Below are 279,141 nucleotides of genomic sequence, written 5' to 3' on the forward strand. Positions count from 1 at the left end.
ATTTCGTAAATATTAAAGCACGTTTCCAGTTAGGAACGTATAAAACAGCTTAACACGGTTTAAACTTTATTAATTTCCGAAAATATCAAACATTAATAGCAAACTTGGAAACAATGAATAATAATGAATAGCGATTTCTAAAATGAGGGAGGGGCTACAAATCCAGTTAGCAAAACTGTGAGAACAGATTGCAAAAGCGTGCGCACGGTTTATAAATTCGTGGGTACGGATTGCAAAAACTGAGGGTACGGATTACAAATCTAAGAGCACGGATTGTTAACTCGTGCGTACGGTTTATTAATCCGAGCGCACGGTTTGTAAAACTGAGGGAACCGTTTAATAATCCGTGAGTACGGTTTATAAACTGAGGGGACGAATTACAAAACCGTGATCACGGATTGTTTTCTTTTTTCCAGGGGGTGACCAGAAGGGCGCCGTACAAATATAACAACATTTTAATATGGAAATCATATATTGTGAATCCCAGACATTTGGGTGACTGTTTGTAACTCTTTCCCGGTCAATTAAGCACTTACTCAATTTATAAAAAAACTGAAGCAAAATTATTTACTAATTTTAAACTCTGTGAATGTTTTAATCATCATTCTGAATCTGATCTCTAAAAAAAATCCCTCACAAAAATGCAATTATTACAGCTTTTTGCTAAAAAATAATAATACCCATATCTAAGAGTTTATAAGCGGGGTTTTCCCCATTTTTGTTTGTTTGTTGTTTATTTGAATGCATAGGGTCTGATCTTCATTTGATATATTTGAACGTTTATATATTTTTAGAAGAAAATTTTTCTGGAAAGCATTTTGTGAAACTTTTGCGAAAATCACAAAAAATGCTGGTGGGCAACTTAAAAAAAAAAGGTTAACAGGGAATGAATTACAATAAATAATTTATACTTTACACATACTTTAACATAAGGTTTTAAAAGTTCACTAGTCTAATGAAAGCAAAAAAATCATTATTCTCAACATCAATTTTGAAATGACAGCAAACGTTCCATAATTAAAAAAGAAAAATTATCCTATTATGTTAAATAGACTATAATAATTTAAGTTAACACATATTCACCCATTGAGCATATTCTCTGTTTGGGGAACAAACAGAAATGAAACACAGCTGTGCACCATAGACCTCCTGATGTGGGAATTCAGAGCATTGTGAATGGCCCGGGGTCACCATCAAACACAGTCAGGGAATGAGCAGCTCTGAATGACAGTTGAGCACCACAGGAACTCTGAAATGTATACAGGACACACAAGGCCATTTGTCTGAAATAGCTTTTTTCCCCAGGGCAACAACATATTCCACAATGCCATACATGGGGTTGCACACTTTGCATTATTATCAGAATACCAATAGTGATCTTGGCTGTATTTTGTATTTTTGGCTATTTTTGGCACTTTTGATTATCCAAGTCTTTATATGCCACACATTTAATAAAGGATTCTCGAATGAAAAGAATACACAACACCAAATGATCATCACATTGGCTGTTTCTCAATTCCAAGAACGCAAAGAACGGACTTGCGTTCTCGTGGAGATCGTTCTTGTCAGGTGACCTTGGAAGAACGAACTTAGAAGGTTGCAAGAACACAGAACGCACTTGTGAAAATTGAGATGTCTGAGATCTTCCTGATGGTCTCCTAATTTCCCCAGATTCAACATCGCAACATTCATAAAGTGACAAACATCAGGGGCGATTCCAGGATTTTATAAATGGGGGGGGGCAGGGGGGACCAAGAACCAGTCAAGGGGGGCCAATTAGAAAATTCAAATGAAAATAAATACTGGTTTAGAAAATATTAAGCATAGTTCCCAAAATCTTGTGCAATGCCACATGCTCTAATATAGATGGTATAATTTTTTTGTGTTTTGCATGGTTTAGACCAGGGGTTTTCAAACCTGTCCTGGAGCACCACTAGTACTGTACATTTTGCATGTTTCCCTTTTGTGACACACCTCATTCAGTTACCTTACACACCCAGTTCAGGTCTTGCAGTCTCTAATGAGCTGAAGATTTAAACCAGGTGTGTTTAATGAGAGAAACATGCAAAATCTGCAGTACTAGTGGTCCTTCAGTACAGGTTTGAAAACACCTGGATTAGACAACACAGTTCTGTAATTCACTTTAAATAAATTGTCATAATTTACTCATCCTAAAGTTATTTCAAACCTGTATGAGTTTTTCTTCTGCTGAACACAAAATAAAATATTTTGAAGAATCTTAGTTGCCAGAAAGTTGATGAACCCCATTGACTGCCATGTTATTTTGTTCCTCAAGAAAATGAGTCGGCGCAGACCTGACACCGCTGCGTGCACGCTAGTGTTAATTTTGTCACCTATTTTTAATTTAGTCTTAGTCTTAGTCTTGTGCATATCTTTTTTTGTTAGTCAAGTTTTAGTCAACTAAAAGTCTCATCATTTTAGTCTAGTTTTAGTCAAAAGACAACTCAAGGTATCTTAGTCAAGTTTTAGTCGACTAAAAGTCTGTCATTTTAGTCTAGTTTTAGTCAACTAAAATTGTTATTTTAGTCTAATTTTAGTCAAAAGAAGACTTAATTTATAAATAAGATAAATTAAATAAGTTTTAGTTAAAACATTTTTGTCTTTTAAAAAATTAATTATTTCTGAGATTATTTCTGATAACCATTTAAATAGTGTTACACACATCTCAAATATTGGTTAAATGTCATAATCACCTGACAAAATACAATTGTTGAATGATTTTTGTTGAGTGAAACTTTGTTAATGGCGGTGACGTATCTCTATCGCATGTAAATTGCGTCACCATTCATTCAGTGATGGGCGATAGGAAGCACCCAGACAGCGATCAGTTACTAATAATAAGCTTTTGTCCTCACAATATACTGTACATTCAGAATACTTGAATAATGTTAGGTACATCAACAATGTTGGTAAATTGCGAATGTGGATCAGAAAGACAAGCCGTCTAAGTTACTGAAGACAACAGGTGCACGAGAATACGACACAAAAACATCAACACAATGCTGCATAACACTAAACTTTTAAGCTGTTTGTGAAATATTAATCATAATGTGTGTGGGCTCATTTTACACATGAGACTCTTACTGACCTGATCGCGTATGCCGTTTCAATAGTAGAATCGCGCTGCATGTCCGTGCAATTGTTGAAAAACCATATGAAGATTATTTGATACAAAATCCGATGGAAACAACGGAGAAATATCAATATTTCTCATATGTAATACATTTGTAGACTAACTGCTAATGGATGTTATATTGTGAACACTTAGCATGGAGATTTCAGCAGCGTGAGCTTGTCTGAAGTTATGACAGACGCGCAGTTTCATAATAAGAGCATGCAGTCTTTTTATGAATGAATTCACATTTAAATATGACCTCATTGCATAAAATGTAGTAGAGACGATTGTAGACGAAAATGAAGAGAGATTTTATCTTAGTTTTTATTTTATGCAAAACATTTTAGTCTCGTCTTTTTTCGTCAACAAAAATGCATGTTAATTTAGTCTTAGTCAGCGTTTTTGAACATTGGTGCAGTCTCGTCATCGTTTCGTCTTAGTCATGGAAAAAAAGGTTGTTGACGAACATATTTCGTCTCGTCCCGTCTGACGAAATTAACACTAGTGCACGCCTTTTGCCTGAAGAAGAAGATGGAGTAAAGATAACTTGCCGCAAGTGAATTCACCGTCGCTACTACAGGAGGAGTAGCCGCTGGTTGGGTACATCCCTGCTGAAAAAACTATAAAACCATTACAGAAAATTCTAATGGTTTCCATTAAAATACCAATAGGAACCATTAGCTTTTACCATTAAAACCACTACACTGTAGTGTGTTTTGGGCCATATTCCATTAGAACCAATACATACCATTACAGACAAACAAAAACCAAAACATTGTAGTGTGTTTTGGGCCATATTCCATTAGAACCAATAAAATACCCAATAAAACCATTAGAATTTTCTGTAATGGTTGTATTGTTTTTTTTTCAGAAGGGTGTTCTTTTTATTTATTATTGTGTGATTTTTATTTAAGGGATATTTATATAGCCTATTTATATATTTAAAGTTTACTGTTTCAGTTATTTGTATTGCTAAAAGGTGTGAACATTAACTCTTTCACCGCCAGTGTTTTTTAAAAAAGTTGCCAGCCAGCGCCAGCGTTTTTCATGATTTTCACAAAAGTTTAATGCCTTCCAGAAAATGTTCTTCTTCAAATATATAAACATACAAAATACCAAATGAAAGAACAGACCCTCTGCTTTCAAACAAAAAAAAAACGTTTCATCCTACCATTAGTAGTTCTTTTGTAATCAGCTTTTGAATATGGGTAGGTTTCTGCAAAAACACCACATTTTGAGCAAAAAGCAGAGATAATTTTTGTGACGGACTTTTCATAGAGATCCCATTCAGAGCGATCTTTAAAACAGACATAGACATGCAGCAGCTTGTCATAGGGCAATACTTCCGGTTTTAAAAATTTGCGGAAGGGCGCCACCTGGTGGATAATAGCGGTATTATGGAAAGACGGAAAATCTCGTCATTGGCGGGGAAGCGTTTTCTCTTAATTGACGAGATATCTCGTCAATGGCGGGGAAAGAGTTAAAGGTTGATTTAAATTCCTGTCTGCTGGTCATGATATGTTCATATATGATATTCGTATGTTCATATGTCATGATATGTCATAGTCATATGACCCCATTTTAAGCTGTCCTTTCTTTTTAAAATGTAAGAGTTTAAGTCGGTGCACATAAAAGATCTTTAAAGTTGCAAAAATTAAAGTTTCAAATCCAAAGAGATGATCTTTTTAAAAGTGAAGTCTCATCCAGGCCTACCTACGTCATACTGTTCTGAACATTTGCATAACACCGCTTTAATGTATATGCAAGTATAGAGGGTGTAACATTCAATCACGCTCTAGTATTGTTGTTTCCGCCATGTCAAGTAGACGCTGTGTGTTTTGTTGCAAAAAGCAAACAACTTTGTTTGGCCTTCCAATAGAGTAAACATTAACAAAACCAGGGGTTAGGTTTTATTTACAACACTGTTTCAGAACAGTACAGCCCAAATGTTTGATTGTGAGCTGCACATTTTATGAAAGGTCTACTTTCTAAACACAGCTGAGTACAAGGCTGGATGTACACAAAGGCTTTGTCCTAAAAACAGGAGCAATTCCAACTTTGCAACTATACTCTGGTTCTGCTGACTGGCATCATGTTTTCATATTTAAAGAAATGTCCCACTGATGATTCAAACGCGAGTTTTGAGAAGTGGCAGGCCTGTGTTATAATATTTAATGAATGTCCTACTGCCGATTTAAACACAAGCTTTAAAGTGACACTTTGTAGTTCATAGTTTTCAGAGCTTTGCGGGATGGTAGGACGTAGCTTGAATCAAGCTTATTCACAAAAGCCCTGAAACTGTAAGGAATTCTCCAAAAGGACAGAGGGAGAGAACCCAGACGCAGGCGAAGATGAACTCAAAGACTTTTATTATAAACAAGACACACTACCCTGCTGAAAAAAACAGCATCAAAACAGCATGGACCAGCATGGGAATTATGCTGGTCTAGCTGGTGGTCACCTGCATACCAGCACCAAAACACAACATATGCTGGTATGACCAGTGTCACACCCCGGGGCTGGCTACTGTTTGGCTAAAGCCACGCCCCTTTTCAACTTCCACCTCGAGGAGGTCCCCAAAGCCAACCCAATGACCAGACAATAGTCTGGTAGGAAGAGGGGGGTTCACCTGCACCCGAAAGGTATATTTTTTTAACCTTGTTTTTTGTAATCCTTAAGGTGTCTAGAAAAGGAATTATGATGTTCCCCATGAAAATTATTGTTCCATGTGTGATTTTTTGTATCATCTTTTGTGACCGTGCTTTATATTCAGCTGTGAAAAATGTAAACTTTAAATCTACATAGAATCTGAACAATACATCCTACAGACACAATCCACCCCATTTTCTCTTGGTCTTTGCGTAGGGAGTTGATGGATGTGGGGATTGTCATGGTTGGATGATGTGTGGTGCATTAAGGCTCAAATGGACACAAATAATTTGAAAGAATCTGTGACCTTGGATCAGTGGAACTTCTCCCCTATGGACCCTATTGATATATGTCTCCTAACTTTTGTATTTTTACAGTCTTTAGGATGTCTAAGAAGCAAATGTTGATGATCCCTACTTAAAATATTGTCACATGTTGGTCCAACTGAACATCTTCCATTATAAGGAGTTACTATTCAAACCTTTATTTTGTTATTATATTTATAGAAACAAAAGAGAAAACCACTCATATAGTCAAATATGTGTATATATAGGGTATAACAAATCCCCATTAGAATAAACTGAAATAGAAAAAAGTGATTCTAATCAAAGGTCAAAAGGTCAAGGGCAATGAAGTCTATTCATCATACAGCAGGGCTGTTTCTCAATATGCGTTCTTCAGCGATCTTGCGTTCTTGTGTCCTCGCTCTACGTCATCATTAACAGTCGAAGTTCATTCCAATTCTCAAGAACGCAAGTACAGAGGACGCATGAAAATACCCGGATGTGTTCTTGATATCGAGGATGCATCGAGTGCAGACTTGCGCGCTGAAATCGCTTTACGCCCCAGAAGTCATTGAGGCAAAACAATGGCGGAGGTCAGGTGACCAACAGGAAGATCGCACATATCTCAATTCTCATAAGTGCGTTCTGTGTTCTCGCGACCTTCTGAGTTCGTTCTTCCGAGGTCGCCTGGCAAGTTCAATCTCCATAAGGACGCAAGTCCGTTCTTTGCGTTCTTGGAATTGAGAAACAGCCCAGGTCTTCATAATCGATCTCTTGCTCCTTGACGTCTTCACCATCTCCATCCATCTCCTCGACTGTTTCCTCCAGCAAGCCAGTGAGTGAAGTGGGGAAGATAGGTCCACAAGACCACACTGGTTCCAGAGTACCCTCTTCAGTCTTTTCCCAGCCTTGGCCAGAATCATGGGGCTTGGGACACCAGAATATCGGTGTGGCTGCTCTCTTGTGGATGGCCAGACGGTGGTTGACACAGTTGATGTGTGGGACCAGGAGCCCGGACAGATCCACCTTGGATCTGGTGGTAAGCGTCTCATCCTCTCCAATCATTCTTTTCAGCATGATTTTGAATGTGAAATGAACAGCTTTGCCAAGCTGAAAGTTGGTTAGGAGAACTGTGTGAAGAGTTTTGCAAAAGTGACCTATGTATTGAGAAATGTGTCCTAGCATCTGTAAAAAAACTGTTATTGCCATTACATGCTACAAAATATCTGCCTTGAAAAAACTCACTTGAAGGCTGCATGGTACTTGGATTACTCTGCAGCTTTTTCAGAGACCCAACCTTCCCTTTGCCTCTAAAGGTACTTGTAAAGCTTTCCCTGTGAAGATGTAGAGGCCAAGTATTGTGCAGTAGTCTGCCCCCTTACATTCTGCCAGTTCGCTGACATTTAGGATCTGCCGGTGCTTTCCGATCCCAATGTCGACGTAGATGGTCAGCGGGACGGATTGGGCGTGGTGTAGAAGGATGAAGAAACTGTCTGTGTCTGCAGTCCTCACCACAGCCACCTTGTGCCCCAGTTGAGCGGCATACAGCAAGTACAGAACAACCCGGTTGTCAGTCTCTTCCTGGGTTGAATCCAACTGAGGTATCTCACATAGTACTTCTCACATGGCCATCAGTGTGGTCCTTCGGATGAGACGTTAAGCCAAGGTCCTGACTCTCTGTGGTCATTAAAAATCCCAGGATGTCTTTCGAAAAAGAGTAGGGGTGTGCCCCGGCATCCTGGCCAAACTTGCCCGTTGACCTACTAATCATCCCCCATACTAATTGGCTATATCACTTTGTCTCCTCTCCAATAATAAGCTGGTGTGTGATGGGTGTTCTGGCGCAATATGGCTGCCATCTCATCATCCAGGTGGATGCTGCACATTGGTGGTGGTTGAGGAGAATCCCCCTTTCATATGTAAATCGCTTTGAGTGCTGCCGGAAAGCGCTATATAAATGTAACAAATAATAATTATTATTATTATTTGACACCATCACCTCTCTTGGATTTCTTTGTAGCAGGATTAAACTCTTCAGACTCACTATCATTTTCTTCCTTGTGTTTCTTTGACTTGGGCATGATTAGCAATGATCACCAACTAGCCAATTAGCTATTATAGTATAACAGTATTGACTTTATTTTTCCTTAATGTCTTCAAGGCAGCTTCAAACTTGGTAGAGGGGTATATTTTTCAGACTCACCATCGATATCACTCTTCTCTTTTTTGAGGATGATTAGCATGCATCAATTGCAAAGAAAGAGAAGCTGGGAAGATGGGCCGGCACTGATACAGTGTGGCACTGGATTACTCCAAACAGCTTTTTTTGTATTTTGGGCTTGCTAAGTCTGGACTTTCTGAAGGCCTTCAGAGTTATTAACTTTCGACCACACTTATTGCTCTAAGTTTCAAATTGATTCCAATCTAAATAAAAAACTTGGTACAATATTTTAATGTGGAATATGTTTATCAGACACCTGAAGCATTACAAATATATACCAGTTTGAAAAAGACATTATGTAAATGTTCTTTTTTGCTTTTTTTGGAAATCCAGGGAGGCAACCAATATAGCCAGAAAAGACATACACGTGACAATATTTCAGCTGTGGATCATCAACGTTTGTTTATTAGACATCTTACAGACTGTAAAAATACAAAAGTTAGGAGACATATATCAATAGGGTCCATAGGGGAGGAGTTCCAGTGATCCAATGTCACAATTTTATTTAAAATTTTTGTGTTTATTTGAGTTTTTTGCATTATACATCATCTAATCATGACAATCCTCATATCTATCAATTCCTTGTGCAAAGACGAAGAGGAAATGGGGTGGATTGTGTCTGTAGAATGTATTGTACAGATTCTATGTTGATTTAAAGTTTTCCTTTTTACAGCCGAAAATCAAGCACGGACACAAAAGATGATACAAAAAGTCACACATGGGACAATAATTTGCATGGGGAACATCAAAATTCCTTTTCTAGACACCTTAAGGATTACAAAAAACTAGGTTAAAAAAATATACCTTTCGGGTGCAGGTGAACCCCCCCTTCCTACCCTACTACAACTACGAGGACAGGTAAGTATAAAACAAATCTTTATTTATTTAAATATTTAAAATGAACTTGGGGGAATGGGGAAAGGGCAATTAAAACTAAAGTCTCTGGCTCTGCCCTCCAAGTAGGCTGCGGCCAAGGGAGTAACAGGAAGAAGGTGGGTCAACGGGGGTCCGGGGCACTATAGACCAGGGGGCGTGGGACTCAGGCTCCTGCCTGGTCCTTGCTGTCCGTGGTGCCCTCCTTTTCCTCCTGGAGGCAGAGTTAAAAGCAAGATGAGTGTTTAGGTTAATGTCCTTTCTGCGTACCTTTGTTCTTCTTACGGGGACTTCACCCACGTGCTCACACAGTTCCTTGTCGTGTCGTTCACTCTTCCCCTCTCTTTCTCCACAGACAGCGGCTGGGGCACACAGGCACAGTTAAGTAGGCTTGGTTCACTCTCACCTCTCTGCTGGACACAGCGTATGGTAAGTACAGGTTGTACACGGTTCCTCTTCGTGTTGCTCACTCTTCCTCTCTCTTCCTCCACAGGCAATAACTAGGACACAGAGGCACAGTTAATTGGACTTGGTTCACTCTCACCTCTCCGCTGGCTACAGCTCACGGTAAGTGCAGGATCCACACGGTTCGTTCTCGTGGTGCTCACTCTCTCTCTCTTTCTCCACAGGCAGCAGCTGGGACGCAGAGGCACAGTTAATTGGACTTGGTTCACTCTCACCTCTTTGCTGACTACAGCTCACAGTAAGTACAAGTTTCACACAGTTCGTTTTCGTGATGCTCACTCTCTCTCTCTCTTTCTCCACAGGCAGCGGCTGGGACACAGAGGCACAGTTAATTGGACTTGGTTTGCTCTCACCTCTTTGCTGGGGGCGACGTACAGTAAGTACAGGTTTCACACAGTTTCTTCTTCTCGTGTCGTTCACTCTCTCTCTTTCTCCACAGGCAGCAGCTGGGACACAGAGGCACAGTTAAATGGACTTAGTTTGCTCTCACCTCTTTGCTGGGTGCGACGTACAGTAAGTACAGGTTTCACACAGTTTCTTCTTCTCGTGTCGTTCACTCTCTCTCGTTCTTTCTCCACAGGCAGCAGCTGGGACACAGAGGCACAGTTAATTGGACTGGTTTATTTCTCACCTCTCCACTGGGTGTGTCGTACAGTAAGTACGGGGTTGACAACGGTGGTTCCTCTCGTGGTGCTCCTCACGTGCCGATTGTTTACAGTGTGTTCTCCGTCCCTGTCAATCAGTGGGCTTAAAGAGGTTTGTATTCAAGTTAACAGGGTGGGGGACTTACGACAGTTGGTCTTGCACGATGTGTCAGATGGGGCAAGCAGTTCCTATGTGGCGTCGGGGACGAACCCTCTCGACGAGCTCGATGGTTGCAGAGGGGTGAAACGTCGCACCGTCTCACCGGGCCGAGGGCTGCCCTCTCTTCGCTACCCTTTGGGAGATCGAACACTGGACAGGGGCGCCCCTTTGTAGAGACCTCGGGACGGGCGGAATTCCTACACCTCTCTCTCTGCAACAGTAAATACTACACAGATGAAAGCATCAACAATGGTGGTCCCTGGTCGTCCTCACACATCTGTCAATTCTCCTGCTCTTCACCGCCACTCTCCAATCCGCCCAATGTCTAGACGGGAAAATCGTTCTGGGGCACCACACTGTTACTGTGAACCTGAAGCACGTCCACAACATATATTGTACTGATTCCACTAGAACCGGCAGCCTCTTCGTCCTTCCTCGACAAAGTGTGCGAAGGCGGGGGTTTGTCTGACAAGACACACAGCAATACACAGCAATACACAGCACCACGTCAAAGTGAAAGTTTCCACAGCACAAAGACTCACCCACCACACTCAAGTGTACACAAAGGACGCCTGTCTTCCTCCACTTCGCTCAGGTCTGATCTGGCGATGAATACCACAGCCTAGCTGGTAGTTTCGTCGCTGTGGCGAGCTTCAGTCAATGTTCCTTCGGCTCACCCACCACGCTATCTTAGGGGTAGGGCCGCCCTCCCTCTCCTGGAGGTATCTGATATAAAGGCAGGTTAGTATACAATACGTCTTCAATTGAATATTTGTACTCACGACTGTTGCAAACTCTTTGTCCCACTATCCTCCGCTTCGGTTCACGCTGCAAACAACTCCAGCCACACAAACGGGGCGACTCTTCCCCCAACAGGTTTAGACTGCAACTTCCGGTATCTCACAATTCTCATGCAGGTATGTACTCACAATAACTCTGTTTCTTCTCCTTTTGTTATGTCTTGGTTTACAACGTTTTTCCGTTCGCTCTTCAACCCTTAAGGTTCACGATGTCCTCACAACCCTGCAAACTTCAGCCTGAGAAAGAGTGCTAGACAGCCACCAGCAGCACACCGGACGAGCACAACACAGCGCTTCAACACAACACCAACAACAAGCTCCCAAACTGTGATTTAAGCTGATCTTAAATACTGCCCTGTTCAGCGTGTTCTCCAATCATCAGCCGCTCCCGTTAACTAGGCACAGCTGCATCCAATTCGCCGATTTTCCCTCTCGCGGCGCTACCGGAAGTTCCGGTGTTCTTCCTTTCCGGTCCGGGTGAAAAAACTTCCTTAACTTTGGTTCCGCCTCTAAAAAGATCGACACCTTGTGCCATCAGCATGTGATGCTGGTGCTAATGCTGGTTTAGCTAGGGTTGCCAACCGTTCCGTATAATACGGAATCGTCCCGTATTTGACACATAAAATTCTTGTTCCGTATTGAACTGATACGGAACGCAGTTTGTTCCGTATTTTATGAAAATTCATTCAGTGCAAATACATGACAGACACATAGCTTATAATATGTCAGCCATGAACGAAGACCGCGTTATTTGTATAAGAAAACCCTGACGGTGCGGTAATTTCTCCCTCTGTTTGTCTATGATCAGCGTAGCGTTTTTAACATCTTGCAGCCCCCTCAGGGAATGCCCTTTTAATTGGTCGTTTCAGTCATTGTGATGTCACGTATCATAGCAACGATGACGACAAGTCACAACAGCGGGAAATGTAAAAATGACTGCCTCCGAGCAGCCGGCGAAAAAGTAACGAGCACAAAAATATAAAATTGAATGGGAAAATGACTACCCGTGGCTGGAATGCGTGATGGACAATGAATACAAGGCCAATTGTACCATATGCCGTCGCGTTTTTACTGTTTGTCACGGCGGAGTGTGTGATATAAAGCAGCACGCAGAAGGAGATAATCACAAGAGGAGCGAGAGACTGCGGGCATAGGATGGAGCAATGTTAAGGTTCATTGTCCGTCAGTCGTCTCCAGAGGCTCATATGGTATGTAATTATGTGGATTTTTAAAACTCAAATATAGTTGATAAGAAAGTGATTATATTAAAAGAGATAGCAGGTTTAGCCTATCTCTCCAGTGCTCTCCCTCTGTTCCTGTGTCCCGCTCCCTCCCGTCTCATAATGTGTCAATCATTTCTGATGGGTTTCTTATTAAATAATTATGGATTTAGATAAAGGTTTAAAAAGGGGTGGGGTCTTTGAAGAGGGCGTATATAAACTTTTATTAAAACCATGGTTCATTGTTGGCAAAATTATCATGATAGCCTTTATATTTCACATCTATGAGGTTCAGGCTTGTATACTTATTAGGCATACTTTGCTATTCATTAAATATTTAGGCCTAAGAAGTTGTATGAAATATATTTATCTAAATGTATTAATTAGTTTCCACTATTTTCACCAGAAGTCTTCATTTCAGGGGGTTATTTTTTTCAAAATTGTCTTCCGTGGGGGCATGTCACAGGACCCAGGTGGGGTGGGCGGGGTCAGGAGACAAGACAGAAAGCACATGGCTTAAATTAACAAGGCCAGTGCTTTCACACAAAACATGGGCCTATCATGATCCTGCCTCATGACTAATACTAAAACAATGACAAGAGGGCAGAATCATGACAGAAACCCATATCCTCTACGATGGTGAATGGCTGAAAATCCTTCACCACCATGATGACAAGAGCCTCATCCAATTCCTTTTGTCTGCATTTTAAAAGAGAATATATAACATTCTTTCAGATAGACACATTGAAAAATTAGCTTTAAATAGTGCACAACTAATAAGACTACAGTAGTCTAAAGATTCATTTTCTTTAAACCTTCTTATACAAACAAGTTACATATGGAAAAGTGTATGCTTAGGTGCAGAGACCAAACACTTTGTGATTGTAATCATATTTCAGACAATGTATACCTTGCTTAGATGGCCTAGCAATAGAAGTAGAAGACCTATGTGGTACAGAGGGAATGTTACCCTCCTCAGCATTTCCCAAAAGGGCAGGATGAGTACTCCTTAAATGGCGCATTATAGATTATTTATTATTATGGTAGGCAAGTTGCCTGTCACAATACATGCATCTTACTTTAGTTGGGGTTTCCAAATGGAAATGCTCCCACACAATGGATGGATGGATTACGTGGAGCCTCCATTTTATGAACTAATCTAATAATATGCATATCTATCCAGGCACGTGCACAGATAGGGCTCAACCTGTGCAGAACACATGCCCTTTTTGTCCTTACACGTATGTCTGTCTGTTTTACAAATATATTTATCAAATAAAAGTTATTAAAAAACAAAATCTTTTTGGTTCCGCTGAAACTGTCAGTCAAACCTCTTAACTGGTTGCGACGAGCTGAAGTACCACAGAAGAGCAGCTGAACATCTTGCAACGGTCAATACATATCTTGTTGTTTGAGTACAATGCCGTCTCATTACGAAAGAAACACTAGTATGTCTATAACAGCGCATGTTTTAAATATTTGAGCAGGGCCGGTTTAGACGAGATTGGGCGAGAGGGCAATCAGGGAGGCACAAAGGGCTCCAAACTGTGACCAAAATGAGTTTTTGACACAGCGCGAGCAGTTTTCACTGCTGTTCACGCATGTGCAGGGGACCCGTGACAACAATACGGAATGCAGGATAGGGTTTTACCGCTTATTTGCATGACGCGTCTCAATCGTTTACCGATGGGTCTACGTAGCCCGGGTGAAGTGCAAGAAGATGCGCTCGCACGGGTTTAAAATTAAACATTGCAGAGATGAGAGATAGAGGAAACTTCTAGCCTACATTAACGCCAAAAACATTACAGATTAGAAACGCACAGTTAAGGAAAACTGTTTATATCATAGAAGACGAGAAACTTGTAAAATATACAAGTATGTGTCACATGGTGACTATGATAGGGCGGAACCAAAAGCAGAGAAGATTGGTTCCGCCCGAAGATGGTTTCCGCCCAGGCTGAGCAGTGCAAACACCAGCACTTCCTGGTTGCTGTGACAACATAATCGGGGCTGATAAGCAACAGGTGAGGAGGATTAATGTTGGCAATGCGTGATTGGAAGAGGTAATGAGGGGGGGAAGGATAAATAGACCTGCAGCAACATAAGGAGAGGAGAGTAGATTTCCGGGGTGAGCGCTGCTCCGCCAAAGGCGGACCACAAGCTTACACTTCCTGCGAAGCGCCGAGGGCGCCGTTGATCCGGGGATCGCTTTGGAAGTGAACGGAAAGAGTGCGGGCCCAAGAGAGGCGAAATGAAGGAGTTTTGTCTATATAATATAGCAGAGCACCACGGAAAGCGTGCTTTGTTGCTGTAGTGTTGGTTGCCGTAGCGAGCGTTGTTGTAGTGCTGTGTTGCTGTAAACTAGTAAACAGAAGAATCCGTGCTGGAGTAACTGGGCGAAGAAAACGTTGCTAAAGCGAGTCATTAGGTCGAGTAAGTGGAAAATGGTCGCTGTTATGATGTGGATGTGCTGACACGATATGCCTTTGTGGAGTTAGAGAATTTGGGAAGAGCACTTACCGTAGGGGAACTCCAGTTGTGAACAGGACTGGGAGTAGCAGAGAAGACTCAGAAAGTGTGAGTAAACGAACTAAACGTTTGGGAAGAATGAATCTATAGTATATTACCTGATCTTGTGCTGTGAGTTTACCACGTAGCGTTGCGGCCCCACTGGAAAGTGAAGCATGGGCGAGCTGGGGAACAACACTGGAAGTATAAGACACATGTGAGTGGCATTAAAGTCTGTGTTAAGTATTGTGAATTTAAAGTGTATTACCTGATCTTGTGCTGTGAGTTTACCACGTAGCATAGCGGCCCCACTGAGGAGAGAAGCGTGGGTGAGCCGAGGAGCACCAGCAATAAACACCGGGGGCTCCTGTGTCCATCTCTTAAGCACTTTTCGTGCTGGGCTCATGTTGACAGAAGCCACTTTGAGGCCAGAGGAGTCGTGAGGAGATGCCATTGAGGTCGGTGAAGTGTGAGTTGGAGGAATTTGCAACTTAGGACTTCCTTGAAGGTGAAGTGACGGACCTTTTCTCGACGAGTGAATGGGCAGTGGTGAAGTATCTGTTTACTGAAGTGAGTAAACCATTTTATGTTCAGTGCTTTTGACGGAGGGTTGTTGGGCTGACGTCTGCACGAAATAACTGTCCTTGTGTGGAGCCTCTTCAAAGGTTCGCCCCTGTTCCGTGTCTCCGGTACTGTGAGTGGAAGAAGAACAAGGGAAGCGTTCGGCTCTACACATCCATGCTCGACGTCCCCCTCCTGCCCTCTTGGAGGCCGTAAGTCGAAGCACATTGTGTTAAATCCTCACCTTGTTAAGCCCACTGCCCCAGAGTAAAGTTTATATGGAGAGACCGTTGTGTCGAGAGGAACTTGGAGAAGGAAGTAAAGTCTCAGTCTTGTGTAACACTTACCTTTGCTTACAGCACGAACCTGAAGAAGGAAGGAAAAGTCCCAGTCTTGTGTATTACTTACCTCTGCTTACAGCACGAACCTGAAGAAGGAAGTAAAGTTTCAGTCTTGTGTAACATTTACCTTTGCTTACAGCACGAACCTGAAGAAGGAAGGAAAAGTCCCAGTCTTGTGTATTACTTACCTCTGCTTACAGCACGAACTTGGAGAAGGAAGTAAAGTTTCAGTCTTTTGTAACACTTACCTTTGCTTACAGCACAACTTGGAGAAGGAAGTAAAGTCTCAGTCTTGTGTAACACTTACCTTTGCTTACAGCACGAACCTGAAGAAGGAAGGAAAAGTCCCAGTCTTGTGCATTACTTACCTCTGCTTACAGCACGAACCTGAAGAAGGAAGGAAGTCCCAGCCTTGTGTATTCTTTACCTCTGCTTACCGGACGAACCTGAAGGAGGAAGGAAGAGGCACAGTATTAAAATTGGTAGACAGTATACTAACCACCTTTCTTCTGTGATCTGCGTCCAGGAGAAGAGGAGCGCGCCACGGGTTCTAGAAGACCAACCTCAAGGAGTCTGTCCCCCTGTCCCCGTAAATGCTCCGCCTGAAGGCGGGAGGATTCATTGTTTTAATTGCCCCCTTCCCCTTCCCCATATTATTTGAAATATTTTATAAAGTTTATTTTAATTATACTCATTCCTTGTGTGTCTGGTCATTGGGGTTGGCTTTGGGACCTCCTCGAGGTGGAAACTAGGAAGGGGTGTGGCTTGTTACAGTCTGTGGTCCGCCCCGACCTGTGACATATGTATATTGCCCTGCCACTCATCTCATTACAATATGCTATCTGGATATGTATGTATCTTATGCCTAGAATTAGCCAAGAGGGCTGTATGATTCTTTAGTTCATAATTTTTTATTCTGAAATCAACTGCACAAAGTTAAGTCTGTTTAGTATTTTTCAGTAATGCAGTTATTTTGGGAAAATGTGAATAATTGCAGGCGGATTTAAGGTGTGCTCAAAATTTTCTGCTTGCGCTTCTAACATTTTCTGTCAGGGGCTACAGTGCTCCAAATCACCAAAAAGTTAGACCTGAATGACTAGACTACATTTTTTATACATTTTCATTGCTGGCTTATTTTAAGGAAAGTTTAGTTCACGAGAGAGAACAACCAACCTAAGTGCACCTTCAAGAGACCAATGTTCCTGGTCCTCAGCGCAGTTTTTGCCAGGTAAGCAGATACATGTTGGATATGCTAATGGTATGGCTAATAGAATAGTATTTTACTATATTATTTTGATCTTAAAACCCATTTCAGCCCACCGGCAACTATAGTTGGCACAGTGCATAGTTGTCATTTTCCTTTTTTTTAAGAATTTTTTAGATGTTATCCATGTTTTATTTCTCAATGACATGCAAGCTAATAATCAAATAAAGTATTTAAAAAAGAAAGAAAAGGTATTTATCTCCTTCCTGTCACATGAGGCTGTCAACTTTTTACCTCTTCGTCCAAGAAACATGGCGAAGGCAAACCCTCCCAAAGAAAGGTAATTTTCATTTTACTAAGTATTTTTGGTTGACATTTATGTATCTACATAATCATGAAGGTCTCTAGAGTCATCCAAACAAAACAAATCTTACAAGAGATCTATAGTTTTTTATATACTTAGGGCCGGGACTCCATTAAAAAAATAATCTAATTAATTAGAGGCTTTGTAATTAATTAATCTAAATTAATCGCATTTTAATCGCATATAAATATTTGACCTGAGAACATTAAGAAGTAATTTTTTTACATGGATTTTTAGTATACACTCTTAGAAAGGATGTGTTAATTTTTTTATACATCATTGTGCGGTAAGCTTTTAACACATTATGTGTAATTTTAACACATTATGTGTCATTTTGTGTCGATTTTGTGTTCAAGTATAACACATGTTGTGTTAAAAGTAACACAAAATGTGTTGTTTCAATAATAACACAGAGATGGGTGGATTCCAGGACGACGCAGTGTGTTGTCCCAGAATCAACACTAATGTGTTGTTTTTAACACATTTGTTCTAAGAGTGTACCATGAATAATGACTGAATACATAAGCTTAAGCAACAAAATATTGTTTATTTTTGTTCAACCAAGTCGTTGTACCCGGAGTCGGGCTAATGTCCACGCTAGCTGTTGTATGTTTTGCATTGAGATAGTACTTGAGGCTCGATGTGCTGCGGTGATTTGTGAATTCCTTGTTGCATAGCTTACACACAACCATGCTCTTTTCGACGCTTACATCCATTCGTTTTTATAAAAAAAAATTCCCATCCACGGGGCCAACCAAAGCGATCTCATCAGCCTCTTCGTTCATGTTCTCTGTGGTTTGTTGTGGTCTGAAGTCGTGAACGCTAGTTGGTGCTCCAGTATAATCGGTCCGCCGAAACTCATGAGAAGTGTTCCGCGGTGCAAAAATAAGTGCGATTAAAATGCGTTAAAAATGTTTAACGTGTTATTTTTGTGTAATTAATTCATCTTAATTAATGCGTTAAAGTCCCGGCCCTAATACTTAGTCAAAAGTCCAAGCGGCAACTATAGTTGCCGGTGGGCAAATGCCTTGTAAGTGGATATATCATGGGGAAATGGTGTATACTGTGTCAATAGGTTAATAATCAAGGTTATTGGTCTTTTTTAGTGCTTTTTTCTTTCATAATATCATACCTAAAAGCCTTTAACTAACATCTCTACTGTCCATTAGACCTTAATTTGAAAGGGAATAAAATCCATTCATACAGGTCATTTAAAGAGGGAGACAGAGATCTCCTCTTCTTCCAAAGACTGGTTGCCCATTTTATTGATTTATTTTCATATTATTTTCATTTAAGGACAACTCCGGTGAAACATGAACCTAGAGGTAATTAACACATGGTGACCGAGTAGATCGTTCTCTGGGATGCGTTTTCATGATAATCGAATGTAAAGAGTTTTTTATCAATAAAAACAGATTAGCGTATAGCGCTAGTATATGGGGCAAAGAGTAAGTACAAGTAAATCGCTAGTTAATACCACTAACTAGGCTCAAAATAGCCTCACACTTCCACAGTAGCATAATGAGGGTCCTTACATGCAAACCGAAGCATTGAGAACTTTGTAAGTGTACAAACAGTTTAATAAGAAGCTGCTTTATAAAGACAGCACATTACGCCTATTTAGACAGCAGACATCTTGAAAAACAGACTCGACAAGTCGAGCCATGAACGATGTGCTAAGTGATATGAACTAAGTGATATGAACTGATTTGGAGCTGACATATGGTCCGTTGTTTCTGGAAGAAAGCACTGAATGCAACAGAGAAAATAAATAAATAAAAATAATAATAAAAAACCTGAACAAGTCACAGTTTATATCACTTAGCACGCATTCGTAAATCTAAACTTAAGACATTCTTCTTTAACAAAGCATTCACATAAAATGTCCAGTAATTGTACTTGTCCCGCAATAGTTATTTTGTCTAGAACAAAGCACTCACATACCATACCTCATATGGGTAATATACTATTGCTGCAATAGGTAGCCTGTCTGGAACCGAGGGTTTTTAAACTACAATACTGCATGACACTTGCGTTTCATGCGACCGGCCCCTACGCTAATAGAATTCTGTTTCTCTCTCCCTGTCTCGTCCTCGACCCCGAGGACAATGGGACAAACAGACCCATTTCTTGTTGCTGTGAAGGTCATCACACCACTGATCTACTGGCTGTCCTGCAACGTGATGCCCAGCCGATGCGCGACCACCGGCTGAACCAGTTTAATCCGCTTACCCGCCTCCTATCCCTACCCTGTTTATATATGAAGAGTTTAGTTACAAAACGAGATAACCACCGTTTTTTTAATTGTTCAGAAATCTCGTTTTTAGGTTGTGCATTCCAATTGATTTCAATGCAACTGCAGTTGGTTTGTTTTGATTTAAACCTTCATAACTTAACAAATACAGCTAAGTAGCACCATAAAACAAAATAATAACATGATAACATAATAATAAACATGTTTTGACAAAAATGTTAAAAAATGGATTTATCTCGTTTTGCAACGAAACTCTTCATATAGACGGTTTCATTGGAAGCACGTGATACACGTCTGGACCCGAACCTTACTTCCGGTTTTGTTTTTTTAAGGCTCTGATTAGTTGCTAAACTGATCTCTTAAACAAATTCCTCGTCGAAAATAATAAATGTTTTGGTTTCCTAGGTAATGTATGTGTTGTTTTTTTTGCTTGTTATATAAATAAACTACGTTTAAAGAACTTTGTTGTTATTTATTCTTAGCAGAGTTTACCGGAAGCTACGTGCAGCCGCTTGTTTATGTTGTTACTGCTGAAACGGTCTATATACATATATATATTAATTTCTCCCTAGGGATTTTGTCCTTCTAGGAGTTTTTCACACAGGGTTTTCTCCTAGGGGGTTTTCGTCCCCGAGAGAGTCAGCCAACTTTGGCTTAACTTAGCACTTTACTGTATACGTTACATTATTAATACGCTCGCTTGTACGGTTTATCCTTAGCTGCTATATTCTACTTCTTATATTATCTATTGATTTTCTGTGTTCTCCTTTACATCTACTCATGTAAATCTGCTTTGCAACAATTAACAATTGTGAAAAGCGTTATATAAATAAAATTGAATTGAACAAGAGATTATAAGCTAGATGCATTTTTATTTGGGGGGGGGGGTTCGCATCGAATGTTCTTTGACTGTTATACATAATAAATGTGTTTATGAATAAAGGTTGATCTGTTGAAAGCTGTTATTTTGAGTAAGATGCCAAATGTATTAAAATTTTACATTAAAGGGGTGCATACAACCTTTTTGCCCACCTGCAACTATAGTTGCCGCACATTCAAATACGATTTTCAAAAAAATAAAAATAAAAATGGGGAAAATAAATGCAGAACATGTTTACAGAGGACACTATTAACACAATTATATGCATGAAACCATTCAGAAAAATTTGGGCACAAATGGGTTAAATCTCATATTTCCCCTCTTCTCAATGACATACATAAACATGTTAACCAAATAATAAAAATTAGCTTATAAAACCAAAAAGAATAGCTTTTTTCCCCTGAAACATATTTTTATTTAACTTTATGTATGCAAAGTAAAGGGAAAAAATGAAAATTAATATATTGCACAATTAAATAAGAGGGAGTACACATGAGCAGTTCACAAACACATGACTACAAATAGGCCTAATACAGACAAACACCCAGGAGGCAAATTGTTACAGTCAACTTAGAAGGCCAGATATCCTTTGTTTGCACTGTATAATGCCAAGATATCATAAAATGTCATTTTTCATTCATTTAATAGGGAATATTTCAATCATTAATAAAAGTTTTTAAGACAATTTTTATGTGCTATTTATTTGGAGGGGGGTGCCCTTTTTCAGTTTCAGCACATGCCCCTCAAAAGGTCTGTGCATGGCCCTGTATCTATCTGACTATCACCTATGAAATTCTATGGCTAATGATGAACTGTCTGTCACTATATAATAATATGCCTATCTATCTGTATCACCTATGAAAATCTATATGTCTAATGATGTGCTGTCTGTCACTATCTAACCTATATAAATGTACCACTATATCCTAACTAAAGTTCACTATCTATAGCCTATCAGTTAATAAATGTTAATAAATCTAGCCTAACTATAGCTAACAAAATTGAACTGCAAATGTCACAAGGGCACTGGTCACTATATAACTATTTCACTCAATTGCAAAATCAAACCACGAGTTGAAGATCCATTTGCGGCCCTTATATACTTTGTGGGAGTTAGGTTAAGACAGATGTGCGATCGTTTGATTTGTTACAGATCCTGTCAATTAAACACAGATTCGGCATGTATGCCACCTTACGAAACCCTTCAGAAGTGTGCCAAAGCATCATAGCCATAGTCACGTGACTTTGGTGTTTCGAATCACTTGGTAACGTAACTTTGGTGTTTTGAATCACTTAGTCATGTGGCTTCGGGATCTCGACACAGCGTCGAACGTCAGTTTCGCGTCAGCTATCCCTACCTCAAGGTAAATAAAGAGTCTTTTAAAAACCAAGTATGTGTTCAAATGGTTTTTAAAGGGCTAACCAGGGGAATACAGGGAACAGAGGGCAGCTCTGTGACAACGTTGTAAAAAACAATCGTACATTCGGTGCTTAGCCTCTATGTCACGGCTATCAGGTGCCCTCTGTTTGTTGATTGGTACCTACAGATACCTACAGACATGAAATGAAATTAACTCAAGTGTCTTTTGCTTGTTTCAACCAGGCGCAATGATCATTTTCTCGTTCAGCACCATGTTGTTTAAATAGCAAATGCATTTGTGCCCAATTTTGTGCCCATGGGCATTCTGGTCTGAAAACGAGATATGTTCAGGCACATTTTTGGCGTGTTGCTATTTTGAGGCAACTAAAATAGATATATTTTAGTTTTTATGTTTTTGTTGATGTTTTTTTGTTATTTAAAGAGCGCGTTAGTAACATGCACCTATAAACGGGACGACAACGCGGGTTTGCTTATACCATACATGGATGCGTAGCAGCACAAAAATGCTTTTAAATATGAATAATTAAAGGCTTACAATGTAAAAGATTATTATTGAGTCTCTTGGACATGCAATCTAAAATCATAAATAATATATCAGACAATAAGTGCACATAGTGTGGTGCAGTTTAGATCTGTCTTTGACTGTGGAATGTTCCAAATTGTTGGAAGTTCCACCTTTCACTTCTCACCACTTCTTGGTCACTTCTTGCCATATCCTCCTATCTGCAGTGCTGCCATCCAGTCAGTGAATGATTCGGTGGCTGCCTCCTCACGATAGGGGTTTTCTCTCCTTGCTACACTTCTTGCAAAGGGATACTTCGGTCTTCCAGACATATTTTCTTGACTTCATGCCCATCTGCTCCCTTTCCTCCTTTTTCCTCCTGTAGTACTCAGTGGTGTATTGTACAGAAGGCTGTGCTGCTGGCCGTTTGTCCATGTGATGCTACAATGAACATTATAGGTTGGAAGGAAACTGGAGTAGATGAGATAGCTGGAAGTGGTCTAGATGGCTGCCCTGCCCTGGGTGGAGTCGGTGCACCGCCACCTGAAGTATTGATGGCCCAGATCTGATAGAGAGCACAGTTCCACAAAAACTGCCTCGACAATTATGTTGCAGTCAGGCCACTGTGCAGGACTGTTTGCTCCAACAAAGCATCTGAAAATGAGGAGAGAGAATTCAAGCTGTTATGTAGTTATTGTATTCAAGGACCAGTCAGACAAAATATGATGCAAAAGATCTTACCTCCTTGTACTCTCTACCCCTGGTGCCACATTTTTTAGTTACACTTTAAAAATAACTTTACTTATTTTTACTTTAATATTTAATATTTTACTTATATATTTAATTAATTATTATTAATTAAAAGCAGGCTTTTTCAAATAAAACATATTTTATAAATAAATAAATGAATAAATACATAAATAAATAAACAGAGACAATAGGTAATAAGAATGTAATATAATAATTAGAATAAGGCATTTTTCTTGCCATTAAAGTGAAATAACTGAACATAAACATAAAAGTCTTACTTTTATGCAAATTTTAGACAAAAAACGTCAGACAGACTTAGAGGCTTTTGTACCTGAAGTCTTCAATTATACCTTTGTTTAAACAACCCAGAACATAAAATGATTGTAAGTCAGGATTCTTACATCAGGAACAGCAGATGGCATTGCACAGGAAGACACCTCACTGAACAGGTTTCTGTGTGTCCATTCTAAAGTTGGCGAAGAGTGTGTGCCAAGTGGAGCTTGCAAGGGACCAAAAGAAGGTGAGGTGACTGCATAAGGTGTAGAGGGCAACACGTGTGGATCCTCCGAGAGTGATGTGGATACAGTAGTGTAGAAGGCAGTGTGTGTGGATCCTCTGATGAGACAGCACATGATGTAGAGGGTAACACACAAGGATGCTGTTCTTTATCCAAGGCAGAGAGGATCCAATCATCAAAGTCCACAGGTTCCACATAGCCCTCATCTTCTACAATAGACACATCAACAGTTTTGCTAGTGCACTTACGCCCTGCAGACTTGTAGACCTTGGGAACCTTGCCAGTCTGCTGGTATAGATACTCTACCCCAAGCAGTTCACCTAAAACACTACAAGGGGGAAAAGGGGGAAAGTTCCTACACATTTTCCATTCCAAAATTCCACAATTTTTCAAACTGCGTATGAACCCTGTTCAGTTGACAATAATTGTTTTTGATAAAGGGCCCTATTTTAATGATCTAAGTGCATGGTCTAAACAGGGCGTAAGTGCACTAGCAAAGAACACTTGATGTAATGAACATACCAGTATATTGATGTGGACTAACATATGGCACTAACTTCTGTAGAAAATCTTCTTCCAGCACATTAGCAGCAAGACAAAGGAGGTCACTGTAAGAATGAGAGGTTTTAGCATCTGCTCTATCCTCATTCCACAGAGCTAATCCATCCAACAGGTAGGCTTGGAAAAATGTATCACTGACCAGCGTCCCTAAAATGTAAAGAAAAGAACACTTTAATATTACGTTATTTACAACCATAATATATTTACTTTAAAAAACTAGATAGTTACTTTACCTGGAATGAACCTGTTTAGATGGAGGTGGAAAGATTGCAATGAAGTTAAACTCCTGGCAAACCTAAATGTGGGCAGAGTGGGCTCTCCCTTTTTCAGAGTTCCTGTCTGCACATACAGCTGTACACCAGGGGGAACTTGAATGCAGGCCTCGTGTTTGCTCTGAGATTTTAATAACTCAGCCAATTGTGCTCAATTGATCAGAGGGACTCCCAAAGTGTCATGTCCCCTCTACCCTTTAAAGGACTGGATTAGCTGGGTGATGAGATCCACATTCTCCCTTTTGCCAAATGTGGTTCTCTTGCAGTGAAGAGCCAGTTTACTCTTGCTGAGGTGGCGCAAAACATCAGCATCTGAAGGTTGCATGAGCTGTGCTTCCCACTATGCACGATTTGCTGCTATAAGCCTGTCCATGTGCTCCTGTTCCCAGGAGAAAATACAGCAGCTGAGGTGAGCCATGAAAGATGAATACAGCTGATGTGAATCTGTTGTGCATCCCACAGAAATCCGTCTCATAAAATGCCAGATGTTGAGTCTAATTTCCATGTCCTTCCATTCTGCAAACATCTTTTTGATGTGAGTAGCCCCACAACAGTCTTGGTCAACATACAGCAGTACAGGCGGAGACGCTGCAGCATCTCTTTACCTTTTAATGATGCCAGCCACCATCTGCGTCAACCCAAAGCCTTCACTTGCTGTGAGAACAGACATGATTAAAAAGTGTTATTGAAAGTATTTGTAAGCTGTTAACATTAATTTGCAACTTATCGTTGCAAACTGGCCAATTTCCTGAAAGTATGAAAGTAGCAAAGGTGATTCCTCTGTTTAAAGAAGGAGATAAGTATCTCTTTACTATAGGCTGGTTTCTCTTTTACAGCAATTTTCAAAAATCTTAGAGAACGTTTTCAATTCTAGACTTGATAGCTTTATTGAAATAAATAAATTACTTTTAGATAATCCGTTTGGTTTTAGGAGTAATTGTTAAACCTCACATGAGCTTTTTGATATAATTGATGAAATAACTAATGCTGTAGATTAGTGGTTCTCAACTCCAGTCCTTGGGACCCACTGCTCTGCACATTTTGGATGTCTCTCATATCTGACACACTCAGCTCAGTTCATGGAATCTATCCTAACGAGCTGATAATCTGAATCAGGTGTGTTAAATAAGGGATACATGCACAATATGCAGAGCAGTGGGTCCCGAGGACTGGAGTTGAGAACCACTTCTGTAGATAACAAGAAATATGCAATTAGGTTATTTATTGATCTAAATAAGGCATTTGACACAATAAACTATGATATATTAATTAATAAGCTAGAACAGTATGGGATTAGAGGAGTAGCACTACAGTGGGTTACCAGCAGAGGTGGGTAGTAACGAATTACATTTACGTCGTTACATTTACTTGAGTAAATTTTTTGGGTAACTAGTGTTGTGGTTTTCCTTTTCCTCAAATGAAACAATCTTCAGTATTAGGTTCTGATTTCAAGAGATAGACTTTATTTTCCGAACAAAACAAAAGCCGAGGCCGCCCGGAGAATTCCTCCCAAACCCAGTCTGCCGGCCTGGGAGGAACCTCCAAATCAGTCTGCCCCTCCAAGCCAGGGCCTGGCAAATATACAGGTCCTGGTTCCTCCCCTTATGGCCAAAACAACACAGGATTTGTAATCTAAAACCACATGACATTCCTCAGACCCATGACATTCCTCAGACCCTTGGCTCCTTCCCATGACCTATTTGACCCTGGGCTATTCCCTTTGTGCCAGACATGAATGCACACATCTTTTCTTAAATCCACACAGATGGCTTTTAAAACTCTAACACATAAGGCACCACACAGATGGCTTTTAAACTCCTGACTCACATAAGACACCACATAAGACACCACACAGATTATAATGGTAAACTCATGATGCACATTTAAAGATTAAAATAAACTTCTTCATAATCCCCGCTCTGAGGCTTAATTTAGCCTCACTTTTCCTGTTTATTTTAATCCGGAGTGTTGTTTCATAATTCAGTGTCTCCCTTATTACTATCTTGTGGCTAAAGAAAGCCACTATACATTACCAATTACCCAATTATGCCACTGCACTTCGAACTATGGACATTAAGAACAAACGTCTTTCCATTCTCATTTTGTCTTGAATGTAAAAGTAAAAGAACTTAAACAGTTTGTGCGCAATTGGTTCTGTGCGTACAGTTATCATATTAGCTATGTAGAGTATATGATAAAACATCGTAAATGTAAAGTCAACGTTAATGAATCCAAGTAAAAAATAATAAAAACAAAAGTAAAGTATGCATAATAAACACAAAAGAAATGTTAAAGATTCAATATTCAAATTCAAAACGAGTAAATATAACTAATTGATGCTGAATTGAAGCATAAAAACTCAAAAATTAATTATAATAAACAAGTATAAATGTAAGTTAATTCAAATAAACAAAGTAAAGAGCAATAACCAATAATAAAACTAGGTAAAGATGGCATCAAAAACACAAATAAATGTAGATTAACTCGAATAACATAATAAAATGTGAACCACTAATATAACTATAACTAGTAAAGATTGCAACACAAATGAAAGTAAACTACTCCAAATAAAACAATTAAATGTAAATAACCAATAATAAACTAATTAAAGATTGCATATTACACGCATAAATGTAATTAAATCAAATAAAACTAGTAAATGGAAATAACCCATAATACAACTAAGTAAATCATCCATAATAATTCTTGATCACAATTTAAATTAATTTTTTCCATCCTCATCAGAGGTGCTTGAATTCTCATTTACTATTTGTAAATTCATTACTGTCTTGTAACGTAAGTCCTGATAACATTCTTGTTGATTTCAAGTAAATTTTCCATCATCCTAATATTTTAACTTCCATTTGGTTCTCTAATCAGACACCTACGCCTCATTTACCCACTAACTTTTAATTAAATTGATTCAGTATATGTTATCATGTATTTTCTAATGGCTGCATCTAGTTGTTATCCTAAGATAAATTAATGCCTTATTTGTAAACTTAATAATCTACTTTTTGATTGTAGTACTGTACATAATTTATTTATTCTGTATTTTTATTCTGACAAAACTTTATTAAATTTCTTATTTAGCTTAATTCCATCCCTTTATCTAATATGGTACCCATTTGGTTGATCAACAGAATCTGCATATAATTTATGATTAATTGTTGTGTTCATCCTTTTATAAGGATTCTAAATACCCTTCTTTTGTAGTGATTTCTTGTCTCCATCATATTTAAGTACTTTTTCTCTCCCTCCTAATGAGGTCAAGCATTTTCTTTTTCTACCAATCCAAAATAATTCTCCAATCGATATTATTTGATCTTCCAATACCTTCATTGTATATGTTGCTCTGATTTAATTATATTATTCTTCTAATAGCATTTCTCTTCTCACTTTTACACCTTAAGTTATACTTTTTGATGTCTCCATAATAGATCTAGAGGTTTCTTAGTTGATTCATTCAAAATTCTTATTATAAAACATTTCCTATTTAATTTCCTTAAGTCTATAATTCCATAAGGCTTATATTTTCTTGATTGTAATCTTACTGTATCATTCAGAATTTTTACTGTACCATTCAGAAATATCTATCCTTCCTTTTTTTATTTTTAGTGTTTTGTTATTTACGTCCATTGACACAAATTTCCAAATTGTGGCCTACCAGATGTATTTTTAAACTCAGAATTTCCCAAAAGACCTAAATATTATCCAGATAAATTGACCTTAAACTTTTTCTCGTAATCCATAAGAATTCTTGTTGAATTTATCACCCCAAAGTATGTGGACTTGAAAATGTTATTGCATTATTGAAATCTGGTTTTGCAAATCTATTTCCTTAACTGTAAATATTCCCCATTTGTATCATTGTTATCTTTGGGATGTTTCCCATAAAATGTCCACCTTATGTTCTCTGTTCAATGTCTCTATGTTTTCAATCTTTCTTTCAGAATCTGTTCCTTTGAAATTATTGCAGATCTTTCACTGGGCCTCGTTTAAGGCAAAAGTCCATCAAGGCAAGAGTCCATCGCCAGGAAGTTTAATTGACTGTAGCAATGCAAATCTTCTGTAGTAATCAGTTTCGTTCTTTAATTGACTGTAGCAATGCAAATCTTCTGTAGTAATCAGTTTCGTTCTTTAATTGACTGTAGCAATGCAAATCTTCTGTAGTAATCAGTTTCGTTCTTTAATTGACTGTAGCAATGCAAATCTTCTGTGGTAATCGGCTTCATTTTTTAGTTGACTGTAGCAATGCAAATCTTCTGTAGTAATCAGTTTCGGGTTTTTTTCAATTCAATTTCTTTTGACAATTTCTCTTTTTCACTTTTTCCTCTCGGTGTTCAAAACTTTGCTCTCCATCCGTCGGTATACTTGAATTGCTTTAACTTTGATTTGGTTTTGATGTTTCTTCTTTCATATCATTGGCATTCTTTCTCCTTCTCTCCTTCCTACGAGCTCTGCTACATTGGCTGCTCCTCCCAGTTGGACATTTCTGGGGCTGGTCTCATCCTGTCTCCCCCAGTTAGGCCCCCTGTGGCCGTGTTTGGCCTCCTCCGACCTTTCGACCCTCAGATAAGCTAGATCATCTCGCACAATGAGTCATTTCGTCTCATCTCCTCCTCAACTCCTTTCAGCTTTCTCTGTACACAAATAACTCAAAACATAGACAATTAGTTTGTTCATATAACACTTAATTCCAGATGTTTTTACAATACGCATAGGTCTATCGGCGAATATTTCATGCAGTGTTAAAGGTGTACGGTTGTTAGTTTACATGCTCATTAATACAAGGTAAAATATAAGTTCTGTTATGATTAGTATTTTCACACATTTTGTTAAGTATGGCTTTGATGATTATTCCTTTTCTATACCTTTTTATCTACCATTCTTTGTGATTATAGATGATAGTCAAATTTTTCTTCTCTCTTGCCCGTCACATCAATTTTTCCCTTTTTATCTCAACTCAAAATCTTTATTCTTCTCATGAATCAAATCATTCATTTTCATTCCACTTATTCGCCCCATGTACATCTATGATAATAATATTTATGACTGAGATTTCTCACTTCTTATACAATCTAAAAAGATCTCCTGACACTCTGAGGCCCTTTTTAGCTTCCCCATCTGTTTGCCCCTGCTGGCAAAATCAACTGTTCTCCTGTGTCCCTATAACTCAATAACAACCAATCATTTTATCAACTTTTTAGCATTAATCAACCAAATTAACTTTCCGCATGTTGGAATAGTAGTTCATCCATTCTAAACCTGTATAATATTTTCCCTTATAATTAAATACGTAAATGCAAGTATCTACTTCTTATGCAAATCATAATTCACAGTAAAAATGTTTATCAAATGGAGAAACACTTGTAAGCAAAGTATGTAATTTTTTGGATCATCAATCTTTTCTTGTCATTAGTTGCTCCTTCATCGTGACTAGATACAATTTAGATTTATTTCCTTAAATCGTATGTTTGTTACAATAATTAGTTATTTCTTTTTCCTATTCTCACAGCTTTTTCTTGTTTACCTATTATAGTATCCTATGGTGTTTTTTCAATTTATTTCTTTTATCTATTTTATTTTCCTTTCTGCCATAGCTGTTCGATGCCATTTATATTTGCTTTTTAGCTTAGTACCATCATTGTAGTTCTAACTTCCTCTGTAGAATACCAAATTCAAACCCCCTGTTGGAGCCATTTTTGCTATTTTTTGTGTTTCCTTTGTTGTTATGATTAGAATAATAAGTTTAAGTTTTCTATGATATTATATAATTAATGAATTATTTTCATTATGCATTTCTTCCTGTCAGATTAATAGGAGTCTGATTTGATTTCAGAAAAGGTAGTCACACCTAACAACATAAGTTCTTGATCAGCCTTTAAATTTGTCTAGCTGATTTTCACCTAAAGATTGTATGTGTCCCTACAGTTATAAGGTCCTAGCCAAACATTGAACGGCTGTTTACTCTTTCCCCTCTTTCACTCAAAGGCTCGTATGAAAATGAAAAAGTATAGTCCAGTTTTTCTCTTGTCTCCAAGAACAATATTGTCTTTGTGGGTCTCTCTGGACTCCACTCAGTCTTTTTTTTTTTTGTAATTGTCATTGTGCAGTGCCCCATTCACTGCTTCATATAGTCCCATTCATGTAGGATGTGTCCACAGTTTAGTTTACGAGTTCTCCTCTCTTTGCAGCTCCAACACTTTGATGTCACACAGTTTTTGCCATTGTCTTTTCATCGCCAGCTTTTATTCACTTTCTTGAATGTCAAAGGATGAGAGCTTTAAGCTTTTCAATGTTTAACTTAACCCATTGCAAAATATTGCCGTTTAATTTAAAATAAAATTTATTTTGTGACCACCTTCAATCATCAGATGAAGACTCCTCCTCTTCATTTTGTAATAATTTATCTTTGTATAATTTATCTGTGTCATTCACCTTTTAATAATTTTCCTGTCCTTTTTATTTTCCTCTTTATTTCCACCTTTAATAACTTGGTCTCTACTTTTTCCTCTAATTTGTTGTTTTTTTCTTTTCAAAGCTTTACTTCTGTCTTCCTGCTAGATTTGGCTTAATCTCACAATTCCCTCGAGCTATGGGAGTTGACCTTCCCCCTCCCTTTCTCTCTCTCTCTCTCTCTCTCTTTCTCTCCTTCTCTCTTTGAGCATTTCTTTGTCTGTTAATTATCTCCTCTTATCTTTCATTAGTTTATATTTTTATTTCATTGTATTTCTCCTCACACAATGCCACATCAAATGTTTCCTCATTTGAACTCCAATTATTTTATTTTCTAATTCTCCACACAACAATTGTTTAATCCTTATTTTTCCATTAATGTGACTGCCATAATCTTTTCTTTGCAATATAACACACCTTATATTTTATAATTATTTCTCATTTAACCACTTCACAAACTTATTGTTTTTATTTATCCAATTTATATATTCCCCAAATAGTTACTTAGATTTCCAATGTGTCTTTAAAATAAAATTTCCTTTATAATATTTTGTAGTGTTTTGTCCAATAGAATCAAATACTATCACCAACATCTGTCCTTTTTTGGACAAGCAATCTTTTCCTATTGAGCACAATTTTTTATTTTAATCAATCCTTTAAATGAATTATTTAATTTCTAGAAGTAGCTGTATACTTCACGGTAATAACTAATATTTTTGGCTCCAATACCTCAGAACCACAATGTCTTCAACTCTAATCTTTAATACCCAGCATTTATAACTGTCTCTTATCCGTATACTCATATTCACATACTTTCAAACTTTATCCCCTTTTTTATAGTTTTAAACAATCTTCACTCCTGTAACACAACACCTCTCTGTGGGCTCTTTAAAGCCACAAGAGAAAGACATACCCACTGCTCACTCAGCCCCCACTCTTGCCATCTCATACATTCACACTCAGACTCCTTATATCACAGACACATTGCATTCTCACACAAATAAAATAAAACAACTCTATCTAGACTACCTGGCCAAGTTCATCATTCCACTTCACTTCCATCAACGTGGAAAAGATTCACTTACACAATTTACCAATCCAACATGACAAATAAAACAAAACCAAGATCTCTCATCAGCCCGGGCCTTCCAAAACAACAAGACACATAACACATAGACCGTACCTGACCTGCAGGACTTAATAACTCCTCTCTCCGAACCTCAACGTGTCTGCCCCGACACGGTAACACTCAGGTTCGCGAAACTTCTTAGGCATTTTCTCAACTTAACATTAACTCTTTATCCAAGCCACTCAACGACAAAAATAAAACTCATTCACACCATAAACCATCATCTGTCCTAGCACACATTCCTTTTGAAAATGAAACCCTTTATTCTTATCATTTAATCTAGTAATCTTTAATTTGCCTTTTTATTCTTAAATTTGGAAGAGCATTTGATATTTGACCCCCACGAGCCATCTCAGGTGAACAATACAATCTTTTAACAAGCAAATCTGCTCATCTCTTTAGGTGGCCACCTGATTGCATTGTCCATTGAGAAAGCCAGCTCTGGTCTCAGGTTCTGTGCTCCTTTTGATGTCCCATCTGTTGTCAATTGTTTTTACCAAACCTTAAATTTCAAATGTATGTTTGATAACCTATAAACCAATTTGTTAACCCAACCATTTTTCAGTAATAACCAATTAGCATTAATTAATTTATTTATTTTTTAGGGCTCATTCTTCCACACTCTAACGCAGTAATTTACCATATACTCACAGGATATACCCCCCTTAACAGCCCACAGAGACTGCCTAAGGGAAACCCTCCCCCTGCTTTACCAGATGCACGTTCACATTTTTCTCACTAACACACATTCTGCAGCTGCATACACACTAAAAATTCAAACACACAGAGTACATATATTTTCATACATAAAACCTTATATGCCACCTCTTGATATCACCTTATATACCCAAATCGAATGACCAGTACACCTCCATCAACCCGGTCGTTAACTAAAACAATAAAATATACCACTTTTACACGGTATACTGTCAATATCGATAAAACTTCCAACCACACGACATTGACCTCTATACCATACACCTCCTTTCCACTGGTATAGACTTCTGTATCATACACTTACAAACAACAGATACAGGCAACTCTTACGCGTTCTCTTCACTTAAAATCTGTTTCAATTCACCTTGATCATCAAAGCCAAAGTAACTTAATACAGATTCCTGCATGCATGCCTTAATTAGATATTCCTGTACCCCTGAAATCAAAACCCAGTTCACTTATATAGTTCTTAAATTTAGAAGAGCTTAAATTTCTCACCACTTGGAGCAAATTCTGGCAAACAACACAATTAATAAGCAAAAAAGTGCTTACCTTGTATATGGCCATACGTTGTTTGTGTTGCTCGTCAGATTCGCCCAGGTGGTCTGATTGTGCAGCTCTTTTCTATCCCGGGTTTCGGCACCAAATGTTGTGGTTTCCTTTTCTTCAAATGAAACAATCTTCAGTATTAGGTTCTGATTTCAAGAGATAGACTTTTATTTTCCGGACAAAACAAAAGCCGAGGCCGCCCGGAGAATTCCTCCCAAACCCAGTCTGCCGGCCTATATACAGGTCCTGGCTCCTCCCCTTATGGCCAAAACAACACAGGATTTGTAATCTAAAACCACATGACATTCCTCAGACCCATGACATTCCTCAGACCCGTGGCTCCTTCCCACGACCTATTTGACCCTGGGCTATTCCCTTTGTGCCAGACATGAATGCACACATCTTTTCTTAAATCCACACAGATGGCTTTTAAAACTCTAACACATAAGGCACCACACAGATGGCTTTTAAACTCCTGACTCACATAAGACACCACACATATTATAATGGTAAACTCATGATGCACATTTAAAGATTAAAATAAACTTCTTCACTAGTACTTTTAGAGTAAATTTAAGGATGGGTACTTTTTACTCTTACTCAAGTACATTTCTAGTGAAAAAACTGTACTTTTACTGCGCTACATTTGGCGGCGTAACTGCGCTACTTTCAAATGGTAAAAATTAATTAATAAATGTAACGGATGTGTTTTGGGAACTACAAATCCCATCAGCCTTAGTGCTATAAAAGGAAGTGGTATGATTCGTTCTTTCACTTCCTCCTTCAGTTCTTCCGCTAATCTACGAAGGGTAGCTACAACAAAGCTAAGGTATGGCATTAATTTTACATGGGGAATTATAAGTCATCGAGTAATTTTAAATAATGCTTTTCTGTCTCTCGTACGCTTTCTGTGTGGTGATTGAATAGAAAACACAGCGTGGTGATGTATTGCGTAACGGCAATAGGCCACCAGGAGTAAAGATCGTTTGTCTGCAGTTGTATATCAAACACTAGTGATATTAGTGTCAAACATATGAGGCATCGTTTGGTAGGTAGTGATTTTATTGGTTGAATAAAATGAACCACTTGTATTTAATGTATTTTATTTATATTTTGTTTGTTGTTTTTAGTATTAAGGACTCGCTGGTTGCCTGAGTATCACTAAAACAAGATAACGGATGGTAGAGGTATTGTTTATTTTATTATTTTAAAAGGGTTTATAGAGTTTTAATTGTTTTATGACTATTGATGTGTAGGTTGAAAGTGAATATGGGCTTCTCTTTGTTTTATTTATTTAGTAATGGATTGTGTTTTCCCTTGCAGGGATGCACGGTTACCGTTTATTTGGGATTTAATTTTCCTTTTGAAGTGTTGTTTCTTTAAGTCGACCGTATAAGAACTAAGGTCACAATTAGAGAACAAACTGAATGATTTCTAGTTCATTTAAAGTGTTTATGTACTTCATTTGCAGTACCCACTGTTGCTAATATTGTTTTTGTTTCCTTTTGTAGATTTTGACCCATCGGTGGCTGCGGGGTTGCCTTCACTGGTGGATGATGGTGTGGTGGTTTGGTCACTTTTATGTCTTTTTCTTTAGGACTGCAGTGTGATTTGCTGTGAGTGGATTGCAGTGCGATCACATTTGTCTAACACATTGTCTTCACACGAATAGGTAACCTGTGGCCATCCGGGGGTCGCTTTGTCTTTTATTTGGTTTATTTCTTTTTGATTTCTTTGTGGGTATCTGCATTGGAGATTTGCGTTACATCCTTATGTCTCTATTTGTTTGAATAAAAATGTTTTTGAGTTAAAACTTCACCACCGCCTTGTGGCTGGTCATTTACCACCTTATATTTCTGAGTTGATTTCAACACCCAAAGAGTAATTTTAACACATTCAGAGTAAAATCGTGTTTGGTGTTGGAGTTATTTCACAGAGTTGATCATCAGTGTTAAAAAAACTCAAAAGAGACGTAATTAGACTCCACCCACGCATTTCCGATCGTCCCTGGTGAAATCGATAAAGACGCCGCCATTATCCTCGTGTGGCTTTGAAAGGTGAGTTAACTTAAATCATAATTTTACATTTATTATTGGTGCTCATTCAGTAGCAGAATGTACAATAGAACGTGCTGTGGAGCACTGCACAAAACATATATTAAAATGTGGAAATGAACGCAAACACACAGCCTAAGGCCGTTTCACACGGTACGCGGCAAAACCGCCGCGCGGCTTCAGCTTTTCTCTTGTATTAGAAGCGTTTTGTGCAGCATTTAGTGCAAATGTGTGTATCTTCAATGGCGCCTGCCATGAAGTGCCGTGTCCTTAAAAGGAATAGGATTTTGGGTGCAGGAGCAAGGCGTGTGGACCAACTCCGCTTCACTTCTGTAACCGCCCCCGTTTTGCCGCTTTCCACATGTCTCCTATTGAAAAAGAACTAAACACTTGCGGTTGCCGCGTACCGTGTGAAACGGCCTTCAGTTATACGTTACATTAACGTACATCGTGGTGGCAACAGTTTACTACGCTTGTGCTTTCTATTTAACTAAAACAAGGAATCACATTATTACAGCGTGGCCTCGAGTTAATTAAAATGATTTACAGAATTTATTAAAACGGTCTTTCACAAAGCCTCGTTTATACAGTATATACGGTATACATCGCGTCGCTTTAAAACATATATATAACATTAAATACGGTGCAGTCTACGGTCACGTCTTTACAATGTGATCTTCCACATCTGTAAATTGTGATATTACAACGTGCATCCATCCATACAGCTGTTTTTTTTACAACAATTTACAATGCCAAATGCTTTTGCATGTTCCAGGTAAAATGTTGGTCCAGATCAAGTACAAGCAACAGCAGAAGTATGTGAAGCTGGATTCCATTGAAGGGAGATTTGACTTTATGCAATTTCACGCTAAAGGTTGGTTTTTTACTCATTTAAAATAATTAAGAATTTGATTAATATCTGATAAATTCAGTGTATTGTGTTATTGCCTCATTTCTGTATTTGCCATTATCATATAATGCTCTGTAGAAGGGGATACATTGGGGGGAAAAGAAAAATAATTCATATTTACATTTTGCTTGCATCATAAAGATATATGAATTCAAATCAGTCATTTGTTGTGAAGCAAGGAAGGGTGTCATTTTTTTCTTTTTTTCAGTCATTGAGAGATTTTACTTGCCACCTGATGCAAAAGTTACATACAAGGATGCAACAGGGACTGAAGTTGATGCAGAAATATTCAGCGATCTCATTGGACAAGGCAATGTGGTGCTGACTGTTTTCTCAAATGATGGTGAGCTTTATTGAATGTTTAAGAAGTCGTGTTATCAATCAACTAAGGATAAATATGATAAATTGTCTATTTCTGATTCTTGTGCTGGGCATCACAATATTTGTAATATTTTAATACTTTAATTCTTTAGAATTTTCAGACTCTTTGTCTTCCATATCTGAGACGTCTGACAGTTGCAACTGTTCAAGTGCATCAACTGTAATCTTAGATGAGGTCCCTAACAAGAGACAAAGAAAAGAGGACACATCTGCACTGTCTGCAAAACAGGTTAGAGCAAAGCATTTTATGTGAGTTTATGTGAGTACTGTTCCCCCAGAAATGAAAATGATCCAAAATATAGCTTTTTTTGGTAATTAGTGAATCACCATGGTCATTTTTTATTTTAGTTCATTATTATATATTTTTTTGTTTAGTTGGTCGAGGATGTTCTAAAGTTGAAGTCTGGTGGTGAAGCAGTATTACAGGAGTATCAAGAAACGGAAACCCTTACAGGTGCCGCAAGACGACAAATGATCAACATACTGGTGCCTCACATGATTGATACACATGTGTATTTTTTATTTTTTTTTAAACAAATAACTGCATGACCATTGTATTAATTAAGACCAATTTTATATCTTCCCTTAGGCAACTCCTTACTAAAGCTATCAGAGAACAGTATGCTCTTGGCATAGTGATGCTGTTCCTGTTGTGGTTTTCCTTTTCCTCAAATGAAACAATCTTCAGTCTTAGGTTTTGATTTCAAGAGATAGACTTTTATTTTCCGGATAAATGAAAAGCCGAGGCAGCCCTGGTGAATCCCCCAGAACCAGAGTGTGGTCCTGGGAGGATCCTCCAAAATCCGTCTCACCTGCTGAGCCCTGGCTCGGTAAATATATAGGTTTTTGTTCCCTCCCCTCCATGGTTCAAACAATATGTTTCTGTTCAGGCTTGTAACTTGAAGAACCACATGACATTCCTCAGACCAGTGTCTCCGTCCCATGACCTATTTGACTCTAGGCTATTCCTTATACTGAGACCCTCTGTGACCTTTGACATTAAACTATGTGTATATACACAGCTGGCCTGCATGAGTTAAGACCCCTTGTGACCTACAAACTCGTGACACACACACCGCACAAACTCATAACACACAGTGCATAAACTCACATATTAAACTCACATATTGCAACAGTGCATAAACTCACATATTAAACTTATATATTGCATAATGGTAACCTGATATTCATGTAGATATAATGGTAAACTGATATTCATGTAGAGTGGGATATTGGGATTAAAATAAACTTCTTCCCTCAGAGATCCATACTCCAAGAAAGGCTATGTAAGTCATCGTCTGCATGACCCTTTCACGTTATAATTGCAATGTTATGATATCTGTGACATAGAAAATTTGATTCTTTTAAGGAACACTTTTTTGATGCTGCAAGCAACACAGGATACATTGCTTGGCGTATGAAAACAGTACACAGGAAGATTAGACGAGGATCTTTGCCACTAGACAACCTTCATGATGTTTCTCCAGGAGGCCCAAAATGCCAAAGGGCTACTAATTGTGAAGGGCAACTTGATGGGGATGCTTGCAAAGAGGCAATTTCTTTGCTCAGCCATACCACAGAGAAGTCCCTAATATTCCAAAAGATGAGGGAGACATTTCAGTATCGCCAAAAGCTTGTTAAAGATACAGGCTCTAGTGTTGATTTCCTCTCCACCTTCTCGAGATTCCTAGATACAAAGGGCCTGGTAAGTTTGGAATTGGAATTGGTTTTCAAAAGCATGCAATTTAAGAATATTGTTTATAGTTTAATATCATCTTAAAGGTTGATCAAGACTTCACTCTCCTGTTTGACACCGAGACATCCTCCAGGCTACTTCAGAAGTGGGACACGTTCTTCAGGCCAACTGTCATTAAAGAAGCCAAGCAACTTACTTCAACAGCAGACCTGATTCAGTTGTTGCTCTCAGCAGAATGTCCTAACAGTAGTGACCTTCATGAAACAAGTAAGTTGTATTTGATTTGCTTGTTTTTACACATCTGCTATATTTGCATTTACAGTTAAAATGTATTTTGTTTTGATGACAAAAATATTAAAATTATCAAATTTAGAACCTATGAGATTGGATGTTTCCGGATTAATAACAAATAAATAACTTGCACTACATAAAACCTTTAAAAAGACTACATTAACCAGGTGAATGTTTAAAATGCTGTCTATTCTTAAAGGGATAGTTCACCCAAAAATGAAAATTCTGTAATTATTTACTCGCCTCCATGTTGCTACAAACCTGTATACATTTCTTTGTTCTGATGAACACAGAGGAAGATATTTTGAGAAATGTTTGTAACTAAACCGTTCGTAGACCCCATTCACTAAAGTTACTGTACAGAGCGGTCTTATTGTAAGTACATCTATCTGTTTTCCTCCCTGAAGGCTCTGAAGATGGAGTCAACAGTGAAGTGACTCAAATTAGGCTTTACTCGTTGCTCAGCCTCCCTCATAGTCATACAATGGACAAGGACATGGTCAGCTAGAGTGGCTTGAATTTCATCTGAGACTGGTTGTCACCTTGCCCTACTTCTCCCTCCTCCTCTTTCACCACGTCCTCCTCCTCTTCCTACTCCTTCACCGTGTCCTCTTCCTCCTGCTTCACCACATCTTCCTCCTTTCCCTCCTCTTCTGCTCCTCCTCTCCCTTCTCCTCCTCCTTCTCAACCTATTTCTTCATCATGTCTTCTCCCTCCTCCTTCACTATGTTCTCTTCCTCCTCCTTCACCACATCCTCCTTCTTTCCCTCTGCCTCCTCATCTTCCTCCTCCTTCTCCTCGACCTATTCCTTCATTTCTCTGTGGATCCATTGTTCCAAAGCTCAGTAAACTGATTCAGGCCCTTTTATCTATCTATTGAAGGATCTGATTGATGTGTGTTCAATTTTGACTCTTAGTGTTTCCACCTTGGTAATTGTTCAGCAAAATGATTGTGCTTCTTGAAAAATGACATTATGGTTTTGCAATTTTAGTTCAAAAGGCTGGTTATAGTGTTTTAGCAATCGAGAAAAACTGTAATAGTAAGCAGCTCTTTGTTTTTTGTGAATATATACCAGTCTTTGTCATGGTGCTTACTGTCTAGCCAGAGAGAGGCAAGTTGTCTTGTTGTGCCAAGGCAGACACTATGTTGGTATTCGGTTTTCACTGCAATTGTATGGTGGCGCATTTGGTAAAGACAGTACTTCTGTACGGGAGGGACCAGGGTTCAAATCCTGACAAGCACAGAATTTGTATACAAAGTGGTTTGTATGAAGTGTATTTTAATGACACTTTAAGTTCAATTAAATTACACTTTAAGCACATTTTAATATTACCTAAAATACACTAGAAGTCAGAGTTGAAGGTACTTCCAATGTCATTGCAAGCAATTTTAAGTATGTCTTAAGCATACTACATCTCACTCAAAGTTTTATTACAATACAATTTTATTATGCTTCAAACGTGTTTGATTGTCACTATTAGTAAAATACTAGTATGGCCTCAGTTTATTATAAGTATAACATGAGTGTAATTAAAATGTAATTTAGTTGCAATTGTAATGTTATCAAAATAAATTTCAAGTGCACATTGAATGTTCTGTTCTGTATATTGTCCAAAATTAGGGTAGATACTTAAGTTGTACTTAAGTATACTTTGAATAGTTCCACTTTAGCATAAAAAAGTATATTTAACACAATTTAAGTTGGACCCCAGCACTACTTTCACACAACTAAAGTGCATTAAGTACAAAATTAGTTGTTCCAATTTAGCAGACTTGAAGTATACCAATACATAGTGTTCAACAAATACATTTAGTTATACTAAAGTACACGTGAATAAATTGTACTTAAGTATACTATTTTTTCACTAGGGAAGTGACTTCTTTGGAAAAACATTCAAATCTATCATAAAACTATGCACATTTTAATGCACTTTACTCTAATAAACACTTAGGGGCGGTTTCTCAGACCAGGATTAGCTTAATCCAGGACTAGGCTTTAGTTTAATTAGGAAATATAACTAGTTTTAACAAACATGCCTTACTTAAAACATTACCTGTGTGCATTTTGGGGTAAAACAAAGGGCACTGATGTATTTTAGGATATGTAAGTGCAAGTTGTTTTCAGTTTGGAGAGCTCTTAAAAGTGTTTAAGTCTAGGACTAGTCTAATCCCTGTCCGGGAAACCGCCCCATAATGAACTAACAGATTAAGGAAAAACAACATATTTCTAAAGATTGCTTACCTGGTTGGACTACAGGTGATCTTAACATCTTTTTGACAGCTTTGTCAAGGCTTTGTGGATTTTGTGATTTGGCAATCAGAACGGAGGGGACATATGATGCTGAAGGTATGGACTGTGAGGCACTGGAAAACTTCTGCTGGTAGCCTGTGTGATTTATATTTTCAGCCTTAATACGGAAGGCCTCACGACCCTCTGGGAAAGCCCAATGTAGTCTGCAAAGGCTGCTTTATTTGCATGGCTGTTTTTTGAGTATTTCACTTCAGTTGATTCCCTCCTCATGCTTGTCACCAGATACCCAACATATACCAGAGCATTTTCGGCAACCAAGAATGTGCGATTTTTGCTTGGATCTTCACCTTGGTGCACTACAGCAGTTTTACCATTAAGTAAGCTTTTGTATTTTTCAGCCCAAGAGTTACAATTACAATCTTTACCTTCCACAAATTGGATTGGTCCGTAAGAGAGGAAACTAGAAAGTTTTGCCCAAAGAACAGGCCTTTCGCTGAAAATGGAGCGCTGTCGTGACAACTCTGAATTTTCAGGATGTACCATATCTCAACTGAGAAACAGCCAAAAAACAGACCCTAGTTGGCCACGTGATAAAGGCTCCGGTGGGATTAGGACCCAGGATCTCCTGTTTACTAGACAGGCACTTTAACCATCTAAGCCATGGCACCACCCTCCAGCTGCCGATTGTGGAAGAGTGAGTCACAGAATGAACAGGCACAACAATGTGAGATGAAAAGCTTTGAGCAGGGTCTTGGCAGGTGCTTGGGCCATGGACACCCTTGAGACTAAAGCCAGGCAAAAGACATGGCGCCATAACAGGAAATGCTAAACAAATTAAGTCCTATCAGTGAAGGCTTTAGGGTAAATGTTGTTCATAAATAAAATTTGTCCGTATTCCAAAAATATCCAAAAGTTTTGACAGCTTTCATAACAACCATGAATTATAAGGAGGTTGATTTTTATCTGATAAACAGATACAAAGACAGCACTTAGCTGCCGTCAGACTGAGGGCACCACTAGGATTTGAAAATCTATGTTTTGAGGGAGGATGAGTCACAGTGTGAAAAGATACAAAAATGTGACAAGAAAGCAACTGAGTGGGGGTCGAAGACGGCAAACATCGTTAGAAGGCACCACTGGGATTCGAACCCAGGACCTCCTGTTTACAAGACAGGCACTTTGACCGGTTAAGCCATGGCATCCCACAAAGAAGTGCTTCTGGATTTAAGTCCTATCAGTAAAGGCTTTATGCTCCAGGGCGTCCATGAATTGGATTGGTCCGTTAGAGAGAAAACTAGAAAGTTTGGCCCAAAGTACAGGCCTTTCGCTGAAACCTCTATAGGTGGCGCAGAGGGACCAACATCCATAGCCAACAGCCACCAAACGCCACCAGTGGAAGAGATCGCCTCGAATGGAAAGCGCGTTTCCTGCTTTGGCATTCATGCTAATAGAGTTGTAAATAACGTTCAGTTTCTATCAAAAACTGATTGATTTGCTTCACAAGACGTCAATATGTCACACAGAGTTATGAGGGATTACTTTTGTATTGGATATGCTTTAGCTCTTAAAGAGTGCGGATCGGTTGACTTGCATGACGGAGCACTGGGGTTTCTGCAAAATATCTTCTTTATTGTTCTACTGATGAAAAAACATATTGGATGGTGTAAGTGTTACAAATAAACTTGATTTTGAAAGTATGCTACTGTTTTATTACAGTTTGTTGAACTTCGTTCATTTATTTTCGTTGTTTTATTTAAATAGCCTACCCTTTACGTTGTCAGTAATTACTGTGCTGCTAATTTCTAATACGGGAATGTTTATTTGTTAGAAAAATGTTAGGCTACCTTATTAAAAGTATTGCTCTTGTGTTTTGTTTCACTAATGCTGTTCTCGCAGGACGTGTGACAGGCACGCCGCTTCCGGCTTGCGCTGTTCTGTAGTTTATTAATATTTATTAAAGTTTATTCATTCTAAATGTGTCACATGTCCATATTGCATGAAAAAAGGCACTACACTCCCTTGGGTCCGCAGCAACACATCCGCAACATAATAAAACTGTAGACACACACACACACACACACACAGAGATTTCTGGCTTTATTAAAGAGAAAAATATGTTCAGCCCCTCCTTCCGAAGCTTCGAATATTTGATTTGATTTCTACTAGAGCGTAGAAGCTCAAAAAATGGTATTTGGAACAGCCCTACTTATTACACATCCAGCCATGCACCCTTCATTACATACTGATTTTGCTGATCATTCAGATATATTGTTATTCTTATTTACTTTATTATTTAATGTTGCTTTTGTTAATAAAGTGTTTCTTTGAGCCTTAACATTTACTTTGCGTGCGTCCCTTGTTTTGTTACTTCCTTTTGAGCCACGGGTCGTAACAAATTTGGGGGCTCGTCCGTCCTTATTTAGTATAGTTTGCGTTAGTAGTTTTGAGACTCTGTATTAATTTGTTCTGAGTCGATTTAGTCATCATGTAAAGTCATTGTTTGGTAAGTAATTGGGTGCAATATTGTTGGTTGAACTTGAGTTTCCCTGATAGGTTTAACGGCAAGTCTCTTTTGAGATGTGTGGGGTTTGTTATCAAAAACTGATTGATTTGCTTCACAAGACGTCAATATGTCACACAGAGTTATGAGGGATTACTTTTGTATTGGATATGCTTTAGCTCTTAAAGAGTGCGGATCGGTTGACTTGCATGACGGAGCACTGGGGTTTCTGCAAAATATCTTCTTTATTGTTCTACTGATGAAAAAACATATTGGATGGTGTAAGTGTTACAAATAAACTTGATTTTGAAAGTATGCTACTGTTTTATTACAGTTTGTTGAACTTCGTTCATTTATTTTCGTTGTTTTATTTAAATAGCCTACCCTTTACGTTGTCAGTAATTACTGTGCTGCTAATTTCTAATACGGGAATGTTTATTTGTTAGAAAAATGTTAGGCTACCTTATTAAAAGTATTGCTCTTGTGTTTTGTTTCACTAATGCTGTTCTCGCAGGACGTGTGACAGGCACGCCGCTTCCGGCTTGCGCTGTTCTGTAGTTTATTAATATTTATTAAAGTTTATTCATTCTAAATGTGTCACATGTCCATATTGCATGAAAAAAGGCACTACACTCCCTTGGGTCCGCAGCAACACATCCGCAACATAATAAAACTGTAGACACACACACACACACACACACACACAGAGATTTCTGGCTTTATTAAAGAGAAAAATATGTTCAGCCCCTCCTTCCGAAGCTTCGAATATTTGATTTGATTTCTACTAGAGCGTAGAAGCTCAAAAAATGGTATTTGGAACAGCCCTACTTATTACACATCCAGCCATGCACCCTTCATTACATACTGATTTTGCTGATCATTCAGATATATTGTTATTCTTATTTACTTTATTATTTAATGTTGCTTTTGTTAATAAAGTGTTTATATGAGCCTTAACATTTACTTTGCGTGCGTCCCTTGTTTTGTTACTTCCTTTTGAGCCACGGGTCGTAACAAATTTGGGGGCTCGTCCGTCCTTATTTAGTATAGTTTGCGTTAGTAGTTTTGAGACTCTGTATTAATTTGTTCTGAGTCGATTTAGTCATCATGTGAAGTCATCGTTTTGGTAAGTAATTGGGTGCAATATTGTTGGTTGAACTTGAGTTTCCCTGGTAGGTTTAGCGGCATGTCTCTTTTGAGATGTGTCGGGTTTGTTATTTTCTTAGTGTTGTGATGAAAGTGGGTAGTAGATTTTATCTCGGGAGCACGTCCGTGGTGTTGAAAGCATCGCTGGTTTGACCAGTTGTGTTTTTCACCCAGCGGGATTTAGTGCATAAATACCCACCGCAATTAATCGCATGAAGACTAGGATTTAGTTAGCGAGTTCGTTTAAATGTTAGTAGTTAGTAGTCCTAAAAGCTAGATTAATTGAAAAAGGCATTTTGAAAGAAAAAATGGAGGAGTCTGTACCAGGTGCTTCCCAGTTACAATCTAATCTGTCTTTTGAACAGCAGAAAGAATTGCTGCTTTTACAAATGGAACATGAAAAATTAAAACAGCGTTCTGAACAAGGAAAAATGGAGGTGGAAAAGACTAAATTGGAATTGGAGTTTATGAAGCTTAACTTGATGAAAGAGGGTAAACTATCTAATTCTGGGGAGGAACAAGGTATGTCATTTTCCCTTACCTCAAGTCTAAAACTTGTTCCGAAATTTAATGAAGAAGATCCTGATAGTTTCTTCACTCTTTTTGAACGCATGGCAGAATTGAGAAACTACAATGCAGGTTGACTGGAAAAGCACAAGTTGTTTTTTCCTCTTTATCAGTCGATGACTGTAAAGATTATGATAAAGTCAAATCTGTGATTTTGAAAGTATATGAATGTGTACCTGAAGCGTATAGACAACGGTTTAGGTTACAGAGAAAAGAAGAGCTGCAAACTCATTTAGAATTCGTGCGAGACTTGAAAACGCATTTTAGTCGTTGGTGCACAGCAGTAGAGGTTAAAACACTGGATGATTTAATTCACCTGATACCGATACTCCAGAAGAAGCGGCAATATTGGCTGATGATTATGTTTTGACGCACAAAACAAATTATTTTGATTGGCATGGTCGTGACTTGCCGGCTGTGTCTGAAAAGTCTCCACCTAAAAGTAATCGTGTTTTTACTGCAAGGTTTGATCCAAGTAAAATCTGTAACTATTGTCATGAGAAAGGGCATTGGAAATCGGATTGTCCTATTCTTAAAAATAAGTCTAAGCGTGCGGTACCAAGTTCACATGTTAAGTCTTCTGCACTTGTGGCTCCAGCCCAGACTGTAACAACTGAGTTGTTGGAAAGACCAGAGGATCATGTTGATTTGTTCTCTTCCTATTTGCCTTTCATTTCAGAGGGTTACGTGTCTTTGGTAGGAGAGGAGCAGGTCCCGGTAAAAATTTTACGGGACACTGGAGCGATGGATTCATTCATTTTGGAGTCAGTTTTGCCTTTTTCCCCATGTTCTTATACGGGTGAGAATGTTTTAATTCGAGGAATAGGATTGAATACATTATCTGTGCCTCTTCATAAGATAAGGCTTCAGTCTGATTTAGTACAAGGAGAGGTTGTAATGGGAGTACGCCCCGCTTTGCCAGTTGAGGGAGTCCATATTATTTTAGGAAATGGACTGGTAGGTGCTTCCCATAGTAGTTTTTGATACTAAAGCTGAAGTCCATCCATTAGATCAAGACTCTGCATGTGTAGTGACTCGTGCAATGAAACGTGACAATAGGGAAGAAGTTTGTGAACAAAAGAGTTGTCAACCAAAAGTTTGTAGTGTGTCAATGCCGGATTTATCTGTCTTGTCTTTTCCTGTGTCTGCAGAGGAATTAGGAAAAGAACAGCAATCTGATTTATCTTTGAATGAAGTGTTCCAAACTACGGTTTCTCCATCAGAAGTGGATAACACTGCTCGTGGATATATCGTTCACAATGGGGTGTTGCTGAGGAAATGGATCCCTCACAAGGGTGATTTTGTTGGAGATCCTGTTTTTCAGGTGGTCGTTCCTGTGAAATTTAGACAGGAGGCGATGAAAATTGCGCATGATCAATCAGGCCACCAGGGGGTGCGAAAGACGTATGATCGCTTGTTGCGGTATTTTTTTTGGCCACGCTTAAAGCGGGATGTCTCTGCTTATATTAAGATGTGCAAGACCTGCCAACTAACTAGTAAGCCGAATCAAGTACTAAAACCCGCTCCGTTGAAACCAATTGAGGCCACTGGTGAACCTTTCGAGCATCTTATCGTCGACTGTGTAGGGCCACTTCCTCGTTCGAAAGCAGGTAGCACTTACTTGTTTACTGTGATGTGTTTAAACACACGTTTTCCTGCAGCATACCCTTTACGTAGTATTACGTCCCGTTCTATTGTAAAAGCTTTGACACAATTTATATCTGTTTTTAGAGATTGGGAAGAAGGTTTACCGTGGATGATGTTAGCTGCACGTGAGGTGGTGCAGGAAAGTACGGGCTTCAGCCCGAATGATTTGGTCTTTGGCCATAAAATCCGTGGACTGTTATCTGCATTTCAAGATGCTGGTAAAGCTGCAGAACCTCCCAAAAATTTGGCATCTTATGTCTTAGGTTTTAAAAATAAACTTATTCAGGCTAGGGAACAAGCAAAGGAAAATCTTAAAAAACGTCAAGCCAAAATGAAACATTTATATGACCGTATGGTTGAACGCCGAGTGTTTGAACCAGGCGACCAAGTGTTAGTGTTACGGCCTATTGTCTCTTCACCTTTCGAAGCTAAATTTGATGGCCCATTCACTGTAAAACGGAAGTTAAGTGAAGAAAATTATGAAGTTGCCATGCCCTCTCGACGAAAGCATATTAAACGATGCCACGTGAATGTGTTAAAGCCTTATTATGAGAATACAATTAAATTTGGAGATAGTCCGACATCTTTGCACCCGGCACTTTCTGTGTTTTCGGTTAGTGGGGGGAATGGGAATTTGGTAGGTGAGGAGGAGGAGACCATCTCTCCAGACGATTGTGTGCTTCGTGGCAGATTAAAGAATTCTGAATCGTTGGAAAACTTGGAGTGCGCATTAAATCACTTATCTCCAATAAGATGTCAGGAGTTATGTGAATTACTGCGTAGTTTTCCAGAATTATTTGGTGATGCGCCGTCTTGTACTGATTGGGTGGAACACGATATAGAAGTGGGGGATGCAAAGCCGATTAAACAACGCTTTTATCGTGTTTCACCTGAGAAACGTGATTTGATGAAGAGGGAAATTCAGTATATGAAGGACAATAATATTGCGGTTCCTTCATTCTCTGACTGGGCTTCTCCATGTATTTTGGTGGGGAAGTCGGACGGTACTGTTAGATTCTGTACCGACTTTCGTAAAGTAAATAGCTTAACTAAACCAGATTGTTTTCCATTGCCACGCGTTGAGGACTGTGTAGATCAGGTGGGGTCTGCCAAGTTCGTCAGCAAGTTTGACTTGCTGAAGGGATATTGGCAGGTTCCTTTAACCGAGAGAGCGCAGGAAATATCATCTTTTGTTACCCCGTTTGGATTATATTCTTATCGGGTCATGAGTTTTGGCCTGCGAAACGCACCGGCTACTTTTCAACGCCTTATGAACCGAGTAGTGTCTGGTCTTGAAGGTTGTGCCGTCTATTTGGACGATTTGGTGGTTTTTAGCGATAGTTGGGATTCTCATTTAAAACGACTTCGGTTAGTGCTGAAACGTTTGTCTGAAGCACGACTTACGGTGAACCTAGCAAAATGTGAGTTCGCCAAGGCGACCGTTACTTACCTTGGAAAGGTGGTAGGGGATGGGCAGGTGCGTCCAGTACAGGCTAAGGTGCAGGCCATTAAAGATTTTCCTTCTCCAATGACAAAGAAAGAACTTATGAGATTCTTGGGATTGGTGGGCTATTATCGCTCTTTTTGCCGTAATTTTTCTACTGTAGTGGCCCCACTTACAGACTTGCTGAAGGGTAAGACAAAATTTATTTGGTCTTCTGTCTGTGAATCCGCTTTCGAGAATGTCAAGTCCCTGCTTTGTTCATCGCCAGTACTTTTGGCTCCGCGATTTGATGAACCATTTACGTTGGAGGCTTCCGGAGTTAAGTCCTATCAGTGAAGGCTTTATGCTCCAGGGCGTCCATGAATTGGATTGGTCCGTTAAAGTAAAAACTAGAAAGTTTTGCCCAAAGTACGGGCCTTTGGCTGAAAATGGACCGCTGCCGCGACAACTCTGAATTTTCAGTATGTACCATATCTGAACTGAGAAACAGCCAAGCAAACAGACCCTAGTTGCCCACGTGATAAAGGCTCCGCTGGGATTCAAATCCAGGATCTCCTGTTTACTAGACAGGCGCTTTAACCAACTAAGCCATGGTGCCACCCTCCAGCTACCGAATGTGGAAGGGTGAGTCACAGTATGAACAGGCACAACAAAAAGCCTGTGACTCCGGTAGGACTCGAACCCACAACCTTTGAATCACGTCAACTCACAATCTAGAAGTCCAATGTGCTATCCATTGCGCCACAGAGCCTACAACAAACCCTTTGATGTGTTGCTCACAATTTTGGGGAAAGACTTTATTATTAGCTTTTGTATTTTTCAGCCCAAGACTTACAATTACTATCTTGACCTTCTGCTCTTTACATATGCAAATTAGCACAATTGTCAAATGGAAAGCAGTTTTAGGATACGAATTCAGGATTCCTAACGACACATGGCTTCAGGTCTACTGAAAACGGGAACACGTCAGTCATATTTTCTGCCCGGACCTCCCGCCTTTTACTGTAGATCGGAGAACAGAGCCTCCGAATGGAAGGAAACGCTGGGATTCGAACAATTCGCTTACAAGACGTGGTCCTTGGACAGCTATGCCAGGGCATCCTAAAATTGCCCTGCTTTCTTTTGATTTAGGCGGGTAAAGGAAAGTTCAATCTTTTTGATGCCCTTCATGAAGGCCAAAGACCACAACCACTGATAGAAGGCACCACAGGGATTTGATCACGGAAGCTCCTACTTACAAGACAGGTGCTTGGGCCATGGACACCCTTGAGACTAAAGCCATGCAAAAGACATGGCGCCCTAACAGGAAATGCTAAACAAATTAAGTCCTATCAGTGAAGGCTTTAGGGTAAAGGTTGTTCATAAATCAAATTTGTCCGTTTTCCAAAAATATCCGAAAGTTATGACAGCATTCATAACAACCATGAATTATAAGAAGGTTGTATTTCATCCGATAAACAGACACAAAGACAGCCCCTAGCTGCCGTCAGACTGAGGTCACCGCTGTGATTTGAAAATCTATGTTTTGAGGGAGGATGAGTCACAGTGTGAAGAGATACAAAAATGTGACAAGAAAGCCACTGAGTGGAGGCCAAAGACGGCAAACATCGTTAGAAGGCACCACTGGGATTCAAACCCAGGATCTCCTGTTTACAAGACAGGCGCTTTGACTGGCTAAGCCATGGTGCCCCACAATGAAGTGCTTCTGGAGTTAAGTCCTATCAGTGAAGGCTTTATGCTCCAGGGCGTCCATAAATTGGATTGGTTCGTTAGACTGAAAACTAGAAAGTTTTGCCCAAAGTACGGGCCTTTGGCTGAAAATGGACCGCTACCGTGTCAACTGAGAAACAGCCAATCAAACAGACCCTAGTTGGACACGTGATAAAGGCTCCGCTGGGATTCGAACCCAGGATCTCCTGTTTACTAGACAGGCGCTTTAACCAACTAAGCCACGGCGCCAATCTCCAGCTGTAGATTGTGAAATGGTGAGTCACAGTATGAACAGGCGCAACAATGTGAGATGAAAAGCTTTGAGCAGGGTCTTGGTAGCTGGAAGCCTGCGACTCTGGTGGGACTCGAACACACAACCTTTGAATCATGTCAACTCACAATCTAGAAGTCCAATGCGCTATCCATTGCGCCACAGAGCCTACAACAAACCCTTTGATGTGTTGCTCACAATTCTGGGGAAAGACAGATTTCAATTATTATTAGCTTTTCTATTTTTCAGCCCAAGAGTTACAATTACTATCTTGACCTTCTGCTCTTTACATATGCAAATTAGCACAATTGTCAAATGGAAAGCAGTTTTAGGATACGAATTCAGGATCTCCAGATGAAAGGACAGGAGCTTTCACCAGCTACTGCTGTGCAACCTAATGTCACATGTCTTCAGATCTTTTGAAAGCAGGAACAAGACTGTCATGTTTTCTTTTTGGACCTCCTGCCTTTTATGTAGAACGGAGAAAACGGCAACTAAAAGGATGGAATCGCTGGGACTTGAACAATCTGTTTACAAGACATGATCACTGAACAGCTATGCTAGGGCATCCTGAAACTCCATGGCTATATTTTAATAACACCAAGTACAAGAAAGTCAAACCTCCTTGTGGACCTCCTTTCTCTAAAGTAGACCGAACAACAGTCATTGATAGGAAGGCACGGCTTGGAATTCAACAGTCTGTTGACAAGACCGGCCCTTTGACCAGCTGATACTGTGCACCCTAACGACACATGGCCTCAGGACTACTGAAAACGGGAACACGTCAGTCATATTTTCTGCCCGGACCTCCCGCCTTTTCCTGTAGATCGGAGAGCAGAGCCTCCAAATGGAAGGAAACGCTGGGATTCGAACAATTCGCTTACAAGACGTGGTCCTTGGACAGCTATGCCAGGGCATCCTAAAATTGCACTGCTTTCTTTTGATTTAGGCGGGTAAAGGAAAGTTCAATCTTTTTGATGCCCTTCATGAAGGCCAAAGACCACAACCACTGATAGAAGGCACCACAGGGATTTGATCACGGAAGCTCCTACTTACAAGACAGGTGCTTGGGCCATGGACACCCTTGAGACTAAAGCCAGGCAAAAGACATGGCGCCCTAACAGGAAATGCTAAACAAATTAAGTCCTATCAGTGAAGGCTTTAGGGTAAAGGTTGTTCATAAATCAAATTGGTCCGTTTTCCAAAAATATCCGAAAGTTATGACAGCATTCATAACAACCATGAATTATAAGAAGGTTGTATTTCATCCGATAAACAGACACAAAGACAGCCCCTAGCTGCCGTCAGACTGAGGTCACCGCTGGGATTTGAAAATCTATGTTTTGAGGGAGGATGAGTCACAGTGTGAAGAGATACAAAAATGTGACAAGAAAGCCACTGAGTGGAGGCCGAAGACGGCAAACATCGTTAGAAGGCACCACTGGGATTCAAACCCAGGATCTCCTGTTTACGAGACAGGCGCTTTGAACGGCTAAGCCATGGCGCCCCACAATGAAGTGCTTCCGGAGTTAAGTCCTATCAGTGAAGGCTTTATGCTCCAGGGCGTCCATAAATTGGATTGGTTCGTTAGACTGAAAACCAGAAAGTTTTGCCCAAAGTACGGGCCTTTGGCTGAAAATGGACCGCTGCCGTGACAACTCTGAATTTTCAGGATGTACCATATCTCAACTGAAAAACAGCCAATCAAACAGACCCTAGTTGGCCACGTGATAAAGGCTCCGCTGGGATTCGAACCCAGGATCTCCTGTTTACTAGACAGGCGCTTTAACCAACTAAGCCACGGCGCCACTTTCCAGCTGCAGATTGTGAAAGGGTGAGTCACAGTATGAACAGGCACAGCAATGTGAGATGAAAAGCTTTGAGCAGGGTCTTGGTAGCTAAAAGCCCGCGACTCTGGTGGGACTCGAACCCACAACCTTTGAATCACGTCAACTCACAATCTAGAAGTCCAATGCGCTATCCATTGCGCCACAGAGCCAACAACAAACCCTTTGATGTGTTGCTCACAATTCTGGGGAAAGACAGATTTCAATTATTATTAGCTTTTGTATTTTTCAGCCCAAGAGTTACAATTTCTATCTTGACCTTCTGCTCTTTACATATGCAAATTAGCACAATTGTCAAATGGAAAGCAGTTTTAGGATACGAATTCAGGATCTCCAGATGAAAAGACAGGAGCTTTCACCAGCTAATGTTGTGCAACCTAATGTCACATGTCTTCAGATCTTTTGAAAGCAGGAACAAGACTGTCATGTTTTCTTTTTGGACCTCCTGCCTTTTATGTAGAACGGAGAAAACGGCAACTAAAAGGATGGAATCGCTGGGACTTGAACAACCTGTTTACAAGACATGATCACTGAACAGCTATGCTAGGGCATCCTGAAACTCCATGGCTATATTTTAATAAAACGAAGTACAAGAAAGTCAAACCTCCTTGTGGACCTCATTTCTCTAAAGTAGACCGAAGAACAGTCGTTGATAGGAAGGCACGGCTTGGAATTCAACAGTCTGTTGACAAGACCGGCCCTTTGACCAGCTGATACTGTGCACCCTAACGACACATGGCTTCAGGACTACTGAAAACGGGAACACGTCAGTCATATTTTCTGCCCGGACCTCCCGCCTTTTCCTGTAGATCGGAGAGCAGAGCCTCCGAATGGAAGGAAACGCTGGGATTCGAACAATTCGCTTACAAGACGTGGTCCTTGGACAGCTATGCCAGGGCATCCTAAAATTGCACTGCTTTCTTTTGATTTAGGCGGGTAAAGGAAAGTTCAATCTTTTTGATGCCCTTCATGAAGGCCAAAGACCACAACCACTGATAGAAGGCACCACAGGGATTTGATCACGGAAGCTCCTACTTACAAGACAGGTGCTTGGGCCATGGACACCCTTGAGACTAAAGCCAGGCAAAAGACATGGCGCCCTAACAGGAAATGCTAAACAAATTAAGTCCTATCAGTGAAGGCTTTAGGGTAAAGGTTGTTCATAAATCAAATTGGTCCGTTTTCCAAAAATATCCGAAAGTTATGACAGCATTCATAACAACCATGAATTATAAGAAGGTTGTATTTCATCCGATAAACAGACACAAAGACAGCCCCTAGCTGCCGTCAGACTGAGGTCACCGCTGGGATTTGAAAATCTATGTTTTGAGGGAGGATGAGTCACAGTGTGAAGAGATACAAAAATGTGACAAGAAAGCCACTAAGTGGAGGCCGAAGACGGCAAGCATCGTTAGAAGGCACCACTGGGATTCGAACCCAGGATCTCCTGTTTACGAGACAGGCGCTTTGACCGGCTAAGCCATGGCGCCCCACAATGAAGTGCTTCCGGAGTTAAGTCCTATCAGTGAAGGCTTTATGCTCCAGGGCGTCCATAAATGGGATTGGTTCGTTAGACTGAAAACTAGAAAGTTTTGCCCAAAGTACGGGCCTTTGGCTGAAAATGGACCGCTGCCGTGACAACTCTGAATTTTCAGGATGTACCATATCTCGACTGAAAAACAGCCAATCAAACAGACCCTAGTTGGCCACGTGATAAAGGCTCCGCTGGGATTCGAAACCAGGATCTCCTGTTTACTAGACAGGCGCTTTAACCAACTAAGCCACGGCCCCACTCTCCAGCTGCAGATTGTGAAAGGGTGAGTCACAGTATGAACAGGAACAACAATGTGAGATGAAAAGCTTTGAGCAGGGTCTTGGTAGCTAAAAGCCTGCGACTCTGGTGGGACTCGAACCCACAACCTTTGAATCACGTCAACTCACAATCTAGAAGTCCAATGCGCTATCCATTGCGCCACAGAGCCTACAACAAACCCTTTGATGTGTTGCTCACAATTCTGGGGAAAGACAGATTTCAATTATTATTAGCTTTTGTATTTTTCAGCCCAAGAGTTACAATTACTATCTTGACCTTCTGCTCTTTACATATGCAAATTAGCACAATTGTCAAATGGAAAGCAGTTTTAGGATACGAATTCAGGATCTCCAGATGAAAGGACAGGAGCTTTCACCAGCTAATGCTGTGCAACCTAATGTCACATGTCTTCAGATCTTTTGAAAGCAGGAACAAGACTGTCATGTTTTCTTTTTGGACCTCCTGCCTTTTATGTAGAACGGAGAAAACGGCAACTAAAAGGATGGAATCGCTGGGATTTGAACAATCTGTTTACAAGACATGATCACTGAACAGCTATGCTAGGGCATCCTGAAACTCCATGGCTATATTTTAATAAAACCAAGTACAAGAAAGTCAAACCTCCTTGTGGACCTCCTTTCTCTAAAGTAGACCGAAGAACAGTCGTTGATAGGAAGGCACGGCTTGGAATTCAACAGTCTGTTGACAAGACCGGCCCTTTGACCAGCTGATACTGTGCACCCTAACGACACATGGCTTCAGGACTACTGAAAACGGGAACACGTCAGTCATATTTTCTGCCCGGACCTCCCGCCTTTTCCTGTAGATCGGAGAGCAGAGCCTCCGAATGGAAGGAAACGCTGGGATTCGAACAATTCGCTTACAAGACGTGGTCCTTGGACCGCTATGCCAGGGCATCCTAAAATTGCACTGCTTTCTTTTGATTTAGGCGGGTAAAGGAAAGTTCAATCTTTTTGATGCCCTTCATGAAGGCCAAAGACCACAACCACTGATAGAAGGCACCACAGGAATTTGATCACGGAAGCTCCTACTTACAAGACAGGTGCTTGGGCCATGGACACCCTTGAGACTAAAGCCAGGCAAAAGACATGGCGCCCTAACAGGAAATGCTAAACAAATTAAGTCCTATCAGTGAAGGCTTTAGGGTAAAGGTTGTTCATAAATCAAATTGGTCCGTTTTCCAAAAATATCCGAAAGTTATGACAGCATTCATAACAACCATGAATTATTAGAAGGTTGTATTTCATCCGATAAACAGACACAAAGACAGCCCCTAGCTGCCGTCAGACTGAGGTCACCGCTGGGATTTGAAAATCTATGTTTTGAGGGAGGATGAGTCACAGTGTGAAGAGATACAAAAATGTGACAAGAAAGCCACTGAGTGGAGGCCGAAGACGGCAAACATCGTTAGAAGGCACCACTGGGATTCGAACCCAGGATCTCCTGTTTACAAGACAGGCGCTTTGACCGGCTAAGCCATGGCGGCCCACAATGAAGCGCTTCCGGAGTTAAGTCCTATCAGTGAAGGCTTTATGCTCCAGGGCGTCCATAAATTGGATTGGTTCGTTAGACTGAAAACTAGAAAGTTTTGCCCAAAGTACGGGCCTTTGGCTGAAAATGGACCGCTGCCGTGACAACTCTGAATTTTCAGGATGTACCATATCTCAACTGAAAAACAGCCAATCAAACAGACCCTAGTTGGCCACGTGATAAAGGCTCCGCTGGGATTCGAACCCAGGATCTCCTGTTTACTAGACAGGCGCTTTAACCAACTAAGCCACGGCGCCACTCTCCAGCTGCAGATTGTGAAAGGGTGAGTCACAGTATGAACAGGCACAACAATGTGAGATGAAAAGCTTTGAGCAGGGTCTTGGTAGCTAAAAGCCTGCGACTCTGGTGGGACTCGAACCCACAACCTTTGAATCACGTCAACTCACAATCTAGAAGTCCAATGCGCTATCCATTGCGCCACAGAGCCTACAACAAACCCTTTGATGTGTTGCTCACAATTCTGGGGAAAGACAGATTTCAATTATTATTAGCTTTTGTATTTTTCAGCCCAAGAGTTACAATTACTATCTTGACCTTCTGCTCTTTACATATGCAAATTAGCACAATTGTCAAATGGAAAGCAGTTTTAGGATACGAATTCAGGATCTCCAAATGAAAGGACAGGAGCTTTCACCAGCTAATGCTGTGCAACCTAATGTCACATGTCTTCAGATCTTTTGAAAGCAGGAACAAGACTGTCATGTTTTCTTTTTGGACCTCCTGCCTTTTATGTAGAACGGAGAAAACGGCAACTAAAAGGATGGAATCGCTGGGACTTGAACAATCTGTTTACAAGACATGATCACTGAACAGCTATGCTAGGGCATCCTGAAACTCCATGGCTATATTTTAATAAAACCAAGTACAAGAAAGTCAAACCTCCTTGTGGACCTCCTTTCTCTAAAGTAGACCGAAGAACAGTCGTTGATAGGAAGGCACGGCTTGGAATTCAACAGTCTGTTGACAAGACCGGCCCTTTGACCAGCTGATACTGTGCACCCTAACGACACATGGCTTCAGGACTACTGAAAACGGGAACACGTCAGTCATATTTTCTGCCCGGACCTCCCGCCTTTTCCTGTAGATCGGAGAGCAGAGCCTCCGAATGGAAGGAAACGCTGGGATTCTAACAATTCGCTTACAAGACGTGGTCCTTGGACAGCTATGCCAGGGCATCCTAAAATTGCACTGCTTTCTTTTGATTTAGGCGGGTAAAGGAAAGTTCAATCTTTTTGATGCCCTTCATGAAGGCCAAAGACCACAACCACTGATAGAAGGCACCACAGGGATTTGATCACGGAAGCTCCTACTTACAAGACAGGTGCTTGGGCCATGGACACCCTTGAGACTAAAGCCAGGCAAAAGACATGGCGCCCTAACAGGAAATGCTAAACAAATTAAGTCCTATCAGTGAAGGCTTTAGGGTAAAGGTTGTTCATAAATCAAATTGGTCCGTTTTCCAAAAATATCCGAAAGTTATGACAGCATTCATAACAACCATGAATTATAAGACGGTTGTATTTCATCCGATAAACAGACACAAAGACAGCCCCTAGCTGCCGTCAGACTGAGGTCACCGCTGGGATTTGAAAATCTATGTTTTGAGGGAGGATGAGTCACAGTGTGAAGAGATACAAAAATGTGACAAGAAAGCCACTAAGTGGAGGCCGAAGACGGCAAGCATCGTTAGAAGGCACCACTGGGATTCGAACCCAGGATCTCCTGTTTACGAGACAGGCGCTTTGACCGGCTAAGCCATGGCGCCCCACAATGAAGTGCTTCCGGAGTTAAGTCCTATCAGTGAAGGCTTTATGCTCCAGGGCGTCCATAAATGGGATTGGTTCGTTAGACTGAAAACTAGAAAGTTTTGCCCAAAGTACGGGCCTTTGGCTGAAAATGGACCGCTGCCGTGACAACTCTGAATTTTCAGGATGTACCATATCTCGACTGAAAAACTGCCAATCAAACAGACCCTAGTTGGCCACGTGATAAAGGCTCCGCTGGGATTCGAAACCAGGATCTCCTGTTTACTAGACAGGCGCTTTAACCAACTAAGCCACGGCCCCACTCTCCAGCTGCAGATTGTGAAAGGGTGAGTCACAGTATGAACAGGAACAACAATGTGAGATGAAAAGCTTTGAGCAGGGTCTTGGTAGCTAAAAGCCTGCGACTCTGGTGGGACTCGAACCCACAACCTTTTAATCACGTCAACTCACAATCTAGAAGTCCAATGCGCTATCCATTGCGCCACAGAGCCTACAACAAACCCTTTGATGTGTTGCTCACAATTCTGGGGAAAGACAGATTTCAATTATTATTAGCTTTTGTATTTTTCAGCCCAAGAGTTACAATTACTATCTTGACCTTCTGCTCTTTACATATGCAAATTAGCACAATTGTCAAATGGAAAGCAGTTTTAGGATACGAATTCAGGATCTCCAGATGAAAGGACAGGAGCTTTCACCAGCTAATGCTGTGCAACCTAATGTCACATGTCTTCAGATCTTTTGAAAGCAGGAACAAGACTGTCATGTTTTCTTTTTGGACCTCCTGCCTTTTATGTAGAACGGAGAAAACGGCAACTAAAAGGATGGAATCGCTGGGACTTGAACAATCTGTTTACAAGACATGATCACTGAACAGCTATGCTAGGGCATCCTGAAACTCCATGGCTATATTTTAATAAAACCAAGTACAAGAAAGTCAAACCTCCTTGTGGACCTCCTTTCTCTAAAGTAGACCGAAGAACAGTCGTTGATAGGAAGGCACGGCTTGGAATTCAACAGTCTGTTGACAAGACCGGCCCTTTGACCAGCTGATACTGTGCACCCTAACGACACATGGCTTCAGGACTACTGAAAACGGGAACACGTCAGTCATATTTTCTGCCCGGACCTCCCGCCTTTTCCTGTAGATCGGAGAGCAGAGCCTCCGAATGGAAGGAAACGCTGGGATTCGAACAATTCGCTTACAAGACGTGGTCCTTGGACAGCTATGCCAGGGCATCCTAAAATTGCACTGCTTTCTTTTGATTTAGGCGGGTAAAGGAAAGTTCAATCTTTTTGATGCCCTTCATGAAGGCCAAAGACCACAACCACTGATAGAAGGCACCACAGGGATTTGATCACGGAAGCTCCTACTTACAAGACAGGTGCTTGGGCCATGGACACCCTTGAGACTAAAGCCAGGCAAAAGACATGGCGCCCTAACAGGAAATGCTAAACAAATTAAGTCCTATCAGTGAAGGCTTTAGGGTAAAGGTTGTTCATAAATCAAATTGGTCCGTTTTCCAAAAATATCCGAAAGTTATGACAGCATTCATAACAACCATGAATTATAAGAAGGTTGTATTTCATCCGATAAACAGACACAAAGACAGCCCCTAGCTGCCGTCAGACTGAGGTCACCGCTGGGATTTGAAAATCTATGTTTTGAGGGAGGATGAGTCACAGTGTGAAGAGATACAAAAATGTGACAAGAAAGCCACTGAGTGGAGGCCGAAGACGGCAAACATCGTTAGAAGGCACCACTGGGATTCGAAGACAGGCGCTTTGACCGGCTAAGCCATGGCGCCCCACAATGAAGTGCTTCCGGAGTTAAGTCCTATCAGTGAAGGCTTTATGCTCCAGGGCGTCCATAAATTGGATTGGTTCGTTAGACTGAAAACTAGAAAGTTTTGCCCAAAGTACGGGCCTTTGGCTTAAAATGGACCGCTGCCGTGACAACTCTGAATTTTCAGGATGTACCATATCTCAACTGAGAAACAGCCAATCAAACAGACCCTAGTTGGCCACGTGATAAAGGCTCCGCTGGGATTCGAACCCAGGATCTCCTGTTTACTAGACAGGCGCTTTAACCAACTAAGCCACGGCGCCACTGTCAGACTGAGGTCACCGCTGGGATTTGAAAATCTATGTTTTGAAGGAGGATGAGTCACAGTGTGAAGAGATACAAAAATGTGACAAGAAAGCCACTGAGTGGAGGCCGAAGACGGCAAACATCGTTAGAAGGCACCACTGGGATTCGAACCCAGGATCTCCTGTTTACGAGACAGGCGCTTTGACCGGCTAAGCCATGGCGCCCCACAATGAAGTGCTTCCGGAGTTAAGTCCTATCAGTGAAGGCTTTATGCTCCAGGGCGTCCATAAATTGGATTGGTTCGTTAGACTGAAAACTAGAAAGTTTTGCCCAAAGTATGGGCCTTTGGCTGAAAATGGACCGCTGCCGTGACAACTCTGAATTTTCAGGATGTACCATATCTCAACTGAAAAACAGCCAATCAAACAGACCCTAGTTGGCCACGTGATAAAGGCTCCGCTGGGATTCGAACCCAGGATCTCCTGTTTACTAGACAGGCGCTTTAACCAACTAAGCCACGGCGCCACTCTCCAGCTGCAGATTGTGAAAGGGTGAGTCACAGTATGAACAGGCACAACAATGTGAGATGAAAAGCTTTGAGCAGGGTCTTGGTAGCTAAAAGCCTGCGACTCTGGTGGGACTCGAACCTACAACCTTTGAATCACGTCAACTCACAATCTAGAAGTCCAATGCGCTATCCATTGCGCCACAGAGCCTACAACAAACCCTTTGATGTGTTGCTCACAATTCTGGGGAAAGACAGATTTCAATTATTATTAGCTTTTGTATTTTTCAGCCCAAGAGTTACAATTACTATCTTGACCTTCTGCTCTTTACATATGCAAATTAGCACAATTGTCAAATGGAAAGCAGTTTTAGGATACAAATTCAGGATCTCCAGATGAAAGGACAGGAGCTTTCACCAGCTAATGCTGTGCAACCTAATGTCACATGTCTTCAGATCTTTTGAAAGCAGGAACAAGACTGTCATGTTTTCTTTTTGGACCTCCAGCCTTTTATGTAGAACGGAGAAAACGGCAACTAAAAGGATGGAATCGCTGGGACTTGAACAATCTGTTTACAAGACATGATCACTGAACAGCTATGCTAGGGCATCCTGAAACTCCATGGCTATATTTTAATAAAACCAAGTATAAGAAAGTCAAACCTCCTTGTGGACCTCCTTTCTCTAAAGTAGACCGAAGAACAGTCGTTGATAGGAAGGCACGGCTTGGAATTCAACAGTCTGTTGACAAGACCGGCCCTTTGACCAGCTGATACTGTGCACCCTAACGACACATGGCTTCAGGACTACTGAAAACGGGAACACGTCAGTCATATTTTCTGCCCGGACCTCCCGCCTTTTCCTGTAGATCGGAGAGCAGAGCCTCCGAATGGAAGGAAACGCTGGGATTCGAACAATTCGCTTACAAGACGTGGTCCTTGGACAGCTATGCCAGGGCATCCTAAAATTGCACTGCTTTCTTTTGATTTAGGCGGGTAAAGGAAAGTTCAATCTTTTTGATGCCCTTCATGAGGGCCAAAGACCACAACCACTGATAGAAGGCACCACAGGAATTTGATCACGGAAGCTCCTACTTACAAGGCAGGTGCTTGGGCCATGGACACCCTTGAGACTAAAGCCAGGCAAAAGACATGGCGCCCTAACAGGAAATGCTAAACAAATTAAGTCCTATCAGTGAAGGCTTTAGGGTAAAGGTTGTTCATAAATCTAATTGGTCCGTTTTCCAAAAATATCCGAAAGTTATGACAGCATTCATAACAACCATGAATTATAAGAAGGTTGTATTTCATCCGATAAACAGACACAAAGACAGCCCCTAGCTGCCGTCAGACTGAGGTCACCGCTGGGATTTGAAAATCTATGTTTTGAGGGAGGATGAGTCACAGTGTGAAGAGATACAAAAATGTGACAAGAAAGCCACTGAGTGGAGGCCGAAGACAGCAAACATCGTTAGAAGGCACCACTGGGATTCGAACCCAGGATCTCCTGTTTACAAGACAGGCGCTTTGACCGGCTAAGCCATGGCGCCCCACAATGAAGTGCTTCTGGAGTTAAGTCCCATCAGTGAAGGCTTTATGCTCCAGGGCGTCCATAAATTGGATTGGTTCGTTAGACTGAAAACTAGAAAGTTTTGCCCAAAGTACGGGCCTTTGGCTGAAAATGGACCGCTGCCGTGACAACTCTGAATTTTCAGGATGTACCATATCTCAACTGAAAAACAGCCAATCAAACAGACCTTAGTTGGCCACGTGATAAAGGCTCCGCTGGGATTCGAACCCAAGATCTCCTGTTTACTAGACAGGCGCTTTAACCAACTAAGCCACGGCGCCACTCTCCAGCTGCAGATTGTGAAAGGGTGAGTCACAGTATGAACAGGCACAACAATGTGAGATGAAAAGCTTTGAGCAGGGTCTTGGTAGCTAAAAGCCTGCGACTCTGGTGGGACTCGAACCCACAACCTTTGAATCACGTCAACTCACAATCTAGAAGTCTAATGCGCTATCCATTGCGCCACAGAGCCTACAACAAACCCTTTGATGTGTTGCTCACAATTCTGGGGAAAGACAGATTTCAATTATTATTAGCTTTTGTATTTTTCAGCCCAAGAGTTACAATTACTATCTTGACCTTCTGCTCTTTACATATGCAAATTAGCACAATTGTCAAATGGAAAGCAGTTTTAGGATACAAATTCAGGACCTCCAGATGAAAGGACAGGAGCTTTCACCAGCTAATGCTGTGCAACCTAATGTCACATGTCTTCAGATCTTTTGAAAGCAGGAACAAGACTGTCATGTTTTCTTTTTGGACCTCCAGCCTTTGATGTAGAACGGAGAAAACGGCAACTAAAAGGATGGAATCGCTGGGACTTGAACAATCTGTTTACAAGACATGATCACTGAACAGCTATGCTAGGGCATCCTGAAACTCCATGGCTATATTTTAATAAAACCAAGTATAAGAAAGTCAAACCTCCTTGTGGACCTCCTTTCTCTAAAGTAGACCGAAGAACAGTCGTTGATAGGAAGGCACGGCTTGGAATTCAACAGTCTGTTGACAAGACCGGCCCTTTGACCAGCTGATACTGTGCACCCTAACGACACATGGCTTCAGGACTACTGAAAACGGGAACACGTCAGTCATATTTTCTGCCCGGACCCCCCGCCTTTTCCTGTAGATCGGAGAGCAGAGCCTCCGAATGGAAGGAAACGCTGGGATTCGAACAATTCGCTTACAAGACGTGGTCCTTGGACCGCTATGCCAGGGCATCCTAAAATTGCACTGCTTTCTTTTGATTTAGGCGGGTAAAGGAAAGTTCAATCTTTTTGATGCCCTTCATGAAGGCCAAAGACCACAACCACTGATAGAAGGCACCACAGGAATTTGATCACGGAAGCTCCTACTTACAAGACAGGTGCTTGGGCCATGGACACCCTTGAGACTAAAGCCAGGCAAAAGACATGGCGCCCTAACAGGAAATGCTAAACAAATTAAGTCCTATCAGTGAAGGCTTTAGGGTAAAGGTTGTTCATAAATCAAATTGGTCCGTTTTCCAAAAATATCCGAAAGTTATGACAGCATTCATAACAACCATGAATTATTAGAAGGTTGTATTTCATCCGATAAACAGACACAAAGACAGCCCCTAGCTGCCGTCAGACTGAGGTCACCGCTGGGATTTGAAAATCTATGTTTTGAGGGAGGATGAGTCACAGTGTGAAGAGATACAAAAATGTGACAAGAAAGCCACTGAGTGGAGGCCGAAGACAGCAAACATCGTTAGAAGGCACCACTGGGATTCAAACCCAGGATCTCCTGTTTACAAGACAGGCGCTTTGACCAGCTAAGCCATGGCGCCCCACAATGAAGTGCTTCCGGAGTTAAGTCCTATCAGTGAAGGCTTTATGCTCCAGGGCGTCCATAAATGGGATTGGTTCGTTAGACTGAAAACTAGAAAGTTTTGCCCAAAGTACGGGCCTTTGGCTGAAAATGGACCGCTGCCGTGACAACTCTGAATTTTCAGGATGTACCATATCTCGACTGAAAAACAGCCAATCAAACAGACCCTAGTTGGCCACGTGATAAAGGCTCCGCTGGGATTCGAAACCAGATCTCCTGTTTACTAGACAGGCGCTTTAACCAACTAAGCCACGGCCCCACTCTCCAGCTGCAGATTGTGAAAGGGTGAGTCACAGTATGAACAGGAACAACAATGTGAGATGAAAAGCTTTGAGCAGGGTCTTGGTAGCTAAAAGCCTGCGACTCTGGTGGGACTCGAACCCACAACCTTTTAATCACGTCAACTCACAATCTAGAAGTCCAATGCGCTATCCATTGCGCCACAGAGCCTACAACAAACCCTTTGATGTGTTGCTCACAATTCTGGGGAAAGACAGATTTCAATTATTATTAGCTTTTGTATTTTTCAGCCCAAGAGTTACAATTACTATCTTGACCTTCTGCTCTTTACATATGCAAATTAGCACAATTATCAAATGGAAAGCAGTTTTAGGATACGAATTCAGGATCTCCAGATGAAAGGACAGGAGCTTTCACCAGCTAATGCTGTGCAACCTAATGTCACATGTCTTCAGATCTTTTGAAAGCAGGAACAAGACTGTCATGTTTTCTTTTTGGACCTCCTGCCTTTTATGTAGAACGGAGAAAACGGCAACTAAAAGGATGGAATCGCTGGGACTTGAACAATCTGTTTACAAGACATGATCACTGAACAGCTATGCTAGGGCATCCTGAAACTCCATGGCTATATTTTAATAAAACCAAGTACAAGAAAGTCAAACCTCCTTGTGGACCTCCTTTCTCTAAAGTAGACCGAAGAACAGTCGTTGATAGGAAGGCACGGCTTGGAATTCAACAGTCTGTTGACAAGACCGGCCCTTTGACCAGCTGATACTGTGCACCCTAACGACACATGGCTTCAGGACTACTGAAAACGGGAACACGTCAGTCATATTTTCTGCCCGGACCCCCCGCCTTTTCCTGTAGATCGGAGAGCAGAGCCTCCGAATGGAAGGAAACGCTGGGATTCGAACAATTCGCTTACAAGACGTGGTCCTTGGACAGCTATGCCAGGGCATCCTAAAATTGCACTGCTTTCTTTTGATTTAGGCGGGTAAAGGAAAGTTCAATCTTTTTGATGCCCTTCATGAAGGCCAAAGACCACAACCACTGATAGAAGGCACCACAGGGATTTGATCACGGAAGCTCCTACTTACAAGACAGGTGCTTGGGCCATGGACACCCTTGAGACTAAAGCCAGGCAAAAGACATGGCGCCCTAACAGGAAATGCTAAACAAATTAAGTCCTATCAGTGAAGGCTTTAGGGTAAAGGTTGTTCATAAATCAAATTGGTCCGTTTTCCAAAAATATCCGAAAGTTATGACAGCATTCATAACAACCATGAATTATAAGAAGGTTGTATTTCATCCGATAAACAGACACAAAGACAGCCCCTAGCTGCCGTCAGACTGAGGTCACCGCTGGGATTTGAAAATCTATGTTTTGAGGGAGGATGAGTCACAGTGTGAAGAGATACAAAAATGTGACAAGAAAGCCACTGAGTGGAGGCCGAAGACGGCAAACATCGTTAGAAGGCACCACTGGGATTCGAACCCAGGATCTCCTGTTTACAAGACAGGCGCTTTGACCGGCTAAGCCATGGCGCCCCACAATGAAGTGCTTCCGGAGTTAAGTCCTATCAGTGAAGGCTTTATGCTCCAGGGCGTCCATAAATGGGATTGGTTCGTTAGACTGAAAACTAGAAAGTTTTGCCCAAAGTACGGGCCTTTGGCTGAAAATGGACCGCTGCCGTGACAACTCTGAATTTTCAGGATGTACCATATCTCGACTGAAAAACAGCCAATCAAACAGACCCTAGTTGGCCACGTGATAAAGGCTCCGCTGGGATTCGAAACCAGGATCTCCTGTTTACTAGACAGGCGCTTTAACCAACTAAGCCACGGCCCCACTCTCCAGCTGCAGATTGTGAAAGGGTGAGTCACAGTATGAACAGGAACAACAATGTGAGATGAAAAGCTTTGAGCAGGGTCTTGGTAGCTAAAAGCCTGCGACTCTGGTGGGACTCGAACCCACAACCTTTTAATCACGTCAACTCACAATCTAGAAGTCCAATGCGCTATCCATTGCGCCACAGAGCCTACAACAAACCCTTTGATGTGTTGCTCACAATTCTGGGGAAAGACAGATTTCAATTATTATTAGCTTTTGTATTTTTCAGCCCAAGAGTTACAATTACTATCTTGACCTTCTGCTCTTTACATATGCAAATTAGCACAATTGTCAAATGGAAAGCAGTTTTAGGATACGAATTCAGGATCTCCAGATGAAAGGACAGGAGCTTTCACCAGCTAATGCTGTGCAACCTAATGTCACATGTCTTCAGATCTTTTGAAAGCAGGAACAAGACTGTCATGTTTTCTTTTTGGACCTCCTGCCTTTTATGTAGAACGGAGAAAACGGCAACTAAAAGGATGGAATCGCTGGGACTTGAACAATCTGTTTACAAGACATGATCACTGAACAGCTATGCTAGGGCATCCTGAAACTCCATGGCTATATTTTAATAAAACCAAGTACAAGAAAGTCAAACCTCCTTGTGGACCTCCTTTCTCTAAAGTAGACCGAAGAACAGTCGTTGATAGGAAGGCACGGCTTGGAATTCAACAGTCTGTTGACAAGACCGGCCCTTTGACCAGCTGATACTGTGCACCCTAACGACACATGGCTTCAGGACTACTGAAAACGGGAACACGTCAGTCATATTTTCTGCCCGGACCTCCCGCCTTTTCCTGTAGATCGGAGAGCAGAGCCTCCGAATGGAAGGAAACGCTGGGATTCGAACAATTCGCTTACAAGACGTGGTCCTTGGACAGCTATGCCAGGGCATCCTAAAATTGCACTGCTTTCTTTTGATTTAGGCGGGTAAAGGAAAGTTCAATCTTTTTGATGCCCTTCATGAAGGCCAAAGACCACAACCACTGATAGAAGGCACCACAGGGATTTGATCACGGAAGCTCCTACTTACAAGACAGGTGCTTGGGCCATGGACACCCTTGAGACTAAAGCCAGGCAAAAGACATGGCGCCCTAACAGGAAATGCTAAACAAATTAAGTCCTATCAGTGAAGGCTTTAGGGTAAAGGTTGTTCATAAATCAAATTGGTCCGTTTTCCAAAAATATCCGAAAGTTATGACAGCATTCATAACAACCATGAATTATAAGAAGGTTGTATTTCATCCGATAAACAGACACAAAGACAGCCCCTAGCTGCCGTCAGACTGAGGTCACCGCTGGGATTTGAAAATCTATGTTTTGAGGGAGGATGAGTCACAGTGTGAAGAGATACAAAAATGTGACAAGAAAGCCACTGAGTGGAGGCCGAAGACGGCAAACATCGTTAGAAGGCACCACTGGGATTCGAACCCAGGATCTCCTGTTTACGAGACAGGCGCTTTGACCGGCTAAGCCATGGCGCCCCACAATGAAGTGCTTCCGGAGTTAAGTCCTATCAGTGAAGGCTTTATGCTCCAGGGCGTCCATAAATTGGATTGGTTCGTTAGACTGAAAACTAGAAAGTTTTGCCCAAAGTACGGGCCTTTGGCTGAAAATGGACCGCTGCCGTGACATCTCTGAATTTTCAGGATGTACCATATCTCAACTGAAAAACAGCCAATCAAACAGACCCTAGTTGGCCACGTGATAAAGGCTCCGCTGGGATTCGAACCCAGGATCTCCTGTTTACTAGACAGGCGCTTTAACCAACTAAGCCACGGCGCCACTCTCCAGCTGCAGATTGTGAAAGGGTGAGTCACAGTATGAAGAGGCACAACAATGTGAGATGAAAACGTTTGAGCAGGGTCTTGGTAGCTAAAAGCCTGCGACTCTGGTGGGACTCGAACCCACAACCTTTGAATCACGTCAACTCACAATCTAGAAGTCCAATGCGCTATCCATTGCGCCACAGAGCCTACAACAAACCCTTTGATGTGTTGCTCACAATTCTGGGGAAAGACAGATTTCAATTATTATTAGCTTTTGTATTTTTCAGCCCAAGAGTTACAATTACTATCTTGACTTTCTGCTCTTTACATATGCAAATTAGCACAATTGTCAAATGGAAAGCAGTTTTAGGATACGAATTCAGGATCTCCAGATGAAAGGACAGGAGCTTTCACCAGCTAATGCTGTGCAACCTAATGTCACATGTCTTCAGATCTTTTGAAAGCAGGAACAAGACTGTCATGTTTTCTTTTTGGACCTTCTGCCTTTTATGTAGAACGGAGAAAACGGCAACTAAAAGGATGGAATCGCTGGGACTTGAACAATCTGTTTACAAGACATGATCACTGAACAGCTATGCTAGGGCATCCTGAAACTCCATGGCTATATTTTAATAAAACCAAGTACAAGAAAGTCAAACCTCCTTGTGGACCTCCTTTCTCTAAAGTAGACCGAAGAACAGTCGTTGATAGGAAGGCACGGCTTGGGATTCAACAGTCTGTTGACAAGACCGGCCCTTTGACCAGCTGATACTGTGCACCCTAACGACACATGGCTTCAGGACTACTGAAAACGGGAACACGTCAGTCATATTTTCTGCCCGGACCTCCCGCCTTTTCCTGTAGATCGGAGAGCAGAGCCTCCGAATGGAAGGAAACGCTGGGATTCGAACAATTCGCTTACAAGACGTGGTCCTTGGACAGCTATGCCAGGGCATCCTAAAATTGCACTGCTTTCTTTTGATTTAGGCGGGTAAAGGAAAGTTCAATCTTTTTGATGCCCTTCATGAAGGCCAAAGACCACAACCACTGATAGAAGGCACCACAGGGATTTGATCACGGAAGCTCCTACTTACAAGACAGGTGCTTGGGCCATTGACACCCTTGAGACTAAAGCCAGGCAAAAGACATGGCGCCCTAACAGGAAATGTTAAACAAATTAAGTCCTATCAGTGAAGGCTTTAGGGTAAAGGTTGTTCATAAATCAAATTGGTCCGTTTTCCAAAAATATCCGAAAGTTATGACAGCATTCATAACAACCATGAATTATAAGAAGGTTGTATTTCATCCGATAAACAGACACAAAGACAGCCCCTAGCTGCCGTCAGACTGAGGTCACCGCTGGGATTTGAAAATCTATGTTTTGAGGGAGGATGAGTCACAGTGTGAAGAGATACAAAAATGTGACAAGAAAGCCACTGAGTGGAGGCCGAAGACGGCAAACATCGTTAGAAGGCACCACTGGGATTCGAACCCAGGATCTCCTGTTTACAAGACAGGCGCTTTGACCGGTTAAGCCATGGCGCCCCACAATTAAGTGCTTCCGGAGTTAAGTCCTATCAGTGAAGGCTTTATGCTCCAGGGCGTCCATAAATTGGATTGGTTCGTTAGACTGAAAACTAGAAAGTTTTGCCCAAAGTACGGGCCTTTGGCTGAAAATGGACCGCTGCCGTAACAACTCTGAATTTTCAGGATGTACCATATCTCAACTGAGAAACAGCCACTCACACAGACCCTAGTTGGCCACGTGATAAAGGCTCCGCTGGGATTCGAACCCAGGATCTCCTGTTTACTAGACAGGCGCTTTAACCAACTAAGCCACGGCGCCACTCTCCAGCTGCAGATTGTGAAAGGGTGAGTCACAGTATGAACAGGCACAACAATGTGAGATGAAAAGCTTTGAGCAGGGTCTTGGTAGCTAAATAGCCTGCGACTCTGGTGGGACTCGAACCCACAACCTTTGAATCACGTCAACTCACAATCTAGAAGTCCAATGCGCTATCCATTGCGCCACAGAGCCTACAACAAACCCTTTGATGTGTTGCTCACAATTCTGGGGAAAGACAGATTTCAATTATTATTAGCTTTTGTATTTTTCAGCCCAAGAGTTACAATTACTATCTTGACCTTCTGCTCTTTACATATGCAAATTAGCACAATTGTCAAATGGAAAGCAGTTTTAGGATACGAATTCAGGATCTCCAGATGAAAGGACAGGAGCTTTCACCAGCTAATGCTGTGCAACCTAATGTCACATGTATTCAGATATTTTGAAAGCAAGAACAAGACTGTCATGTTTTCTTTTTGGACCTCCAGCCTTTTATGTAGAACGGAGAAAACGGCAACTAAAAGGATGGAATCGCTGGGACTTGAACAATCTGTTTACAAGACATGATCACTGAACAGCTATGCTAGGGCATCCTGAAACTCCATGGCTATATTTTAATAAAACCAAGTATAAGAAAGTCAAACCTCCTTGTGGACCTCCTTTCTCTAAAGTAGACCGAAGAACAGTCGTTGATAGGAAGGCACGGCTTGGAATTCAACAGTCTGTTGACAAGACCGGCCCTTTGACCAGCTGATACTGTGCACCCTAACGACACATGGCTTCAGGACTACTGAAAACGGGAACACGTCAGTCATATTTTCTGCCCGGACCTCCCGCCTTTTCCTGTAGATCGGAGAGCAGAGCCTCCGAATGGAAGGAAACGCTGGGATTCGAACAATTCGCTTACAAGACGTGGTCCTTGGACAGCTATGCCAGGGCATCCTAAAATTGCACTGCTTTCTTTTGATTTAGGCGGGTAAAGGAAAGTTCAATCTTTTTGATGCCCTTCATGAGGGCCAAAGACCACAACCACTGATAGAAGGCACCACAGGGATTTGATCACGGAAGCTCCTACTTACAAGGCAGGTGCTTGGGCCATGGACACCCTTGAGACTAAAGCCAGGCAAAAGACATGGCGCCCTAACAGGAAATGCTAAACAAATTAAGTCCTATCAGTGAAGGCTTTAGGGTAAAGGTTGTTCATAAATCTAATTGGTCCGTTTTCCAAAAATATCCGAAAGTTATGACAGCATTCATAACAACCATGAATTATAAGAAGGTTGTATTTCATCCGATAAACAGACACAAAGACAGCCCCTAGCTGCCGTCAGACTGAGGTCACCGCTGGGATTTGAAAATCTATGTTTTGAGGGAGGATGAGTCACAGTGTGAAGAGATACAAAAATGTGACAAGAAATCCACTGAGTGGAGGCCGAAGACGGCAAACATCGTTAGAAGGCACCACTGGGATTCGAACCCAGGATCTCCTGTTTACAAGACAGGCGCTTTGACCGGCTAAGCCATGGCGCCCCACAATGAAGTGCTTCCGGAGTTAAGTCCTATCAGTGAAGGCTTTATGCTCCAGGGCGTCCATAAATTGGATTGGTTCGTTAGACTGAAAACTAGAAAGTTTTGCCCAAAGTACGGGCCTTTGGCTGAAAATGGACCGCTGCCGTGACAACTCTGAATTTTCAGGATGTACCATATCTCAACTGAAAAACAGCCAATCAAACAGACCTTAGTTGGCCACGTGATAAAGGCTCCGCTGGGATTCGAACCCAGGATCTCCTGTTTACTAGACAGGCGCTTTAACCAACTAAGCCACGGCGCCACTCTCCAGCTGCAGATTGTGAAAGGGTGAGTCACAGTATGAACAGGCACAACAATGTGAGATGAAAAGCTTTGAGCAGGGTCTTGGTAGCTAAAAGCCTGCGACTCTGGTGGGACTCGAACCCACAACCTTTGAATCACGTCAACTCACAATCTAGAAGTCCAATGCGCTATCCATTGCGCCACAGAGCCTACAACAAACCCTTTGATGTGTTGCTCACAATTCTGGGGAAAGACAGATTTCAATTATTATTAGCTTTTGTATTTTTCAGCCCAAGAGTTACAATTACTATCTTGACCTTCTGCTCTTTACATATGCAAATTAGCACAATTGTCAAATGGAAAGCAGTTTTAGGATACGAATTCAGGATCTCCAGATGAAAGGACAGGAGCTTTCACCAGCTAATGCTGTGCAACCTAATGTCACATGTCTTCAGATCTTTTGAAAGCAGGAACAAGACTGTCATGTTTTCTTTTTGGACCTCCTGCCTTTTATGTAGAACGGAGAAAACGGCAACTAAAAGGATGGAATCGCTGGGACTTGAACAATCTGTTTACAAGACATGATCACTGAACAGCTATGCTAGGGCATCCTGAAACTCCATGGCTATATTTTAATAAAACCAAGTACAAGAAAGTCAAACCTCCTTGTGGACCTCCTTTCTCTAAAGTAGACCGAAGAACAGTCGTTGATAGGAAGGCACGGCTTGGAATTCAACAGTCTGTTGACAAGACCGGCCCTTTGACCAGCTGATACTGTGCACCCTAACGACACATGGCTTCAGGACTACTGAAAACGGGAACACGTCAGTCATATTTTCTGCCCGGACCTCCCGCCTTTTCCTGTAGATCGGAGAGCAGAGCCTCCGAATGGAAGGAAACGCTGGGATTCGAACAATTCGCTTACAAGACGTGGTCCTTGGACAGCTATGCCAGGGCATCCTAAAATTGCACTGCTTTCTTTTGATTTAGGCGGGTAAAGGAAAGTTCAATCTTTTTGATGCCCTTCATGAAGGCCAAAGACCACAACCACTGATAGAAGGCACCACAGGGATTTGATCACGGAAGCTCCTACTTACAAGACAGGTGCTTGGGCCATGGACACCCTTGAGACTAAAGCCAGGCAAAAGACATGGCGCCCTAACAGGAAATGCTAAACAAATTAAGTCCTATCAGTGAAGGCTTTAGGGTAAAGGTTGTTCATAAATCAAATTGGTCCGTTTTCCAAAAATATCCGAAAGTTATGACAGCATTCATAACAACCATGAATTATAAGAAGGTTGTATTTCATCCGATAAACAGACACAAAGACAGCCCCTAGCTGCCGTCAGACTGAGGTCACCGCTGGGATTTGAAAATCTATGTTTTGAGGGAGGATGAGTCACAGTGTGAAGAGATACAAAAATGTGACAAGAAAGCCACTGAGTGGAGGCCGAAGACGGCAAACATCGTTAGAAGGCACCACTGGGATTCGAACCCAGGATCTCCTGTTTACGAGACAGGCGCTTTGACCGGCTAAGCCATGGCGCCCCACAATGAAGTGCTTCCGGAGTTAAGTCCTATCAGTGAAGGCTTTATGCTCCAGGGCGTCCATAAATTGGATTGGTTCGTTAGACTGAAAACTAGAAAGTTTTGCCCAAAGTACGGGCCTTTGGCTGAAAATGGACCGCTGCCGTGACATCTCTGAATTTTCAGGATGTACCATATCTCAACTGAAAAACAGCCAATCAAACAGACCCTAGTTGGCCACGTGATAAAGGCTCCGCTGGGATTCGAACCCAGGATCTCCTGTTTACTAGACAGGCGCTTTAACCAACTAAGCCACGGCGCCACTCTCCAGCTGCAGATTGTGAAAGGGTGAGTCACAGTATGAAGAGGCACAACAATGTGAGATGAAAACCTTTGAGCAGGGTCTTGGTAGCTAAAAGCCTGCGACTCTGGTGGGACTCGAACCCACAACCTTTGAATCACGTCAACTCACAATCTAGAAGTCCAATGCGCTATCCATTGCGCCACAGAGCCTACAACAAACCCTTTGATGTGTTGCTCACAATTCTGGGGAAAGACAGATTTCAATTATTATTAGCTTTTGTATTTTTCAGCCCAAGAGTTACAATTACTATCTTGACTTTCTGCTCTTTACATATGCAAATTAGCACAATTGTCAAATGGAAAGCAGTTTTAGGATACGAATTCAGGATCTCCAGATGAAAGGACAGGAGCTTTCACCAGCTAATGCTGTGCAACCTAATGTCACATGTCTTCAGATCTTTTGAAAGCAGGAACAAGACTGTCATGTTTTCTTTTTGGACCTTCTGCCTTTTATGTAGAACGGAGAAAACGGCAACTAAAAGGATGGAATCGCTGGGACTTGAACAATCTGTTTACAAGACATGATCACTGAACAGCTATGCTAGGGCATCCTGAAACTCCATGGCTATATTTTAATAAAACCAAGTACAAGAAAGTCAAACCTCCTTGTGGACCTCCTTTCTCTAAAGTAGACCGAAGAACAGTCGTTGATAGGAAGGCACGGCTTGGGATTCAACAGTCTGTTGACAAGACCGGCCCTTTGACCAGCTGATACTGTGCACCCTAACGACACATGGCTTCAGGACTACTGAAAACGGGAACACGTCAGTCATATTTTCTGCCCGGACCTCCCGCCTTTTCCTGTAGATCGGAGAGCAGAGCCTCCGAATGGAAGGAAACGCTGGGATTCGAACAATTCGCTTACAAGACGTGGTCCTTGGACAGCTATGCCAGGGCATCCTAAAATTGCACTGCTTTCTTTTGATTTAGGCGGGTAAAGGAAAGTTCAATCTTTTTGATGCCCTTCATGAAGGCCAAAGACCACAACCACTGATAGAAGGCACCACAGGGATTTGATCACGGAAGCTCCTACTTACAAGACAGGTGCTTGGGCCATTGACACCCTTGAGACTAAAGCCAGGCAAAAGACATGGCGCCCTAACAGGAAATGTTAAACAAATTAAGTCCTATCAGTGAAGGCTTTAGGGTAAAGGTTGTTCATAAATCAAATTGGTCCGTTTTCCAAAAATATCCGAAAGTTATGACAGCATTCATAACAACCATGAATTATAAGAAGGTTGTATTTCATCCGATAAACAGACACAAAGACAGCCCCTAGCTGCCGTCAGACTGAGGTCACCGCTGGGATTTGAAAATCTATGTTTTGAGGGAGGATGAGTCACAGTGTGAAGAGATACAAAAATGTGACAAGAAAGCCACTGAGTGGAGGCCGAAGACGGCAAACATCGTTAGAAGGCACCACTGGGATTCGAACCCAGGATCTCCTGTTTACAAGACAGGCGCTTTGACCGGCTAAGCCATGGCGCCCCACAATTAAGTGCTTCCGGAGTTAAGTCCTATCAGTGAAGGCTTTTTGCTCCAGGGCGTCCATAAATTGGATTGGTTCGTTAGACTGAAAACTAGAAAGTTTTGCCCAAAGTACGGGCCTTTGGCTGAAAATGGACCGCTGCCGTGACAACTCTGAATTTTCAGGATGTACCATATCTCAACTGAAAAACAGCCAATCAAACAGACCTTAGTTGGCCACGTGATAAAGGCTCCGCTGGGATTCGAACCCAGGATCTCCTGTTTACTAGACAGGCGCTTTAACCAACTAAGCCACGGCGCCACTCTCCAGCTGCAGATTGTGAAAGGGTGAGTCACAGTAAGAACAGGCACAACAATGTGAGATGAAAAGCTTTGAGCAGGGTCTTGGTAGCTAAAAGCCTGCGACTCTGGTGGGACTCGAACCCACAACCTTTGAATCACGTCAACTCACAATCTAGAAGTCCAATGCGCTATCCATTGCGCCACAGAGCCTACAACAAACCCTTTGATGTGTTGCTCACAATTCTGGGGAAAGACAGATTTCAATTATTATTAGCTTTTGTATTTTTCAGCCCAAGAGTTACAATTACTATCTTGACCTTCTGCTCTTTACATATGCAAATTAGCACAATTGTCAAATGGAAAGCAGTTTTAGGATACGAATTCAGGATCTCCAGATGAAAGGACAGGAGCTTTCACCAGCTAATGCTGTGCAACCTAATGTCACATGTCTTCAGATCTTTTGAAAGCAGGAACAAGACTGTCATGTTTTCTTTTTGGACCTCCTGCCTTTTATGTAGAACGGAGAAAACGGCAACTAAAAGGATGGAATCGCTGGGACTTGAACAATCTGTTTACAAGACATGATCACTGAACAGCTATGCTAGGGCATCCTGAAACTCCATGGCTATATTTTAATAAAACCAAGTACAAGAAAGTCAAACCTCCTTGTGGACCTCCTTTCTCTAAAGTAGACCGAAGAACAGTCGTTGATAGGAAGGCACGGCTTGGAATTCAACAGTCTGTTGACAAGACCGGCCCTTTGACCAGCTGATACTGTGCACCCTAACGACACATGGCTTCAGGACTACTGAAAACGGGAACACGTCAGTCATATTTTCTGCCCGGACCTCCCGCCTTTTCCTGTAGATCGGAGAGCAGAGCCTCCGAATGGAAGGAAACGCTGGGATTCGAACAATTCGCTTACAAGACGTGGTCCTTGGACCGCTATGCCAGGGCATCCTAAAATTGCACTGCTTTCTTTTGATTTAGGCGGGTAAAGGAAAGTTCAATCTTTTTGATGCCCTTCATGAAGGCCAAAGACCACAACCACTGATAGAAGGCACCACAGGGATTTGATCACGGAAGCTCCTACTTACAAGACAGGTGCTTGGGCCATGGACACCCTTGAGACTAAAGCCAGGCAAAAGACATGGCGCCCTAACAGGAAATGCTAAACAAATTAAGTCCTATCAGTGAAGGCTTTAGGGTAAAGGTTGTTCATAAATCAAATTGGTCCGTTTTCCAAAAATATCCGAAAGTTATGACAGCATTCATAACAACCATGAATTATAAGACGGTTGTATTTCATCCGATAAACAGACACAAAGACAGCCCCTAGCTGCCGTCAGACTGAGGTCACCGCTGGGATTTGAAAATCTATGTTTTGAGGGAGGATGAGTCACAGTGTGAAGAGATACAAAAATGTGACAAGAAAGCCACTAAGTGGAGGCCGAAGACGAAAAGCATCGTTAGAAGGCACCACTGGGATTCGAACCCAGGATCTCCTGTTTACGAGACAGGCGCTTTGACCGGCTAAGCCATGGCGCCCCACAATGAAGTGCTTCCGGAGTTAAGTCCTATCAGTGAAGGCTTTATGCTCCAGGGCGTCCATAAATGGGATTGGTTCGTTAGACTGAAAACTAGAAAGTTTTGCCCAAAGTACGGGCCTTTGGCTGAAAATGGACCGCTGCCGTGACAACTCTGAATTTTCAGGATGTACCATATCTCGACTGAAAAACAGCCAATCAAACAGACCCTAGTTGGCCACGTGATAAAGGCTCCGCTGGGATTCGAAACCAGGATCTCCTGTTTACTAGACAGGCGCTTTAACCAACTAAGCCACGGCCCCACTCTCCAGCTGCAGATTGTGAAAGGGTGAGTCACAGTATGAACAGGAACAACAATGTGAGATGAAAAGCTTTGAGCAGGGTCTTGGTAGCTAAAAGCCTGCGACTCTGGTGGGACTCGAACCCACAACCTTTTAATCACGTCAACTCACAATCTAGAAGTCCAATGCGCTATCCATTGCGCCACAGAGCCTACAACAAACCCTTTGATGTGTTGCTCACAATTCTGGGGAAAGACAGATTTCAATTATTATTAGCTTTTGTATTTTTCAGCCCAAGAGTTACAATTACTATCTTGACCTTCTGCTCTTTACATATGCAAATTAGCACAATTGTCAAATGGAAAGCAGTTTTAGGATACGAATTCAGGATCTCCAGATGAAAGGACAGGAGCTTTCACCAGCTAATGCTGTGCAACCTAATGTCACATGTCTTCAGATCTTTTGAAAGCAGGAACAAGACTGTCATGTTTTCTTTTTGGACCTCTGAGGTCACCGCTGGGATTTGAAAATCTATGTTTTGAGGGAGGATGAGTCACAGTGTGAAGAGATACAAAAATGTGACAAGAAAGCCACTGAGTGGAGGCCGAAGACGGCAAACATCGTTAGAAGGCACCACTGGGATTCGAACCCAGGATCTCCTGTTTACAAGACAGGCGCTTTGACCGGCTAAGCCATGGCGCCCCACAATGAAGCGCTTCCGGAGTTAAGTCCTATCAGTGAAGGCTTTATGCTCCAGGGCGTCCATAAATTGGATTGGTTCGTTAGACTGAAAACTAGAAAGTTTTGCCCAAAGTACGGGCCTTTGGCTGAAAATGGACCGCTGCCGTGACAACTCTGAATTTTCAGGATGTACCATATCTCAACTGAAAAACAGCCAATCAAACAGACCCTAGTTGGCCACGTGATAAAGGCTCCGCTGGGATTCGAACCCAGGATCTCCTGTTTACTAGACAGGCGCTTTAACCAACTAAGCCACGGCGCCACTCTCCAGCTGCAGATTGTGAAAGGGTGAGTCACAGTATGAACAGGCACAACAATGTGAGATGAAAAGCTTTGAGCAGGGTCTTGGTAGCTAAAAGCCTGCGACTCTGGTGGGACTCGAACCCACAACCTTTGAATCACGTCAACTCACAATCTAGAAGTCCAATGCGCTATCCATTGCGCCACAGAGCCTACAACAAACCCTTTGATGTGTTGCTCACAATTCTGGGGAAAGACAGATTTCAATTATTATTAGCTTTTGTATTTTTCAGCCCAAGAGTTACAATTACTATCTTGACCTTCTGCTCTTTACATATGCAAATTAGCACAATTGTCAAATGGAAAGCAGTTTTAGGATACGAATTCAGGATCTCCAGATGAAAGGACAGGAGCTTTCACCAGCTAATGCTGTGCAACCTAATGTCACATGTCTTCAGATCTTTTGAAAGCAGGAACAAGACTGTCATGTTTTCTTTTTGGACCTCCTGCCTTTTATGTAGAACGGAGAAAACGGCAACTAAAAGGATGGAATCGCTGGGACTTGAACAATCTGTTTACAAGACATGATCACTGAACAGCTATGCTAGGGCATCCTGAAACTCCATGGCTATATTTTAATAAAACCAAGTACAAGAAAGTCAAACCTCCTTGTGGACCTCCTTTCTCTAAAGTAGACCGAAGAACAGTCGTTGATAGGAAGGCACGGCTTGGAATTCAACAGTCTGTTGACAAGACCGGCCCTTTGACCAGCTGATACTGTGCACCCTAACGACACATGGCTTCAGGACTACTGAAAACGGGAACACGTCAGTCATATTTTCTGCCCGGACCTCCCGCCTTTTCCTGTAGATCGGAGAGCAGAGCCTCCGAATGGAAGGAAACGCTGGGATTCTAACAATTCGCTTACAAGACGTGGTCCTTGGACAGCTATGCCAGGGCATCCTAAAATTGCACTGCTTTCTTTTGATTTAGGCGGGTAAAGGAAAGTTCAATCTTTTTGATGCCCTTCATGAAGGCCAAAGACCACAACCACTGATAGAAGGCACCACAGGGATTTGATCACGGAAGCTCCTACTTACAAGACAGGTGCTTGGGCCATGGACACCCTTGAGACTAAAGCCAGGCAAAAGACATGGCGCCCTAACAGGAAATGCTAAACAAATTAAGTCCTATCAGTGAAGGCTTTAGGGTAAAGGTTGTTCATAAATCAAATTGGTCCGTTTTCCAAAAATATCCGAAAGTTATGACAGCATTCATAACAACCATGAATTATAAGACGGTTGTATTTCATCCGATAAACAGACACAAAGACAGCCCCTAGCTGCCGTCAGACTGAGGTCACCGCTGGGATTTGAAAATCTATGTTTTGAGGGAGGATGAGTCACAGTGTGAAGAGATACAAAAATGTGACAAGAAAGCCACTAAGTGGAGGCCGAAGACGGCAAGCATCGTTAGAAGGCACCACTGGGATTCGAACCCAGGATCTCCTGTTTACGAGACAGGCGCTTTGACCGGCTAAGCCATGGCGCCCCACAATGAAGTGCTTCCGGAGTTAAGTCCTATCAGTGAAGGCTTTATGCTCCAGGGCGTCCATAAATGGGATTGGTTCGTTAGACTGAAAACTAGAAAGTTTTGCCCAAAGTACGGGCCTTTGGCTGAAAATGGACCGCTGCCGTGACAACTCTGAATTTTCAGGATGTACCATATCTCGACTGAAAAACTGCCAATCAAACAGACCCTAGTTGGCCACGTGATAAAGGCTCCGCTGGGATTCGAAACCAGGATCTCCTGTTTTCTAGACAGGCGCTTTAACCAACTAAGCCACGGCCCCACTCTCCAGCTGCAGATTGTGAAAGGGTGAGTCACAGTATGAACAGGAACAACAATGTGAGATGAAAAGCTTTGAGCAGGGTCTTGGTAGCTAAAAGCCTGCGACTCTGGTGGGACTCGAACCCACAACCTTTTAATCACGTCAACTCACAATCTAGAAGTCCAATGCGCTATCCATTGCGCCACAGAGCCTACAACAAACCCTTTGATGTGTTGCTCACAATTCTGGGGAAAGACAGATTTCAATTATTATTAGCATTTGTATTTTTCAGCCCAAGAGTTACAATTACTATCTTGACCTTCTGCTCTTTACATATGCAAATTAGCACAATTGTCAAATGGAAAGCAGTTTTAGGATACGAATTCAGGATCTCCAGATGAAAGGACAGGAGCTTTCACCAGCTAATGCTGTGCAACCTAATGTCACATGTCTTCAGATCTTTTGAAAGCAGGAACAAGACTGTCATGTTTTCTTTTTGGACCTCCTGCCTTTTATGTAGAACGGAGAAAACGGCAACTAAAAGGATGGAATCGCTGGGACTTGAACAATCTGTTTACAAGACATGATCACTGAACAGCTATGCTAGGGCATCCTGAAACTCCATGGCTATATTTTAATAAAACCAAGTACAAGAAAGTCAAACCTCCTTGTGGACCTCCTTTCTCTAAAGTAGACCGAAGAACAGTCGTTGATAGGAAGGCACGGCTTGGAATTCAACAGTCTGTTGACAAGACCGGCCCTTTGACCAGCTGATACTGTGCACCCTAACGACACATGGCTTCAGGACTACTGAAAACGGGAACACGTCAGTCATATTTTCTGCCCGGACCTCCCGCCTTTTCCTGTAGATCGGAGAGCAGAGCCTCCGAATGGAAGGAAACGCTGGGATTCGAACAATTCGCTTACAAGACGTGGTCCTTGGACAGCTATGCCAGGGCATCCTAAAATTGCACTGCTTTCTTTTGATTTAGGCGGGTAAAGGAAAGTTCAATCTTTTTGATGCCCTTCATGAAGGCCAAAGACCACAACCACTGATAGAAGGCACCACAGGGATTTGATCACGGAAGCTCCTACTTACAAGACAGGTGCTTGGGCCATGGACACCCTTGAGACTAAAGCCAGGCAAAAGACATGGCGCCCTAACAGGAAATGCTAAACAAATTAAGTCCTATCAGTGAAGGCTTTAGGGTAAAGGTTGTTCATAAATCAAATTGGTCCGTTTTCCAAAAATATCCGAAAGTTATGACAGCATTCATAACAACCATGAATTATAAGAAGGTTGTATTTCATCCGATAAACAGACACAAAGACAGCCCCTAGCTGCCGTCAGACTGAGGTCACCGCTGGGATTTGAAAATCTATGTTTTGAGGGAGGATGAGTCACAGTGTGAAGAGATACAAAAATGTGACAAGAAATCCACTGAGTGGAGGCCGAAGACGGCAAACATCGTTAGAAGGCACCACTGGGATTCGAACCCAGGATCTCCTGTTTACGAGACAGGCGCTTTGACCGGCTAAGCCATGGCGCCCCACAATAAAGTACTTCCGGAGTTAAGTCCTATCAGTGAAGGCTTTATGCTCCAGGGCGTCCATAAATTGGATTGGTTCGTTAGACTGAAAACTAGAAAGTTTTGCCCAAAGTACGGGCCTTTGGCTGAAAATGGACCGCTGCCGTGACAACTCTGAATTTTCAGGATGTACCATATCTCAACTGAAAAACAGCCAATCAAACAGACCCTAGTTGGCCACGTGATAAAGGCTCCGCTGGGATTCGAACCCAGGATCTCCTGTTTACTAGACAGGCGCTTTAACCAACTAAGCCACGGCGCCACTCTCCAGCTGCAGATTGTGAAAGGGTGAGTCACAGTATGAAGAGGCACAACAATGTGAGATGAAAAGCTTTGAGCAGGGTCTTGGTAGCTAAAAGCCTGCGACTCTGGTGGGACTCGAACCCACAACCTTTGAATCACGTCAACTCACAATCTAGAAGTCCAATGCGCTATCCATTGCGCCACAGAGCCTACAACAAACCCTTTGATGTGTTGCTCACAATTCTGGGGAAAGACAGATTTCAATTATTATTAGCTTTTGTATTTTTCAGCCCAAGAGTTACAATTACTATCTTGACTTTCTGCTCTTTACATATGCAAATTAGCACAATTGTCAAATGGAAAGCAGTTTTAGGATACGAATTCAGGATCTCCAGATGAAAGGACAGGAGCTTTCACCAGCTAATGCTGTGCAACCTAATGTCACATGTCTTCAGATCTTTTGAAAGCAGGAACAAGACTGTCATGTTTTCTTTTTGGACCTTCTGCCTTTTATGTAGAACGGAGAAAACGGCAACTAAAAGGATGGAATCGCTGGGACTTGAACAATATGTTTACAAGACATGATCACTGAACAGCTATGCTAGGGCATCCTGAAACTCCATGGCTATATTTTAATAAAACCAAGTACAAGAAAGTCAAACCTCCTTGTGGACCTCCTTTCTCTAAAGTAGACCGAAGAACAGTCGTTGATAGGAAGGCACGGCTTGGGATTCAACAGTCTGTTGACAAGACCGGCCCTTTGACCAGCTGATACTGTGCACCCTAACGACACATGGCTTCAGGACTACTGAAAACGGGAACACGTCAGTCATATTTTCTGCCCGGACCTCCCGCCTTTTCCTGTAGATCGGAGAGCAGAGCCTCCGAATGGAAGGAAACGCTGGGATTCGAACAATTCGCTTACAAGACGTGGTCCTTGGACAGCTATGCCAGGGCATCCTAAAATTGCACTGCTTTCTTTTGATTTAGGCGGGTAAAGGAAAGTTCAATCTTTTTGATGCCCTTCATGAAGGCCAAAGACCACAACCACTGATAGAAGGCACCACAGGGATTTGATCACGGAAGCTCCTACTTACAAGACAGGTGCTTGGGCCATTGACACCCTTGAGACTAAAGCCAGGCAAAAGACATGGCGCCCTAACAGGAAATGCTAAACAAATTAAGTCCTATCAGTGAAGGCTTTAGGGTAAAGGTTGTTCATAAATCAAATTGGTCCGTTTTCCAAAAATATCCGAAAGTTATGACAGCATTCATAACAACCATGAATTATAAGAAGGTTGTATTTCATCCGATAAACAGACACAAAGACAGCCCCTAGCTGCCGTCAGACTGAGGTCACCGCTGGGATTTGAAAATCTATGTTTTGAGGGAGGATGAGTCACAGTGTGAAGAGATACAAAAATGTGACAAGAAAGCCACTGAGTGGAGGCCGAAGACGGCAAACATCGTTAGAAGGCACCACTGGGATTCGAACCCAGGATCTCCTGTTTACAAGACAGGCGCTTTGACCGGCTAAGCCATGGCGCCCCACAATTAAGTGCTTCCGGAGTTAAGTCCTATCAGTGAAGGCTTTATGCTCCAGGGCGTCCATAAATTGGATTGGTTCGTTAGACTGAAAACTAGAAAGTTTTGCCCAAAGTACGGGCCTTTGGCTGAAAATGGACCGCTGCCGTGACAACTCTGAATTTTCAGGATGTACCATATCTCAACTGAAAAACAGCCAATCAAACAGACCTTAGTTGGCCACGTGATAAAGGCTCCGCTGGGATTCGAACCCAGGATCTCCTGTTTACTAGACAGGCGCTTTAACCAACTAAGCCACGGCGCCACTCTCCAGCTGCAGATTGTGAAAGGGTGAGTCACAGTATGAACAGGCACAACAATGTGAGATGAAAAGCTTTGAGCAGGGTCTTGGTAGCTAAAAGCCTGCGACTCTGGTGGGACTCGAACCCACAACCTTTGAATCACGTCAACTCACAATCTAGAAGTCCAATGCGCTATCCATTGCGCCACAGAGCCTACAACAAACCCTTTGATGTGTTGCTCACAATTCTGGGGAAAGACAGATTTCAATTATTATTAGCTTTTGTATTTTTCAGCCCAAGAGTTACAATTACTATCTTGACCTTCTGCTCTTTACATATGCAAATTAGCACAATTGTCAAATGGAAAGCAGTTTTAGGATACGAATTCAGGATCTCCAGATGAAAGGACAGGAGCTTTCACCAGCTAATGCTGTGCAACCTAATGTCACATGTCTTCAGATCTTTTGAAAGCAGGAACAAGACTGTCATGTTTTCTTTTTGGACCTCCTGCCTTTTATGTAGAACGGAGAAAACGGCAACTAAAAGGATGGAATCGCTGGGACTTGAACAATCTGTTTACAAGACATGATCACTGAACAGCTATGCTAGGGCATCCTGAAACTCCATGGCTATATTTTAATAAAACCAAGTACAAGAAAGTCAAACCTCCTTGTGGACCTCCTTTCTCTAAAGTAGACCGAAGAACAGTCGTTGATAGGAAGGCACGGCTTGGAATTCAACAGTCTGTTGACAAGACCGGCCCTTTGACCAGCTGATACTGTGCACCCTAACGACACATGGCTTCAGGACTACTGAAAACGGGAACACGTCAGTCATATTTTCTGCCCGGACCTCCCGCCTTTTCCTGTAGATCGGAGAGCAGAGCCTCCGAATGGAAGGAAACGCTGGGATTCGAACAATTCGCTTACAAGACGTGGTCCTTGGACAGCTATGCCAGGGCATCCTAAAATTGCACTGCTTTCTTTTGATTTAGGCGGGTAAAGGAAAGTTCAATCTTTTTGATGCCCTTCATGAAGGCCAAAGACCACAACCACTGATAGAAGGCACCACAGGGATTTGATCACGGAAGCTCCTACTTACAAGACAGGTGCGTGGGCCATGGACACCCTTGAGACTAAAGCCAGGCAAAAGACATGGCGCCCTAACAGGGAATGCTAAACAAATTAAGTCCTATCAGTGAAGGCTTTAGGATAAAGGTTGTTCATAAATCAAATTGGTCCGTTTTCCAAAAATATCCGAAAGTTATGACAGCATTCATAACAACCATGAATTATAAGAAGGTTGTATTTCATCCGATAAACAGACACAAAGACAGCCCCTAGCTGCCGTCAGACTGAGGTCACCGCTGGGATTTGAAAATCTATGTTTTGAGGGAGGATGAGTCACAGTGTGAAGAGATACAAAAATGTGACAAGAAAGCCACTGAGTGGAGGCCGAAGACGGCAAACATCGTTAGAAGGCACCACTGGGATTCGAACCCAGGATCTCCTGTTTACGAGACAGGCGCTTTGACCGGCTAAGCCATGGCGCCCCACAATGAAGTGCTTCCGGAGTTAAGTCCTATCAGTGAAGGCTTTATGCTCCAGGGCGTCCATAAATTGGATTGGTTCGTTAGACTGAAAACTAGAAAGTTTTGCCCAAAGTACGGGCCTTTGGCTGAAAATGGACCGCTGCCGTGACAACTCTGAATTTTCAGGATGTACCATATCTCAACTGAAAAACAGCCAATCAAACAGACCTTAGTTGGCCACGTGATAAAGGCTCCGCTGGGATTCGAACCCAGGATCTCCTGTTTACTAGACAGGCGCTTTAACCAACTAAGCCACGGCGCCACTCTCCAGCTGCAGATTGTGAAAGGGTGAGTCACAGTATGAACAGGCACAACAATGTGAGATGAAAAGCTTTGAGCAGGGTCTTGGTAGCTAAAAGCCTGCGACTCTGGTGGGACTCGAACCCACAACCTTTGAATCACGTCAACTCACAATCTAGAAGTCTAATGCGCTATCCATTGCGCCACAGAGCCTACAACAAACCCTTTGATGTGTTGCTCACAATTCTGGGGAAAGACAGATTTCAATTATTATTAGCTTTTGTATTTTTCAGCCCAAGAGTTACAATTACTATCTTGACCTTCTGCTCTTTACATATGCAAATTAGCACAATTGTCAAATGGAAAGCAGTTTTAGGATACAAATTCAGGACCTCCAGATGAAAGGACAGGAGCTTTCACCAGCTAATGCTGTGCAACCTAATGTCACATGTCTTCAGATCTTTTGAAAGCAGGAACAAGACTGTCATGTTTTCTTTTTGGACCTCCAGCCTTTGATGTAGAACGGAGAAAACGGCAACTAAAAGGATGGAATCGCTGGGACTTGAACAATCTGTTTACAAGACATGATCACTGAACAGCTATGCTAGGGCATCCTGAAACTCCATGGCTATATTTTAATAAAACCAAGTATAAGAAAGTCAAACCTCCTTGTGGACCTCCTTTCTCTAAAGTAGACCGAAGAACAGTCGTTGATAGGAAGGCACGGCTTGGAATTCAACAGTCTGTTGACAAGACCGGCCCTTTGACCAGCTGATACTGTGCACCCTAACGACACATGGCTTCAGGACTACTGAAAACGGGAACACGTCAGTCATATTTTCTGCCCGGACCCCCCGCCTTTTCCTGTAGATCGGAGAGCAGAGCCTCCGAAAGGAAGGAAACGCTGGGATTCGAACAATTCGCTTACAAGACGTGGTCCTTGGACCGCTATGCCAGGGCATCCTAAAATTGCACTGCTTTCTTTTGATTTAGGCGGGTAAAGGAAAGTTCAATCTTTTTGATGCCCTTCATGAAGGCCAAAGACCACAACCACTGATAGAAGGCACCACAGGAATTTGATCACGGAAGCTCCTACTTACAAGACAGGTGCTTGGGCCATGGACACCCTTGAGACTAAAGCCAGGCAAAAGACATGGCGCCCTAACAGGAAATGCTAAACAAATTAAGTCCTATCAGTGAAGGCTTTAGGGTAAAGGTTGTTCATAAATCAAATTGGTCCGTTTTCCAAAAATATCCGAAAGTTATGACAGCATTCATAACAACCATGAATTATTAGAAGGTTGTATTTCATCCGATAAACAGACACAAAGACAGCCCCTAGCTGCCGTCAGACTGAGGTCACCGCTGGGATTTGAAAATCTATGTTTTGAGGGAGGATGAGTCACAGTGTGAAGAGATACAAAAATGTGACAAGAAAGCCACTGAGTGGAGGCCGAAGACGGCAAACATCGTTAGAAGGCACCACTGGGATTCGAACCCAGGATCTCCTGTTTACAAGACAGGCGCTTTGACCGGCTAAGCCATGGCGCCCCACAATGAAGTGCTTCCGGAGTTAAGTCCTATCAGTGAAGGCTTTATGCTCCAGGGCGTCCATAAATGGGATTGGTTCGTTAGACTGAAAACTAGAAAGTTTTGCCCAAAGTACGGGCCTTTGGCTGAAAATGGACCGCTGCCGTGACAACTCTGAATTTTCAGGATGTACCATATCTCGACTGAAAAACAGCCAATCAAACAGACCCTAGTTGGCCACGTGATAAAGGCTCCGCTGGGATTCGAAACCAGATCTCCTGTTTACTAGACAGGCGCTTTAACCAACTAAGCCACGGCCCCACTCTCCAGCTGCAGATTGTGAAAGGGTGAGTCACAGTATGAACAGGAACAACAATGTGAGATGAAAAGCTTTGAGCAGGGTCTTGGTAGCTAAAAGCCTGCGACTCTGGTGGGACTCGAACCCACAACCTTTTAATCACGTCAACTCACAATCTAGAAGTCCAATGCGCTATCCATTGCGCCACAGAGCCTACAACAAACCCTTTGATGTGTTGCTCACAATTCTGGGGAAAGACAGATTTCAATTATTATTAGCTTTTGTATTTTTCAGCCCAAGAGTTACAATTACTATCTTGACCTTCTGCTCTTTACATATGCAAATTAGCACAATTGTCAAATGGAAAGCAGTTTTAGGATACGAATTCAGGATCTCCAGATGAAAGGACAGGAGCTTTCACCAGCTAATGCTGTGCAACCTAATGTCACATGTCTTCAGATCTTTTGAAAGCAGGAACAAGACTGTCATGTTTTCTTTTTGGACCTCCTGCCTTTTATGTAGAACGGAGAAAACGGCAACTAAAAGGATGGAATCGCTGGGACTTGAACAATCTGTTTACAAGACATGATCACTGAACAGCTATGCTAGGGCATCCTGAAACTCCATGGCTATATTTTAATAAAACCAAGTACAAGAAAGTCAAACCTCCTTGTGGACCTCCTTTCTCTAAAGTAGACCGAAGAACAGTCGTTGATAGGAAGGCACGGCTTGGAATTCAACAGTCTGTTGGCAAGACCGGCCCTTTGACCAGCTGATACTGTGCACCCTAACGACACATGGCTTCAGGACTACTGAAAACGGGAACACGTCAGTCATATTTTCTGCCCGGACCTCCCGCCTTTTCCTGTAGATCGGAGAGCAGAGCCTCCGAATGGAAGGAAACGCTGGGATTCGAACAATTCGCTTACAAGACGTGGTCCTTGGACAGCTATGCCAGGGCATCCTAAAATTGAACTGCTTTCTTTTGATTTAGGCGGGTAAAGGAAAGTTCAATCTTTTTGATGCCCTTCATGAAGGCCAAAGACCACAACCACTGATAGAAGGCACCACAGGGATTTGATCACGGAAGCTCCTACTTACAAGACAGGTGCTTGGGCCATGGACACCCTTGAGACTAAAGCCAGGCAAAAGACATGGCGCCCTAACAGGAAATGCTAAACAAATTAAGTCCTATCAGTGAAGGCTTTAGGGTAAAGGTTGTTCATAAATCAAATTGGTCCGTTTTCCAAAAATATCCGAAAGTTATGACAGCATTCATAACAACCATGAATTATAAGAAGGTTGTATTTCATCCGATAAACAGACACAAAGACAGCCCCTAGCTGCCGTCAGACTGAGGTCACCGCTGGGATTTGAAAATCTATGTTTTGAGGGAGGATGAGTCACAGTGTGAAGAGATACAAAAATGTGACAAGAAAGCCACTGAGTGGAGGCCGAAGACGGCAAACATCGTTAGAAGGCACCACTGGGATTCGAACCCAGGATCTCCTGTTTACAAGACAGGCGCTTTGACCGGCTAAGCCATGGCGCCCCACAATGAAGTGCTTCCGGAGTTAAGTCCTATCAGTGAAGGCTTTATGCTCCAGGGCGTCCATAAATGGGATTGGTTCGTTAGACTGAAAACTAGAAAGTTTTGCCCAAAGTACGGGCCTTTGGCTGAAAATGGACCGCTGCCGTGACAACTCTGAATTTTCAGGATGTACCATATCTCGACTGAAAAACAGCCAATCAAACAGACCCTAGTTGGCCACGTGATAAAGGCTCCGCTGGGATTCGAAACCAGGATCTCCTGTTTACTAGACAGGCGCTTTAACCAACTAAGCCACGGCGCCACTCTCCAGCTGCAGATTGTGAAAGGGTGAGTCACAGTATGAACAGGAACAACAATGTGAGATGAAAAGCTTTGAGCAGGGTCTTGGTAGCTAAAAGCCTGCGACTCTGGTGGGACTCGAACCCACAACCTTTTAATCACGTCAACTCACAATCTAGAAGTCCAATGCGCTATCCATTGCGCCACAGAGCCTACAACAAACCCTTTGATGTGTTGCTCACAATTCTGGGGAAAGACAGATTTCAATTATTATTAGCTTTTGTATTTTTCAGCCCAAGAGTTACAATTACTATCTTGACCTTCTGCTCTTTACATATGCAAATTAGCACAATTGTCAAATGGAAAGCAGTTTTAGGATACGAATTCAGGATCTCCAGATGAAAGGACAGGAGCTTTCACCAGCTAATGCTGTGCAACCTAATGTCACATGTCTTCAGATCTTTTGAAAGCAGGAACAAGACTGTCATGTTTTCTTTTTGGACCTCCTGCCTTTTATGTAGAACGGAGAAAACGGCAACTAAAAGGATGGAATCGCTGGGACTTGAACAATCTGTTTACAAGACATGATCACTGAACAGCTATGCTAGGGCATCCTGAAACTCCATGGCTATATTTTAATAAAACCAAGTACAAGAAAGTCAAACCTCCTTGTGGACCTCCTTTCTCTAAAGTAGACCGAAGAACAGTCGTTGATAGGAAGGCACGGCTTGGAATTCAACAGTCTGTTGACAAGACCGGCCCTTTGACCAGCTGATACTGTGCACCCTAACGACACATGGCTTCAGGACTACTGAAAACGGGAACACGTCAGTCATATTTTCTGCCCGGACCTCCCGCCTTTTCCTGTAGATCGGAGAGCAGAGCCTCCGAATGGAAGGAAACGCTGGGATTCGAACAATTCGCTTACAAGACGTGGTCCTTGGACAGCTATGCCAGGGCATCCTAAAATTGCACTGCTTTCTTTTGATTTAGGCGGGTAAAGGAAAGTTCAATCTTTTTGATGCCCTTCATGAAGGCCAAAGACCACAACCACTGATAGAAGGCACCACAGGGATTTGATCACGGAAGCTCCTACTTACAAGACAGGTGCTTGGGCCATGGACACCCTTGAGACTAAAGCCAGGCAAAAGACATGGCGCCCTAACAGGAAATGCTAAACAAATTAAGTCCTATCAGTGAAGGCTTTAGGGTAAAGGTTGTTCATAAATCAAATTGGTCCGTTTTCCAAAAATATCCGAAAGTTATGACAGCATTCATAACAACCATGAATTATAAGAAGGTTGTATTTCATCCGATAAACAGACACAAAGACAGCCCCTAGCTGCCGTCAGACTGAGGTCACCGCTGGGATTTGAAAATCTATGTTTTGAGGGAGGATGAGTCACAGTGTGAAGAGATACAAAAATGTGACAAGAAAGCCACTGAGTGGAGGCCGAAGACGGCAAACATCGTTAGAAGGCACCACTGGGATTCGAACCCAGGATCTCCTGTTTACGAGACAGGCGCTTTGACCGGCTAAGCCATGGCGCCCCACAATGAAGTGCTTCCGGAGTTAAGTCCTATCAGTGAAGGCTTTATGCTCCAGGGCGTCCATAAATTGGATTGGTTCGTTAGACTGAAAACTAGAAAGTTTTGCCCAAAGTACGGGCCTTTGGCTGAAAATGGACCGCTGCCGTGACATCTCTGAATTTTCAGGATGTACCATATCTCAACTGAAAAACAGCCAATCAAACAGACCCTAGTTGGCCACGTGATAAAGGCTCCGCTGGGATTCGAACCCAGGATCTCCTGTTTACTAGACAGGCGCTTTAACCAACTAAGCCACGGCGCCACTCTCCAGCTGCAGATTGTGAAAGGGTGAGTCACAGTATGAAGAGGCACAACAATGTGAGATGAAAACCTTTGAGCAGGGTCTTGGTAGCTAAAAGCCTGCGAATCTGGTGGGACTCGAACCCACAACCTTTGAATCACGTCAACTCACAATCTAGAAGTCCAATGCGCTATCCATTGCGCCACAGAGCCTACAACAAACCCTTTGATGTGTTGCTCACAATTCTGGGGAAAGACAGATTTCAATTATTATTAGCTTTTGTATTTTTCAGCCCAAGAGTTACAATTACTATCTTGACTTTCTGCTCTTTACATATGCAAATTAGCACAATTGTCAAATGGAAAGCAGTTTTAGGATACGAATTCAGGATCTCCAGATGAAAGGACAGGAGCTTTCACCAGCTAATGCTGTGCAACCTAATGTCACATGTCTTCAGATCTTTTGAAAGCAGGAACAAGACTGTCATGTTTTCTTTTTGGACCTTCTGCCTTTTATGTAGAACGGAGAAAACGGCAACTAAAAGGATGGAATCGCTGGGACTTGAACAATCTGTTTACAAGACATGATCACTGAACAGCTATGCTAGGGCATCCTGAAACTCCATGGCTATATTTTAATAAAACCAAGTACAAGAAAGTCAAACCTCCTTGTGGACCTCCTTTCTCTAAAGTAGACCGAAGAACAGTCGTTGATAGGAAGGCACGGCTTGGGATTCAACAGTCTGTTGACAAGACCGGCCCTTTGACCAGCTGATACTGTGCACCCTAACGACACATGGCTTCAGGACTACTGAAAACGGGAACACGTCAGTCATATTTTCTGCCCGGACCTCCCGCCTTTTCCTGTAGATCGGAGAGCAGAGCCTCCGAATGGAAGGAAACGCTGGGATTCGAACAATTCGCTTACAAGACGTGGTCCTTGGACAGCTATGCCAGGGCATCCTAAAATTGCACTGCTTTCTTTTGATTTAGGCGGGTAAAGGAAAGTTCAATCTTTTTGATGCCCTTCATGAAGGCCAAAGACCACAACCACTGATAGAAGGCACCACAGGGATTTGATCACGGAAGCTCCTACTTACAAGACAGGTGCGTGGGCCATGGACACCCTTGAGACTAAAGCCAGGCAAAAGACATGGCGCCCTAACAGGGAATGCTAAACAAATTAAGTCCTATCAGTGAAGGCTTTAGGATAAAGGTTGTTCATAAATCAAATTGGTCCGTTTTCCAAAAATATCCGAAAGTTATGACAGCATTCATAACAACCATGAATTATAAGAAGGTTGTATTTCATCCGATAAACAGACACAAAGACAGCCCCTAGCTGCCGTCAGACTGAGGTCACCGCTGGGATTTGAAAATCTATGTTTTGAGGGAGGATGAGTCACAGTGTGAAGAGATACAAAAATGTGACAAGAAAGCCACTGAGTGGAGGCCGAAGACGGCAAACATCGTTAGAAGGCACCACTGGGATTCGAACCCAGGATCTCCTGTTTACGAGACAGGCGCTTTGACCGGCTAAGCCATGGCGCCCCACAATGAAGTGCTTCCGGAGTTAAGTCCTATCAGTGAAGGCTTTATGCTCCAGGGCGTCCATAAATTGGATTGGTTCGTTAGACTGAAAACTAGAAAGTTTTGCCCAAAGTACGGGCCTTTGGCTGAAAATGGACCGCTGCCGTGACAACTCTGAATTTTCAGGATGTACCATATCTCAACTGAAAAACAGCCAATCAAACAGACCTTAGTTGGCCACGTGATAAAGGCTCCGCTGGGATTCGAACCCAGGATCTCCTGTTTACTAGACAGGCGCTTTAACCAACTAAGCCACGGCGCCACTCTCCAGCTGCAGATTGTGAAAGGGTGAGTCACAGTATGAACAGGCACAACAATGTGAGATGAAAAGCTTTGAGCAGGGTCTTGGTAGCTAAAAGCCTGCGACTCTGGTGGGACTCGAACCCACAACCTTTGAATCACGTCAACTCACAATCTAGAAGTCTAATGCGCTATCCATTGCGCCACAGAGCCTACAACAAACCCTTTGATGTGTTGCTCACAATTCTGGGGAAAGACAGATTTCAATTATTATTAGCTTTTGTATTTTTCAGCCCAAGAGTTACAATTACTATCTTGACCTTCTGCTCTTTACATATGCAAATTAGCACAATTGTCAAATGGAAAGCAGTTTTAGGATACAAATTCAGGACCTCCAGATGAAAGGACAGGAGCTTTCACCAGCTAATGCTGTGCAACCTAATGTCACATGTCTTCAGATCTTTTGAAAGCAGGAACAAGACTGTCATGTTTTCTTTTTGGACCTCCAGCCTTTGATGTAGAACGGAGAAAACGGCAACTAAAAGGATGGAATCGCTGGGACTTGAACAATCTGTTTACAAGACATGATCACTGAACAGCTATGCTAGGGCATCCTGAAACTCCATGGCTATATTTTAATAAAACCAAGTATAAGAAAGTCAAACCTCCTTGTGGACCTCCTTTCTCTAAAGTAGACCGAAGAACAGTCGTTGATAGGAAGGCACGGCTTGGAATTCAACAGTCTGTTGACAAGACCGGCCCTTTGACCAGCTGATACTGTGCACCCTAACGACACATGGCTTCAGGACTACTGAAAACGGGAACACGTCAGTCATATTTTCTGCCCGGACCCCCCGCCTTTTCCTGTAGATCGGAGAGCAGAGCCTCCGAAAGGAAGGAAACGCTGGGATTCGAACAATTCGCTTACAAGACGTGGTCCTTGGACCGCTATGCCAGGGCATCCTAAAATTGCACTGCTTTCTTTTGATTTAGGCGGGTAAAGGAAAGTTCAATCTTTTTGATGCCCTTCATGAAGGCCAAAGACCACAACCACTGATAGAAGGCACCACAGGAATTTGATCACGGAAGCTCCTACTTACAAGACAGGTGCTTGGGCCATGGACACCCTTGAGACTAAAGCCAGGCAAAAGACATGGCGCCCTAACAGGAAATGCTAAACAAATTAAGTCCTATCAGTGAAGGCTTTAGGGTAAAGGTTGTTCATAAATCAAATTGGTCCGTTTTCCAAAAATATCCGAAAGTTATGACAGCATTCATAACAACCATGAATTATTAGAAGGTTGTATTTCATCCGATAAACAGACACAAAGACAGCCCCTAGCTGCCGTCAGACTGAGGTCACCGCTGGGATTTGAAAATCTATGTTTTGAGGGAGGATGAGTCACAGTGTGAAGAGATACAAAAATGTGACAAGAAAGCCACTGAGTGGAGGCCGAAGACGGCAAACATCGTTAGAAGGCACCACTGGGATTCGAACCCAGGATCTCCTGTTTACAAGACAGGCGCTTTGACCGGCTAAGCCATGGCGCCCCACAATGAAGTGCTTCCGGAGTTAAGTCCTATCAGTGAAGGCTTTATGCTCCAGGGCGTCCATAAATGGGATTGGTTCGTTAGACTGAAAACTAGAAAGTTTTGCCCAAAGTACGGGCCTTTGGCTGAAAATGGACCGCTGCCGTGACAACTCTGAATTTTCAGGATGTACCATATCTCGACTGAAAAACAGCCAATCAAACAGACCCTAGTTGGCCACGTGATAAAGGCTCCGCTGGGATTCGAAACCAGATCTCCTGTTTACTAGACAGGCGCTTTAACCAACTAAGCCACGGCCCCACTCTCCAGCTGCAGATTGTGAAAGGGTGAGTCACAGTATGAACAGGAACAACAATGTGAGATGAAAAGCTTTGAGCAGGGTCTTGGTAGCTAAAAGCCTGCGACTCTGGTGGGACTCGAACCCACAACCTTTTAATCACGTCAACTCACAATCTAGAAGTCCAATGCGCTATCCATTGCGCCACAGAGCCTACAACAAACCCTTTGATGTGTTGCTCACAATTCTGGGGAAAGACAGATTTCAATTATTATTAGCTTTTGTATTTTTCAGCCCAAGAGTTACAATTACTATCTTGACCTTCTGCTCTTTACATATGCAAATTAGCACAATTGTCAAATGGAAAGCAGTTTTAGGATACGAATTCAGGATCTCCAGATGAAAGGACAGGAGCTTTCACCAGCTAATGCTGTGCAACCTAATGTCACATGTCTTCAGATCTTTTGAAAGCAGGAACAAGACTGTCATGTTTTCTTTTTGGACCTCCTGCCTTTTATGTAGAACGGAGAAAACGGCAACTAAAAGGATGGAATCGCTGGGACTTGAACAATCTGTTTACAAGACATGATCACTGAACAGCTATGCTAGGGCATCCTGAAACTCCATGGCTATATTTTAATAAAACCAAGTACAAGAAAGTCAAACCTCCTTGTGGACCTCCTTTCTCTAAAGTAGACCGAAGAACAGTCGTTGATAGGAAGGCACGGCTTGGAATTCAACAGTCTGTTGACAAGACCGGCCCTTTGACCAGCTGATACTGTGCACCCTAACGACACATGGCTTCAGGACTACTGAAAACGGGAACACGTCAGTCATATTTTCTGCCCGGACCTCCCGCCTTTTCCTGTAGATCGGAGAGCAGAGCCTCCGAATGGAAGGAAACGCTGGGATTCGAACAATTCGCTTACAAGACGTGGTCCTTGGACAGCTATGCCAGGGCATCCTAAAATTGCACTGCTTTCTTTTGATTTAGGCGGGTAAAGGAAAGTTCAATCTTTTTGATGCCCTTCATGAAGGCCAAAGACCACAACCACTGATAGAAGGCACCACAGGGATTTGATCACGGAAGCTCCTACTTACAAGACAGGTGCTTGGGCCATGGACACCCTTGAGACTAAAGCCAGGCAAAAGACATGGCGCCCTAACAGGAAATGCTAAACAAATTAAGTCCTATCAGTGAAGGCTTTAGGGTAAAGGTTGTTCATAAATCAAATTGGTCCGTTTTCCAAAAATATCCGAAAGTTATGACAGCATTCATAACAACCATGAATTATAAGAAGGTTGTATTTCATCCGATAAACAGACACAAAGACAGCCCCTAGCTGCCGTCAGACTGAGGTCACCGCTGGGATTTGAAAATCTATGTTTTGAGGGAGGATGAGTCACAGTGTGAAGAGATACAAAAATGTGACAAGAAAGCCACTGAGTGGAGGCCGAAGACGGCAAACATCGTTAGAAGGCACCACTGGGATTCGAACCCAGGATCTCCTGTTTACAAGACAGGCGCTTTGACCGGCTAAGCCATGGCGCCCCACAATGAAGTGCTTCCGGAGTTAAGTCCTATCAGTGAAGGCTTTATGCTCCAGGGCGTCCATAAATGGGATTGGTTCGTTAGACTGAAAACTAGAAAGTTTTGCCCAAAGTACGGGCCTTTGGCTGAAAATGGACCGCTGCCGTGACAACTCTGAATTTTCAGGATGTACCATATCTCGACTGAAAAACAGCCAATCAAACAGACCCTAGTTGGCCACGTGATAAAGGCTCCGCTGGGATTCGAAACCAGGATCTCCTGTTTACTAGACAGGCGCTTTAACCAACTAAGCCACGGCGCCACTCTCCAGCTGCAGATTGTGAAAGGGTGAGTCACAGTATGAACAGGAACAACAATGTGAGATGAAAAGCTTTGAGCAGGGTCTTGGTAGCTAAAAGCCTGCGACTCTGGTGGGACTCGAACCCACAACCTTTTAATCACGTCAACTCACAATCTAGAAGTCCAATGCGCTATCCATTGCGCCACAGAGCCTACAACAAACCCTTTGATGTGTTGCTCACAATTCTGGGGAAAGACAGATTTCAATTATTATTAGCTTTTGTATTTTTCAGCCCAAGAGTTACAATTACTATCTTGACCTTCTGCTCTTTACATATGCAAATTAGCACAATTGTCAAATGGAAAGCAGTTTTAGGATACGAATTCAGGATCTCCAGATGAAAGGACAGGAGCTTTCACCAGCTAATGCTGTGCAACCTAATGTCACATGTCTTCAGATCTTTTGAAAGCAGGAACAAGACTGTCATGTTTTCTTTTTGGACCTCCTGCCTTTTATGTAGAACGGAGAAAACGGCAACTAAAAGGATGGAATCGCTGGGACTTGAACAATCTGTTTACAAGACATGATCACTGAACAGCTATGCTAGGGCATCCTGAAACTCCATGGCTATATTTTAATAAAACCAAGTACAAGAAAGTCAAACCTCCTTGTGGACCTCCTTTCTCTAAAGTAGACCGAAGAACAGTCGTTGATAGGAAGGCACGGCTTGGAATTCAACAGTCTGTTGACAAGACCGGCCCTTTGACCAGCTGATACTGTGCACCCTAACGACACATGGCTTCAGGACTACTGAAAACGGGAACACGTCAGTCATATTTTCTGCCCGGACCTCCCGCCTTTTCCTGTAGATCGGAGAGCAGAGCCTCCGAATGGAAGGAAACGCTGGGATTCGAACAATTCGCTTACAAGACGTGGTCCTTGGACAGCTATGCCAGGGCATCCTAAAATTGCACTGCTTTCTTTTGATTTAGGCGGGTAAAGGAAAGTTCAATCTTTTTGATGCCCTTCATGAAGGCCAAAGACCACAACCACTGATAGAAGGCACCACAGGGATTTGATCACGGAAGCTCCTACTTACAAGACAGGTGCTTGGGCCATGGACACCCTTGAGACTAAAGCCAGGCAAAAGACATGGCGCCCTAACAGGAAATGCTAAACAAATTAAGTCCTATCAGTGAAGGCTTTAGGGTAAAGGTTGTTCATAAATCAAATTGGTCCGTTTTCCAAAAATATCCGAAAGTTATGACAGCATTCATAACAACCATGAATTATAAGAAGGTTGTATTTCATCCGATAAACAGACACAAAGACAGCCCCTAGCTGCCGTCAGACTGAGGTCACCGCTGGGATTTGAAAATCTATGTTTTGAGGGAGGATGAGTCACAGTGTGAAGAGATACAAAAATGTGACAAGAAAGCCACTGAGTGGAGGCCGAAGACGGCAAACATCGTTAGAAGGCACCACTGGGATTCGAACCCAGGATCTCCTGTTTACGAGACAGGCGCTTTGACCGGCTAAGCCATGGCGCCCCACAATGAAGTGCTTCCGGAGTTAAGTCCTATCAGTGAAGGCTTTATGCTCCAGGGCGTCCATAAATTGGATTGGTTCGTTAGACTGAAAACTAGAAAGTTTTGCCCAAAGTACGGGCCTTTGGCTGAAAATGGACCGCTGCCGTGACATCTCTGAATTTTCAGGATGTACCATATCTCAACTGAAAAACAGCCAATCAAACAGACCCTAGTTGGCCACGTGATAAAGGCTCCGCTGGGATTCGAACCCAGGATCTCCTGTTTACTAGACAGGCGCTTTAACCAACTAAGCCACGGCGCCACTCTCCAGCTGCAGATTGTGAAAGGGTGAGTCACAGTATGAAGAGGCACAACAATGTGAGATGAAAACCTTTGAGCAGGGTCTTGGTAGCTAAAAGCCTGCGAATCTGGTGGGACTCGAACCCACAACCTTTGAATCACGTCAACTCACAATCTAGAAGTCCAATGCGCTATCCATTGCGCCACAGAGCCTACAACAAACCCTTTGATGTGTTGCTCACAATTCTGGGGAAAGACAGATTTCAATTATTATTAGCTTTTGTATTTTTCAGCCCAAGAGTTACAATTACTATCTTGACTTTCTGCTCTTTACATATGCAAATTAGCACAATTGTCAAATGGAAAGCAGTTTTAGGATACGAATTCAGGATCTCCAGATGAAAGGACAGGAGCTTTCACCAGCTAATGCTGTGCAACCTAATGTCACATGTCTTCAGATCTTTTGAAAGCAGGAACAAGACTGTCATGTTTTCTTTTTGGACCTTCTGCCTTTTATGTAGAACGGAGAAAACGGCAACTAAAAGGATGGAATCGCTGGGACTTGAACAATCTGTTTACAAGACATGATCACTGAACAGCTATGCTAGGGCATCCTGAAACTCCATGGCTATATTTTAATAAAACCAAGTACAAGAAAGTCAAACCTCCTTGTGGACCTCCTTTCTCTAAAGTAGACCGAAGAACAGTCGTTGATAGGAAGGCACGGCTTGGGATTCAACAGTCTGTTGACAAGACCGGCCCTTTGACCAGCTGATACTGTGCACCCTAACGACACATGGCTTCAGGACTACTGAAAACGGGAACACGTCAGTCATATTTTCTGCCCGGACCTCCCGCCTTTTCCTGTAGATCGGAGAGCAGAGCCTCCGAATGGAAGGAAACGCTGGGATTCGAACAATTCGCTTACAAGACGTGGTCCTTGGACAGCTATGCCAGGGCATCCTAAAATTGCACTGCTTTCTTTTGATTTAGGCGGGTAAAGGAAAGTTCAATCTTTTTGATGCCCTTCATGAAGGCCAAAGACCACAACCACTGATAGAAGGCACCACAGGGATTTGATCACGGAAGCTCCTACTTACAAGACAGGTGCTTGGGCCATTGACACCCTTGAGACTAAAGCCAGGCAAAAGACATGGCGCCCTAACAGGAAATGCTAAACAAATTAAGTCCTATCAGTGAAGGCTTTAGGGTAAAGGTTGTTCATAAATCAAATTGGTCCGTTTTCCAAAAATATCCGAAAGTTATGACAGCATTCATAACAACCATGAATTATAAGAAGGTTGTATTTCATCCGATAAACAGACACAAAGACAGCCCCTAGCTGCCGTCAGACTGAGGTCACCGCTGGGATTTGAAAATCTATGTTTTGAGGGAGGATGAGTCACAGTGTGAAGAGATACAAAAATGTGACAAGAAAGCCACTGAGTGGAGGCCGAAGACGGCAAACATCGTTAGAAGGCACCACTGGGATTCGAACCCAGGATCTCCTGTTTACAAGACAGGCGCTTTGACCGGCTAAGCCATGGCGCCCCACAATTAAGTGCTTCCGGAGTTAAGTCCTATCAGTGAAGGCTTTATGCTCCAGGGCGTCCATAAATTGGATTGGTTCGTTAGACTGAAAACTAGAAAGTTTTGCCCAAAGTACGGGCCTTTGGCTGAAAATGGACCGCTGCCGTGACAACTCTGAATTTTCAGGATGTACCATATCTCAACTGAAAAACAGCCAATCAAACACACCTTAGTTGGCCACGTGATAAAGGCTCCGCTGGGATTCGAACCCAGGATCTCCTGTTTACTAGACAGGCGCTTTAACCAACTAAGCCACGGCGCCACTCTCCAGCTGCAGATTGTGAAAGGGTGAGTCACAGTATGAACAGGCACAACAATGTGAGATGAAAAGCTTTGAGCAGGGTCTTGGTAGCTAAAAGCCTGCGACTCTGGTGGGACTCGAACCCACAACCTTTGAATCACGTCAACTCACAATCTAGAAGTCCAATGCGCTATCCATTGCGCCACAGAGCCTACAACAAACCCTTTGATGTGTTGCTCACAATTCTGGGGAAAGACAGATTTCAATTATTATTAGCTTTTGTATTTTTCAGCCCAAGAGTTACAATTACTATCTTGACCTTCTGCTCTTTACATATGCAAATTAGCACAATTGTCAAATGGAAAGCAGTTTTAGGATACGAATTCAGGATCTCCAGATGAAAGGACAGGAGCTTTCACCAGCTAATGCTGTGCAACCTAATGTCACATGTCTTCAGATCTTTTGAAAGCAGGAACAAGACTGTCATGTTTTCTTTTTGGACCTCCTGCCTTTTATGTAGAACGGAGAAAACGGCAACTAAAAGGATGGAATCGCTGGGACTTGAACAATCTGTTTACAAGACATGATCACTGAACAGCTATGCTAGGGCATCCTGAAACTCCATGGCTATATTTTAATAAAACCAAGTACAAGAAAGTCAAACCTCCTTGTGGACCTCCTTTCTCTAAAGTAGACCGAAGAACAGTCGTTGATAGGAAGGCACGGCTTGGAATTCAACAGTCTGTTGACAAGACCGGCCCTTTGACCAGCTGATACTGTGCACCCTAACGACACATGGCTTCAGGACTACTGAAAACGGGAACACGTCAGTCATATTTTCTGCCCGGACCTCCCGCCTTTTCCTGTAGATCGGAGAGCAGAGCCTCCGAATGGAAGGAAACGCTGGGATTCGAACAATTCGCTTACAAGACGTGGTCCTTGGACAGCTATGCCAGGGCATCCTAAAATTGCACTGCTTTCTTTTGATTTAGGCGGGTAAAGGAAAGTTCAATCTTTTTGATGCCCTTCATGAAGGCCAAAGACCACAACCACTGATAGAAGGCACCACAGGGATTTGATCACGGAAGCTCCTACTTACAAGACAGGTGCTTGGGCCATGGACACCCTTGAGACTAAAGCCAGGCAAAAGACATGGCGCCCTAACAGGAAATGCTAAACAAATTAAGTCCTATCAGTGAAGGCTTTAGGATAAAGGTTGTTCATAAATCAAATTGGTCCGTTTTCCAAAAATATCCGAAAGTTATGACAGCATTCATAACAACCATGAATTATAAGAAGGTTGTATTTCATCCGATAAACAGACACAAAGACAGCCCCTAGCTGCCGTCAGACTGAGGTCACCGCTGGGATTTGAAAATCTATGTTTTGAGGGAGGATGAGTCACAGTGTGAAGAGATACAAAAATGTGACAAGAAAGCCACTGAGTGGAGGCCGAAGACGGCAAACATCGTTAGAAGGCACCACTGGGATTCGAACCCAGGATCTCCTGTTTACAAGACAGGCGCTTTGACCGGCTAAGCCATGGCGCCCCACAATTAAGTGCTTCCGGAGTTAAGTCCTATCAGTGAAGGCTTTATGCTCCAGGGCGTCCATAAATTGGATTGGTTCGTTAGACTGAAAACTAGAAAGTTTTGCCCAAAGTACGGGCCTTTGGCTGAAAATGGACCGCTGCCGTGACAACTCTGAATTTTCAGGATGTACCATATCTCAACTGAAAAACAGCCAATCAAACAGACCTTAGTTGGCCACGTGATAAAGGCTCCGCTGGGATTCGAACCCAGGATCTCCTGTTTACTAGACAGGCGCTTTAACCAACTAAGCCACGGCGCCACTCTCCAGCTGCAGATTGTGAAAGGGTGAGTCACAGTATGAACAGGCACAACAATGTGAGATGAAAAGCTTTGAGCAGGGTCTTGGTAGCTAAAAGCCTGCGACTCTGGTGGGACTCGAACCCACAACCTTTGAATCACGTCAACTCACAATCTAGAAGTCCAATGCGCTATCCATTGCGCCACAGAGCCTACAACAAACCCTTTGATGTGTTGCTCACAATTCTGGGGAAAGACAGATTTCAATTATTATTAGCTTTTGTATTTTTCAGCCCAAGAGTTACAATTACTATCTTGACCTTCTGCTCTTTACATATGCAAATTAGCACAATTATCAAATGGAAAGCAGTTTTAGGATACGAATTCAGGATCTCCAGATGAAAGGACAGGAGCTTTCACCAGCTAATGCTGTGCAACCTAATGTCACATGTCTTCAGATCTTTTGAAAGCAGGAACAAGACTGTCATGTTTTCTTTTTGGACCTCCTGCCTTTTATGTAGAACGGAGAAAACGGCAACTAAAAGGATGGAATCGCTGGGACTTGAACAATCTGTTTACAAGACATGATCACTGAACAGCTATGCTAGGGCATCCTGAAACTCCATGGCTATATTTTAATAAAACCAAGTACAAGAAAGTCAAACCTCCTTGTGGACCTCCTTTCTCTAAAGTAGACCGAAGAACAGTCGTTGATAGGAAGGCACGGCTTGGAATTCAACAGTCTGTTGGCAAGACCGGCCCTTTGACCAGCTGATACTGTGCACCCTAACGACACATGGCTTCAGGACTACTGAAAACGGGAACACGTCAGTCATATTTTCTGCCCGGACCTCCCGCCTTTTCCTGTAGATCGGAGAGCAGAGCCTCCGAATGGAAGGAAACGCTGGGATTCGAACAATTCGCTTACAAGACGTGGTCCTTGGACAGCTATGCCAGGGCATCCTAAAATTGCACTGCTTTCTTTTGATTTAGGCGGGTAAAGGAAAGTTCAATCTTTTTGATGCCCTTCATGAAGGCCAAAGACCACAACCACTGATAGAAGGCACCACAGGGATTTGATCACGGAAGCTCCTACTTACAAGACAGGTGCTTGGGCCATGGACACCCTTGAGACTAAAGCCAGGCAAAAGACATGGCGCCCTAACAGGAAATGCTAAACAAATTAAGTCCTATCAGTGAAGGCTTTAGGATAAAGGTTGTTCATAAATCAAATTGGTCCGTTTTCCAAAAATATCCGAAAGTTATGACAGCATTCATAACAACCATGAATTATAAGAAGGTTGTATTTCATCCGATAAACAGACACAAAGACAGCCCCTAGCTGCCGTCAGACTGAGGTCACCGCTGGGATTTGAAAATCTATGTTTTGAGGGAGGATGAGTCACAGTGTGAAGAGATACAAAAATGTGACAAGAAAGCCACTGAGTGGAGGCCGAAGACGGCAAACATCGTTAGAAGGCACCACTGGGATTCGAACCCAGGATCTCCTGTTTACGAGACAGGCGCTTTGACCGGCTAAGCCATGGCGCCCCACAATGAAGTGCTTCCGGAGTTAAGTCCTATCAGTGAAGGCTTTATGCTCCAGGGCGTCCATAAATTGGATTGGTTCGTTAGACTGAAAACTAGAAAGTTTTGCCCAAAGTACGGGCCTTTGGCTGAAAATGGACCGCTGCCGTGACAACTCTGAATTTTCAGGATGTACCATATCTCAACTGAAAAACAGCCAATCAAACAGACCCTAGTTGGCCACGTGATAAAGGCTCCGCTGGGATTCGAACCCAGGATCTCCTGTTTACTAGACAGGCGCTTTAACCAACTAAGCCACGGCGCCACTCTCCAGCTGCAGATTGTGAAAGGGTGAGTCACAGTATGAACAGGCACAACAATGTGAGATGAAAAGCTTTGAGCAGGGTCTTGGTAGCTAAAAGCCTGCGACTCTGGTGGGACTCGAACCCACAACCTTTGAATCACGTCAACTCACAATCTAGAAGTCCAATGCGCTATCCATTGCGCCACAGAGCCTACAACAAACCCTTTGATGTGTTGCTCACAATTCTGGGGAAAGACAGATTTCAATTATTATTAGCTTTTGTATTTTTCAGCCCAAGAGTTACAATTACTATCTTGACCTTCTGCTCTTTACATATGCAAATTAGCACAATTGTCAAATGGAAAGCAGTTTTAGGATACAAATTCAGGATCTCCAGATGAAAGGACAGGAGCTTTCACCAGCTAATGCTGTGCAACCTAATGTCACATGTCTTCAGATCTTTTGAAAGCAGGAACAAGACTGTCATGTTTTCTTTTTGGACCTCCAGCCTTTTATGTAGAACGGAGAAAACGGCAACTAAAAGGATGGAATCGCTGGGACTTGAACAATCTGTTTACAAGACATGATCACTGAACAGCTATGCTAGGGCATCCTGAAACTCCATGGCTATATTTTAATAAAACCAAGTATAAGAAAGTCAAACCTCCTTGTGGACCTCCTTTCTCTAAAGTAGACCGAAGAACAGTCGTTGATAGGAAGGCACGGCTTGGAATTCAACAGTCTGTTGACAAGACCGGCCCTTTGACCAGCTGATACTGTGCACCCTAACGACACATGGCTTCAGGACTACTGAAAACGGGAACACGTCAGTCATATTTTCTGCCCGGACCTCCCGCCTTTTCCTGTAGATCGGAGAGCAGAGCCTCCGAATGGAAGGAAACGCTGGGATTCGAACAATTCGCTTACAAGACGTGGTCCTTGGACAGCTATGCCAGGGCATCCTAAAATTGCACTGCTTTCTTTTGATTTAGGCGGGTAAAGGAAAGTTCAATCTTTTTGATGCCCTTCATGAGGGCCAAAGACCACAACCACTGATAGAAGGCACCACAGGGATTTGATCACGGAAGCTCCTACTTACAAGGCAGGTGCTTGGGCCATGGACACCCTTGAGACTAAAGCCAGGCAAAAGACATGGCGCCCTAACAGGAAATGCTAAACAAATTAAGTCCTATCAGTGAAGGCTTTAGGGTAAAGGTTGTTCATAAATCTAATTGGTCCGTTTTCCAAAAATATCCGAAAGTTATGACAGCATTCATAACAACCATGAATTATAAGAAGGTTGTATTTCATCCGATAAACAGACACAAAGACAGCCCCTAGCTGCCGTCAGACTGAGGTCACCGCTGGGATTTGAAAATCTATGTTTTGAGGGAGGATGAGTCACAGTGTGAAGAGATACAAAAATGTGACAAGAAAGCCACTGAGTGGAGGCCGAAGATGGCAAACATCGTTAGAAGGCACCACTGGGATTCGAACCCAGGATCTCCTGTTTACAAGACAGGCGCTTTGACCGGCTAAGCCATGGCGCCCCACAATGAAGTGCTTCCGGAGTTAAGTCCTATCAGTGAAGGCTTTATGCTCCAGGGCGTCCATAAATTGGATTGGTTCGTTAGACTGAAAACTAGAAAGTTTTGCCCAAAGTACGGGCCTTTGGCTGAAAATGGACCGCTGCCGTGACAACTCTGAATTTTCAGGATGTACCATATCTCAACTGAAAAACAGCCAATCAAACAGACCTTAGTTGGCCACGTGATAAAGGCTCCGCTGGGATTCGAACCCAGGATCTCCTGTTTACTAGACAGGCGCTTTAACCAACTAAGCCACGGCGCCACTCTCCAGCTGCAGATTGTGAAAGGGTGAGTCACAGTATGAACAGGCACAACAATGTGAGATGAAAAGCTTTGAGCAGGGTCTTGGTAGCTAAAAGCCTGCGACTCTGGTGGGACTCGAACCCACAACCTTTTAATCACGTCAACTCACAATCTAGAAGTCCAATGCGCTATCCATTGCGCCACAGAGCCTACAACAAACCCTTTGATGTGTTGCTCACAATTCTGGGGAAAGACAGATTTCAATTATTATTAGCTTTTGTATTTTTCAGCCCAAGAGTTACAATTACTATCTTGACCTTCTGCTCTTTACATATGCAAATTAGCACAATTGTCAAATGGAAAGCAGTTTTAGGATACGAATTCAGGATCTCCAGATGAAAGGACAGGAGCTTTCACCAGCTAATGCTGTGCAACCTAATGTCACATGTCTTCAGATCTTTTGAAAGCAGGAACAAGACTGTCATGTTTTCTTTTTGGACCTCCTGCCTTTTATGTAGAACGGAGAAAACGGCAACTAAAAGGATGGAATCGCTGGGACTTGAACAATCTGTTTACAAGACATGATCACTGAACAGCTATGCTAGGGCATCCTGAAACTCCATGGCTATATTTTAATAAAACCAAGTACAAGAAAGTCAAACCTCCTTGTGGACCTCCTTTCTCTAAAGTAGACCGAAGAACAGTCGTTGATAGGAAGGCACGGCTTGGAATTCAACAGTCTGTTGACAAGACCGGCCCTTTGACCAGCTGATACTGTGCACCCTAACGACACATGGCTTCAGGACTACTGAAAACGGGAACACGTCAGTCATATTTTCTGCCCGGACCTCCCGCCTTTTCCTGTAGATCAGAGAGCAGAGCCTCCGAATGGAAGGAAACGCTGGGATTCGAACAATTCGCTTACAAGACGTGGTCCTTGGACAGCTATGCCAGGGCATCCTAAAATTGCACTGCTTTCTTTTGATTTAGGCGGGTAAAGGAAAGTTCAATCTTTTTGATGCCCTTCATGAAGGCCAAAGACCACAACCACTGATAGAAGGCACCACAGGGATTTGATCACGGAAGCTCCTACTTACAAGACAGGTGCTTGGGCCATGGACACCCTTGAGACTAAAGCCAGGCAAAAGACATGGCGCCCTAACAGGAAATGCTAAACAAATTAAGTCCTATCAGTGAAGGCTTTAGGGTAAAGGTTGTTCATAAATCAAATTGGTCCGTTTTCCAAAAATATCCGAAAGTTATGACAGCATTCATAACAACCATGAATTATAAGAAGGTTGTATTTCATCCGATAAACAGACACAAAGACAGCCCCTAGCTGCCGTCAGACTGAGGTCACCGCTGGGATTTGAAAATCTATGTTTTGAGGGAGGATGAGTCACAGTGTGAAGAGATACAAAAATGTGACAAGAAAGCCACTGAGTGGAGGCCGAAGACGGCAAACATCGTTAGAAGGCACCACTGGGATTCGAACCCAGGATCTCCTATTTACGAGACAGGCGCTTTGACCGGCTAAGCCATGGCGCCCCACAATGAAGTGCTTCCGGAGTTAAGTCCTATCAGTGAAGGCTTTATGCTCCAGGGCGTCCATAAATTGGATTGGTTCGTTAGACTGAAAACTAGAAAGTTTTGCCCAAAGTACGGGCCTTTGGCTGAAAATGGACCGCTGCCGTGACATCTCTGAATTTTCAGGATGTACCATATCTCAACTGAAAAACAGCCAATCAAACAGACCCTAGTTGGCCACGTGATAAAGGCTCCGCTGGGATTCGAACCCAGGATCTCCTGTTTACTAGACAGGCGCTTTAACCAACTAAGCCACGGCGCCACTCTCCAGCTGCAGATTGTGAAAGGGTGAGTCACAGTATGAAGAGGCACAACAATGTGAGATGAAAACCTTTGAGCAGGGTCTTGGTAGCTAAAAGCCTGCGACTCTGGTGGGACTCGAACCCACAACCTTTGAATCACGTCAACTCACAATCTAGAAGTCCAATGCGCTATCCATTGCGCCACAGAGCCTACAACAAACCCTTTGATGTGTTGCTCACAATTCTGGGGAAAGACAGATTTCAATTATTATTAGCTTTTGTATTTTTCAGCCCAAGAGTTACAATTACTATCTTGACTTTCTGCTCTTTACATATGCAAATTAGCACAATTGTCAAATGGAAAGCAGTTTTAGGATACGAATTCAGGATCTCCAGATGAAAGGACAGGAGCTTTCACCAGCTAATGCTGTGCAACCTAATGTCACATGTCTTCAGATCTTTTGAAAGCAGGAACAAGACTGTCATGTTTTCTTTTTGGACCTTCTGCCTTTTATGTAGAACGGAGAAAACGGCAACTAAAAGGATGGAATCGCTGGGACTTGAACAATCTGTTTACAAGACATGATCACTGAACAGCTATGCTAGGGCATCCTGAAACTCCATGGCTATATTTTAATAAAACCAAGTACAAGAAAGTCAAACCTCCTTGTGGACCTCCTTTCTCTAAAGTAGACCGAAGAACAGTCGTTGATAGGAAGGCACGGCTTGGGATTCAACAGTCTGTTGACAAGACCGGCCCTTTGACCAGCTGATACTGTGCACCCTAACGACACATGGCTTCAGGACTACTGAAAACGGGAACACGTCAGTCATATTTTCTGCCCGGACCCCCCGCCTTTTCCTGTAGATCGGAGAGCAGAGCCTCCGAATGGAAGGAAACGCTGGGATTCGAACAATTCGCTTACAAGACGTGGTCCTTGGACCGCTATGCCAGGGCATCCTAAAATTGCACTGCTTTCTTTTGATTTAGGCGGGTAAAGGAAAGTTCAATCTTTTTGATGCCCTTCATGAAGGCCAAAGACCACAACCACTGATAGAAGGCACCACAGGAATTTGATCACGGAAGCTCCTACTTACAAGACAGGTGCTTGGGCCATGGACACCCTTGAGACTAAAGCCAGGCAAAAGACATGGCGCCCTAACAGGAAATGCTAAACAAATTAAGTCCTATCAGTGAAGGCTTTAGGGTAAAGGTTGTTCATAAATCAAATTGGTCCGTTTTCCAAAAATATCCGAAAGTTATGACAGCATTCATAACAACCATGAATTATTAGAAGGTTGTATTTCATCCGATAAACAGACACAAAGACAGCCCCTAGCTGCCGTCAGACTGAGGTCACCGCTGGGATTTGAAAATCTATGTTTTGAGGGAGGATGAGTCACAGTGTGAAGAGATACAAAAATGTGACAAGAAAGCCACTGAGTGGAGGCCGAAGACGGCAAACATCGTTAGAAGGCACCACTGGGATTCGAACCCAGGATCTCCTGTTTACAAGACAGGCGCTTTGACCGGCTAAGCCATGGCGCCCCACAATGAAGTGCTTCCGGAGTTAAGTCCTATCAGTGAAGGCTTTATGCTCCAGGGCGTCCATAAATGGGATTGGTTCGTTAGACTGAAAACTAGAAAGTTTTGCCCAAAGTACGGGCCTTTGGCTGAAAATGGACCGCTGCCGTGACAACTCTGAATTTTCAGGATGTACCATATCTCGACTGAAAAACAGCCAACCAAACAGACCCTAGTTGGCCACGTGATAAAGGCTCCGCTGGGATTCGAAACCAGATCTCCTGTTTACTAGACAGGCGCTTTAACCAACTAAGCCACGGCCCCACTCTCCAGCTGCAGATTGTGAAAGGGTGAGTCACAGTATGAACAGGAACAACAATGTGAGATGAAAAGCTTTGAGCAGGGTCTTGGTAGCTAAAAGCCTGCGACTCTGGTGGGACTCGAACCCACAACCTTTTAATCACGTCAACTCACAATCTAGAAGTCCAATGCGCTATCCATTGCGCCACAGAGCCTACAACAAACCCTTTGATGTGTTGCTCACAATTCTGGGGAAAGACAGATTTCAATTATTATTAGCTTTTGTATTTTTCAGCCCAAGAGTTACAATTACTATCTTGACCTTCTGCTCTTTACATATGCAAATTAGCACAATTGTCAAATGGAAAGCAGTTTTAGGATACGAATTCAGGATCTCCAGATGAAAGGACAGGAGCTTTCACCAGCTAATGCTGTGCAACCTAATGTCACATGTCTTCAGATCTTTTGAAAGCAGGAACAAGACTGTCATGTTTTCTTTTTGGACCTCCTGCCTTTTATGTAGAACGGAGAAAACGGCAACTAAAAGGATGGAATCGCTGGGACTTGAACAATCTGTTTACAAGACATGATCACTGAACAGCTATGCTAGGGCATCCTGAAACTCCATGGCTATATTTTAATAAAACCAAGTACAAGAAAGTCAAACCTCCTTGTGGACCTCCTTTCTCTAAAGTAGACCGAAGAACAGTCGTTGATAGGAAGGCACGGCTTGGAATTCAACAGTCTGTTGACAAGACCGGCCCTTTGACCAGCTGATACTGTGCACCCTAACGACACATGGCTTCAGGACTACTGAAAACGGGAACACGTCAGTCATATTTTCTGCCCGGACCTCCCGCCTTTTCCTGTAGATCGGAGAGCAGAGCCTCCGAATGGAAGGAAACGCTGGGATTCGAACAATTCGCTTACAAGACGTGGTCCTTGGACAGCTATGCCAGGGCATCCTAAAATTGCACTGCTTTCTTTTGATTTAGGCGGGTAAAGGAAAGTTCAATCTTTTTGATGCCCTTCATGAAGGCCAAAGACCACAACCACTGATAGAAGGCACCACAGGGATTTGATCACGGAAGCTCCTACTTACAAGACAGGTGCTTGGGCCATGGACACCCTTGAGACTAAAGCCAGGCAAAAGACATGGCGCCCTAACAGGAAATGCTAAACAAATTAAGTCCTATCAGTGAAGGCTTTAGGGTAAAGGTTGTTCATAAATCAAATTGGTCCGTTTTCCAAAAATATCCGAAAGTTATGACAGCATTCATAACAACCATGAATTATAAGAAGGTTGTATTTCATCCGATAAACAGACACAAAGACAGCCCCTAGCTGCCGTCAGACTGAGGTCACCGCTGGGATTTGAAAATCTATGTTTTGAGGGAGGATGAGTCACAGTGTGAAGAGATACAAAAATGTGACAAGAAAGCCACTGAGTGGAGGCCGAAGACGGCAAACATCGTTAGAAGGCACCACTGGGATTCGAACCCAGGATCTCCTGTTTACAAGACAGGCGCTTTGACCGGCTAAGCCATGGCGCCCCACAATGAAGTGCGTCCGGAGTTAAGTCCTATCAGTGAAGGCTTTATGCTCCAGGGCGTCCATAAATGGGATTGGTTCGTTAGACTGAAAACTAGAAAGTTTTGCCCAAAGTACGGGCCTTTGGCTGAAAATGGACCGCTGCCGTGACAACTCTGAATTTTCAGGATGTACCATATCTCGACTGAAAAACAGCCAATCAAACAGACCCTAGTTGGCCACGTGATAAAGGCTCCGCTGGGATTCGAAACCAGGATCTCCTGTTTACTAGACAGGCGCTTTAACCAACTAAGCCACGGCCCCACTCTCCAGCTGCAGATTGTGAAAGGGTGAGTCACAGTATGAACAGGAACAACAATGTGAGATGAAAAGCTTTGAGCAGGGTCTTGGTAGCTAAAAGCCTGCGACTCTGGTGGGACTCGAACCCACAACCTTTTAATCACGTCAACTCACAATCTAGAAGTCCAATGCGCTATCCATTGCGCCACAGAGCCTACAACAAACCCTTTGATGTGTTGCTCACAATTCTGGGGAAAGACAGATTTCAATTATTATTAGCTTTTGTATTTTTCAGCCCAAGAGTTACAATTACTATCTTGACCTTCTGCTCTTTACATATGCAAATTAGCACAATTGTCAAATGGAAAGCAGTTTTAGGATACGAATTCAGGATCTCCAGATGAAAGGACAGGAGCTTTCACCAGCTAATGCTGTGCAACCTAATGTCACATGTCTTCAGATCTTTTGAAAGCAGGAACAAGACTGTCATGTTTTCTTTTTGGACCTCCTGCCTTTTATGTAGAACGGAGAAAACGGCAACTAAAAGGATGGAATCGCTGGGACTTGAACAATCTGTTTACAAGACATGATCACTGAACAGCTATGCTAGGGCATCCTGAAACTCCATGGCTATATTTTAATAAAACCAAGTACAAGAAAGTCAAACCTCCTTGTGGACCTCCTTTCTCTAAAGTAGACCGAAGAACAGTCGTTGATAGGAAGGCACGGCTTGGAATTCAACAGTCTGTTGACAAGACCGGCCCTTTGACCAGCTGATACTGTGCACCCTAACGACACATGGCTTCAGGACTACTGAAAACGGGAACACGTCAGTCATATTTTCTGCCCGGACCTCCCGCCTTTTCCTGTAGATCGGAGAGCAGAGCCTCCGAATGGAAGGAAACGCTGGGATTCGAACAATTCGCTTACAAGACGTGGTCCTTGGACAGCTATGCCAGGGCATCCTAAAATTGCACTGCTTTCTTTTGATTTAGGCGGGTAAAGGAAAGTTCAATCTTTTTGATGCCCTTCATGAAGGCCAAAGACCACAACCACTGATAGAAGGCACCACAGGGATTTGATCACGGAAGCTCCTACTTACAAGACAGGTGCTTGGGCCATGGACACCCTTGAGACTAAAGCCAGGCAAAAGACATGGCGCCCTAACAGGAAATGCTAAACAAATTAAGTCCTATCAGTGAAGGCTTTAGGGTAAAGGTTGTTCATAAATCAAATTGGTCCGTTTTCCAAAAATATCCGAAAGTTATGACAGCATTCATAACAACCATGAATTATAAGAAGGTTGTATTTCATCCGATAAACAGACACAAAGACAGCCCCTAGCTGCCGTCAGACTGAGGTCACCGCTGGGATTTGAAAATCTATGTTTTGAGGGAGGATGAGTCACAGTGTGAAGAGATACAAAAATGTGACAAGAAAGCCACTGAGTGGAGGCCGAAGACGGCAAACATCGTTAGAAGGCACCACTGGGATTCGAACCCAGGATCTCCTGTTTACGAGACAGGCGCTTTGACCGGCTAAGCCATGGCGCCCCACAATGAAGTGCTTCCGGAGTTAAGTCCTATCAGTGAAGGCTTTATGCTCCAGGGCGTCCATAAATTGGATTGGTTCGTTAGACTGAAAACTAGAAAGTTTTGCCCAAAGTACGGGCCTTTGGCTGAAAATGGACCGCTGCCGTGACATCTCTGAATTTTCAGGATGTACCATATCTCAACTGAAAAACAGCCAATCAAACAGACCCTAGTTGGCCACGTGATAAAGGCTCCGCTGGGATTCGAACCCAGGATCTCCTGTTTACTAGACAGGCGCTTTAACCAACTAAGCCACGGCGCCACTCTCCAGCTGCAGATTGTGAAAGGGTGAGTCACAGTATGAAGAGGCACAACAATGTGAGATGAAAACCTTTGAGCAGGGTCTTGGTAGCTAAAAGCCTGCGAATCTGGTGGGACTCGAACCCACAACCTTTGAATCACGTCAACTCACAATCTAGAAGTCCAATGCGCTATCCATTGCGCCACAGAGCCTACAACAAACCCTTTGATGTGTTGCTCACAATTCTGGGGAAAGACAGATTTCAATTATTATTAGCTTTTGTATTTTTCAGCCCAAGAGTTACAATTACTATCTTGACTTTCTGCTCTTTACATATGCAAATTAGCACAATTGTCAAATGGAAAGCAGTTTTAGGATACGAATTCAGGATCTCCAGATGAAAGGACAGGAGCTTTCACCAGCTAATGCTGTGCAACCTAATGTCACATGTCTTCAGATCTTTTGAAAGCAGGAACAAGACTGTCATGTTTTCTTTTTGGACCTTCTGCCTTTTATGTAGAACGGAGAAAACGGCAACTAAAAGGATGGAATCGCTGGGACTTGAACAATCTGTTTACAAGACATGATCACTGAACAGCTATGCTAGGGCATCCTGAAACTCCATGGCTATATTTTAATAAAACCAAGTACAAGAAAGTCAAACCTCCTTGTGGACCTCCTTTCTCTAAAGTAGACCGAAGAACAGTCGTTGATAGGAAGGCACGGCTTGGGATTCAACAGTCTGTTGACAAGACCGGCCCTTTGACCAGCTGATACTGTGCACCCTAACGACACATGGCTTCAGGACTACTGAAAACGGGAACACGTCAGTCATATTTTCTGCCCGGACCTCCCGCCTTTTCCTGTAGATCGGAGAGCAGAGCCTCCGAATGGAAGGAAACGCTGGGATTCGAACAATTCGCTTACAAGACGTGGTCCTTGGACAGCTATGCCAGGGCATCCTAAAATTGCACTGCTTTCTTTTGATTTAGGCGGGTAAAGGAAAGTTCAATCTTTTTGATGCCCTTCATGAAGGCCAAAGACCACAACCACTGATAGAAGGCACCACAGGGATTTGATCACGGAAGCTCCTACTTACAAGACAGGTGCTTGGGCCATTGACACCCTTGAGACTAAAGCCAGGCAAAAGACATGGCGCCCTAACAGGAAATGCTAAACAAATTAAGTCCTATCAGTGAAGGCTTTAGGGTAAAGGTTGTTCATAAATCAAATTGGTCCGTTTTCCAAAAATATCCGAAAGTTATGACAGCATTCATAACAACCATGAATTATAAGAAGGTTGTATTTCATCCGATAAACAGACACAAAGACAGCCCCTAGCTGCCGTCAGACTGAGGTCACCGCTGGGATTTGAAAATCTATGTTTTGAGGGAGGATGAGTCACAGTGTGAAGAGATACAAAAATGTGACAAGAAAGCCACTGAGTGGAGGCCGAAGACGGCAAACATCGTTAGAAGGCACCACTGGGATTCGAACCCAGGATCTCCTGTTTACAAGACAGGCGCTTTGACCGGCTAAGCCATGGCGCCCCACAATTAAGTGCTTCCGGAGTTAAGTCCTATCAGTGAAGGCTTTATGCTCCAGGGCGTCCATAAATTGGATTGGTTCGTTAGACTGAAAACTAGAAAGTTTTGCCCAAAGTACGGGCCTTTGGCTGAAAATGGACCGCTGCCGTGACAACTCTGAATTTTCAGGATGTACCATATCTCAACTGAAAAACAGCCAATCAAACAGACCTTAGTTGGCCACGTGATAAAGGCTCCGCTGGGATTCGAACCCAGGATCTCCTGTTTACTAGACAGGCGCTTTAACCAACTAAGCCACGGCGCCACTCTCCAGCTGCAGATTGCGAAAGGGTGAGTCACAGTATGAACAGGCACAACAATGTGAGATGAAAAGCTTTGAGCAGGGTCTTGGTAGCTAAAAGCCTGCGACTCTGGTGGTACTCGAACCCACAACCTTTGAATCACGTCAACTCACAATCTAGAAGTCCAATGCGCTATCCATTGCGCCACAGAGCCTACAACAAACCCTTTGATGTGTTGCTCACAATTCTGGGGAAAGACAGATTTCAATTATTATTAGCTTTTGTATTTTTCAGCCCAAGAGTTACAATTACTATCTTGACCTTCTGCTCTTTACATATGCAAATTAGCACAATTGTCAAATGGAAAGCAGTTTTAGGATACGAATTCAGGATCTCCAGATGAAAGGACAGGAGCTTTCACCAGCTAATGCTGTGCAACCTAATGTCACATGTCTTCAGATCTTTTGAAAGCAGGAACAAGACTGTCATGTTTTCTTTTTGGACCTCCTGCCTTTTATGTAGAACGGAGAAAACGGCAACTAAAAGGATGGAATCGCTGGGACTTGAACAATCTGTTTACAAGACATGATCACTGAACAGCTATGCTAGGGCATCCTGAAACTCCATGGCTATATTTTAATAAAACCAAGTACAAGAAAGTCAAACCTCCTTGTGGACCTCCTTTCTCTAAAGTAGACCGAAGAACAGTCGTTGATAGGAAGGCACGGCTTGGAATTCAACAGTCTGTTGACAAGACCGGCCCTTTGACCAGCTGATACTGTGCACCCTAACGACACATGGCTTCAGGACTACTGAAAACGGGAACACGTCAGTCATATTTTCTGCCCGGACCTCCCGCCTTTTCCTGTAGATCGGAGAGCAGAGCCTCCGAATGGAAGGAAACGCTGGGATTCGAACAATTCGCTTACAAGACGTGGTCCTTGGACAGCTATGCCAGGGCATCCTAAAATTGCACTGCTTTCTTTTGATTTAGGCGGGTAAAGGAAAGTTCAATCTTTTTGATGCCCTTCATGAAGGCCAAAGACCACAACCACTGATAGAAGGCACCACAGGGATTTGATCACGGAAGCTCCTACTTACAAGACAGGTGCTTGGGCCATGGACACCCTTGAGACTAAAGCCAGGCAAAAGACATGGCGCCCTAACAGGAAATGCTAAACAAATTAAGTCCTATCAGTGAAGGCTTTAGGATAAAGGTTGTTCATAAATCAAATTGGTCCGTTTTCCAAAAATATCCGAAAGTTATGACAGCATTCATAACAACCATGAATTATAAGAAGGTTGTATTTCATCCGATAAACAGACACAAAGACAGCCCCTAGCTGCCGTCAGACTGAGGTCACCGCTGGGATTTGAAAATCTATGTTTTGAGGGAGGATGAGTCACAGTGTGAAGAGATACAAAAATGTGACAAGAAAGCCACTGAGTGGAGGCCGAAGACGGCAAACATCGTTAGAAGGCACCACTGGGATTCGAAGACAGGCGCTTTGACCGGCTAAGCCATGGCGCCCCACAATGAAGTGCTTCCGGAGTTAAGTCCTATCAGTGAAGGCTTTATGCTCCAGGGCGTCCATAAATTGGATTGGTTCGTTAGACTGAAAACTAGAAAGTTTTGCCCAAAGTACGGGCCTTTGGCTTAAAATGGACCGCTGCCGTGACAACTCTGAATTTTCAGGATGTACCATATCTCAACTGAGAAACAGCCAATCAAACAGACCCTAGTTGGCCACGTGATAAAGGCTCCGCTGGGATTCGAACCCAGGATCTCCTGTTTACTAGACAGGCGCTTTAACCAACTAAGCCACGGCGCCACTCTCCAGCTGCAGATTGTGAAAGGGTGAGTCACAGTATGAACAGGCACAACAATGTGAGATGAAAAGCTTTGAGCAGGGTCTTGGTAGCTAAAAGCCTGCGACTCTGGTGGGACTCGAACCCACAACCTTTGAATCACGTCAACTCACAATCTAGAAGTCCAATGCGCTATCCATTGCGCCACAGAGCCTACAACAAACCCTTTGATGTGTTGCTCACAATTCTGGGGAAAGACAGATTTCAATTATTATTAGCTTTTGTATTTTTCAGCCCAAGAGTTACAATTACTATCTTGACCTTCTGCTCTTTACATATGCAAATTAGCACAATTGTCAAATGGAAAGCAGTTTTAGGATACAAATTCAGGATCTCCAGATGAAAGGACAGGAGCTTTCACCAGCTAATGCTGTGCAACCTAATGTCACATGTCTTCAGATCTTTTGAAAGCAGGAACAAGACTGTCATGTTTTCTTTTTGGACCTCCAGCCTTTTATGTAGAACGGAGAAAACGGCAACTAAAAGGATGGAATCGCTGGGACTTGAACAATCTGTTTACAAGACATGATCACTGAACAGCTATGCTAGGGCATCCTGAAACTCCATGGCTATATTTTAATAAAACCAAGTATAAGAAAGTCAAACCTCCTTGTGGACCTCCTTTCTCTAAAGTAGACCGAAGAACAGTCGTTGATAGGAAGGCACGGCTTGGAATTCAACAGTCTGTTGACAAGACCGGCCCTTTGACCAGCTGATACTGTGCACCCTAACGACACATGGCTTCAGGACTACTGAAAACGGGAACACGTCAGTCATATTTTCTGCCCGGACCTCCCGCCTTTTCCTGTAGATCGGAGAGCAGAGCCTCCGAATGGAAGGAAACGCTGGGATTCGAACAATTCGCTTACAAGACGTGGTCCTTGGACAGCTATGCCAGGGCATCCTAAAATTGCACTGCTTTCTTTTGATTTAGGCGGGTAAAGGAAAGTTCAATCTTTTTGATGCCCTTCATGAGGGCCAAAGACCACAACCACTGATAGAAGGCACCACAGGGATTTGATCACGGAAGCTCCTACTTACAAGGCAGGTGCTTGGGCCATGGACACCCTTGAGACTAAAGCCAGGCAAAAGACATGGCGCCCTAACAGGAAATGCTAAACAAATTAAGTCCTATCAGTGAAGGCTTTAGGGTAAAGGTTGTTCATAAATCTAATTGGTCCGTTTTCCAAAAATATCCGAAAGTTATGACAGCATTCATAACAACCATGAATTATAAGAAGGTTGTATTTCATCCGATAAACAGACACAAAGACAGCCCCTAGCTGCCGTCAGACTGAGGTCACCGCTGGGATTTGAAAATCTATGTTTTGAGGGAGGATGAGTCACAGTGTGAAGAGATACAAAAATGTGACAAGAAAGCCACTGAGTGGAGGCCGAAGACGGCAAACATCGTTAGAAGGCACCACTGGGATTCGAACCCAGGATCTCCTGTTTACAAGACAGGCGCTTTGACCGGCTAAGCCATGGCGCCCGACAATGAAGTGCTTCCGGAGTTAAGTCCCATCAGTGAAGGCTTTATGCTCCAGGGCGTCCCTAAATTGGATTGGTCGTTAGACTGAAAACTAGAAAGTTTTGCCCAAAGTACGGGCCTTTGGCTGAAAATGGACCGCTGCCGTGACAACTCTGAATTTTCAGGATGTACCATATCTCAACTGAAAAACAGCCAATCAAACAGACCTTAGTTGGCCACGTGATAAAGGCTCCGCTGGGATTCGAACCCAGGATCTCCTGTTTACTAGACAGGCGCTTTAACCAACTAAGCCACGGCGCCACTCTCCAGCTGCAGATTGTGAAAGGGTGAGTCACAGTATGAACAGGCACAACAATGTGAGATGAAAAGCTTTGAGCAGGGTCTTGGTAGCTAAAAGCCTGCGACTCTGGTGGGACTCAAACCCACAACCTTTGAATCACGTCAACTCACAATCTAGAAGTCTAATGCGCTATCCATTGCGCCACAGAGCCTACAACAAACCCTTTGATGTGTTGCTCACAATTCTGGGGAAAGACAGATTTCAATTATTATTAGCTTTTGTATTTTTCAGCCCAAGAGTTACAACTACTATCTTGACCTTCTGCTCTTTACATATGCAAATTAGCACAATTGTCAAATGGAAAGCAGTTTTAGGATACAAATTCAGGACCTCCAGATGAAAGGACAGGAGCTTTCACCAGCTAATGCTGTGCAACCTAATGTCACATGTCTTCAGATCTTTTGAAAGCAGGAACAAGACTGTCATGTTTTCTTTTTGGACCTCCAGCCTTTGATGTAGAACGGAGAAAACGGCAACTAAAACGGATGGAATCGCTGGGACTTGAACAATCTGTTTACAAGACATGATCACTGAACAGCTATGCTAGGGCATCCTGAAACTCCATGGCTATATTTTAATAAAACCAAGTATAAGAAAGTCAAACCTCCTTGTGGACCTCCTTTCTCTAAAGTAGACCGAAGAACAGTCGTTGATAGGAAGGCACGGCTTGGAATTCAACAGTCTGTTGACAAGACCGGCCCTTTGACCAGCTGATACTGTGCACCCTAACGACACATGGCTTCAGGACTACTGAAAACGGGAACACGTCAGTCATATTTTCTGCCCGGACCCCCCGCCTTTTCCTGTAGATCGGAGAGCAGAGCCTCCGAATGGAAGGAAACGCTGGGATTCGAACAATTCGCTTACAAGACGTGGTCCTTGGACCGCTATGCCAGGGCATACTAAAATTGCACTGCTTTCTTTTGATTTAGGCGGGTAAAGGAAAGTTCAATCTTTTTGATGCCCTTCATGAAGGCCAAAGACCACAACCACTGATAGAAGGCACCACAGGAATTTGATCACGGAAGCTCCTACTTACAAGACAGGTGCTTGGGCCATGGACACCCTTGAGACTAAAGCCAGGCAAAAGACATGGCGCCCTAACAGGAAATGCTAAACAAATTAAGTCCTATCAGTGAAGGCTTTAGGGTAAAGGTTGTTCATAAATCAAATTGGTCCGTTTTCCAAAAATATCCGAAAGTTATGACAGCATTCATAACAACCATGAATTATTAGAAGGTTGTATTTCATCCGATAAACAGACACAAAGACAGCCCCTAGCTGCCGTCAGACTGAGGTCACCGCTGGGATTTGAAAATCTATGTTTTGAGGGAGGATGAGTCACAGTGTGAAGAGATACAAAAATGTGACAAGAAAGCCACTGAGTGGAGGCCGAAGACGGCAAACATCGTTAGAAGGCACCACTGGGATTCGAACCCAGGATCTCCTGTTTACAAGACAGGCGCTTTGACCGGCTAAGCCATGGCACCCCACAATGAAGCGCTTCCGGAGTTAAGTCCTATCAGTGAAGGCTTTATGCTCCAGGGCGTCCATAAATTGGATTGGTTCGTTAGACTGAAAACTAGAAAGTTTTGCCCAAAGTACGGGCCTTTGGCTGAAAATGGACCGCTGCCGTGACAACTCTGAATTTTCAGGATGTACCATATCTCAACTGAGAAACAGCCAATCAAACAGACCCTAGTTGGCCACGTGATAAAGGCTCCGCTGGGATTCGAACCCAGGATCTCCTGTTTACTAGACAGGCGCTTTAACCAACTAAGCCACGGCGCCACTCTCCAGCTGCAGATTGTGAAAGGGTGAGTCACAGTATGAAGAGGCACAACAATGTGAGATGAAAAGCTTTGAGCAGGGTCTTGGTAGCTAAAAGCCTGCGACTCTGGTGGGACTCGAACCCACAACCTTTGAATCACGTCAACTCACAATCTAGAAGTCCAATGCGCTATCCATTGCGCCACAGAGCCTACAACAAACCCTTTGATGTGTTGCTCACAATTCTGGGGAAAGACAGATTTCAATTATTATTAGCTTTTGTATTTTTCAGCCCAAGAGTTACAATTACTATCTTGACTTTCTGCTCTTTACATATGCAAATTAGCACAATTGTCAAATGGAAAGCAGTTTTAGGATACGAATTCAGGATCTCCAGATGAAAGGACAGGAGCTTTCACCAGCTAATGCTGTGCAACCTAATGTCACATGTCTTCAGATCTTTTGAAAGCAGGAACAAGACTGTCATGTTTTCTTTTTGGACCTCCAGCCTTTGATGTAGAACGGAGAAAACGGCAACTAAAAGGATGGAATCGCTGGGACTTGAACAATCTGTTTACAAGACATGATCACTGAACAGCTATGCTAGGGCATCCTGAAACTCCATGGCTATATTTTAATAAAACCAAGTATAAGAAAGTCAAACCTCCTTGTGGACCTCCTTTCTCTAAAGTAGACCGAAGAACAGTCGTTGATAGGAAGGCACGGCTTGGAATTCAACAGTCTGTTGACAAGACCGGCCCTTTGACCAGCTGATACTGTGCACCCTAACGACACATGGCTTCAGGACTACTGAAAACGGGAACACGTCAGTCATATTTTCTGCCCGGACCCCCCGCCTTTTCCTGTAGATCGGAGAGCAGAGCCTCCGAATGGAAGGAAACGCTGGGATTCGAACAATTCGCTTACAAGACGTGGTCCTTGGACCGCTATGCCAGGGCATCCTAAAATTGCACTGCTTTCTTTTGATTTAGGCAGGTAAAGGAAAGTTCAATCTTTTTGATGCCCTTCATGAAGGCCAAAGACCACAACCACTGATAGAAGGCACCACAGGAATTTGATCACGGAAGCTCCTACTTACAAGACAGGTGCTTGGGCCATGGACACCCTTGAGACTAAAGCCAGGCAAAAGACATGGCGCCCTAACAGGAAATGCTAAACAAATTAAGTCCTATCAGTGAAGGCTTTAGGGTAAAGGTTGTTCATAAATCAAATTGGTCCGTTTTCCAAAAATATCCGAAAGTTATGACAGCATTCATAACAACCATGAATTATTAGAAGGTTGTATTTCATCCGATAAACAGACACAAAGACAGCCCCTAGCTGCCGTCAGACTGAGGTCACCGCTGGGATTTGAAAATCTATGTTTTGAGGGAGGATGAGTCACAGTGTGAAGAGATACAAAAATGTGACAAGAAAGCCACTGAGTGGAGGCCGAAGACGGCAAACATCGTTAGAAGGCACCACTGGGATTCGAACCCAGGATCTCCTGTTTACAAGACAGGCGCTTTGACCGGCTAAGCCATGGCGCCCCACAATGAAGCGCTTCTGGAGTTAAGTCCTATCAGTGAAGGCTTTATGCTCCAGGGCGTCCATAAATTGGATTGGTTCGTTAGACTGAAAACTAGAAAGTTTTGCCCAAAGTACGGGCCTTTGGCTGAAAATGGACCGCTGCCGTGACAACTCTGAATTTTCAGGATGTACCATATCTCAACTGAAAAACAGCCAATCAAACAGACCCTAGTTGGCCACGTGATAAAGGCTCCGCTGGGATTCGAACCCAGGATCTCCTGTTTACTAGACAGGCGCTTTAACCAACTAAGCCACGGCGCCACTCTCCAGCTGCAGATTGTGAAAGGGTGAGTCACAGTATGAAGAGGCACAACAATGTGAGATGAAAAGCTTTGAGCAGGGTCTTGGTAGCTAAAAGCCTGCGACTCTGGTGGGACTCGAACCCACAACCTTTGAATCACGTCAACTCACAATCTAGAAGTCCAATGCGCTATCCATTGCGCCACAGAGCCTACAACAAACCCTTTGATGTGTTGCTCACAATTCTGGGGAAAGACAGATTTCAATTATTATTAGCTTTTGTATTTTTCAGCCCAAGAGTTACAATTACTATCTTGACTTTCTGCTCTTTACATATGCAAATTAGCACAATTGTCAAATGGAAAGCAGTTTTAGGATACGAATTCAGGATCTCCAGATGAAAGGACAGGAGCTTTCACCAGCTAATGCTGTGCAACCTAATGTCACATGTCTTCAGATCTTTTGAAAGCAGGAACAAGACTGTCATGTTTTCTTTTTGGACCTTCTGCCTTTTATGTAGAACGGAGAAAACGGCAACTAAAAGGATGGAATCGCTGGGACTTGAACAATCTGTTTACAAGACATGATCACTGAACAGCTATGCTAGGGCATCCTGAAACTCCATGGCTATATTTTAATAAAACCAAGTACAAGAAAGTCAAACCTCCTTGTGGACCTCCTTTCTCTAAAGTAGACCGAAGAACAGTCGTTGATAGGAAGGCACGGCTTGGGATTCAACAGTCTGTTGACAAGACCGGCCCTTTGACCAGCTGATACTGTGCACCCTAACGACACATGGCTTCAGGACTACTGAAAACGGGAACACGTCAGTCATATTTTCTGCCCGGACCTCCCGCCTTTTCCTGTAGATCGGAGAGCAGAGCCTCCGAATGGAAGGAAACGCTGGGATTCGAACAATTCGCTTACAAGACGTGGTCCTTGGACAGCTATGCCAGGGCATCCTAAAATTGCACTGCTTTCTTTTGATTTAGGCGGGTAAAGGAAAGTTCAATCTTTTTGATGCCCTTCATGAAGGCCAAAGACCACAACCACTGATAGAAGGCACCACAGGGATTTGATCACGGAAGCTCCTACTTACAAGACAGGTGCTTGGGCCATTGACACCCTTGAGACTAAAGCTAGGCAAAAGACATGGCGCCCTAACAGGAAATGCTAAACAAATTAAGTCCTATCAGTGAAGGCTTTAGGGTAAAGGTTGTTCATAAATCAAATTGGTCCGTTTTCCAAAAATATCCGAAAGTTATGACAGCATTCATAACAACCATGAATTATAAGAAGGTTGTATTTCATCCGATAAACAGACACAAAGACAGCCCCTAGCTGCCGTCAGACTGAGGTCACCGCTGGGATTTGAAAATCTATGTTTTGAGGGAGGATGAGTCACAGTGTGAAGAGATACAAAAATGTGACAAGAAAGCCACTAAGTGGAGGCCGAAGACGGCAAGCATCGTTAGAAGGCACCACTGGGATTCGAACCCAGGATCTCCTGTTTACGAGACAGGCGCTTTGACCGGCTAAGCCATGGCGCCCCACAATGAAGTGCTTCCGGAGTTAAGTCCTATCAGTGAAGGCTTTATGCTCCAGGGCGTCCATAAATGGGATTGGTTCGTTAGACTGAAAACTAGAAAGTTTTGCCCAAAGTACGGGCCTTTGGCTGAAAATGGACCGCTGCCGTGACAACTCTGAATTTTCAGGATGTACCATATCTCGACTGAAAAACAGCCAATCAAACAGACCCTAGTTGGCCACGTGATAAAGGCTCCGCTGGGATTCGAAACCAGGATCTCCTGTTTACTAGACAGGCGCTTTAACCAACTAAGCCACGGCCCCACTCTCCAGCTGCAGATTGTGAAAGGGTGAGTCACAGTATGAACAGGAACAACAATGTGAGATGAAAAGCTTTGAGCAGGGTCTTGGTAGCTAAAAGCCTGCGACTCTGGTGGGACTCGAACCCACAACCTTTGAATCACGTCAACTCACAATCTAGAAGTCCAATGCGCTATCCATTGCGCCACAGAGCCTACAACAAACCCTTTGATGTGTTGCTCACAATTCTGGGGAAAGACAGATTTCAATTATTATTAGCTTTTGTATTTTTCAGCCCAAGAGTTACAATTACTATCTTGACCTTCTGCTCTTTACATATGCAAATTAGCACAATTGTCAAATGGAAAGCAGTTTTAGGATACGAATTCAGGATCTCCAGATGAAAGGACAGGAGCTTTCACCAGCTAATGCTGTGCAACCTAATGTCACATGTCTTCAGATCTTTTGAAAGCAGGAACAAGACTGTCATGTTTTCTTTTTGGACCTCCTGCCTTTTATGTAGAACGGAGAAAACGGCAACTAAAAGGATGGAATCGCTGGGACTTGAACAATCTGTTTACAAGACATGATCACTGAACAGCTATGCTAGGGCATCCTGAAACTCCATGGCTATATTTTAATAAAACCAAGTACAAGAAAGTCAAACCTCCTTGTGGACCTCCTTTCTCTAAAGTAGACCGAAGAACAGTCGTTGATAGGAAGGCACGGCTTGGAATTCAACAGTCTGTTGACAAGACCGGCCCTTTGACCAGCTGATACTGTGCACCCTAACGACACATGGCTTCAGGACTACTGAAAACGGGAACACGTCAGTCATATTTTCTGCCCGGACCTCCCGCCTTTTCCTGTAGATCGGAGAGCAGAGCCTCCGAATGGAAGGAAACGCTGGGATTCGAACAATTCGCTTACAAGACGTGGTCCTTGGACAGCTATGCCAGGGCATCCTAAAATTGCACTGCTTTCTTTTGATTTAGGCGGGTAAAGGAAAGTTCAATCTTTTTGATGCCCTTCATGAAGGCCAAAGACCACAACCACTGATAGAAGGCACCACAGGGATTTGATCACGGAAGCTCCTACTTACAAGACAGGTGCTTGGGCCATGGACACCCTTGAGACTAAAGCCAGGCAAAAGACATGGCGCCCTAACAGGAAATGCTAAACAAATTAAGTCCTATCAGTGAAGGCTTTAGGGTAAAGGTTGTTCATAAATCAAATTGGTCCGTTTTCCAAAAATATCCGAAAGTTATGACAGCATTCATAACAACCATGAATTATAAGAAGGTTGTATTTCATCCGATAAACAGACACAAAGACAGCCCCTAGCTGCCGTCAGACTGAGGTCACCGCTGGGATTTGAAAATCTATGTTTTGAGGGAGGATGAGTCACAGTGTGAAGAGATACAAAAATGTGACAAGAAAGCCACTGAGTGGAGGCCGAAGACGGCAAACATCGTTAGAAGGCACCACTGGGATTCGAACCCAGGATCTCCTGTTTACGAGACAGGCGCTTTGACCGGCTAAGCCATGGCGCCCCACAATGAAGTGCTTCCGGAGTTAAGTCCTATCAGTGAAGGCTTTATGCTCCAGGGCGTCCATAAATTGGATTGGTTCGTTAGACTGAAAACTAGAAAGTTTTGCCCAAAGTACGGGCCTTTGGCTGAAAATGGACCGCTGCCGTGACAACTCTGAATTTTCAGGATGTACCATATCTCAACTGAAAAACAGCCAATCAAACAGACCCTAGTTGGCCAAGTGATAAAGGCTCCGCTGGGATTCGAACCCAGGATCTCCTGTTTACTAGACAGGCGCTTTAACCAACTAAGCCACGGCGCCACTCTCCAGCTGCAGATTGTGAAAGGGTGAGTCACAGTATGAACAGGCACAACAATGTGAGATGAAAAGCTTTGAGCAGGGTCTTGGTAGCTAAAAGCCTGCGACTCTGGTGGGACTCGAACCCACAACCTTTGAATCACGTCAACTCACAATCTAGAAGTCCAATGCGCTATCCATTGCGCCACAGAGCCTACAACAAACCCTTTGATGTGTTGCTCACAATTCTGGGGAAAGACAGATTTCAATTATTATTAGCTTTTGTATTTTTCAGCCCAAGAGTTACAATTACTATCTTGACCTTCTGCTCTTTACATATGCAAATTAGCACAATTGTCAAATGGAAAGCAGTTTTAGGATACAAATTCAGGATCTCCAGATGAAAGGACAGGAGCTTTCACCAGCTAATGCTGTGCAACCTAATGTCACATGTCTTCAGATCTTTTGAAAGCAGGAACAAGACTGTCATGTTTTCTTTTTGGACCTCCAGCCTTTTATGTAGAACGGAGAAAACGGCAACTAAAAGGATGGAATCGCTGGGACTTGAACAATCTGTTTACAAGACATGATCACTGAACAGCTATGCTAGGGCATCCTGAAACTCCATGGCTATATTTAAATAAAACCAAGTATAAGAAAGTCAAACCTCCTTGTGGACCTCCTTTCTCTAAAGTAGACCGAAGAACAGTCGTTGATAGGAAGGCACGGCTTGGAATTCAACAGTCTGTTGACAAGACCGGCCCTTTGACCAGCTGATACTGTGCACCCTAACGACACATGGCTTCAGGACTACTGAAAACGGGAACACGTCAGTCATATTTTCTGCCCGGACCTCCCGCCTTTTCCTGTAGATCGGAGAGCAGAGCCTCCGAATGGAAGGAAACGCTGGGATTCGAACAATTCGCTTACAAGACGTGGTCCTTGGACAGCTATGCCAGGGCATCCTAAAATTGCACTGCTTTCTTTTGATTTAGGCGGGTAAAGGAAAGTTCAATCTTTTTGATGGCCTTCATGAGGGCCAAAGACCACAACCACTGATAGAAGGCACCACAGGGATTTGATCACGGAAGCTCCTACTTACAAGACAGGTGCTTGGGCCATGGACACCCTTGAGACTAAAGCCAGGCAAAAGACATGGCGCCCTAACAGGAAATGCTAAACAAATTAAGTCCTATCAGTGAAGGCTTTAGGGTAAAGGTTGTTCATAAATCTAATTGGTCCGTTTTCCAAAAATATCCGAAAGTTATGACAGCATTCATAACAACCATGAATTATAAGAAGGTTGTATTTCATCCGATAAACAGACACAAAGACAGCCCCTAGCTGCCGTCAGACTGAGGTCACCGCTGGGATTTGAAAATCTATGTTTTGAGGGAGGATGAGTCACAGTGTGAAGAGATACAAAAATGTGACAAGAAAGCCACTGAGTGGAGGCCGAAGACGGCAAACATCGTTAGAAGGCACCACTGGGATTCGAACCCAGGATCTCCTGTTTACAAGACAGGCGCTTTGACCGGCTAAGCCATGGCGCCCCACAATTAAGTGCTTCCGGAGTTAAGTCCTATCAGTGAAGGCTTTATGCTCCAGGGCGTCCATAAATTGGATTGGTTCGTTAGACTGAAAACTAGAAAGTTTTGCCCAAAGTACGGGCCTTTGGCTGAAAATGGACCGCTGCCGTGACAACTCTGAATTTTCAGGATGTACCATATCTCAACTGAAAAACAGCCAATCAAACAGACCTTAGTTGGCCACGTGATAAAGGCTCCGCTGGGATTCGAACCCAGGATCTCCTGTTTACTAGACAGGCGCTTTAACCAACTAAGCCACGGCGCCACTCTCCAGCTGCAGATTGTGAAAGGGTGAGTCACAGTATGAACAGGCACAACAATGTGAGATGAAAAGCTTTGAGCAGGGTCTTGGTGGCTAAAAGCCTGCGACTCTGGTGGGACTCGAACCCACAACCTTTGAATCACGTCAACTCACAATCTAGAAGTCTAATGCGCTATCCATTGCGCCACAGAGCCTACAACAAACCCTTTGATGTGTTGCTCACAATTCTGGGGAAAGACAGATTTCAATTATTATTAGCTTTTGTATTTTTCAGCCCAAGAGTTACAATTACTATCTTGACCTTCTGCTCTTTACATATGCAAATTAGCACAATTGTCAAATGGAAAGCAGTTTTAGGATACAAATTCAGGACCTCCAGATGAAAGGACAGGAGCTTTCACCAGCTAATGCTGTGCAACCTAATGTCACATGTCTTCAGATCTTTTGAAAGCAGGAACAAGACTGTCATGTTTTCTTTTTGGACCTCCTGCCTTTTATGTAGAACGGAGAAAACGGCAACTAAAAGGATGGAATCGCTGGGACTTGAACAACCTGTTTACAAGACATGATCACTGAACAGCTATGCTAGGGCATCCTGAAACTCCATGGCTATATTTTAATAAAACCAAGTATAAGAAAGTCAAACCTCCTTGTGGACCTCCTTTCTCTAAAGTAGACCGAAGAACAGTCGTTGATAGGAAGGCACGGCTTGGATTTCAACAGTCTGTTGGCAAGACCGGCCCTTTGACCAGCTGATACTGTGCACCCTAACGACACATGGCTTCAGGACTACTGAAAACGGGAACACGTCAGTCATATTTTCTGCCCGGACCCCCCGCCTTTTCCTGTAGATCGGAGAGCAGAGCCTCCGAATGGAAGGAAACGCTGGGATTCGAACAATTCGCTTACAAGACGTGGTCCTTGGACCGCTATGCCAGGGCATCCTAAAATTGCACTGCTTTCTTTTGATTTAGGCGGGTAAAGGAAAGTTCAATCTTTTTGATGCCCTTCATGAAGGCCAAAGACCACAACCACTGATAGAAGGCACCACAGGAATTTGATCACGGAAGCTCCTACTTACAAGACAGGTGCTTGGGCCATGGACACCCTTGAGACTAAAGCCAGGCAAAAGACATGGCGCCCTAACAGGAAATGCTAAACAAATTAAGTCCTATCAGTGAAGGCTTTAGGGTAAAGGTTGTTCATAAATCAAATTGGTCCGTTTTCCAAAAATATCCGAAAGTTATGACAGCATTCATAACAACCATGAATTATTAGAAGGTTGTATTTCATCCGATAAACAGACACAAAGACAGCCCCTAGCTGCCGTCAGACTGAGGTCACCGCTGGGATTTGAAAATCTATGTTTTGAGGGAGGATGAGTCACAGTGTGAAGAGATACAAAAATGTGACAAGAAAGCCACTGAGTGGAGGCCGAAGACGGCAAACATCGTTAGAAGGCACCACTGGGATTCGAACCCAGGATCTCCTGTTTACAAGACAGGCGCTTTGACCGGCTAAGCCATGGCGCCCCACAATGAAGCGCTTCTGGAGTTAAGTCCTATCAGTGAAGGCTTTATGCTCCAGGGCGTCCATAAATTGGATTGGTTCGTTAGACTGAAAACTAGAAAGTTTTGCCCAAAGTACGGGCCTTTGGCTGAAAATGGACCGCTGCCGTGACAACTCTGAATTTTCAGGATGTACCATATCTCAACTGAAAAACAGCCAATCAAACAGACCCTAGTTGGCCACGTGATAAAGGCTCCGCTGGGATTCGAACCCAGGATCTCCTGTTTACTAGACAGGCGCTTTAACCAACTAAGCCACGGCGCCACTCTCCAGCTGCAGATTGTGAAAGGGTGAGTCACAGTATGAAGAGGCACAACAATGTGAGATGAAAAGCTTTGAGCAGGGTCTTGGTAGCTAAAAGCCTGCGACTCTGGTGGGACTCGAACCCACAACCTTTGAATCACGTCAACTCACAATCTAGAAGTCCAATGCGCTATCCATTGCGCCACAGAGCCTACAACAAACCCTTTGATGTGTTGCTCACAATTCTGGGGAAAGACAGATTTCAATTATTATTAGCTTTTGTATTTTTCAGCCCAAGAGTTACAATTACTATCTTGACTTTCTGCTCTTTACATATGCAAATTAGCACAATTGTCAAATGGAAAGCAGTTTTAGGATACGAATTCAGGATCTCCAGATGAAAGGACAGGAGCTTTCACCAGCTAATGCTGTGCAACCTAATGTCACATGTCTTCAGATCTTTTGAAAGCAGGAACAAGACTGTCATGTTTTCTTTTTGGACCTTCTGCCTTTTATGTAGAACGGAGAAAACGGCAACTAAAAGGATGGAATCGCTGGGACTTGAACAATCTGTTTACAAGACATGATCACTGAACAGCTATGCTAGGGCATCCTGAAACTCCATGGCTATATTTTAATAAAACCAAGTACAAGAAAGTCAAACCTCCTTGTGGACCTCCTTTCTCTAAAGTAGACCGAAGAACAGTCGTTGATAGGAAGGCACGGCTTGGGATTCAACAGTCTGTTGACAAGACCGGCCCTTTGACCAGCTGATACTGTGCACCCTAACGACACATGGCTTCAGGACTACTGAAAACGGGAACACGTCAGTCATATTTTCTGCCCGGACCTCCCGCCTTTTCCTGTAGATCGGAGAGCAGAGCCTCCGAATGGAAGGAAACGCTGGGATTCGAACAATTCGCTTACAAGACGTGGTCCTTGGACAGCTATGCCAGGGCATCCTAAAATTGCACTGCTTTCTTTTGATTTAGGCGGGTAAAGGAAAGTTCAATCTTTTTGATGCCCTTCATGAAGGCCAAAGACCACAACCACTGATAGAAGGCACCACAGGGATTTGATCACGGAAGCTCCTACTTACAAGACAGGTGCTTGGGCCATTGACACCCTTGAGACTAAAGCTAGGCAAAAGACATGGCGCCCTAACAGGAAATGCTAAACAAATTAAGTCCTATCAGTGAAGGCTTTAGGGTAAAGGTTGTTCATAAATCAAATTGGTCCGTTTTCCAAAAATATCCGAAAGTTATGACAGCATTCATAACAACCATGAATTATAAGAAGGTTGTATTTCATCCGATAAACAGACACAAAGACAGCCCCTAGCTGCCGTCAGACTGAGGTCACCGCTGGGATTTGAAAATCTATGTTTTGAGGGAGGATGAGTCACAGTGTGAAGAGATACAAAAATGTGACAAGAAAGCCACTAAGTGGAGGCCGAAGACGGCAAGCATCGTTAGAAGGCACCACTGGGATTCGAACCCAGGATCTCCTGTTTACGAGACAGGCGCTTTGACCGGCTAAGCCATGGCGCCCCACAATGAAGTGCTTCCGGAGTTAAGTCCTATCAGTGAAGGCTTTATGCTCCAGGGCGTCCATAAATGGGATTGGTTCGTTAGACTGAAAACTAGAAAGTTTTGCCCAAAGTACGGGCCTTTGGCTGAAAATGGACCGCTGCCGTGACAACTCTGAATTTTCAGGATGTACCATATCTCGACTGAAAAACAGCCAATCAAACAGACCCTAGTTGGCCACGTGATAAAGGCTCCGCTGGGATTCGAAACCAGGATCTCCTGTTTACTAGACAGGCGCTTTAACCAACTAAGCCACGGCCCCACTCTCCAGCTGCAGATTGTGAAAGGGTGAGTCACAGTATGAACAGGAACAACAATGTGAGATGAAAAGCTTTGAGCAGGGTCTTGGTAGCTAAAAGCCTGCGACTCTGGTGGGACTCGAACCCAAAACCTTTGAATCACGTCAACTCACAATCTAGAAGTCCAATGCGCTATCCATTGCGCCACAGAGCCTACAACAAACCCTTTGATGTGTTGCTCACAATTCTGGGGAAAGACAGATTTCAATTATTATTAGCTTTTGTATTTTTCAGCCCAAGAGTTACAATTACTATCTTGACCTTCTGCTCTTTACATATGCAAATTAGCACAATTATCAAATGGAAAGCAGTTTTAGGATACGAATTCAGGATCTCCAGATGAAAGGACAGGAGCTTTCACCAGCTAATGCTGTGCAACCTAATGTCACATGTCTTCAGATCTTTTGAAAGCAGGAACAAGACTGTCATGTTTTCTTTTTGGACCTCCTGCCTTTTATGTAGAACGGAGAAAACGGCAACTAAAAGGATGGAATCGCTGGGACTTGAACAATCTGTTTACAAGACATGATCACTGAACAGCTATGCTAGGGCATCCTGAAACTCCATGGCTATATTTTAATAAAACCAAGTACAAGAAAGTCAAACCTCCTTGTGGACCTCCTTTCTCTAAAGTAGACCGAAGAACAGTCGTTGATAGGAAGGCACGGCTTGGAATTCAACAGTCTGTTGGCAAGACCGGCCCTTTGACCAGCTGATACTGTGCACCCTAACGACACATGGCTTCAGGACTACTGAAAACGGGAACACGTCAGTCATATTTTCTGCCCGGACCTCCCGCCTTTTCCTGTAGATCGGAGAGCAGAGCCTCCGAATGGAAGGAAACGCTGGGATTCGAACAATTCGCTTACAAGATGTGGTCCTTGGACAGCTATGCCAGGGCATCCTAAAATTGCACTGCTTTCTTTTGATTTAGGCGGGTAAAGGAAAGTTCAATCTTTTTGATGCCCTTCATGAAGGCCAAAGACCACAACCACTGATAGAAGGCACCACAGGGATTTGATCACGGAAGCTCCTACTTACAAGACAGGTGCTTGGGCCATGGACACCCTTGAGACTAAAGCCAGGCAAAAGACATGGCGCCCTAACAGGAAATGCTAAACAAATTAAGTCCTATCAGTGAAGGCTTTAGGGTAAAGGTTGTTCATAAATCAAATTGGTCCGTTTTCCAAAAATATCCGAAAGTTATGACAGCATTCATAACAACCATGAATTATAAGAAGGTTGTATTTCATCCGATAAACAGACACAAAGACAGCCCCTAGCTGCCGTCAGACTGAGGTCACCGCTGGGATTTGAAAATCTATGTTTTGAGGGAGGATGAGTCACAGTGTGAAGAGATACAAAAATGTGACAAGAAAGCCACTGAGTGGAGGCCGAAGACGGCAAACATCGTTAGAAGGCACCACTGGGATTCGAACCCAGGATCTCCTGTTTACAAGACAGGCGCTTTGACCGGCTAAGCCATGGCGCCCCACAATGAAGCGCTTCTGGAGTTAAGTCCTATCAGTGAAGGCTTTATGCTCCAGGGCGTCCATAAATTGGATTGGTTCGTTAGACTGAAAACTAGAAAGTTTTGCCCAAAGTACGGGCCTTTGGCTGAAAATGGACCGCTGCCGTGACAACTCTGAATTTTCAGGATGTACCATATCTCAACTGAAAAACAGCCAATCAAACAGACCCTAGTTGGCCACGTGATAAAGGCTCCGCTGGGATTCGAACCCAGGATCTCCTGTTTACTAGACAGGCGCTTTAACCAACTAAGCCACGGCGCCACTCTCCAGCTGCAGATTGTGAAAGGGTGAGTCACAGTATGAAGAGGCACAACAATGTGAGATGAAAAGCTTTGAGCAGGGTCTTGGTAGCTAAAAGCCTGCGACTCTGGTGGGACTCGAACCCACAACCTTTGAATCACGTCAACTCACAATCTAGAAGTCCAATGCGCTATCCATTGCGCCACAGAGCCTACAACAAACCCTTTGATGTGTTGCTCACAATTCTGGGGAAAGACAGATTTCAATTATTATTAGCTTTTGTATTTTTCAGCCCAAGAGTTACAATTACTATCTTGACTTTCTGCTCTTTACATATGCAAATTAGCACAATTGTCAAATGGAAAGCAGTTTTAGGATACGAATTCAGGATCTCCAGATGAAAGGACAGGAGCTTTCACCAGCTAATGCTGTGCAACCTAATGTCACATGTCTTCAGATCTTTTGAAAGCAGGAACAAGACTGTCATGTTTTCTTTTTGGACCTTCTGCCTTTTATGTAGAACGGAGAAAACGGCAACTAAAAGGATGGAATCGCTGGGACTTGAACAATCTGTTTACAAGACATGATCACTGAACAGCTATGCTAGGGCATCCTGAAACTCCATGGCTATATTTTAATAAAACCAAGTACAAGAAAGTCAAACCTCCTTGTGGACCTCCTTTCTCTAAAGTAGACCGAAGAACAGTCGTTGATAGGAAGGCACGGCTTGGGATTCAACAGTCTGTTGACAAGACCGGCCCTTTGACCAGCTGATACTGTGCACCCTAACGACACATGGCTTCAGGACTACTGAAAACGGGAACACGTCAGTCATATTTTCTGCCCGGACCTCCCGCCTTTTCCTGTAGATCGGAGAGCAGAGCCTCCGAATGGAAGGAAACGCTGGGATTCGAACAATTCGCTTACAAGACGTGGTCCTTGGACAGCTATGCCAGGGCATCCTAAAATTGCACTGCTTTCTTTTGATTTAGGCGGGTAAAGGAAAGTTCAATCTTTTTGATGCCCTTCATGAAGGCCAAAGACCACAACCACTGATAGAAGGCACCACAGGGATTTGATCACGGAAGCTCCTACTTACAAGACAGGTGCTTGGGCCATTGACACCCTTGAGACTAAAGCTAGGCAAAAGACATGGCGCCCTAACAGGAAATGCTAAACAAATTAAGTCCTATCAGTGAAGGCTTTAGGGTAAAGGTTGTTCATAAATCAAATTGGTCCGTTTTCCAAAAATATCCGAAAGTTATGACAGCATTCATAACAACCATGAATTATAAGAAGGTTGTATTTCATCCGATAAACAGACACAAAGACAGCCCCTAGCTGCCGTCAGACTGAGGTCACCGCTGGGATTTGAAAATCTATGTTTTGAGGGAGGATGAGTCACAGTGTGAAGAGATACAAAAATGTGACAAGAAAGCCACTAAGTGGAGGCCGAAGACGGCAAGCATCGTTAGAAGGCACCACTGGGATTCGAACCCAGGATCTCCTGTTTACGAGACAGGCGCTTTGACCGGCTAAGCCATGGCGCCCCACAATGAAGTGCTTCCGGAGTTAAGTCCTATCAGTGAAGGCTTTATGCTCCAGGGCGTCCATAAATGGGATTGGTTCGTTAGACTGAAAACTAGAAAGTTTTGCCCAAAGTACGGGCCTTTGGCTGAAAATGGACCGCTGCCGTGACAACTCTGAATTTTCAGGATGTACCATATCTCGACTGAAAAACAGCCAATCAAACAGACCCTAGTTGGCCACGTGATAAAGGCTCCGCTGGGATTCGAAACCAGGATCTCCTGTTTACTAGACAGGCGCTTTAACCAACTAAGCCACGGCCCCACTCTCCAGCTGCAGATTGTGAAAGGGTGAGTCACAGTATGAACAGGAACAACAATGTGAGATGAAAAGCTTTGAGCAGGGTCTTGGTAGCTAAAAGCCTGCGACTCTGGTGGGACTCGAACCCAAAACCTTTGAATCACGTCAACTCACAATCTAGAAGTCCAATGCGCTATCCATTGCGCCACAGAGCCTACAACAAACCCTTTGATGTGTTGCTCACAATTCTGGGGAAAGACAGATTTCAATTATTATTAGCTTTTGTATTTTTCAGCCCAAGAGTTACAATTACTATCTTGACCTTCTGCTCTTTACATATGCAAATTAGCACAATTGTCAAATGGAAAGCAGTTTTAGGATACGAATTCAGGATCTCCAGATGAAAGGACAGGAGCTTTCACCAGCTAATGCTGTGCAACCTAATGTCACATGTCTTCAGATCTTTTGAAAGCAGGAACAAGACTGTCATGTTTTCTTTTTGGACCTCCTGCCTTTTATGTAGAACGGAGAAAACGGCAACTAAAAGGATGGAATCGCTGGGACTTGAACAATCTGTTTACAAGACATGATCACTGAACAGCTATGCTAGGGCATCCTGAAACTCCATGGCTATATTTTAATAAAACCAAGTACAAGAAAGTCAAACCTCCTTGTGGACCTCCTTTCTCTAAAGTAGACCGAAGAACAGTCGTTGATAGGAAGGCACGGCTTGGAATTCAACAGTCTGTTGACAAGACCGGCCCTTTGACCAGCTGATACTGTGCACCCTAACGACACATGGCTTCAGGACTACTGAAAACGGGAACACGTCAGTCATATTTTCTGCCCGGACCTCCCGCCTTTTCCTGTAGATCGGAGAGCAGAGCCTCCGAATGGAAGGAAACGCTGGGATTCGAACAATTCGCTTACAAGACGTGGTCCTTGGACAGCTATGCCAGGGCATCCTAAAATTGCACTGCTTTCTTTTGATTTAGGCGGGTAAAGGAAAGTTCAATCTTTTTGATGCCCTTCATGAAGGCCAAAGACCACAACCACTGATAGAAGGCACCACAGGGATTTGATCACGGAAGCTCCTACTTACAAGACAGGTGCTTGGGCCATGGACACCCTTGAGACTAAAGCCAGGCAAAAGACATGGCGCCCTAACAGGAAATGCTAAACAAATTAAGTCCTATCAGTGAAGGCTTTAGGGTAAAGGTTGTTCATAAATCAAATTGGTCCGTTTTCCAAAAATATCCGAAAGTTATGACAGCATTCATAACAACCATGAATTATAAGAAGGTTGTATTTCATCCGATAAACAGACACAAAGACAGCCCCTAGCTGCCGTCAGACTGAGGTCACCGCTGGGATTTGAAAATCTATGTTTTGAGGGAGGATGAGTCACAGTGTGAAGAGATACAAAAATGTGACAAGAAAGCCACTGAGTGGAGGCCGAAGACGGCAAACATCGTTAGAAGGCACCACTGGGATTCGAACCCAGGATCTCCTGTTTACGAGACAGGCGCTTTGACCGGCTAAGCCATGGCGCCCCACAATGAAGTGCTTCCAGAGTTAAGTCCTATCAGTGAAGGCTTTATGCTCCAGGGCGTCCATAAATTGGATTGGTTCGTTAGACTGAAAACTAGAAAGTTTTGCCCAAAGTACGGGCCTTTGGCTGAAAATGGACCGCTGCCGTGACAACTCTGAATTTTCAGGATGTACCATATCTCAACTGAAAAACAGCCAATCAAACAGACCCTAGTTGGCCAAGTGATAAAGGCTCCGCTGGGATTCGAACCCAGGATCTCCTGTTTACTAGACAGGCGCTTTAACCAACTAAGCCACGGCGCCACTCTCCAGCTGCAGATTGTGAAAGGGTGAGTCACAGTATGAACAGGCACAACAATGTGAGATGAAAAGCTTTGAGCAGGGTCTTGGTAGCTAAAAGCCTGCGACTCTGGTGGGACTCGAACCCACAACCTTTGAATCACGTCAACTCACAATCTAGAAGTCCAATGCGCTATCCATTGCGCCACAGAGCCTACAACAAACCCTTTGATGTGTTGCTCACAATTCTGGGGAAAGACAGATTTCAATTATTATTAGCTTTTGTATTTTTCAGCCCAAGAGTTACAATTACTATCTTGACCTTCTGCTCTTTACATATGCAAATTAGCACAATTGTCAAATGGAAAGCAGTTTTAGGATACAAATTCAGGATCTCCAGATGAAAGGACAGGAGCTTTCACCAGCTAATGCTGTGCAACCTAATGTCACATGTCTTCAGATCTTTTGAAAGCAGGAACAAGACTGTCATGTTTTCTTTTTGGACCTCCAGCCTTTTATGTAGAACGGAGAAAACGGCAACTAAAAGGATGGAATCGCTGGGACTTGAACAATCTGTTTACAAGACATGATCACTGAACAGCTATGCTAGGGCATCCTGAAACTCCATGGCTATATTTTAATAAAACCAAGTATAAGAAAGTCAAACCTCCTTGTGGACCTCCTTTCTCTAAAGTAGACCGAAGAACAGTCGTTGATAGGAAGGCACGGCTTGGAATTCAACAGTCTGTTGACAAGACCGGCCCTTTGACCAGCTGATACTGTGCACCCTAACGACACATGGCTTCAGGACTACTGAAAACGGGAACACGTCAGTCATATTTTCTGCCCGGACCTCCCGCCTTTTCCTGTAGATCGGAGAGCAGAGCCTCCGAATGGAAGGAAACGCTGGGATTCGAACAATTCGCTTACAAGACGTGGTCCTTGGACAGCTATGCCAGGGCATCCTAAAATTGCACTGCTTTCTTTTGATTTAGGCGGGTAAAGGAAAGTTCAATCTTTTTGATGGCCTTCATGAGGGCCAAAGACCACAACCACTGATAGAAGGCACCACAGGGATTTGATCACGGAAGCTCCTACTTACAAGACAGGTGCTTGGGCCATGGACACCCTTGAGACTAAAGCCAGGCAAAAGACATGGCGCCCTAACAGGAAATGCTAAACAAATTAAGTCCTATCAGTGAAGGCTTTAGGGTAAAGGTTGTTCATAAATCTAATTGGTCCGTTTTCCAAAAATATCCGAAAGTTATGACAGCATTCATAACAACCATGAATTATAAGAAGGTTGTATTTCATCCGATAAACAGACACAAAGACAGCCCCTAGCTGCCGTCAGACTGAGGTCACCGCTGGGATTTGAAAATCTATGTTTTGAGGGAGGATGAGTCACAGTGTGAAGAGATACAAAAATGTGACAAGAAAGCCACTGAGTGGAGGCCGAAGACGGCAAACATCGTTAGAAGGCACCACTGGGATTCGAACCCAGGATCTCCTGTTTACAAGACAGGCGCTTTGACCGGCTAAGCCATGGCGCCCCACAATTAAGTGCTTCCGGAGTTAAGTCCTATCAGTGAAGGCTTTATGCTCCAGGGCGTCCATAAATTGGATTGGTTCGTTAGACTGAAAACTAGAAAGTTTTGCCCAAAGTACGGGCCTTTGGCTGAAAATGGACCGCTGCCGTGACAACTCTGAATTTTCAGGATGTACCATATCTCAACTGAAAAACAGCCAATCAAACAGACCTTAGTTGGCCACGTGATAAAGGCTCCGCTGGGATTCGAACCCAGGATCTCCTGTTTACTAGACAGGCGCTTTAACCAACTAAGCCACGGCGCCACTCTCCAGCTGCAGATTGTGAAAGGGTGAGTCACAGTATGAACAGGCACAACAATGTGAGATGAAAAGCTTTGAGCAGGGTCTTGGTAGCTAAAAGCCTGCGACTCTGGTGGGACTCGAACCCACAACCTTTGAATCACGTCAACTCACAATCTAGAAGTCTAATGCGCTATCCATTGCGCCACAGAGCCTACAACAAACCCTTTGATGTGTTGCTCACAATTCTGGGGAAAGACAGATTTCAATTATTATTAGCTTTTGTATTTTTCAGCCCAAGAGTTACAATTACTATCTTGACCTTCTGCTCTTTACATATGCAAATTAGCACAATTGTCAAATGGAAAGCAGTTTTAGGATACAAATTCAGGACCTCCAGATGAAAGGACAGGAGCTTTCACCAGCTAATGCTGTGCAACCTAATGTCACATGTCTTCAGATCTTTTGAAAGCAGGAACAAGACTGTCATGTTTTCTTTTTGGACCTCCAGCCTTTGATGTAGAACGGAGAAAACGGCAACTAAAAGGATGGAATCGCTGGGACTTGAACAATCTGTTTACAAGACATGATCACTGAACAGCTATGCTAGGGCATCCTGAAACTCCATGGCTATATTTTAATAAAACCAAGTATAAGAAAGTCAAACCTCCTTGTGGACCTCCTTTCTCTAAAGTAGACCGAAGAACAGTCGTTGATAGGAAGGCACGGCTTGGAATTCAACAGTCTGTTGACAAGACCGGCCCTTTGACCAGCTGATACTGTGCACCCTAACGACACATGGCTTCAGGACTACTGAAAACGGGAACACGTCAGTCATATTTTCTGCCCGGACCCCCCGCCTTTTCCTGTAGATCGGAGAGCCGAGCCTCCGAATGGAAGGAAACGCTGGGATTCGAACAATTCGCTTACAAGACGTGGTCCTTGGACCGCTATGCCAGGGCATCCTAAAATTGCACTGCTTTCTTTTGATTTAGGCGGGTAAAGGAAAGTTCAATCTTTTTGATGCCCTTCATGAAGGCCAAAGACCACAACCACTGATAGAAGGCACCACAGGAATTTGATCACGGAAGCTCCTACTTACAAGACAGGTGCTTGGGCCATGGACACCCTTGAGACTAAAGCCAGGCAAAAGACATGGCGCCCTAACAGGAAATGCTAAACAAATTAAGTCCTATCAGTGAAGGCTTTAGGGTAAAGGTTGTTCATAAATCAAATTGGTCCGTTTTCCAAAAATATCCGAAAGTTATGACAGCATTCATAACAACCATGAATTATTAGAAGGTTGTATTTCATCCGATAAACAGACACAAAGACAGCCCCTAGCTGCCGTCAGACTGAGGTCACCGCTGGGATTTGAAAATCTATGTTTTGAGGGAGGATGAGTCACAGTGTGAAGAGATACAAAAATGTGACAAGAAAGCCACTGAGTGGAGGCCGAAGACGGCAAACATCGTTAGAAGGCACCACTGGGATTCGAACCCAGGATCTCCTGTTTACAAGACAGGCGCTTTGACCGGCTAAGCCATGGCGCCCCACAATGAAGCGCTTCCGGAGTTAAGTCCTATCAGTGAAGGCTTTATGCTCCAGGGCGTCCATAAATTGGATTGGTTCGTTAGACTGAAAACTAGAAAGTTTTGCCCAAAGTACGGGCCTTTGGCTGAAAATGGACCGCTGCCGTGACAACTCTGAATTTTCAGGATGTACCATATCTCAACTGAAAAACAGCCAATCAAACAGACCCTAGTTGGCCACGTGATAAAGGCTCCGCTGGGATTCGAACCCAGGATCTCCTGTTTACTAGACAGGCGCTTTAACCAACTAAGCCACGGCGCCACTCTCCAGCTGCAGATTGTGAAAGGGTGAGTCACAGTATGAAGAGGCACAACAATGTGAGATGAAAAGCTTTGAGCAGGGTCTTGGTAGCTAAAAGCCTGCGACTCTGGTGGGACTCGAACCCACAACCTTTGAATCACGTCAACTCACAATCTAGAAGTCCAATGCGCTATCCATTGCGCCACAGAGCCTACAACAAACCCTTTGATGTGTTGCTCACAATTCTGGGGAAAGACAGATTTCAATTATTATTAGCTTTTGTATTTTTCAGCCCAAGAGTTACAATTACTATCTTGACTTTCTGCTCTTTACATATGCAAATTAGCACAATTGTCAAATGGAAAGCAGTTTTAGGATACGAATTCAGGATCTCCAGATGAAAGGACAGGAGCTTTCACCAGCTAATGCTGTGCAACCTAATGTCACATGTCTTCAGATCTTTTGAAAGCAGGAACAAGACTGTCATGTTTTCTTTTTGGACCTTCTGCCTTTTATGTAGAACGGAGAAAACGGCAACTAAAAGGATGGAATCGCTGGGACTTGAACAATCTGTTTACAAGACATGATCACTGAACAGCTATGCTAGGGCATCCTGAAACTCCATGGCTATATTTTAATAAAACCAAGTACAAGAAAGTCAAACCTCCTTGTGGACCTCCTTTCTCTAAAGTAGACCGAAGAACAGTCGTTGATAGGAAGGCACGGCTTGGGATTCAACAGTCTGTTGACAAGACCGGCCCTTTGACCAGCTGATACTGTGCACCCTAACGACACATGGCTTCAGGACTACTGAAAACGGGAACACGTCAGTCATATTTTCTGCCCGGACCTCCCGCCTTTTCCTGTAGATCGGAGAGCAGAGCCTCCGAATGGAAGGAAACGCTGGGATTCGAACAATTCGCTTACAAGACGTGGTCCTTGGACAGCTATGCCAGGGCATCCTAAAATTGCACTGCTTTCTTTTGATTTAGGCGGGTAAAGGAAAGTTCAATCTTTTTGATGCCCTTCATGAAGGCCAAAGACCACAACCACTGATAGAAGGCACCACAGGGATTTGATCACGGAAGCTCCTACTTACAAGACAGGTGCTTGGGCCATTGACACCCTTGAGACTAAAGCCAGGCAAAAGACATGGCGCCCTAACAGGAAATGCTAAACAAATTAAGTCCTATCAGTGAAGGCTTTAGGGTAAAGGTTGTTCATAAATCAAATTGGTCTGTTTTCCAAAAATATCCGAAAGTTATGACAGCATTCATAACAACCATGAATTATAAGAAGGTTGTATTTCATCCGATAAACAGACACAAAGACAGCCCCTAGCTGCCGTCAGACTGAGGTCACCGCTGGGATTTGAAAATCTATGTTTTGAGGGAGGATGAGTCACAGTGTGAAGAGATACAAAAATGTGACAAGAAAGCCACTGAGTGGAGGCCGAAGACGGCAAACATCGTTAGAAGGCACCACTGGGATTCGAACCCAGGATCACCTGTTTACAAGACAGGCGCTTTGACCGGCTAAGCCATGGCGCCCCACAATTAAGTGCTTCCGGAGTTAAGTCCTATCAGTGAAGGCTTTATGCTCCAGGGCGTCCATAAATTGGATTGGTTCGTTAGACTGAAAACTAGAAAGTTTTGCCCAAAGTACGGGCCTTTGGCTGAAAATGGACCGCTGCCGTGACAACTCTGAATTTTCAGGATGTATCATATCTCAACTGAAAAACAGCCAATCAAACAGACCTTAGTTGGCCACGTGATAAAGGCTCCGCTGGGATTCGAACCCAGGATCTCCTGTTTACTAGACAGGCGCTTTAACCAACTAAGCCACGGCGCCACTCTCCAGCTGCAGATTGTGAAAGGGTGAGTCACAGTATGAACAGGCACAACAATGTGAGATGAAAAGCTTTGAGCAGGGTCTTGGTAGCTAAAAGCCTGCGACTCTGGTGGGACTCGAACCCACAACCTTTGAATCACGTCAACTCACAATCTAGAAGTCCAATGCGCTATCCATTGCGCCACAGAGCCTACAACAAACCCTTTGATGTGTTGCTCACAATTCTGGGGAAAGACAGATTTCAATTATTATTAGCTTTTGTATTTTTCAGCCCAAGAGTTACAATTACTATCTTGACCTTCTGCTCTTTACATATGCAAATTAGCACAATTGTCAAATGGAAAGCAGTTTTAGGATACGAATTCAGGATCTCCAGATGAAAGGACAGGAGCTTTCACCAGCTAATGCTGTGCAACCTAATGTCACATGTCTTCAGATCTTTTGAAAGCAGGAACAAGACTGTCATGTTTTCTTTTTGGACCTCCTGCCTTTTATGTAGAACGGAGAAAACGGCAACTAAAAGGATGGAATCGCTGGGACTTGAACAATCTGTTTACAAGACATGATCACTGAACAGCTATGCTAGGGCATCCTGAAACTCCATGGCTATATTTTAATAAAACCAAGTACAAGAAAGTCAAACCTCCTTGTGGACCTCCTTTCTCTAAAGTAGACCGAAGAACAGTCGTTGATAGGAAGGCACGGCTTGGAATTCAACAGTCTGTTGACAAGACCGGCCCTTTGACCAGCTGATACTGTGCACCCTAACGACACATGGCTTCAGGACTACTGAAAACGGGAACACGTCAGTCATATTTTCTGCCCGGACCTCCCGCCTTTTCCTGTAGATCGGAGAGCAGAGCCTCCGAATGGAAGGAAACGCTGGGATTCGAACAATTCGCTTACAAGACGTGGTCCTTGGACAGCTATGCCAGGGCATCCTAAAATTGCACTGCTTTCTTTTGATTTAGGCGGGTAAAGGAAAGTTCAATCTTTTTGATGCCCTTCATGAAGGCCAAAGACCACAACCACTGATAGAAGGCACCACAGGGATTTGATCACGGAAGCTCCTACTTACAAGACAGGTGCTTGGGCCATGGACACCCTTGAGACTAAAGCCAGGCAAAAGACATGGCGCCCTAACAGGAAATGCTAAACAAATTAAGTCCTATCAGTGAAGGCTTTAGGGTAAAGGTTGTTCATAAATCAAATTGGTCCGTTTTCCAAAAATATCCGAAAGTTATGACAGCATTCATAACAACCATGAATTATAAGACGGTTGTATTTCATCCGATAAACAGACACAAAGACAGCCCCTAGCTGCCGTCAGACTGAGGTCACCGCTGGGATTTGAAAATCTATGTTTTGAGGGAGGATGAGTCACAGTGTGAAGAGATACAAAAATGTGACAAGAAAGCCACTTTAGTGGAGGCCGAAGACGGCAAGCATCGTTAGAAGGCACCACTGGGATTCGAACCCAGGATCTCCTGTTTACGAGACAGGCGCTTTGACCGGCTAAGCCATGGCGCCCCACAATGAAGTGCTTCCGGAGTTAAGTCCTATCAGTGAAGGCTTTATGCTCCAGGGCGTCCATAAATGGGATTGGTTCGTTAGACTGAAAACTAGAAAGTTTTGCCCAAAGTACGGGCCTTTGGCTGAAAATGGACCGCTGCCGTGACAACTCTGAATTTTCAGGATGTACCATATCTCAACTGAAAAACAGCCAATCAAACAGACCTTAGTTGGCCACGTGATAAAGGCTCCGCTGGGATTCGAAACCAGGATCTCCTGTTTACTAGACAGGCGCTTTAACCAACTAAGCCACGGCGCCACTCTCCAGCTGCAGATTGTGAAAGGGTGAGTCACAGTATGAACAGGCACAACAATGTGAGATGAAAAGCTTTGAGCAGGGTCTTGGTGGCTAAAAGCCTGCGACTCTGGTGGGAATCGAACCCGCAACCTTTGAATCACGTCAACTCACAATCTAGAAGTCCAATGCGCTATCCATTGCGCCACAGAGCCTACAACAAACCCTTTGATGTGTTGCTCACAATTCTGGGGAAAGACAGATTTCATTTATTATTAGCTTTTGTATTTTTCAGCCCAAGAGTTACAATTACTATCTTGACCTTCTGCTCTTTACATATGCAAATTAGCACAATTGTCAAATGGAAAGCAGTTTTAGGATACGAATTCAGGATCTCCAGATGAAAGGACAGGAGCTTTCACCAGCTAATGCTGTGCAACCTAATGTCACATGTCTTCAGATCTTTTGAAAGCAGGAACAAGACTGTCATGTTTTCTTTTTGGACCTCCTGCCTTTTATGTAGAACGGAGAAAACGGCAACTAAAAGGATGGAATCGCTGGGACTTGAACAATCTGTTTACAAGACATGATCACTGAACAGCTATGCTAGGGCATCCTGAAACTCCATGGCTATATTTTAATAAAACCAAGTACAAGAAAGTCAAACCTCCTTGTGGACCTCCTTTCTCTAAAGTAGACCGAAGAACAGTCGTTGATAGGAAGGCACGGCTTGGAATTCAACAGTCTGTTGACAAGACCGGCCCTTTGACCAGCTGATACTGTGCACCCTAACGACACATGGCTTCAGGACTACTGAAAACGGGAACACGTCAGTCATATTTTCTGCCCGGACCTCCCGCCTTTTCCTGTAGATCGGAGAGCAGAGCCTCCGAATGGAAGGAAACGCTGGGATTCGAACAATTCGCTTACAAGACGTGGTCCTTGGACAGCTATGCCAGGGCATCCTAAAATTGCACTGCTTTCTTTTGATTTAGGCGGGTAAAGGAAAGTTCAATCTTTTTGATGCCCTTCATGAAGGCCAAAGACCACAACCACTGATAGAAGGCACCACAGGGATTTGATCACGGAAGCTCCTACTTACAAGACAGGTGCTTGGGCCATGGACACCCTTGAGACTAAAGCCAGGCAAAAGACATGGCGCCCTAACAGGAAATGCTAAACAAATTAAGTCCTATCAGTGAAGGCTTTAGGGTAAAGGTTGTTCATAAATCAAATTGGTCCGTTTTCCAAAAATATCCGAAAGTTATGACAGCATTCATAACAACCATGAATTATAAGACGGTTGTATTTCATCCGATAAACAGACACAAAGACAGCCCCTAGCTGCTGTCAGACTGAGGTCACCGCTGGGATTTGAAAATCTATGTTTTGAGGGAGGATGAGTCACAGTGTGAAGAGATACAAAAATGTGACAAGAAAGCCACTGAGTGGAGGCCGAAGACGGCAAACATCGTTAGAAGGCACCACTGGGATTCGAACCCAGGATCTCCTGTTTACGAGACAGGCGCTTTGACCGGCTAAGCCATGGCGCCCCACAATGAAGTGCTTCCGGAGTTAAGTCCTATCAGTGAAGGCTTTATGCTCCAGGGCGTCCATAAATTGGATTGGTTCGTTAGACTGAAAACTAGAAAGTTTTGCCCAAAGTACGGGCCTTTGGCTGAAAATGGACCGCAGCCGTGACAACTCTGAATTTTCAGGATGTACCATATCTCAACTGAAAAACAGCCAATCAAACAGACCCTAGTTGGCCACATGATAAAGGCTCCGCTGGGATTCGAAACCAGGATCTCCTGTTTACTAGACAGGCGCTTTAACCAACTAAGCCACGGCGCCACTCTCCAGCTGCAGATTGTGAAAGGGTGAGTCACAGTATGAACAGGAACAACAATGTGAGATGAAAAGCTTTGAGCAGGGTCTTGGTAGCTAAAAGCCTGCGATTCTGGTGGGACTCGAACCCACAACCTTTGAATCACGTCAACTCACAATCTAGAAGTCCAATGCGCTATCCATTGCACCACAGAGCCTACAACAAACCCTTTGATGTGTTGCTCACAATTCTGGGGAAAGACAGATTTCATTTATTATTAGCTTTTGTATTTTTCAGCCCAAGAGTTACAATTTCTATCTTGACCTTCTGCTCTTTACATATGCAAATTAGCACAATTGTCAAATGGAAAGCAGTTTTAGGATACGAATTCAGGATCTCCAGATGAAAAGACAGGAGCTTTCACCAGCTAATGCTGTGCAACCTAATGTCACATGTCTTCAGATCTTTTGAAAGCAGGAACAAGACTGTCATATTTTCTTTTTGGACCTCCTGCCTTTTATGTAGAACGGAGAAAATCTGTTTACAAGACATGATCACTGAACAGCTATGCTAGGGCATCCTGAAACTCCGTGGCTATATTTTAATAAAACCAAGTACAAGAAAGTCAAACCTCCTTGTGGACCTCCTTTCTCTAAAGTAGACCGAAGAACAGTCGTTGATAGGAAGGCACGGCTTGGAATTCAACAGTCTGTTGACAAGACCGGCCCTTTGACCAGCTGATACTGTGCACCCTAACGACACATGGCTTCAGGACTACTGAAAACAGGAACACGTCAGTCATATTTTCTGCCCGGACCTCCCGCCTTTTCCTGTAGATCGGAGAGCAGAGCCTCCGAATGGAAGGAAACGCTGGGATTCGAACAATTCGCTTACAAGACGTGGTCCTTGGACAGCTATGCCAGGGCATCCTAAAATTGCACTGCTTTCTTTTGATTTAGGCGGGTAAAGGAAAGTTCAATCTTTTTGATGCCCTTCATGAAGGCCAAAGACCACAACCACTGATAGAAGGCACCACAGGGATTTGATCACGGAAGCTCCTACTTACAAGACAGGTGCTTGGGCCATGGACACCCTTGAGACTAAAGCCAGGCAAAAGACATGGCGCCCTAGTCTCGCGTAGCCAGACCTTCATTACTGAAGGTCTGGTGTTTTTCGCCGCTTTTTCTGGACAAAGCCCGCCCACGAGCTGTTTGACCGACATGTCAAACAACCAATCACAGTTTGTTTCATCTAGCGTCACGTTTCGGACTCCCCACAATAACGAGCCGGCTGGCAACAAGTCAGTTATTGAAATAACCAGCCGCAACCAAATAGTATCAAAATAAACAACATTACTCACCATAGGACAACGTTGTGCACTTCATCAACAGCCACACCAATGAGACGATCCTGTTAAACGTCTGTTTGAAGCATATCTCTCCACTTTTTAACACATACAAGCAATTCAAGAGAACCAAACTTTTAAACTCCACTTACTGCCTTAAAGAAAACTCTTGGACGCCTTTTAGAGAGTCGATGCCGCGAACTATGCATATTTTTGAGAATTCAATGTTTAGCTGATCATGATAACTGCTCATTATTATCCACGTGAACACGACTGATTCTCTTCCTCAATGGAACGTCAGAGCTTTGTTTTCCAGGGACCGAAACTAATCGCGACACTCGCGTCTCCTGGAAATCCGTTTTTTCCAACCAATCAAAGACGACTTTAACATTTTCACAGGGTTTCCAGAAAAGTGTACGAAAAACTTTAGACGTTCAGTCAACAGTTTGTGGGCGTGACGTCTGAGGCTGAGACTAATGGCGCCCTAACAGGAAATGCTAAACAAATTAAGTCCTATCAGTGAAGGCTTTAGGGTAAAGGTTGTTCATAAATCAAATTGGTCCGTTTTCCAAAAATATCCGAAAGTTATGACAGCATTCATAACAACCATGAATTATAAGAAGGTTGTATTTCATCCGATAAACAGACACAAAGACAGCCCCTAGCTGCTGTCAGACTGAGGTCACCGCTGGGATTTGAAAATCTATGTTTTGAGGGAGGATGAGTCACAGTGTGAAGAGATACAAAAATGTGACAAGAAAGCCACTGAGTGGAGGCCGAAGACGGCAAACATCGTTAGAAGGCACCACTGGGATTCGAACCCAGGATCTCCTGTTTACGAGACAGGCGCTTTGACCGGCTAAGCCATGGCGCCCCACAATGAAGTTCTTCCGGAGTTAAGTCCTATCAGTGAAGGCTTTATGCTCCAGGGCGTCCATAAATTGGATTGGTTCGTTAGACTGAAAACTAGAAAGTTTTGCCCAAAGTACGGGCCTTTGGCTGAAAATGGACCGCAGCCGTGACAACTCTGAATTTTCAGGATGTACCATATCTCAACTGAAAAACAGCCAATCAAACAGACCCTAGTTGGCCACATGATAAAGGCTCCGCTGGGATTCGAAACCAGGATCTCCTGTTTACTAGACAGGCGCTTTAACCAACTAAGCCACGGCGCCACTCTCCAGCTGCAGATTGTGAAAGGGTGAGTCACAGTATGAACAGGAACAACAATGTGAGATGAAAAGCTTTGAGCAGGGTCTTGGTAGCTAAAAGCCTGCGATTCTGGTGGGACTCGAACCCACAACCTTTGAATCACGTCAACTCACAATCTAGAAGTCCAATGCGCTATCCATTGCACCACAGAGCCTACAACAAACCCTTTGATGTGTTGCTCACAATTCTGGGGAAAGACAGATTTCAATTATTATTAGCTTTTGTATTTTTCAGCCCAAGAGTTACAATTTCTATCTTGACCTTCTGCTCTTTACATATGCAAATTAGCACAATTGTCAAATGGAAAGCAGTTTTAGGATACGAATTCAGGATCTCCAGATGAAAAGACAGGAGCTTTCACCAGCTAATGCTGTGCAACCTAATGTCACATGTCTTCAGATCTTTTGAAAGCAGGAACAAGACTGTCATATTTTCTTTTTGGACCTCCTGCCTTTTATGTAGAACGGAGAAAATCTGTTTACAAGACATGATCACTGAACAGCTATGCTAGGGCATCCTGAAACTCCGTGGCTATATTTTAATAAAACCAAGTACAAGAAAGTCAAACCTCCTTGTGGACCTCCTTTCTCTAAAGTAGACCGAAGAACAGTCGTTGATAGGAAGGCACGGCTTGGAATTCAACAGTCTGTTGACAAGACCGGCCCTTTGACCAGCTGATACTGTGCACCCTAACGACACATGGCTTCAGGACTACTGAAAACAGGAACACGTCAGTCATATTTTCTGCCCGGACCTCCCGCCTTTTCCTGTAGATCGGAGAGCAGAGCCTCCGAATGGAAGGAAACGCTGGGATTCGAACAATTCGCTTACAAGACGTGGTCCTTGGACAGCTATGCCAGGGCATCCTAAAATTGCACTGCTTTCTTTTGATTTAGGCGGGTAAAGGAAAGTTCAATCTTTTTGATGCCCTTCATGAAGGCCAAAGACCACAACCACTGATAGAAGGCACCACAGGGATTTGATCACGGAAGCTCCTACTTACAAGACAGGTGCTTGGGCCATGGACACCCTTGAGACTAAAGCCAGGCAAAAGACATGGCGCCCTAGTCTCGCGTAGCCAGACCTTCATTACTGAAGGTCTGGTGTTTTTCGCCGCTTTTTCTGGACAAAGCCCGCCCACGAGCTGTTTGACCGACATGTCAAACAACCAATCACAGTTTGTTTCATCTAGCGTCACGTTTCGGACTCCCCACAATAACGAGCCGGCTGGCAACAAGTCAGTTATTGAAATAACCAGCCGCAACCAAATAGTATCAAAATAAACAACATTACTCACCATAGGACAACGTTGTGCACTTCATCAACAGCCACACCAATGAGACGATCCTGTTAAACGTCTGTTTGAAGCATATCTCTCCACTTTTTAACACATACAAGCAATTCAAGAGAACCAAACTTTTAAACTCCACTTACTGCCTTAAAGAAAACTCTTGGACGCCTTTTAGAGAGTCGATGCCGCGAACTATGCATATTTTTGAGAATTCAATGTTTAGCTGATCATGATAACTGCTCATTATTATCCACGTGAACACGACTGATTCTCTTCCTCAATGGAACGTCAGAGCTTTGTTTTCCAGGGACCGAAACTAATCGCGACACTCGCGTCTCCTGGAAATCCGTTTTTTTCCAACCAATCAAAGACGACTTTAACATTTTCACAGGGTTTCCAGAAAAGTGTACGAAAAACTTTAGACGTTCAGTCAACAGTTTGTGGGCGTGACGTCTGAGGCTGAGACTAATGGCGCCCTAACAGGAAATGCTAAACAAATTAAGTCCTATCAGTGAAGGCTTTAGGGTAAAGGTTGTTCATAAATCAAATTGGTCCGTTTTCCAAAAATATCCGAAAGTTATGACAGCATTCATAACAACCATGAATTATTAGAAGGTTGTATTTCATCCGATAAACAGACACAAAGACAGCCCCTAGCTGCCGTCAGACTGAGGTCACCGCTGGGATTTGAAAATCTATGTTTTGAGGGAGGATGAGTCACAGTGTGAAGAGATACAAAAATGTGACAAGAAAGCCACTGAGTGGAGGCCGAAGACGGCAAACATCGTTAGAAGGCACCACTGGGATTCGAACCCAGGATCTCCTGTTTACAAGACAGGCGCTTTGACCGGCTAAGCCATGGCGCCCCACAATGAAGCGCTTCCGGAGTTAAGTCCTATCAGTGAAGGCTTTATGCTCCAGGGCGTCCATAAATTGGATTGGTTCGTTAGACTGAAAACTAGAAAGTTTTGCCCAAAGTACGGGCCTTTGGCTGAAAATGGACCGCTGCCGTGACAACTCTGAATTTTCAGGATGTACCATATCTCAACTGAAAAACAGCCAATCAAACAGACCCTAGTTGGCCACGTGATAAAGGCTCCGCTGGGATTCGAACCCAGGATCTCCTGTTTACTAGACAGGCGCTTTAACCAACTAAGCCACGGCGCCACTCTCCAGCTGCAGATTGTGAAAGGGTGAGTCACAGTATGAAGAGGCACAACAATGTGAGATGAAAAGCTTTGAGCAGGGTCTTGGTAGCTAAAAGCCTGCGACTCTGGTGGGACTCGAACCCACAACCTTTGAATCACGTCAACTCACAATCTAGAAGTCCAATGCGCTATCCATTGCGCCACAGAGCCTACAACAAACCCTTTGATGTGTTGCTCACAATTCTGGGGAAAGACAGATTTCAATTATTATTAGCTTTTGTATTTTTCAGCCCAAGAGTTACAATTACTATCTTGACTTTCTGCTCTTTACATATGCAAATTAGCACAATTGTCAAATGGAAAGCAGTTTTAGGATACGAATTCAGGATCTCCAGATGAAAGGACAGGAGCTTTCACCAGCTAATGCTGTGCAACCTAATGTCACATGTCTTCAGATCTTTTGAAAGCAGGAACAAGACTGTCATGTTTTCTTTTTGGACCTTCTGCCTTTTATGTAGAACGGAGAAAACGGCAACTAAAAGGATGGAATCGCTGGGACTTGAACAATCTGTTTACAAGACATGATCACTGAACAGCTATGCTAGGGCATCCTGAAACTCCATGGCTATATTTTAATAAAACCAAGTACAAGAAAGTCAAACCTCCTTGTGGACCTCCTTTCTCTAAAGTAGACCGAAGAACAGTCGTTGATAGGAAGGCACGGCTTGGGATTCAACAGTCTGTTGACAAGACCGGCCCTTTGACCAGCTGATACTGTGCACCCTAACGACACATGGCTTCAGGACTACTGAAAACGGGAACACGTCAGTCATATTTTCTGCCCGGACCTCCCGCCTTTTCCTGTAGATCGGAGAGCAGAGCCTCCGAATGGAAGGAAACGCTGGGATTCGAACAATTCGCTTACAAGACGTGGTCCTTGGACAGCTATGCCAGGGCATCCTAAAATTGCACTGCTTTCTTTTGATTTAGGCGGGTAAAGGAAAGTTCAATCTTTTTGATGCCCTTCATGAAGGCCAAAGACCACAACCACTGATAGAAGGCACCACAGGGATTTGATCACGGAAGCTCCTACTTACAAGACAGGTGCTTGGGCCATTGACACCCTTGAGACTAAAGCCAGGCAAAAGACATGGCGCCCTAACAGGAAATGCTAAACAAATTAAGTCCTATCAGTGAAGGCTTTAGGGTAAAGGTTGTTCATAAATCAAATTGGTCTGTTTTCCAAAAATATCCGAAAGTTATGACAGCATTCATAACAACCATGAATTATAAGAAGGTTGTATTTCATCCGATAAACAGACACAAAGACAGCCCCTAGCTGCCGTCAGACTGAGGTCACCGCTGGGATTTGAAAATCTATGTTTTGAGGGAGGATGAGTCACAGTGTGAAGAGATACAAAAATGTGACAAGAAAGCCACTGAGTGGAGGCCGAAGACGGCAAACATCGTTAGAAGGCACCACTGGGATTCGAACCCAGGATCACCTGTTTACAAGACAGGCGCTTTGACCGGCTAAGCCATGGCGCCCCACAATTAAGTGCTTCCGGAGTTAAGTCCTATCAGTGAAGGCTTTATGCTCCAGGGCGTCCATAAATTGGATTGGTTCGTTAGACTGAAAACTAGAAAGTTTTGCCCAAAGTACGGGCCTTTGGCTGAAAATGGACCGCTGCCGTGACAACTCTGAATTTTCAGGATGTATCATATCTCAACTGAAAAACAGCCAATCAAACAGACCTTAGTTGGCCACGTGATAAAGGCTCCGCTGGGATTCGAACCCAGGATCTCCTGTTTACTAGACAGGCGCTTTAACCAACTAAGCCACGGCGCCACTCTCCAGCTGCAGATTGTGAAAGGGTGAGTCACAGTATGAACAGGCACAACAATGTGAGATGAAAAGCTTTGAGCAGGGTCTTGGTAGCTAAAAGCCTGCGACTCTGGTGGGACTCGAACCCACAACCTTTGAATCACGTCAACTCACAATCTAGAAGTCCAATGCGCTATCCATTGCGCCACAGAGCCTACAACAAACCCTTTGATGTGTTGCTCACAATTCTGGGGAAAGACAGATTTCAATTATTATTAGCTTTTGTATTTTTCAGCCCAAGAGTTACAATTACTATCTTGACCTTCTGCTCTTTACATATGCAAATTAGCACAATTGTCAAATGGAAAGCAGTTTTAGGATACGAATTCAGGATCTCCAGATGAAAGGACAGGAGCTTTCACCAGCTAATGCTGTGCAACCTAATGTCACATGTCTTCAGATCTTTTGAAAGCAGGAACAAGACTGTCATGTTTTCTTTTTGGACCTCCTGCCTTTTATGTAGAACGGAGAAAACGGCAACTAAAAGGATGGAATCGCTGGGACTTGAACAATCTGTTTACAAGACATGATCACTGAACAGCTATGCTAGGGCATCCTGAAACTCCATGGCTATATTTTAATAAAACCAAGTACAAGAAAGTCAAACCTCCTTGTGGACCTCCTTTCTCTAAAGTAGACCGAAGAACAGTCGTTGATAGGAAGGCACGGCTTGGAATTCAACAGTCTGTTGACAAGACCGGCCCTTTGACCAGCTGATACTGTGCACCCTAACGACACATGGCTTCAGGACTACTGAAAACGGGAACACGTCAGTCATATTTTCTGCCCGGACCTCCCGCCTTTTCCTGTAGATCGGAGAGCAGAGCCTCCGAATGGAAGGAAACGCTGGGATTCGAACAATTCGCTTACAAGACGTGGTCCTTGGACAGCTATGCCAGGGCATCCTAAAATTGCACTGCTTTCTTTTGATTTAGGCGGGTAAAGGAAAGTTCAATCTTTTTGATGCCCTTCATGAAGGCCAAAGACCACAACCACTGATAGAAGGCACCACAGGGATTTGATCACGGAAGCTCCTACTTACAAGACAGGTGCTTGGGCCATTGACACCCTTGAGACTAAAGCCAGGCAAAAGACATGGCGCCCTAACAGGAAATGCTAAACAAATTAAGTCCTATCAGTGAAGGCTTTAGGGTAAAGGTTGTTCATAAATCAAATTGGTCTGTTTTCCAAAAATATCCGAAAGTTATGACAGCATTCATAACAACCATGAATTATAAGAAGGTTGTATTTCATCCGATAAACAGACACAAAGACAGCCCCTAGCTGCCGTCAGACTGAGGTCACCGCTGGGATTTGAAAATCTATGTTTTGAGGGAGGATGAGTCACAGTGTGAAGAGATACAAAAATGTGACAAGAAAGCCACTGAGTGGAGGCCGAAGACGGCAAACATCGTTAGAAGGCACCACTGGGATTCGAACCCAGGATCACCTGTTTACAAGACAGGCGCTTTGACCGGCTAAGCCATGGCGCCCCACAATTAAGTGCTTCCGGAGTTAAGTCCTATCAGTGAAGGCTTTATGCTCCAGGGCGTCCATAAATTGGATTGGTTCGTTAGACTGAAAACTAGAAAGTTTTGCCCAAAGTACGGGCCTTTGGCTGAAAATGGACCGCTGCCGTGACAACTCTGAATTTTCAGGATGTATCATATCTCAACTGAAAAACAGCCAATCAAACAGACCTTAGTTGGCCACGTGATAAAGGCTCCGCTGGGATTCGAACCCAGGATCTCCTGTTTACTAGACAGGCGCTTTAACCAACTAAGCCACGGCGCCACTCTCCAGCTGCAGATTGTGAAAGGGTGAGTCACAGTATGAACAGGCACAACAATGTGAGATGAAAAGCTTTGAGCAGGGTCTTGGTAGCTAAAAGCCTGCGACTCTGGTGGGACTCGAACCCACAACCTTTGAATCACGTCAACTCACAATCTAGAAGTCCAATGCGCTATCCATTGCGCCACAGAGCCTACAACAAACCCTTTGATGTGTTGCTCACAATTCTGGGGAAAGACAGATTTCAATTATTATTAGCTTTTGTATTTTTCAGCCCAAGAGTTACAATTACTATCTTGACCTTCTGCTCTTTACATATGCAAATTAGCACAATTGTCAAATGGAAAGCAGTTTTAGGATACGAATTCAGGATCTCCAGATGAAAGGACAGGAGCTTTCACCAGCTAATGCTGTGCAACCTAATGTCACATGTCTTCAGATCTTTTGAAAGCAGGAACAAGACTGTCATGTTTTCTTTTTGGACCTCCTGCCTTTTATGTAGAACGGAGAAAACGGCAACTAAAAGGATGGAATCGCTGGGACTTGAACAATCTGTTTACAAGACATGATCACTGAACAGCTATGCTAGGGCATCCTGAAACTCCATGGCTATATTTTAATAAAACCAAGTACAAGAAAGTCAAACCTCCTTGTGGACCTCCTTTCTCTAAAGTAGACCGAAGAACAGTCGTTGATAGGAAGGCACGGCTTGGAATTCAACAGTCTGTTGACAAGACCGGCCCTTTGACCAGCTGATACTGTGCACCCTAACGACACATGGCTTCAGGACTACTGAAAACGGGAACACGTCAGTCATATTTTCTGCCCGGACCTCCCGCCTTTTCCTGTAGATCGGAGAGCAGAGCCTCCGAATGGAAGGAAACGCTGGGATTCGAACAATTCGCTTACAAGACGTGGTCCTTGGACAGCTATGCCAGGGCATCCTAAAATTGCACTGCTTTCTTTTGATTTAGGCGGGTAAAGGAAAGTTCAATCTTTTTGATGCCCTTCATGAAGGCCAAAGACCACAACCACTGATAGAAGGCACCACAGGGATTTGATCACGGAAGCTCCTACTTACAAGACAGGTGCTTGGGCCATGGACACCCTTGAGACTAAAGCCAGGCAAAAGACATGGCGCCCTAACAGGAAATGCTAAACAAATTAAGTCCTATCAGTGAAGGCTTTAGGGTAAAGGTTGTTCATAAATCAAATTGGTCCGTTTTCCAAAAATATCCGAAAGTTATGACAGCATTCATAACAACCATGAATTATAAGACGGTTGTATTTCATCCGATAAACAGACACAAAGACAGCCCCTAGCTGCCGTCAGACTGAGGTCACCGCTGGGATTTGAAAATCTATGTTTTGAGGGAGGATGAGTCACAGTGTGAAGAGATACAAAAATGTGACAAGAAAGCCACTTTAGTGGAGGCCGAAGACGGCAAGCATCGTTAGAAGGCACCACTGGGATTCGAACCCAGGATCTCCTGTTTACGAGACAGGCGCTTTGACCGGCTAAGCCATGGCGCCCCACAATGAAGTGCTTCCGGAGTTAAGTCCTATCAGTGAAGGCTTTATGCTCCAGGGCGTCCATAAATGGGATTGGTTCGTTAGACTGAAAACTAGAAAGTTTTGCCCAAAGTACGGGCCTTTGGCTGAAAATGGACCGCTGCCGTGACAACTCTGAATTTTCAGGATGTACCATATCTCAACTGAAAAACAGCCAATCAAACAGACCTTAGTTGGCCACGTGATAAAGGCTCCGCTGGGATTCGAAACCAGGATCTCCTGTTTACTAGACAGGCGCTTTAACCAACTAAGCCACGGCGCCACTCTCCAGCTGCAGATTGTGAAAGGGTGAGTCACAGTATGAACAGGAACAACAATGTGAGATGAAAAGCTTTGAGCAGGGTCTTGGTAGCTAAAAGCCTGCGACTCTGGTGGGACTCGAACCCACAACCTTTGAATCACGTCAACTCACAATCTAGAAGTCCAATGCGCTATCCATTGCGCCACAGAGCCTACAACAAACCCTTTGATGTGTTGCTCACAATTCTGGGGAAAGACAGATTTCAATTATTATTAGCTTTTGTATTTTTCAGCCCAAGAGTTACAATTACTATCTTGACCTTCTGCTCTTTACATATGCAAATTAGCACAATTGTCAAATGGAAAGCAGTTTTAGGATACGAATTCAGGATCTCCAGATGAAAGGACAGGAGCTTTCACCAGCTAATGCTGTGCAACCTAATGTCACATGTCTTCAGATCTTTTGAAAGCAGGAACAAGACTGTCATGTTTTCTTTTTGGACCTCCTGCCTTTTATGTAGAACGGAGAAAATCTGTTTACAAGACATGATCACTGAACAGCTATGCTAGGGCATCCTGAAACTCCGTGGCTATATTTTAATAAAACCAAGTACAAGAAAGTCAAACCTCCTTGTGGACCTCCTTTCTCTAAAGTAGACCGAAGAACAGTCGTTGATAGGAAGGCACGGCTTGGAATTCAACAGTCTGTTGACAAGACCGGCCCTTTGACCAGCTGATACTGTGCACCCTAACGACACATGGCTTCAGGACTACTGAAAACAGGAACACGTCAGTCATATTTTCTGCCCGGACCTCCCGCCTTTTCCTGTAGATCGGAGAGCAGAGCCTCCGAATGGAAGGAAACGCTGGGATTCGAACAATTCGCTTACAAGACGTGGTCCTTGGACAGCTATGCCAGGGCATCCTAAAATTGCACTGCTTTCTTTTGATTTAGGCGGGTAAAGGAAAGTTCAATCTTTTTGATGCCCTTCATGAAGGCCAAAGACCACAACCACTGATAGAAGGCACCACAGGGATTTGATCACGGAAGCTCCTACTTACAAGACAGGTGCTTGGGCCATGGACACCCTTGAGACTAAAGCCAGGCAAAAGACATGGCGCCCTAGTCTCGCGTAGCCAGACCTTCATTACTGAAGGTCTGGTGTTTTTCGCCGCTTTTTCTGGACAAAGCCCGCCCACGAGCTGTTTGACCGACATGTCAAACAACCAATCACAGTTTGTTTCATCTAGCGTCACGTTTCAGACTCCCCACAATAACGAGCCGGCTGGCAACAAGTCAGTTATTGAAATAACCAGCCGCAACCAAATAGTATCAAAATAAACAACATTACTCACCATAGGACAACGTTGTGCACTTCATCAACAGCCACACCAATGAGACGATCCTGTTAAACGTCTGTTTGAAGCATATCTCTCCACTTTTTAACACATACAAGCAATTCAAGAGAACCAAACTTTTAAACTCCACTTACTGCCTTAAAGAAAACTCTTGGACGCCTTTTAGAGAGTCGATGCCGCGAACTATGCATATTTTTGAGAATTCAATGTTTAGCTGATCATGATAACTGCTCATTATTATCCACGTGAACACGACTGATTCTCTTCCTCAATGGAACGTCAGAGCTTTGTTTTCCAGGGACCGAAACTAATCGCGACACTCGCGTCTCCTGGAAATCCGTTTTTTTCCAACCAATCAAAGACGACTTTAACATTTTCACAGGGTTTCCAGAAAAGTGTACGAAAAACTTTAGACGTTCAGTCAACAGTTTGTGGGCGTGACGTCTGAGGCTGAGACTAATGGCGCCCTAACAGGAAATGCTAAACAAATTAAGTCCTATCAGTGAAGGCTTTAGGGTAAAGGTTGTTCATAAATCAAATTGGTCCGTTTTCCAAAAATATCCGAAAGTTATGACAGCATTCATAACAACCATGAATTATAAGAAGGTTGTATTTCATCCGATAAACAGACACAAAGACAGCCCCTAGCTGCTGTCAGACTGAGGTCACCGCTGGGATTTGAAAATCTATGTTTTGAGGGAGGATGAGTCACAGTGTGAAGAGATACAAAAATGTGACAAGAAAGCCACTGAGTGGAGGCCGAAGACGGCAAACATCGTTAGAAGGCACCACTGGGATTCGAACCCAGGATCTCCTGTTTACGAGACAGGCGCTTTGACCGGCTAAGCCATGGCGCCCCACAATGAAGTTCTTCCGGAGTTAAGTCCTATCAGTGAAGGCTTTATGCTCCAGGGCGTCCATAAATTGGATTGGTTCGTTAGACTGAAAACTAGAAAGTTTTGCCCAAAGTACGGGCCTTTGGCTGAAAATGGACCGCAGCCGTGACAACTCTGAATTTTCAGGATGTACCATATCTCAACTGAAAAACAGCCAATCAAACAGACCCTAGTTGGCCACATGATAAAGGCTCCGCTGGGATTCGAAACCAGGATCTCCTGTTTACTAGACAGGCGCTTTAACCAACTAAGCCACGGCGCCACTCTCCAGCTGCAGATTGTGAAAGGGTGAGTCACAGTATGAACAGGAACAACAATGTGAGATGAAAAGCTTTGAGCAGGGTCTTGGTAGCTAAAAGCCTGCGATTCTGGTGGGACTCGAACCCACAACCTTTGAATCACGTCAACTCACAATCTAGAAGTCCAATGCGCTATCCATTGCACCACAGAGCCTACAACAAACCCTTTGATGTGTTGCTCACAATTCTGGGGAAAGACAGATTTCAATTATTATTAGCTTTTGTATTTTTCAGCCCAAGAGTTACAATTTCTATCTTGACCTTCTGCTCTTTACATATGCAAATTAGCACAATTGTCAAATGGAAAGCAGTTTTAGGATACGAATTCAGGATCTCCAGATGAAAAGACAGGAGCTTTCACCAGCTAATGCTGTGCAACCTAATGTCACATGTCTTCAGATCTTTTGAAAGCAGGAACAAGACTGTCATATTTTCTTTTTGGACCTCCTGCCTTTTATGTAGAACGGAGAAAATCTGTTTACAAGACATGATCACTGAACAGCTATGCTAGGGCATCCTGAAACTCCGTGGCTATATTTTAATAAAACCAAGTACAAGAAAGTCAAACCTCCTTGTGGACCTCCTTTCTCTAAAGTAGACCGAAGAACAGTCGTTGATAGGAAGGCACGGCTTGGAATTCAACAGTCTGTTGACAAGACCGGCCCTTTGACCAGCTGATACTGTGCACCCTAACGACACATGGCTTCAGGACTACTGAAAACAGGAACACGTCAGTCATATTTTCTGCCCGGACCTCCCACCTTTTCCTGTAGATCGGAGAGCAGAGCCTCCGAATGGAAGGAAACGCTGGGATTCGAACAATTCGCTTACAAGACGTGGTCCTTGGACAGCTATGCCAGGGCATCCTAAAATTGCACTGCTTTCTTTTGATTTAGGCGGGTAAAGGAAAGTTCAATCTTTTTGATGCCCTTCATGAAGGCCAAAGACCACAACCACTGATAGAAGGCACCACAGGGATTTGATCACGGAAGCTCCTACTTACAAGACAGGTGCTTGGGCCATGGACACCCTTGAGACTAAAGCCAGGCAAAAGACATGGCGCCCTAGTCTCGCGTAGCCAGACCTTCATTACTGAAGGTCTGGTGTTTTTCGCCGCTTTTTCTGGACAAAGCCCGCCCACGAGCTGTTTGACCGACATGTCAAACAACCAATCACAGTTTGTTTCATCTAGCGTCACGTTTCGGACTCCCCACAATAACGAGCCGGCTGGCAACAAGTCAGTTATTGAAATAACCAGCCGCAACCAAATAGTATCAAAATAAACAACATTACTCACCATAGGACAACGTTGTGCACTTCATCAACAGCCACACCAATGAGACGATCCTGTTAAACGTCTGTTTGAAGCATATCTCTCCACTTTTTAACACATACAAGCAATTCAAGAGAACCAAACTTTTAAACTCCACTTACTGCCTTAAAGAAAACTCTTGGACGCCTTTTAGAGAGTCGATGCCGCGAACTATGCATATTTTTGAGAATTCAATGTTTAGCTGATCATGATAACTGCTCATTATTATCCACGTGAACACGACTGATTCTCTTCCTCAATGGAACGTCAGAGCTTTGTTTTCCAGGGACCGAAACTAATCGCGACACTCGCGTCTCCTGGAAATCCGTTTTTTTCCAACCAATCAAAGACGACTTTAACATTTTCACAGGGTTTCCAGAAAAGTGTACGAAAAACTTTAGACGTTCAGTCAACAGTTTGTGGGCGTGACGTCTGAGGCTGAGACTAATGGCGCCCTAACAGGAAATGCTAAACAAATTAAGTCCTATCAGTGAAGGCTTTAGGGTAAAGGTTGTTCATAAATCAAATTGGTCCGTTTTCCAAAAATATCCGAAAGTTATGACAGCATTCATAACAACCATGAATTATAAGAAGGTTGTATTTCATCCGATAAACAGACACAAAGACAGCCCCTAGCTGCTGTCAGACTGAGGTCACCGCTGGGATTTGAAAATCTATGTTTTGAGGGAGGATGAGTCACAGTGTGAAGAGATACAAAAATGTGACAAGAAAGCCACTGAGTGGAGGCCGAAGACGGCAAACATCGTTAGAAGGCACCACTGGGATTCGAACCCAGGATCTCCTGTGTACGAGACAGGCGCTTTGACCGGCTAAGCCATGGGGCCCCACAATAAAGTGCTTCCGGAGTTAAGTCCTATCAGTGAAGGCTTTATGCTCCAGGGCGTCCATAAATTGGATTGGTTCGTTAGACTGAAAACTAGAACGTTTTGCCCAAAGTACGGGCCTTTGGCTGAAGATGGACCGCTGTCGTGACAACTCTAAATTTTCAGGATGTACCATATCTCAACTGAGAAACAGCCAATCAAACAGACCCAATTTGGCCACGTGATAAAGGCTCCGCTGGGATTCAAACCCAGGATCTCCTGTTTACTAGACAGGCGCTTTAACCAACTAAGCCACGGCGCCACTCTCCAACTGCAGATTGTGAAAGGGTGAGTCACAGTATGAACAGGCACAACAATGTGAGATGAAAAGCTTTGAGCAGGGTCTTGGTAGCTAAAAGCCTGCGACTCTGGTGGGACTCGAACCCACAACCTTTGAATCACGTCAACTCACAATCTAGAAGTCCAATGCGCTATCCATTGCGCCACAGAGCCTACAACAAACCCTTTGATGTGTTGCTCACAATTCTGGGGAAAGACAGATTTCAATTATTATTAGCTTTTGTATTTTTCAGCCCAAGAGTTACAATTACTATCTTGACCTTCTGTTCTTTACATATGCAAATTAGTACAATTGTCAAATGGAAAGCAGTTTTAGGATACGAATTCAGGATCTCCAGATGAAAGGACAGGAGCTTTCACCAGCTAATGCTGTGCAACCTAATGTCACATGTCTTCAGATCTTTTGAAAGCAGGAACAAGACTGTCATGTTTTCTTTTTGGACCTCCTGCCTTTTATGTAGAAAGGAGAAAACGGCAACTAAAATGATGGAATCGCTGGGACTTGAACAATCTGTTTACAAGACATGATCACTGAACAGCTATGCCAGGTACAAGAAAGTCAAACCTCCTTGTGGACCTCCTTTCTCTAAAGTAGACCGAAGAACAGTCGTTGATAGGAAGGCACGGCTTGGATTTCAACAGTCTGTTTACAAGACCGGCCCTTTGACCAGCTGATACTGTGCACCCTAACGACACATGGCTTCAGGTCTACTGAAAACGGGAACACGTCAGTCGTATTTTCTGCCCGGACCACCTGCCTTTTCCTGTAGATCGGAGAGCAGAGCCTCCGAATGGAAGGAAACGCTGGGATTCAAACAATTCGCTTACAAGACGTGGTCCTTGGACAGCTATGCCATGGCATCCTAAAATTGCATGGCTTTCTTTTGATTTAGACAGGTAAAGGAAAGTTCAATCTTTTTGATGCCCTTCATAAAGGCCAAAGACCACAACCACTGATAGAAGGCACCACAGGGATTTGATCTCGGAAGCTCCTACTTACAAGACAGGTGCTTGGGCCATGGACACCCTTGAGACTAAAGCCAGGCAAAATAGACATGGTGCCCTAACAGGAAATGCTAAACAAATTAAGTCCTATCAGTGAAGGCTTTAGGGTAAAAGTTGTTCATAAATCAAATTGGTCCGTTTTCCAAAAATAGTTAGTTTGACCAGTTGCCAAAATACTCCTGGCTAGTTTGACCAGGTGTCCGTTAGGGTCACTTGGAACAGGTCGAACTGGGTTTTCTCCAGGTGTCCGTTAGGGTCACTTGGAACAGGTCAAACTGGTGCTGCGTCCCAAACCGCCTACTTCCATACTATATAGTATGTTAAAAGCACTGCTTCATCTAATATATAGTATGGAAGTAGGTGGTTTGGGACGCAGCGTGGGTTTTTGTAGTTTCACAATGTCTTTGTCTCAAGCTGTGTATAAAAGGTGGCCTGGCAAAATATTCTGGGAGACATTAGGTGTGTTCGACATCGGCTGTGGCTGGATGTAACCGATCGGCGAGACTAGCCGCGTGCAGGCGGGGAGGAGCTGAAAACGGAGAAGTGAAGTCGGACGCGCTGTGGTTCCCGTAGCTTGCTGCATTTACGTCAGGCATGGCTGATCACGTGCCGTTTGCTTGCTTAATCGCATTAAACATGATTTGTAAGATGTAAACTACATAAAAAGTGAATTATACTGTTATGAATGGCCCTGTATGAGCATGAGTGGAACTGAAGAGGCTTACAGCATCTGTTTTTACAATAATAAAGTTCAACATAAGCATATATTATTTAAATACCAATGTAGTGGAGTCTACGTTTTTTATCCATTTTATTTTGATGAACATGACACAATATAACATCGCGACTACATGAAAATAGCTTTAACTGTTATAAAAATACAGATTTGTGAGCATTTGTGGAACTGAGGGCGTGAAAATAAACACGAAATACACGTGATTGTTGTCATGTGGTGAATCCGACCAATGGTGAAACAGCTGTGTCGTCATTACAGCCAGTGCAGCTCCTCTTCGCGAACTGCGCTGGCTGACTCCGGCGGCTGATCTCGAATCGCTCTCGCGGTACTTAAAAACCATATGACACAGTCACGTGCCTGCAGCGCCAGCTTAAGTCGGACAGAAATACTAACCGGAATGCACTGCTTCAAGTCAGCCGCCGATCGGTCGAACACACCTATTCTGTAACCAGAAGCTCCCACACTCTGTGTGTATTCAAACATTATGGAAGCATCTGTATTCAGAACTTCCCACACTGCTGTGTGTCTTGAAGTGCCAGGTATGATTTTTATTTTGTGAAATGTTAATTTTTCTATGCTGATCTTTGAGTGAATGTTTTGATATATTTTTAATTACTTGATTTGAATAACCAAATGATTGATTTAAGTGTAACCTGCCGGGCAAAATAAATTGTTAATCTTTATTGATTTCAAAACTTATCAAATAGTACATTACGAAAAGTCATAAATTTGAGTATAAATGTGAAAACATTGCTGTGGCGATTATCTATTTGCTTCCTCGGAACGATCTCGCAACTATATTGGAAATCCGTAAAGCATTAGCGAATATCCGTGAATAATAAAAGTCCAGTCGGACTTGATGAGAAAAATCCGTGCCCAAGTCGATGCGTCCATGTATGTAAACAAACCTACGCAAAACAGGTGATAATAACTCTGTTAATGGAAATACACAGCATGACAACAGCAGTGTAGATGAGGATAAATTCCCTGTTAGCAAATCAAATATCTTTTGTCTGTAAAAGTAACAAAAGATAAACTTAAAATGGAGTAGCATGCAAATTTTATTCTGGTTCTCAGCCAAGGGTAAGCATTAGAGATTAAGGGCTCTATCTTACACCCGGCGCAATGCAGCGCAATGCACGACGCAAGTGTCTTTCGCTAGTTTCCACCCTAATTTTCACGTTTAGCGCCGCGTTGTTTAAATAGCAAACGCATTTGCACCCCATATTGCGCCAATGGGCGTTCTGGTCTGAAAACGAGGTATGTTCAGGCGCATTGTTGGCGCGTTGCTATTTTGAGGCAACTAAAATAGACTACGCCATTGACCAACAAAAACCTGGTCTAAAGTCTAAAGTCAATGGCGCAATGTGTTTTATGTTATTTAAAGAGCGCATTAGTAATATCCGCCTATAAACGGGAGGACAACGCAGGTTTGCTTATCACAAAGTACATTTTAAATATGAAAGATTAAAGGATTGAATATAAAAGATTATTATTGAGTCTCTTAGACATAAATGAGGACTAATTATGAGACGTTAGAAGGCACAAAGAGCTGCTTCACCTGTAGCCTGGTAAGTAAATAAATGCTTTGCTTTAAACAAATGCATCTGTTTTTAAATGTTTTTTTTAAAATGCTACCTCACGGATTTATTGTATATGATGACTCTGTACCTGTGTATATGGTGAGATGATAAACATTTTTAAGTAATGCTAAAAAAAACTCTTTGCTAAAAAACCGCTGTCTTAAGTGCTAAATGTGCAGAGAGCCGCTTGTAAATTCTTTATCTCCTGTTTGTTACAAATAAAGTATTTTTAGAGTACAAACCTTATCTTACATACTTGTAAATTATTTTTTGGTGATATTGGATAACCATACATTTAAAGCAATTACAAGCCTGTTTTTTTACTTCCATGACTAAAAGAAAACGGTTTTAAAGGTTTTAATAAAAAAATAACAATTTCAATACAAGTGAAAACAAAACACAATTATTTAACATTAATCTTAAACTGGGGATCTTATACCTCCGCTTAGTTTTTCAGTTTACAAAGTCCGTCATCTCAATAGGGATAAGACATAGCGCCAGCGCAACTTGCTTTTAAAGGGGAGGAGAGCTGTGACTCTCATTGGTTTACTGCACGTTACGGCCAAAATACTCCCATAACAATAGGACCAACCCTTTTCGACCATGCGCTCGGCGCACAAACCATTTTTCCCGTCGTTAAATTAGCAAAAGTGGATTCGGACACGTCCATTTAGACTTTGCGCTGTGCACTTTAGACAATGCGCTTAGATCGTTAAAATAGGGCCCAAAGGGCTCTATCTTACACCCGGTGCAATGCAGCGCAATGTGCAACGCAAGTGTCTTTTGCTAGTTTCCACCCTGCGCAATTATAATTTTCACATTTAGCGCCATGTTGTTTAAATAGGAGTATTTTAAGTTGATTCTGCTATTATAAGGAGAAAATATGTCAAAACGCTGCACCATGTTTTTGTACCCCAAAGGGAGTTAAACACTCGCTGACGGGTTGATATGGTTTAGCAGACAATGATGGTAACAGGCTATTATGGTATCAGATAACTCCACACATACACGTTCTATATATATATATATATATATATATATATATATATATATATATATTCTATTTTACTCTCATTGGAGGGCTGAGCCCCCCTAAAATGAAAATCCTAGAATCGCCCCTGACGCCTATTCTGCTATTCTATAATGTTAGCTAAATGCAGAGTTTGGAAAGATGTTTTGATGGAAAGGGTGAGACGCTAGTTTGAAGACAGAAATCATCATACAGATTGCGACTTTGGAGAAGGGTAACTTCTCTGTCTTTAGAAAACCTTAACTGCTTAAGTATATTATTTAGGCTACCTGTTTTGATCAGCTTTGACTTGAATGTTGACAGTCATTTCTTTGAATGAATCATAGCTTTAAATGCATTTGAGTAATCTTTCAAATTTTATTTTTTTTAAATGACAAACTTGTCTTTAAAGGATAGTTCACCCAAAGATGACAATTCTGTCATCATTTTCTGACTCAAGTTGTTACAAACCTGTATAAATGTATTTATTGTGATGAATAATTCTGCACTGTTTAACCCTAATAAGTCCCTTGTGGTCAATCTTATCCCAAGCCACTTTTTTTTAGTTAAAAAACAAGGTTCCCTTTATCTCAGTGGAATTAGATTTTGAATTCTAGATTCATATAAAAAAAATGGGCTTCATTTGGTCTTTCTAAAGAGGTGTACTAAAATTCACCAAAAGAGGCCCTTTGGGGGAAAAAATACCCCAATGAAATCAATGGGAAATGCAAAAAAACTTTTTTTTTCTTGTTATTCATCAACTAAAATCAATGCATCCAGAATAAATCTGAAAATTTTGACACAGAAAGGTAAGCCTGATACTAGAGCACAAATGCAATATAGAAAAGACATGCTCAATCACACACACACACAAACAGACACACACAAACACACAAAGGTATGACTGCCACAGAGAGTATTTTTTACAGAATTTGGCAAAAAAAACTGCCACAGATGCCAAACAAAGATGTAAAATGCTCACACAAGTGTCTGCGTCCCCCCACACATATGCACAAACACATACAAACACAGACTCACACATTTAATTGCTTTTATTTGGATCTGAAAGACATTACAAAGACAACAAGATCCAAATACTCTGGGAAGGGTCTTTAGCAAGTTGACAGATCTACATTACGTGGCTCTATACATTTGTACAAGTCCTTCTATTTATGATACTCAACCCATTAAAGGGCAATTTCACCGATAGGAACATTAATCTTTATGGAAAGTGAGTCATATTTGTAGTCAAAATGTAACATAAATGTAGAATTTTGTGCCTATTTGACAGAGAAAAGACAAAATGTGACTTTAGAGCACATTTGTATGAAAAACTACAACTGCCACTATGCACCACAATGCACAGCTCTGCAAGCCACTCCCATTAATCAGAACACGGCTCAGACATGCTATTATGTACATAAACGCCACGTTAGTAAAACAAAGAAAATAGCCACCACCACCACTGTGTCTGACTGACACCAATCATGATTTACTTTTAAACGTGATGTTACATTGTGGTACACACAATAACACTCTGGCCTGGTGTGTAGCAAAGTCTTATTCAAACAGTAACGTGCGGTTTCAGATCCGCAGTACAAATGTCTTTTCAAGTAGTTAAAAAAGGGTATGCATTTTAAATGTTTATTTAGTTTTACCAATTTTCTTTTTGTCTCTCGTTTACTGTAATTACATTTGTGTTATTATTGGCCTCACTGCTCTCACAATATAGACATATAAAACACCGCTCAGATATGCTATTATGTACATAAATGCCACGTTAGTATAACAAAGAAAATAGAAGCACTCACTTTAGTTAGACGTCCGTTTATCACTGCATCCTCCACACAAACGTGTCCCCTGCATATTATCTCCACAGACGCGCTGCCTCAGCTCTTGGAGCTTGTGCTCGTAAACCGAAACACGTCTTTGAAATAAGCACGCGACCAGAAACATTCACAAAACAAACGTCCATATCCTTATCTGATCCAGAAATGTTAAACCGAAAGCAAACGGCGCGAGTCCGTCCAAGCTTATATACTCCGCAGCGCGTCTGCTCGTAAACCGAAACATGTCCGTGAAATAAACGTTCCAAACGCGCGCAAAGTTCCTCTCTTGCATAGAAACCTTCACCAAACAAACGTCCATATCCTTATCTGATGCAGAAATGTAATAAAGCAAGCACACAGCGAGAATACAGACAGTAGTCTGTACAAGCTTCTCTACGCAGCAGAGGCCGATGGTTGCTGCGTCTTCACCGGGCTCCTCTACCCAGCCGACGCCCAGGCTCCGGCCTACTCCTTGGGCTTCTGTTCCTACATCTGCCTGAGCTCTTTGCAGTATTGTGGCTCATAAAGGTGCAATGCACAGCGGATTAGAGCATCACGCTTGTAAAATCACCCTCTTCCATGTAATATTGATTAACTTCCACTGTTATTGTAACATGAATTCGGCTTGCTCCACAACTTCTGTTTAGCTTAGCTTAGCATAAAGATGGCGGCTGATCGTTTTTGTTCGGACTGTGTTCGTATATTTTCGTAAGTCCCACCCACTTATCTGTAATTGGTCTGAAGCGAGAGTGGGTCCCACCCATAGCCCCCACCTTGGAAAAATGAGGAATGAGTGTCTGTAGTCTTTCACACTCAATAGAGATACAGGATTTCCTTCTTTCAATGACGCAAAATGACGATTTTTGCGTCATTGAAAGAAGGAAGTGCCTCACTGAAATAAGTATTTCTCCCCTCTCAGGGGAAACTGAGGGAATGGTGCACGACCATTCAAAAACATGACTGGGGTTCTAACGGTACAAAGCTTAATGCAAATGGGTGAAGTTTCCCTTTAAGGATTATAAATTTCCGTCTCCGTATTTTTATGCTCCCTATGGTGGCAGAAACAGAACAAAATTTTGCAAGCCTTTTAGCCTCCTTTTTTCATAGCCCTCCAAACTGCATCCCCCTGATCACATTCTTATGGACATGGCCTAAACTTCCAAATACCAAAATTATCAATTTACAATGGTATCCAAGTTGTTGAATGAGATCAACCAAAAGTTGATATTTCAATAATTTAGAGTAGTAACACATGTCCATGTACAAGTCAAAACAGCAGCCCACCTCAAAAATAGATACAGATTTCACAATGTCATTTACAATTACAATATCAGGAGTATTTGAAATGTTCTTAAAATACTTATTGTCAGATGTATTTGAATGAAACCAGTTCCATTTTGGGTCTGTCTGTGATGAAGAATTAAGGCTCTTGTGTGTTTGATCTGTAACTGGTGAGGTGTACTGTCTTTATTAAGGATTGCCAGCATTGAAACCAGCGGATCAGTGATTAAGTTGTCATTAAGAGTGACTACCTCTCCATCGGATCCCATCCAGGACAGCTGTATTCCTGTACGATAACAGAGATCATTTAAATCTTGCCAGTCGGAGCACACTCCAAATCCAGCTGCTCTGATGTCTAGTTTTCTGTTCTGCTTTGTTTTAAATCCAAGGAACTGGAACTCGTTCGGAGAAGCAGCTGTAGGTGTAAAAACAACGATTCCCGTGATAATTTTCTAACAGTTATATTGTCATTGTTAAGCATGTTTAAAAGATGTCCTGTTCTGGAAGCGGTGTAAAGCCATTCAATGTTTGGAGCACCAAGACCTCCGTCTCTACACGGCTGAAAGATGGGGCAGCATCAATCAGTCCGAGTCTTTGAGTGTATTTGTGACATAACTCTTTGATTTGTTCCTTCCACTCACCACTGATGTTGAATTAATGGCCCAGATAAGGATATATTTCGTGGCGTTCATACAATCTGATGAAACGGGAGGTTTGTCAGTCTTTGCTTTATACCATATGTTTCCTCCACTGCGTCTTTCATAAAATGCAGCACATTTTGTATGTTTGATGTCTAAACCTGACCATGTTATAAACTATTTCAGTATATATCCATCCTTGAAAGACTTAGGGTGCGTCTCATTTCTCTGTCTTACCCCCTTACCCATTCTTGGTCCCGGAAGGGACAGTTATCACTTCCGGTTTCACGCTGAACAGATCGTGCATCGGAGCTCCGTCGAGTTCTTCATCTAAAAGCCTTTTTTACTATCTTATTCCTATTTATATATTAAGTTTTACCTAGGAATACTTTACCGTGAGGATTATTGAGCATTACTACCACGTGAAACTATTTATCACTAATAAACACCCACAGTGTTAGCATATAGCCCGCTAGCTTCAACAAACGCTGCCGACTGAAGCTAGCATTTTCAGATCTAATGGCTGATTCATCTGATATATGCTTTTCTGACCTGTCCTCGCCTGAGCGGGAAGCTGGGAAGGAGTTGATCTGTTTGAGCAGATACAACGCGAGCTACAGCGCCCACTTCACCATGTCTCCGGACGTCCACAAGCGACCGAGGAATGCGACAAACGAGTGCTCCACGCGATGCAGCTTTACGGACCGTAAGCGAGTGAACGGAGACGCCATTGCCCAACATGAAAGCGATCGGGAAGCTGTGGAGGAGCCGCTGCCCGGCCTTCGCAGATTCAGCATGCCCAACATCACCCTGGACCCAGACGTTCGCAGGCGACTGAGGCGTACCACAACCAAACCCCCAACGCGATGCAGCTCCGCGGAGCGCGTTCGGGTAAACAAAGACGCCATCGCCCAGCATGAAAGCGGTAAGACTCCGCTTGTTATTGTAACATGTACTACTTGCTACATGTATAGTTTAGCTTCTGCCGTTAGCATAGATGGGTTTACATGCACTAAGTGTATTGAAGTATTAAGATTAACTGAGAAGGTTGCTGAACTAGAATCGCGCATCCGAACGCTAGTTGAGGATAGCAAAACCGCTAATGTTACTGTTGTAAATACTGTATCGAGCGAAAAGACTAATGGCTCGGTTCCGACATCAGATGCTAATGTAAACATTACAAACAATGTATCGAGCGCACATAATGTTCCGACATCAGATGCTAATGTAAACATTATAAATACTGTATCGAGCGCGCATAGTGTTTATCATAATACACATGGCTCGGTTCCGACATCAGAGTCAAGTCGGCGGTCTAACTGGGTGACTGTCAGGCGGCATAGTCATATACGGCGTCCATCTAAGACCCATAACGTTACGGTACTTTCTAACAGATTCGATCCCCTAAGGAATACACTAGCTGAAACACCTGTTAAAAGTGCCCTGGTCATTGGAGATTCTATACTCAGGAACACTAACATTGAGGCACCAAACACCCTAGTCGACTGTATACCGGGAGCCAGAACGTCTGACATTAGATCCAAACTTAAAGTGCTGGCTAATGCTAAACGGAAGTTTTCTAAGATTGTTATTCACGCCGGAACAAATGACACCAGACTCCGACAGTCGGAAATCACCAAAGATAATATTAAGGAGATGTGTGAAATTGCAAAAACAATGTCAGACAATGTAATATGCTCTGGTCCCCTCCCCGCCTACCGGGGAGATGAAACACATAGTAGATTAGTGTCTCTCAATGGCTGGATGTCAAAGTGGTGCCCTCAGCATAATGTAGGGTTTATAGACAATTGGAAGCATTTCTGGGGTAGACCATTCCTCCTAACCCGAGATGGCCTTCATCCGACATCAGAAGGAAGTGCTATACTCACCAGAAATCTGATTAATATTCTTAATTCTGATATAGTATGACTATCCAGGGCCCAGGTCAGGAAACAGACGGATCAGCTTAACTGTCCGTCTGTTAGCTGGCATGATATGTCTAGATCACATATATCCCAGAACTTCGAGTCGATCTTACCAGAATATCAACACATTTCAACTGTATCTGTTCCCCGAACAAGCAAATACAGAGCACCGCTTGCCACATCACGTACAAATTTGACCAACATAAAATTAGAAAACAATACATTACAAGATGAACCTCGAATGTTAAAATTCGGCCTTCTTAACATTAGATCGCTTACCAATAAAGAACCTATTGTTAATGAAATAATTAATGACCAAAACTTAGATGCACTCTGTTTAACAGAAACCTGGCTTAAAGCAGACGACTACATTAGTTTAAACGAATCCACCCCACAAGACTATTATTATAAACACGAACCTAGGTTAAAGGGGAGAGGGGGTGGTGTAGCTACAATATACAACAAAATTTTTAAAGTAAACCAAAAATCTGAACTAAAATTTAAATCATTTGAACTAATGTTGTTAAATATGGAAATAACTGATCGTAACCACAAACAGCTCTCTTTTGCCTTAGCTACAATCTATAGACCTCCGGGCCACCATGCAGATTTCCTTAAAGAAATAGCAGATTTTCTGTCTGAGCTTGCAGTCACTGTAGATAAAGCTCTTATCGTTGGTGATTTTAATATTCATGTGGATAACCATAAAGATGCATTAGGACGTGCGTTTATGGATGTTCTAAATTCTCTCAATATTAGACAAAACGTGACAGGGCCAACGCATACTCGTAAGCACACATTAGACTTAATTCTGTCACTCGGGCTTAATATTAATGACATCAAAATATCACCTCAGAGTGATGCAGTTTCTGACTATTACCTTGTGTCATACACTGTACTTCTAGATAGGATCACTCAATCCACAACATGCTACAGATTAGCCAGAACAATAATTTCCACCACTAAAGATAGCTTTATTAGCACTCTTCCAGACCTGTCCCAAATTAAACATGCAGATAACTGTGATGATCTAGATATTGTAATAGAAAACCTAAACAATGTCTGTTCTAACACATTGGATGCCGTTGCTCCCATTCGAAAAAAGAGAATCAAAGAAAAGCCGCCAGCTCCATGGTATGATCATCACACCGCAGCTCTTAAAAAGGCAACTAGGAAAATGGAAAGAAATTATAGAAGCACAAAATTAGAAGTATGGCGTGCAGCATGGAAAGATAGTGTTAAACACTACAGACAGGCTATTAAAACCGCCAGATCTACCTATCTTAGCAAGCTTATAAATGAGAATCATAATAACCCTCGTTTCCTCTTTAGCACCGTTGCAAAACTGACTAGAAACAAAGAACAAACAGAAACCAATAGTAAACTCCAACACAATAGTAACGACTTCATGAACTTCTTTTCTAACAAAATTACGGCTATAAGGGAAAACATCGTAGCTACACAGGCAGCCACCACTCTACCCGTTAGTTCACTTAACACTAGACTACCACACGAACATCTTGATTCATTTAAACCTACTACAATAGAAGAGCTCTCTAAACTAGTAACGTCATCCAAATCATCGTCCTGTATATTAGACCCCGTTCCCACAAAACTACTTAAAGAGGTATTTCCTGTAGTGTCAACCCCGGTTCTAAATATCTTTAACTCATCGCTAGAAATAGGATACGTTCCAACATCTTTCAAACTAGCAGTTATTAAACCTCTGATTAAAAAACCACAGCTTGATCAGGGAGAGCTTAATAACTTTAGACCAATCTCAAATCTCCCTTTTCTTTCGAAAATATTAGAAAAGGTAGTGGCAAGCCAGTTACGCACATTTTTGACAAATAATAGTACATATGAAAAGTTCCAATCAGGATTCAGGCCCCACCATAGCACAGAGACAGCGTTGCTTAGAGTTACAAATGACCTCCTATTAACATCCGATCGTGGTGAAATCTCAATTCTTATATTATTAGACCTTAGTGCAGCCTTTGACACAATAGATCATACAATCTTACTCAATAGACTAGAAAACTATGTTGGTATCAGTGGTCAGGCGCTAGCATGGTTTAGGTCGTATCTAACCAATCGCTATCACTTTGTTTATGTAAACGAGGAAGAGTCATATCACTCCCTGGTTAAATACGGTGTACCGCAGGGATCGGTTTTAGGTCCTATCCTGTTCTCGTTATACATGTTACCTCTAGGAGACATTATCAGGAAACATAACATAAGTTTTCACTGCTATGCGGATGATACCCAGCTTTACATCTCCTCACATCCCAGCGAAACACACACGTTCTCTAAGCTAACAGACTGCCTTAGCGATGTTAGTGACTGGATGGCACATAACTTTCTTAAGCTGAACTCCAATAAGACAGAGATACTTATTATTGAACCGAATCGCTACAAACATAATATGTCAGATTACACGTTGCACATAGATGGCTGCACTGTGGTGCCATCTTCCACGGTAAGGAACTTAGGTGTGATGTTCGACAGCAACTTATCCTTCGATAGTCATATCGCCAACGTCTGCCGTACAGCTTTCTTCCACCTTAGAAATATCTCGAAAATACGCCATATACTGTCTACATCTGACGCAGAGAAGCTTATCCATGCTTTTATGACCTCTAGAATAGACTATTGTAACTCGCTACTCGGGGGATGCCATGCAAATCAAGTAAACAAGCTTCAGCTAGTTCAAAACGCTTCCGCAAGGGTACTTACTCGATCTAAAAAGTACGACCACATAAGCCCAATTCTGGCATCTTTACACTGGCTACCAGTTAAATATCGCATACAATTTAAAATATCACTACTCACCTACAAAGCTTTAAATGGCCTAGCACCCTCATACCTTAGAGAATTACTATCAGAATACAATCCATCACGCACACTACGGTCACAAAATTCTGGTCTCTTGATTATCCCTAGACTATCAAAAGTGTCTAAAAGTGGAAGGTCATTTTCCTACTTGGCCCCTAAGCTCTGGAATGATTTACCAACCGATGTCCGAGAATCAGACACAGTCGATAATTTTAAATCTAGACTTAAAACTTTTCTCTTCAACAAAGCATTCGCATAATTTGTCTAGTAAAAGTACTTAACTCGAAATAGTTATCTGTACGGAACAAAGCACTCGCGGTCATAAAACAGACCAACCAAATAAATAAATAAAAACCTTATCTTAACGTATAGTCGGATTGCGATTTTGGAACTTTCGTGTTCTTGTGAATAGTATGCCATACAAACCCGTTTGCCACTGAACCTGCATTAACGACGACAGTGGGGCATCCGGCCTTAGTCAAACGGGTTGGCACGTACGGTTGGGTTGGGCTTTTGGCGCTTTCTTTATATTGCGAATACTATGCCATACAGACCCGTTTGCCACTGAACCTGCATTAACGACGACAGTGGGGCTTCCAGCCTTAGTCAAACGGGTTGGCACGTATGGTTGGGTTGGGCTTTTTGGCGCTTTCTTTATATTGCGAATACTATGCCATACAGACCCGTTTGCCACTGAACCTGCATTAACTACGACAGTGGGGCTTCCAGCCTTAGTCAAACGGGTTGGCACGTATGGTCGGGTTGCGATTTTGGCGCTTTTTTGTGTCTTGTGAATAGTATGCCATACAGACCCGTTTGCCACTGAACCTGCATTAACGACGACAGTGGGGCCTCCAGCCTTAGTCAAACGGGTTGGCACGTATGGTCAGGTTGCGATGTTGGCGTTTTCTCATGATCTTGTAAATAGCATGCAATATAGACCCGTTTGCCACTGAACCTGCATTAACGACGACAGTGGGGCTACAGGCCTTAGTCAAACGGGTCGACAGGTTTCATTTTCTCTTTCTCTTAAAAATCAGAAGGTGACCCTTAGTTACCATATATACCGTCGCAGTGGGCCCCCAATTTGCAAAATCCTCAACTGTGGATAATATAATTATGCCGCAATAGTTAGTCTGTCTGAAACTAAGCTGATTAAACCACATCACTGTGTGACACTTGCATTACATGTGAACGGCCCCTACGCTAATATGATTTTGTTTTTCTCTCCCTGTCCTGTCCTCGACCCTGAGGACAATGGGACAAACAGACCCAGTTCCGGTAGATGTGAAAGTCGACTCACCTCTGATCTACTGGTCGTCCATCACTGTGATGCCCAGCTGATGCCTGACCAACGACCACCGGCAGAACCCGCTTAAACCCCGCTTAATCCCCGCTTAATCTCCTTATCCGTTTATATGTGTTTATATACATATATATCTCCCAAGGGTTTTTCCCTCCTAGGACTTTTTATTTTTTTTCCTCGGCTCAACAACCCGGGGTTTTTGTTTTTTTTCTCCTAGGGGGTTTTTTACCCCGGGGAGGTAGCCTGCTTGGGCTTAATTTAGCTTCTTCTCCTAGACGTTACATTAGTAATACGCTCGTTCATAATGTCGAGTCATAGCCTCAGCAAATTTGACAGCTTATGCTATTGTGTATTATGTTGTGCTATCTGTCATTCTTCTGTGCTTTTACTGCTTCTATTAATGTAAAGCTGCTTTGAAACAATTGAGTATTGTGAAAAGCGCTATATAAATAAAATTGAATTGAATTGAAATTGAATTCACCTCGGTTTTGCGTGTTCATGTGAGACGAAGTGGTGTCTCAATTCTCAGTTTGATCAAGGGCTAGGGCCAAGGCGTAGGGATACATAGCCCTTGAAACGAAGTGTGATAAGGAGCACACTTGAAAGAGAGGGGTAAACGTTAACGTAGGAATATCTCAGGAGAGCCGGCATCAAGACGTTTTATTGATGAATGTCGAACTGTCAAGGAGTCGCACAAATGAAAGTAACGTTATTGTCTGCAGTTTAATTGATATTATATTATGACACTCAAGTTTTATGATACTTTTAATAAAATGTTCAAGCGGTTTTAATTGTAATGTTTTTATTTTGAATCGCTAGTTAAGGCACTAGCTAGCAGCTAAGTTATGCGCTATTTGTTGAGCTCTGCTCAGGCAATCGATACCACAACCTGAGACAACGGCATCTTCTTTGTTTGTCAACGCTTGTCTGTTTACGTAGCAGCCAGTTAGCGCAAGGGAAGGTGACGCAAACGGTAATCGAGTGGTGTCTCATTTTTTAGACGAACAATCTGTCTTACCCCTTTCCCCTTTACTCGGTTTCGAGGGGCAAGGGGAAGACGAAGACAAAGGGGAAGGGGTAAGACAGAGAAATGAGATTGGCCCTAAGTTTATATTTTGTAAGGAGAAATTTCAGACCGTTTATTTGCAGTCTCATTGAAGTACAGATGGTAATATGTGGGACTATTGTGATGGTGCTCATTTTGCCAGGCATGAATTGTACAAAACACATCCCAACAATCTACAGATGGAACTATATTTTGATGACCTGGAGACTGCAAATCCGGATCAAAAACTAAAATTCATAAATGGGAGCAGTGTATTGTTCTTTGAGAAAAGTATCATTTAAGGCTGGGAAATATTCATCTCTGCCTTTTCAATTCTATTGACAGAGAAAAGTATAGCTTCGCAATTTTTTTGCCTCTTTTAGATGACATAAAAATCCTAAAGCGCTATGGCATTGACACTGAGATAAAAGGAGAAACACATATTGTATGGAACAGTCTGCCTTATGACTGCTGACAATCTTGCTTGTCATGCTCTGTGTGGATATGCAGAAAGTTTTTCTGCAAATAAGTTCTGCCATATTTGCCTTGTAGATAAAACAACCTCACAAAGTGTGTTCAATTAAAATGATCTTGAAAAAAGAGACAGACAGTGATCAGCAGCATGTGTTGAAAGACGTAACTATTACATGAATTAAAGAAGACTTGTGTTTGAATACCCTTGAATACTTTTATGTAACAGAAAACGTAGAGGTTGACATAATTCGTGTAGTAAAACTTCTAAAGGTGAAAAAAAGCTATTGTGCCTGGAACAGTTGAATGAAAGAATAAGCAGCTATGATTATGTGTTTTTAAAGATAAAAACAAACCCAGTGTCATCCTTAACTTGAATTCTGAAACGGCACTCAAAAAACAGCCCCTCAGATGTGGTGTTTGTTAATGTAAAACCTGCCTTTTCTAGGGACATTGTTAACCCTAAAAGCCTGCACTGACAGATGTTCATTTTGTTGCGAGAGATATGTAGCATTATATTTGCTCCAGTTGTAATCAAAGTTCTTGCAGTGTTCCTGAAACAGCTTATCAGTGATCATCACAAGTTGTTCAAAGAACTTTATCCTTTTCAGAACCGTATCCCAAAACACCACTTTATGATACATTATCCTAGTATGTTGGTTCAGTTTGGACCTTTGTCAAAACTCTGGTGTATGAGGTTTGAAGCGAAGTATAATTCCCTCAAATGACATGTACATGCTGTTTGCAATTTTAAGAATATTTTCAAGACTCTGTCTTACAAAAATCACATGTATTGTTGGAAATTTGGGGATCCGTTAGATTCTAAAATTTGTACCAAATGCATATCCTGCATTTGCGTTACCAAATAAGTGAAGAAATGAGCTCCTTTGCAGATGAAGCAACAGAGACAGTTCATGTGTTCAATACAGTTATTGTAGGTGGACATAAATACGGAACAGAGAGCATTCTGATGTTGTCAGTTAGTTCTGAACATGAACCAATCTTTGCAAAAGTTGTTGATTTATTCATAAAAGTGGACAAAACCATTATGTTGAATTTTGTAAGGATTGTTATTTATTTTGATGATCACTTTTACTCATATGCTGTGGAAAAGTTGGAAGAGAATAGATTTGTAAAAATTCCTTCTGGTCTATCAGACCACTTACAGTTTTTTACAATCACTTTGCTACTATTTTCAGAACCTTGATGTCATTTTTCACAACTCTAGACACAAAACTCACAACCAAAGATCAAAATGCACATTTTTCAAAACTCTTAACTCTTTTCTCAATTGCTTGGATACAATACACATAAAACTTGGATCATTTGTTCATTCAACCAAAATCACATGTTCAATATGACACAACTTAACATCAAAGTACTACTGTTTCAAAAGGCTATTCACACATCACATTTCAAATAAGTGTCTATTCATTTTCTTACAATAATCTAACTATCAATCAATACAACTGGCCAAAATGATAAGTAACTGTTGCATTATTCGTAATAGTTGTATGGAAACAGACAAAGAATCTTCCATGTTTACTGAAAATCATGAAAGTTTCAAGATAATGAGGTTCATTGTAACCAATAAGCATGGAGCATGAACCAATTATCACTGTACTGTATAGATGCAGGCCCTTGTAATTGCTTGTCCAATTCTGCCAACTTGTTACTGATGATTGAGTGCAGATTGTGAAATGATGTGACCTATGTTGTGATTGTACTGTAGTGTTTTCATCAATACATTACAAACTTTGTTCAATGATTCCAATGTGTCTGTCGTATTCTCTCTACTACTGCAGAACTTTTACAGATATGTATTTGCTCTACATGTACCATAATGAAATCTCTATCACCAATTTTGTTCTACAATACTTAATGATTGTACAAACAATGACTTAGTGAAACTATCAGTTGCTTGTGTGTGGGTGATCTATAGTTATGTTTCCATGGTATTTCACAGTAAATTTGTGTTTTGAAACAATGATTGTGCAAGTGCAAGATGTCTTTAAAGATGTGAATGCACAATGCAATGTTTTGAACACTAGACAGCCTGTGTTACAAGTGATTACCGTTTTGAGTTTTGTATCTAGAGTTGTGAAAAATGACATCAATGTTCTGAAAATAGTAGCAAAGTGATTGTAAAAAACTGTAATATTCATACAAGTTTTTTGGGTGGGCATATTGTAATTTACTCTTACTTAGTTAAAGTCTCATTGGTCCTGGTCTGATTGTTTCCCAGATGTTTCTTGTAACCACGTTCCTCCTTGTGTATAGACGGTTTCATCGGACGCACGTGATACACGTCTGGATCCGAACCTTACTTCCGGTTTCGTTTTTTTAATGGTCTGACTAGTTGCTAAACTGATCTCTTGAACAAATGCCTGGTTGAAAATAAATGTTTTGGTTTCCTAGGTAATCTATGTGTTGTTTTTTGTGCTTGTTATATAAATAAACTACATTTAAAGAACTTTGTTGTTATTTATTCTTAGCAGAGTTTACCGGAAGGTACGTGCGGATCGCGACAGCCGCTTGTTTATGTTGTTACTGCTGAAACCGTCTATATAGCCTAGTGTTTTAGTTGTCCTTTGTCAGTCTTTGTTGGTGTAATGGTTTGATTCCTGTCTTTTTTGTTATTGATTACCTGTCATGGATGATTTTGGTTTCTGTTTGTTTATCTGTTTTATGTTTACGTTAAAATAAAATAAAAGATAAATAAAAGCTGCATTTGGATCTTCTGCCTTTGCCTGCCTTTCTACCAGTGTTGTGTCTGAATGAGTTCATTGAACGAAAGTTCATGAACTCGTTCATACTTTGGATGAACGTGAACTGAACGTACTGTATTACTGCCTGATGAATGGTACTGTGAACTCATTCATTCTGGTGTTTGTGAATGGCACGCCCTCTAAGTTTAACATTTAACGTTCAATAGGGTGCCAGATTTCTATAGAGTCTCCCAGGTGAAAACCCGGCTAAAACACACTGTAAACAGGCCTTAATGTGTAACGGAAAAAACACCCAATCTGGCAACACCAGCCACCAGTGTTTCACGGCTGCATGCGTCATCAAAACAAAAAGCGTGCCACTAACATAGTTTAACATTAAAAATAATAACATTATATATTTGTCCCAAATCTATAACAATTAACATAGGCTGCTAACAAATATTCTGAATCTTGAAATAGACTCTGACTAAGCTCATACTTTTTAACGTGCACATGCACGTGCGATGTGCGATACCTGCAAGTAGTGTGCAAGCAAATACAAAAATGTAGAGACAGTCATTGCTAATGTAAACCCTGGTTGGATAAGGATTTAAAGTTGGATATGAAGATTAAATCTGATGCATTTAGATTCGGTGTTAAAACTGATAAAATAATTGTTGTCTGTGATTCTATATGGGCTATAAAGGCAATAATTTTTAAAAAAAATAATGGGAAAAAACTATATATTTGTTCATTTTTGGAACTGTGAACTAGCTCAAAATTTTGAAATATGAGCTATGAACTGAACTAGTTCATTTTAAAATTTGTGAACTAAACTTTGAACTAGTTCATGTAGAAAGTGAACTACTGCCATTTCAAGCGCAAAATGCTTTTTTGGCTCTAAATAATGGCGCAGATACCAGTAATATCACACGCGCAAATAACTGGACCACACCTTTTAAGTGCTAATTATCCAATGGGCGTCTTTAGTAAATCCTGACAGTCGTTATTTAACAACAAAATTATGGTTTGCACTGGCACAAGCTGTTAGTAAATCTGGCCCAAAGTGATTTATTAAGTGAAAAAACTTTTTAGTAATGTAGTGATCTTCACACAGGCACCAATTTATGTAGTGATTTTCACACAGGGCACCAATAGGCTCTATGCCCAGCTGCACTACTTCCTGAACTTCAGCCAGCTCCATAGCTGTGTCTGAAACCGCTCCCTATCCACTATATAGTGTCGGCCATTTTGTAGGGGTGTCCGAAACCTGAGTGATGTCACAACCGGCTCAAGTTATGACAAAAAAGGAGGACACAGTGAAACCCAAAATCAAATCCAAGCGATAACGTTCTAGGTCTATCTGTTGTTGTTGTAACTGAATCTTAGATAATTCGAGACGATTTTGGGCTTCAAATATTTTTTCTTTTGTCGCAGCTTCAATCAACAACAGTTCTTTTTGCTGTTCAAACGTCAATTCAGACGTTTTAGATGTAGCCGCAACAGGTTTTGATTGCGACTTTAATATCTCACGTTCATTCAGCTCGGCTTTTATGACCGTTTTAATTGTATCTTTTAAACGCTTATCTTGGACAGATAACATAATTTCATAATGATCCGCAACTTCTAAAAGTTGGTCTTTCGAAAAGTCATCCAAAAGATCATCTGACGGAGTTTTAATAAACTCCTCGACAGACGCCATAACAAAACAAAGTAAGCTTATTTTAATACATAGGTAACAAGATTGAAGCGCAGCTCCCCCTAACTAAATCACAAACTAACTAAACTGAACCCTAGTCTTCATACAGTTACTTGCGGCGGGTATTTACACACTACAAACCAGTGTTTGCAACAACAACCAATTGACTAGTTGCTATTACAAAACAAGGACGTGTTCCCGAGCTATTGCTCTAAACGCTTTCACCATACAAAAAAAATAAATTAAAAATAACAAACAGAGCATCCCGTTAAGGATACCCTCTTATTCCTAACTAGGGAAATGCACTTCAAAACTATCACCCATTCAACTTATCAAAATGGCTTACTTACTAAATTCAATTCCGCACAAATGTTTACAAAAACAAAAGTAAAAGAATAAACCTAATTCACTGCAGCCCTCCAAAACTAAAATTTCAACAAATAACCAAATATTATAATCAGCCAAATTATCAAGAAATTAATCAACTTAAATTCTTACTCAAAACTTAAAGGACGAGCCCCCAAATTTGTCACAACCGGCTCAAGTTATGACAAAAAAGGAGGACGCAGTGAAACCCAAAATAACAATGAATCTTTTATTTAAGGAAAATAATAATTAAACTGAACTTGCTAAGGCTTTTGACAATTAAAAAAAACAAATGTATTGGAAACCACAAAATTAACAAATCAATACTTACAAAATAAAGAAGTAACAAAACCCAAAATAACCAAACGAACAACCCAAACGGAGATCTCTACCAAAAACAATCAACGCCGAACTTAAATAATGAAACATAACAAGCAACAGGCGCAGATGATGTATCGGTAGCTCCACCCACCGGCCGGCCGCAGCGGGGAAGCCGGAGACCCGTCACAGTGAACAACTTCATTCCCTACATTCATTCACTACTTTTTACGCACAATGCACTCTGATTTTGAGGGTACATTCGATGTACAGTCTTTCACTCATATTTCCCATGATGCAACGGGAGATGAACGCATAGTGGAATCAGCTATACTCACAGTTAACACCAAAGATTTACGTTTATACACTTTTGTTACTTATTGTTGTCAGTTATTTTCTACTTTTTGAAAATAAACAAATGAAAATCGAATACACATTTTTATTAAACAATAAATAAACAGCAGTAAATAAATATTATAAGCAGTTGTTTTGCTTTCTTTATTATCAACTAATCAGTGATGCCACAGTTCCTTTGAAAAAGTAATCTGATTACTGATTACTCTTTTAAAAAGTAACTAAGTTACTTTACAGATTACTTGATTTTAAAAGTAACTAAGTTAGATTACAAGTTACTTTGTTAGTTACATTCCAGTAGCTGCCAACACCCCCACTGCCTCAACATTGAAAATGACAACCGGTTTTGCCAACACTCACTTTATTTGAAGTGCATTTTTAACAGTAACGTCAACAATGTATCCCCTGACATTTTAAGTAAAACTGTTGTGTTTTAAAAAACTAAAATATATATATATGAGTCTTTCTTGACTTCACTTAACATAAATAGGGAAGAGCAGGGGCCATTTTCAGAAAAACTTAATTTTAAAAGCTAATGTTTTAGACAGAGATATATTTTTGTTGTGGTCAATAACTAACAAGTGTGGTCAACCAGCTGGAATTTTGAACTAATGTAAAACGACTTCTGTATTTCTTCACTTTAAACAAGAGTAGTGAATTGTTACTTTTGACCTTGACAGCAGGGACGAAAGTAACACACAGGTGGGTCAAAAGTAACACAACAAAACATGATAGATTTTTGTGTTACACTTGTTTTTATTAAATATATATGACTATGACCTCTTTAATATGTAACTGCAAACTTATTTTGTCATTTATCTTTGTAAAAAATAATTAAATTACATTTTTATTTTAAATTTCAGTTTTATCAAATGTTTCAAAAGCAACCAACAGTACAAACTTAAATTGCTGAGACTAAAAAAATTCAATAGTTTTGAACACTATGAAAATAAAATTAAATCAAATTAGAATAATATAATTTTTTAACATATTATACACAGTATTAGCAGCGGGACAAAACTAACAAGTGTTACTTTTGACCCGACAGGATCTACTTACAAAATAAGTTTAAATATAGTTTAAACTCGACTTACTTTTATTTTGAAAAACTGAGAAGTCTTCAGGATGTTATATAGTAAATACCTTGTAGATTTATCAGTATTGTAACACATGAAACGAGAAACACAACCCGTTGTAAGAAAAAAAGACCGCTTTTGGAATTTACTTATCATGGTTGAAAACACAGTTCTGGATCTACACGTGGAAATCGGTGAGTAAATAACGCCATATTTGTCAACTCTTTCAGAGGTTATGTGCTAATATGCTGTCATAGTGAGATGCAGATGTTATCAGGCTCTGAGAAAATCGCTTTGTTACTTTCGTTCTTCAACTCTCCCACACTAACTGGTTTTGCACTGAAGTCCAGCTTTTGTTGATTGGGTAGTGGATGACCTCCTGCTCACTGCTTCTCACCACCGGGTGGGACTTGCTCTTAGTTTGACTGTCTGTGCCGTGCCGCGACTCCAAATGTTTTTTTTTTAAATTTGACGTAGTGTTTTTGTAGCTGCATCTCTCTTCTATCTCCATTGTACGTTGTTTACGTTTGTGTCGCTTACACGTGACCTGAGTTGTCCTCGTGCTAAAAACGTGACTTGTCGCACACCTGACTTCACTTCCCGAGACGCAAGAAGAAATATACAAGAAAATATATATTTTACTAAGGAAAATTTCAAAAATAGTAACACACAGTGACTTGGATAAATAACTTTAATCTGATTACTGGTTTGGAAATATTAACGCGTTAGATTACTCGTTACTAAAACAAGTGGTCAAATTAGAGCAACGCGTTACTAAGTAACGCATTACCGGCATCACTGCAACTAATAGAATAAACATGAAAAATGTGAAAAACAGTAAGAAAGTAAACTTTACCATTTCACAGCACAATCAATAAAGCCACACAGGTGTTTATGATGAATCTCTGCGACAGCTCTTTGACGCATGATATTTACGTCAGTGTCCGAAATCGCTCACTCATTTTCATTTGCTTCTTCCCCATATAGTGGACTCAATTAACATTTCCCATATAGGGAATTGTAGCAGCTATTGAGAAGCTGAAGAACAATAAAGCCCCAGGACATGACAACTTAAATGCAGAATTATTCAAGACAGATCCAGAGATAGCAGCTGAAATATTGGAACCACTTTTTAAAACAATTTGGATAGAAGCCTGCATACCCAAGGAATGGACCAAAGGGGTGATTATCAAGATTCCAAAGATGGGCAACCTGAGCGACTGTTATAACTGGCGCGGTATTACCCTTTTGTCAATCCCCAGCAAGATCCTTGCCAAAGTGATCATAAGCAGATTGTAGGGATGGGCAATATAAACGATATGCAATATAAACGATAGAAAATTGGCATACGATAGAGATTTTAAATCTATTTCACTATCGCGATAATGCGTGTTGATGACACAATCTACCCGCAAACTTTAGAGCCACGAGCTGCAGCCGAATAAACATGGTTGAAAGCGTCAGCGAAACATCGGAACTCGTGAAAAAGACCAATGCAACATCTATTATTTGGATTTAAGCCATAAGTTACATAAGTTAACTGCTGCTCCACACGCGAAATTGGCATTATGGTCTAGTAATTGTGAAACATGCAGTATATATATGCAGTATAGTCCTCACAAGCATTTAAAGTGTTTGGTGTTATAAAAATAATTAACTGTGTTTTTTAGCAGATAGATCTTGTCGGCTTTATCATTTTAAAAGTAGATCACCACACAAAAAAGTCTAGACACCCCTGCTGTAGAGTGTGTCAGGCAAAAGTTCCAGCTAAGAGAGGTAACAAGACTACTCGGGCCATAACAGTTTACTTTTACTTACTTTTTTTAGCAGTTTGGCTTTTCTAAGGGTCTATGTAACCTGTTCTGAAATGAGTCTATTTAAATTATTATATCGCAATACATATCGCTATCGCAAGAGGCTGCAATGTATAACGCAATATGGATTTTAGGCCATATCGCCCATCCCTAGCAGATTGTCTACTGCAGTTGACTCAACATTGAAAAAGGAGCAGGCAGGATTTAGAAAAGGCAGGAGTTGTATAGAACAGATATTTGCTTTGCAGAACATCATCGAACAGAGTGCAGAATGGCAAAGACAACTCCATGTGAACTTTATAAATTTTGAGAAAGCATTTGATAGTGTACACAGAGACAGCTTGTGGCACATATTGAGGGATTACGGAATCCCAAAACACCAGGGGCCTCATTTATAAAGCGTTTTTACGCACAGATTTGATCTTAGACCGTGTGTACGCTCAAATCCACTCAAACGCTCAGATTTATAAAACTTGTCTTTGCCGTGGAAAAGCACTTACCTCCACGTCAGGTTCCGACTTGACGTACGCACGTTTCCTTGTGGCAATATTGCAGTATTGCAGGTAGGCATATTCGAAACTTTTTGTTTTGTACCTTTTGTGATCAACATACAGAAACATTTTTTCATTTGTTTTGGAGTTGTCCTTATTCAAAAAAAAATTTGGTTAGATTTGTGCTCTTTTGTTAGAATTCATATATTTTGCTTAAGACTTTGTTTGGAAAATAGTTAATTATTTTCTCTTATGATATCTTATTACATAAGAAATATTATTTGATTAATGTGTTACTTTTGTTTGCAACGTTTATTATAAATAAATGTAAATATGGTGATTATAAACCATTATTCCGTATTTTTTTATTAGAAGTTAAGCAATAGGCTACCTAAAATCTATTAATAATCTGATAAACAAGAAAGCTGCTAAATGTATTAATGTATGTCAGCATTTCCATGTTTTTAGATCTTAGAGAGCTTAGATCGGGCACAAAAAAACATAACCGAAGCCCCTGCACGTTGTGTCCGAACCCGGCCCGACGGACACATTACCGACAATGTTTTAATAGTGCGCCGTAAAGTTCTCAACTACAATTCAGAATTGTTTGAATTACAGAAATCTGTTTAGAATTATCTTAATGAACTAATGCAACAAGGACGAAGCATGTAAACTGCGCTGTTTGTTTCAAAATGTCTAATTTCTAAAACGAATCTATTTGCACTTAAAATAAAAAGTAAATGCTTGAAAAATTACTTCACTTGCCTAAAATTACCTAAATGTCTTTTTATGGTGATGTGTCATAAGTGTAAAGATTTGTTCTGACCAGAAATGAGGAAATATTTTGCTAGTGTTGGCTAGCTACTTATCTTGTAGCAAAAAATGTGATTTCAAGTTTAAATACAGTTTATAATCCCATTGATTGACTGAAATTACATTTAGTGTCTAGTAAATTTAAGAAATATGAACTCTTACCAGATGTAAACGAATCAAACAGGAGGGCTAAAGCATTACTTCTGGACATCTGTCTTCCCCCACATTCTGCCATTTTTTTTTTGTATCAAAATTGCCTAAGGGTATGTCTCAATCAGACTTCTTACCTTTTGTGTTGATACAACGATCGCGAATCGAATCCAGTCTGTTTCAGATGTGTGAATGATCCATGAAAGTCCAATAAAATACATCCAATGACCATTTTTGTCCGTGAAATATAGATAAATAGTCTGTTGTTTACATCAGATTTCGCATGAAGGTCTAATTGCCTACAATCTGATGACTATTTGCGTCGTATCACACAGCATATAAGATTACTCCGGGTTCCAATAACCACGCGTTAAAACTTTGTTTTTAAAAGTAGGCGGGAGTATAATCCATAATATCCAAATAGCGATGTTATTTCAGTGAGACATGATAACAGCAGGGTATCAGTGAAGTGACTGACTGCTCTGTGCTCTCTCTAGCTCCCTGGTGGGTGGAGACCTGCGAGTGGGGTGATGGGTGGGAAAATTCAAACTGAATGTGACGAAACGGCTAGTTACGTAACAATGGAGCTGAGTTTGAACTCGCGCAATCTGAGACTCAAGGCAGAGGACATTCAGAAACCTGTATCTCACTCAAAACAGCATGGATGGATTTTATTTCCAAGTTTGTATGCGTGTGGGAGCATCAGAGACACAAAATAACACCCCAAAACCCAGAAAAAGTGAGTTTTTCATAATATGGGCACTTTAAGACTAACTTGATGGACAAAACATGTAAGGGGGCGTGCACACCAACGCTTTTACGCCCGCGGCCGGCGCATGTTTTCAATTGTTTCCAATGGAAACTCGGCGTTTTTCAAATAAGCCAGCAGCTAGCAGGTTTTTTCCGCGCTGAAAACCGGCGCTCGGCGGTTTTTCCGTGCGCTGAGCGTCCAGAGTTGAAAGAGATTCAACTTTGGGAGAAAAGCTCCGCTCGTCAATGTCAGTTTTCACACGGCCACCCAATCACAGTGGAGGAGGGGCGGGACATTACCACAGCAACCAACCGGCTCGCAGCACAGCTACCAAAGCACTCAGCTGAAGAAAGCTGGCACTCAGCTGAAAAACAGCTGCCATTCGGCGTCCTCAAGGCGTTTTCAGCCGCGTTTAAAAGTTTTGGTGTGTCCAGCCCCTAAGTGTCATAAACTTTTATTAAACACATAGCTTTTTTGCTATAATCCAAAAGTCTATGGGACAAATGAATGGGCATTTAAGTGAGGGAACTAGTGTCCCGCTAACTTCCGGGTAAGCCAACAAAAAGATGCCATTCCTGTTGAACTCTGTGCATCTCATGTGACTCAGTATAGAATCCCTCCCATGACTGGTTCTTTTAACTGGAAGATGGGACTTCTGTCGGCAGAGCGGCCATATTGAACGTTGCTTTGCCCCCCTTTCATAGTAATAACAGTGCGTTAAATCTTAGTCTAGTCAATATCTTGGTTTATATGTACAGTATTATAATAAAATATTTATAATATCTGGAATTGCTCTAAGGTGAAGTCATACACTGAACATGGAAATATGAATTTAATTATTTGCTTTCTCTGAACACATTTTGTTTTTGAGGATATATGCATGATTTAAATTTTATGCAACTATGACGATGGTGTGAAAACACAAAGGATTTAAATAAATCTAACAAAAAAGCATGACGTTTCCATAAATCAAATTTTGCACTCCACAAAACAAAAGCTATTTTTAGATTTGTCAGTGTTAATGACATTGTGCCCTGTGTTGATAGAAGCACACACTCAATGTATTGAAAGACAGTGTGGTTGAGAGAGACATTATAACAATGTCATCTATTTAATTAAACAAGGCTTACATCATTATGCTCACAGTAAGCTCAGCCAGTGATTTACTACATCACTTATGTGCTCACTCATGTCATTAGCAACTCCATGTGCGGTTAACACATTTTAATGGCTGAAATGTATGAGAAGTGTATCTAATTATAAATTGGGCAACTGTTAAATTCCTATGTGTGTTTATGTTTGACTATGCCTGTCTTGCACAAGGAGCTTTTACAGTTTTTCTGAATTGCTAAAACAGTAAACGCCATTCTCTGAACCAAATTCTCAATATAGCCTAAGCCAATTTATCGAATAAATCACTCTTTCTGCAAAACCTTAAACAAGTTAAGGCAGTTAGACACTGTGCAAATCTCAAGCACTCTTTTGCAAAACTTTAAACACATTCTCGCTTATTAAAACACAATTTGCACTGTGATAAACTTGTGCTGCAAAACCCAAAACCCAAGAAAGCTAAATTAAACTGCAACACAGCTGTCACCATTTAAACACAACATTTAAAAATTGATCACACTTGTTTCTAAACATGTTATTAGAATTTAAGGTTCTTTCTGTGTTTATGAAGCTTTGATTGTGCTAACAGTGCGCAATATAACATGTGTTCATGTTTTACTTGTAAAAAAACGCAGTATTTTTACAGAATACACTTATCTCTATAGCTCTGTTTTACTGTCTTAAAAACAGGCTGATGTCTTCCTTGTACTATGAAGTCCCTTCTTCAGAAAAACGTAACGAGTTCTGATTGTGTAGTTTGTTTAGTGTGTTGTGATTCGAAAGCAGCTTAGCTTAGCAAAGCTGTTCATGTGGGCGGAGTTTAGTCAAAAACTGTTTCATTGAAGTCATTCAATCGGGAAGTAGAGGCCTGTAGTCCAAACCGGCTGTTTGCTGTAGGCTTTGAAAGGGGAATTCTGTTAAAGAAAATATATCGCCTGGCGATGAACTTTGAGCTTTATCATTTTGCAGCTATTATTTATTCTTTAACAGCAACATTACACACTAACTGAACTTTGAAAAATGGGATCAAGAAGAAAGTGACCTTTAACAAAATATAAGGCAGTTCAAAGTGTGCAGATGGCAGGTGCATCTATCAACAATGGAAAACAATATGAGAGGTAGAGGAAGAATATGTATATGAGGTGAAGGAATAGGAGGATGAAGAATAGTAAGAACAAGAACAGAAATTTCAGCTGAAATTATAGCTACTGTTATAGATCATGTTCTTGTGCATGGAATGACATTGAGGGAGGCAGGACAAAGGGTTCAACCAAATTTGAGTAGATTCTCTGTGGCCACTATAATCAGACATTCAGAGAAGAGAACGGGTATTTATAGTATTTCTTTTGACATTGTACTGAGAAAATACATTAAAGAAAATATTCCTAAAAATAAGTATAGAGGTACCTTCTGTTACTATTTTTACTGCATGTATATATTTAATTTTTGTAGAATAGCAAGACTACCATGTCAGGGGGGAAGAACTGCTATGTTCTCCCAAGAGCAAAAGGGTATCATTGTTGATATGGTCCGTCAAAACAATGCCATCGGACTCTGTAAAATTCTGCAAAGAGTTATTGAAGATAATGTACATTTTGATTAAATCAAATCTTGGCCTTTCTACCATTGGTTGTGTCCTCCAACGCAACCACGTAAAGGATGAAAGAAGTCAGGGTACCCTTTAAACACAACTCCGAAAGGGTCAAAGACCTACGACATCAGTATGTAAGTGAACACTGGACAGTTTTCAGCACTGATGCAGTAGTTAGTACATTAGTTCATGCAGAGGTGCACATACTTGTGTATGTGCTGCTAGCTACATGTACTGCAAAGTGCACTGTGTAAATCAGGAGTGCATACAAAGATTTGTGCACCCATGAGATATTATGGGGTTCTCAGTGCACATGCAACCCTGGGGCCATACAATACTGAACATCTCACATTTCTAGATGGACTAAGAAATGTTTTGTTTGAGCATCAGAAGCAGGATGAGCAGCAGGCAGTGCATCCTGTCAATGTTGTGGTTTGGGACAATGTCAGCTTTTAGCAATCTGTCCGAATACGTGAGTGGTTCAACAACAACCAGCAATTTATAAATTTTCCTTGCCCCATACAGACATTTGCTCAAGCCAATAGAAGAGTCTTTCTCTGCATTGTTTTGGGAAGTCTATGGGCCCTGTTTTAACAATCTATGGTGGTCTACGCATGGTCTAAACGGGCGTGTCTGATTCCACTTTTGCTAATTTAATGACAGGAAAAATGGTTTGTGCATCAAGCGCACGGTCTAAAAGGGTTGTTCCTATTCTCGTAATGAGTAATGGATTAGTTTTGGGTGTAACATGCAATAAACCAATGAAAGTCTCAGCTCTCATCCCCTTTAAAAGCCAGTTGCGCTGGCGCCATGCCGATTCCCTATTTAAATCAGGGGCAGCTCGTGAATGCTCTTCCGAGGGACGCAGATTCAAAATATGTGACGTATGACTATGAGATTATGCGAGTATCTGGCAAACGCGAGCGTCTCTTTTATCAAAAACCTTTTTTTGACAAGACGTGATGCACTAGCCTGCCTCCGCCCTCCTACGTGCTTCTGCTTATTTTTCATTTCGCTTCAGTACAACGTCTGGGACTGCTGTGTAGAGTTTCGTTTTCTCTTGCAAAAATCAGCGAACAGAGGGGAGTGGCTAAGAACGATGACGTTGAGGTTGTGCGCCAGACACGTTATGGCCCTCCTCCCCACGGGGTTCGGGAAAAGTTTGATTCGTTAGCGTTTGGTTATGGCAGATTCAGAGTGACTCTGGGCAGATCCAATAGTTTTAAACTTCAACAGAAGACCCTCCTTAAAGGCTCTCTAAGTGAATAATGTGCGACGTCACTTCCTGTTGCTGTTTGAACTGTTTTCAAACAAACGGAGCATAGCTAACACCTCCCCCTCCCTCTCCCGTCTGTGCTTTCATGAACGCGCCCAACCCCCACCCCCGAATCCTTCTTGTCGTTTATTGGCTGGAACACTTTGTTTTGTTTCGTGGTGCTAGGTTTGGCCACTATGTTGTTATTGCCATTTGTCGAGCCTGAGCTGTCTACAGAGATCGCGTTTTTTACAGTTTGATCAGCGGTCAGGTAGGAAGCAGATAGTGAGGAGATGTTTGCTGTATGTAACAAAAAATGTTTTATGGTCTAAAACGCGTGAATTCGCTTAGAAAACCTTTAACAAAAGTGACCCTTTGCGATGGAGCATGGCCAGACTCTCTGTACAAATGAAATGAATGTACGAGAGTCTGGTTGGACCAGGCTAGTGATGCACATAGGTTCACTCAAATTTGCGCCGGAATTGAAATTACGAACCACATACATGACGGGCTACATACATGTTGTGACGAACTTCACATTGTGCCACTTCGAATATTTGTTAAAAAATAATGTTCAAAATGTAAATGAATCACATCCCCACGTTATAATATTTCTTTATGAAGGCTCAGATGTAGCCTATATCAGACACATAAGCATGAATTTCCAGGACAAGGTTTAGATTAATCCAGGACTAGGCCTTGGTTATATTAGGTCATTTAAGTGTTTATTTTAAACAAACCTTACAGAAAACAAAACTGCCCGACAAAGGCTAAGTGCAGTAACTATGCAAACACTGAAACCGAGAAAAAATGCCCTTAAAGTTTTTACACCAGCCAGTCAAACATGTTACTGCAATTTTGCCACACACTTTTCTCTGAAATGCAACAAAATTGAACCACGAGACTCACAGATCTCACAAAGCCCATTTCAACCCCTAACTCAATTTTTACCAAATGTGTAGTTACTGCGCTATGACTTTGTAGGGCAGTATACTGGTGTGCATCTACTTGAGACAAAACAATGGCACTGATATATGTTAAGAAATGTCAGCACAAGGTGTTTTTAATTAAGGCATATTTAAAATAAATTAATATTTTTCTGGTTCCATATTTATTTTTATAAGTCAGAAATGTCCCCGCTGTGTCCTGCTGACAGGCGAGGTTGGCGGGTACAGCAGGTGACACAAATGATTGATCCTTTGAAGGCTAGACAGTCTCATTTCAGTTTTCCTTTTAGTTCTTATTCTTAGTTTTATTTACCATTTTTTTTAAACCTTTTTAGTCTTTTACAAGTGTGTCTTGTGTTGTCTTGTCATGGTCCTGGAAAAACATTGTTATGTTTTATGGTGTACAAACTATATATGGGAATCGGAGGACAGATGCTCTTGCATTGTTGATGTAAACATAAAAATTAACCACTTGACTAACTGATCTTTTAAAAGATGGAAACAATTCAGGGCAAACAATTAGATCTACAATAATCAAAATAAAATCCCTTAGACATTGCTTTGGCCATAATTTGCAATATTGACAATGTCCATAGAAACAAATAGTTACTACATCAGTTATGTGCTTAATTGTGTTCTCTATTTTCTGAAACATTTTATTGGCCTTAATGTATGAAAGTGTATTTAATTTACTTTTTATAAGTTCCTTGGGGGGGGGGTGTTGGTCTGAGTGAGGCCACATTTATATTTATGCATTGTACAAACACTTTTATTCAAAGTGACTCACAATGCATTACAAGCTACAATTTAAAATGTAATGTGTCTGTTCCCTATGATTGAACCCACAACATGGGTGTCCACATGTCTGTGAATAGAAGTGACAAATTCCAGTATGAACATTCAGGCACACATTAAAGTCTTATTTAGGCAACCTAAATAAATGTTTTTATATTTTTTATTTACTATTTAGGGACAAATTTAAAGTGAGCACCATGCACAGCATATAAAAAATGTCATGACATTTCACAAGGCATATGTTTACCTGTGCTAATTTGCTTTTTTGAGTAAGTGATTATTTACATTTTAATCTATTTATTATAAAGTGATTGTTTCGTTACGAAATATGTCAAAAAAGTAAGATCAGATAAATAACAGAATCTGTGAGGATCTGTAGCCTATATGTGAAAAAATATTTAAAAAAGGGCTATATCATAAAGCAAGCTGGTCTGTATCACCACATAGATGAAAACCCTCCTGAAACAAAACAAAACAATAAAACCATTACAGAAAATTCTAATGGTTTCCATTAAAATGCCAATAAAAACCATTAGCCTTTACCATTAAAACCACTACACTGTAGTGTGTTTTGGGCAATATTTCATTAGAACAAATACATATTCAATTAGAATCAATGCATAGAACCAATACATACCATTAGAGACCAAAAAACAATACACTGTAGTGTGTTTTGGGCCATATTCTATTAAAACCAATAAAATTCCCAATTAAACCAATATAATTTTCTGTAATGGTTTTATTGTTTTTTTCAGCAAGGAAGATTTGTTGGTTTGGTAGAATGTGCATTTCTAAAGTGTGTTGTGTACTACTGAGTCATTATGTTTGTAAAGACAAAAATCTGCTCCAGTCAATAGAAACAGTTTTAAGCCCAGTCTTGTTTCAGCTAGTTATTAAGTGTGTCCCCAGCTAAAATTAATGAGACATCATAAACATAATGGGAGGGTGTGCCTGGGGACACTGTTCTAACTGATCATTGTTACTTCCAATTCAAAATAATTTGACGTGTTGTAGCATTATAGTAGGTCTGCATTTAACCCATCAGTTCATCTTTAGTGTGTGAAAGCTCATCCTGCAGATAAAGCTGTTTTCACCTCACTAAATCAGACATGACGGACAGTAGCTAATGGAGAGAGACAACACCAAATCCAGCTTCACTTAATAATATTTAAAAGTCTTTTCTGGCATTTAAACCTTTCTAATTTATCTTAGCATCAGGGGGTTTAATAGCAGCATGAATTGGAATAAAACAGGATTATAAATATCTGTTAAGCACTATTAAAAAATCTCTTAGTACCATGACACAATATTTCAAATCCAGACCTTATGCTTCCTACACTGTAAAAAGTCATTCTGCAGGCTTGTAGATTTGATGAAATTGAATATGTAAACTTTATTTAATAAAATTAATTTCATGTAGTTTGGTATTTTTTGTGTTAAAATTCTTTAAAAATGACTGGAATAAAAACAACTTATTGTTTTTGTGAAGGATTTAGCTATTCTTATTGTGTATTTGCGAATGTAGCGAATACTGAATAAATCCAACGTAATACAAATCAGCTGTTTTAAATTAAAAACCATTTCAGGTTGATATGCAGGTTGTGAGCGCTGAGCAGACGGATTTAGGAAATATTTCTGTTTTTGTACCAAAATTCAAAGTTTTGAAAGCATTTCAGTCGAGAATGTATGTTTTTTAAACAAGAATCTGCAGTAGGTTCATAAAGATATCGCCTATTTAAACATTTCCTTCGAGTTTTTGGCGATGGGATCTCCAGATAATCAGCGGGCGCTCAGCGCTCATATATACCTGACAACGGCGCCTCACCTTGGCCAGTCTTGCTGAAAATCACCGCTGGCTGTGACGTCAATGTAGTGTTTAAACTGTGGATAAAATTCATTTCGGGTAAATTTAACGGGCAATCTTTGGTCTTATAAGTTTATAAGCAGTGTTTTTTTGTATAATTTGTTTGTAATTTGTAAATATTAATAACAATAAGGATTAATATGAACTGGGTTTGGACGTAACTTCAGCTTTAGGACCTTAGGACGTCGCATATCTACGATGCATTCGTCATTTCAGAATATTGACAAGTTGACTTTTATACTTAGTTAATCGTAAATTGTTGTAATATGCGTTTGACTTGCGAATGTAATACTTAGTTAACTTAAACAAACCATGCTTAATGGCGTATGCAGTCTGCATATGTGACCTCCGCAGTCTGCACCCTTCGGATTCAGAAACGGCCTGCGATTGGTGGTCCAGCTGTAACTCATTTTGAGTGACAGAAAAACGGACCAATGATACTGTTCCTCTGAATGGGCGGGTTCTCTTATCACTAACTTTCATAGATATGTATGTATCTATTATGACAAATTCCGCTCGCTCGCTCTGAGGTTTGTGTTTTAAAGATAAATGTGACTTTACTGCGGTCTTTTTCGGTTTATTTAGTTTTGTGTTAATTATATCCACAAAGTTTTTGATTAAAATGGTAATGTAAAACTATATTCCCCGCTGTAAATTAATTGTGTGCTCAATTGCGACGCCCTGTGTTGAATTTTCCCACGGAAAACATGAACCATTTCTGACTGAATTGTTTGACAAAGGCGTCTTACTGCAGTACAGTATCATTACTGAGGGGAAATATAACATTATTCATTTAATTCCACAAAAGGTGAGTAAGAAATTAAATGTATGAGTTATTTTTTTTAAATGTTTAAGCTTTCGACATAATGTAAAATGAACATTATTATTATTATTATTAATTTCGCGACCTATTAACTAAATTGTGTGTTCATGAAGGCCTGTACTGCAGTTTCCTGCAGGCAACGTGAAACATTGCTGAGGTAGAACTTTATTCACAACAAAAGGTGAGGAATATTATTAAATAAATATATTGTACATATTATATTGTGTATATAGTGTATGTGTTTGTATATACACATGTGAGTAACTTGGTTAACAAATAAATATGTGACTGTTCCTATGGTGTGACAGAAAAAATGTAGGTAAAAGATTTGCCCTAATTATAAACATAGATTATATATCTTTTCAAACATTTTTTGATATTATTTGTAATTCCAATGAGAATTTATTATCAGTTTTTTTCAAACACACCTAATAAGCCACAAACTCAGATGAACTCCATTGCACATATCTTCCAGTTTTCTTTAAAACATTTTAATACAAGTTTAATGTGTGGATTATTTCAATATTGAAGCTGTATACATTTATAAAGGTTTTAAGACATATTTGCTGTTTAATGTTGCAGAATAAAGATGAAGAGGCGGGACTTGAGCAGCTTGTGATGGCTGTAATTGTCACAGGTGAGAGCGGACCGCCCCTGTCACAGGTCACGCTCCTCTTTCACTTACACCCCGAGGAGGTCCCAAAACACCCCAATGACCAGACAGACAAGGGAATAAAAATTTACAACTTTTATTAAATATTAAAAAGACATGTGGGGGGGTTAAATATAAAAAAATGGGTCTCAATCCTCGGTTTCCCCAAGCATGGGGGGGGACATTTGGTCTCTTGACTCCGGGCACACGATGGACATCCAGGAGGGCACTGGGTCTTTGCTTGGGCTCTTAGCTATTTGCAGGAGATTAGTACTTTGCTGGTGACTGGGGCTTTACTTTTACTCAAGTGGGCGTACAACACAGTCTGCTGGCTCTTAGCTTTTGTTGCTTCACCACCTCAGTGTCCACTTCCTTCACCCAGGCGCATCCAGCCTAGGGGTAGTTACTGGTGACACAGACACAGCACAACACTGCACATTTTCAAGTGTACACACTCACAGCAGGGACAAAGACTCACCCACTGCACTCCACACACTACAGGTGAATTAAGGTCACAACCACGGCTGGCTAGGGATTCGTCCTGGGATTCACTGGGCACTGATGCAGCGAAGGGTCAAGAACACAGCCGTCGCCGTCGCGACACCCTTGCATCTTCCTTTACTCGTTGCTCTCGGCTCACCCACAAATCCTTTCCACAGTGGGGCCGCTCACGTACAGTGGTGTCAAAAGTATTCATATTCATTACTCAAGTAGAAGTATAGATACTAGGGTTTTAAAAGACTTTTGTAGAAGTTGAAGTATCAACTCAAGCTTTTTACTCAAGTAAAAGTGAAAAAGTACTGGTTTCAAAACTACTTAAAGTATAAAAGTAAAAGTAATGAAAGGAAAAAAATGTCATTAGAGAAAAAAGCCTAGGCCGCACTACAGGGGCCTTTTGGGCACTACCCTATCTCCTCTAAAAAATGTTTCTAAAGGCCATAATAACTATAGTGTTATTAAAATGTTAATGTTAAAAAATTTGGGATGCACTAGGGCCAGGGGTAGGCAACGTCAGTCCTGGAGTGTCGATGTCCTGCAGATTAGCTCCAACCCTTATAACCTTGGTTACCTGTAGTTTCAGGTGACTTTAACCTTTATTTGTTTGTTCAAGTGTGCTTGATTAGACCTGGAGCTAAACACTGCAGGACATCGGCACTTCATGTTGCCTACCCCTGCACTAGGCTATCTGTTTCAACCACATACAATATATGCCCATTAAAAATGAACGCATTTCAATACAATGCAAACAAATACATTAAAGCAGTGGTTCTCAAACTGGATGTCGCCAGATGGTGCCAGGGGCCCCAGTTTTATAATATTTTATTAAATACATTACTTTATTATAAATTCTGTGTCATTAAACCTCAGAAAAATAAGGCTACTAAACAAAAGCAATAAATTGTATAATTTAAAATGTTTTGTTTAATTCAAATTTTAAGTTTTAGAATATTTATGTCAATCCACTGTACACAAGGGAGGGCGCAAAAATTTTTTGATAACAACTGCATTAAAGATCCATATATGTGTACTACTGAGCATTAACATGTGTTCCATAGAGAGGAAGATATAATGACTAGTTGCCTATAAATATTGTAATGGTGCAAAAAGTCAATCTTCAGAGCTAACCCTGGTGGCCAAACTTTTACAGTGGTGCCCTCTTAAGTTAAAAAACAACAAAATCACACAACTATAGTATGTGTGAGAATACAAATATGCTATTGTTATCATTTATAATTGTATTTTGACAGCAACACAACCTACAAATATGCAATTATATATTATAGCCTATATTTCTGCATCTGTACTTGTGTAGCTAATGGACTTTTGTATACTTTACTTTAGTCAGTATAAATCCAAGCAATTTTGGAGAATTACTAAATGTCTTTATTGTAAGTAAATTAAAAGTCAGGTTTAAGGAAACAGCTGATGTCTATTAACAAAAGCAAAAGTTGGTATGTATGGTTATGTGTTTCATTGATTTAACACTCAAGCATTCAGCTAAGTAGGTTTTGTTAATGCAAATAAAATTTACGGCAGTTATTAGCATATACAAAACAACAATGTTTTTAGCCTAGATATCTTTGCCATGCTTCAAAACGCAACGCAGCACAATGTCATTTAAGTTGAACAACTGAAGTTACATGATATAAATTGGTATTGTTACACTATTTAAATCACACAGATGAGTTGGTGCCAGCTGCCAGCTATACATTTACACAGGCTTGTGAATGTGAACTGACCTGAAAGTGATGCGCGAGTTTTATTTCGTACTTTTCCATTTGAAGACAGAATGCCGCGTTCTGTTACTGTACAAACAGATGGCGGATAATATCAAAACATCGCGAGGGGAGACACTCTGCATGCTTTCTAATCGCTCTCGCGGTTCTTTCATGTTTCTCTGTGCAGCGCTATCGAACAAACTTTTGATCATCTGCAGTCAGCTGGGGGGCGGGGATTGCGTACAAACCAATAGGGAGTCGAAATGGTGTATGTTTATACTTCTCATCCAACCACAATCGGATTCATCTGGATAATGCAATTTATCAAGATAGGTTTTTTTAACGATGACAAGCCGGAATGTAAAAAAAAAAAACAAGTTGAAATTAATAGAAGTAACGAGGCGATTTTTAAAATGTAAGGAGTAGAAAGTACAGATAATTGCGTGAAAATGTAAGGAGTAGAAGTAAAAAGTCGTCTGAAAAATAATTACTCAAGTAAAGTATAGATACCCAAAATATCTACTTAAGTAAGGTAACGAAGTATTTGTACTTCGTTACTTGACACCTCTGCTCACGTACTATGCTAGAACTCACAAACTTGCTGAATGATTTACTCTCCGGTTACACAAGTGCTCAAAGGTACTCACAAGCGTCGGTAAAACTCTCCCTTTGTCTCCTTTTCCTTTCAGCTGCCGGGTAATCCTCCCGCCGTCGGATATCAATCACTGGAAATCCTCCTTCGGTGACACCTCCGGTGAGTATTCCTGTTGCAATCACTCAGGATATATCATTTGTTTACATGTGTTGTTTCACGGATCATCATTTAAATGGTTTATACTCAGCCCAATCACTTATGCCCCTAAATCCTTCTTCACCCAGTCAAATAATATCTTCCGCCTTCTCAATGCTGTACTCGCCCAGACACTCAACTCCTGTCACCGAATCAGCTAGAATAAACTGCTTCCGTTCGTCTTCTTCGGCCCCGTCCTCTTTCCGCTCGCTTCCGTGCGTATGCCGGACCAACCTTCCGACTCTTTAGAAGGCAGTTGAGTTCATCCGCCTTTGGCAGAAATAAGCTCCCTTCAAGTCAGCCGCCTTTCCTGTGTTTGTGAGGATCTATTTGTATGTCTCCTCTTCATTAAGTCGCCCAATCATAAGTCGCCACACTCATCTCCACACCTGTTGCTCATAAAGCCCAGATTTGTGTTGCCATGGAGGAGAAGGAAGTGACTGGTGTTTGGAGATTTTCGGTCCGGGCGGAACCAATCTCCATCACTTTCGGTTCCGCCCTTTCAAAGTCACTCCGTGACATAATTGTAAAGAATGGATCTTCTAGGAGTGGCAGCCCAAGGGATGCTGGAATTGTTATGCCTTAAAAGTGTGCCCAGCGCATGCTCTATCCTCATTGGATTGGATTGGATCTATGCATTGAATCTCCAGTATCCCAGGCATCTTTTCAGGTGTCTCAGAAACTTTTCTTGGAGCTGGATTCTTCAAAGTTTATAAACTGATTACAGTACATTAAGTCTAAACTGCTGTCTGATGTTCTGGGTGTGAATCAATGTAACAGAACACAAACATGGAACCTTTCGTAGTCGGGAAATGTGGATGGTTTTCTTTAAAGACTGTAAAATACTTTTTGAAGTTTACACTGTTACAAATACACCATTAAAAATGAGATGCTTTCCTGTTCTTTTGACTGCAATAAAATAAGAATTGATTAATCTTTGTCTGTCTTTCTGAAATCATATATAATACTCATTATTATTATTAATAATAATATTAATGGCTACATTTTAAATCATAATGTTAAATGAAAATAGTATAATTGAATAGTATTTATTGTATAGTGCTAAGTCTTTGTCCTGTATACCCAATATTTAGTTTAAATTTAAATTAATTTCTAATTGCAAATTGCAGTTTACCTTTTTGAATGGGTTACTATTAAGAAGTTTATGGAGTAATTCTAACTCAATTTTTATTTGTTGAATGTAATTAATGATATTGCTTGTAATCTGTTGCCACCATTTTATTGAGTAGATAGGGCATATTATTTTTTACAGTGTAGTAGAAGATGAACAAGAAGCCTATGGCTGTTTCTCTTGAAATTGAATGGCAGTTCTGTACAGGAGCTGTCACAACATGAGTGAAACAATAGGTTTTGGCATAAAATCTTTGTACTGCATAATGCCCTCACTTTGAGCTGCTGTTACATCAACACAACTTTACAGACAAGAACACAACGCTAGACAACATTTGGCATCGATTTTTCACAGTCCCTTGACAAAGAAGCACAGAGTGTGGTTAATGTGAAAGTTGCATAATCTGTGCAATGTGAAAGCAATGATTCATGCCAAAGCACGGACCAGGTCCAGGCAGTCACTGGAGTCCCTGGGCACCACAGTTTATTTATCCCTTTTCTATTGCAGTGGAAGGGTAATTTGTGATATTTGCTTCAATTCCCAAACTAAAGCACAGCAATTGTTTGTGGATACCATGCTAATGAGGTCAAATCACTTATCGGTACTATTTTCCATGCCCTGCCTAAAACTTTTATCCCTATTTAAATAGTGTGATTTAAACTGCAGTAAGAAACAGTTTGTCTCTGCACTGCGTGTTAGCCTTTCCCAGAACTTATCAATATAATTCAAATCTCAAAGCAGTGGTACAGTATTGTCTGGTAATTAGTCTTTCTGTGTTGTGAGAATGGTTTTCTGTCTTTGGATAAACAATGCAGTATTGTATTAGGTGATAGCAAATTTGATCATTACATGTGTGTTTGTTTCCATAAAAATTAATGTCATTACATTTTAGCTGATCACAATTGTCATTTCTGTCTACTGTCTGTCTTGTTAGAGTGGCACGCACAGCTCAGGGTCCAAATGTGCACCGCTGTGTACATACACGCAGAGCAGACAGTGACAGGTGAAGGGAGCATTACTAAAGCTGAAGTTTCCTGTTTTTCTAGTGAATGCATACAGTTTAAAAGAATAAATCCTACATGCTACAACCCGCATCTCTGATGTGAATGAGATGTGAGGAGAGGAAATTAACGTAAACAAGCTGGCATGTCTACTATGTTCAAATACGGAGGCAATGAAAAGAGCTATACAAATAAAAAGTCACCTGAAACGTAACCATAACATCTAGGGGCGGTTTCCCGGACAGGGCTTATTATAGTCCCAGACTAAAATGCATGTTTGAGCTGCTTTAATTTAAAAACACCTTGTCCTGTTTAATTTTATCATATTTCGTTGACATTATTTTGTCTTAAGCTGCACACCTGTAGTGTTTTTTTTTGTAAGGTATGTTTGTAAAAACTTCTTAAATTACCTAATATAAATGGGGCCTAGTCCTGGATTCATCTAAACACTGTGGGGCGGTTTCCCAGACAGGGATTAGCTTAAACCAGGACTAGACCTGAGTGTAATTGGGAAATATAACTAGTTTTAACAAACATACCTTACTAAAACATTACTTATGTGCATTTTGAGGCAAAACAAAGAGCACTGATGTATTTTAAGATATGTCAGTGCAAGTTGTTTTGAGTTTATTTTAGTCTATGACTTAGGTATAAGGTGCATCGCTATGTGCCCCCCCCCCCAAAGAAAATGTATGGTATAAACATTCCAAAACTTAATATTTGAATAAAAAACATATTAAATGATACAATGTAGTGCTGTTGGTTAGTAGCCTTATTTTGAGATTTAATTACTTAGAATTTATAATAAATTAATTTATTTTATAAAATGTCATAAATCTGGGGCCCCCTAGCACCATCTCAGGACCCCCAGATTGATTAACCCCATCAGCCGCATAAATGTTAAAAAAAATATTATGCTATTTAATTGTCATATATAATCAATGACATAAAATGGTCTTACAAAGACAATAATACCGACTACCGACATTATTTCTGGGGCAATTGACTGACTTATGAAAAGTAGCTATCGTGAGAGGCCTACATGTGTGGTCTATTTTCCTGACCTCTAAGGAACCGAAGGCATTTTTATAAATATACATACACTACTCCAGGATGGATTGGAGAACAGATGCCCTTGTGTTGTTGATATAAACATACAAATCAACTAATTGACGGCAAATTAAATTTGGATAAGACACAAATAAGAAACAATTGAAGAAAAACAATTAGATTCTTAGAAATTGCTTAAAATTACTTTTGCTATTTGCAATATTTGAAGCTAATATTTAAAGCTCCCTGAATTAGCTTAAAAAGTTTTTAGAGTATCTATTTACAAAATAAAGAGTGCCTGAATAAACAAATAGAGTAGCATACAGCTAGCAGCTATATAGCTAGCAGCTAACTGACATTGCACTGAACATGAATGCTAACAGGACCAAACATACAAAATACACTTTATTTTCCATTCATTTAAATTGCAACCTAAATTGTGAAGTTGATATTAAAAACAAGTTAACCATACTGTATACTGTTTGTGTTATAATAATGCACTAAAATAAACAATACAATACCGAGATTGCTTTTATTTAGTTTCTCCAATCAATATTTAAAATGACTCTTCTTCTGCCATTGACGTTAACACTGTTGAAAAATAGTGGTTTAATTGTGGATAGATCCCACTGGTGTACTGCAAATGTGGATAGATTTTTTTATACTTCTGGGCCCTTGGCCCACTGCCTAGATGCACAGAAACATTTTTATTTCTCTTGTGTAAGAGCATTTGTGTAAAGTCCCCTCCTCTCTCTTGCATAAAACCATGATTGAAGATGGCAGAAACAACATGCGGGCATTGGATGAACACTTTACACAAGAGAACGTCCTATCTTTGGATATTTTACTTGAATCACACCCCAGTGCTTCTTTGTCAGTGGGGGTAAATGACTGTGCTGTAATAAAGAGTGATACAGAGTCTCCATGACTACTGTAGCCCCTCTCCGGATTTAAAGATAAAGTTATCAGATGGTTATTGGCTGCTTTCGCAAACAAGGCCTTACCTGTTCTGAGTTAACCTCTATCTGCATTGACAACTGAGGCAATGTCCTACGGTTTCTGCAGGGCTTTGCGGTCCTGGGCTGAACAACTTCCGTACCATGACGAGATGCACTGAGTCAATATACTCTTTATAGCCCCAGTATAGAATTTTTTTTAAATCCCAGGTAAGATCTTGGTTTCCTCAACAATCTCAGGTGGTATAGTTGTTGTCTGGCTTTCTTTACCTGGGTTTCACTGCGGTGAGTCCAGGTTAGGTTCTCAAAGATGTGCACTCCAAGATACTTGAAGCTGCTCACTCTCTCTACTGGTGTTCCATTTATTATGAGTGTGGTGTACGTCCCCTGCTGCCTCCTAAAGTCAACAACCATGATATTAATTTCTCCACCTCCTCTAAGTAGGCTGCCTCACAGTTGTCACTACCGTGTCATCAGCAAACTTGTTGATAAAGGTGCAGCTGTGGGAGGACATACAATCATTAACCTGTTAACTCTTCCCCACTGTAAAGTATCTTTAATAATCTCTGCAAGTGGTGAAGTACGACATTTGTCTCTCGTTTAGTCACGGCCATGGCTCGTCTCTGGTGCTCGAAAAACCTTGAGAGCAGAGTTGGGATTAGCAAAAGCAGCCGGTGTGTGTGTCTAACTCCATTTTAGCATTGACCTTTTCCACATAAAAGCAGTAGCATTTGGCAACATACCTATGATGGCTCAATAGTGAATAGATTAATGGCCACCAACTGCAAGTATCTGCTTAGGATAGCTTCGGAAAAAGAAGAAATATAGGAGAAATATATTAGGAAGGTGGGACTCCTGCATCACTGTCATGATTGGTTTACAACTGACAGATGCAGTGTAATTGGTTCTTCTAAAATTGGTGATGCCCGAGGCAATTCCTATTCCTAAAAGCCGTATTGTTTTTGCTCAGTTTGGGATTTTTTTCAAAAATTAATCACATTTTTGTGGGCCTAAACATGCTGCACAAGTGGGTGTGTAGAAATGGCTCGAGAGCACCACCTACAAATTTTCAATAGAACAGCCCGCCCACTCCGTTAAATGTACAGGTATGAAATTTGGTAGGATCATATACCACCCCAAGAACTACAAAAAGTCTCTTGAAGCCAAGAGAAACCCAACAGGAAGTCGGACATTTTGAATTTTCCCTGTGAAATTTCTGTGCAAATTTTGGCATTTCCAGGCTTCATACTTTAACAAACTCCTCCTAGAGGTTTAATCAGATCATAACCATATTTGATCCATGTCATCTAAAGGCCTTTGCAATGTTAAATTGTGGAGATCTTGACTTTTTGTTGAAGGGTTTGTCTTTAGTGTCTTAACAAATTTAGACGTTTTTGCCATGAAACAGGAAGTTGTTCTAACTCAGGCTTAAAATACCCAATCTGACCCACGCTTTACATGTTTCATAAGAGTCCTGGCTGAACACATTTCAATGGCAATATTCAGCTACAGTCATAGTGCCACCTAGAGGCAACAGGAAATGCCATGTTATATACTATGATTTACTGCTCTTAGATATTTAATCATATCATCATCATATTTGGTCAGACTGATCTTAACGACTTTGCGATGATAAATTGCGAAGATCTTGACTTTTTGTTGAAGGGCGTGTCCGTAGTGGAGTGACAAAATGTTATGTTTCGCCATGAAACAGGAAGAGGTTGTAATTCAGGCATACAATGTAAGCCTGACTATGTCAGAGTTCGTACTTCCGCTCAATTTCATTTAGCTTCTATAGACAAGTTTCCCAGGTGTATTAGGCGGGCCGCTATTAGCCTTTCACTCTGCCAACAACTTCCGGTTGTGTCTGGCAAGCACATCCGGTTAGCGTCTTTCACTGTCTTTGGTTAGTGTGCAGAAAAAGTCAACTACGGTTGGTGTTACACGCCGACACAGCTCCGGGACATATTGTGCTGTTCGCGGTTGCAACAACTCGTTGGAAGTTGTTGCCAGAGTGAACGGCTAATGGAGGCCCGCCTATTTCACCTTGGAAACTTGTCTATACTTAGTCTGAGATCTTCCATTATTATTTTCCTCCGGCTCCAAAACGGCCAGCCCAATCAACGAACAGAGGGCAGGCTGAGAGCCATAGGGTAGGCGCTAAGCGCCGAATGTAAGATCGTAATTTACAGCGGACATGAAGACACAGAATGCTATTCGCTCTATGAGGGAGAATATTCCTGGCATTTGCCAACTGAAGCCCAGACAAGAAGAGTGTTTGTTAACTCATTCACCGCCAGCCTTTTTGAGAAAAGTTGCCCACCTGCATTTTTGTGATTTTAACAAAAGTTTCACAAAATTCCTTGCAGGAAAAATCATTTTCTATAAATATATAAACATACAAATTATATCAAATTAAAGAACACACCCTCTGCTTTCAAACAAACAATAAACAAACAAACAAACAAACAAAATGGGGAAAAAACGTTTCATTATATATTTACTTTTTCTACTTAATTTAACCACTGAAATATGGATATTTCTCTTCAAAAATACAACATTTTGAGCAAAAAGCTTAAAAAATTGCGTTTTTGTAAAGGAATTTATGTTAGAGATCAGACTCAGAATGACTATCAAACATAAAGGCAGTTAAAAAAAATCATTATCTCTTTTTAACTTCCGTTTTTGATAAATTCGATTTGGCACCATCTAGTGGATAAAAGCGGTATTACACTTTCACTTTGAAATTCGTCCAAAAAGGCATATTTATTAGTTAAATATGAACTCATAAATGACGAGATAACTCGTCAGTGGCGGTGAATGAGTTAAACATTTTGAATGGAGATGACGTTGTTGCCCTACTTCCGACAGGTTTTGTGAGAAGTTTACTTAATCAATTATTACTTATTGTCAGCGAGAAACTATCAAGGTGATAGTTGTGATCGTGTCCCTCTTGGTTGCTCTCATGGAGGATCAGGTTAAAGAGGCAGCAAAACTCAGCCTGTGTTCTGCACAGCTTGGCGTGCACAATGATCGAGAAATCATGGAATCAATTTAATTGTTCACAGGTAACGGTGGAGATGCGTGGGCAATCATTCTTTGGTGACGTTCCTGATTAACCAGAAAAAAGGTAGGAAGATTTAATTTAATTTACATTATGGTTAGTGCTGTCTGGTGGAAGAGTTTTTGAGTTTGGTAGGAGTGAGGGGGAAGAAGAAGGTAAACGCTCAATTATGCCCAGACAGACTCTGTCTATGAAGCAAAGTACTGGGGACTCTATAGTCGATGCATGGTCTTCTTAGCTACATACAAAAAACTGGATGAAGCTGGGGAAGTGGATGGGCGAATGTAACCTTGTGCAATGGCTTCTTTAATGTACTCCTCCATGGCCTTCCGTTCGTGTTTGGATAACGGATAAATCCTTCCTCTGGGCACTGGTTTCCCTTGGAAAGAGATCCATCGTGCAATCCTATGGCTTATGGGGTGGTAACTGAAAAGCATTCTTGGGGCAAAAGACGTTAGCAAGTCTTGATACTGAATCGAAACTTCAGAGGAGACATTCTGGTGAGGACTTTCAATAGAGGTAGTGCATATCGTTATACTGGAGATAGGTTGATGACAATGTAAAGACCGTTGAGGGAAACAAAGTTGACAGGATAACGGGATAACAAAATTGTATAACAGGATGATCAAGAATCTTGCAGCACAAACACACACACAGGGAAAATCACAGGAGACTGGGTAATGGCAAATGTCCTGTGACATTTATCTGTGATGTAGGGATATCTGTGATGTAGGGAATCCAGGATTGAATAGAGATGGAAGGAGCCGACGATGAGGATGAGGAAGGAGATTGCTGGAGAATATCTTGGGAGCCTAAAAGGAAACGTCTGCACAGAAACATGAGTTAGTTTACGAGGCCAGACAATGGGTGAGTGAGTGAGTGAGTGAGTGAGTGAGTGAGTGAGTGAGTGAGTGAGTGAGTGAGTGAGTGAGTGAGTGAGTGAGTGAGTGAGTGTGGCTTATATAGTGTGGTAATTGGTAAATGAGGAACAGGTGGTTCTGATTAATACTCAGGTGACACTGCTCAGTGGTGAATGAGGAAAGGACCTGGTGTCCCCATTACAATAGTACTTAAAGCTGACATAACACAAGACGTTTTTGCCAATCTAATGTTAATCTTGCTTATATATAGAGTAGTATTTCATCATTCATTTGTCCAAAGAGTCTTTCTTTAGTTAGATTTATAAAAGAAAAAACAGCTTTTCCGATTTTTGGCGTAAAAGGTCGAACACTTGAAGGCGTGCGGTAGGCGGAGCTGAAGAGTTACGAGTACACGCAGCTTCGGATACTAGTTTTGGATTTACAGCCGACATAGATGGAAATCAAACTTTAAAAAAACTTTTTTTTAAATAACCAGCCTTATATTATAAATATGATCCAGAATTGGATACTTAGTCAGTAATGGATGAACAGGAACAATAGCACCAACGTTTACAGCAAGACGTCTCTAACAGGTAATTAATCCTTGCTTGTTTATCCCCTCTTTTAATAAAAAAGCAACATAATCCAGTTTTTAACTGCATTTGCCCATTTTAAAAGGTGTAAATGTTGTAAATGCAGTACAAAGTGATGTTGTCTGTGTTGTTTACATTACATGCACGTATGCGCGATTGCAAACAAAACACGTGAGATTTTGAATTACTTACGCCTGTGGTTGTGACTCCTAAACGGGGTCTTTTAAAGTTTTAACCGCTCCAATAGTTGTAAAAATGTGGAAAATCCGACGTCAAACTGAACCTTGTTTGTAAAGCAGTCCTCTCCGAAATGCAGCCAGGGAACAAACACTCATTCGCAATTACGTTGCTGTCTGGTAAAGACGAACTGCATCCACTGTTGTCTTACGACAGGGAAAGCTAAATAAGGTTTTCTTCTCCTTACATCCAAAAACACACTTCTTTTGTCGAACTATCTTGCTAAAACAAAGTTGTCGCGTGCTGTGCAGTGATACCGGTGACTTCTACTCGACGGAGCAATGCTAATGCGCGTTCTCGCTCTCACTTGACGTGCAGGGCAGGCGTGCTTTTCTGGGGGTAAAGGCCCATAAAAGGAATATGGGGTCAATCAGTCGTAACGGATACCCCATTTGAAAAAAACTTTCCGACACTTGTAGGAAAAAGGAAACGTGAGTTTGGCTCAGAAATTCTCTGTTACAAGCTCAACTGCTTTTTTGACACTTTGCATATGTTAAGCATGAGGACTACAACTCTTAAACTGTGTTAATAGTCAGAATGCATGAAATGGCATTAAACCTCCCCTTGTATATATAGTAATTTTTGCTACTAAATCGGCTAAGTCTGCCCAGCAGAGCCAGACCGGTCACGGACACCTGTGTGCACCACGCTAATGGTGGCTAGCCCAAGGTTTGTGGAACCTGTTCCCAAGATGGCCCCCATGCCTAAACCTGTTTCCAAGATGGCTGCCACACCCCATGGTCTCCAGTTCTGCCCTGGTTTCTGTCTCCACCAGTGCCTCTGGGGTTTACGGTTCTGCCCTGGTTGCTGTCTCCACTGGTGCCTTCAGGGTTTCCAGTTCTGCCCTGTTTCTTTTTTAGCCGGCACCACCTTGGCAAGCTGCCCCTACGTTAATAGGATTTTGTTTCTCTTTCTGTTTTGTCCTCAAACCTAAGGACACTGAGACTAATGCCGAGTTAAGACTGCATGATTTTAGCCCTGATTTTGACTCGCCGACAGGTTTTGAGAAATCAAACAAAAAAGGCCCGAAATCACAGGCAAATCCATGCCCCTGCACGCATTCACACAGTGTGAATTATCAAAGACGCGTTCTGAGAGAATTCTTGACGAGTCGCAGACACTTGTGAGATATTTCCAAACATTTCCTCAGGGACAAAGTTGTTTGCCGATTTCCTTCTACGGTAAAGTCATGCAGTATGAAAACCCCTGTCGCCAATCCATCATGCAGTCTGAAACAGCAGCGACTGAACACTACCCCAGATAGTGAAAACATCTGTAACCCGACTAGTTTGAAAATCATGCGGTCTGAACTCAGCATGACAGACCCAGTTCCTGCTGCCGTAAAGCTCATCACACCCCTGATCTATGGCCTTTCTTCAACTTGATGCCCAGTCAATGTCTGCCCATCGGGCCTGGCTTCCTGTTCTTCAGGGGCCTCTCTGGCTTTCTGTTCTGCTGGCCCATCCCTGGCTTCCTGTTCCACTGGCTGATCCATCTGCCATTTTTGTAGTTCTTTGTAGTTCTTTTGTTTCATTGGTCATTGTCTGATTGTTTCCCAGGTGTGTCTTGTTTTCTTGTTAACCCATGCATATAAATAGTGTTGCAGTTGTCCTTTGTCAAGTATTGTTTGATGTTTTGTGTTGTCCTGCCTGGCTCTTGTTTATCCCTCTCTTGTTATTCATATTTTACTCATTAAATCCGCTTTCTTTGTCTTGCCTGCCTGCCTATAATTGTGACACTAGGGAGAAATCTTAGGGTTGTAAATGGACATGTAAAACGTTAATAATCTTATAATTTTTGCACTTAATAAAGCCACATACTTGTACCTTTTATGTAGATATCAGAAAACAATGTAAAATATTGTATCAATGCAGTCTTTGGCACCTTTAAAAATTAAACATCCTAAAACTGACTAAACAACAGTTCAGACAGAGAATATGCACTAAAAAGTGGAACAGGTAATTCTCCACTAATAGTCGCAAGGAAGAAATACTTTTAAAATAAGCATTTGGGTTCTGAAGAGCATATGACAGAATTTTTTTTGGTTGAACTCTCTTTAATGTTTGGCTGAACAACAATGATTCACAGGCACGTCAAAATGACTGTGAGAGGTTTTTAGACTATCTAAAAGAAATTTAAATTATTGTATTTTCTTCCTCCAAAGATTAAAAATGTGAAGATTTTTTCTTGAGCCCTAGAGTTAGTGCTATCAGGCAGAGATGCAATATTACATCTACATGGGCAGAGATCTCTGAAAGATTTTTAGTTATCTCTAACCCTATTTGAGGCTAGAAGCCTGCATACCATTAGAATTTAGACTGCCACCATTTTAATTTCATGCATGCTGTTTTAACAAGTGATCCACTAAATTGTGCTGGTGGTTTCTTTGTGTTTAAATATACATACAACATTATCACTAAAAATGTTCACTTGAGTTTTTTAGATGTGTCGCTTTACAAAAACACTTTAACCCATTTGATGTTAAGTATTTTCGCAGCGACCTGAGACTTATTGTTGTTTTTCAGCATTTTAAGTAAACAACCCCCTACCAGTTTTGTTGTGTTTTATGCTTTGTTAGGCTGCTGCTTTTGAACATGTGTCTGCTCTCTCTTATGGCTGGTGGGAGATAACTATAGTGCAGTGACAGAATTAAGCAAAAAGGCAAAAAAGTGCAGGACACACACCGGCTAGCCTGTGATTTTCTTGCAACACAGTTTCAGACGAGGGACCTTTAGTAAAGGAGACAAGACTTTTTTAAGATGTAGATTTTTTTAAAGCCACCTTGTGTCCCGTATTTCAGAGTGACAAAGTTGGCAACCCAGAATAGATGGAAGTTGCTTGATAGTTTTTAGTTGGTTCTGTAACATAAACCCAACCAACCAATCTCACAGAAATGTGTATATTTTTAATGAGTTGACTAATTCAGATGCATATGTTTGAATATATATATATATGTATGTATGTGGGTCAAAGACGAAAAAGGGGTTTAAAGCATAAAAAAAATAAAAGTGTCAAAGAGATTTAAGTTTTGTCTTTTTCACATACATTAGAATGTGTCCTGTTTAACTTTATATTTTTCTGAGCAAAAAATAATTACTACCATACATTTTTACTGGGATTTTACAGAAGACACCAACTAAAATGTCATTCAGTGTAACAATATTTTTATGCAAAAAAATATTATCAGACATTTTTAGAAAAAGTATTATTTGATGACACATTACAGGACTCTATTTAAAGATCACAGTGCAGACACCAAATACTAACTATTTGTCATTTTAAAGCATTATACTTCGCCAATATCCTTTAAACCATTAGGTTTTACCCATTTGTCAGCAAGAAGTTTTTGTAAGGAAGTGAAAATCAATTCAAATCAAATAAAATTTTGTAGGATTACACATTATTTTACATATTTTAATAAGTACATGTAACCCAGGTTAATTTTTATATACACATTGGTTCATTATCTACGTTTCTTCATATATTTATTTATTTGTTTAATTATGTATTTATTTTTTGGAAACATGACAATATGGTGCTTTAAAATGTAAGAGTATATTTAAATGGAAATGTACATGTTCAGACATGTTTCTGTGAGAAAGTGTGTTTAGTGTGATAGGATTGGTTAAAACACGGGTTAAACCCGCCTTCTGTCTGATGTGAGTTCGGTGATTGGTTTGGAGGGGGTCGAAAAAAGAGAGATGGAGAAGAAAGAGGGAAGGATGATGTGATGTTATCAACACGATAATATGTAATGTTTAGTCGAACGAAACTTGTGTAATTTAAGTGTTAAACACCGTTTTTTTTCCGTGGTGAAGTCAGTGTGACAATCCAACGTAGTCAGCACGACACGGTTTGGAAAAATAACTGTTAGTTTAACGCTGAATTGCCATTATACGGTCGGCGGGGACTTTGATCAAGTTCATCATTTGCACCGACGCAGTAACGGACATCCTTTGTAATTTAGCGATTCTTATGAACTATCACTATATGGGGTGAGAGCCAGACAGGACCGCCGCTGTGGAGTTCAAACAACGCACATAATTGCAAAGTGTTGAAGTTTCTCGGACGCTGTGGGAAGATTGTAAAGTTCGCCGGTTGAGCAAAGCTTTCCATACCAATCTAACGGGTGACGCAAAACGCCGACTCCTACCGGATACCATCAGGTACATTTCTTTCTTTTATTTGTGCTCTTATAGAGTGAAGCGGCCAGTGTTGTGTTTTGATCGGCCTCTACGCACACAAGCGACGCTCAGGCCTGCAACGGGGGGTTTGTGTGTTAGGTGTGAGTGTGTGTGTATGGTGGGCCCACAATAAGTTTTCTTTATTAAGTAGCATTGTGGTTTATTTATGGTGTTTTAGTGCTTAAACACCGGGGTACAGTTTGTATTGGAGCTTGAAGTTTCGTTCTAGATTTTATGTTGGCTTGACAAAGCCTTTCCTGTTATTTCCATACTGTTTATGTAAATATATCAATGCTATTGGTATAGTTTGTTAATGACCACCGTGTATTTCATGTGTACCTAAAGTAATGTGAAGAAAAGAGAGAGTTATTGCATAGCTGTTGATTTGAATTAACCCTTGAGGTGCCTGTAATTATAAACAAAAGAGACTGATACACTGCATAGTAAAGTAACTGTTTATTTGCATTTTGTACGCAGTTCCACTTACATTCATTGTGTTTAGTTTTTGTTCATTTATTTTTGGGGTTTAAAATAAACCTGTTGTATATATACATATTTCATTTTGTAAATTGTTATTACTTACCTGATATACTGAAGTAGTCATTTAAAAAAAGGGGTGCTTTGTGAATAACAGAGTAAAATTTGATAAACAGTTTAGACAGCAAGGGGTCAAAGATCAGAAGTTCACGTCGAGAGACATCAATAACAGAATCCGGGTATTAGCGTCTATAACTGGGAGGGTGAATTTAACTCAATACCTGAAGGGGGCGCTACATAAGTGGGGGCTCGTCCGGGATTCTTGTTTTCTTGCTGGTAAACTGCTGGAACATATGCAATGTACTAGAGAAAGATTTTCATAGTTTATACTCACCCAGGGCAAGCAATCATGGAAACTGGTGATTCAGTTTGGCAAGCTGAGCTTGATGATTGGTGTCAGCAGGCAGTAATTGATCGAAAACATGCAGTGCTGTTATTGGGAGTGCCTTCAGACATTGAGGTGGCAAGAATTGAAGAGACTGTTCAAACAGTCAAAGCATTAGGAAGGGTGAGAGTTCGAGATCGTAAAGCAGGGACAAAACCAGGGTTTGTACTTGTGTTATGTGAGTGCAAAGAAGTGATTGATCCTTCCCGCATCCCATCAGAAGTCATACCTGAAGGAGGCGGGAGGCCATGGAAAATGACAGTAGCAGACAGTGATGAATCACCAACTTCTGGGTTTGCTGCGAAGCTATCACAGCTGCTAAAGCAAGAAGGGAAGTCCTTTTCTGATCTTCAAGCTATGTTTACTCCACCCAACCCAAATGCAGGGTCCCCAGAATCGATAATTCGTGCAGTTGGGGAACTGCTGGAAAAGACTGCCAAACCTGTCAGTGATGGAAGTGCATACCGACGTTTAAGGATATTTTCAGGGACTATCCCTGTTCCGGCGAGTGAAGAGGGGTTGGAGAGCTGGATGGATCAAGCTAGAATGATGGTTGTGGAGTGTGAATGCTCGGAGAAAGAGAAACGCCGACGCATCATTGAAAGCTTAAAGGGTTCAGCTCTAGATGTAGTGAAGGCTGTCAGATTTTCCAACCCAGAGGCAACGTCCCTACAGTATCTTGAAGCTCTGGAGGGTGCTTTTGGAACACCTGAAACAGGCGAGGACTTATATTTCGCTTTCAGGTTGTTAAGGCAGAATGTTGGAGAAGCTCTCTCTGATTTTTTGAAGAGGCAGGAAAAGTCTTTGACTAAAGTGGTGCAAAAAGGTGGACTGCTCGGGAGGAATGTGGACCAAGCAAGAGTCGAGCAGCTAATTCGAGGAGCTGTTGAGTCTGATTTGATGTTGCTTCAGCTAAGGTTGAGAGAAAGGCGTGAAAACCCACCTACTTTTCTAGCTCTCCTTAATGAGATAAGGGAGGCTGAAGAAAGCGAAGCAGCCAGGCAAACTCTGGGTTTCACTACCAAGTCTGCTGCCAAGTTGCGAGAGAAATCATCCAGTTTGGCTGGGGTGAGAGAATTAAAAGCTGAAATTCAAGAGCTCCGTACAAAAGTAATGGAAAGACCTACTACAGTACCTGAGTCAGAGGTGGTGTTGGAGTCAAAGCGTTTACCAGGTAGGAGAGGGGGTGACACAGTGGGAGATTCAGAGCTTCAATCATTGAAGAAACAGGTGCAAAGACTGGAAGAGCAGTTGTCTTCGCTGAGTGTCAGACAATCTTCACAAGTGACAAGAGATGCACAACCTCTAAAGCAGGCTGAAGTTTCTGTTAAAGCTAGATCTGAGAAGACTAAGGAAGATTACTTTTGTTACAAATGTGGGGAGGATGGTCACATTGCCCCGAAGTGCCAAGGTCCTGAGAATTATGCTCGTGTGATACAGAAGCTGGTGCGGTCATTACGGCAAGCCAAAAGTACCAAAATGGACCAAAGTAGCAGTAAGGATGATAAAACCAGTTTTTCACGGAAAAGTCAGACCGTGGTGGTTGAGGAAAATAGTCTTCCTGTAGGGTTAGTAGGTCCAATCCTAACAATCAATATGAAGGTTAATGGGCAGCCCTGTGAAGCCTTACTAGATAGTGGATCTCAAGTCACTATCATCTTTGAGTCGTGGTACGCTAAATATCTGTCCTCTGCACCCATTCAGCCTCTCTCTGGTTTGTCCATTTGGGGTCTTAGCACAGCCAGCTATCCCTACAAAGGATACGTTTTGGTAGACGTTAAATTTCCTGCTTCTGTCACGGGCGTTGAAGAGAATGTTTCTGTCCTTGCACTGATTTGTCCTGATCCTGAAGGTCCCGAACAAGTACCTGTCATCATTGGCACAAATGCAAGTTTTTTCAAACGTCTGATAGGGGTCTGCACAGAAGATCATGAAACAGATGTAGCACACATGTTAAGAATTCAACTACACAATCTGGAAGTGACATCACCTATAAAAAGTGTAGGTGAGAAGCCTGTTGATCTACCTGCTGGGAGAGTGAAATGGGCTGGCCCAGGTGCTTGTGTCATTCCCTCTAGGGGAGAAATGTGTGCTGTTTGTACAGTGGAAGCGCAAACTCCATTGGAGAAGGACATTTTCCTTGTAGAAACTCCATCGGGGGATGTGTTGCCTGCTGGACTTTTCATTGTTCCAGTTGTACTACATTCTTCTGCTGTGGAGGAGAACAAGTGCAAAGTGTTAATCAAAAATGAGACACGCAAAGATGTAACTATCCCGATCGGGACAGTTGTGGCTCATGTATTCCCTACAGATACAGTGACCGTAGCGTCTGACATACAAACAAAGTCTAAATGCATTGATCCAAAGCTGTTTGATTTCAGAAAATCCACCATTCCAAAAGAGTGGGAAGATCGACTTCGGCAGAAATTGTCTGAAAAAGGGAATGTATTTTCTCTTGAAGAATGGGACGTGGGATTAGCAAGGGATGTCAAACATCGGATCCGGCTAAGTGACCCTAGACCATTTAGAGAACGATCCCGACGTATTGCTCCAGCTGACATTGACGATGTTCGACGACACCTCAAGGACCTGTTGGCGGCGGGGATTATTAAAGAATCCCGAAGCCCTTACGCTTCCCCAATCGTGATTGTCCGTAAAAAGAGTGGAGCAATACGTATGTGTGTGGATTATCGCACATTGAATAGCAGAACTCTGCCAGACCAGTACACTACTCCACGCATTGATGATGCTTTGGACTGTCTCGCTGGAAGCAAGTGGTTCTCCGTCTTAGATCTTCGGAGCGGCTATTATCAAATAGCCATGGCTGACGAGGATAAGGAGAAAGCTGCCTTCATATGTCCATTGGGATTCTATGAGTTTGAACGAATGCCACAGGGTGTTAGTGGGGCCCCTGCGACATTCCAGAGGCTCATGGAGCGTGCAGTCGGAGACATGCATCTGTTGGAGGTTATAGTGTATCTTGATGATATTATTGTCTTCGGGTCCACCCTAGAAGAACATGAGGAGAGGCTGCTTAAAGTCTTAACACGGTTGGAGGAGTATGGTTTGAAAATCTCACTTGATAAATGCCAACTCTGCATGTCCCAGGTTAAGTATGTGGGCCATATTGTCTCCGCTAATGGTGTTGCTCCTGATCCGGAGAAGATAGAAGCCGTTTCTAAATGGAAGATGCCCACAGATCTGAAGACTTTAAGATCCTTCTTGGGATTTTGTGGGTTTTATCGAAGGTTTGTCAAGAATTACTCCGCAATCGTGCGACCCCTGACTGAACTCACCAAAGGGTATCCTTCGGCTAGAGGAGATGGAAAACGGACAACAGAGGGGAGGTACTTTAAAGAGTCAGAGCCACTTGGTGAGCGGTGGAATGAAGACTGTACTGAGGCCTTCAAAACCATAATATATTGTCTCACTCATGCACCTGTCCTGGCCTTTGCTGACCCTACGAGGGCTTATGTCCTACATGTGGATGCAAGTTTGAATGGCTTAGGGGCAGTACTGAACCAAGAGTATCCTGAAGGGCTCCGGCCAGTTGCATATGCCAGCAGGAAACTTAGTGCAACAGAACAGAGATATCCAACTCATCAGCTTGAGTTTTTGGCACTGAAGTGGGCGGTAGTCGACAAATTTCATGATTATCTTTATGGAGTGAAATTTGTAGTAAGAACAGACAATAACCCGCTCACTTATGTGCTCACTACAGCAAAGTTGAATGCCACAGGACATCGCTGGCTGGCTGCTTTATCCACATATGACTTTAGTGTTCAGTATAAGCCAGGACGTCATAATATAGACGCTGATGTGCTGTCTCGCTATCCTTTGTCAGAGGAGTCACCTGTTGAATGGATGGAAATACCCCAATCAGGAGTAAAAGCAATCTGCCAAAGAGTAGCAAGCGACAAAAATGGGGAACATGTCGCCAGATTGGTCGATCAATTGGGTGCCGATGCAAGTATGGTTCCGCCCATTTATGCTTGCCTTGCACAGTTAGAATCAGGGCATTTGAAACAGCTGACTTGTGGTGAACTTCAGATTGCTCAAGACAATGATCCAGTCATTGGGCCAGTGAAGCTAGCTGTGGAAAAAGGACAAGTACTTACCTCTGTCACAAGTTCCAACCCACAGCTGACTTTATTGCAGAGACAGGGCTCTAAGTTGGTTATCCAAGATAAGCTACTGTACAGAGTGTTCAGAAATTCCTGTAGTGAAGAGAAAAAACAACTTGTGTTACCTCAACAGTTCCATCGACAAGTAATGTACTCTTTACATGATGATGCAGGACACTTAGGCATCGAACGAACTACAGAGCTTATTAAGGATAGGTTTTACTGGCCTCGCATGACTTCTGAGATTGAGACATATATCAAGAACTGTGGAAGATGCATAGCCAGAAAGTCTTTGCCAGGGAAACGCGCTCCTTTGAATAACATCACAAGTAATGGGCCTATGGAATTGATTTGTATTGATTTTTTGTCAATAGAGCCAGATTCCAAAGGAGTAGCTAATGTCCTGGTCATCACTGACCATTTCACGCGCTATGCTCAAGCTTACCCGGCAAAAGATCAGAAAGCAGCAACGGTTGCAAAAATCCTCTGGGAGAAGTTCTTTGTGTATTACGGGTTGCCAGCCCGTATACATTCGGACCAAGGGAGAGATTTTGAAAGTAGGCTGATAAAAGAACTCTTGGGAATGCTAGGGATAAAAAAATCAAGAACGACACCCTACCACCCTCAGGGAGACCCACAGCCAGAGCGATTTAATAGAACGTTGCTTTCCATGCTGGGCACTTTGGATTCTACTAAAAAACACAACTGGAGTCAGTATATCAGCAAACTAGTGCATGCATACAATTGCACTAAAAACGATGCTACAGGGTACTCACCCTACTTCCTTTTATTTGGGAGAGAAGCCCGTTTGCCAATTGATGTGTGTTTTGGCACTACTCCTGTCAGGGGACGAGGACAGACATACCAGAAATATGTAGAGGATTTGAAAACAGATCTTCAGAAAGCCTATAACCTTGCTTCTGAAACCGCACTGAAGAATCATCAGAGGAATAAATGCCTCTATGATCAAAAGGTGAGATTTCAAGATATAAGGCCTGGTGACCGTGTGCTAATTCGAAATCTGAGTTTCACTGGAAAACACAAATTGGAGGATAAGTGGAATTCAGCTCCTTATATTGTTCTTGAAAAGCTTAACAATTTGCCAGTGTACAAACTCAAACCTGAAGAAGGGATAGGTGGACTCAGGACAATGCACAGGGATCACCTTTTACCAGTTGGAGAATTAGTAAGGATGTCAAAACCTGTAGGTAGTCCAGAAGTTTCTCAAGGACCAAAGACCAGGTCTAGAGCTGCAAAAGAGCACAAAGGACTATCGGAGAAGAAAAGAGTACTGGACAGTCCTGAAGCAGTGGATGATTCTTCGGAGAGTGATGAGGAAAGACATGAGTACTACTCTTCAAACTGGTCTGGACAGTGGACACCGTTAACTCCTGATTTTCATCATAGTTTTGAGGTCAACAGGGACGAAGTAACTGCTCAAACCGACAGTGAATCTCAACCTTCAGGAGAAGATGAAGTTGTGGAGGAAACCTGTGAAAACGGTGATTCTAGATCAGGAGAAGAGGAAAGTTTTGAAATGGAAGATCACAGCTCAGGAAGTGCTTCAGACTTGGATCCTGAACTCATGGAACAACGTCCTAAAAGAGAGCGGAAACCTGTGTCTAAGTTAAGCTATGATGAACTAGGCAAGCCCAGTGACCGAACTGTAACAGTTGTGCACAGAGGAATAGTTATCTATCTGACAGATTCCTCCGAAATTGAACTTTGCTCCTCAGAAAGAGATCAACATTTATCTAAGTGTGTAAGATGTTCTAGAATAAGTTCAAGTTCTAAGAATAGCCTAATCATTCATATGTAAAAAGTAGTATACTCATGGGGACATGAGAATTTCAGAAGGGGGAGAATGTAACCCAGGTTAATTTTTATATACACATTGGTTCATTATCTACGTTTCTTCATATATTTATTTATTTGTTTAATTATGTATTTATTTTGGGGAAACATGACAATATGGTGCTTTAAAATGTAAGAGTATATTTAAATGGAAATGTACATGTTCAGACATGTTTCTGTGAGAAAGTGTGTTTAGTGTGATAGGATTGGTTAAAACACGGGTTAAACCCGCCTTCTGTCTGATGTGAGTTCGGTGATTGGTTTGGAGGGGGTCGAAAAAAGAGAGATGGAGAAGAAAGAGGGAAGGATGATGTGATGTTATCAACACGATAATATGTAATGTTTAGTCGAACGAAACTTGTGTAATTTAAGTGTTAAACACCGTTTTTTTTCCGTGGTGAAGTCAGTGTGACAATCCAACGTAGTCAGCACGACACGGTTTGGAAAAATAACTGTTAGTTTAACGCTGAATTGCCATTATACGGTCGGCGGGGACTTTGATCAAGTTCATCATTTGCACCGACGCAGTAACGGACATCCTTTGTAAATTAGCGATTCTTATGAACTATCACTATATGGGGTGAGAGCCAGACAGGACCGCCGCTGTGGAGTTCAAACAACGCACATAATTGCAAAGTGTTGAAGTTTCTCGGACGCTGTGGGAAGATTGTAAAGTTCGCCGGTTGAGCAAAGCTTTCCATACCAATCTAACGGGTGACGCAAAACGCCGACTCCTACCGGATACCATCAGGTACATTTCTTTCTTTTATTTGTGCTCTTATAGAGTGAAGCGGCCAGTGTTGTGTTTTGATCGGCCTCTACGCACACAAGCGACGCTCAGGCCTGCAACGGGGGGTTTGTGTGTTAGGTGTGAGTGTGTGTGTATGGTGGGCCCACAATAAGTTTTCTTTATTAAGTAGCATTGTGGTTTATTTATGGTGTTTTAGTGCTTAAACACCGGGGTACAGTTTTTATTGGAGCTTGAAGTTTCGTTCTAGATTTTATGTTGGCTTGACAAAGCCTTTCCTGTTATTTCCATACTGTTCATGTAAATATTTCAATGCTATTGGTATAGTTTGTTAATGACCACCGTGTATTTCATGTGTACCTAAAGTAATGTGAAGAAAAGAGAGAGTTATTGCATAGCTGTTGATTTGAATTAACCCTTGAGGTGCCTGTAATTATAAACAAAAGAGACTGATACACTGCATAGTAAAGTAACTGTTTCTTTGCATTTTGTACGCAGTTCCACTTACATTCACTGTGTTTAGTTTTTGTTCATTTATTTTTGGGGTTTAAAATAAACCTGTTGTATATATACATATTTCATTTTGTAAATTGTTATTACTTACCTGATATACTGAAGTAGTCATTTAAAAAAAGGGTGCTTTGTGAATAACAGAGTAAAATGTGATAAACAGTTTAGACAGCAAGGGGTCAAAGATCAGAAGTTCACGTCGAGAGACATCAATAACAGAATCCGGGTATTAGCGTCTATAACTGGGAGGGTGAATTTAACTCAATACCTGAAGGGGGCGCTACATACAGCTCAGAATAAGTATATTGTTTCATTTCTACATAAATATATCTGTTACACCGAATGACCATGGTTTGTTACACTGAATGACATTTTTGACTAAAATAGTGTCATTGTTTCCATTATTGCAATGTTTTGAATATTATTCTGTATCATTTAATTCCTAAACAAATCACAAACACAGATGCTGAAATGAAAAATCATTTTATTCCACAATGCATATTTGTAAAAATTAACTGAACTGGTGGTAATACTGTATAATCAATATCTCTCATTTCATTGAGAACTTGGAACTTGAAGGACAAACACACACACACCTTCACAATTTTGAAACAAACTGGTGGTAATATAATCAATATCCCTCATTTAATTGAAAAATTGGAACTTGAAGGACAAAAAAACACACACCTTAACAATTGTGAAAAAAATGGTTGTAATACAATCAATTTCTCTCATTTTATCAATAACACAGAAAGAGAGAGAGAGATGCCTACTCAATAAATTTCTCCCAGTCTGCTGTAGTGAGTTTGGACTTTTTCCGGGTTAATGGCTCAGGTTCAGACACTATTGCCTTCACATCAGATGTGAAGTAAAATAGTTTGTCTGGTGTCTGAGGCCACACAAATGCATTCTTTCCAGCTCCACTTTGATGCATGCAGCTAACCTCTAATTCATCACCTTTAGCCCCCAAAACCTGCCCAACAAAGGGCTTGCCATCATAGAGGACCACTACAAATTTGCCGGATAAGTCATCATCAGGTTCCAATATCACAGAGGCTTCTGTATTTGTTCCACTGACCTCTTGGAGGGTTTGGAAGTCGATCTGCACTGATGGTCCACATTCACAAGTAGCATTTATTCTGGAGCAGAAACAGGATAACTCTCGATGGTGGATCATCCCAGGCTTGTCTGCCACAATTTGGTGGATTTTTAAAGTGCCTTTCACATGTGGCAACTTATTTGGAACAGCTTCGTCATATCTGCTTACCTCAGCCTCATCAATCCAAAAGTATTTGATGTTTGATGCTTTGTCTTGAAGGACATTAAAGAGATCTTTTGGGTCCTGGATATCTCCTCCCTTTCGTACAAAGTCATCAGCACATCTCTTGGCAGCACCACCCACTCCATCTGGTGCCCCTTTGCCATGACTTTTCTCTGAGAAGTTCCATGTCACTTTTTTGAACCCAAAGAGAAAAGGAACTGTGCTGAGCAGGTAAAAATTCTTGCGATTTCTGTACTGGGTTACTGGGCCATCACTCATGCAGTGTAGTGTGGTGATTGAAGGATTTTGATCCCTCAAATGCTGCAGTACTGGTTTGAGGTGAGCCCAGATAGCACGCTCATCATGAAGCAAAGAATTTGAAATTGTAACATAGGACTGGTGACTCTTAGTTGTGTATGCTACACTTGTGTGAATGGTAGCCTGTCTTCGGTTGCCACCAAAATGAAATGCCTGCACTTCAGTGGCCAATTTGCAGGCGTAGTTTTCTGAAAAGTCCATGTGGAGTACAGCCTCTTCATCAGACAGGGTCTCTTTTAGATGTCTACACTGTTCTGCCTGGTGGAGCCCATTATACTGGTGTCTTGCTAGAGAGTCAAGCTTACTATTAAAGACTTTCAGTAGATCATGCCAGGTCCCATTGTTTGTCTTCTTCAAAATGTTGGTGAATGGCTTATCCCCTTCTACAGTCTTCTGTCTTTCCCACTGTTGCCACATAATCTTTACTGATTCTTCAGGCACATCAGCCTCAATTTCATTATAGCAGCACTTGGCACATACACGGTACATGTAGTTTCTTTGGCGGGGGTCACAGACGATGGCTGCTATTAGCTCAGAAGTGCTTGACGTTTTAAGCAACCCTTTTTGCATGGAGTTCTTTCAGTGTCTTGGTGAGGATGCGTCTCTGAAGTTTAGTTTTGTTTTTTGTTACAGTATCTTTCTTACCAGACAGCTGTCGGCTGTTCTCATCTCTGCTGAGAAAAGAATGGACCTTTTCTCGTCGTGCTGACTTTTCCTTCAAATTCCCTATCCTCTTACTGGCCATTTTCACCCTACTCTGTTTCTTTGACCTTTGTATATCCTTCCTTAACTTTTCATTTTTTTTTTTGAGCTTGGGCTAGTTGTTTTTTCAAGTGGAAGAGCTGTTTTCTCAATTTTAAATTTAGCTTTTTCAGTCTTTTGCACCTGTTAGACAGCTTTTCTTTATTCTCTTTTGGGGTGGAAAACGGCAATGGTGGTTCTGGCTGAGACCGAGGCTGGTGAGTGGGTTCTGCAGGATAGGGTCTTTCAATATTTTCCTCAAGAGGCTCTTCAAAGGAATCTGGTGTAAGATCCAGAACTGCCCTTATAAGTTTAGCTTCTGCCCTGTGTTTTCTTTGATTTTCCCGCCATTGCTTTCGCCTCTTCTCAGCTGCAGCATCTGATAAATTCCTGATTGACGGGTGATCAGGATTTGCAGCCAAGGCAGCTTGCTTTCTTCTCTGGTAGCTGAAATACAGATTCCATGTAATTATTGACATACAATTATTGACATAGATCTATATAAAACGTGTTATTAATTAAAAATACTTTCTGTTTGGCAACATAAATGACATGTTATCAGGATTGGTATTATGGGTGGAGAATCCCCTCAGTGGCCTCTCTTAACTTGTGGTATAGGTAGGGTGGAGTCTCTATCTAAAAACAGCAGTAAACTATTATTTTGTAGGGCTAGGCTTGGATACAAATTTTACGATTTGATTCCATTTCAAATCAATTTGATATTGATTAACATCAGCTGAAAACAGCATAGACTGTAAGATCGATTCTTGGGATTTAAAAATCACTATTGTTTCTTCAAAATTAGAATTGATTAAAATCGAGAAATCTATCTTTTGCAACCCAGCCCCATTATTTTTACATTGCACTCCTCAATACCTTTCTCGTCTCCTTGCTAAATGTGCTGCCCTAGCTACTGGGTCTGCATTTACTTTCTGCCGGTGCCTAGAAACTCTCTCTTTGTTTGTGGGCATCTAAAAGAAATCAGTACCAAAACGACAAAAATGCATTAAAACATTAATATTGATAAAGTTTGATATATTTTGTTTGTGCTGAACATCCTTCATTTATCTGAAATATAAAAACAATGCTAAAAATTTTATCTAAACAGTTACACTGTCATTCAGTGTTATGTATGACACTGTGGTGTAACAGACAATTTGCATTACACCGAATGACAAAACATTACCCTGAATGACGGAAATTTTACTTAAGCTAATATTGCTAGGTAACAACTAAGCCACCTATATCAAACAGTGAACTTGAAATGTTTATCATCATTATTCACAACATCTACTTATTTTTCAAAAAATCTAACAAAAAAGTGTTTTTTTTACATTTCACTGAATGACAGTCGTTTTTGTAACTCAAGATACCACACTATGAAAATGTGAAATTATCAAATATTTAAGAGCAATAAACTTACCTTGCTGAATCACCACATGGTCTTCAGGTGGCCTTTTGATGATGTCACTGACTGCTTGATTACTATTGTTTGTTTATTTAATTTTAAGATGGCTTCCTGATCCCGTTACACTGAATGACCTCTGACAAACTGCATATTCAGGACAAAAGTCCCCTAGTTGTTTCAATACTTAACAAAAAAATAACACATAGTCCTATTAATATAAAACAGCCAACACTTATGTGAACATGCCAAGGAAGCAAATTTTTTTTTAACATGGTATTTTATACATTTATTTAAAAATGTATTAGTAAAATCATAGTCCGGACCATTACGCTGAATGACATTATTTAACTCATATTTTGTCATTGTATTTTCACAAAAGTTATTTGAAACATGAAAGTAGACATTTTACTTGCATTTAATATGGTTTTATTTGTATGTAAAATCACTTTTGTAAATTATATTTGATGCGGACACCAAAATGGTGACGTCTCGTCTTTGACCCATGTATATGTATGTATATATATATAAAAAACAGAGGGGGGGATGTTTTCATAGGCGTCGATTTCGGCGACGGTGGGTACCCACCATATTTCGTCATGAGTCATTTTGTACCCACCACTAGTTTTAACTTTTTTGATTGTTTTCAGTGGTTATGAAGAGCAATATGAGAGAGAAATTTGGTAATTATTGTCCGACCTAAACAAAAATCCATTATAATATTATTATTTTTTAAAATATTTTTCTAATTTAAATATTTCTAATATTCAGAAATGCGCTCTCCGCTCACGAGCTCTGATCGGAACAAACCCGAACCTCACTGTCTGCTGAACTTGTGCAGAAACATAAAAATATAACCAGCTTTTCAAAATAGTTTTAAAACTAAAGATTTATACTATTTTAGCACAAATTATGAGCTTATTGACGATTTTTTTATCATTCTTGACATAATGCGTCTCTGTCCACAGCACATTTCAAAACATTTTAATTCATAAAATAAATCATGAGAACATGAACTCATCACTGCATTTGCAGGAATTGTAAAATCTTTTTTTTTATTATTAACTCATAAAGCAGCCTAACGCAATATTTTTACTGTAATAGCTTTTTTTCCCCACACATATGAACTGTGATCATGCACAACGAAAAAACACGCAATAATTAAATCTTGAATGGCAAAACTATATGGCACAATGTAGTGTCAACTTAAACATAAATATGAACAATGTATTGATTGCAAAGTTAAACCATTACAGTAGAAACCGTTTTAATGCTGCTTTTAAAGTAATAACCTTAACTTTACACCGCGATGCTTTACAGTGATTTACAGTGAAATTATAGAAAAGTCAGATGCATTATGTGTTAGTCACTTAGCCTCATTTGCGCAAACTGGACGCGCCCGCGCCTCGCTAAACGCCTCATCGGCATTTATCATGTGTGTAACTTCTGCTATTCTCAATGGTGTGACTGGGACACTAACTCTGCTTGTCATCATAAACAGATAATCAGATTGTGATCTTTATTCCCGCTTTATTAATATGCGGCTGAATATGCTGCATTTCATCTTTTCGACACACAGCTCCATAACCATCTCACAAGTGTTTATAGGCTATTACTCGTGAGATGTAACCTGGTCTGTAACCAATGAGATAGCGCCGTGGGCGGGACATTGATCAAGTCTTCAGAGTGGTGAATACAGAGATGCTGCGCGGCAGCTGTATCAGAGCCAGCCAAAGTAGCGCATTTTAAAACAAAATTGACTTTAATCAAACCACGGATCCGTAATAAGTTTTGTGATCCGTCTCGCCACTAGTGTAGTAGCACTGATCACTTTGAGAGGGGGATAAATTTATCCCCACCGGGGATAAAAATAATTAAGCAGAGGCAGGGATACATTGACCAGAAAGGGGGAAATCCCACGCATCCCCCCCGGCAAATCGCACCCTGAATATATATATATATATATATATATATATATATATATATATATATATATAATATATATATATATAATATGTATATATGTATATATATATGTGTGTATATATATATATATATATGTATATATATATATATATATATATATATATATATATATATATATATATATATATATATATATATATATATATAATATATATATAATATGTATATATGTATATATATATGTGTGTATATATATATATATATATGTATATGTATATATATATATATATATATATATGTGTATACATATATGTGTATACATATATGTGTATACATATATGTGTATACATATATGTATATATATATATGTATATATATATGTATATATGTATATATCACGCATCCCCCCCGGCAAATCGGACCCTGTATATGTATATATATATATATATATAATATATATATATATAATATGTATATATGTATATATATGTTGTATATATATATATATATATATATATATATATATATATATATATAATGTGTGTATACATATATGTGTATACATATATGTGTATACATATATGTGTATACATATGTGTATACATATATGTATATATATATATGTGTATATATATATATGTGTATATATATATATGTGTATATATATATATATGTATATGTATATATGTATATATATATATATATGTATATATTAGGGCTGTCAAAATTAACGCGTTAATAACGCGTTAACGCAAATTCATTTTAACGACACTAATTTTATTAACGGAGATTAACGCAACGCGCAATTTCTGTTTGACCCTTGGTCCAGCCCATAGTTGAATGAACAGAGACGCAGACAAATGTGACTCTCTCTAAATGAGTAAAAGGTTTTCATAGAAATAAGAACATTAAGCAAATTGTCTACCAAATCCAATGCTCTAAATGCTCGTTGGACATCTGATATGATCTTTATTTATACGTCTGAGAGGTGTAACGTTACCGTCCTCCTAATGCTTAATCTAATACAAAGATGCGTCTCAATTCATTTTGGTTTCGCTTTAATGCATGACTTAGAAAATAGACTGCAGGACTTGCTTGATGTTAAAAGAGTCATTAAGAGAGATAAAGTTCGGTACCTGATTAATGTTAAAGAGTTATTAAGAGCGACAAGACTCAAAAGCGATCCCCTCACGCTGACTGACTGATATCTGAAGCGCGTGCACACAGACGCGCGAGTGCGCGACCCGGATATATAGACATCTACACAAAATTTCAGTTTTACAAATATCTGTTTTGATAAGAATTCACGCAGGTAGGCTCTATAATCTGTTATGTTTTAAGTAAATGTTTGGTTAACTGTTGGGTAAAACTATCTGATGTGTAACATTATATTAGATCACTTAGATTTTAAGCAGTCTGTCTCAATGTCAATCAAACAAAAAGAAAAAAAGTTGAACATACATTGATAATGTTTTTGCTTTGTGTGTGCTAAATCTATTAGTTTTACCAGTGATTTTAAGGTATTGATGTGGTAATATAATGTATGGATGTGGAAATGTTTGTGGTAATTTGACTCTTTCAACTTCAAACACGTGTAGTTCTGTCATATTTTGTTATATTTCAACAAATCATGCATTGTTATATGTTTTAATAGAGAATGTCAAAATATGAACAACTATTTTTTAAAAATTTGCTAATTCTGACTCAACTTGCCAGCACAGGTCACAAATGATGCAGCAGCAAACAAAAATGGAGAAAGAAAAATCTTCTGAAAGGAAAATTCATATACAAAACAATGGCTGGTGATTCTGTTAAATTGTAAACAGGCTGTTGTTAACATACATTTGCATAAAGCATCTATATATGTATATATGATTAGAATATTAAAAACCGGAAAAGTGTTAAATTAGGGTAAATTTAGAATGGATAAAAATGTGCGATTAATGTGCGATTAATCGCAGTTAACTCATGAAATCATGCGATTAATCTAGATTAATTTTTTTAATCTATTGACAGCCCTAGTATATATATATATATATATATACATATATATATATATATATATATATATATATATATATATATATATATATATATATATATATACAACAGTTCTTTCTGGTTCTCGAATCTGATTGGCTAAGAGGCGTGCAATATTCTAATGATAACGGCACAGTAACCGCTTCACCTTTCGTATCATTCCGCCACCTAGTGAATGGAGGTACTCTAAACAGGCTCATCTCTGAAGGGAAAGACTGCCCACACACACGGACACACACAAACGCACTGTTTTGAATCACTCTCCGTGTGTCTCATTAATTCACTAAATCAGTCTGTGAATCCCAATCGGAAGTTATTATTCCGTCAAAGATCAGCGCTCTTGAATGTTACGTTAAACTTAATGGGAGTAATGTCTTGTCCCATTGTGTGGACGATTAACACTTGGAAAGAGGAATGTAAACTATTTTTTTCTGGAGCAATATTTCTTATCACAACGTGAAAACACTGTGGAACTGCAGGTAAGCACCGCAGCTTTTAAATGTGGACATTGATCATTTATTTTATAGTGATGTGACTATTAAAACATGTAATGAGATATCGCCACTGATATATTTATAAGCAGCATGCAAAAACATCTCTCTGACACTTATAAAAAAAACTTTTTATATAGTACTGACAAGAACAAAGTTTAATAATAATCGAGTGCTCATATCGCGTTAAGAGTAAATGAGAACGCAATAGTAACATTATAGAAGTATAGTTTTATTCACTTTTACCTCGCGCCAAAACAATAACAACACAAAAGATACTAAATATGAATAAAAAAACAAGTAATAGTTTGATCATGACACCAAATACTGCTGATTTGATCTCATTTTTGACCATCAAAAACAAACAAGGCCGACATGAGAGCCAGGGAATCCCTGTCAGAGATGTAGCCCAGAGAGGGCGGTGGTCAGCGGGGCGAGTGAACACTGATGTCCGCTCATGCTTTGGTTCTCATACGTACCGAATCTCACTAAGCAAACGTTCAAACAGGCGCTATCTTTACTAATCAACTGTAGATTTAAATATAATACATATACATTCTCGACTGAACTAATCTTAAAACTACACTTTGTGACCAAGAAACGGTAATATAAAGAAACGGCTTTTCCGTCCATTCAGTTGTTATGAGATTCAAAGCAGCCAAAAGTGTTACCTGTCATTCTGGCCACACTCAAATCCGTGGCAGAAGAAGTAGTTCTCAAACAAAGAGGCTTTTAAAATAACTCAGTTGTTGTTTTCTAGTTTTCTTTTTTCAAACGTGTGCCGTCGAACTGTTGTATAAAAGCAATATCGCTCTCGGAGTCGTGTGATATAGCTCTATATCATCACGGCTGTGATGGCCTCCGGCACTCGGCCTACGGCCTCGTGCCTCTGGCCTAATCACAGCCGTGATGATATAGAGCTATATCACACTCCTACTCAAGCGATATTGCTTAAATATATATGTATGTATATGTATATGTATATATATATATATATATATATATATATATAATTTTTTTATTATTTTATTATTATTATTATTTTTGCAGGCATTTGGGTGAAGCATGAAGACTAGGGGCATAGAATAGATTAGGTTTGATAGATAGAATAGAAGGGGAGAAATAGAATATTTTATTTGTACAATGTTGTTAAATGTATTAGCCTTCAAGGTGCCAAAGAATGCGTCGTAATAATATGTTGAATTGTTCTTTGATATATACATAGAAGGTATGTACCTTGTAAAGTGCAAAAATTAAGAACAGAAAATTCTCTCAGGCAATGTGAAAAGATAAGAGGCTGCAAAGTCAGCTCAGGAGTTTAAATTGCAAGTGAAACAGTTCAAATTAGTAAGGGAAGGTAAACTATTCTCAGAAGGAGGTGAGAGAAATTGACATTTATCTGGAGGTTTTGACTTTGCCAGTAAGTTAAGACTGCTCCCTAAATTGAATGAACATGACCCTGATGCTTTATCTCTTTATTCGAGACCAGCTGAAGAAGAAAATTGGCCAAATGCTGTTCGAGTTATGCTTCAAACCGTGATTTAAGACACAGGAGGCATACGCAGCATACGCAATGAAGGACAGAAAGGATTATTGAAAGTTGTAATTAGTTCCAGAGGAGTACACCTCTGGTTTGGGAACTGAAGAAGGGTTAGCGCCAGACACATTCTGGGGTTGTAGGAGAACTTGTTTTGCACTCTAATTGTTGGTGTATTGCTTCTAAGGTTGATCGTTTTGAGAAGTAACGTGGCCTAATCATTTTAGAACAGCTTAAGAACATTGTGCTTAATCATATTGTAATGGATGAGACGGGGAATCTTATGCAAGTAAAATGTTTATTAGAATAAACAGAGTAGAGGAGAGGAAAAAATTATAATCCACAAGGGTCTCAGCAAGTCAACAGCCAACAACACAATCCACGATAGTTCTCTGAATAGTAGTTAATCCACAGTCTCATAATCAGAGGGAAGACCGTGTAACCTAAAGACATGGTTAATCAGAACCTGAGCCATCTCCTTGGCAGAAGGAAGTTTGGGCAGGGGAACAAAATGAACCGCTTTAGAGAAGCGATCCACCACAGTCAAAATAACCGTGCTACCATCAGATGGTGGCAAGCCAGTGACAAAATCAAGGGCTATGTGAGACCAGGGGCGGGAGGGGACAGGCAAAGGTTTAAGCAGACCAACAGGCGGCTGATGAGAGGCCTTATTACAAGCACAAACCTGGCAGGCTAATACAAACTGTCTGACGTCAGAAACCATAGCGGGCCACCAAAAACGTTGACGGACAGCAGCCAACGTTCTCCAAACACCAGGATGGCCGACAAACCTGTATTCATGACACCACCGGATGACATCAGAACGCAACGCCTCGGGAACCCACAGACAACCCGCTGGACACCCCTCTGGAACTTCCACCCCTCGTCCGGGCTCTCTCACCTGCTGCTCGATGCCCCAGACGACCGCCCCGACCACCCTCCCCTCCGGAAGAATGGTCTCGGAGCAGTCGTGTTCCGAACCACCGAACAGACGGGAGAGAGCGTCGGGCTTAACGTTCTTAGAACCAGGCCGGTACGACAGGGTGAAGTTAAAACGGTCAAAGAAAAGTGCCCAGCGAGCCTGTCTGGATGTTAATCTCCTGGCCGAACGAATGTACGCTAAGTTCTTGTGATCCGTCCAGACCAGGAACACCACTCACCCAAAGCGAGTCTAACCGCCAGCAGCTCCCGATTACCTATGTCGTAATTATGTTCTGCTGGGTTTAACCGGTGAGAAAAAAAGGTCAAGGATGCACTTTCCCATCAATAGGTGACTGCTGAGACAAAACGGCGCCTACCCCGACATCAGAAGCATCTACCTCAAGTATAAACTGGTGAGCCGGATCAGGAATAGTAAGCACAGGCGCAGAGATGAAACGGGACTTTAATTCATCAAAGGCTTCCTGAGCTTCGTTATTCCAACGGAAACCTACTTTAGTAGAGGTAAGTGAAGTAAGAGGTTTAGCGATCTGACCAAAGTTTCTGATGAAACGCCGATAAAAATTGGCGAATCCCAGAAATCGCTGTAAATCCTTACGTGTGTCGTGTACTGGCCACTCAGCAACCGCTTTGATCTTAGCGGAATCGGGGCAAATCTCTCCCGCGGCTATAACAAAACCCAAGAACGAAACCGACTGTTTGTGGAATTCGCACTTCTCCGCCTTAACAAATAACTGATTCTCTAAGAGCCGTTGTAAGACTAGGCGAACATGCTGGGTGTGTATCTGCACTGAAGGTGAGAAGATGAGAATGTCATCCAGATACACGAAGACAAATTTGTTAATCATGTCTCCCAACACTTCATTGACCATAGTCTGGAAGACAGCTGGAGCGTTCGCTAATCCGAACGGTAAAACAGAGTATTCCCAGTGTCCAGAGGGTGTATTAAATGCTGTCTTCCACTCATCGCCCTCCCTTATGCGAACCAAGTGATACGCGTTACGCAGATCTAACTTGGTGAAGAAGCGAGCTCCCTGTAATAGTTCAAAGGCGGTGGACATTAAAGGTAAGGGGTATTTATTCTTAACAGTAATGTCGTTTAACCCTCTATAATCAATACACGGACAGAGGGAGCCGTCTTTCTTCTTGACAAAGAAAAAACCTGCCCCAGCAGGGGAGGTGGAACGGCGAATGAGACTGGCGGCAAGAGCTTCATTAATATATTTGTCCATTGCCTTTCTTTCAGGACCCGAAAGGGAAAAAACACGACCCTTAGGCGGAAAAGTACCTGGGAGAAGATCGATAGCACAATCATACGACCGGTGAGGAGGCAGGGACGTAGCTCAAGTCTTACTGAACACCCGGTGCAGATCGGAATACTCCGCCGGAACCCCCGAGACATCAGCCGCTGGAATCTGCAAAACAGGACAAACAGGATCAGAAAGAGCAGGACCAAGACAAGATACATGACAAGACGGTGACCAAGACAATACAAGACAATTCTGCCAATCAACGTGAGGATTATGTTTAGTTAACCAGTCATGACCTAAAATAATGGGTGACTGGGAAAAATGTAACAAAAGAAATTTAAAATCCTCACGATGATTGCCAGAAACAAAAAGACTTACAGAGGAGGTGCAATGAGTGATCTCTGCCATGTGTTGCCCTTTTAAAGTTAAAGCAGATAGACACATATTACATCTAAGGAATTAGAGAGTGTAGTGCATGAGTCAACAAACTTTGCACTTTTCTTACTCAGTAGGGTGGTCCTTATTTTAACTTTTAAAAGTTCATACTCTCACCCCACCAACATGTTTGAATAAATAAATAAATAATTAGTGCAAAATTTATCCAAAATTAATTAATATTTAGAGGTTGCTCAAGACCTTTGAAGTTTAGCACATACGCGTATTATGTGATACTTTGTGCTAGCATGTATAATTGTTTAATAATATATACTTATGGCAGCAATGGACTTAATATAATACTTGGTAATAACTTGGCTGGAGGTAGAGTATTGCGAAATGTAATTCCATCCCTAGTTGTAGTGTCCACACTGCTAATTGTAAAGTCTGATGTTCTATATCAAAGGTTCCCGGAGGTTTTTACAGTGCGTGCAGTAACTCGTTCTAAGAGCTGAGAAGCATTATTGAAATCAATAATTCAAGTGGTGGTGCCGAAGCAATTTCGAGAGGTAGTAATGAATATTGCAGTAAAGTAGGGGGTCATTTAGGAGTAAATAAAATGCATTTGATGCAATTTTATTGCCCCCCCCAAAAAAAAATGTCTCTGCCCAGGGGCAGACCTACCTATTGGGCAAAGGTTGGCAATGTCAGCTCACCAAGTACACCACTGTGTTTTGTAGCCCCTTGGAAGCCCGGAGCCACAAAACACAGGGGTGTACTTGGTGAGCTGTCACTTTTTGCCCCTGGTAATGATCAAGATTATCTGAATTATATTTAATTGGGTATTCTATTTAATCATCTTTTGTATTTTTAGTATATCCCCATAAAAGTTTTTTACTACATCTGCGCAAATACGCCCCCCTTATAGTTTAGAGTGGATCATTTCATGCATTAGCAGCTGAACACTGATTTAGTAGTAGAGCTGCAGCGAGCGACTGTGTTACATTAGCAGCAGAGCGAAGCTGCAAGGAAATAACCTAAAAGTGAAACGTATCTACACCAGTGAAGCAGAAAAGATGATTTACACAAAAATGTAGCCAAAGTCTCCGCTTTTCTCCACACAAACACTACCACTGTCTGTCTGCGCTGCTCTCAGCAACCCCTCTTCCACCAGACACAGCCTAGGCTTTAGTCTGCCGAAATTTCTGCCCATATATATATATTATATTATATTATTATTATTATTGTTATTTTAATCTCAACATCATTTGGGGTTGAAACTTCTAGGGAAAAAAAGGTTGTGTGCTTTGAGAGTGAGAAAAAAATACAGTAAGGGTTGTATTAGGTAAAGGGTGCATAGTTGGGGCCCTGACACATAGACCCCCAAATCACTAAATCTGCCCATCTCTGTTTTTATTATAACCTGACATGTTTGTCAACTGACAGAGAAGCCCAAACAATTGTTGAAACCAGTGTCTCTTTATCCTAAAGCTGTCACATGCAAACCTTTGAGCATCTAATAATTGATTGTCTGGGTCTGTCTCCTACGCCTTAATTGGGTAATGCATATATGTTAACAGTGATGTGTCAGGCAACTTTGTATCCAGCAGCTTATTCTATTATAACAATTACCACTAAAGCGGTTGTGAAAGCTTTGAAAACTACTCAAAATGACAAGGGGATTAATTTCACTTCACGTATGTTTGCAGATGTTTTGAGAGTGCTTAAAGTAAAACTCAATCAATTAAGAGCTTATCATCCTCAAAGTAAAGGGGCCCTTGAACGGTTCCACCAAACATTCAAATCCTTGTTATTTTGTTATTGTGTGGAGCTAAACCGTTAGTAGAAAAAAGTGTTTCCCTGGTTGTTGTTGGCAGCTAGGAAAGTACAGCAGAAGAGTTTGGGATTTAGCCCTATTGATTTAGATTTGGGCATTTTGGTCTTTCTGTTTCGCAGGAGGAATTGGGGGAGGAAGATTAAATGGCTTTGAAGACACTTACAATATTTTGGGCCGAATTAATTGCTCAGGAAAATCTTATCGAAGCACAGAGTAAAATAAAAAGGCACTTTGATAAACGTGCAGAATGTCGTGTACACTTACTTAAGACTGATCATTACCAAAATTCAGAAACTAAAATGATTAACCCTGCTCTGGTGTTTTGCTTTCAAGATTAAAGAAGTCAGATACTTTTCAGAATTTAATGTTCTGTTTTCACATTTGCCAAAGGTCAAAACTGAAAAGTTGGTGCATGAATTTCCTAGTTTGTTCCATCCGTACACATTTGATTCAGCATGATGTTGATTTCGGAGAAGCCCGGCCCATTCGTCAACATTTATGATTCAATGCTTATGCTCTAGATTTTGCAGTCACAAAAGAGAGAGACTTGACTTAGCTGTGGCAGTTGTTTCTTGTGTGGGATTTTTTAATCAAGTTGTGTCAAATTAGTTTGATGTATTACTGAATAAACTGTAGGCTGGCAAAAAAAAAATCAACAAAACACTAAGTTAAGCACACTTTGAGCAATGTTATCAGCTAGTGCCAGAAAAAATATGAAATTATGGTTATGTGGAATTTTAAAGGTGGTGTGTAAATTTTAGCAGCGTCTAGTAGGGGTGTGACGAGATCTCGTGCGACGAGATCTCGCGAGATTAAATATGTATCGCGAGATTAAGTGTGTCTCGCGAGATTTCTTGTGTAGGTGAAATTCTGGCCGTTTCTCAAATAAAAGACTGCATCCTTCGGAGGTTGCATTTTTAAACTGCATTTACTTCATAAAGACTGTCTTATTAGAGACTACTAACAATTATAAAGTTTACTAATAATTTAGTTAATCGCAAATTGTTGTAATATGCTCACGACTTGCAAATGTAATGCTCAGTTAATGATCTGAAATAAACCTTAATGACGTATGCAGCCTGCATATGGACCTCCGGAGGATGCAGCTTTCTGTTTGACCCTTTTAGGGGCCAGTTACACCAAAAGCGTTTATGGCAGTTGCAGGCGCCTTTTTTAAATTATATTCTATTGGCATGGAGCGTTTGCGCGCTGTTTATGCGCGCTGAGCGCCATGCGGTTTTTGCCGGCGGCCGCAGCACGCGCCTTTGAAGGAACGCTGAGAGCGGAGAAGCGCCCGAAGTCATTCGCGTCTTTCCATTGTCCACTCGAATGAGGGGAGATGCGGGCCTTACGTTGTGGTGAGGGAAGTTTATAGTTGCTTTGAAGAACCGGACTCCACTCGCTCACTCTCTCCTGCGTGTTTGTGCACCTCTCACCCTCAACCAAGGTCAGAGCAAGCGTCATCTTTTTAAAGTTTCTGCTAATATGACAGTTAACAGCAAAAGAGCGCACGCTTCAATATTTGATTGACAAGACAGCTGACTAGGTGGTTGCCTAGCAATATTAAAAGCCGCGTCGACTCGCACTGCTCTTTTTTAAAAAAAGGCAGTGCGTCGCGCCTTGCGTTTCCAAGCATTTAATGCGTGGTTGGTGTTATTAGCCTCTTACAGTGCATGCATTATATTCTGTCTTTTACTGCATTTGCTTTTTTGTTTGGGTTTCCAATAATGTTCGTTTGGGAGCTCGTATGAAGTCTGAGACGTATTGTGTTTGTCTGATGATCAGTGTCAGATGTGAAGTCGCCGCAGATTAAACCATCACAGAGTTTACATGATTTAATGTCTGCATGTTCATTTCTATTATAAAGAAATGGACGTATATTTCATATTCAAATGGATTTAAACTGTTTGGCTAAAAAATAAGCGTTTCTCTCCGTCTAAAGTGAAAGTAAAGATAGCGTCCGCGAGACGAGTCAACTATCTCCCCCTGCAGGCATTTGTTATAATATATACATAATGCTTTTTATTTATAGACCACAAATGTAATGTGTTTGTTAATGTAATGTTGTTTAATGTTACTTGGTTTTAATACTTTATTTGAACCAATTATTATTGCATCTTCGTTATTATGTAATTTTAAAGGCTACTGCTCACTTGGGTCTATTTTTATTACGCAAAAATAACAAATTACGTCATTATCAGTTAGTAAAATAATTGTTAGGGCCAGTCCTTGATTAGTTAAAACATTTAAAAATAACATGATTTCAGTTTCTTATTCATTTATTTTATCATCGAGGGTTTCTTAAAAAGTGTAAAAATATCGTCTTGTCTCGTTCTCGTGAACCCAATCTCGTGTCTCGTCTCGTCTCGTGGATTAAGTGTCTCGTCACACCCCTAGCGTCTAGTAGTCAGAATGTGAATTGCAACCAACAGCTCATCCCTCAATTTTATGATAGCCACCACAGGACAAACATTTCGTCGTCTGAGACAACGTAGGGATGAAACGCACTCTATAGAGCAGTTTGTCCATTAAGGGCTACTGTAGAAACATGATGGTGACTTCAATGTAAGGGGACACGCGGTGTATGGAGATAAAAAAACGCCTAGTTCCAGGGTAATAAAAACAATACAGTTTATTATGTAAGGTCTTTATACACTGATAATATCTTTATGTATATTATATTGCATTTCTGTAAAGAGATCCTCTTAAAGTTACACAGTGAACCTTTAAGGATCTTAGTGCATTAAAATTGTATTACTTCAGTTAATCTTAAATTAATCCAGCAAATAATCCAACTAAAGGCAAACCCACAACTTTACTGAATTTAGCAATGCTTGACTTTTATTTGACTTTAGCATAGCTTCAGTTTATTTCATTTATTAAAATTAAATTTAAATGTCCCATGTAGGGGTGAATTTAAAGGCGGCATTAATATCCTTTAATCATTATCTATTTAATCTATCATGTCATCAATATTTGTCAATGATTCTCCCATGAATGTTAAGTTGATACAATTTTGAAAGCAAATACGAATTTGTAGTAATGCTAAATAAAATTAATGTCAACTTAAATGTCAACAAGATACTTAATTGTTACGGATAAATCCAGGTAAGACAGGATGCGGATCCAAATGCAGTGATATTTATTAAAAATAACAACAAACAAACAAAAACATGGCAGGTAATCCAACGAGACAAGAACACGAAAAAAACACCATAACATTGAGCAACGATCGACATCAGACACTGGAAACACTAGGCTTAAATACACAGAGTAATCAGGGAAAACAAGACACACCTGGGGAACAATCATCACACAGACCAATGAACAAAAGAACTACAAAGAACTACAGACATGGATGACACAGACATGACTTCAAAATAAGAGTACAAGACAGGGTACACAGACAGAGTTCATAACATAGCCCCCCCTCAAAGGGCGGCTTCCAGACGCCCCCCAGAAAACCCCAAAGTACAACAGTCTAGGAGGGCGGTGGCATGGAGGTGGACCCGGGGGAGGGATGGTGGGCCAAGGCCATAAAAGTCCAAGGGCCAGGGCGGAGCCGCGGGCGGAGGCTGGAGCCAGGGCGGAGCCGCGGGCGGAGGCTGGAGCCAGGGCGGAGCCGCGGGCGGAGGCTGGAGCCAGGGCGGAGCCGCGGGCGGAGGCTGGAGCCAAGGCGGCGCCGCAGGCGGGGACAGGGACCAAGGCGGAGCAGCAGGCGGCGACAGGGACCAAGGCGGAGCAGCAGGCGGCGACAGGGACCAAGGCGGAGCCGCAGGCGGCGACAGGGACCAAGGCGGAGCCGCAGGCGGCGACAGGGACCAAGGAGGAGCCGCAGGCGGAGACAGGGACCAAGGAGGAGCCGCAGGCGGAGACAGGGACCAAGGAGGAGCCGCAGGCGGAGACAGGGACCAAGGAGGAGCTGCAGGCGGAGACAGGGACCAAGGAGGAGCCGGCAGAACTGGCAACCAGGGCGGAGCCGGCAGAGCGGGAACCCAGGGCGGAGCCGGCAGAGCGGGAACCCAGGGCGGAGCCGGCAGGGCGGGAAGCCAGGGCGGAGCCGGCAGGGCGGGAAGCCAGGGCGGAGCCGGCAGGGCGGGAAGCCAGGGCGGAGCCGGCAGGGCGGGAAGCCAGGGCGGAGCCGGAGACCAGAGAGGGACTGGATACCAGGGTGGTGCTGGTGGTATCATGAACCTGGGTAGAAGAGAACAGAGAGAGGCCCTCTGGGCCTGGTTAGACAGGGCAGTGAGTTCACATATTGACATCTCAGACCAGACAGTGAGGGCAAAGAGCTTGGGAACAGTCTTCTTAGGACATGCAGAGAGTTCAGCACTGGCCATAGTCTTGGTGACGACAAAGAGTCTCTGGGGCATCGCGGTGACCACACTAGCTGACCAATGGGGCTCAGATGACTCACTCGGCTCAGATGACTCACTCGGCTCAGATGACTCACTCGGCTCAGATGACTCACTCGGCTCAGATGACTCACCCGGCTCAGATGACTCACCCGGCTCAGATGACTCACCCGGCTCAGATGACTCACTCGGCTCAGATGACTCACTCGGCTCAGGGGAATCAGAAGACTCACTCGGCTCAGGGGAATCAGAAGACTCACTCGGCTCAGGGGATTCAGAAGACTCTCTCGGCTGTGGGGAATCTGTTGAATCTCTCGGCTCTGGGGAATCAGAAGACTCTCTCGGCTCAGGGGAATCAGAAGACTCTCTCGGCTCAGGGGAATCAGAAGACTCTCTAGGCTCAGGGGACTCAGAAGACTCTATCGGCTCAGGGGAATCAGAAGACTCTCTGGGCTCGGGGGAATCAGAAGACTCACTCGGCTCGGGGGAATCAGAAGACTCACTCGGCTCGGGGGAATCAGAAGACTCACTCGGCTCGGGGGAATCAGAAGACTCACTCGGCTCGGGGGAATCAGAAGACTCACTCGGCTCGGGGGAATCAGAAGACTCACTCGGCTCGGGGGAATCAGAAGACTCGGGGGAATCAGAAGACTCGGGGGAATCAGAAGACTCGGGGGAATCAGAAGACTCGGGGGAATCAGAAGACTCGGGGGAATCAGAAGACACTGAAGACTCACTCGGCTCAGAGGACTCGGGAGATTCACTCGGCTCAGAGGACTCGGGAGATTCACTCGGCTCAGAGGACTCGGGAGATTCACTCGGCTCGGAGGACTCGGGAGATTCACTCGGCTCGGAGGACTCGTGTTCATGAGTCTGGTTGATCTGCCGTTGAACTGGTGAGCCACACACTGAAAAAACATAGCACAATGCCAGTGCTAACACTGATGATTCACACAGATTAAAAAGTTCGGGGAGCTCCGAGGCCTTCAGTGAATCAATGGGCACAAACAGTTTCAAGAGCTCTGTAGCTGTCTCATGTGATGTAACACACCTGCTGGCCGATGATTCACTCGGGGATCTGCTCGGGGACGATTCTCTCGGAGATTGACTCAGGGAAGATTCACTCAGAGATTTACACAGGGAAGATTCACTCAGGAAAGATTCACTCGGAGATTCACTTGGGAAAGATTCACTCGGGAAAGACTCACTCGGGGATTCACTCGGGGATTCACTCGGGGATTCACTCGAGGACGCACTCGAAGACAAACTCGAGGACTCACTCGGGGATTCACTCGGGGATTCACTCGGGGATTCACTCGGCGAAGATTCACTCGAGAGAACGAGCGGTCCAGGGATTCTGGTCGCTCGGACAGTGATCAGCGGGTAATCCAACACACTGGAGATTAAGCAGCCGACCCGGGCTTTCACGGGATGAACCGGATAACCTGGTGACTTGTGCACCGGCTCAGACACGGCGGAAGTCATCTTGTGAGCGGGGTCGGACAAAACACAGGGAAACCTTGGAAGCACGAGGGGAAACACACAGGGGAGCGAGGAATTGCTGCTGGATCCTTAGTGGTCGATCGTTCTGTTACGGATAAATCCAGGTAAGACAGGATGCGGATCCAAATGCAGTGATATTTATTAAAAATAACAACAAACAAACAAAAACATGGCAGGTAATCCAACGAGACAAGAACACGAAAAAAACACCATAACATTGAGCAACGATCGACATCAGACACTGGAAACACTAGGCTTAAATACACAGAGTAATCAGGGAAAACAAGACACACCTGGGGAACAATCATCACACAGACCAATGAACAAAAGAACTACAAAGAACTACAGACATGGATGACACAGACATGACTTCAAAATAAGAGTACAAGACAGGGTACACAGACAGAGTTCATAACAACTTAATGTCACTGTAAAAAATACATTTATAACATTATTTTCTATAAACAACACCCATAATTACCCCACATGATGACATACATTTCAAACTAGTCATATAAACTCTCTGTTCTGTTTGTCAGATCTGAGGGTGAAGATCTCTCACTAAGTTTTATAAATCATTATCGAGAACAAATGTATACTGAAAGCTACCAGAACAGCCAAAAAGTGTAACCAAACGTGGGGACAGACTTTGTTAACATGAGAAGAAAACACAGGTCTATTTATGAATACACTGTTTTTGCATATACTATCCAAAATCAAAGCTCATTTTGTGCAAACAAAAGGGAACAAATGAAATGTACTCAAAAAATCTCTTTCTCTGTTACATGGCATTATGGAAAAATAATCTAAATTTCACTTTTAAATTAAAACTGCAAAATTGACATATGCATTCATGTGTTAAAGAGTAACTAAACCCTAAAAAAAAAAGAGTAACTAAACTAAAAAAAAAATAAAAAAAAAATGGCGGCAGCAGGTAGCAGCTTGGCAGGTGCTGATACTCTTCCTTTTCTAAAGACATCCAGAAAACCGCCTGATTTCATATCTGCCCCTAAAACCTGGAATTTCTGGCCATTAAAGCAAATCAAAGCCAAGGCGTTAAATGTGCTTATTGTATCGCTCTACTTGACTACGATCGTTACTATGCAAATGTGTGGAAACTGGTCTGCTGCCAGTGAACGATCAATCTCACAAGCAGGTGGTACAACCAGGCCTGCTACACCCCTCGACTCGTGGAGCCAGTATGTAATCTTCTCCAAAGTTCTTGATGATGGGCGTGCGAATGCCCCAAACAAGAAATACAAGCCAAGAGCGTGGAGAATGGCTCAAAAAACAGTCTATCGGGATCGTACAACTTTTCTCTGCATTATTTTACTTTTATGCGGGGATATTCATGTGAACCCAGGGCCGATGGATTTACAACAAACACTGCAGGTGACGGAGACCACTCACACCCCGCATGATTTCAACACAGCGCAGATGCTATCAGGTACCATTGCTAACATCGCGCATTCACGCATAACTACGTTTACAAATCCATTGCAACAGGGTAACCTTCTGGCATTACACTCGCTTAATCCAGTAAAGTAAAGTGTTAAATTTAAAACTATGCAGACTATAGTTGTCACAAAACATCATCGTATGAAGTTATTTCAGACAGTAAACCATGAATAGGTCCTATGGAATCCATTGACAAAGCCGAAAGGAATATTCGGAGGACATATTAACATGCGTAGCGTAATGTCTAAAACGGAACAATTGGAACATCTACTGTTGGGATCAAATCTACATTACCTGTGTCTTTCTGAGACTTGGATTACAGCTACAACTCCTGTATCGGCATTTTTGATTCCTGGATACAAAGTATACAGACGGGACAGAGGACAGGGCAAAGGGGGCGGGGTCTTGATTTACGTAAAGGACAATATTGACAGTCACCAAGTAGATATTCCAGATAAAACTATAGAGTGTGTTGGTGTCACAATTAAATTATCCCCTCAAATGTCATTTATTATCCTTTGTGTATATAGACCACCACATGCAACGAGTGATTTCTATATTGGTTTAGAAAAAATTCTAAAAACATATGAACAAAAGGAAATATTGCTCATGGGGGATTTTAACATAAATTGGCTTGATAAAGGCAAGAGGAAACACCTAAAAGACACTGCAAACTCAATACAAATGACACAACTGATTAAAAAGCCTACCAGAATAACAAAAACGTCTCAAACTTTGATAGATTTAATATTTTCTAATAAACCAGACAGGGTAATTAAAACATACAACTTAATAACTGGACTGTCTGATCACAACCTTGTTTTAATAGCCAGGAAATTAAATAAATCAAGATACGTAAACAAAGAACAATTAAATAAACAATGCAAAATTTCTTATATTCCTAAAAGAAATCAAGAGCTCCTTAAAAATGATTTAAATGAAATTGAATGGGCATCTATAATTGAGAGAGAAAACTGTGAACATACATGCAACAATATTATAACTGCTTTAAAGAATAAAATTGATAAATATACACAGCTTAAATATAGAAAATCAAACAAAAATAAACTTCCATGGTTTAATGAATCCCTTTGGGATATAATGAAACAGAGAGATAAAGCTCTCAAGGTTTCTCTTAAAACTAAATTAACCACAGATTATTTTATATATAAATCTTTGCGAAATAAAGTCACCATGTTGATTCGAAAAGCAAAAGCAAAATTTTTTCTAAACTTAAACAAAGAGGCAAAAGGTAACTGTAAAAATCTGTGGAGGAGTATGGATAAATTATTAGGAAGGGAAAAAATATATCAGGAGCATTTACAGCTCAAAATTAATGGAATAGTTCAAAAAGAGTGCTCTATTCTGGCGAAACATTGCAATGATTATTTCTTGGATTCTACATTAGACCTGGCAGAGACTTTTCCTGAAGTAAACTGCTGCCGAGATGATCATGGGGATGGTAATGCATCTTATTATAGGTTGCAGATTATAGATGAAGACAAAATTTCTAAAATAATTGCAAATTTAAAAAATAGTAAAGCAAAGGATATTTTTGGACTAGATACATCATTTTTAAAAGAACATAAAATTATTTTAATTCCTGTATTAACAATAGCTGTGAATCAATCGATAAATGAAAATAAATTTCCTTTGGCTTTGAAAAAAGCAGTCGTAAAGCCGATTTTCAAGTCAGGAGACAAGCTCTGTGTATCAAATTATCGACCTATCAGTATCCTACCAGCCATCTCCAAGATCTTTGAGAAGGTGGTGGCAGAGCAGCTAGTGGAGCATCTTGACGATATTGATGCATTGCATCCCTGCCAGTTTGGATTCAGGAAAAGATACTCCACAGAGTCTGCATGCTGCTACTTATTAGAAGACATTAAATTTAGTCTTTATGATGGAGGTGTGGTAGGGTTGGTCTTTCTGGACTTGAGAAAGGCCTTCGATACAGTTAATCACCCGCTTCTCATCAGCAAACTATCTGATTTTTCTCTTGACAAAAATACAATAGCATGGATTCAATCTTATCTTAGTGATAGACAACAATGTGTTGAGGTAGATAATACAAAATCACTCTTCAGATCCTGCAGCATGGGAGTGCCACAAGGCTCCATTTTGGGCCCCCTGCTGTTTACTTAATACATAAATGATTTGCCAACTGTGTGTAAAAGTAAAATTATTATGTATGCTGATGACACGGTGCTATATGCACATGGTAAAACTGCGGAAGAAGTTGCTCAAAAACTGACAGAAGAGATGAAGAAAGTTTCTTTGTGGCTGAAAAACTCATGCCTCACCTTAAATTTAGATAAGACCGTTTCAATGTTTTTTTACAAATCGTTATAAATCACAAAATTACCCTAAGATTTTAATTGATGGACAAATGATTTTAAACCCAAACCAGGTAAAATATTTAGGTGTTATATTGGAACCAAACTTAGGCTTTAAAAAGCATATAAAAAAGTTATCAAATACAATTAAATTTAATATGGCACAGTTTAGATACATTCGAAATTCTCTAACGACAGAGGCCTCAGGAGCCTATCTAAATGCTATGATTGTTCCACATTTTCTTTATTGCATGACAAGTTGGTCACAGGCTTGTAAATCTGCACTTAGGCCACTTGAGTCATTGTATAAAAGTTCTTTAAAGATTCATGATAAGAAAGGCAGACGATTTCATCACTGTCATATTCTTGTAAAATACAAATTTCTCAGTTTTGAAAACCTGATAATACACACAAATCTGTGTTTGATGTATAAGATCCTCCATGACATCGCTGCTCCTCCACTAAAAGACTTTATATCTTTAAGCTCTGAAACAACAGCTCGAACCACTAGATCTACAGTGCGAGGTGAATGTAGGATCCCCAAACGCAGGACAGCATTTGGAAATTATGCCTTTTCTTGTGTGGCGGCTCGTCAGTGGAACATGATGTCTACAGAGCTGATAAGCAGCACAAACTTTTATATGTTTTCTCGCCAAATGCCGTTTCTCGCCTGGCAAAGAAATGGCTTTTATCAAATCAGAACTGTACTCACATGTAATGGATGTCCTGCATGTGAAGTCTTGACTTTTTATTGGACCAATTTAAATTTTGTACTCATGTATGTATTTTAACATAACAACAGCCTGCCCAGGGACTACGGGTGCAAATTAGCTCTTGAGCTATAACCTGATACTATGCATCTTTCCTTTTAAGGTTAATGTTTAATGTATGTTGTCCCTGTTTCTTTAAATAAATAAAATCCTAAATCCCTAAACCAACTTTTTTTAGTTAATGATCTGTAAGAATGATGCTTTATTAGTGCTGTTCATTGATTTTAGTAAGTTTTTTGACATTTGCATATAAAGTGTTTCAATACTACAATATATGGTCTAAAAACGTCTGAGTGCTGCCCTCTTCAGGTGCTACTGCAGTTGAATTTTTCTATTGGATGTTGGTTCCAAAAAATTACGATCTCACCCCACACTTGGTACAAGCTTAGTTCGTCCCCTCTATCTCCGTTGGGATCTGCCCACTTTTCTTGCATATTTCAAATATTGTCAGTGGGTGGAGTCAGGCTCTGACCAGGGGTTTAGTTACGCTTTAAGCACTATACAAATGCTAGACTCCTGCCTTCTTTCATTGAATTATTTTCAATTCGGCTTAGCTCTGTAATGTGATTGGGTGGAATTCACATTCATCTTATCAAAAACTCAATTTCTTTAATTTGATTGGTTAAAAATCTTGCTTGGCCGTGTAATTCGATTGGTTGGGAGTCGTTTAAGACTGTGAACAGAAACTCCCACCTTCTTTCATTTTGATTTGTCAACATTTTGACACTGAAAAGAAAAAATAGCCTTTGGGTCGCAGAGTGTGTGTCGAGGGCCGGTGTTGACTCTTGTGCTTTTTTTTTAATGCATTACGCCGGCAGGACGAAAGTGAAAGGGGTTGGTGCTTAACTATGTGATTGGGCCAGCCTAACGTCAATCGGGCCGCTGATTGGGCCGTTAGAAAAAGTAATATATAGATAAAAAAATGTCAGACTCTGGACTGTCCCAAATAGCTCCGCGGCCCAACGGGAAAATGTCCGGTATGCCTGATGGACAGTCCACCCATGATATCGTTCATTTGTGTGTGAAAGCCTTTTCAATTTTTGCACAAAGACTAGTTATCTATTAGTGTTAAAAAGGTCAACCTTGAATATAATTGAAAGGTGTCAAGGGATTCCATTGATTATAACAAACAAGCTCATTGTTAGTCAGGTAGTCACAGTTCATTTGAATGATCCCAATTAACCTGAAAAACAAAAAGGTCGGCCACAGATAGCAGGCAGGTAATCACATTCTCGTGTGAAATTTCTCTCTGTACATCATAATGAGTTTTAATGAAACTCTGCTATATCTTTAATCACTTTGGTGTTCATTTCTTTGGAAATAAAATCAATGACAGCGCAAATTAAGAGGGTTCCAGAGGATAATGTGCATATGAAGCAACCTGCTGGACTGTTTAATCTGTATGTTATTCCTGTGGAGTCACTACCTACAATACTGCTGATGTCAGGTTTATTATGGAAATATGATGTGCACATCCAGGACAGAGAAATCCTGGCCTGCATCTCTCTCTCTCTCTTTCTCTGTTTCTGCTCACTGCTTTAGCAAAGCTTAAATCCCTTAACTCTGCATTTTTGCCCAAGTGTATTTCATCAAGAATAATTGGCAACCTGAATCCTGAAGCGATTCATGAGGGACCAAGTCATCAAAGTACAAACTTAACACTCTATCAAATGAAGACATGAATGTATTTCCTAGAGGTCATTTTATCAGTGGCAGTTTGTCATGTTTAATAAAATAGTACTAATCACTAACTTCAGTATTTGAAAGTGAAACACATTTAAAAATCATTAATTTCCTTACCACCTTTTAACTGTTGTATAAACAAGCACTTTATTGTAAACTTATACTATATTAGGCCATTAATCTGTTAAAAATGTATTGAATAAACATCATAAAATTGAATCACATTTACATTAATTTGTAAAACATACCAGTATTTACCAAGAAACCCCATAAATTAAGTTACACATTACAAAAATATTTTTCATACTTCCATCAATGAAAATTAATTTTAACTTAATTTGTGTTAACTTCTGTTGATTTGTTTCCAGTCAAAAAGAAATGTTGGTAAACTGTTTGTCAGTATTATGAGGAAATTAATAACTATCACATGCTGTACTATCTGTTGTCTGATGTTAATTGTCCATAAATTTGTGCCATTGTAAAATGATGTAGCCCATATATAGCACTGTTGCTTCGCAGCAAGAAGATTCCTAATTTGAGCGCCAGCTGGTTTAGGAGGTATTTCTGTGATTTTGGATGATCTCTATTTAACTCCATTCACACAGCACTTAGGTCCCAGAAAGATTTCGGTAAAATTGGCAGAGAGGCTTCTGTGTGAATACAAACACGTCCTGTAAATGTTCTGGGATTGCTTCTGTAAAGAGGAACTAGTAACATTGTCGTAACATTCACAGAAAGCATTCTGTGTGAACAAGACGCAGAAACGACGTAAGGGGCGTGCCGTAGTGAGGACGCATGTGTTTTCACAACCAGAAGTTATGGTTCAGCTCTTTGACACAGGGATTTAATTGCAGATTAACATTTACGGGTCTTTATGGGATCTTTACGGAAAATCATTGGCAGTGTAAATAAACCTAATATCAAACGAAATCGGATGCATTTTCCGTTTTTCCATGTATTTTCCATCCTCTCTGTGTAAAAAGGGCTGTCAGTGTAGGTTTACTCTGAGTACTCCGGTTTCCTCCCACAGTCCAAAGACTAAATTTCTCTTCCCCAACTTGTGTATAGATTAGCCTACACAAGATCTGTATAGATCTGTTACGCGCACACCAGAAGGTCTTTATGAAGGTAGATTGAAGGTGAGTGGTTGCGCAATTGACCTATGGCTAAGCCACGCCCCCTCCACTCACTCAGACAAACAATCAACATTCGGTGACAGGCGCTATGGCAGCTGTCACAGTAGGAGACCTTTCACAGAGACAATTGATGATTTTTGGAGACAGAAAGACTATATGTCATCTCGAAGTCACCAAAAAGACTTTAACTATGCATTGGAGGGTTATATTAATCATTTTATGGTTAGGAAGGTTGATGAAAAGCTTCAGCTCCAGGCAAAAATTACAGGTCACAGTGTAAACGCGATAAACCATCTCGTTGCCATCATGATCAAATTAAAAATGTACAAGTTGCATACGTTTCCAGGTCAAGCCTTTTAACCATCTTTACCAAGGGTACCTCTATGTTAGTTTGGTGCTACAGTATTTACATGAATCATTCATTTGTTATCTCAGTTATTTACAGATACGTTAATAAACATGACATTATGTACAACGCAGCTAGAAGCTAACGTTAACATTTTCTTATGTTAGGATTACGTTACGTTAGATATGTTAAAAATAACATTCAAATACGTTGTTGACTTAGCTTAGAACAGATGTAGACATCCTTGTTTAATTTATCCATGTTTAGTTGATGTTGTGGTCTATAACTTAATCCATTCGGTTGAGATTTGGCTTGGGAAAGGGTAAAAAATACACAACGTCGCCCAGCCTCTCAGGATACCTAGTGTCAGAGTTGCATGTACCCCATGCACACCGTTTTAACCCCCAGGGGTCCAAAAACGCGGGGACGCGTTTTGACGTGTTTTCTCCTTATCATAGCAGAATCAACTTAAAATACTCCATCATTAATAATCAAACACTTACGTGTTTGACATCATTTGAAACTCTGAAGGGTCCTCTTTAATTAGTTCACATTCACAATAACAAGAGATCTTTGTGTTTTTGTCAAATAAAGAAAATAAACAGGGTGCGCATTCAGACATTTCTGTCTCCGCCAGCTGTCTCTTAAAACACGTGACAAAAATCAGTTGAAACTCCGCGAATACTCGTCACACAAACATAATACACATATCCAAAGAAAGCCTGAAATGTCTACTTTTAAACAAGCTAATTATAATCAAAAACAAATATTTCCTGTTTATATAATCTGCATTGAAGTAAAGAGAGTACAGTTTTTCCTGGCTGAGCTCATTATCTCTAATGCGGCCACGCCCTCAGGCTCTTGACATGGTAAAGAAGAGACAGCAGTTCCAACAATAATAAACAAAGCGTAAAGTTTTATCAGATTTAAAGACTTTACCGCATGTTTGGATTATAAACTTTATACACACACGTGAGGAATATCTTCATTTATGTCTGGACATTGAGGAAGAGAAGCGTTTATCTTTAACGTTACCTAAGAAGAGGAACGATGGAAGACGCAATGGAGAAGGATATATTCCTGAAGAAATGTAAGTCATTTGTCTTCATTTATATTTGCTATCATGTAATATGTTATGGCTTGTGTAGTTCAGCCTACATAAGCAACATTAGCAGACTGCACGCTTCGGATTTAAAAACGTTCGCATTGTTTACAAACGAGGGCGCGTGATTTTACGTAATGGCGGATTTCATTGATACATGCTGTAAGTTACAGGGCTCTATCTTACACCCGGCGCAATGCAGCGCAATGCGCGACGCAAGTGTCTTTCGCTAGTTTCCACCCTAATTTTCACGTTTAGCGCCGCGTTGTTTAAATAGCAAATGCATTTGCGCCCTCTTTTGCGCCCATGGGCGTTCTGGTCTGAAAAAGAGGTGTGTTCAGGCGCATTGTTGGCGCGTTGCTATTTTGGGGCAAATAAAATAGACTACGCCATTGACCAACTAAAACCTGGTCTAAAGTCTAAAGTCAATGGCGCAATATGTTTTTTGTTATTTAAAGAGCGCATTAGTAATATGCGCCTATAAACCGGACGACAACGCGCGTGCACTTTGCTTACACACACAGGGACGCGCACATACGCAGCAGCACATTAACATTTTTAAAAATATGAAACATTGCAGGATTAAATTGTTAAAGATTATTTTTGTTTATATAAATACACAACTGATTATCATTGGATCTATCAGAATTAGCCTACCTATTTGCAGTAGCCTAATGATGAATGAAATTGGATAATTATTTGACCAATCGTGCCAGTAAACACATCTATTTAAACTGACTTGTCAGCTTGAGAGTGGCTACAACCAAACCAGATTGATGCAACGCGGACAACTTAACGACTGACTACGCCTACTGAACATGTAATTTAAGCAAAATACTCATTTAACTCCTCTGTTAAATATCAGTGTCTTTGATCAGTAATGTATTTTCGAATTGTTTAGCTAAATGGAGTACGTAATGGGCCAAAGAATCATAAGACGAAGGAGACAGAGGATCTACCGGCCAAGGTCCACATACCTGTCCCTATCCGAGATGGAGTGTCGCCAGAAGCTACGTCTGTCCCGCCAGGCAGTAACAGACCTCTGTCATCTGCTGGCAGATGATCTCGATACAAATGCATATTGCCCATATGCACTTCCCGTTGCTATTAAAGTAACCGCGGCACTACATTTTTTCGCGAGTGGGTCATTCCAACATCCCTTGAGTTCAATTGGAGGCATATCCCAATCTGCAATAAGTTCGGCCATACATGCAGTAACATCAAGCCTAGTCCGACATGCGCACGAATTCATTAAATTCCCAATGACGCCTGCTAGCCAAAATCTAGTAAAAGAGGGGTTTCGGGCTAACTTTGGGTTCCCTGGGGTTGTGGGTGCGATAGATTGCACGCACGTGCAACTTCGGGCTCCGTCAGAGAATGCTCTGATATACCTTAATCGTAAGGGAACCCATTCCATCAACATCCAGGTGATTTGCGATGCGGCATGTAAGGTTACACACGTATTCGCAAATTATCCTGGATCAAGCCATGACTCCTTTATTCTGGCCAACTCTGTCATTCCTGCAGTCTTCCAGGGTGAGCCACCCCTGGACGGGTGGCTGTTAGGAGACAATGGCTATCCATTAAAGACATGGCTGATTACACCGTATATCATGCCTACAACAGGGAGTGAGGTGTTTTTTAATCGAAAACACACGAAAGCACGATCTGTTATTGAGAGAACGTTTGGCATACTGAAAATGCGTTTCAGGTGTTTGGACAAGTCAGGGGGAACATTACAATACAGTCCTCAAAAGGTCGGAGCATTCTTTGTGGCATGTTGTGTGTTGCATAACATTGCCATACGACATGGATGTCTCTTGGCCTTAAATGAGGATAGATTACAGGATTTTAGAAGGCGTGAAGCTGAAATGCATGTGCCGATGCCAATTAACCTAAATACGCAAGCAGCAGCACGGGCTAGGAGAGATCAGCTGGCAGAAGATCTGCTTCACCTGTAGCCGAAGTAAGCTCATTTTTTTACTTTTAAAAATAGCAATTATTGCATATATTTTCAAATGTGTTTAATGGTACCCCACAGATTAATTTTATATGATGAATTTAAACATCTGATATTATGAGAACCATTTATAAATAATAGTTAGAGCCATACACTCACAGCGCTGTCCAAGCGCTGTCCAGGTGCTGAAACGTTGCGGCTCTCTGTTACAAATAAAGCATTTGTTGCAAACCTTTTTTTTATAGTTGTGAAGTTGTATAAAAATTGTCGTATTTTTGTGAGTGATGTTATTACAGAGTTACTCATTCTAATGTTATTATTTAGCCTGCTCAATGACTGAAAAAAAACGACGTTTAAAGGGAACCACAGTTTAATTGCAAAAACATAAACATTTTAATAAACAACAACATTAAACTGATGGTCTTCTCCCTCCTCGGGTTCGCAGGCGGGAAGCACCACGGCGGGACGGGCGACGGGAGGGTCCAGGAGCATTAGAGCGCAGTGTGGTCATCGATCGGGTGGACTGAGAAGATCCGGTGGACGGGGGAGGTGTTGCAGGAGAGGTTATGCGCTCAGCTGCTTCAGCGAGCCTTCCTACACTGTCGGCGATGCGTCCGAGAGGCAGCAGCATCATCTCCAAACGGCTCAAGCGTGTGTTCAAGCGCCGCACACTTTGATCGTGTCTCCTCAATTCCCTCTCCAGCATGTTAAAGCCGGCTTGCTGGAGTGCCAGGAATGGGTGGTCCTCCTGGTGGATGTTTCCCCGTCGTGATCTGTGTCGCCTTGCCTCTCCTCTCAACCCTAATGATGGTCGTTCCACTGTCTCTTCTTCCTCCACATGTACCTCCTGCCTACTGGGTCCGGCCGCCGAATCGTCAGCCAAAGGAGCTGCATGACATTTATGACAATTTATTTCATGACTTTTGTTTGTTTAATAAAATATTTTCATAAGGAGACCAAATGTTTTGTACACATTGATTTATCATTGCATTACCTTGGACGCCCACCTCGAAGCCCCCAAATCCCTCAATGCTTTCAGCACTAAGGGTAGAGGCAGCGATGTCCTCTGCTGGTGTTAGGTCCGGAGGGGCTGTAGATGGCCCACCACCTGTGGCCACTTGCTGCCTTTTATTTGCAGCAAGTTTTTGTTTTCCCCGTCTCCTGACATCGTTGTACCTTTTTCGGCATTGTACAGCCGTTCTTGTGATGCCAGAAGACGAGGACACAATAACCGCTACCTCCTCCCATGCATTCTTTACCTCGAGGAGCTTAGGTGGAATACGGCTTGTCCCGTAGATGATCTGCTCACGCGCTTTAACCTCGCGCACGAGCAGATCAGTTTCCTCGCTAGAGAAGCGTTCAGATTTTCCGCTTGCAAATTCCGCCATTTAAATAGGGAATCGGCATGGCGCCAGCGCAACTGGATTTTAAAGGGGATGAGAGCTGAGATTCTCATTGGTTTATTGCACGTTACGCCCAAAACACACCCATTACTCATTACCAAAATAGACACCACCCGTTTCGACTTTGCGCTCGACGCACAAACCATTTTTCTCGTCGTTAAATTAGCAAAAGTGGGTTCGGACACGCCCATTTAGACGTTGCGCTGTGCGCTTTAGACAATGCGCTTAGATCGTTAAAATAGAGCCCACAGTGTTAGACAGAGTTATTCACTTTCGTATCCTTCATGGCAACTTTGAGTAATGCTGCACTGCTGTATCTTTTAAGTGTGTGCTGTAATATGATTCCATGTTTACATGCTTATTTATAAACGAGTACGCGCGTGATCACGTAATGGCGGATTTCATTGTTACATGCTGTGTACAGTGTTAGACACAGTTATTCACTTTCATATCCTTTATGGCAACTTTGAGTAATGCAGCTGCACTGCTGTATCTTTTAAGTGTGTGCTGTAATATGATTCCATGTTTACATGCTTGTTTACAAACGAGTAAGTTACGTGCGTGATCACGTAATGGCGGATTTCATTGTTACATGCTGTGTACAGTGTTAGACGCAGTTATTCACTTTCGTATCCTTCATGGCAACTTTGTGTAATACTGCACTGGGGGATCTGCTGTAATATGATATTGTTTACATGCAACGCATTCCATACATTGCGCTTTACACGCGACACCGTTTTATTATGAGCTCCGCGTTGTTTACACGGAGACGCGAGCTCGCGCACATCCATTTGCGATGTGTTTTTAAAGTTCATACTCGCTTACAGAAACGCGTTTAAAACAGAAGCTAGACGATAAGGGGATGGGCATCTGAAAACAGTCATCTGAAAACAGCTTTTTATATAACTAATCATTGCAGATGTTTATTTGAGATACTAATTTAGTTTATAATAGTTTATCTGAATGTAGTGCTATCATTTACCCATCAGTTATGTATGTAAGGGTATTTCTGTGGACAATTTGTGATGACAGCTGTTCATAACTCTCTTAGAGGTCTGCATCCCTCTCATCAGTACAAAACGTCTCGGTTACGGATGTAACCCTCGTTCCCTGAAGGAGGGAACGGAGACGTCACGTCGTGACCGACGAATTGGGAACTCGCTTAGAGAGACCAATCTGCTTCGTATACTACTAAAACGCCAATGAACTTGGCATTGAGATATTTGCATAATGCTGGCGCCGCCCCGCCAGGTGCGTATATAAGGCGCACGTGCAAATAGGGAAATCAGCTTCTGTTCGCTGAGAAAGCCGGAAGGTGACCGGCCTAAACAGCAGGTGGCAGCACCTGTGGCGACGGGACGTGACGTCTCCGTTCCCTCCTTCAGGGAACGAGGGTTACATCCGTAACCGAGACGTTCCCTTTCAGTCGGTCACTACGACGTCACGTCGTGACCGACGAATTGGGAATCCCTACCAAAACGCCACTAGGGGCTGACCTCTTCCAGTGTCTGCGTAAAGCCCTCCGGTTCCACTTAAGGATAAGGAGAATTAGGTTTTAAGGCAGAAGGCCGGGCACTAGATGTTCCTTTAACCCACAGTAGTGCCAGCGACTGGGAAGCGCCCTATCTGAGCGGTATAGGGACGCTGCGGAAGCCACCGCCCCGTTAAGGGCTATTGGTGGGCGAAAGTCAACCGTAGTTGAGGTATAAATGACAGCCGTGGCTGTGTAAGCAAAGCAGTGCTCTGCTAAGGGAAACGTGGGCTGGTAGGATTAACCCCACGGAATAATACTCACAAAGGAACCCGTTGGGACACAATGTGGGGCCCTGGCCAAACACGTAGGTTCGTAAGAATACAGCTAGTGAAAGGCTGACAGCCAATGCTCCGCAACAAAGGCTGTCAAGGCAGTGGAGAGAGCAAATCAAACCATTACGCATTTTTGCTCTGTTAGCCTTCCATACTGAAACTCAATTTGGAGCCTCAGTCGGAGGCTGCAAGCCGACTTGCGAGTCTGCCCTCCGTGTCCTCCCTGGTGAGGACAGAACACGAGAGGATACAGGCTCGATACGAACATTGTAAAATCTAATGAACGTATTAGGTGTCGCCCAACCAGCAGCTCTACAGATGTCTGTTAGCGAGGAACCACGAGCTAATGCCCAAGATGAGGCAACACTCCGAGTGGAGTGCGCTCTCAAATTAAGGGGCAAGGAATGCCCTGCAAATTATAAACCAGGGCGATAGTATCAACTATCCAATGAGACATCCTCTGCTTAGTGACAGCTTTCCCTTTCTGCTGGCCACCATAACAAACAAAGAGCTGGTCTGAGGTCCTGAAGCTTTGCGTGCGGACCACGTAGAATCGCAGTGCGCGTACGGGGCACAACAAAGCCTCGGTTGGGTTTGCCTGCTCCAAAGGCAACGCTTGCAAGCTCACCACCTTATCTCTGAAGGGAGTGGTGGGAACTTTGGGCACGTAGCCTGGTCTGGGTCTTCAGTGAGACAGCAGGACCAAACTAAAGGCACGAATCGTCAACAGAGAATGCATGTAAATCTCCTACTCTCTTCATGGAGGCCAATGCTAGCAGGGTCAGAGTTTTCATTGATAAAAACTTCAGACTCGCAAACTGCAAAGGCTAAATCGGAGACCTGAAGGCTTCAGCACCATGGACAGGTCTCAGGAAAAAAGAGGGAGGGCGCGAGGGGTTTAGCCTGCGAGCGCCTCTTTAAAATGTAATAATTAAATCATGCTGGCCAACTGATCTGCCGTAGATAAGTGAGTGATGAGCAGAAATAGCGGCGATATCAATTTTAATGGCGGAGGGACAGCCTACCATCTAACCCATGTTAAAGATATAAAAGCATAATGTTAAAGGGCATTCTCTGGGTCCTCGTGTTGCGAAGAGCACCGGGTGACGAAAAGGTTTCATTAAGCGCGTAAGCCCGTCCTGTGGACGGTGCTCGAACCGCGTCGATGGTGTTAGATACCGCTTGCGATAAATCACCTAAACCTTGCGCGCGCTCAACGACCGTACATGGATATCCACAGGTCGGGGCGCGAGTGCCAAATGTGCCCCTTCCTAAGAAAGAAAGTCCTTCCTCAGGGGAATCCGCCAGGGAGGGCTGTCGCGAGGAGCATTAACTATGAAAACCAATTCTTGGTCGTCCAGTACGGACGATTAATAAAAGGCTCTCCTCGTCCTGCCTGACTTTGCACAGTGTCTGCGCAATAAAGCTCACTGGAAGGAATGCGTATTTACGCACCCCCCGCGGTCAGCTGTGTGCCAACGCATCCACGCCGAGGCTGCCCTCGGTTAGTGAATAAAATAGGCGACAGTGGGTATCGTCCGGCGACGCAAACAGATCTATCTACGCACAACCGAACTTCTTCCAAATTAGCTGGACCGTCTGGGGGTGGAGTCGCCATTCGCCGGGGGCGCAGCTCGGAAGCGCGTACCGCTGTATTGAGCGATCCCGGGATGTAAATGGCACGAAGGGACCTCAGATGCTTCTGACTCCAAAGGAGGAGATGACGAGCGAGATGCGACAGGTGACGAGAGCGCAAAACCGCCTTAACGGTAAATAACGCAACAGTCGCAAAGTTATCGGTGTCGACAAATACATCCTTCCCTCGCATCTCCATAGCGGAGCGTACAAGTCCCAGATATACAGCGCACCGCTCGCGGCAGTTGGGGTGCTATGCACACCCCAGACTGCAGGCCCGTCATACGTGGCTGAACATCCCGTGCTTAGGGCATCGCATGCTACAGAATGCCAGGAGACCCCTCAGAGGCATATCTTGCTATCAGAAATGCTGGGTCTACTACGGGGAAATTTAAATGACACGCAGGTGTAGTGTTTACACAATGTATGCCGGTGCGCCACGCTCTCCTCGAGACTCGATCGTAAAGCCAACGCTGAAGCGGTCTCATATGACGCAGCTCGAGCAGTGTCACGGCTGCAGCATGCTGTCATATGTCCAGGAGCTTCTGAAATTGTATCAGAGGGACCGCGTACTTCCCTCGAATTAAACCGAGGCAAGTCAGAACTGACTAGTTGCGCGCTCTTGTAAAACACGCCAATTAGTTGATTGAGTCTAATTCCATACTGAGAAAAAGGATCCTCTGCACGGGGCAAAGTTGCTCTTTCCCAGTCGACCTGATGACTTAAACGAGCGAGATGCCGAAGCATTAACTCTTTGTGTTCGCGCACGTCTGCCAAGAACGGGCTATTATAAGTCAACGTAAATAAAGCAGAATGCGAACAACGCTCTCTCTCTGATATTTTAATGCCGTGACTAGCACTTTCATGGAGACACGGAGAGAGAGAGACAGCTCGAATGGTGTACTTAATATTAATATGCCCACCCCATGACGCAGAGCGAAAAAACGGTCTAAGGCGAGGGGAGATGGACACAAAAGTACACGTCTTACAGGTCTAAAGCTGCAACCGATCTGAATATTGAAATACGAGCCTCGGCGTTATCATCCAAAAAAAGACCACCTTCGTAGAGCCGGGCGTAAATCAAATCGATCGTAACCCACCGCGGATGTTGGGTACTATGAGATAAAGGCTGGAAAACCCTATCATCATATCCTCATCTCGGTACGAGGGACCGGCTCGATAATCCTTCGCCAGCAGGACATCGACTTATGCACGCAGTACATGTGCATCGGATACTTTCACTATAGTGAAACGAAAGCCCGAGAATTTTGGGGTTGTGCCGGTAATTGTATTTCGTAACCGAGGCGGATCGTGCGTAAAACCCAACGAAACGGGCTGGGAACTGAAGCCAAGCACCCAGGCACCGTACGAGGAGAATTAACGACACTACCGGTGTACCCGCGGCGGGGCAGCGAGGCGGGACAGGCGGGACTGCCGGTGCGTCTGCCGTGACAGCATAAGCATCTACAGTATGTGTGTGTGTGACACTGACCTGAGCCCGCTGAGGGAAACGGTCGTCCGGTCTCCTCAGCTGAGGACGCAGACTCCGACGGGTTTGCTGGTGGTCCGGTCTCCTGAGTGGAGGGCTCGGACTCCTCAGAACACCCGCTGGCGATAGAGGAGAGGTAGGGTGAGCTGGTGTGTGCCCGCTCACGGCTCTCTCGATCCTCTGGAGACCTGAAGAGGGAAGAGGAATGCACTCTGTGTGTGGTTAGTGGGCACCGGCTAAACAGCCGGTGGAACATATGCAAACCAAGAATTTTCCACCCGACCCTCTATCGGGGGAAGGAGCGAATCACCGTCTCCTGAAGAGTGATCCTCTGCCAATCCAGGTCGCCCGCTTACTGGCCACTTAAACTCCCGATCTCACGGGAAGCGGCTAAGCGGGCGGGGCGAGCTGCTGACGACCGGTTCCCCCGCGCTGCCGAGATGGGTCCGAAGAGGGGAACGGAGGTGGTCGCCGCAGGACGCCGACGGCGAGAGGCAGACTGAGGAACCGGCGTGGTGGTTTTTACCAAGGGCAGCTCTCCTTCGCCGGGGCATGACCACAGAGATCGCCTCAGTCTGCGCAGCGGAGCTGTACGACTCCACGGCCTCGCCGAAGAGGCCGGTCTGTGAGACAGGAGCATTCAAGAAGTTGTTCTCGCCTGCGTCCGTCAGCCAGACACAGCCAAAGGTGGCGATCTTGAACCACTGTCGTGAACATCGCACGACTGAAGGTCGCGGCCTCCCTCGTAAATCCTTGGTGAACCCGTAGCAACGTTATTGCGTGCAGGGCTGAAGCCGCCTCTCCGCATGCCTGACGGACAGCGCCCGTAACCGGACGACTATCTACAAACACGGGAGGGAAGGGTTGGGTGGTCCCTCCAGGAACGCAGCTGCATCGCAACCCCCCGCTCCACTGAAGGGTCCCTGCCCTTAGCGGCTCCATTGGTGAGGGAGGTGAGGGGTGAAAGCTGAAGCTGAACGGCCGGATGGCCGCAAACCACGTCAGCTCTTCGTGCCGTCGGGAAGAAAGGCACAGGAGCAGAGGACCGAGAGGCCCGAGCAGCTCCGAAATACCAATCACGTGGGCGGTACGGTTCGGGCGGAGAGGGGTTAACCCCTCCAACTCTACCGTTACCGCCGCTCGAGCGGGCACGGCCGCCATCTCCGGAACGACTCCACTTCGGAGGAAAATTGGACACCCCTCTGATGCTGCAGAAGTGAACGGGACCAGAAGGAGGTCCAATGGATTCGGCAGACATCGTAGAACACGACTCTGCCGTCTCCACCGGAACCTCAACCGGCTGAGGATGAAAGGCCGGTAGGTGGAGGACGCATCCTCCGTCCTCCTCAGCGTAGTGATGCGAAGAGCGTCATGCGAGCGCTTGACAGTCGCACCATGGCGGTGTCAGCACTGCAAAGACGCGGACAGCATTCCCGTAGAAACGTCAGTCGTCTCCGCAATCCAAGAGGGTTATGCTCTCACAGAGAGAACAAAAACTCTCCACGAGCGCAGCCTCAGAGTGCTTGATGCCCAAGCATGAAGACAGCGCTCGTGACCGTAACTGGAACCCTTATACCTCTCACATCCAAGATCGCACGGACGAAAAGCAATCCTGAAAAGGACGCTGATCTCCGAATATACGAGAGAGTGGCTGTCTTTAAAAAGACACAGAGCTCTCACGTATCACTCTTTTAGGGAAATCACTCTTTAGGTGCTCAGCTGATGATGCGCACAGGGAAAGGCAACGCACACACTAAACTCAAAACAAAAAATATGCAGAGCAGTGGAATACTGCGAGCGTCCGCTGTGTTAGTACTGCTTGTCAATCAACTTCAGCAACCGTTCCCAGAAGAGCAGATAGTAGCTTCTCAGTCAGATAAAGCCGGCTTTCGAAGCGAAAAAGCTGATTTCCCTATTTGCACGTGCGCCTTATATACGCACCTGGCGGGGCGGCGCCAGCATTATGCAAATATCTCAATGCCAAGTTCATTGGCGTTTTAGTAGTATACGAAGCAGATTGGTCTCTCTAAGCGAGTTCCCAATTCGTCGGTCACGACGTGACGTCGTAGTGACCGACTGAAAGGGAACTATGAAGTGGAAAAACATATTCACACTCTTTGGACATAAAGTTATATGGTAACATGAGCCACATGAAGTTTACAGCTCTGTTGTTTATCAGTTTCTTATACAAGTTCAGTGTTTTAATAGGGTTTGTTTCCAAATAAATTGAAAATGTCCTACTGACCTTCATTTCTATTTTGATTATATTGTTAACTTCTTAATAAACCTCAAACAAACATGTCCATTTGTCCTCACATTCTTTACTGTAGTTCCCTCCTGCCTCATTATTATGCAGCTCATTATGCGAGCCTTTGTTTGCTAGCTGTCAATCAATCCTTCTCGCATACGGCCACTCTAAACAAAAAGTGTCTTACAATTTCTAAAATAATATATTGGTTTGTGTGAATGAGTAGGCAGGATGATTTTCACATAATTTTAAAGAAAAAACTCTAGACTACTAGATTATGTTTAGGAAAGTCTTGTTAAACCATGTTTAGTGTGGGTTTTGTGAACTTATATCAGTGACTTAAAAATTTTGCTTTTTTAAAAACCACGCATAAACCTTTTTCTCTCAAAAATACAAACATGTACATACATGTAGCTCATATAATATTTTAGCCCAGTTTGTGCTGAACACAGTGGTATGAGACACTTGCCATTATTATGTTTTAAAGCAACTGAAAAAAGACCAAATGTAAGAGCATGTCAGAACCTCTGAGAGTGTCCCAAAATGGTTGGACCCCAGAGGGTTAAACTTAAAATGACAAGAAAAAACATATAAAAATGAATGAAACCGACTAACTGCAATGCATTTCAATGGACGTGTAAGAAGAGAATGTCTGAGGGTATTGGGTTACCTATGCGCACTGTGATTTGCTCATCGCGTTTCTGGGCGTGGCTTAGCCATAGGTCAATTGACATCTCTCCTTTTGAACCGCTCATACTGCACGTTCAGCGGCTGAGCCCAAGTGAACCACGCTCAAGCCCACCTCTGCAAGCCAGCCAGGGCGCGATTAGCCAAACCGTGCCTGGGCATGGTACAGAGGGATCACACTAGTCAAACGAACCAGGCTTTTGGGGTCAATACGTGCCTGGGTGGAGTTTGGTTTGGATTGGGAGCCTGTCCTAACATTAGCTAGCAATGAATGGTACATTTCGACATGCTACAACACATTGCCATACATATGTTTTCTTATCTAAATCTCCATTTAAATCTAAAAGAAAAGATGCAATAAAACATTGAAAAACTAAACAAAATGTACTGTACTAAAGCAAATGTTTATAGAGCAATGCTGCAGTGTCTCAGTAAGTCACTAAATTATTTATCACAAGAATGCTCTCAGCTGTAGTTGCATTATCTAGACAATGTCTCTGCTATTTTTACATTTGCTATGACGGTATATAAATTAGAGACACCATTATCTAATCTACAGTACTGCCTGAAGCCACATATGGCCATAGCCTAGATTAATGGGAGATTTACACAAAACACAATGTTTGATGTGAGATATCCATCATCCACAGCTCCTTACTTGATTAACTACTGAGATAAGCCGACACTGCAGATCAGGGGAGAGTTGAGAGAAAAGAAGAGGAGGAGGAACTCATTTATAGTGAGCACTCTCTAATTACCCTCACTGTTCTGGCAATTTTTCATCATACTGTAAACCAAAAGTAGATAATGATTTAACAGCTTCTTAGTCAAAGTCATTTTAACCTGAGTGGGTCGATAAAGCAGGCAGTCAAGCCCTAATGGCAAATGTTGGTAATGTTTAGTAAATGGACAATAAAGATGTGATAGTCTGAATGTTAATTGGTACAGCTCCCAGTATTTAACAGAAAGTCATTTGTCGGTTTGAAACTCTAATGCAGTGGCGTGATATAATGGTTGTACATTTACAATAGCTGTTTTCAAAGAGTAATCCTGGGCAATCAATATTTCCTTCACCTTTGAAGATAAAATGGTATTTTGGGGTGTTTTATGGAAACACTTTTATGGAAAATTTGTTGTTGTGAGTTTCCTTTTTGACATTTCGTTTGTTTGGGCAGCTCCATCACAGTAACAAAAAACCATCTGACTCTGAAAGACATCAATGTTAGAAACAATTGGGTGAAAGGGTTTTTTTAACAAGATCCCTGATCTTTTCAGGCTGGTTTTATTTATTGTTTAACACAGGAAGCATTTCTTAGAGCAGCAGCAAAAATGTTATATCTGGAAAGAGCCATTGGGAGGTCCAAACATCATTAGAGCAGAATTTGTACAAAGTTAGATGATATTTGTAGAACAAGAAATGAGTAATGAATGAAAAATTGAAAGAGTAATTTTTTATTTTACTTTAAAATGTAGGGCAGACAGTTTATTTAATCCCAGCAGTATACTACTAAGATAAAAAGGATATCATTTTCTGAAAAACATTTTTCGCAAAAATAGTAATTTGTCAAATACTATAATATATTATTGTGCTTGTAGAATGATGATAACGTTTTTCTAAGACCTGGAGGTGCTTTTATCAAATTTGGGAAATACTATGCAGTGATATTACTGATGAAGTATATAATTTTTGTGTTGCCAGATTTGCCAGAGAAATGTAATTTTGGAGCTGTGATGTTAAATGACAAGTTAGGTATTTTACACTTAAAGCCCTGTTTTCAGATTGTTTATGGTGAAATAGAACGGTTTTGACTGAAATTTGGACATATGATGCTGGCCCGAGAATTTTGGGTTGTATGTTGTATCAGCCCCCACCTCTACAATGTGCGTATAGGTGCACTGGAACAATCCTTCCTAAATAGCATTAAACTTTCGTTTACAAAGACGTGAAACTCACCGAGTGGTCAGGGGTGTTCACTGATATGCTCACACAAAAATCGCTGCAAAAGATGCTTTCCAACAGCTGTTTTATTGTAGTTTTTGTCCAACTATATTGACTTGTATTAGATGTGCTGTGACTGTGAGGTACGGTATAGACCCCTTCAAGGTTTGTAAACATTGAATGACTATCGGGTGCGCGCGCAGCATGGGGTCAAACTGTTCATACCATCCAGGCTTTTTAATTTAATCTAACAGGGCTGAAAAATTATGACTTACCTCAAATGAAGTGAGCACTACAAACACAAGCCTCTTTGATATTTGCATTGTTTGCAGCCGCAGATGTTGTAGTTTTTGTTTTTGAGATTCTGCATGGAGAGCCATTGCGATTTTCACTGCCCACGACGTAAGTAGGCATTTTTGACGATACCGAATAATACGTAACTCAATCTGCTGTAATGGCTTTTCTAACCCCGACATGCGCACTGTGACGTGAACCGTAAAGGGGTCTATTACTCTGCGCCAGGAACCTTGTTTTGTATTCTTGCAATTGGCAATGGCGGATTATCGCCACCAACTGGGCTGGAGTGTCTATTATTCAAGCTCTCAGCGGAAGAATATATGGATGTGAGGCGTTTGGAAAAATAGGTCCACAAGTTTACAACGAATGCTAAAACACCTGTTGGACAGCATCTTTTGCAGCGATTTTTGTGTGAGCATATCAGTGAACACCCCTGACCACTCGCTGAGTTTCACGTCTTTGTAAATGAAAGTTTAATGCATTTTAGGAAGGATTGTTTCAGTGCACCTATGCAGCCATTGTAGAGGTGGGAGGTGAAACAACAAACACCCGAAAATTCTCGGGGCAGCCGCATGTCAAAATTTCAGTCAAAACCGTTCTATTTCATCATAAACAATCTGAAAACAGTGCTTTAGGTGTAAAATACCGAACTTGTCATTTAACATCACATGATCGTGAATGGAGGCAAAATTAAAAAGACTGTTTGGCCATTCTTGTGTAGCTCTGTCCAGTGATCATCTGAGCCAGTTTTGGTGAGAGTTTTAGCACAAATTTAAATACAGCTAAATTAGTTCTAGCTATCAGGTTAGCCTGATATCCACAGAAACTTTGAAAAGCTGTTTCTCAAAACTGATGGCAAGAATTAAAAATGAATTATTCAGTCATTTCTGTGCAGCAGAATCCAAAGATCATCTAATCTGATTTTCAACAAAACTGGACAAGATTTGTAGGAGTAGTAGTAAAAAAATGTTTGTCATACACTTCAAAATTGTGGACGAGCAAAATATAAAAAAATGACAAATGAGATATCATTGGAATCAGCATAAACCTGCTAATATATTTTTTATTCATTTTCTTACAATGCTTTATAACTTCTGTACCCTAGCAAGCGCAATCTTCAGACTTTTCAAGCACCTCAAGACATGCAGACAATAATCTCTATCAAATTTTGCCCAGTATAGTTTAAAAGATATTACACTTTATGAAAAATTTCAAAACTGATTCCAATTCTGACTCAAACCACTGCATGCAGCTGTTTTGACTACTAGGGAAAAGCGGTCCCTAACTCCTGGTCTAGGATCAGTTTTCTTCGCTCCAAATCCAAATGATGGGACAACATGGCTAACTGTAGATCAGCAGCTGTAGGAAACATAACTGAATGTGTATGTTTGCATTAAAAAAATATTTATGCAGCAAATCATATTTTTCAATAAAGTTTTTGAATACATGATAGCAAAATAAAGGTTTTTTAAAAATGTATGACCATATCCATTACTAGAACAAATGTGGGTTAAAGTGCATACAGATTACACAGCGCAACATCTAAATGGGCGTGTCCGAATCCACTTTTGCTAATTTAACGACGGGAAAAATGGTTTGTGCGCAGAGCACATGATCGAAAAGGGTTGGTACTATTTTTTTAATGAGTAATGGGAGTATTTTGGGCGTAAAGTGCAATAAACCATTGAGAGTCTCAGCTCTCATTCCCTTTAAAAGCAAGTTGCGCTGGCGCTATGTCTAATCCCTATTTAGATGACGGACTTTGTAAACTGAAAAACTAAGCGGAGGAAGAAGATTCCCAGTTTAAGATTAATGTTAAATAATTGTGTTGTTTTTCACTTGTAATGAAATTGTTCTTTTTTTATTAAACCCTTTAAAACCCGTTTTCTTTTAGTCATGGAAGTATAAAAGCAGGCTTTTAATTGCATTAAATGTATGGCTATCCAATATCATCAAAAAATAATTTACAAGTATGTAAGAAAAGGTATGTACTCTAAAATACTAAAAATTTAAAAACATTTAAAAATAGATGCATTTGTTTAAAGCAAAACATTTATTTACTTACCAGGTTACAGATGAAACAGCTCTTTGCGCCTTCTAAAGTCTCATAATTAGTCCTCATTTATATCCAAGAGACTCAATAATAATCTTTTACATTCAATCCTATAATCTTTCATATTTAAAAGCATTTTTGTGCTGCTGCGCATTCATGTGTGTGATAAGCAAACCCGTGTTGTCGTCCCGTTTATAGGCGCATATTACTAATGCGCTCTTTAAATAACAAAAAACATATTGCCCCATTGACTTTAGACTTTAGAGCTGGTTTTTTTTTGGTCAATGGCGTAGTCTATTTTAGTTGCTTAAAATAGCAACGCGCCAACAATGCGCCTGAACACACCTCATTTTCAGACCAGAACGCCCATGGGCGCAAAAGGGGGCACAAATGCATTTGCTATTTAAACAACGTGGCGCTAAACGTGAAAATTATAATTGCACAGGGTGGAAACTAGCAAAAGACACTTGCGTCGCGCATTTCGCTGCATTGCGCCGGGTGTAAGGTAGAGCCCATTATCTGCTTTAACACATACACAGTCTTTACTAGTAAATTGCAATTAAGAGATCATGTGTGAACACAGACATTTTAAAAACAAAGATTATCTTTATACAGTATGTGTTTGTAAAGGGGACAAATACTGACACCTAAAAAGTTGAAGTGATTATAGAACATCTTAAGTCAAAAGCCAAATATCAAAATTACCCCATGGTTTACTCACCCTCAAGCAATCTGAGATACACATGTCCATCATCTTTCAGACAAATACATTTGCAGTTATTTTAGTAAATGTCCTTGCTTTTTCAAGCTTATAATGGGAGAAAACTTCTGAATTTGAAGCCCAAAAAAAGCAAATTCGTCCTACACAGAAATAATCCACATGCCTCCAAGGGGTTAATAAAGGTCTTCTGTGGGTAATCGATGCAATATTGTAAAACAATCCATATTTTAAACTTTGTAAACTATAATAACTAGCTTCCAGTGACAACACCATCTTGGACATGATGATTGACATATGTAGCCTATCTCTGATTGCTTGAGGGTAAGTATATCATGGGGTAATTTTAAAATTTGGCTGGAGTATCCCTTTAAACAGTTAATTAATCAGTCTAACAATCTGACATTATTTATGTTGGCCTAAAGCACAAATTACTGCACACTATGCATACATTTGTATAGTGGTGCTACTAAATGAGATTTTCTTGCCTCAGCCACAGTGAAACTAACAAGTCACAAGAGACAATGACAGGAGGACAGGATGTGTAGGCACATTCTAGGCTTTGCCATAAATAAGATGATTTTTCCTGTAAGAACTATTGTCTTTATAAAAACAGTACATCCTGAGAACTGTATTTATTAATAGCACGCAGTGAAAGCAGATTAAACTTTAGTCAAAGTCAAACTTTGCTGCACATTTAAATATAACTAGGAGCTCTCTAGTGACTAGAAGTTTTTTTAAGATTCAAGATTCAAGATTTATTTATTTAGCCATTTCAACAATACAGTTGAGAGGAATTTGTCTTGGTATGCTCACATTAAGAACAATGCAACAATACTAACAGTACAACACATCCCACACATATATCCCCCCTTCCAATAACATGAAAATACACAGACATGAACATATATTACACAAAGTCCGTAAAGTGCTTGATGCAGATATCCATAAAGCATATGGATTGAGATTGAGGAAGATAAGGGTGAGTGGTGGTGAGGGAAACATGTGAAATGTTCTGGCGTCAGACCATATTTAAGTGGCGTATTGCCTGGGGATAGGTGCTATCTCTGAAGCGTGATGTTCTGCTGATGATACTTCTGTACCTCTTTCCTGATGGAAGAATGGTGAATAGGTAATTTGCCGGGTGATAGGGGTCAGTGATGATATTCCTCGCCTTCTTAATAATTCTGATGTTGTAGTGTGAGGCAATGGTAGACAACCTGCAGCCAATGATCTTAGAGGCTCTGCTTACTACTTTCTCCAGCTGTTGCTTACTCTGACTGGACGCATTACCATACCAGGACAGGATAGAAAAAGTCAGCACGCTTTCTATGGTGGCTCTGTAAAAATAAGTCATGCCTTCCTTGCTGATCCCAAATTTCCTCAGCTGGCGGAGGAAATAAAGTCTCTGATGGGCTTTGCTTATAATGAGACTGATGTTTAAATCCCATGAAAGGGATTGGTGGATCGTGGTACCCAAGAAACAGAAGGAAGAGACCCTCTCAACAACCTGGTCTCTGATGGAGAGGGGAAGGTGCTGAACTGCCTTCTTTCTGAAGTCCACTATCATCTCTTTCGTCTTAGAGGTATTGAGGATTAGGTTATTAGCCTCACACCACTTCACCAGCCGTTCTACCTCACTCCGGTAACCCGTTTCATCCCCCCCAGAAATAAGTCCCACTACAGTGGTATCATCTGCGAATTTTAACAGTCTGACTGATGCTGAATTGGATGTAAAGTCATTTGTATAAAAAGAGAATAAGAGTGGAGACAGGACACACCCTTGTGGGGCCCCAATATTGAGGACCCTGGTTGATGACACATAATTATTGATTTTAACATATTGTTTCCTACAGGACAAAAATTCAAGATCCATTGACACAGTACTGGATTAACACCTGTGACTAGTAGAGAGTTATACAACCTAGCAGGGATGATAGTGTTAAATGCTGAACTAAAATCAAGGAACAGTACACGGGCATATGTATTCTTAGACTCAAGGTGTTGGAGAATAAAATGTGCACCAATTGACACTGCATCATCCACTCCCCTATTTGGCCTGTAGGCAAACTGATGACAGTCCAGTGTAATGTGTGCTAAGCTCCTACAGACTAAGCGCTCAAACACCTTCATAACAACAGATGTGAGTGCAATAGGCCTGTAATCGTTAAGGCAGGTGATGTTTTTCTTCTTAGGCACTGGAATAATCATAGCTGATTTAAAGCAAGCGGGTACTATTGAGGAAATGAGAGACCAGTTGAAGATATAAGTGAGTATGGGAGTAAGCTGGTCTGCACAACTCCTCAGCATAGCTGGGGTAATTCCATCAGGCCCCCCTGCTTTCCTGATGTTCTGATGTTGAAGCAACCTCCTAACATCATGCTCTGAAATTGATGGGGGGGGGGGGGAGTAATCAGCCAGACCTAGATGGGGGGAGCTGAGAGAGTTTGTCTGAACTTCACTGGACTCAAATCTGCAGTAAAAATCATTAAGCCTCTCCGGGAGGGATGGATCGCCGTCTAAAACATGGTGCTTGATCTTGTAATCAGTGATTGACTGCAGGCCCTGCCAGACGCCCTTTTGTCTTGGGCTTGGAGCTTATTTTCAAGTTTTATTCTATATGAGGCTTTAGCCATTTTAATAGCCTTTTGTAGATGATATTTAAGGAGTCTATATTGCTGTTTATCACCATCTCTAAATGCAGAATTCTTCTCCCTGCATAAACGCCTTACATCAGTGCTTCTCAATTATTTTCTGTCACGCCCCCCCTAGGAAGAAGTAAACATATCGCGCCCCCCCCCAACTCTCCGCCGCGACTTTAAATAGTATAATTTGTCTATAAAATTACACATCTGCAAAACATTGTATCCTTATTAACATTAAAGGAAACACACAAAAAGAAATATCAATCAACTTACAACAAAGAATAACTTTATTAACATTGATTTTTAGTCTGTAACAGAAAAGACTTAAAATGCATCAATTTGCCTGAAATAAAAAAATCAATCCTTATTTACAGTATATTTTTTGACCATTTGATACTGAAAAATTTAATTAAATATAATCAATAAATAATAATAAAAAACTCAAGCGGCTTATCAGCGTGTATGGGGTGTAATGTCTTTAAGTGAAGGTGCAAAAAAATTACTTCCTGAAAAAGTATTTTCCCCGGGGTCTCGCGCGCCCCCCCTGGTGTCGCTTCGAGCCCCCCCTGGGGGTCCCGCCCCACTATTTGAGAAGCACTGCCTTACATCATTATTAAACCAAGGCTTGTTGTTACTGTAGCTTATGACAGTTTTTTTGGGAATACACACAGACTCACAAAAATGTATATAAGACATTACAGTGTCAGTAAAAATGTCAATGTCATCATGCTCAAAAATACTCCAGTCAGTAATATCAAAGCAATCTTGAAGCATGTCTATGGCCGGGGGGAGTACAGCCGTACCCTCTTTGTCATTGGTTCAATTGTTTTGAGTTTCTGTCGATATTTAGGAACAAGAAATACAGTGTTGTGATCAGACTCACCAATCGGGGGTCTGATTAAGGCTTGATATGCCTCTGAAATGGAGGAATAACACTGGTCCAATGTTTTATCCAGCCTGGTGGGAATATGAATTTGAGGCTTGTATCTAGGAAGAGCTTTTTTCATAGATACGTGGTTAAAGTCTCCCAACACCACGATCGTAGAATCCGGGTTAGAATTTTCCATGGTGAAGACATGATCGGCTAACTGCTGTATCGCTGACGTTGCCACAGCACTCGGAGGGATGTAAACAACACACAGTATGACAGAGGAGATTTCTCTTGGTGAGTAAAAGGGGATGCACTTAACTGTGAGATATTCCAAATCTGGCGAGCAGTTGTTAGACAGAGTTATGGTGTTCGTACACCAATTCTGATTAGTGTAAACACAAACACCGCCGCCGCGCTGCTTAAAGGATTCACTGGTACGATCCGCCCGGTGTAAGATAAAACCATCCAGTTGTAATGCGGAATCAGGAATATACTCGTGCAACCAGGTTTCAGTCAGGCAAATGGCAGAACAATCCCTAAAATCCCGTTGAGAAAGAATAAGGGCAGTAAGCTCGTCCTTCTTGTTTGATAGCGAGCGGACGTTGGAGAGAGTGAGGCTCGGGAGGGCAGGCCGATGCCCCCGGTGTCTTAACCGAACCAATGCTCCTCCTCGCTTACCTCTCTTTCTCGGCCGATGTTTTGGGTATTTCCATGGGAAACCAGGGTGTGAATCAGGCTCAAATGAATGTGAAACCGGCAGATTGTCTCGTATATGGATAAGTTCGACTCTGTCATACTGGATGAGTCCATCGCAGGTTTTCAAAAATAAACAAAACAACAAGTAAACCAAACAAACACAGAGCATCACCGAGTCGCCATAGTGCGGCGCCATTTTGAATGATGAATATGTTTCAAACGCATTAATCATGGGATAGGGAGATTCTGCTAAAAGGATCAGAGATGTTGTGAATGCCAAAAGAGACCCTGATTGAAAACACCCTTTCTTTCTTTTTTAACGCCATACCAGCTTCAAAGGCTATATTCATGGCGAGAATACAGTATAATTAAATCAAAGTTAGATTAAAAAAGATGTTTCAAATTTATTTCCTCTAAAAATCTTAAAACCATGCTTGGGCTCACTTGATTAAAAACCTTTTCAAAACTATCAACAGAGTAAAAACGATTTCTCACAGGGGTAAAAGTAATACAGTCTAAAAGGTCTAAGGTGGACAAATTCAGTAAACAGTGGTGAAAAGGGGCAATACATGATGGATTGGCAATAAAGATGTCAGACTTTACACAACATTTCAATAGGAAGAATAGCAGAGAACTCTCCCGTCTTCCCACATAAAGATATTCATAAGTTAACACAGCAATCACCTAAGAACATCTCTGTCAACCAGATAGACTACATTATAATTCATGTCAAGAAGTGGATATCTTTAAGATATCGGGGTTTGTCATAGTGTCAACAGTGAGAAAACAGGCAGAAAGCAGCCAAACAGAAACAGCCCAGACAAATCTAAATACTGATAAGCTACAATGCCCCAAAATGATCAAGTTTCCCATCCAGTTAAGAAACTGGTTTGCTGATCTGGCCGAAGAGGACCAACACCAAATTGAAATCCATACACAGAGCCTTTCTAGAGACACATGCTTAAGGGCTAAAAAAAGAAAAAGCTCAAGCAGTGGATGACACCTGAAACCTAGCAGAAGACAGATGTCAACGTAAACCAAGAAGTCACCAAGACTTCAAGTACGGCTTTTGAACATTCAAGCATCAGAGTTGCATTTGTTTAAATGTTTCATTAGGGCCCGAGCACCGACCCTATTGTTTTTCAGGGACTTATTATTATTATTATTAGTTAAAGCCTATCCTACTAGGTACCAAAATCTCTGAAAATCTGTGAACTACATCTTGACTTCAAAAGCAATCAAAGACAGCTCTTGTTTCATCTTTAGTTGAATCTGGATGAATATGTTATGATGGAAAAGTAATGAATGTGTTAATAATGAATCTACTAGAGTGGCCAAACACTAACCAGAGTAAATCCAGCTTCAACATTTTCAATGTTTTGTCATAAATCTTCTCTTCTTAAAACATACTGTCAGCTTAGCTTGCTTAATATTCCTTAAATTTGGGTGTATGTATTTTTGTCTAAGCTGATCCCTCACAGCACTAAAAACTGCAGCCACCCCCACGGTTATGTTATTCCTGGCTATTATAGTCAAGACTTACATTGAATTTCATCAAACTGGACAAGCATTTCCAATATTGCCTAGACTTATTTAGAATAAATTATCTATGCATTTTTATTTTGCTTGTCACTGTATCTTAAAGTTAAACTGCATTTTATTTAAGTCAACTCAAACATGAATTTTTATATATATAACCTAAAATAGTCTAAAATCCAGACCCCTAAAATTAAAGGCAGGATTTCTTCCAGAAACATTTCTGTTATGCTGGTTTCCTTCACAAATCTCTTTACATCCTAAGAGTATTGACTAAAGGCGCTTTTCTGTTACATAGTACCCCACGGGTCAGGTCAGGTCGTATCAGCTCACTTTACTTTGGCATGGTTGGCTTTTCCATCGAGTTTAGTAACACTTCGGAGTTGGAGGGATTATAGGCGTCCCGTTATATTTGCGCTGCCTACTGCTGTGACATCACATCATAATTAATGTAAGTAGGTAAGAGTTGTATATATATACACTCACCTAGAGGATTATTAGGAACACCATACTAATACTGTTTTTGACCCCCTTTCACCTTCAGAACTGCCTTAATTCTATGTGGCATTGATTCAACAAGGTGCTGAAAGCATTCTTTAGAAATGTTGGCCCATATTGATAGGACAGCATCATGCAGTTGATGGAGATTTGTGGGATGCACATCCAGAGCACGAAGCTCCCATTCCACCACATCCCAAAGATGCTCTATTGAGTTGAGATCTGGTGACTGTGGGGGCCATTTTAGTACAGTGAACTCATTGTCATGTTCAAGAAACCAATTTAAAATGATTCGAGCTTTGTGACATGGTGCATTATCCTGCTGGAAGTAGCCATCAGAGGATGAGTACATGGTGGTCATAAAGGGATAGACATGGTCAGAAACAATGCTCAGGTAGGCCGTGGGATTTAAACGATGCCCAATTGGCACTAAGGGGCCTAAAGTGTGCCAAGAAAACACCATTACACCATTGCATTAATGAGAAATTGAAAAGGTGTTCCTAATAATCCTTTAGGTGAGTGTATGTGTGTAGTATGTACATTTTACGGGTAAATTGTATTGTGTATAACCAAGGACAGGAGTTGTCTATATATCATGTTATAACATTTTAAATTGAAATAGTTAAGTATGTAAATTGTATTGTTTCTAAAGCCCAACCAGGGACAGGAGTTGAAAATTAGCATTTGCTATAAACTTTTATGCAGCACTTCAGAACCGAAGCTTGCTTTGACACTATGTTTGTTTGCATTGTCCCTGTCAAATAAATAAATAATGAATGAATAAATACAAGTAAGAGCGTCGTTGGAATGCTATACATTTCCACACATTTATTTATTTCTCAGTCTGCCAAAAAATCTAAATTGACCACCACAAATAAATGTTTGCACATCGCTTTTATTACTACACTCTTAGAACGAATGTGTTAAAAACAACACATTAGTGTTGATTCTGGGACGACACACTAAATGCACACAAACACACAAAGATCTGTAAAAAAGTAACACATCCTTTCTAAGAGTGTATATAAGTTTGTACAAACACCTGTGGCATAAGTCGACACGCTCCGCTGAGCCAACTAGCAAAAATGCTGTGCATGTGGACGTTCGCGTTTGTCGCCACTAAAGTCTGGAAAGCACTGGTATGGTGTTCCTGATTCTCAACCTGTGGATGTTTTTCATCGCTAAAAGGGAGTTTGGGAACTTACAACAAAGCACAGATGACAATAGGTTTGCTTGAGACAGTGCACGCACAAAGGTAGCTAATCTTGTGTTAGCAATGAAGCTGGTAGTTACGATTCTCTCAGACCAATCAGTGATCTACTGTGTTTTCATGTCACGTTTTAGTATCAGCTCAGCTCACTTGGAACCTCGACAGAAGGTGGTACTAAAAAAAGTATCGGGTACTACGTAATGCACCCAAAAAAGCCCCCAAAAGTGAGCGGAGCTGACCCGACTATGCAATGGAATAGTGCTATAAGTCAAGTGGTCTAAATATATATTTTATATTTTCTGTTGAAGAAAGATGATTTTATACAGTGCCGCTGCTAGCCATTTTGGTGCCTTAGGCATAATTCCTTTATGATGCCCCCCACCCCAACCCCGAGAAAAAAAAGAGTTTTTGCCAGTTTAACTGTAACTGAGAAAGTATTAACCACTGTCACGTCAAAATAAACCATAAACTACTGCTCAGTATCTAAAGAAAGATAGTAAAGAAAGTAACAGCTAGCTGGCGTCAGTTATTTGTAAAATGCATATGCATAGGTAATGTTTAACAGTAAAATCTCAATTTAGCTTGCATCGAAGTTATAAATTATAACAACATAGTTTGCTAACATTCCTCAGCAAGTTCGAAGCGCATTACAATAAGCAGCAGCACATGCACATTTCCCGTATTTAAGAATAATTAAACATGGACTTAACTGCAAGTGATGCACGGGCATCATCTGGCAGTTTCTTCTTCATTCTTTTCGCAGATCCTGACTCCTGCTGTCTTTTTGGGGCAAGTTCCATTAAAGTTGCCTACTGTCTGTCAAACTTTGGAGCCCAGTCTCCTGAAGATGCGTATAAATAGCACGAAGTGTAAAACTTGTGCAATACATACGCCAAATTCCACTTTGGCGTGCATATGATACGCAAGTACTTCCCATTCACTTAAACGGGGCATATTTTTTGTCGTTTTATTTATTGGTTTCTCAATTCTTTTGCCCTTTTTTACCATTTTCGCTTGGGTTTAGGGTTAGAACAACTTTTTGTTATATAAAAATGACATCCTAACCCAAACCCCAACTCTAACCCCAACTCCAAGCGAGCATGGCTTAAATATGGACAAAAACATGGAGAAACCTGTATATTAAATAACCTCATTAGGCAAATCTAAAATCTAACCCTAAACTGAAGCGAACATGGTTTAAAAAACAGAAAAAAATTGAGAAACCAATAAAAAAAAAGAATGGGAAGGACTTGCGCATCATATGCACGCCAAAGTGGAATTTGGCGTATTTATTGTACGAGTTTTAAACTTCGTGCTATTTATACGCATCCTCAGGAGACTGGGTACAACTTTGTCAGGCGCCCGCGCGATCAACCGGCATGGGCCATCCAAGGTGGAGAGGGGCATACTTTCTAGACTAGAGCAATTAAATTATCTCGTTCCCCCTTTTTTGTTACATATGCATGGCTAAAAAGTGGCTAATAATATTTTTGTAGGCTAATGAAATAATATCGGCATTATAATTTTCGTTTCATTATAGGCTATTTTTGGCTCCCCTCTCAGCACTTGGTGCCCTACGCACAGCGCGTGATGCGCGTGGTAGGGAGCGGCAGCGCTGATTTTATATTTGAAAGCATATGAAAGTTTATGTATTTTGGCTTGGATCATTGGGTTATTGATTAGCCATTGGGCTGGGTTTGTTATAAAGATTTGGCAACCCTGTATGTTCCATTATGCCATGACTTTGGCAACCTTACGTTACTCCTGAACTGACAAAACATAGCACTAAAAAGGATATAAAATCAAAGACAGTCTTAAAAACAGCTATAAAGAAAAAACTGTCTGGATCAAAAATAGCTAAAGGCAAAGTTCATGTGTTTTAAAGAAGATTTGGCTTTGGAGATGCTCTGAAGGGAGGGTGGGATCTTATGCTTTCAAAGCATGCTATGCCTTTTTGAAATTGCCCACCCTATCTATAAGAAAGAGAAAATGAGCATTTATCTCCGGCCTCTGAGCAGCTCGGATGACCATGATGAAATCAGTTTTGATACCTTGCAGCCCTCAAAGCTTATTTTATCTTCACAAAATCTGGCAGGGCCTGAGAGCCCATAGATGCCCCCAATCTCCATTGTGTGTATCCACATTATTTTTGACGTAAATGTGGGCGCCGCCATCTTTAAATCTTTTGTGTAAGACTTTTGTGTGAGCCATTAAAGCTAATGGTAGTCGTATTGCTAGCTGTTTTGACGGACTGGCTAGTTAATGTTAATCATCAGTTAGGGGTTGCCATAATAGCTGGTACAAACACAGTACATCTCTACAAAACATTTGTATGACCATAATCCACGCACAAGAGCTGAATGTGGATGTGGCACACGCGCAACCATAATCTGTATCCACACATCCATCCAGTAAAACCTTTCATAGAAACTGCCAGTGAACAATAAATACAATCATTGTTTTAAAACAACTAATATTATGCTGATAAAATATGCTGATTTAGCTGGTTTATTTATTCTGCTTTATTACAACAAAAAAAATTTTGTTAAAACAGACTAACTGCTTATTAGTTAATGTTTATAATAATGTCTTTGTGCATATTTTTGTTATGTTTTAAATGAAAAAACACATAATTTCCTAAATTACCTGCTAATTTCTCCCTCTAGTGCGTAAGAAGCGATGTAATTTTGCATTATTTTGCATAAAACCAAAACAAATCTGAAAATATGTAATTGCTTATTATGCTTATTATGGTTTGTACTTATTTTCAAATAACTTACAATGTGTTGAATGAGAAAGAAACTGCTGAGGTTCACGTAACAAGCTTGATGTGTGTCCACATCAAGCTTGACAGTCAATTAAAAACTTCCATTAAAAAACTCACACAAGGGGGACAGTTGGGACATTGTAAACATATGCCTGAAATTTGTGATCTATTTCATGTACAAACACTTGACTGACTGTACAGATACTGGTATGCCTCTTTGTGCATTGAAGAGCTGTCAACTCTGAGCAACAACAAAAAATAAACAAATAAATCTTCATATATTCAGGCCACTTCTTAATTTCACTCTCCCACTTGTTATACATCATGGGTATAACTGTATTAATCTTGTTTTGTGCATGCTCCCATGACATTGTTTTCTGCCGGCCGGCTATTGAAATAGAAGTCTCGCACACATAAAGAAAATACATCACTTACTTCCTCGTTCGAAAATAAGGTGGGCACAAAGACCGACGCTGAATTATTCTGACCCAACAAAACGGTCTTTCTTTATGAATACTGAGCGAATTAAAATAAATGACTCGTGCTGCTCAGTCTGAGAGCCTTTTGTTATGTATCCCAATTATCAACACTTTATTATTAAGACAGTTATCGTCACAGCATTGGCTTTAGTCAGCATGAATGAAGTGGTTTCAAAAGAATAAGCTGGTTGCCAAGGTCTGTCTGTGAAAATGAAGATGTAAGCGTGTGTGGCTGACTGCCATATTCTCAAGGCTATATTTGGTTTCAGATGTATGAACTCAAGGATTTTAAGTCTTCACTACTCATCTTGTCAACATATTATTGTTTTAACCCCTCCACCTTGAACTACAGGATCTAGTACTGTCAAAATACTTTCTCTTGTCCCAGCGTAATGTTCAGAGATATAAGCTATTCAAAGAGCTATCCTTAGGAGTGTAAACTCTGTGGCTCTAAGCTCTGATGTATTCATTGTTGTGTACTTGTTTTGCAGGCTGTGGATATCAGTTTTCAGGTCTGTTTTATGTACAAGTAGCTATGGATTTAGTGTTTTCGTCAGCAGCTGTAGATGTTTTAGCGATGTCTAATATTTCTCACATTTATATGCATTTAAGGTTTTATCCGATTTAAAGTGCATTAAAGCTATACATTTTTTCAATATGCGCTGCTAAGTTCTTAAAAGCATGAAATGAAATAGTTTTTTCCTTGTCTGCTTTGTTGTCAGTTTAGGATCGTCAGTAGAGATAGGCTTTTAACACCGAAGTGGCATTGATTTTTCTCCGTACGAGACATCTTTTCTGCTGAGGATATGCAAAAAATAAAAAATTAAAACAGGAACCAACACTAAAACCATGTTGCAGGAATAGGGTTAAGGTTTGTGTTCCTGTAGTACCAATAAGCCTTGTCAAAAAAGTGATATATGTTTTAGATAGGAAGCAAACATGGCGGCAGGTCACATAATTCTTCATAATTCACCAGCAAAGCATGTTGTTATTTAGGTCACCTTCAAAATATCAAAGCTTTTTAGTTAGAGCTTTGGTCTGTTTGCCACATTAAATGAAACTAGAAGCCACAGCTCAGATGTATGATATATTATAAACGTATTATTTATATAAGGAAAAGACGGCTTTTCGATCTCAAGTTGTTTTTGACTCGTAGATATTTCATTTGTCAGTGTTGTAGCTCTTCTGAATTTTGTTAAGATTCGGTCAAGGAATTTTAAGAGTATGAGTGGGGAAAATAATCCTTTGGGTGTGTTTAGGAACATGTCGGTAATATTTAATGCAATGGTTCCCCCTACTGGCTTAAAAGATAAAAATAGATCCAGTGGTGTTACATAAGCGCGTAGGACTAATCAGACTAGAAGAGTGTGAGACAACACGTGACACAGCAACTGAGAAAAACTGTGACACGCATAAGTCACAACTTTAAAGAATAAACCAAAAGTTACAGTGTAAGAGATGAATATAAAAAACATTCATGCATGCAAATAACTACTTGGTCTATCGTCTTCCCTGCAAAAAACAACAGAAACAATGACAGAAATTCTAATGGATTTAATACAAGTTATAATGGCTTCCATACCCTTGTGAACCATCAGGTGTTTATCATTAAAACCATTACAAGACTCTGTTGTGTGTTTTATGGCCACATTCCAGTAGGAATTATTTGTGCTCTGTTGGTTCCCATCCACCAGATAGCATCACACCAATAGAACCATTATAGTTTCCATTGAGACCAATACAATTCCCATTATTACCTTTCAATTCATTGTAATGGTTTCTACTGTTTTTAAGCACTGTTCTATTGTTTAATTCTGCAGTGTTATGGAGGTTTTTTATTTTCACTATGAAAGTTTTTGTAAAGTAATGTGTTAGTTTGTTCTGAAAGCTGGGGCCTCATTTATAAAGTGTGCATCACAGATTTTATTATTTTTATCGCACTTTTGCTATATAAGCCATTCTTGCTGCTCGAAATGGATTTTGTACATTGACAGGTGCTCTTTCATGTGTAAATGACATTAATTAGACATCATTTATAGGCAGAGATCTGAAACTGCTCAGCTGCGCACAAGTCCAAGACCACTTCCGAATTTATAGATGTCACATCTGAAAGAAAAGGGTAGGCGTGTTTTCTGTGCGTACGTTCGCTCTAATCACATGTACACATTGTTGAGAAATGATCGTGAGATCAAACTTGGTTCAGCATTTATAAACGAGACCCCTGAACTGCTAACTGTTAACCAGCCAAAACTTTTGTGCTTGTCATGGGGTAACACTTTTGGGAAATGAACATGACAAGTGGTCCTGTGGAGCGACTCCATCCTAAATTGGATTTTGATCATTCACTATAGTATTCTTTATTACTATGTAAGTCAATGGGGCTCATGATCAGTTTGGTTTTAAACTTTTTTTTAAATATCTTCTTTCGTGTTCATCAGAACAAAGAACTGTATACAGGGTTGTAACAACACGAGAGTGATTAAATGACAGAATTTTTATTTTTGGGTGAACTATCCCTTTAAGCTTATTTTGAGATAACATAGATAAACCTGTGAATCATTTTGAAACGGGTCGGTCTAGCATAAAGCTATAAATATAAATGATTGTGCAGCCTTCTAACAGCTATAAAAAAAAATTTTAGAGACTCTTGTCTTCTGTTTCTCTGAGTACGTTCCTGTTTTGGACTTCTTAGTAACAATTCTGAACAAATTGGCACCTACATGAGCAGTGGAGGTTGTGTTCATTGGACAACATTTATTTGCATATCTTTCCAAGGGAGTTCATTGCTTCAAAAAGTATTTATATACAGCTATTTATAATGGAATATATTTCTTTTTTAATATAAGAAAACAATATGAAACTATAAGGGTTCCAATGCAAAACAAAAAAAAGTGTGCAATTGGTTTCACCACGCTAAACCTGTTTCTTTGTCTAGATGGGAGAATTGGATATTTATAATCAAAGAGATTCTAGATCCATAATCTGCACTTAAAATGTATTCATATTATTTTTATTTATTTTATTTTTTATTATTTTAATTTTTTTACGTGGTACTTTATTTCATTAATATTTATTTATTTTAAATTCCATTTTATGTATATGAATGTGGTCTTTGTTGTTTATATCCTATATTATGCCTTTCAAGTCCTGAGTGCAACGGGAAGGGGGAGGGAATAGGGATAATAATGGTCTAATACTTTCTATTTGTAACTTTGCAAAATGTTCTATATGCTTTGTCAACACCAATAAACACTGAAATACAAAAAAAGTGCGCGACATAATGTGTATAATGGTTTTAATAGTAAAACCAAGGTGGTGTTCAAAACCAAGATTTCTTTTTTGTTTGTGCTGTTGTCAAAGATTGTATTAGCGAGTAGTT

At 41.7% G+C, this 279,141-nt stretch overlaps 132 non-coding genes across 132 annotated transcripts; all 132 read right to left on the bottom strand.

Moving 5' to 3' along the window:
- Positions 1-50,174: 50,174 nt before the first annotated feature.
- On the bottom strand, positions 50,175-50,248 carry trnat-agu (transfer RNA threonine (anticodon AGU)). Its single transcript has one exon. It is a non-coding gene; the product is annotated as a tRNA-Thr (tRNA).
- Positions 50,249-51,703: 1,455 nt separating this feature from the next.
- trnat-ugu (transfer RNA threonine (anticodon UGU)) lies at positions 51,704-51,777 on the bottom strand. The gene has a single exon. It is a non-coding gene; the product is annotated as a tRNA-Thr (tRNA).
- A 227-nt stretch (positions 51,778-52,004) lies between these two features.
- trnat-agu (transfer RNA threonine (anticodon AGU)) lies at positions 52,005-52,078 on the bottom strand. Its single transcript has one exon. It is a non-coding gene; the product is annotated as a tRNA-Thr (tRNA).
- Positions 52,079-52,179: 101 nt separating this feature from the next.
- Positions 52,180-52,269, bottom strand: trnar-ucu (transfer RNA arginine (anticodon UCU)). The gene is given in 2 exon segments: positions 52,180-52,215; positions 52,233-52,269. It is a non-coding gene; the product is annotated as a tRNA-Arg (tRNA).
- Positions 52,270-53,533: 1,264 nt separating this feature from the next.
- Positions 53,534-53,607, bottom strand: trnat-cgu (transfer RNA threonine (anticodon CGU)). The gene has a single exon. It is a non-coding gene; the product is annotated as a tRNA-Thr (tRNA).
- A 402-nt stretch (positions 53,608-54,009) lies between these two features.
- Positions 54,010-54,099, bottom strand: trnar-ucu (transfer RNA arginine (anticodon UCU)). The gene is given in 2 exon segments: positions 54,010-54,045; positions 54,063-54,099. It is a non-coding gene; the product is annotated as a tRNA-Arg (tRNA).
- A 1,264-nt stretch (positions 54,100-55,363) lies between these two features.
- Positions 55,364-55,438, bottom strand: trnat-cgu (transfer RNA threonine (anticodon CGU)). The gene has a single exon. It is a non-coding gene; the product is annotated as a tRNA-Thr (tRNA).
- Positions 55,439-55,664: 226 nt separating this feature from the next.
- Positions 55,665-55,738, bottom strand: trnat-agu (transfer RNA threonine (anticodon AGU)). The gene has a single exon. It is a non-coding gene; the product is annotated as a tRNA-Thr (tRNA).
- Positions 55,739-55,839: 101 nt separating this feature from the next.
- trnar-ucu (transfer RNA arginine (anticodon UCU)) lies at positions 55,840-55,929 on the bottom strand. The gene is given in 2 exon segments: positions 55,840-55,875; positions 55,893-55,929. It is a non-coding gene; the product is annotated as a tRNA-Arg (tRNA).
- A 1,264-nt stretch (positions 55,930-57,193) lies between these two features.
- On the bottom strand, positions 57,194-57,267 carry trnat-cgu (transfer RNA threonine (anticodon CGU)). The gene has a single exon. It is a non-coding gene; the product is annotated as a tRNA-Thr (tRNA).
- A 402-nt stretch (positions 57,268-57,669) lies between these two features.
- On the bottom strand, positions 57,670-57,759 carry trnar-ucu (transfer RNA arginine (anticodon UCU)). The gene is given in 2 exon segments: positions 57,670-57,705; positions 57,723-57,759. It is a non-coding gene; the product is annotated as a tRNA-Arg (tRNA).
- Positions 57,760-59,303: 1,544 nt separating this feature from the next.
- trnat-agu (transfer RNA threonine (anticodon AGU)) lies at positions 59,304-59,377 on the bottom strand. The gene has a single exon. It is a non-coding gene; the product is annotated as a tRNA-Thr (tRNA).
- Positions 59,378-59,510: 133 nt separating this feature from the next.
- On the bottom strand, positions 59,511-59,584 carry trnat-cgu (transfer RNA threonine (anticodon CGU)). Its single transcript has one exon. It is a non-coding gene; the product is annotated as a tRNA-Thr (tRNA).
- A 227-nt stretch (positions 59,585-59,811) lies between these two features.
- Positions 59,812-59,885, bottom strand: trnat-agu (transfer RNA threonine (anticodon AGU)). The gene has a single exon. It is a non-coding gene; the product is annotated as a tRNA-Thr (tRNA).
- Positions 59,886-61,340: 1,455 nt separating this feature from the next.
- trnat-ugu (transfer RNA threonine (anticodon UGU)) lies at positions 61,341-61,414 on the bottom strand. Its single transcript has one exon. It is a non-coding gene; the product is annotated as a tRNA-Thr (tRNA).
- Positions 61,415-63,170: 1,756 nt separating this feature from the next.
- Positions 63,171-63,244, bottom strand: trnat-cgu (transfer RNA threonine (anticodon CGU)). Its single transcript has one exon. It is a non-coding gene; the product is annotated as a tRNA-Thr (tRNA).
- Positions 63,245-63,645: 401 nt separating this feature from the next.
- Positions 63,646-63,735, bottom strand: trnar-ucu (transfer RNA arginine (anticodon UCU)). Its single transcript is given in 2 exon segments — positions 63,646-63,681; positions 63,699-63,735. It is a non-coding gene; the product is annotated as a tRNA-Arg (tRNA).
- A 1,264-nt stretch (positions 63,736-64,999) lies between these two features.
- Positions 65,000-65,073, bottom strand: trnat-ugu (transfer RNA threonine (anticodon UGU)). Its single transcript has one exon. It is a non-coding gene; the product is annotated as a tRNA-Thr (tRNA).
- Positions 65,074-65,475: 402 nt separating this feature from the next.
- Positions 65,476-65,565, bottom strand: trnar-ucu (transfer RNA arginine (anticodon UCU)). Its single transcript is given in 2 exon segments — positions 65,476-65,511; positions 65,529-65,565. It is a non-coding gene; the product is annotated as a tRNA-Arg (tRNA).
- Positions 65,566-66,829: 1,264 nt separating this feature from the next.
- trnat-ugu (transfer RNA threonine (anticodon UGU)) lies at positions 66,830-66,903 on the bottom strand. The gene has a single exon. It is a non-coding gene; the product is annotated as a tRNA-Thr (tRNA).
- A 227-nt stretch (positions 66,904-67,130) lies between these two features.
- Positions 67,131-67,204, bottom strand: trnat-agu (transfer RNA threonine (anticodon AGU)). The gene has a single exon. It is a non-coding gene; the product is annotated as a tRNA-Thr (tRNA).
- A 101-nt stretch (positions 67,205-67,305) lies between these two features.
- trnar-ucu (transfer RNA arginine (anticodon UCU)) lies at positions 67,306-67,395 on the bottom strand. The gene is given in 2 exon segments: positions 67,306-67,341; positions 67,359-67,395. It is a non-coding gene; the product is annotated as a tRNA-Arg (tRNA).
- Positions 67,396-68,659: 1,264 nt separating this feature from the next.
- On the bottom strand, positions 68,660-68,733 carry trnat-ugu (transfer RNA threonine (anticodon UGU)). Its single transcript has one exon. It is a non-coding gene; the product is annotated as a tRNA-Thr (tRNA).
- Positions 68,734-68,960: 227 nt separating this feature from the next.
- Positions 68,961-69,034, bottom strand: trnat-agu (transfer RNA threonine (anticodon AGU)). The gene has a single exon. It is a non-coding gene; the product is annotated as a tRNA-Thr (tRNA).
- A 102-nt stretch (positions 69,035-69,136) lies between these two features.
- trnar-ucu (transfer RNA arginine (anticodon UCU)) lies at positions 69,137-69,226 on the bottom strand. Its single transcript is given in 2 exon segments — positions 69,137-69,172; positions 69,190-69,226. It is a non-coding gene; the product is annotated as a tRNA-Arg (tRNA).
- Positions 69,227-70,490: 1,264 nt separating this feature from the next.
- trnat-ugu (transfer RNA threonine (anticodon UGU)) lies at positions 70,491-70,564 on the bottom strand. The gene has a single exon. It is a non-coding gene; the product is annotated as a tRNA-Thr (tRNA).
- Positions 70,565-70,791: 227 nt separating this feature from the next.
- On the bottom strand, positions 70,792-70,865 carry trnat-agu (transfer RNA threonine (anticodon AGU)). Its single transcript has one exon. It is a non-coding gene; the product is annotated as a tRNA-Thr (tRNA).
- A 101-nt stretch (positions 70,866-70,966) lies between these two features.
- Positions 70,967-71,056, bottom strand: trnar-ucu (transfer RNA arginine (anticodon UCU)). The gene is given in 2 exon segments: positions 70,967-71,002; positions 71,020-71,056. It is a non-coding gene; the product is annotated as a tRNA-Arg (tRNA).
- Positions 71,057-72,320: 1,264 nt separating this feature from the next.
- Positions 72,321-72,394, bottom strand: trnat-cgu (transfer RNA threonine (anticodon CGU)). Its single transcript has one exon. It is a non-coding gene; the product is annotated as a tRNA-Thr (tRNA).
- Positions 72,395-72,621: 227 nt separating this feature from the next.
- On the bottom strand, positions 72,622-72,695 carry trnat-agu (transfer RNA threonine (anticodon AGU)). The gene has a single exon. It is a non-coding gene; the product is annotated as a tRNA-Thr (tRNA).
- A 101-nt stretch (positions 72,696-72,796) lies between these two features.
- Positions 72,797-72,886, bottom strand: trnar-ucu (transfer RNA arginine (anticodon UCU)). Its single transcript is given in 2 exon segments — positions 72,797-72,832; positions 72,850-72,886. It is a non-coding gene; the product is annotated as a tRNA-Arg (tRNA).
- Positions 72,887-74,150: 1,264 nt separating this feature from the next.
- On the bottom strand, positions 74,151-74,224 carry trnat-cgu (transfer RNA threonine (anticodon CGU)). Its single transcript has one exon. It is a non-coding gene; the product is annotated as a tRNA-Thr (tRNA).
- A 227-nt stretch (positions 74,225-74,451) lies between these two features.
- Positions 74,452-74,525, bottom strand: trnat-agu (transfer RNA threonine (anticodon AGU)). Its single transcript has one exon. It is a non-coding gene; the product is annotated as a tRNA-Thr (tRNA).
- Positions 74,526-74,626: 101 nt separating this feature from the next.
- Positions 74,627-74,716, bottom strand: trnar-ucu (transfer RNA arginine (anticodon UCU)). Its single transcript is given in 2 exon segments — positions 74,627-74,662; positions 74,680-74,716. It is a non-coding gene; the product is annotated as a tRNA-Arg (tRNA).
- A 1,264-nt stretch (positions 74,717-75,980) lies between these two features.
- Positions 75,981-76,054, bottom strand: trnat-cgu (transfer RNA threonine (anticodon CGU)). The gene has a single exon. It is a non-coding gene; the product is annotated as a tRNA-Thr (tRNA).
- A 908-nt stretch (positions 76,055-76,962) lies between these two features.
- On the bottom strand, positions 76,963-77,036 carry trnat-cgu (transfer RNA threonine (anticodon CGU)). The gene has a single exon. It is a non-coding gene; the product is annotated as a tRNA-Thr (tRNA).
- Positions 77,037-77,263: 227 nt separating this feature from the next.
- trnat-agu (transfer RNA threonine (anticodon AGU)) lies at positions 77,264-77,337 on the bottom strand. Its single transcript has one exon. It is a non-coding gene; the product is annotated as a tRNA-Thr (tRNA).
- Positions 77,338-77,438: 101 nt separating this feature from the next.
- Positions 77,439-77,528, bottom strand: trnar-ucu (transfer RNA arginine (anticodon UCU)). Its single transcript is given in 2 exon segments — positions 77,439-77,474; positions 77,492-77,528. It is a non-coding gene; the product is annotated as a tRNA-Arg (tRNA).
- A 1,264-nt stretch (positions 77,529-78,792) lies between these two features.
- Positions 78,793-78,866, bottom strand: trnat-cgu (transfer RNA threonine (anticodon CGU)). Its single transcript has one exon. It is a non-coding gene; the product is annotated as a tRNA-Thr (tRNA).
- A 227-nt stretch (positions 78,867-79,093) lies between these two features.
- Positions 79,094-79,165, bottom strand: trnat-agu (transfer RNA threonine (anticodon AGU)). Its single transcript has one exon. It is a non-coding gene; the product is annotated as a tRNA-Ser (tRNA).
- A 1,457-nt stretch (positions 79,166-80,622) lies between these two features.
- Positions 80,623-80,696, bottom strand: trnat-cgu (transfer RNA threonine (anticodon CGU)). The gene has a single exon. It is a non-coding gene; the product is annotated as a tRNA-Thr (tRNA).
- Positions 80,697-80,923: 227 nt separating this feature from the next.
- On the bottom strand, positions 80,924-80,997 carry trnat-agu (transfer RNA threonine (anticodon AGU)). The gene has a single exon. It is a non-coding gene; the product is annotated as a tRNA-Thr (tRNA).
- A 101-nt stretch (positions 80,998-81,098) lies between these two features.
- Positions 81,099-81,188, bottom strand: trnar-ucu (transfer RNA arginine (anticodon UCU)). The gene is given in 2 exon segments: positions 81,099-81,134; positions 81,152-81,188. It is a non-coding gene; the product is annotated as a tRNA-Arg (tRNA).
- Positions 81,189-82,452: 1,264 nt separating this feature from the next.
- Positions 82,453-82,526, bottom strand: trnat-ugu (transfer RNA threonine (anticodon UGU)). The gene has a single exon. It is a non-coding gene; the product is annotated as a tRNA-Thr (tRNA).
- A 227-nt stretch (positions 82,527-82,753) lies between these two features.
- On the bottom strand, positions 82,754-82,827 carry trnat-agu (transfer RNA threonine (anticodon AGU)). The gene has a single exon. It is a non-coding gene; the product is annotated as a tRNA-Thr (tRNA).
- A 101-nt stretch (positions 82,828-82,928) lies between these two features.
- Positions 82,929-83,018, bottom strand: trnar-ucu (transfer RNA arginine (anticodon UCU)). The gene is given in 2 exon segments: positions 82,929-82,964; positions 82,982-83,018. It is a non-coding gene; the product is annotated as a tRNA-Arg (tRNA).
- A 1,264-nt stretch (positions 83,019-84,282) lies between these two features.
- trnat-ugu (transfer RNA threonine (anticodon UGU)) lies at positions 84,283-84,356 on the bottom strand. Its single transcript has one exon. It is a non-coding gene; the product is annotated as a tRNA-Thr (tRNA).
- Positions 84,357-84,583: 227 nt separating this feature from the next.
- Positions 84,584-84,657, bottom strand: trnat-agu (transfer RNA threonine (anticodon AGU)). Its single transcript has one exon. It is a non-coding gene; the product is annotated as a tRNA-Thr (tRNA).
- A 1,455-nt stretch (positions 84,658-86,112) lies between these two features.
- Positions 86,113-86,186, bottom strand: trnat-cgu (transfer RNA threonine (anticodon CGU)). Its single transcript has one exon. It is a non-coding gene; the product is annotated as a tRNA-Thr (tRNA).
- Positions 86,187-87,941: 1,755 nt separating this feature from the next.
- On the bottom strand, positions 87,942-88,015 carry trnat-cgu (transfer RNA threonine (anticodon CGU)). Its single transcript has one exon. It is a non-coding gene; the product is annotated as a tRNA-Thr (tRNA).
- A 1,756-nt stretch (positions 88,016-89,771) lies between these two features.
- Positions 89,772-89,845, bottom strand: trnat-cgu (transfer RNA threonine (anticodon CGU)). Its single transcript has one exon. It is a non-coding gene; the product is annotated as a tRNA-Thr (tRNA).
- Positions 89,846-90,072: 227 nt separating this feature from the next.
- trnat-agu (transfer RNA threonine (anticodon AGU)) lies at positions 90,073-90,146 on the bottom strand. Its single transcript has one exon. It is a non-coding gene; the product is annotated as a tRNA-Thr (tRNA).
- A 1,455-nt stretch (positions 90,147-91,601) lies between these two features.
- trnat-cgu (transfer RNA threonine (anticodon CGU)) lies at positions 91,602-91,675 on the bottom strand. Its single transcript has one exon. It is a non-coding gene; the product is annotated as a tRNA-Thr (tRNA).
- Positions 91,676-91,902: 227 nt separating this feature from the next.
- Positions 91,903-91,976, bottom strand: trnat-agu (transfer RNA threonine (anticodon AGU)). Its single transcript has one exon. It is a non-coding gene; the product is annotated as a tRNA-Thr (tRNA).
- Positions 91,977-93,431: 1,455 nt separating this feature from the next.
- On the bottom strand, positions 93,432-93,505 carry trnat-ugu (transfer RNA threonine (anticodon UGU)). Its single transcript has one exon. It is a non-coding gene; the product is annotated as a tRNA-Thr (tRNA).
- A 1,755-nt stretch (positions 93,506-95,260) lies between these two features.
- Positions 95,261-95,334, bottom strand: trnat-cgu (transfer RNA threonine (anticodon CGU)). The gene has a single exon. It is a non-coding gene; the product is annotated as a tRNA-Thr (tRNA).
- A 1,756-nt stretch (positions 95,335-97,090) lies between these two features.
- Positions 97,091-97,164, bottom strand: trnat-cgu (transfer RNA threonine (anticodon CGU)). Its single transcript has one exon. It is a non-coding gene; the product is annotated as a tRNA-Thr (tRNA).
- Positions 97,165-97,391: 227 nt separating this feature from the next.
- trnat-agu (transfer RNA threonine (anticodon AGU)) lies at positions 97,392-97,465 on the bottom strand. Its single transcript has one exon. It is a non-coding gene; the product is annotated as a tRNA-Thr (tRNA).
- A 1,455-nt stretch (positions 97,466-98,920) lies between these two features.
- Positions 98,921-98,994, bottom strand: trnat-cgu (transfer RNA threonine (anticodon CGU)). The gene has a single exon. It is a non-coding gene; the product is annotated as a tRNA-Thr (tRNA).
- A 227-nt stretch (positions 98,995-99,221) lies between these two features.
- Positions 99,222-99,295, bottom strand: trnat-agu (transfer RNA threonine (anticodon AGU)). Its single transcript has one exon. It is a non-coding gene; the product is annotated as a tRNA-Thr (tRNA).
- A 101-nt stretch (positions 99,296-99,396) lies between these two features.
- On the bottom strand, positions 99,397-99,486 carry trnar-ucu (transfer RNA arginine (anticodon UCU)). Its single transcript is given in 2 exon segments — positions 99,397-99,432; positions 99,450-99,486. It is a non-coding gene; the product is annotated as a tRNA-Arg (tRNA).
- Positions 99,487-100,750: 1,264 nt separating this feature from the next.
- trnat-ugu (transfer RNA threonine (anticodon UGU)) lies at positions 100,751-100,824 on the bottom strand. The gene has a single exon. It is a non-coding gene; the product is annotated as a tRNA-Thr (tRNA).
- A 227-nt stretch (positions 100,825-101,051) lies between these two features.
- Positions 101,052-101,125, bottom strand: trnat-agu (transfer RNA threonine (anticodon AGU)). Its single transcript has one exon. It is a non-coding gene; the product is annotated as a tRNA-Thr (tRNA).
- Positions 101,126-101,226: 101 nt separating this feature from the next.
- trnar-ucu (transfer RNA arginine (anticodon UCU)) lies at positions 101,227-101,316 on the bottom strand. Its single transcript is given in 2 exon segments — positions 101,227-101,262; positions 101,280-101,316. It is a non-coding gene; the product is annotated as a tRNA-Arg (tRNA).
- Positions 101,317-102,580: 1,264 nt separating this feature from the next.
- On the bottom strand, positions 102,581-102,654 carry trnat-cgu (transfer RNA threonine (anticodon CGU)). The gene has a single exon. It is a non-coding gene; the product is annotated as a tRNA-Thr (tRNA).
- A 227-nt stretch (positions 102,655-102,881) lies between these two features.
- On the bottom strand, positions 102,882-102,955 carry trnat-agu (transfer RNA threonine (anticodon AGU)). Its single transcript has one exon. It is a non-coding gene; the product is annotated as a tRNA-Thr (tRNA).
- A 101-nt stretch (positions 102,956-103,056) lies between these two features.
- trnar-ucu (transfer RNA arginine (anticodon UCU)) lies at positions 103,057-103,146 on the bottom strand. The gene is given in 2 exon segments: positions 103,057-103,092; positions 103,110-103,146. It is a non-coding gene; the product is annotated as a tRNA-Arg (tRNA).
- Positions 103,147-104,410: 1,264 nt separating this feature from the next.
- On the bottom strand, positions 104,411-104,484 carry trnat-cgu (transfer RNA threonine (anticodon CGU)). The gene has a single exon. It is a non-coding gene; the product is annotated as a tRNA-Thr (tRNA).
- Positions 104,485-104,711: 227 nt separating this feature from the next.
- On the bottom strand, positions 104,712-104,785 carry trnat-agu (transfer RNA threonine (anticodon AGU)). Its single transcript has one exon. It is a non-coding gene; the product is annotated as a tRNA-Thr (tRNA).
- A 1,455-nt stretch (positions 104,786-106,240) lies between these two features.
- On the bottom strand, positions 106,241-106,314 carry trnat-ugu (transfer RNA threonine (anticodon UGU)). Its single transcript has one exon. It is a non-coding gene; the product is annotated as a tRNA-Thr (tRNA).
- Positions 106,315-106,541: 227 nt separating this feature from the next.
- On the bottom strand, positions 106,542-106,615 carry trnat-agu (transfer RNA threonine (anticodon AGU)). Its single transcript has one exon. It is a non-coding gene; the product is annotated as a tRNA-Thr (tRNA).
- Positions 106,616-106,716: 101 nt separating this feature from the next.
- trnar-ucu (transfer RNA arginine (anticodon UCU)) lies at positions 106,717-106,806 on the bottom strand. Its single transcript is given in 2 exon segments — positions 106,717-106,752; positions 106,770-106,806. It is a non-coding gene; the product is annotated as a tRNA-Arg (tRNA).
- Positions 106,807-108,070: 1,264 nt separating this feature from the next.
- On the bottom strand, positions 108,071-108,144 carry trnat-ugu (transfer RNA threonine (anticodon UGU)). Its single transcript has one exon. It is a non-coding gene; the product is annotated as a tRNA-Thr (tRNA).
- Positions 108,145-109,899: 1,755 nt separating this feature from the next.
- trnat-ugu (transfer RNA threonine (anticodon UGU)) lies at positions 109,900-109,973 on the bottom strand. The gene has a single exon. It is a non-coding gene; the product is annotated as a tRNA-Thr (tRNA).
- Positions 109,974-111,729: 1,756 nt separating this feature from the next.
- trnat-cgu (transfer RNA threonine (anticodon CGU)) lies at positions 111,730-111,803 on the bottom strand. Its single transcript has one exon. It is a non-coding gene; the product is annotated as a tRNA-Thr (tRNA).
- Positions 111,804-112,030: 227 nt separating this feature from the next.
- On the bottom strand, positions 112,031-112,104 carry trnat-agu (transfer RNA threonine (anticodon AGU)). Its single transcript has one exon. It is a non-coding gene; the product is annotated as a tRNA-Thr (tRNA).
- A 1,455-nt stretch (positions 112,105-113,559) lies between these two features.
- On the bottom strand, positions 113,560-113,633 carry trnat-cgu (transfer RNA threonine (anticodon CGU)). The gene has a single exon. It is a non-coding gene; the product is annotated as a tRNA-Thr (tRNA).
- Positions 113,634-113,860: 227 nt separating this feature from the next.
- On the bottom strand, positions 113,861-113,934 carry trnat-agu (transfer RNA threonine (anticodon AGU)). The gene has a single exon. It is a non-coding gene; the product is annotated as a tRNA-Thr (tRNA).
- Positions 113,935-115,669: 1,735 nt separating this feature from the next.
- trnat-agu (transfer RNA threonine (anticodon AGU)) lies at positions 115,670-115,743 on the bottom strand. The gene has a single exon. It is a non-coding gene; the product is annotated as a tRNA-Thr (tRNA).
- A 101-nt stretch (positions 115,744-115,844) lies between these two features.
- On the bottom strand, positions 115,845-115,934 carry trnar-ucu (transfer RNA arginine (anticodon UCU)). The gene is given in 2 exon segments: positions 115,845-115,880; positions 115,898-115,934. It is a non-coding gene; the product is annotated as a tRNA-Arg (tRNA).
- A 1,264-nt stretch (positions 115,935-117,198) lies between these two features.
- On the bottom strand, positions 117,199-117,272 carry trnat-cgu (transfer RNA threonine (anticodon CGU)). Its single transcript has one exon. It is a non-coding gene; the product is annotated as a tRNA-Thr (tRNA).
- A 226-nt stretch (positions 117,273-117,498) lies between these two features.
- trnat-agu (transfer RNA threonine (anticodon AGU)) lies at positions 117,499-117,572 on the bottom strand. The gene has a single exon. It is a non-coding gene; the product is annotated as a tRNA-Thr (tRNA).
- A 1,456-nt stretch (positions 117,573-119,028) lies between these two features.
- On the bottom strand, positions 119,029-119,102 carry trnat-cgu (transfer RNA threonine (anticodon CGU)). Its single transcript has one exon. It is a non-coding gene; the product is annotated as a tRNA-Thr (tRNA).
- A 227-nt stretch (positions 119,103-119,329) lies between these two features.
- Positions 119,330-119,403, bottom strand: trnat-agu (transfer RNA threonine (anticodon AGU)). Its single transcript has one exon. It is a non-coding gene; the product is annotated as a tRNA-Thr (tRNA).
- A 101-nt stretch (positions 119,404-119,504) lies between these two features.
- trnar-ucu (transfer RNA arginine (anticodon UCU)) lies at positions 119,505-119,594 on the bottom strand. Its single transcript is given in 2 exon segments — positions 119,505-119,540; positions 119,558-119,594. It is a non-coding gene; the product is annotated as a tRNA-Arg (tRNA).
- Positions 119,595-120,858: 1,264 nt separating this feature from the next.
- On the bottom strand, positions 120,859-120,932 carry trnat-ugu (transfer RNA threonine (anticodon UGU)). Its single transcript has one exon. It is a non-coding gene; the product is annotated as a tRNA-Thr (tRNA).
- A 227-nt stretch (positions 120,933-121,159) lies between these two features.
- trnat-agu (transfer RNA threonine (anticodon AGU)) lies at positions 121,160-121,233 on the bottom strand. The gene has a single exon. It is a non-coding gene; the product is annotated as a tRNA-Thr (tRNA).
- A 101-nt stretch (positions 121,234-121,334) lies between these two features.
- Positions 121,335-121,424, bottom strand: trnar-ucu (transfer RNA arginine (anticodon UCU)). Its single transcript is given in 2 exon segments — positions 121,335-121,370; positions 121,388-121,424. It is a non-coding gene; the product is annotated as a tRNA-Arg (tRNA).
- Positions 121,425-122,688: 1,264 nt separating this feature from the next.
- Positions 122,689-122,762, bottom strand: trnat-cgu (transfer RNA threonine (anticodon CGU)). The gene has a single exon. It is a non-coding gene; the product is annotated as a tRNA-Thr (tRNA).
- Positions 122,763-123,164: 402 nt separating this feature from the next.
- On the bottom strand, positions 123,165-123,254 carry trnar-ucu (transfer RNA arginine (anticodon UCU)). The gene is given in 2 exon segments: positions 123,165-123,200; positions 123,218-123,254. It is a non-coding gene; the product is annotated as a tRNA-Arg (tRNA).
- A 1,264-nt stretch (positions 123,255-124,518) lies between these two features.
- Positions 124,519-124,592, bottom strand: trnat-cgu (transfer RNA threonine (anticodon CGU)). Its single transcript has one exon. It is a non-coding gene; the product is annotated as a tRNA-Thr (tRNA).
- Positions 124,593-124,819: 227 nt separating this feature from the next.
- Positions 124,820-124,893, bottom strand: trnat-agu (transfer RNA threonine (anticodon AGU)). The gene has a single exon. It is a non-coding gene; the product is annotated as a tRNA-Thr (tRNA).
- Positions 124,894-124,994: 101 nt separating this feature from the next.
- On the bottom strand, positions 124,995-125,084 carry trnar-ucu (transfer RNA arginine (anticodon UCU)). The gene is given in 2 exon segments: positions 124,995-125,030; positions 125,048-125,084. It is a non-coding gene; the product is annotated as a tRNA-Arg (tRNA).
- Positions 125,085-126,348: 1,264 nt separating this feature from the next.
- trnat-ugu (transfer RNA threonine (anticodon UGU)) lies at positions 126,349-126,422 on the bottom strand. The gene has a single exon. It is a non-coding gene; the product is annotated as a tRNA-Thr (tRNA).
- A 227-nt stretch (positions 126,423-126,649) lies between these two features.
- trnat-agu (transfer RNA threonine (anticodon AGU)) lies at positions 126,650-126,723 on the bottom strand. Its single transcript has one exon. It is a non-coding gene; the product is annotated as a tRNA-Thr (tRNA).
- A 1,455-nt stretch (positions 126,724-128,178) lies between these two features.
- Positions 128,179-128,252, bottom strand: trnat-ugu (transfer RNA threonine (anticodon UGU)). Its single transcript has one exon. It is a non-coding gene; the product is annotated as a tRNA-Thr (tRNA).
- Positions 128,253-128,479: 227 nt separating this feature from the next.
- trnat-agu (transfer RNA threonine (anticodon AGU)) lies at positions 128,480-128,553 on the bottom strand. Its single transcript has one exon. It is a non-coding gene; the product is annotated as a tRNA-Thr (tRNA).
- Positions 128,554-128,654: 101 nt separating this feature from the next.
- trnar-ucu (transfer RNA arginine (anticodon UCU)) lies at positions 128,655-128,744 on the bottom strand. The gene is given in 2 exon segments: positions 128,655-128,690; positions 128,708-128,744. It is a non-coding gene; the product is annotated as a tRNA-Arg (tRNA).
- A 1,264-nt stretch (positions 128,745-130,008) lies between these two features.
- On the bottom strand, positions 130,009-130,082 carry trnat-cgu (transfer RNA threonine (anticodon CGU)). The gene has a single exon. It is a non-coding gene; the product is annotated as a tRNA-Thr (tRNA).
- A 1,756-nt stretch (positions 130,083-131,838) lies between these two features.
- On the bottom strand, positions 131,839-131,912 carry trnat-ugu (transfer RNA threonine (anticodon UGU)). Its single transcript has one exon. It is a non-coding gene; the product is annotated as a tRNA-Thr (tRNA).
- Positions 131,913-132,139: 227 nt separating this feature from the next.
- trnat-agu (transfer RNA threonine (anticodon AGU)) lies at positions 132,140-132,213 on the bottom strand. The gene has a single exon. It is a non-coding gene; the product is annotated as a tRNA-Thr (tRNA).
- A 101-nt stretch (positions 132,214-132,314) lies between these two features.
- Positions 132,315-132,404, bottom strand: trnar-ucu (transfer RNA arginine (anticodon UCU)). Its single transcript is given in 2 exon segments — positions 132,315-132,350; positions 132,368-132,404. It is a non-coding gene; the product is annotated as a tRNA-Arg (tRNA).
- A 1,264-nt stretch (positions 132,405-133,668) lies between these two features.
- trnat-cgu (transfer RNA threonine (anticodon CGU)) lies at positions 133,669-133,742 on the bottom strand. Its single transcript has one exon. It is a non-coding gene; the product is annotated as a tRNA-Thr (tRNA).
- Positions 133,743-135,498: 1,756 nt separating this feature from the next.
- On the bottom strand, positions 135,499-135,572 carry trnat-cgu (transfer RNA threonine (anticodon CGU)). Its single transcript has one exon. It is a non-coding gene; the product is annotated as a tRNA-Thr (tRNA).
- Positions 135,573-135,799: 227 nt separating this feature from the next.
- Positions 135,800-135,873, bottom strand: trnat-agu (transfer RNA threonine (anticodon AGU)). The gene has a single exon. It is a non-coding gene; the product is annotated as a tRNA-Thr (tRNA).
- Positions 135,874-135,974: 101 nt separating this feature from the next.
- trnar-ucu (transfer RNA arginine (anticodon UCU)) lies at positions 135,975-136,064 on the bottom strand. The gene is given in 2 exon segments: positions 135,975-136,010; positions 136,028-136,064. It is a non-coding gene; the product is annotated as a tRNA-Arg (tRNA).
- Positions 136,065-137,328: 1,264 nt separating this feature from the next.
- Positions 137,329-137,402, bottom strand: trnat-ugu (transfer RNA threonine (anticodon UGU)). The gene has a single exon. It is a non-coding gene; the product is annotated as a tRNA-Thr (tRNA).
- Positions 137,403-137,629: 227 nt separating this feature from the next.
- On the bottom strand, positions 137,630-137,703 carry trnat-agu (transfer RNA threonine (anticodon AGU)). The gene has a single exon. It is a non-coding gene; the product is annotated as a tRNA-Thr (tRNA).
- Positions 137,704-139,158: 1,455 nt separating this feature from the next.
- Positions 139,159-139,232, bottom strand: trnat-ugu (transfer RNA threonine (anticodon UGU)). The gene has a single exon. It is a non-coding gene; the product is annotated as a tRNA-Thr (tRNA).
- A 227-nt stretch (positions 139,233-139,459) lies between these two features.
- Positions 139,460-139,533, bottom strand: trnat-agu (transfer RNA threonine (anticodon AGU)). The gene has a single exon. It is a non-coding gene; the product is annotated as a tRNA-Thr (tRNA).
- Positions 139,534-139,634: 101 nt separating this feature from the next.
- On the bottom strand, positions 139,635-139,724 carry trnar-ucu (transfer RNA arginine (anticodon UCU)). Its single transcript is given in 2 exon segments — positions 139,635-139,670; positions 139,688-139,724. It is a non-coding gene; the product is annotated as a tRNA-Arg (tRNA).
- A 1,264-nt stretch (positions 139,725-140,988) lies between these two features.
- trnat-ugu (transfer RNA threonine (anticodon UGU)) lies at positions 140,989-141,062 on the bottom strand. Its single transcript has one exon. It is a non-coding gene; the product is annotated as a tRNA-Thr (tRNA).
- A 227-nt stretch (positions 141,063-141,289) lies between these two features.
- Positions 141,290-141,363, bottom strand: trnat-agu (transfer RNA threonine (anticodon AGU)). Its single transcript has one exon. It is a non-coding gene; the product is annotated as a tRNA-Thr (tRNA).
- A 101-nt stretch (positions 141,364-141,464) lies between these two features.
- Positions 141,465-141,554, bottom strand: trnar-ucu (transfer RNA arginine (anticodon UCU)). The gene is given in 2 exon segments: positions 141,465-141,500; positions 141,518-141,554. It is a non-coding gene; the product is annotated as a tRNA-Arg (tRNA).
- A 1,265-nt stretch (positions 141,555-142,819) lies between these two features.
- On the bottom strand, positions 142,820-142,893 carry trnat-cgu (transfer RNA threonine (anticodon CGU)). The gene has a single exon. It is a non-coding gene; the product is annotated as a tRNA-Thr (tRNA).
- Positions 142,894-143,295: 402 nt separating this feature from the next.
- On the bottom strand, positions 143,296-143,385 carry trnar-ucu (transfer RNA arginine (anticodon UCU)). The gene is given in 2 exon segments: positions 143,296-143,331; positions 143,349-143,385. It is a non-coding gene; the product is annotated as a tRNA-Arg (tRNA).
- Positions 143,386-144,649: 1,264 nt separating this feature from the next.
- On the bottom strand, positions 144,650-144,723 carry trnat-cgu (transfer RNA threonine (anticodon CGU)). The gene has a single exon. It is a non-coding gene; the product is annotated as a tRNA-Thr (tRNA).
- Positions 144,724-147,143: 2,420 nt separating this feature from the next.
- trnat-cgu (transfer RNA threonine (anticodon CGU)) lies at positions 147,144-147,217 on the bottom strand. Its single transcript has one exon. It is a non-coding gene; the product is annotated as a tRNA-Thr (tRNA).
- Positions 147,218-149,638: 2,421 nt separating this feature from the next.
- On the bottom strand, positions 149,639-149,712 carry trnat-ugu (transfer RNA threonine (anticodon UGU)). The gene has a single exon. It is a non-coding gene; the product is annotated as a tRNA-Thr (tRNA).
- A 227-nt stretch (positions 149,713-149,939) lies between these two features.
- trnat-agu (transfer RNA threonine (anticodon AGU)) lies at positions 149,940-150,013 on the bottom strand. The gene has a single exon. It is a non-coding gene; the product is annotated as a tRNA-Thr (tRNA).
- Positions 150,014-150,114: 101 nt separating this feature from the next.
- Positions 150,115-150,204, bottom strand: trnar-ucu (transfer RNA arginine (anticodon UCU)). Its single transcript is given in 2 exon segments — positions 150,115-150,150; positions 150,168-150,204. It is a non-coding gene; the product is annotated as a tRNA-Arg (tRNA).
- A 1,264-nt stretch (positions 150,205-151,468) lies between these two features.
- trnat-ugu (transfer RNA threonine (anticodon UGU)) lies at positions 151,469-151,542 on the bottom strand. Its single transcript has one exon. It is a non-coding gene; the product is annotated as a tRNA-Thr (tRNA).
- Positions 151,543-151,769: 227 nt separating this feature from the next.
- Positions 151,770-151,843, bottom strand: trnat-agu (transfer RNA threonine (anticodon AGU)). The gene has a single exon. It is a non-coding gene; the product is annotated as a tRNA-Thr (tRNA).
- A 101-nt stretch (positions 151,844-151,944) lies between these two features.
- Positions 151,945-152,034, bottom strand: trnar-ucu (transfer RNA arginine (anticodon UCU)). Its single transcript is given in 2 exon segments — positions 151,945-151,980; positions 151,998-152,034. It is a non-coding gene; the product is annotated as a tRNA-Arg (tRNA).
- A 1,264-nt stretch (positions 152,035-153,298) lies between these two features.
- Positions 153,299-153,372, bottom strand: trnat-ugu (transfer RNA threonine (anticodon UGU)). Its single transcript has one exon. It is a non-coding gene; the product is annotated as a tRNA-Thr (tRNA).
- Positions 153,373-153,599: 227 nt separating this feature from the next.
- Positions 153,600-153,673, bottom strand: trnat-agu (transfer RNA threonine (anticodon AGU)). Its single transcript has one exon. It is a non-coding gene; the product is annotated as a tRNA-Thr (tRNA).
- Positions 153,674-153,774: 101 nt separating this feature from the next.
- On the bottom strand, positions 153,775-153,864 carry trnar-ucu (transfer RNA arginine (anticodon UCU)). The gene is given in 2 exon segments: positions 153,775-153,810; positions 153,828-153,864. It is a non-coding gene; the product is annotated as a tRNA-Arg (tRNA).
- A 1,265-nt stretch (positions 153,865-155,129) lies between these two features.
- On the bottom strand, positions 155,130-155,203 carry trnat-cgu (transfer RNA threonine (anticodon CGU)). Its single transcript has one exon. It is a non-coding gene; the product is annotated as a tRNA-Thr (tRNA).
- A 402-nt stretch (positions 155,204-155,605) lies between these two features.
- Positions 155,606-155,695, bottom strand: trnar-ucu (transfer RNA arginine (anticodon UCU)). The gene is given in 2 exon segments: positions 155,606-155,641; positions 155,659-155,695. It is a non-coding gene; the product is annotated as a tRNA-Arg (tRNA).
- Positions 155,696-157,624: 1,929 nt separating this feature from the next.
- trnat-cgu (transfer RNA threonine (anticodon CGU)) lies at positions 157,625-157,698 on the bottom strand. Its single transcript has one exon. It is a non-coding gene; the product is annotated as a tRNA-Thr (tRNA).
- A 2,421-nt stretch (positions 157,699-160,119) lies between these two features.
- trnat-ugu (transfer RNA threonine (anticodon UGU)) lies at positions 160,120-160,193 on the bottom strand. The gene has a single exon. It is a non-coding gene; the product is annotated as a tRNA-Thr (tRNA).
- A 402-nt stretch (positions 160,194-160,595) lies between these two features.
- On the bottom strand, positions 160,596-160,685 carry trnar-ucu (transfer RNA arginine (anticodon UCU)). Its single transcript is given in 2 exon segments — positions 160,596-160,631; positions 160,649-160,685. It is a non-coding gene; the product is annotated as a tRNA-Arg (tRNA).
- Between the last annotated feature and the right edge of the window lie 118,456 nt (positions 160,686-279,141).

The sequence above is a fragment of the Misgurnus anguillicaudatus genome, chromosome 9 (genome assembly GCF_027580225.2).
Source record: "Misgurnus anguillicaudatus chromosome 9, ASM2758022v2, whole genome shotgun sequence".
Lineage (NCBI taxonomy): Eukaryota > Metazoa > Chordata > Actinopteri > Cypriniformes > Cobitidae > Misgurnus > Misgurnus anguillicaudatus.